Genomic DNA, 288,358 nt, shown 5'->3' on the forward strand with positions numbered 1-288,358 from the left:
TGTATTATGTGACATAGTTGCCTAGACCAGGGGTTTTCAAACTGGGGGCCGCCAGGGGGCGCCAGGGGGGCCGCAGCAAGTTGGAAGAAAAGTAAAAAAAAAAAAGTAAAAAAAAAAAAAAAAAGTAAAAATATTTATATTTATATTATTATGAGTATTGTAATGAAATAGCATTATAATAATTTGTGCATAGCCTATCTGAACATTATACTTGTAATGCTAATCTTTTAGAGATGCACCGATTGATTGGCTGGTGACCGGAATTGGACGATTTTCATGTGATTGTCGACCGGCCGATCAGTCTGACATGCTGATTTTATGCCGGTCTAATGCACTCGGGCACCGCATGATTAACATCGCGCAACATCAGCATCCCACATGCACACGGAACGCACATGTAGGAAACCTTGTGAATTACGGCCGTTTCAGATCTCAAGCGCGAGAGGCGCGTATTTTTTCGGCGTACATGTTTTCAATGCGCGAGCTTCATTCACAGCGCGAGCAGGAGCGCAAAGCAGGAGCGTAAGCAGCAGTGAAGCGGGTTTCGGCACAATCTATTTTTGCTGCGCAGCTCACACTCAATTAAAGTGAAAGCACACTTTTGATGGACAAAATAAATATGATTTCACACAAAAAGTGCCTAAAATGCACATAATTTGCATGTCTAGTGTGTTTTAACAAGAACTGGAGTAGGCTATGTCAGAAAAGAAGATGAAGACTCAAAAATATTTATAGAAAATGTACCCATTTAAACTTAAACTTGTCTTAATTATTCAGTTTGGGTAAAACTATATGATGTTATATATTTATATATATATATATTATATACACTCACCGGCCACTTTATTAGGTACACCTGTCCAACTGCTCGTTAACACTTAATTTCTAAGCAGCCAATCACATGGCGGCAACTCAGTGCATTTAGGCATGTAGACATGGTCAAGACAATCTCCTGCAGTTCAAACCGAGCATCAGTATGGGGAAGAAAGTTGATTTAAGTGACTTTGAACGTGGCATGATTGTTGGTGCCAGAAGGGCTGGTCTGAGTATTTCAGAAACTGCTAATCTACTGGGATTTTCACGCACAACCATCTCTAGGGTTTACAGAGAATGGTCCGAAAAAGAAAAAACATCCAGTGAGCGGCAGTTCTGTGGGCGGAAATGCCTTGTTGATGCCAGAGGTCAGAGGAGAATGGCCAGACTGGTTCGAGCTGATAGAAGGGCAACAGTGACTGAAATAACCACTCGTTACAACCGAGGTATGCAGCAAAGCATTTGTGAAGCCACAACACGCACAACCTTGAGGCGGATGGGCTACAACAGCAGAAGACTCCACCGGGTACCACTCATCTCCACTACAAATAGGAAAAAGAGGCTACAATTTGCAAGAGCTCACCAAAATTGAACAGTTGAAGACTGGAAAAATGTTGCCTGGTCTGATGAGTCTCGATTTCTGTTGAGACATTCAGATGTTAGAGCCAGAATTTGGCGTAAACAGAATGAGAACATGGAACCATCATGCCTTGTTACCACTGTGCAGGCTGGTGGTGGTGGTGTAATGGTGTGGGGGATGTTTTCCTGGCACACTTTAGGCCCCTTAGTGCCAATTGGGCATCGTTTAAATGCCACGGCCTACCTGAGCATTGTTTCTGACCATGTCCATCCCTTTATGGCCACCATGTACCCATCCTCTGATGGCTACTTCCACCATGTCACAAAGCTCTAATCATTTCAAATTGGTTTCTTGAACATGACAATGAGTTCACTGTACTAAAATGGCCTCCACAGTCACCAGATCTCAACCCAATAGAGCATCTTTGGGATGTGGTGGAACGGGAGATTCGCATCATGGATGTGCAGCCGACAAATCTGCGGCAACTGTGTGATGCCATCATGTCAATATGGACCAAAGTCCCTGAGGAATGCTTCCAGCACCTTGTTGAATCTATGCCACGAAGAATTGAGGCAGTTCTGAAGGCAAAAGGGGGTCCAACCCGTTACTAGCATGGGGTACCTAATAAAGTGGCCGGTGAGTGTATATATATGCTATATATATATATATATATTATATATATATATATATGCTATATATGCTATATATATATAGAGAGAGAGAGAGAGAGAGAGAGAGAGAGAGAGAGAGAGAGAGAGAGAGAGAGAGAGAGAGAGAGAGAGAGAGAGAGAGAGAGAGAGAGAGAAAAATATTTGTGTGTGTTGTAAAGTGGTTAGAAAAAAGGAAATCAGATCGGCAGGTCAAACTCAATGAAAAATTGTAATCAGCCTAGAAAATTGTAATAGGTGCATCTCTATAATCTTTCTGATAGGCTGGTATCAAACACCATCACATAATCTGATGTTCACCTAGAGGTTTTATTTATTTCTACATTTGCTGTAGTAGTGTCGATGGGTTCAATAACACATCCTGCAGAAGGGGGGCCTTGGCCAGAAGCTATTGGTATTTTTGGGGGGCCTTGGCATGGAAAAGTTTGGGAACCCCTGGCCTAGACAACGGATAACGTTACAACAAAATAACAGACTCAACGTGATAGACACTTTTTTAGCCCAGTTCCGGCTGACCTAATCTATGCAGCCTAACATTGAATTATCGAAGTCTATAATGTATTATGTGTATGCTAGGTCAAAGAGATGTGTTTTTAGTCTAGCTTTGAACTGACAGAGTGTGTCTGCTTCCCGGACAATGGTAGGAAGACTGTTCCAAAGTTTTGGTGCTAAATAGGAAAAGGATCTACCGCCTGCAGTCGATTTTGATATTCTAGGTATTATCAACTGGCCGGAACAGATATAGAAATAAAGTGGCACACTTCCAACAATGCAAAAAAAACATCCACAATGCAAAATGATCATGCTTACTACATGCGCACACACACACACACACATATAGGAATACATTTTTTAAAACTATAAAAACTGTTCTCTTCTCATTTGTAAAATAAAATCATCCAAAATGCAGAATCATCACAAAAATACATTGGTGACACTGACACATTGACAAATGTGCACACTCACACACACAAACACACAAGCACGCACAGGAATAGGCCATAAAAAACTCATTTGTTATTGCTGTTCATGTTCATGTCATGTATTTTTACTCAATATGTAATATAACTGCTCATTTTTGTTCTGTTACAGTTAGTAACTGAAATGTTGATTAAAAATTGTAGAATTATATTAGAAACAGATGATTATAAATGATAAATAAATTATCAAATCTAAACATTTATCTTTGTAACACCTTGTTCAGGTTTGATTCTAATCATAATGTAACATTATTGAAAACTTTTTCAGTACAAAAAATGCTAAACTTTAACAAAAAGTTTTTTTTTTTTTTTTTTTATAATTGTGATTTTATAATATTTAGATATGAATCCAACTGAATCCATATTGTGAAAAGATATCTTTCGGTTAGTCAAATAGCATATGGAGCTCTAGCCATCTAGTGGTTAAAGTGTTTTTTTTATTATTTAAAAACTACAATTACGGTATTCTGTTACACAATTAAATGTTATTGTCTGGGGACCCTGGAGACCCCAAAGATTACTAGTGTCGGCCCAAATGAAGATAATACGAGGGTTAAAAGGCTGAAATAAGGTCTGTGGTGAACACAAGCTCAAGACACTTTCACGTTTTATTGTATGACATAAAATACATCAGGCCTACCTACCCCACTCGTGATTTTTTAAGCTGTTATGTGTCTTGACAAAGGCTGTTGCTAACAAGTAGCTAAATGGGACCACGGAATGGTTTGTGGTGCAAAATGTAGGGTAGGGTTAGGGTATAGAATATACAGTTTGTACAGAATTTTAAAACATTTTAAGTACCCATAAAACGTCTCTCTCTCTCTCTGTGTGTGTGTGTGTTTACCTACTTAATCATATTTTGTGGGCAAATTTGTACACAGAAGTGACAATCTGATAAAACCTCTTTTTGGGAAAGTCCTCACTTGTAAAAACAGTATTACAAAGATTCAATAGTTTTTTGTACAAGTTTTTATTTTAAATGGAACAGTTTATTGAACCATTATACAAAATATAAAAGAAAAAAAATGTTTGCATATGTATTTGATGTTTTTTAATAATATTTGATGCATCAGGCTTGTATGACATATTGAAACATATGATAAGAATATACAGCTCACTTCAGAATCCCAAACTGAACAAAAATATGCAATTTGGTAGAGTTTGTGTTATATATACATTCTGGAATTCCAGTTATGTAATGTACTGTAATTCAATGATAGCTTTAACAGTATAGCAGAGTAAAATACACATACATATCAATTACTCTATATCTCCAATAATATGTCTTAGTAAAATGATTTTGTTTATTTTTTATTTTTAGGGGGCAAAATATGCAATGCAATACAGCTTTGATATGGAGATGTACAAATAAAACATTCATTTGATGCTCAAATTTTAACATGATTTTTCTCAAATAAATAATATATGGATAATTAAGTAAACCTAAGTTGTTTCAGTCCAGTAAATGTTCATCTTGAAATATTACTAACAATATAACATTATTCTTGTGTTTACTTTATATAAAAAAAAGTAAATATTTCACAGCAAAAAAGATGGGACTTTTTAAGTCTTAAAAGAATAAAAGAATATATAAAGAAATAACTATCAATCAGACAACAGAAGACATGTAGCAGATTGTGTGTTCAACATTATTTTCAGCAAATTGTGTTGATAAGGCCATGCAAATTTACATATCAAATATGATACAGTAGGTTGTATAGGGTTAATGCAAAAGCCATAGCTAACAATAAACAATACTTTTACTGAATTTATTAATGTAGATTATGTTTCTATTCATTTCTACATATGATACACCATAACATTTCAAGTTCTGTAAATTAACATTAGTTATTATGAAGGAATATGAATTAACAATTATTTATAAATGAACATGACCTACATTAAAAAATGCTGCAAACAACTGTTATTCATTGTTAAATGTTAACAAATGTTAACCAATTTAACCTTACTGTAAAGTTACACACACACACACACACACACACAAACAACTAAATAAAACAAAATATATTCAACCATGGCAAGTAGTTAACATAAAATAATGCATATCCAATCTTTTTAAGCAAAGTGTTAGGCTTAAAATCATTCAAATGATTAAACAATTGATATTCTTCAAACTGTTCTGGAAACTTGTGTGGAATTGAACTTGATCCTCTGCACTCCAAGTATTCTGTTCAGAGGGACATTTCATCAAGCTTGATTGTTATTATTAATTTTTAATATGCATGTTTTATACATCAAATAGAGAATAAACCTATTGAATCTGTAATTACTGCAAAATTGTATTTAATTGGAAGACTAACTTGTACATGGTGAATGTAAATTTCTGTTACTCACTGTAACCTCTAGTAACAGATGAAGTTGAGCATCTTGTCACAGTCTCTCATCTCCCACTGTGCAGTTGTTTTGGTGTAGGCTCCACAGCGGTACGGCTCTTTTGGGCATGAGTGCAGTGAGCCCTGGTATGGGATATGTGTGAAAGTCTTGCTCACCCAGTGCCATTCTCCCGCCAGGAAACGCAAGCCTGTCCATGCACTGTCTGTTGTGGAATCTTTGATTGTATCTTGCATAAGTTCCAGCTGATTCTGTTCTGTTGCGCTGGCCAGGTCAGTGTACAAATGCCTGCAGTACGTAAGAGCATCTTCCCACGTCATATTCATCGTGATGAGGCTCAAATTATAGTCGTAATAGCAGAAGAAAGGGTGTTTATCTGTACAAAAACCAACATACCATTCGAGCTGTGTAGCATATGCACAGTTACCATTATTTTTTATGTGAATGTTTAACTTGGTGAAAGAATATGATTGTCCATCAGACCACATCCAGATGTTTGGATTTTTCCTCCCTATGTACAGACCAATCCAAGCTTCAGAGACGTTTCCTCCTGCCACTGCTACCAAAAGCTGGTGTTCCTCCTCACTAGTGATGCTGGACATGTCTTTATAATATTTAGTACAGTATATAGAAGCATCATTCCAGGTCATTGGAGTGGTCACATAAATGTGCACTTTAACTCCAATCCTACCTGTTGCCAGTCCATAAAGGACAAACAGGAAAAGTCCAGTGAGAGTAATCTTCATCTCTGCTGTAGTGAGCTGGTTTGTTCTAAGGTTGGTTGAGCACTGAACAGTTTATCAATCTCACTGGGCTGCTGACATGGAACATGCAAATCATACCACATCATTGTTAACGTATTGTTAGGGACAACAGTCACAGTTTCTAGTATTATTGTTTTTTATGGATTTGGAAACGATTTATGAGCTTTAGCCTGTAAAACTGTTTATGTGCAGATATCCCATGCATTTCTTTTGCATATAATGTATACTGTATATGTATAATATATTTTTGAGTACAATCAACTTGGCTGTTTAAATCATTTCAACTTAAATTACATTAAACTGACTTTTTTATTTTTTAAAACTTGTTTTGATTAGTTAAAGCTATGTAAAAAAAAAAGTCATCTTGAATGTTGAATTATCAAAACAAATAAAATCTGAGAGAACATCACATAAGCTGACTTTATAAATTGATGTTGATTTTCCTAAAATGTCTTTTTTTTTTTTTTACTCACCATGGTGATTAGTGTTCCCTTTGGTTGGGCTCTTGGAACTTCATTTATATTATTGTAATTCTCTTTCTATTGATACAGCGATGCAACCATAAATCACAATTATTTGGTTTCAAAGGAATAGTAATAATCTGTAACTTTTAAAGGGGGACCTACTTAATCATTAACTAGTCTATATTTCATGTCAAATAATTATTTAAATAATTATTTTAAATTTTTTCTGCTAACACTTGTCATAAACACCCTATGAAATGTTTTATTTGGTTGATATAATCCCTATATTTGTGACAATATCTTGCAATTGACCAAGCACACAGATTTCAACATTCAGCATGCAAAACACAACAATGGTAACAACAATGGTAGCTATACTAAAGAGTCTAAAGTAAATTATCAAGTACTCTCTACAATCTTAAAAATGAAGGTTCCAAAAGGGTTTCACAGCGATGCCATAGAAGAACCATTTTGGGTTCCCCAAAGAACCTTTCAGTGAACAGTTTTTAGTGTGAAGAATATTTTATAATCTGAAGAAAATGTTTCCACTATAAATAACCTTTTGATCATTGAAAAGGATCCATGGATGTTAAAGGTTCTTCATGGAACCAGATGCCAATTAAATAACTTTTATTTTTAATAACTTTTTCTTTTTTATTTACTAACTAAGCATTTGTCAGTACAACATACTATTCCTATTTCTCTTTACATAGTTGTTTTAAGGTATAGCCTTTGCATGGTAATTCCTTTGCATGTGGAAATTAATGGAAAATTGCAAATGACAGCCATTTGTTTTCAACGTAATTGATGTTTTACATTAATGTCATTGCTGTTTACAATGTAAAACCATTGCTTGGGGTTAGGTTTACCTAACTCATGACTCACAATCACCTGCATGTGACAAGAGTGCGTAAAATTGTATCATTGTATTGGTTAAGTTAGATAGCAATACTTGTAATAACTGACTTGACATTCATTCATTGAAAATTATGTGGTATGTAATATTTTATATAATATAAACAGACTTTATGAACTGTGAGCAGTCACTGCAGTCAAAGTGGGCGTGGCTTTGACCACAGAGGAAATCATTTTAGATGAAACCCAAATTATGCATTTAAGGGAATATCTAAAAAATATGATTAAAAGTAAATGAGTATATCATAACCCCTGTAGTGAAAAAAAATATATATTAAAATGTATTTGAAATATATTTATTTTGTGCTAGTATACAACAAATACCTGCAATTGTACTAAACTGGTATTAAACTGGTATACTTAAAGTCTGCTAAATTGGAAAAAAAAAATTGGGACTAAACTAATTTTATACTAATGCACTTGTGCAGAAGTAGTGCTGAAGTCCAACTAAATATTTACTAAAGTATTGATTGTGCCTAAAGATGAACTATTGCAAAGGTACACTTTAAATATCTTGCATTTAAAGACTGATATTATACAGAGATCATACTATCCTTATTAATAATGATATTAAAATACATTTTAGGCTTAATATTAAGAAATGTGCATTGTGCAATAAAGAAATACTCCAAATAAAGTTTAATTATAATTTTATATCAGTAAGTCTTAAGTGGTATGTCAGTAAATATGTCAATTGGATTTGAAGTATAGTATGAAATAAATGTATTTTAATAGATTTTGGTATAGTTTTTATTTTACTTGGGTCATTATTCTCTTTGATTATGTTGTAGTTATTTTGCTTTTGTCTCGAATGCTCTTTGGGAGATATTTGTAAATTGTTTTCCTATTAATATTTCAGTTTTCTTTGTTTTGTTTGATGTCTGTCTAACTTGAATACCAATAGCATCTTGTTTGCATTTTCACCGTCCATTTATCCATGCAAAGAAATTCACATAAACCTGGATGCACTAACCATGAAAAAAACGCACACAAAAAAAACGCTTGTTACGTTAGTGTACTTTTGAAATTGTGATCCTTTTAAATGTTTTAATTTCTGTCATTTGTCAGTGCTAGACAATGAATATTCAAGCATTTATATTCTGTGTGCACTGTGCATAAAATTCACATGGAATACCAATCTGAAGATCCATTGAATGCTCATGTCATGAGGATCATTGTCAATGTCGATCTACTTCCTTTGGTTAGTGAAGAACTGACAGGAAAGTAAACAAGGAGAGGTCGAATGGGATCAATCTGTAGCTCACCCTCATAAAACTTCTCATACCCCTTTATAACCAACTGTTCTGTGCATTTTCACCAAAGAAAATGCAGACCTTGTTTAAAAAAAAAAAAAAAATTCTCATAAGACAAAACATGGGTGAGGGAATTGAGAGTTTAATCACTTAAGATGTATAAGCTGCATGTTTTGAATATTTAAAAAAAATGGAAACATTGTGTAAATGGACATATTTGTTTAGTGGATGACTGGAGAGAATCCAAATGATGCAGTCAAATATAGCAGAAATGCAAAGAGGAAGGCATTTATAGGGTGTATTATAAATATTATTTTATTATATAATAAGTATTTTACAAAGCAGAAAATACTGTATGCCAAAACTGGTCATGTGTTTAATGTAGTAACACTAACTGTAACCATGGAAGTTTGGCTGCAGTAAAATGCTTTCAAGTAGGCCTACTTCACACATCTTTTTCCAGCACTTCAAAACTCAAATATTATATAAATATATATTTAAATGTTATTTTTAATGTGATGACCATTTATAAACCTGAAAGTTTCAAGATGTAGGAAAACTATTTATTAAAAGAAAAATATTTTTTCTTTTAATAAATAGGACATTTCTCTGGCATTTCTTTCTTTTTGCTGTAGCCTATCGAAAACGTACCGAACCGTGACACCACTGTATCGCATCGAACCAAACCATTAATTTTGTGAACCGTTAACTTACACCCCTAATGTATATATATATTCTCATTTTTTTTCATACACTTTTTAAAAAATTTGTTTACGTGCCTGGCCTGCCGGGTATTTTAAGTTGAGGTGCTATTTTTTGTTTATATTAGACTTTTTTATATTGACTGTTGCACTAAAGTCCAAAAGTGAATAATTTATGTTATTTATTAATTGATTGTTCAAGCTACCTCACAGAAGAGTTGTTGAATGTTAAAATACGGTGAATTAAATAAAAAATAAGGAACATCCTGGATATGTTTTTTCACTCTTCTTTATTCTTTTTTTATGTATTATAGAAGTATCGGATCGGGATTCGGTATCGGCAGATACTCAAAATCAAATGACTCGGACTCGAGGGCAAAAAAACCTCGGGACATCCCTACTAGTCATAACATAAAACTAGTAAAAAAGCAGTTGTGACTAGTAAGATAAGAATAGTTACTAGTAACAATTACAAAAGATACTAGTGTCTAATAAATAGGTACTATCTGTTGAATAAGTACTAGTATCTATTTAATAGGTACTAGGCATCTAGTAATAGGTACTAGTATCTATTTAATAGTTACTAGTACCTAATGAATAACTACTAGTATCTAATATATTAGTCACAAATGGAATACATACTAGTCAGAACTGAATAGTTGATATCTGAATGACAGATCCCCATAGAAGTCAATGGCAAAAAAAAAAAAAAACGACTCGGTTACTAACGTAACCTCGGTTCCCTGAGAGGAGGGAACGAGTATTGCGTAAGCTTACGCTATGGGAAAACTCCTTTTCTCGAGAAATATTGAAGTCTTTATGTAAAACGCATTGCAGCTGCACAGCATACAGCAATGAGCGAGGCAGCTCGGTCATTGGCTGTGCTGCGGCAACTTGCACGAACCAATGACGGGGCGACTCTGAACCCGCTTCCAATGAGCGTGCTTCGCGCCCACGCGCGTCAGAGCCCGCCAAGATGGGCGTGGCCAAGGGCTATATATTGGGCGCCCCGTCGTCTGAGTTCTTTAGGTTCAATCGACTGAAGCAAACTGACCAAGCACAAGCACGGCAGATTACGCAATACTCGTTCCCTCCTCTCAGGGAACCGAGGTTACGTTAGTAACCGAGTCGTTCCCTTTCGAGAGGTTCCTCCTATTGCGTAAGCTTACGCTATGGGAACGCCATGTAAAACGCCGTGCGTGCTGACTTCGCTCTATTAAGCCGGAGGCAGATGTCTGAGCCTTCGAGCAAAGTAATTATCCAACGAGCCAGCCGAAGGCGGGCTTTATAAAAGGACAACTTGGAACGGCCCGATGGGCGTCCAGAGACACACACACAAGCACATTTTCATGTACTGTTATGTATGAAAATTCCTCTACATCAGTCAAAGACGGATTCTATGAGGGAGGAGACAATGCTCAGCATGTACACACCTCAGCCTATGCATAGTTAGACCGACAGTATGTTAGAGTGCAATGAGGGGACCTGTAGGTTATAAAACCTGATAAATGTGGACGGTGAGGCCCAGCCTGCAGCCGCACAAATATCTTGAATGGGTATCCCACTCGACCACGCCCACGAGGAAGCCATGCCTCTCGTAGAGTGAGCTCTGATGCCCAAGGGGCACTGAAGGCCCTTGGCTTCATAAGCCAGCGCTATAGCATCAACTATCCAGCGCGATATTCTTTGCTTTGACACAGCCAGACCTTTAGTGCGGCCGCCAAAGCATACGAACAACTGCTCTGTCTGTCTGAACAGGGCAGAACGTTCCAAATATACTCTGAGTGCCCTGACCGGGCAGAGTAAATTAGCGTCACTTTCGTCTGCTGGGGACGATAGCGCGGCCAGAGATATCACCTGTGCTCTGAAGGGAGTAGAGAGCACCTTAGGAATATACCCGTGTTTTGGCCTGAGGACAACCCTGCTGTCGTTAGGTCCAAACTCCAGGCAGGTAGCGCTTGATGACAGCGCGTGCAGGTCGCCCACTCTCTTGACCGAGGCGAGAGCCAGCAAGAGAGCAGTTTTGAGCGAAAGCTGTTTAAGGTGCACAGTTCGGAGGGGTTCGAACGGGGCATGCTTAAGTGCGTCCAGGACCGTGGCCAGGTCCCAAATCGGCACCGAGGGGGGGCGTGGGGGATTCATCCTCCTGGCGCCCCTCAGGAAACGAACAACTAGGTAGTTTTTCCCTAGTGTGCGTCCTTCGACCGGCTCATGTGATGCTGCTATGGCAGCCACATATACTTTGAGCGTGGAGGGGGTGCGGCCTGCCTCCAACAGCTCTTGTAAGAAAACGAGCACACTCGGCACTTCGCATGTCTCAGGATTCAGGTTCCTGGATTTACACCAGTCACTGAACACCTTCCATTTCTGGGCATATAAGCGCCTCGTAGAGGGCGCTCGCGCCTCAGTGATGGTTCTCAACACTCCACTGGGGAGGTTCCCAGGAATCCGTTGAGGGGCCACGCATGGAGGGCCCACAGATCGGGGCGGGGATGGAGGATCATCCCGTTGGCCTGCCTGAGGAGATCTAGCCTCAGTGGAATCGGCCATGGGGCAGATTGCGTCATCTGCATCAGTTCTGGAAACCACGTCTGGTTCTTCCAGAGTGGGGCTACCAGGAGCACTGCACATTTTTCCTCCCTGATCCGACTGATGACCTGAGGTAGCATCGCGACCGGAGGGAAGGCATACAGCGGTCGGCTCGGCCAGACTTGGGCGAGCGCGTCTGTGCTCTTTGAAAAGAAGAGTGGGCAGTGCGCATTTTCCTTGGAGGCAAAGAGGTCGACCTCTGCTCTGCCAAAGGTTTGCCATAACCACTGAATCGTCAGGGGGTGGAGAGACCATTCTCCTGGGAGAACTTTGTCTCTGGACAGCATGTCCGCTCCCTGGTTCAGAACACCTGGCACATGCGCTGCTCTCAGCGAGCGCAGGTTGCGCTGGGACCATAGGAGGAGCTCCCTGGCCATCGAGTGCAGGGAGCTCGATCTGAGTCCACCCTGACGATTTATATGCGAGACTACCGTCATGTTGTCCGTTCGGACTAGGACGTGCTCGTCCTTCAGGTACGGGAGCAGGGCTCTGAGAGCCAAAGCGACCGCTTTCAATTCCAGACAGTTTATATGTAGGCGCTTCTCCGGGTTTGACCACAAGCCGGAGACAGGCCTGCCCTCGTAAAGGGCCCCCCAACCTATTTTGGAGGCATCTGTCGTGATCATTTTTCTCCTTGTGTTCACGCCCAAACATCTGCACTGAGTCTAGCACTATTCCCAGAAAAGAAATATTCTGGCTGGGGGATAGCATGCTCTTTGCAAAATTGATTTTTAGACCTAGGCACTCTAGATGACTGATAATCCAAGACCTGTGTGTCACTAACTGGCTCTCTGATTGTGCTAGTATTAGCCAATCGTCGAGATAATTTAGTATTCGCACTCCCCGCTGTCTCAGGGGGGAAAGTGCTGCATCCATACATTTCGTAAATGTACGGGGTGCCAGTGACAGGCCGAATGGTAGTACTGTGTACTGGTATGACTGTCCCTCGAAAGCGAATCTCAGAAATGGCCTGTGATGAGGCGCTATTGGAATGTGAAAGTAAGCGTCTTTCAGATCCACTGACAGAAACCAATCCCCCGGGCGAACTTGCGCGAGGATATGCTTGGTTGTTAACATTCTGAACGAGCGAATCATTAAAGCTTTGTTCAGATGTCTGAGATCTAGAATGGGGCGGAGACCGCCATCCTTTTTCGGGACGAGAAAATAGCGGCTGTAAAAACCTGCCTCGCTCATAAGAGGGGGGCACTGTTTCTATAGCGCCTTTCTCTATCAGTTTGAGCATCTCGGTGCGTAGAACATGTGAAACATCTTTTCTCACTTTCGTCTCTACCACTGCTGTAAAGCGGGGCGGTCTGCGAGCGAATTGGAGCGAGTAACCGTGTTTTATTATGTTTAAAACCCATTTCGGCATGTCGGGGATATTTTCCCAAGCTTTCGCTCGCACAGATATGGGCTGAATGCTGGCCGGGGGCGTGTCGCAGTGACGTATGGCTCCCGCCAGCGAATCGTTCTGTGTAAATACCGAGCTCACAGCTGTCAGCGGCGCGGGCGCGCGCTGAGCAGCTCTGTAGAATGCCGAGTGCAGGGGTGCGTGTGAGATTACAGGCACGCTCGCTGTAATGCTCACAGAGTGAGATGGGGAAATGTTTAACACTGTGTGTATAGTGCTTATGGGTGGGGGTGCATAGACTGTGGTAGGCACGCGCGCCACTTTCATAAAACTTCCCGCTCGTGGCGGGAGGTTTTTGGCCATATAAACAGTGTTTGTGAGATGGGGTGCGTGCATAACAGCGGGCACACGCGCTACTCTTATACAACTTCCCGCTTTTACTGGGGAAGTGTTTATAACTGTGGGAACAGTGCTTGTGTGTAGTGGTGCATACGTAACAGTTGGCACACAATCTACATTTATGGGGCGTCCAGCCTGAGCTGGGAAAACATTTGGCACTGAGTTTACAGTTTTGATATGTGGGAATGCGCACTTTGGTGTGGACACGTGACCCTTTAATGACACAGGCAGAAAATAGCTCTTTATGTGATTTCTGTGTGTCGCCGTAAAAACGGCGTTTGTTTGCAGGTGGGCGAGCTGTGTGGCTGGCACATTGGCTGCTGTATAGACATTTCCAGCCGCCTGTGAGGGGACTGGGTAATGCTTTAAACGTTTTGGAGAGAACGGTCCGGCTCTTGCGAGACACGCGCTCTCCCTTTTCCTCCCTGTAGCTAGGAGGACTTACGAGGCTCTGGGTTCAGCACAATCCTGGGCCGAGGTCCCCGTCGCTCGGGCGGTTGTTTCCTGTTGGCGGAGCGCGAGCGGCGTCGAAAATCCGTTTCAGGTTTGGGCTGAGAAACGGGGGGCGCCGTCTTAGCTCGCTGCTGCTGAGGCGGCCGTTGGCGGCTCTGCGATGAGCTAGATCGCTTGGGCAGGAAGTGACGCATAGCCTGTGAGTCCTTACGGGCTTCGGTGAAGCGCTCGGCGAACTCCTTCACCGCTGGTCCAAACAGGCCGCTTTGGGAGATAGGCGCGTCGAGAAATGACGCCTTATCTGCATCCTTCATCTCTGTTAGCGTCAGCCACAGATGGCGCTCAAGGACAGTCAGGTTAGCCATAGCACGGCCGATGGATTGGGCGGTGGCTTTTGTAGCTCGCAGCGCTATGTCAGTGGCGCTGCGTAGGTCCTTAAATGCCTCAGGATCGGGTCCAGACTCGTCCATACTGCGGAGAAGTTTGGCTTGAAATACCTGGAGGACAGCCATAGAGTGAAGCGCTGATGCAGCTTGGCCGGCGGCGGCGTATGCGCGACCGGCGAGAGCTGAAGTAGATCGGCAAGGCTTCGAGGGATGAGAAGCTTTAGCTTTCCATCCAGCGTTGGAGGGTGGACACAGATGATTGGCCACAGCCTCCTCGAGGGGCGGAGTCCCCTCATAGCCTCTTTCTTTTGCGCCGTCCACAGAGGAGAGCGACAAAGAAAAAGAAGGCTTCAGGCGAGCGGAGTGCGGGGCTTTCCACGACTTCGTGAGTTCGTCGTGAACTTCCGGGAAGAAGGGGGAGGGTCTTTGTCGAGGGGCCTGTCGGCGCCCCTGCAGGAACCACTCGTCCAGTCGGCTGCGGGCGGGTTCTTCCGGGGAAGACCAATCGAGCCCGAGGTCTTCCACGGCCTTAGAGAGAATGCGGACGATCTCAGAGTCCATGCTGGAGCCCGCGCTCGTGCCCGCTAATGTCGATGGCGCGGGGTCGAAGGACGAGCCCGGCCAATCGTCGGATGCAGCATCACAGGAAAAACTGTCATCCTTATCATCGTCATCCCCTGACGCGCCAAACGAGACGAGCCCCATCGCTCCGCTGGAGGGGTGCTGGTCCGCCTGTGTGAACTGGACTGGCGGCGGGGAGTCTTCGGGTGGTGGTGAAGCACGCGGGGATTGGCCCGGCGTGACATCACTGCAAACCGCGTGCTCCGGCGGTCTCTGTGAGCGGCGTTTTTTCTTTCGCGGCTCGACTAGAGGAGATGGCAGCACGGAAGAGGTGGGCTCTTTCGCGGTGAAAACGGCGAAGCGAGCGCGCAGCTCGGTGAGGCCCAGGGCGTCACACTCGGGACATCCGCCTCGAGTAAGGGCAGCCTCTGCGTGGTCCGGTCCCAAGCAGCGGGCGCAGATGATGTGACGATCCCCGTCCTGAAGAGGGCCTCGACACGAGGCGCAGGAAGGCATTTGAAACAACGCCTTGTGAAATTTGCTCTTTTAGAAAAAGTGTCGCGGGGGCGAACACTGATAGCTTTGAAAAAGGATATAGATGGTGCGCGCCGGATGGCTTAGCAGAAGGGCAATCGAAGGCGGCTGAAGGCGCCGGCGTCCTCGAAGCAGTCCTGCTGTAGGCTTGTCGACGGCGGCGGCGAAAAGACTCCAACAAATCCGGAGGATCCAGCGAAGAGAAGGTTCTTTGCTGAAGGAGATTAAATCTAAAGAACTCAGACGACGGGGCGCCCAATACATAGCCCTTGGCCACGCCCATCTTGGCGGGCTCTGACGCGCGTGGGCGCGAAGCACGCTCATTGGAAGCGGGTTCAGAGTCGCCCCGTCATTGGTTCGTGCAAGTTGCCGCAGCACAGCCAATGACCGAGCTGCCTCACTCATTGCTGTATGCTGTGCAGCTGCAATGCGTTTTACATAAAGACTTCAATATTTCTCGAGAAAAGGAGTTTTCCCATAGCGTAAGCTTACGCAATAGGAGGAACCTCTCGAAAGGGAAAGAATAGTTAGTCACTATTGAAATAAGTACTAGTATGGAGTGAAAACAGTCTCAAATCCTTCCACAAATGCACGCGAGAGATCCACATGCGCTCGCACTAATTCACAGATGCACGCGAGAGATCCACACACGCAAATCAATCCACAAATGCACGCGAGAGATCCACATGCGCGCGCACCAATCCACAAATGCACGCGAGAAATCCACATGTGCGCGCACCAATTCACAGATGCACACGAGAGATCCACACACGCAAATCAATCCACAGATGCACGCGAGAGATCCACACACACACAACGCAATCCACAGATGCACGGGAGAGATCCGCACACGCAAATCAATCCACAGATGTGCGCGAGAGATCCACACTCACACAGCGCTACGAATGCACACGAGAGATCCACACACACAGCAATCATGCATCATTGTCCTTAGTCACATTGCTTTGCTCATAATCCACAAATGCTTTATCTGTAGGCCTACCTGTAATTTCATGCACAGCAAATCACGTGACTTTTGAGACTGTTGTTCCGCGGCCTTGATTGGGCTCTGTTAACCGTCTGGTTTCTGACATTCTTCAAAATATCTTTTCATTTGTGTTCAGCTGAAGAAAGAAACTCATATAGGTTCAAAATAATTTGAGGGTGGGTAAATGATGTCAGAATTGCCTTTTTTCACCCAAATCTGTTTACCTACCTGTTTACATAGATGGAAAAAACATGTTGTTTGGCAAATGAACCATTCAATTTAAAGTGGTTTTCGTGTTGTTGTTACTTTGTAATAAATATTGTCTTGAATTGAGTATATCATTCAGTCTCATTATTTAGTTGGTTGAAATAATATACCCCCCCCCCCCCCCCCCCCCCAACCCCCCCCCCCCCTTTGTGGATTAATTTGCGTGTGTGGATCTCTCGCGTGCATTTGTGTATTGATTTGTGTGTGTGTGTGTGTGGATCTCTCCCATGCATCTGTGGATTGCGTTGTGTGTGTGTGGATCTCTCGCGTGCATATGTGCATTGATTTACGTGTGTGGATCTCTCGTGTGCATCTGTGAATTGGTGCCCGCGCATGTGGATCTCTCGCGTGCATTTGTGGAAGGTTTTGAGACTGTTTTCACTCCATATACTCTAATAAATAAGTATTAGTACCTATTTAATAGGTACTAGTATGTAATGAATAAGTACTATCTTATAATAAGTACTAGTAACTAATGAATAAGTACTGAATAAGCACTAGTAACTAATAAATAAGCACTAGTATCTAATAAATAAGGACTAGTATCTAATGAATAAGTACTAGTATCTTTAAAAAGGTACTAGTACCTTAAGAATAAGCACTAGGCCCTAGTATCTAAAGAAAAGGCACTAGTACGTAACGAATAAGCACTAGTAGCTAATGAATAAGTACTAGTACTTAATGGAATAGACACTAGTATCTAAAAAATAAGTAATAGTAGCATGAACATAGAGACTAGTAGGTTTAAGTGATTAAATGTTAAAACGGCTAGCCATAGGCCTATGCTACTACGCTGGACCAGCGCGGTTTGGAAAAAGGATGATTTGATTCAGGCGCCATCTCCTGGCGAGACACGGGAGTTCATTCAGCGCTCAACTCAGTGCATTATTCAGTGCGTATTATCAAAGCCCGTGTACGGAAAGCCTGGCCACTCCCTATTAAGTCCCAATGTACCAAATTTTGGTTGTAGTTCCACCAGAGTTCCACTGGGGGCGATCGTCCGAGTGCAAAATGAATGAGTCTATGGGGCTAGACGTCTCTTTCACCCGATTGCCGTTGAGGAATCTCAGATTTGATTGTAGGTTTTGCAAGTTCAACATGGGTTATTATAGGTCGAAAGTTGAATGAACGAGTAGGCCTACTTATGTCTTTTCGATTTCTTACAGGTTGAGTTGTTGTTGCCCATAATAACACGCTAGCATTCTGCTAATGGACGCTGATCAGTGAAGGACTGATTACGACCAGAGACACCGCTTGATGGCATCGTGGCATCCGAAGCGGGACCAATGCGGACTCTCACACATGTATTTACCAGTGTCATCTGTGTTGTCGATGCCTCGAGAGAAAAGAAAGTGCAGAGCACAAAAGCATAGACATAATAAATACATAGACGCCCTATTGGCCGCTTTGGAACGTTGCTGCAATAGTTTTCTTATTGTGGAAAAAGCATTTTCTGTTATTGACCCGATTTTAGCAATAACAAAGATAACTGGTGGATCCTTTATCTATGGTAATACGATATGGTACAACTACAGTGCAATGCAAATAGTAAATATAAGATAAAGTGAGAAGTAATAGTTAATAGTTTAGTCAATAAAATAAACAAACAGTATACAGCAAATAAAAAATGAAAAGGCTATAAATAGGCTATATTAAAATAAAATGACACAACCCTGTCTATTTTTGTTAAATTTCAGTTTTATTGATCAGTAATAGACATTATAAGTAGCCTAAAAGGTATAAGAACTTATACAGCAAGAAATAAACGATTTAGACAAACATACAGCAGGATACAACGTTAAAATAGCCAAAATATAAAGTTATGAAACTTCACTTTGCCCTCAGCCAAAACGATTTGCCAGGGAACAAATGATAGATTAATGAGACCAAAGATCGCCCATTAGATATACACAAGATGAATTATATCTCATGTTTAACCACATCAGAGCCAGCGGCAAACGTCAGAAACACTAGACGAGGTAAGGCTGTTCCAGTCAGGGTATATGAGCGCTGAGCGCCCGGTGAAAGACTGGATCTCACAACTCCAAAAACGTCAGATCAAATTTTTAAATAGGCGCTATATCTTTATAAATAAACCACAGATTTGAGTTTTAAACAACTACATTGTCGACTGATAAACTATTAAAACTACATTTCGTGACACAATAACAATAAGTAGTATTTTTTTATTTCGCGGCTTTTCTCGTCTGTCTATGCGCGAAGGCACCAACGTGACTGAAGGATTGCCATAAAGCAGGTCTCTGGTCGTACGATGTGTATGACGTCATTGACATTTAAAAATACTTTTTAAAGCAAATAAGTGACTCTAAAAAATCTAACACCCAGTGATGTGTAATTTCTTTGCATCTCCTTTCAAATACAACATTCAAATTACTAGACAAAAAATTATATCCTGAGAAAAGTGGATTTTTAGGGGTATAACTCCATAGACCTCCATTCATTCTGCACTCGTCCTGTGAGCGCCCTCATGTGGACCCAGAGTGGAACTGCAACCAGTTCAGAACCCGGAAGTTTAATGTGAGTGGGAGTTCTCCCCATATTAGACATTCTCTGGTATTATCTAGTGATGGCAATTTCAAAACACTGCTACATTTGCTTCAACTGTTTTCAGTGTTCCACGAAGATCGATATGCCCACCACTAGTATTCTCTAGCCGTTGCGTACATCGGTTGTACACTCGTTGCGGTGCATTGTGGTATTGAATGAGTGCACTCAATAACGTCCACGGACACCACTACAAATGGCTGGTCCCTCATAGTGCCCTATTTAAGGGTATAGGGGGGCGATTTCGGGCACAGGTTTCGAGGTGGACCTGATTTGTCAAATTATTTGTCACCACAGTGGACTTGGACTATGCAGCGACCAGACATTCTCTGAGCGGACCCATGTGGGGTCCAAGTGGGGTCCTGACATCATTTGTGCGCGTTCTGATGACGTGTATGTGTGTGTGTTTCAACAGCTGATTGAAAGAGGTCGCAGTTTTCCAAACAGCTCTCAACACTAATCCGCTAAAAATATATATATTTCAGCGTCTGATGTGATTTATTTATTTTTCTACACCAAGACATTTTCGGAATGACTTAATTTGGTGAGTGTCGGTGGTTGTTGTCACCTTTGAGTAAGGACAGGAAAGTAATATTTGTTTTTGCCAAGTCAGTGCTCTGGCATTTGAGAGTATCTGCTTTGTTTCGATTCCTGAGTTAGCCACTTAGCTGATGATATTGTCGATGACGATAGAAAGAAATTTAATATTTAACCTATAAACAGTGTGTGCTATTATTTCGGTTTCGTTTTTTTTATTGTGTCGTGCTACTAGATGTTTTAATTTATTGCTACTCTTTGTACTAGCAAAGCTAGCTAGCAGAGTAGTTAGCAGTTAGCTTTATCTTAATGACAGCTCAAAGAAAACCCTTATGATGTTGTTTGTCGAATGACAGGCCATACGTTGCTGTTTATTTCTAGAATATTCTGTTTTGCCGAATAACACAATAAATACACATTTGTAATAGCTGTGTAAACAATGTCTTTCTACAAAAATGAACTGAGAAAAATAAAATATTATTAGCAGTTGGAATGTCCCATCATATAAGCGGATTTGGCGTTTTTAGGCGTGCTATAGACATAGGCTACTACTTTAATTTAAACATCCTAATATGAATATTCATGTCAGGTTTTTTTTTTTTTTGCTTCTAAAAAATACAACATTTATAAGTATAAAGACAATTTTCTAAGATGGTTACAATACAATATATTACAGATATTACAACCTTACTAGAGTATTACAAGCAATTACATTTTTGCTTTAGTTCTTTAAAGAATCATATCTTTCTTGAAAAAAAAAAAAAAATTTAAAACCTTAAATTTTTAATTGTAACATATAGCAAGGAATAGTAATAAAATAATTATAAACATTATGAAAAGTGTCAAAATACTTTTTTTTTAAAACAGAGGTTTGGGGATAAATTCCCTTTAACAAAATTAGTTAGTGGGTAGTTTTGTCAAAGTGGTGACTAAAGGAGCAATTGGGTGAATACTGTCATTCAACTTTATTTTATTTTCAAGTTTATAGTTTACTGGGTAACCATTTGGGCAGAAAACATTTTTGTCGAACAAGCCCAAATTCTTCTCATCTAATGTCACTGAATTTATTATTTCAAAATCTTATACAGGCAGGCAAAGCTATCTGAGTTCTATTTTATTGTTTTAAAAGCTACTACACATGAAAAGATTCGGTCAATTAATAGATTAGAGTTGTCAACTAGGAAAGCATCATAAAGGATCTTTAGAGCCAGACATGACTAATAATTTGAGAAAATCAGGAATTGCACTGAAATTAATAGCATTCTCTCATCTACAGTTACACCTCTTTTGGCTTACCTTTCCTGTGGTTCAATACAGTCCAACCATGGATAAGATTTTGGAGGCGCTGGTGAGCTCCTCCCATCCTCTGTCTGTCAAACGGGCTATTGTGAAAAAAGTGATAGAAGCTGCAGAAAAGGAGGTGACAGAGGAGCAGTGCCAGGCCTTGTACCATCTCACCACCCGCTTTATTCTCTTGGGTGAGGATGCTTTTCAGCGACAGGTTGGCCTCCAAGTGCAAGAAGCATACGCACGCTACCATCGCGATGAGTTTGCCCACTTCTTCAGCAAGGAATACGTGCTTGGTCTCCTTCAGCAGGGCTACAGCTCTTTGGACAGCAGAGACCCTGCCATCTTGGACTTCATTCACGGTTCTCTCCGACTGCTCATCAGCTGCCCGGCTGTGTTAGAGTTGGCACCGCTGCTACAGACGGAGGTCCTACGCATCATCTGTGAACGGCCAGAACCAGCAACCTGTGCCAAACTGGCCACCATACTGACGGACTTCCCTCAGTGTGTCCCACGAGAGAAGGCAGGAGTTCTTTTCTGTCAGCAGCTTGTGCGCACCTTTGCGTACTTCAACTGTCCTGCCACTGAAGAGCGGGAGTTGCGGGAGTATGTGACCCAAGTGACCAGGGTGAGTGCTTTGCTGCAGGGCATCTGGAAGGCTGAGCCGGCCACGCTGCTACCGTCTCTGCAGGAGGTGTTTGCCATCATCTCATCCACAGGTTAATAAGCTCTGATTCCTCTCATGATGATATATTAGGTTAAGGGAATAGTTCATCCAAAAATGAAAATTCGGTTAGTATTTATTTACTCACCCTCATGTCGTTCCAACCTTATATGTATTTTTTTTCTTTTGGTGGAAAATAAAAGGAGAAAAAAATTATTGCTCTTTTACATGTAATTAGAATGAATGGATATGGAGCTTTAAAGAGTAGACTATGCGAAAGCACCATGAAAATAGTTGTAAAAGACATGCAGGTGAGTAAATGATGACACAATTTTTCATTTGAATTTTTGGGTGAAATAATTTTTGTAAGGATAGGATATTATAAGATGTCAAGTTAAAATGTGCATTGTTTTTCTTCATTTAATTCTTCAGGCTTTTCTAAACCAGAGTTTTTTTTTAAAAAAAATGTCCAATTAAAATATAATATACAATTAATATAAAAATGCACTTACAATAAAAGATTAAATATTGTGTTTACCTGCATGTCATGTGACCATTAATCAACATCAGAGAACCATGAACATGTGAATGTCTTGGTAAATTGTCGAAATATTAAATCCCAGGGGTTACTAGATGTTAGTAAAGATGATATCAGTCAATCCAATAGGTAATCTTCTTAATCAAGAAATGTGAGTCTAAATATAATAATAAGAACGAAGAGATGGCTCTGTGGCACATCAGACTACAGTACAGAATATTGACCTTTCACAACACTGGTAAATCTGAAGCACACTAAGCATTTTTTGGTCTTAGCAAAAGTTTTGGTCTTAGCAAAAGTTGATCACTTTTCAATATAGAGTATATTTAAGTCGGAATTTGCAAGTACTCATTTACTATTCTTACAGGGGTTTCTTACTGAAATATGTTATAGTTTGTGGGCATGCATTTCGAGACAATGACGGAAAGGGGTGTTTAAAAAAAATAAAAATAAACAGAAGCAAAATTAGGCCATTCAAATCTAGTCAGAGGTAGCTTTCCATAACTGCAAAATGGCCTTTTTGGTGTAAATGTTTTTTAGAAACCTAAGTGGACCTACCTTAGTGAAAAAAAAAAATAAAGTATGACGTGACCCTTAAAAAATCCTAAAAGTGGTATATACATCAAAATATGAAATCATATACAATGCTTCCTCATAATCACTGTACAATGTGTTTGTTATCATTTCAGATCCTTCATTTGAACCTTCCATTGCTCTAGCAAGCCTGGTCCAGCACATTCCTCTGCAAATGATCACAGTCCTCATCAAAAGCCTCACCACTGACCAGAATGTTAAAGATGCCAGTATGACACAAGCCCTCTGCAGGTCAGACTCTGTGTGTGTGCTGTGTAAAGCTTGTGAATAGTGCTTTTGTGTCTGTTTCAAAGCCCTTGATCCAGCTGCCATCATGTTGTTTTCTCTACTACTTTTGCTCTTAAAGTATGTGGTAATTTGCATTTATGCAAGTCATTTGGAAAGAGTGGAGTGTCCATAATGCCTTAACTGATTTTAAATGACTAGTGGTTTTGTTGTTGTTGTTGTTGTTTTTCCAGGGTTGAATCAATGTTGCCAGTTTCTTTCCTGTGGTGCTGTTACAGTTATGTAAGGTTTTTATGTTGCCTGTCCTTACCCTCTTTTTTCTCTCCATCTATTTTTTAGGATGATTGACTGGTTGTCCTGGCCTCTAGCCAATCATGTGGACACTTGGGTCATTGCTTTATTAAAGGGACTCGCTGCTGTTCAAAAGTTCACCATTCTCATAGATGTCACACTGTTCAAAATCGAACAGGTTTGTGTATTTACTCATAAAATAGCTTTTAAAGTCACATTTTTAAAGAACAACACCAGCATTAGAGTACCTGCCAAAAGTAAAGAATATGAAACATCATTTTAATAAGGTATCAGGAGATGAATTAAATTCGAATTGAATTCAATTGTTTCAGGACATTTACCATTAACCATTCTTTGATACCTAAGAATCGGTTAGTGAGATCTGCTTGGAGAGACTTTTCTTTGTGTTTATGTGTATGAATGTGTGTTTGTTTGTTTGCAGGTCTTTAATCGTCTCTGGTATCCCATTGTGAGACAGGGAGCGCTGGTGGTTCTTTCACACATGCTGCTTAGTTTCCAGCACTCTCCTGAAGCCTTCCACTTAGTAAGGCCACCATAAACTAGAACTCACCAAAACATTGCTTCACCTTTTCCACCTCAAATTCTAGCTTTAAAAACCCTATGTGTTAAAAACTGAGATTTTCCCATTTATAAGGGCTCAAAACCTAATTAAAGCTTCATAGATTACTTTTATTTTTCAAGAACATGGTTATTATATTATGTATTATATAATAACTTATTCTCTTATTTTATTTGTTTTATTTTATGTTAATGTTTATGGAAGTAAAATAATCCCAAATGTTTTTGAAACAAAAAGCCTGTTGAATTGTACTACTTGAAAAAAATATGCATTGCATTAACCCTGCTTGTATTTTAATGCATTGTATTTTTAGGGCTTGTATTTTTATAGGCTGAAATTTAGCATGGTTGAATATTTAAGCTGTGAATATTTCAAATCAAATCATTTCAAACACATTTTCATTAGTAAAATTTCAATAATCCATATTCACCTTTCATATTTCATATCCCAAATATTCAAACTGATTAAAAATACAACCTATAATATTCAACAGGCGGTTTTCGGTCCATTTTATTTCGCTTTGCAAATTCGCTTCCACAAATTCAGTGGTTCAAATTCGACAGTAAATTCAACGTTGACATCCAGGAGCTGCAGGAAAAGCAGTAGATTACCGAGCATAATCTCCATCTGCTGTTAGTCGACCTCACCAGCAGGGGGTGCAAGCGCGTGTTGTTGACGAAGACCAGAGCAACAGTTAGCGCAAGCCATTCATTCATAAAAACTCAGCATGCATTATGTTTTTTGTGACGATTATCTGGGTCAGTATATATGCGGAAAAGATGATAAAGGCACAAAAGCTGTTTTTATGTTTCATTCATTGTAACTTTCCCTGTGTAGCCTTATGTTATCAGCCTTTTCTACAGTGAACGGGATTATAATCTGTTTCCCTCAATACATCATCATACTCAAAGATTCCCCGAATTCCGTCAGGACAAAGCGCTTAACGTAGCTTAATGGACTACAGTGATATAAAAGACCAAACTCGCACCTTATTTGGAAAGTATGTATTGTACATGTACTGCATCAGATTAAACTGGGAAGTAGCACTTTCATATTGTTGTTCTATATTGTTAGTTTAACTAGTCGCTTTGGATAAAAGTGCCAGCTAAAAGACTAAATGTAAAATTGGGTTGACATTCGCACATTTAGGGACCGTCTCTAAAGTAACAAGTCCTATAGGCCTAAACGTTTCTAACTTCAATAGCAAACTTCAATCTATTTGAATAAATTGCGCATTATGCCTGAGCCTGACACCTACATGAACACTTTACAGTTGGTTTTATGACTGTAAGTCGTTCTTTTCAAATGGTATTTAAGTTAGAAACGTGTATACCAATTTCGTATGTAACTTTAGAGACGGTCCCTAAATGTGCGAATGTCCAATGTCAAACCAAATTTATGCCAGTATATCACTGGGAAACGCTCAGCATTAAACTTTGCGCGTTAAATTCATATTCTGAGTCCATCTGCTAGCCTGCGAGTTTGGTCTTTTATGTCCATTAAGTTACGTTAAGCGTTTTATATGTCCAGCAGGGGAATCCTGACATATTGAGGGAAACCAAACCCTAGTACTGCATGCAGCACATCGCTGCAATATAAGGTTAAGGCAACTAAACAACCAAGAGAAATATGTCAAATGTAACACTGGATCTGTACATCCGCATCGGGGGAATAACATTATCGTTCATGGTAGAGAAAGATGCATGTAGGCTACACAGGAAAAGTAATCGTGAACACACTGAATTTCACATAAAACAGACGTCATAATAATCACAAATACACTTACATTTTTGTAAATAAGTTTTAATGAATGAATGGCTTGCACTAACTGTTGCTCTGGTCTTCGTCAACAACACGCGCTTGCACCCCCTGCTGGTGAGGTCGACTAACAGCAGATGGAGATTATGCTCGGTAATCTACTACTTTTCCTGCAGCTCCTGGATGTCAATGTTGAATTTACTGTCGAATTTGAACCACTGAATTTGTGGAAGCGAATTTGCAAAGCGAAATAAAATGGACCGAAAACCGCCTGTTGAATATTATAGGTTGTATTTTTAATCAGTTTGAATATTTGGGATATGAAATATGAAAGGTGAATATGGATTATTGAAATTTTACTAATGAAAATGTGTTTGAAATGATTTGATTTGAAATATTCACAGCTTAAATATTCAACCATGCTAAATTTCAGCCTATAAAAATGCAAGCCCTAAAAATACAATGCATTAAAATACAAGCAGGGTTAATGCAATGCATATTTTTTTCAAGTAGTACAATTCAACAGGCTTTTTGTTTCAAAAACATTTGGGATTATTTTACTTCCATAAATGTTGTATCAAATGAGTTAGAGCATTCTAAATGTTTGTTGTGCTTTTAAAGAGCTGTTGTTTTAGTATATTTTTAGCATTTTATTATCATTTCAATGTGATATGAATTATATTACCCCTGTCATTTATACCAGGTGGTCCCTCATATAGTCCCGCTTGTGAAGTCTTTGAAGAGTGATGGCCTTCCCAACAGTAAAACCTTCCTGCTGCAGTTTGCAGAACTCGTCCACTGCATGATGTACCAATATTCTGGCTTTCCAGACCTCTATGACAGCATTCTTGAATCCATTAAAGTAAGATAAAGATGGGTTTAATCTCTCATGAACTATCTTAAGTTTGTAAAACAAAGGACATGTTACACGTATCACTGCTGAAATGATTTAACATTTTGTGCTTGTGTGTAATATCTAATTTAATACTGTTTGGTTCGATAAGGTTTTTTTGTTTTTGAAAATCTGTTTTATCTAATGCTCACCAAGGCTGCATTTGTTTGATGAAAAATTCAATAAATACATATATTGTGAAATATTACTACAATTTTAAATAACTGTTTTCTGTTTTAATATATTTTAAAATGTAATTTATTCCTGTAATGGCAAAGCTGAATTTTCAGCATCATTACTCTGAAACATGATCCTTCAGAAATCATTCTAATATGCTGATTTGATGCTCAAGAAACATTTATTTGTATTATTATTGTTTTAAAACGGTTGTGCTGTTTTTGTTGAAACCGAGATACACATATTTTTTTAGGATAGAAAGCTTGAAACAACAGCACTTATTTAAAAATAGAAATCTTTTTTAACATTAATAATGTCTTTACTGTTACTTTTGATCAATTGAATGCTTCCTTTCTGAATAAATGTATTAATTTCTTAAAAAATCTTACTGAATGCAAACTTTTGAGCAGTACTTTATACTTCATCTATTCTATGTCTACCTCTGGTTCTGCTGTAGGAGCTGCCAAAACCTAGTGAGGAGAAGATCAAATTTGTTCTGAACCAAAGTGCCTGGACCTCTCAGTCAAATTCATTTGCCTCAGGCCTGCTCAAGATCACCGGCAAATCAGAAACGGGGAAGACAGGACTTGTAAATCTGGGCAACACATGCTACATGAATAGCATCATCCAAATTTTATTTATGGCTACAGAGTAAGTTCAAAATATATTACATATTATCTGATCTCTGTATCAACCTTTCTATTGTAATTAATCCAACTGTAATTGATATTCTCTCTGCAATTACCAGTACATGTAATTGCATGTTTTTATTGATTGCTTGTTAACACAAGCAATGTGTAATGCGTAATAAAATAATCCTCAAGCATTTAAATATTTATAGTACTTAAAAAATATATATATATTTATAGTACTTTTTTTTCAAATGCAAGATATTTCTCAGCTCTTATAGTCTGTCCTTTAAAGTTTCAGGCGACATGTTATGTCTCTGCATTTGAATGGCAGCAACAGCCTCATGAAAAAGCTCCAGCTTCTATTTGCCTTCTTGGCTCACACACAGGTTTGTTTTCTGTCTGTCTGTTCCAGAACGTTGCAGCACTCAGCACTGCTGGGTGTGTGTGTGTGTGTGTGTGTGCTTTCTGTTTCTTAAATGAGAGAGTATTAAGAATACCTGTTAGTGATTATGTATCATTTTATATGCCCACCAGAGAGCAGCATATTCGCCAAGGAGTTTTTTGGAGGTTTCTCGGCCACCATGGTTTACAGGCGGATCTCAGCAAGACTGCTCCGAGTATTTGCGCTTTCTTTTGGACAGGTAAACTCAGAAAATGGCAACAGAATCCTTTTCCATAACTAAAAGAAATATATAGCTATTACTCCAAATGTTATATTACTCTAGGCATACAGTTTGGCTGTCAATGCCAATGCTTAACGCAGGACTGAGCAGATTTTGAAACTTTGTTTCTCAAAACAAAGAAAGGGTTGTTTAACACATTCATTCAATTTGTCATTAATACTGCTTTATTTTGTCATATGATTCCTAAAGAATGACCAAAACAAGCTGAACTTTTGCAAGAGCCCCTGCAGGAATGAGTGTTCAGTACATGTACGCATACACTTAAAGGCTGATTTATACTTCTGCGTTGGACCTACGCCGGAGCCTCTACGCTGTAGGCTACGCGTTGGTTTTCATTTATACTTCTGCGTCGTTGCAATTACACATGCAGAGGGAGCATGTGAAACTCGAGGGAGGGGTTCTAGCAGACCAACGACAGCGCTTTCGTCCGTGTAGAATTGACGCGTTGTTACATTTTTGGAGAGGTGCACTTCAGGGTACGCCGAAGGGTACGCGTGCTACACACAGCCTACGACGTATCTACAGCGTGAGTTCGACGCAAGTATAAATTGGGCTTTAATAGACACAAACACATGACAGTAATTGTTTCAATGGGGTAAAATCTGTGAATTTATTGACATTCAGAATTCCTGCCACCACCTGCATAAAAATCCACATGCGACTGATGTGGAAAATTCATGCATCTGAATTTACAGTGTACCAGAAAGTCTTTTTTGACCACTGCCAAGCACTGTACTGTGCATGCATTTTAAAGGGCCCCTATTATGCTATTTTCAAGCTATTGTTGTTGTGGAGTCTGTTTAATGTCTGTTTAAAAACTGTTTAATTTCCTCATAATATACATTTGCACATCATCACATTTTCAATGATTCCCAAACGACTCGTCAGTCGTCAAATGAATCAATCTCGCTAAATCCAGCCTTTCCGCGAGCTACTCTGTTTTGATTGGCCAGACAGCTCAGTCTGTTGTGATTGGCCAGACAGCTCAGTCTGTTGTGATTGGCCTACCGTGTCAGCTTGTCGAAATCAAAAACGCCCATTGCCATAACAACGTCAGCTCTGCTTGTCCTAAGGCTTCCTACACTGTAACTAAACACAGTAACGAACAATAACGTCGATTTGACCATATTAATGCGGGCGCAAGTCCGATGAGGAAACACTGAAAGAGCTCTTTATTCAACAACCCAAACCATCGCAAGGACGACTCAAGCAGGACGTTTCTCAGTGATACACTACCGGTACTCAGTTTGAGGTACATTGTAAGATGTTGCAACTGGAATTCCTCACCATCAGCATTAACAAGTGCATGTCTATCAACAAACCGATTATTTTACTTGTACTAATGTATTTACCGAGTATTTTTCTAATATATTGCGGTAAACATGTGGAAACTGTATCAATTGCAGTGCATGTATGCAATGTACATTAGCCGAGCTATAGAGTGAATGATCTGATGTAACATAAACGTTGGTAAAAGAAATATTTCCTCAAAGTAACTTAGTGAGAACGACAGACAATCTGCATTAATAGACACAGTTTTAGGTAATAGTGTCCCACAGCTGATCAACAGAAGTATTTCAGTAAGACAGTAATAATGTGAGTTAGCTAGTTAGCAGGAGACCTACACAATATCAAACTCAAAACTGTTTTTTGAACACCATCTTAAAAAGAGCAAAAGTTTAGGATTATACTGCTGTGATATCATGGTAAAGATTAATTTTAACCACTGATTCTTCACATGCTCGTCCTTGGGCAGTGAAAATAAACTGGCTTTACCTTCAGATTATAGAGCACAGCGTCTTCTCGACATGATGCTATCCAGTATCCACAGGAATCAGCTGCAGTGTTTGAGGTTCAAGTTGCAATACATGGGCGGGCAATATACTAATGTTTCGTCTTGACGTCACAACGAAACGGCTTATGACTCGTTTGAAAAATGATTCATTTAATTGACTCAGAGTCGACTCTTACAAAAACAACTTTATATACGGTGCACTTTCAGATTTAAAACTTTGCAGGATGTTTTCATTCACTTAGAGTTATCTTACACACTACATGAAAGGTCATTTTCAAAAATCCATAATAGGGGCCCTTTAAATAAAGACACTTCTTACTGAAAAAAAGTGAACAAAATAATGTAAACTTCTGAAAAGTGCCAGTTAATATGGCTGCAACAAGTATGCTATAAAATGTTAATAATATAATCTTAGTCGATTAAGTAGCTTGGTCAAATAAATGTTAATTTCTTAGTTGTCCAAGCAATAACAGACATTTTGTTTACATGTTACTGAGAATCACATTTCCAGTTGTTAGGATCACAGAACTTGCTTTCCCACCACAAATCGTCATTCGAGGGTTTTATTTCTGAGAAGCCATGCTGATTTATTTTTTACAGACATCCCCATGAGAAACACTGCTCTCCGAATAGGACTATATATCATTGGAATAAAATGTATGCATAGGCCTATTGTTTTGTAATATTGTGTATGTTATCATATACATATGGTTTAATCTGTTAACTACACATAAATATGAGATTAATCATGAATGTGTATTTCAATGGATTGACAACCCAAAAAACAATTTAATAATGACAATAATTTACAACAGCAGGGGGAGTTAATGTATTTCATAGTCCCATAAAGTTGTGTTCCGTCTTCCTGTGTGATATTAAGGTTGCATGAGGAAGAGAAGACTCTCTCAGCCCTTCAGCTGACCAGCCCAAAACCTGAACCAGCAACCACTTCTGCTGAAACTCTCCACAGTGCTGTAAGTCAACCAGTCGCTGATGTGCCATCACACCCAGATCCCGTTGTAGCCGAGGGAGATGGTCGCACTCTAGTGGAGCGTATGTTTGGTGGTAGACTCTCTACAGCCATCTGTTGCATGCAGTGCCACAGCCTGTCAGAAAAAGAGGAGCCTTTTACAGACCTCTCTCTTGCCTTCTGCCCCTCGATGTCACATGCACATGGTCCCACTGAAGAGCACAAAAGCTCCTCTGCTGTGGGACCCTGCCAAGGGTCGGTAAATGGAGGCAGTGAATCCTCAGAAGGCTCAGTAAAAGAAGGTTCAGGAACCAAGATGGAGATGCCCGTGGTGGAGCCCACGCTGTCTGTGACCGATTTAGTGGACTATTTCCTGGCTCCGGAAATCCTGGAGAATGACAACTGCTACTTCTGTGAACGCTGCGCCTCTCTACAGAGGGCCGAGAAGGTCATGCGGGTGGTGACGGCACCCGAGTACCTCATTCTGACTCTGCTGCGCTTCTCGTACGATGCCACCTGGCACGTGCGTCGCAAGATCCTGGACAACGTGGGCATTCCGCTGCACATGTGCCTGCCTCTACGCCAACACAGTAGCCCTGCTTCATCACCTTCCTCAACTGCAGTTGCTTCTTCATCTGACTCCCCTGAGAGTGGCGAGAATCTAGCTAAAAAGCTCAAGCCTTCTCAGAAAGAGGAGGGGATGACGGAAAGCAGAACAAAAAGCAAGAAAAATGATGCGGAAATGCTGTCAGTGCCGTATGTTTTGAGTTCTGTTGTAATGCATTCTGGAATGTCCTCTGAGAGTGGTCACTACTACTCGTATGGAAGAAATGTGAGTAGCACTGATGGTTATGTTGCTCTCCCATGTCCTAAGACCGTGGAAAACTCCAGCCTATCAGAGAGCTCGACAGCCACACAGGAGAACATGGGGTGCACTGACCAGAAGTCAACGGACTGGTTCTTGTTTAATGACAGCCGAGTGACTTTTACAAACTTTCAATCGTTGCAGAACGTCACCTGTCGCTTCCCTAAGGACACAGCCTATGTCCTGATCTATAGGAAACAAGAGGTCAGTGGACAACCAAGCAATTCAGGGCCAGTCGTAAATGGCTCAAAACTGAGTGGAGAGCCACCCCTGCAGAAAGAGCTGATGGATGCCATTACCAAAGACAACAAACTCTTCCTACAGGTGAGAATATTGTACATTATCAATGGTGCTTTTGGAAAAGCATAAAACAGGCCTCATTTGACTCGCGTATATATACACTACCATTCATAAGTTTGGGGTCAGTAATGTAAAGTCTCTTATGTTCACCAAGGCTGCATTTATCTGAACAAAAATACAGTAAAATACTAATATAGGAAAAAAATTATTACAATTAATAAAAAAGCTGTTTTATAATAAAATTTGCAATGTTTGCAAAGCTGAATTTTCAGCAGTCATTAGTCCAGTCTTCAGTGTCACATGGTCTTTCAGAAATCATTCTAATATGCTGATTAGCTGCTCAAGACAAATGTGTTATCACAGTTGAAAACGGTTGTGCTGTTTAATCTTTCTGCTTAATATAACATTTTCTTTGATGCATAGAAAGTTTAAAAGAACAGCATTTACTTGAAATATAATTTTTGTAACAGAATCAAAGTCTGTACTGTCATTTTGATCAATTCAATTACATTAATTTATGTAAAAAAAAATCTTACTGACCCCAACCTTTTGAACTGTAGTGCATTTTTCTTTATTTTCTAAAAACTTAGTGGCATAATGCTCATTTGTTTTGTCTGGTTCTATCAATTTATTTAAAAGAAAAAAAAAACTAACAGAAACATGGAGAAAAAGAACATAGAATCACTTAAAATATCAGATAATTCCAATGATTTAATTTTGAAAGGTTAATTAATAAATGTCATTAAATACTTTTTATATTGAAGTATATTTAGGCTTTTTTTTAATGTGATGAGATTAAGATAGACTCTAATGTATTGGTGAAAGGAAAATGTTATTACTTGATGGTTATTCCACATGACATTTTTAGAGTCATTCATTTTAAATAGTATAAAATATTTTTCAAAATCATTATCATTCCTTAATCTTGGACACTCTTATTTGACATTAATTCGAGTTTAACCTGGAGCATGGATTGAACCCTTCGTTCCTTTCCCTCCAGGAACAGGAGCTGAATGCCAGAGCTCGGGCTCTCCAAGCAACCTCTGCTTCTTGTTCATTCCGACCCAATGGGTCTGATGACAACGAACCCCCTGGCAGCTGTGGACCCTCGGGTGGGGGTGGGGGAGGGGGTTTCAATACCATCAGCAGACTCGTCTTTTAAGAGTCACAGACATACCCTCAGAGCACTGGACAGTCCCACTGACAACACCAGTCCTAATTGTCCTAATTGCCCACAGTCTGGATAAATGTGCCACCTCAGAACAGACGTGTCTTAATTTTTCCGGTTTGCATGCTTTTTCCCTTTACATCGACTTGTTCATTTGAAGTGAAATTAAGCACTTTTCAGTACTATAGGTCAGAAATGGGCATGCAATAAATTTGTACAATACAGTAATAATTTTGGTCTCCTCCTGGAATCTTAATCGTTTTATTTTCTAAAAAGAAATCATTAGGCAGAAAATGGTTTTAAAAATTAAAGCAAATATTTTTGGACCATAATATACAATGAACTACTTGCATGAATATTTTTAACTGGAAGTTTTTCAACTTCTGGTTTTAGGATTACAGTTATAACTGTTTTGTCAATTATTTAATTACAATTAAGTTATTTTATTCATTCAGGGAATACTTTTTTTGATTTTTCTTTTTAAATGTTTAAGCTTTTTTGAGAATTTTATGTGCCTTTCAATACTTCAGATTTTACAGATTTCTTGGACTGAGTATACAAAAAACACTTGCTGTACAGTGTTATGTAATGATTATGTTTTTGCTCTATAGTAAAGACTCATCATTGAACATGGTCTTAATTTTGTTATCTAAAATACACATGATTAAAATGTATCACTATCACATTCTCTGTCATTTACTGGTTAAAACATTGAAGAAGACAAGAAGATTGTACGTCTCTGAGTTTCAGCATGCAAGAAAGCTCAGCATTATAACAAAAAAAGTTGAAATTCTGGAAAATACATTAAGAAAGACTCTTACCCACAATAGATGACACCAGCATTATTATCATTAACTAAAACCATTAAAAATGAAGATTGATATTTACTCAAATAAAATAAAAATATAACAAACTTTTATTTCAGCTAGTTGCAAATGCAACACTTCTCATGTTAGTTTATTTTTCACGTTGAACTACTAAAATAACTAAAACTAAGTAACACTTAATAAAACGTAATACAAACTATTGACATCAAAAAAATTACAACAAAACAATAAAATTACTAAAACACCATAATAGTATGTTAATGATACTTAAATAACACTGGTTTACACTGAGCACCAAAGCAGCAATTAAATCAAATTTTATCCTAGTGAATATGATATGGGAAGTTGCTCAAGACGTATTCTAAGACCGTGTAATCAAGGTCTGTTTTCACTATCAAACATGAGACATTTGTTAAGACACCATGTGGCTATCAATCCATTAGTCCACCCCCAACCTCCCAGTGTCCTCAGTTTGAACCACTGCGCTCCTGTCCTTTGGTAAACCCTGACACAATGCTCTTTTCTTGACCACAAAATGCAGTTAAAATTAGTATGCCATAGTCTTGGAGCATTAGACACTTAAAGGTAAGGTTTAAAAGCATAAGATCCCTTCCTTCAGAGGGCTTGAAAGATCATGTCTCAAAGCACATAACAATAATGAATGTCAACAACTTAAAAGAGCTCTGACTTGTACCACCTGATTGCTGCAGATTCATTTTGGCATTGATACAATTGCTGAATGCACAATTCCGTGGACATGAACGTCCAAGAACGTCACAGGTTGCGCTCTTAATAACGGTAATGGCGTTTAAGCATAAGCTCATTCTTTTGGTTCAGGAGGAACTGTGTTTGTCTGCAACTCTGCATAGCCTCATGGGACGTGCTGATGACGTGTGATTGCGTGAGAAGGGTCCGCGGAGAAATGGAAATACATACATACGTTGACAGGCAGATATGACATCCTATCATTCGGACCGAATGCAATGATTGGACGATTATTTTTTGGTCCTGATACTTCCTCTGATGATATGTATTTTTTCTATATACACTCACCTAAAGGATTATTAGGAACACCTGTTCAATTTCTCATTAATGCAATTATCTAATCAACCATAATTGGCAGTTGCTTCAATGCATTTAGGGGTGTGGTCCTGGTCAAGACAATCTCCTGAACTCCAAACTGAATGTCAGAATGGGAAAGAAAGGTGATTTAAGCAATTTTGAGCGTGGCATGGTTGTTGGTGCCAGACGGGCCGGTCTGAGTATTTCACAATCTGCTCAGTTACTGGGATTTTCACGCACAACCATTTCTAGGGTTTACAAAGAATGGTGTGAAAAGGGAAAAACATCCAGTATGCGGCAGTCCTGTGGGCGAAAATGCCTTGTTGATGCTAGAGGTCAGAGGAGAATGGGCCAACTGATTCAAGCTGATAGAAGAGCAACTTTGACTGAAATAACCACTCGTTACAACCGAGGTATGCAGCAAAGCATTTGTGAAGCCACGGAGAAGTGGGCTACAACAGCAGAAGACCCCACCGGGTACCACTCATCTCCACTACAAATAGGAAAAAGAGGCTACAATTTGCAAGAGCTCACCAAAATTGGACAGTTGTAGACTGGAAAAATGTTGTTGCCTGGTCTGATGAGTCTCGATTTCTGTTGAGACATTCAGATAGTAGAGTCAGAATTTGGCGTAAACAGAATGAGAACATGGATCCATCATGCCTTGTACCACTGTGCAGGCTGGTGGTGGTGGTGTAATGGTGTGTGGGGGATGTTTTCTTGGCACACTTTAGGCCCCTTAGTGCCAATTGGGCATCGTTTAAATGCCACGGCCTACCTGAGCATTGTTTCTGACCATGTCTATCCCTTTATGGCCACCATGTACCCATCCTCTGATGGCTACTTCCAGCAGGATAATGCACCATGTCACAAAGCTCGAATCATTTCAAATTGGTTTCTTGAACATGACAATGAGTTCACTGTACTAAAATGGCCCCCACAGTCACCAGATCTCAACCCAATAGAGCATCTTTGGGATGTGGTGGAACGGGAGCTTCGTGCCCTGGATGTGCATCCCACAAATCTCCATCAACTGCAAGATGCTATCCTATCAATATGGGCCAACATTTCTAAAGAATACTTTCAGCACCTTGTTGAATCAATGCCACATAAAATGAAGGCAGTTCTGAAGGCGAAAGGGGGTCAAACACAGTATTAGTATGGTGTTCCTAATAATCCTTTAGGTGAGTGTATATTTAGATGACTTCTATTATTGGATGTTATCATCAGGATGCATGTGAAGAGAGTTTCAACCAGTATAACAAAAAGTGTTTATGAAAAACATTGCCTAACCTACCTTTAAGGCTGTGGTGAAGCACTCTTTCTGTAGATGCACATTTCTTAAATGGAGAACTAATACATGTAGAAAAGTCGGCCTTGTGGTTTTCAGATGAGGGCACCTTTAGCTCTTCAATCTCCCCCAGAGCCATAATAGCTTTATAACATGTGCGCTTCAGTGTTGCTCCACTCACACAGTCTCTAAGACCATTGGTAAAATCAATGACTCTCAATTATTCAACAACTGACATACACATTTCATCGCTACAGTTTAGGCCACTCCCACTAACAATTTATTATTTATTATTATCGAAATTTGTGGGATGGTACATTTGGTTACATACACATTGTTAAAATAATATTAGCTTATAATGTTGTTATAATATTGTAATAACAATTTGAATGGCCACATGCATTATCTTTGGGTTTTTACATAAAAAAGGAAGAAAACAACCAAGGTGTTGATTATAAATTATAACATATACCCAGAAACCTAATATAAATGGTCATACATCACTGTGAGTTGCATATTGTTTGTCAATATAAAGTGAATTCACCACTTCATTGTTTGGCTTCATCCTTTTTTTTTTCTTTTTTTTTTTGCTATGTGATGAGTCATTTTAATGACAGACTTTATATAATTTGTTGTAATTGGATTTGGTGAGACAATTTCTGATGAAAAAAAACGTGTAAACAGGCATGTAAACTGTGCACCAGTCTCGCCATTAACATATAATTGTATTAAAATAATGCAGGCTTTCAATTTAAGGCAGTTTTTTCTGCACTATAACTCAACAAGAGTCTCATAAATTATCCATTTGTAAGAGCTCAAAACTCTAAAACTTTCACAAACAGAATGCAATAAATCAAATGATTTCTGCCCTCTTTTATGTCTCCATATTTATTTATTTATTTATTTGTAATGCTTTAAATAGCTAGGCTACATTAAAATTAGTAGTTGTTACTTTTAAGAATAAACAGAATCCTTCATTAATTCTATACCTATAATAATTGTGCATTTGTGTATCATGTTTGTTTATCACTGTAAAGCTGATTTGAAACAATCATAAAGCATAAAATATGCCTGTAGCCTACTGGAATGTCAGTGCAAATTTTCACTTAATCCACAACTTGAAATCACATGATGAAAGATTATAGGATAAACTGACTAGGCTACTGAGCTGTAGCTGAGTAGGCACAAAGCTTCAGAGATAACTAAGGCGTTTAGCGTTTCAATAACATTCCAAAGATACCAATCCCACAAGAATGTTCTTTACTGAAACTGTTCACTTTTCCTTATTATATCGCAAGCAATTGATCAGTGATATTTGAGTAGGCCTCCCTTGTACGCTTTTATATATCAATTGGCTATAAAAGTAAGAAGTATAACCGCAGGATAAACCTAAAATAATACTAGTAGGCTACGTGTGTAGGGTTGCCACCTGTCCTGGTTTTACCGGGATTGTCCTTCTTTTTAATAACTTGTCCCGGGAAATTTATGCACTCTCCCGGGACACTGAATGTCCCGGTTTTCGAAAGGCTACGTGAACATGTTCAAACTGTGTAGCGCGCGGACGACAGAGAGGGAGAGAGCGAGAGACCTTGCGTGTGTGTGCCTCAAAAAGCGCATGTAAGAAGCGCGCATTTAATCGCTTTTCCCCGTTGGGCGGGTCATCGATATGTCCCGGTTTTTTATCAGACATAGGTGGCAACCCTACTACGTGTGGCGTTCAAGACGTTTGCATTGCGCACCACTTTTATTGGAAGCGCGATTCGGTTCTTTCGAACAGTTCATTTAAAGAGTCGGTTCAAAAACAGATTCAGTGATTCTTTTACGTCCTGGCGTAATTACGTCATCATGTGTGAAAATTACGTCTAATATTGACAGGCATTGCTGGTTATTAAGTTTTTTTCTCGATCGGACTTATTCATATCGGTGCTTGGTCAGTTTGTTACAGCCTGAAAATACGTAATTTTGCATTTACATAAAAAATAGGAGGGGAAAGTGCACACACTGTATATGTGGTTCAATGAGTCAGCTAACTTACACATTTTCTACCATATAGCCTACTGAAATTAAGAGTTGACACTTGTTTGAATATAGCCAGTGAGTTGCTAACTCTAAACGCTCGGACCGATTCAGTACGATATGGTTTTAAAATTTATATAAAAGTTCAATATAATCATTAAAAACACTAGAATCAAAAGAACAAACTTCATTATCAGAGTCTTAATCGGAACTCAAGTTTTATTTGAGACATGCGTTAAAGATTTGTTTACAACGATTATTTGTAATACGAGCCACCTTCTCAGTGTTTTCCCTCTGACGGGGCAACACTCAAGACTACATTTCCCATGATGTAATGTTCTTTATTCTCTGTCTTGACCGACTTCTCCCTGCCTCCATAGGCCAGAGGAGGCTGAGTTTAGGGAAAGTATCGACGTTTATGCTTGTCAATCAGCAAGGAGCTGTGGGGAGTGAAAGTGGAGGGAAGGTCGACGATCGGGGAGGTTTTCTACTTTAAAAAGCACTTCAGTGCGAATGCGACCATAATGTTTTGGAAAAACAAGGAAAAACTGTATATATTTTCAAGGAAACTGTTTTGTTTTACTTTGAAATAAGGTAACGTTAATCAAGCAAAGCTTTCACTACGCCGAACTTGGCGAGTATCACTCGCTGCCTCGTTGCATTTCAGCTCGGAAAAAAAAAGAAAACAGCGGATTATTTATACCGAGAAAGTGTGTAAACTAATAGGGGACTGAGCTACAGACGAATATTGCTGTTTAAACACACTGCTTGATTTATTACTCTCGCCAGAGGAGAGGACTTCATCCAGAAGAGTTTGTAAGAGCCGACCGTGTCGCTGTCGGGAAGCTGTTCTCGTGTGGACGTGCTGGAAACCAGGAGTGACGGTATTCATGTTGGTTTAATACATTACACGTACTAAAAACACTTAGGCGAATCTTCAACTTCATATTTTGGGACTTTGCTTTGACATGTTGCAGGTTGAAACACGAAACCCAAAGCGCGTATTTTCCTGGAAGATTATAAGAAAATGAGCGGAGGAGATGTGGTGTGCTCGGGGTGGCTCAGAAAGTCTCCACCTGAAAAAAAGTTACGGCGTTATGTAAGTAATGTTTTAATGTTATTCAAATGCACTGACAGTGTTGTAACCGCAGTACTGTTGAGGCAAGATTCATGCAAATTTTTAGTACGCTTTCCAACAACCCCAGGTCAATCAGTGCTCGCGGTCTGTCGGTTAAGGCTTTTTCTTTCTAAAATTCCGAGGATCCGAGAAGTTTAAAACTTGTTTAGTTTCTCAAAAATAACTTGTGTGTGTGTGAACGTTGTTTGTGTTCACAGTTGTTTGTTTTTCTCGAACGCATGTGCAAAATCCTTATTTATGGCGTCTTGGTCGGTGCTGTAGGACACACCTACCGGTGTGTTAGGAGAGAACTTTAGTTTTGTTTACTTACTTATTTTCTAAATAAAGGATTTACACACAAATAAAGAGCACGTTTGAGAAATATATCTAAATGATGTAGCCTACTATGTTACTCTCACATGCTAGCCTTGCTAGAGTTTTTTATTGTTTTTTTTTTCAACATAGAGAGGGTCGCCCCCTCATGGGTGGCGCCATGTTGATATCACGTGACAAAATTGACCTAGGTAAGAATAACAACAATACACATCATAAGTATACTTTATATAGCCTATCCCTTTTAGCTAATTATTGTGGTTTTACCATAAAAAGTACATGTAATTCCTAGTGTGAACAGAACCCATGATGGTCACAACAGTCTTAAAAATGCCTCTGTCCAAGGCAGCCATTGCTGACTGGGAATATATATATATATATAACAACAAACTTCATGCATCCATGACAGTAGTTAGTAGTCATAAGTCCAAAGCCTCTGCAGTTGGGAATGAATGAGAACCAGATAAGCGTAAACCTGATGCTTATTGTTTTAATGGAATGTGGCTTGACCTGCATACACCACTATTATATGTCCAAATCTAAACACGTTTATGTTGTATGTACTCATGCAAAAGTTGTCATTTTTAAATTTAATTGTTAATTTAACTGCTTGTACCAATGGTCATCACACGGAATACTGTCTCCTTGATCTTGTGTATTTCAAATGTTTTCTTTAGTTTCATATTAAATACATTGTCATATTCCATTTTCAAGGATGTTTTTGGAATATTTATTTTTCACTAAATCATATGAAAAAACGATTTTGTTTGCTGCTACTTCAGTTGCCAGGACAACTGAACTTAACTCTCCTTTCTGTCTGCTCTGGATGAGTCAATGCATTTAGTCATTCACACATTGTATGTGTACCATGGGGTCTTCCCTTCCTCTTAGTGGTAATATACACCAATAATCTGTAATGAAATCACTCACTTACAGCTCTGCCCGCTATCGAGCTCCAACCAAACATGTTAGAAATCACCTCCAGGCTCATGTGATGCTTTTTTTATTGGATTCCTTTAATCTAGTGGAGCTCTGCAAGGAACATTGCTTTTGAATTCATGTTTTACCTCATTGTACAATCAGCAACACAGTTTAGACTCAAAAAGGCAAGGCATTTGCAAAAGTGGGATATTTGGCATGCATATTTTGCCATTGTTTAGAAGGAACTTTCGAATAACAACTAATGCATAATAACAACTTGTTGTTATTGCATATAAGCAATAACAACTAATCCTTGTAGCTAATGCATGAAAATGCAAAGGCTTGAGAGACAGGGTGTGATTTCACATGCTTTGAGCTTTCAGAGTAAACGGTAGTCTGTTGAATGTGATGAACAATGTTTCATGGCTCCAAATCTAATTAAAATGATTTCTGAGCTCATCCACACAATGCTATAATAAGATTAGATCCAAGCAAGAACAAGTGCTTTGTTTTACCACAGCATGTTCTCAGAAGTAATTTTTACATTTCATTTTGTTTGAGAGGCATTTAAGCAAAGTGATGCTGGACAAAAGCCTTTGCCATAGTTTGCATCATGCAACTTAGTTGTTTGGCTGTTTTTTAGAGTAAGATAACAGAAACTTCATTCTTTCCTGTTGCAGTCGTTTTGAAGTGCTGTCCTCAATATTAGTCTTCATTCTGATCCTGTTTTCTGGTGCATGAAGGTGGAGTGGTCTCAGTGTATCACATGTGGTGCTTTGAAAGTGGCTGATTAGGACCAGACTGTTTTTATTGGAGCCGAGTGGCTAATAACTAAAATGCTTCTCTTCAAGAGGAGCCCCATGCCAGGTGTAGGCCTATTGGAGACTGTATATGTGTGTTTGACCAGTTATACTTTTATCAACATAAGCTCTAATTTAAGATGCATATCGAAAAGTTTTGTGCTTCGATTGCTTTTGCCACTGCTTGGAATCTTCAGATGACCCTGCAGGCTAATTTTTATCTGCTTCAGACTTCCTGCGATGTTTCATGTCACTTGTAGACATCCTCCAAAAATGTACACTACCTACCATTCAAAAGTTTGGGGTTTGAAAGAGTTTAAAAAAAAAAGAAATTAATACTTTTGTTCAGCAAGCATGCATTAAATTGATCAAAATTGACATAAGATTTCCATATCAAATAAATGCTGTTCTTTTGAACTTTCTATTCATGAAAGAATCCTGAAAAAGTTTTCACAAAAAAAAAATATAAAGTAGCACCCCTTTTTTTTTTCCATATTTGATAATACGAAATGTTTCTTGAGCACCAAATCAGCATATTAGAATGATTTCTGAAGGATCATGTGACCCTGAAGACTGGAGCAATGATGCTAAAAATTCAGCTTTGCCACAATAGGAATAAATTACATTTTAAAATACATTCAAATAGAAAACTTTAAATTAATAATAGTTCAGAATATTACTGTTTTTACAAAAAAAACCTTGCCTACCCAAACTTTGAGTGAGTGTCTTTCAAAATCCATTGTTTATGAACTCTCATTCTGTGCGGTCTTATGTCTAAATTAAATTGAGTCTTTGAAGATTATTTTTAGGTAGCTCATATCCTACTCATGATTGAAACACTGCTGAAACAGCAGAAAGACATGCAACCTGCAGCCTCAAAACAGAATACACTCAGTTATTTAATAATTAAAAAGATGGCTATTATTTGCATTTGAACCAGCTGGAAATTTGAATGCTTTGAACATGTTATGGAATCATAACAGTAGAGATTGCACAATAGCACTTTGTTTCATTGTCTGAAGGTTGTCCAACTTCTGAAAATAAGTTTTTGCATTTTCTATTCTAAATCATATCTTTGTTAGGACTAAACGAAAACAATAGACCAGCTGACTTATCTGAGAAGTTCATTGCACATGCTCTGGATCCTCTAGCGCTGCAAAGCTTTTAGTGGCATAGGGTCAAAAGTCTGATGTGTTTTTGACGGTTTGGCTGCAGTTCAAGAGCAGAGCAGATCATTTGACTCGACTGTTTGCAGGGAATGCTCTTTATGACTCAAAGTGCACAGTGCTTTACTGAGGGTCTTCTCAGACAGGTAGCTAGTATAGCAGTAGTATATTAAAGTTATAGTATAAGTGCCTACACAAGTATAAAAATAGTTTTTTTTTTTCTTTAAGGCCTGTCCATCTGGGACATCTGACTGGTGGCATCAGAATTTCATAAGCTATTAATCCCCACATTAGCCACACAGTATTGCTCAAACTGGACTCTTACGTCAGTTAAAAATGTCCATGTGGGCTCATTTTTTAGTGTCTTAGCATTTTCCATTTGGCCTCATCCTCTCTTCTTTGTTAACTTCCTCTTTCGCACCCTTCTCGTAATGCTTGGAGAGACTAATTGTGAAACCGCCAAATTAAGTTGGGAACACATGTACGGTATGGTAGAGTAATGTGGGAACTCACATTGAAGTCTGAAGTATTATTAATACTTACTTCTGCTGTTGAGACCATGTCATCTCATCGTTCATGTGATTTTTCACTTAGAGCTCATCTGGAATGTAGCCTACTTGCTTATAGGGCTGTGGCATTAATCCAAATTAAGTTTCGATTTTGGCTTACTTTGATTATGTAAATGCGATTAATCGAGACAATTATTTTGCCCTAATTGGTCAAATGCACGGTAAAGTATGTCAAAATGCTGGGCTTGGCGAGTGTTCACATAAACCCAATCTGTTAGACCTATGTCTTAAGTGAACGTAAACAGAATGTGAATCAGTATACTGGATCCGTACATTAGGTATTAAAGTGACTTATTGTTTGTAATTTGCCCTTTTTTTGTATTGCATTTCTGAGTATTGACTGTTTACTACTGATAATATTTTTTTTTAGGACTTTTATTTCTTACATTAGTTAGCTTATTCTGCTGTGGTATAGAAATTGGAATAGAGAATTGTGATTGGTATCAAATTTAGATATCAAATCAAACTTATTTATAGCAAATATATACTTGATATATATTGCTATTGATAAATAAATGCCTCATTTAAGGTTTTGGCCAGATGACCCAATCATAGTCATGTTAAATAATCGTGATTACGAAATTAACCCAAATAATTTTGCAATAATAGAGCAGCCCCACTTGCTTATTTATCTGTGTAAACATACATTTACAAAATTCTGTTTTATTTATTTGCATGTTTTCAGTTTTAAATGTGTATTTAATTAAATCAAAACCAATCAAATGTTTATCAAAATCAGAATGTCCCTCCCACTGCATTTTGTAGCCAATCACAAGAAGAAATTTAAACCTATTGGCTAATTAAAAATGTAGGGATGCATTTAATATTAAAATTCTGACCAACAACGATAAGCCAATAATTATTTTCATGTTATGACTGATAACCAATAAATGTCAGATATTAAAATTATATACAATTTTGTCTAAAAGTAAAAATAAATACAAAAACTAAAAGTGAATTTAGGCATCACAACATTATAATGTACATTAAAAAAAAAAGAATGTTCATTGTGAGATTTGCTAAAGATTTCAGTTTTATTAAAATGATTTGTGTTTTTAAGTATTAAAGGGGTCATATAATACCATTTTTGTACAAGTTAATATGATTCTTTAGGGTCTAAATTAAAAGTTTGTAATATACTTTAATTAAGAATTCTCATTAGTATTGTAAAAAAAACACGTTATTTTATCTGGTCAAAAACAGCTCTGTTTTCAGCACGCCGTTTCAGTGCATATGACTTTAAATGATAATGAGCTTTGCTCACTCCGCCCCTCTGTTCTGTGCGTACACCGTTTGTAACACAATAACCATAATGCGTTGTTCAGTATAAACGTGGAATTATGAATTATATTGAGAACGTCATACATAGAAAACATGCCGTAATGTACCCTGAGTGTAAACCTAGACGCATTCATTGTGAAGCGTGCAGCTAGCGATTTGCAAAGATTAATATAAAGTTTAATAAAACGTTACACTCACTTCCGTTCTTCTGGAGATTCAGCAGGAACACGAATAGCTGGTACCGATCCTTTTTTCATGAGCAGCTTCTTAGCAAATCCAGCTTTATACTGATCCTCGTTTATAAAGCAGTCTGGTGTGTGAAATGATTCGCGCAAACATGAAAGCATTGACGTTGCTCGTGGGGAATATTCCCTTCGAAAACAAACTCAGCCACTGCGTCTTCGGCGGTTCGGATTTAGGAACATTAAAATGACTGCTGTGTTTGTTATTACACCCAAGAACAGAACACCACAATCGCTTAGACGCCATTCTGCTCATAGACAGTGCTCCAGCATATCAACAATGACCGCGCCGGTCCGCGCGGACTGATTGACAGCTGGCTCACGAGCGAGGGCGGGTCTGTGTTGAAATGCTCCTGTCAATCAACAATCGTGGGAGGGGCTTCCGAGCGTGTGACGTCACACAGTCGAACGGCTCAATTTGAGAAAGGGGAAAACATATAAGGAGATTAAAACAAAAACACTGGATGGATTTTTATCATTTTATGATGGTTGTGTACAGACACTGCCAACACACATTTCAGTACAATCAACTTGTAAAAGTGCATGTACCATTATATGACCCCTTTAACATGATCTATGTAAAAATACAGGAAATGAATGAGCATGTACAGTTAAATATATATATATATATATATAATTTTACATATATCCAATTAAATAATCCAGTATTCATTGATATGAATCAATAAAAAAATATATGAAATAAAAAAAATATAACATTAATAATAAAAAATACTTGCAAGTAGCTTGTCGATATATATCCTGCCCAAACGTCCTGTTTCAATAGGAAATGTCCACAAATGACAGACAACTACGCAGAAAACTACTATGACTGTGGTATTGATTGAAATGTGTCCCAATGACAACAATGTGCATGTCTGTGTTTACTGTTGCTTTTTTTAGTCCTGCTTAGCGGTAGCTTATTTCTTAGATTGTGAAATTATTGTTTATGGTTGGTAGTACACAGCAGCTTTCCACAGTGCAATAAGCGTCAAGAAAGATTGAGAGGTTGGAGCAAAACAGGGAAAGAGAGCCAGAGGGGAACATGCAGAAATCTAGTGACTTACAGTGCAGCTCAACCTATCTAATCAAGAACGCACTCCACCCTTTTGCTTTAATGCAACTCAGCAAGCCACTAGGTGCTCCAAGCATTTACAAGCCAAGCCATTACCCATGCGATGCAATGGCTGTTCTCGCTCACGGCCTTTAAACATGCAGTTGCATTTTAAAAGCTTGCTGCACTGAATTCAGTGGAGTGCACAGAGGAACAAAAGAATTATTTCTTTTAGTCAGGATTCATTAAATCTGCTTAGTTGGGGGAAACATAATCGTGCCACTTTTTGCAGAAACAAACAGTTTGTGGCTGGGTTTACCGGCTTAGCTAGGTGCTGGTGCAGACATTTTTTGCTCATTTGTTCTCTCTCTCTCTCTCTTTGCCAGTCTCTCTCTTTCTCTCTCGCTCTCTCTTTGCCAGTCTCCCTCCCACCCCGACTGGTCATTTGTGTCCAGAGTAGTTCTGTCAGGGCTGAGAGGGGCCCTGATAATGGATTGCCTCTGCTATCAATTATTAACTGTAACAAATAAGAAAAAACCTTTTGCAATATTAATGTGCTCCACTCCTACCCAATATAGCTTTTCAATAGTGATGGACTGAAATGAAAATTCTTGGCTGAAACTGAAAATACTGGACACACTGGGCTGAAAACCAAAACTGAAAATGCTCTTTTGGAATTAGCCTTTGTTTTAAATGCCTTGCAGTACAGAGATGATTATGATTATGAACACTATTATGATGTGTGGAATAAGCAGAATAGAATTATATTAATATTAAACTATTTTCATTGCCAAAAGAATCGTATTTAGTAACAGAAGCTTCTCTGCCTTGTCACATGAGAGATGATTGCTCTTCTGGTGAATTGCATGGGATGTTACGTTAAATCGCTTCACAGCAAGCAAACATTATTTATTATTATTTTTAACAACCAAGAGGGTGATGGGTGTATGTTAAGTTTAGAGAGTGTTTTTCTCAGAAAAAACTTTTTTCAAGTTATATTAAAATTATTTAGTTAAAGAAGAAATGCCCAAAGGCCCGTGATGACCTTTGATTATTAGGCCTACCATTCTATATCACTAGGGGGGAAAGAAACATGCCACAGGTCTTTGTCATCAATATCTATTTGTTTATTCAGGTACTATTTTATTTTATGCATGTTTTTTGTTAAATCAACCATCATCGTCATTTATCTTCACATCCAATTTAAATGGAATCTTTTCCCACATTCACGCTGCTTTTTCTCTCTCAAAGATTCTGTTATTGGCTATTAAAGTAACAGTTTCTGTTGACATTTTAGGCTGAAAAGGGCATTTCTGTGGCTTAGTCTTTTTGGCTGAGGAATTTTGTGGTTGAAATCCCTAGTGTCCAAATCCCTAGGCCTAGTTGGACCATCTCGGTCCAAGGCAAACTTAGGTGCTTTTTCTACACTCCAGGTGATAAGCAATTTAAAAAAAGAAAAATAAGGGCTTATGTAAACATTGATTTAGTGAAGTGCATTTCAGTTATTTCAAGGTCTTGACAAGCAAGCGCATCTTTTAGTAATAATGCCTGTGATTATTGTCTGAATGTTTTTAGGGTGGATATAATTACATTTTTTTTTCATGAAATGGCCAGAGAACGAATAGGTTTGTCTACACATTTTGAAACAGCTGTTGGGTGTCTAATAATATGTTAAAATGATTAATGGTTACCGCTTAGTTAACCTCTAACTAACGCACAAAAACACTCCATGTCTGGTTACCATTGAATGTCCTATTTGTGTGGAAAACACACAATGTAAGTTTGGTATATTGCTTTATATAGCATTATTAAAAGGATATTTCACCCAAAAATGAAAATTGTCATCATTTACTCACCCTCATGTTGTTCCAAACCTGTATGAGTTTCTTTCTTCTGCTGAACACAAAAGAAGATACTTTGAAGAATGTCAGTAACCAACAGTTGATGGGGCCCCATTGACTTCCATAATATTATTTTTTCTCTCTCCATACTTTGGGAGTCAGTGGGGCCTTGGGCCTGTTTCGTTGCTTCTTCAAAATATCATCTTTGTGTTCAGCAGAAGAAAGTAAGTCATACAGGTTTGGAACAACTTGAGGGTGAGTAAATGATGACTGAACACAGAATTTAAATTTTTGGGTGAACTATCCCTTTAACTGTTACCGTAACTGTTTATTACTGCCATATATCTAAGACTCAACTCTAGTTTTAACCTATTCAAGACCATAACAGAAATAATGTTTAGAGACCACATGGAAAACAGCCGATATGATGCTGACATTTTGGAATGGGTACGACCGTGTACCCGCATTTAACGTGATCTGTGCAGTTTTCTGCAGACAATCTCTAATGCCTTAGGTGTATGCAGGTTCTCACGAAAACATTACATTAGCATTGGATAAGCATTTGTTGCTCGGTTGATTTTATTTTATTGGCAGGATGGTGTGTGTTTTAGGATTCCAGTGGTGAGGGAAGAGGCCTCAGCTGTCGTAACTCATTCACACAGTCTGCTCTCTAGAGGGCCTCCAAAGGCAGCCTCTGTCTGGGAGCAGGGAAGGGGACGTGCCCCTTTAAAACACACACACACACACACACACACACACACACACACACACACACACACACACACACACACACACACACACACACACACACACACACACACACACACACACACACACACACACACACACACACACACATACCCAAAACCAAACATAGTCTCTCCCTTTACTCTACGACCTTTCTATTTTTGCTGGGAAGCTCAAGAGTTTATTATTCACCAGGGCTCCATCAGTTTGATCCAGAGCACAGAACTTTATATACAGACTATTTACATCCCTTACTGGTGGGAAAGTATTTCGGAAACAAAGTTGCATTTGACTTTTCCTGTTGTTGTTACTATACTAAACCACTTTCATGGTAAGGCTGCATGAGTTTAATATTGTATTGACTTTAATATTGTAATCAGTGGTAATAATTTCAGTGAATAGAATGCCATATGTGGCAACTGCAGTCTACAATCTTTATGTACCGTAGGTTACACATCCAGGATAAAGCCAGTCACACTGCACTTTGAGCACACAACATCAAAGTGACGTCACACACCGCAGTATCTTGTTTATAAACGTAAATTCAACATATAAAAAACAAAAATAAATCCAAAAAGTAAAAATATACAATTTATTCTACTTCACTGCAAAAATATGCATTCTTTTAATTCAGGCAAAGTGTAGTGTGACCACCCCTTAAGCTAGGAATGTTCCTGTTTGTTGCTATTTCATGAATAATAAATTAAGATGTCGCCTAAATGACAAACTCCACATTCAACCTCTTAGCTAGCCTGGTTAAAACCAGACCATTCTCAGTTGTAACTGAGTTATGGTCTGGCAAAGCGTCATAGACAAATCATTTCCAGAGGGGCGTCACCAACGGACGTCGCGGATAGACCTAAAACCAATCAGAGCGATGAAGGAGATGACGTATGCAGAGCGGTGTGTTGTTTTTTTGCTCCGTTTTTAACAAAAAGGAAACGCTTAAAACAGACGCGATAGCTGATTCGAACGAGTGATGTTCGAAGGCGGCATCTATCTCTGTAATTTAGGCTACAAAATCTGCTTCAAAATCCCAGCGCTGTCGTCATCGTGTAAAGCCCGCCCCAACGTTTCTGATTGGTGCCTCGATTTCGACGGATTGGAAATGGGCTTGAATGAGCTCTTTGCCAGACTAACTTTCAGAGCAAATCTAAATTTGCCGGAAGTTGTCTGGGTTTTCCCAGGCTACCTCTTAGCACTTAGCAGTATAGAAAACAATATATTTATATGATATACATAAAAAAAAAAAATATATATATATATATATATATATATATATGCAACAGTTAGTTCCAGTCCTTGAATCTGATTGGATGAGAGGCCCTCCAAGACTACGGATATCCTACCAGTATCAGGACTGGGACTTTTCAATGTTTTTATAACTCCATGTTCTTGACAAGACAGTGTACACATAAAGAAAACCCACATGATTTTTTTAAATGCTATTGTTGTTATGTCACAATATGTAGTTGTAAGAGTTTTTTTTTTCTAGGTGAGAATTTAGTTGTGTTATTATTAATTTATATTATGTTTTATAAATTTTTTGTGGTGGGAGAAAAGAACATATCCGCAGCGCAATCATAAATTTGACCTACTGGCCTGACTTTTTGTCTAATGATGTGCATGTGCAGTGTTTAATAGATCTGATTGCTTAACATCTTAAATAAATTATTTAATTTTTCATCCTGGCACCTATATGTCTTGGTCACTTTTTTTTAAAGAAGGGCTTTTATTTCCCTATTTTCCAGAGGCCCGCTACAGTCATGTGCTCCTGGCCTTATCTGTAGTGCTTGTTTGTAGTGTTCAGTCATTGAGCATGACAAGCTTAGCTAATTATAACCTGCTGAAGTGCTCAGTGGCCCTTTGCTTATCGATGCCTTCGAAATCTGATTCACAACACGTAAAGCTTTTATTCTAAGTTGCATGTGTCATTGTCTGCATATCCAGACTAGTGTTGTTTTGTCAACTGATCCCGAATTAGCCTTTAGCCTGAGCGCTGAACTGCAGAAGTATGGACAGCAATGAGAGGCTTACAGGAAAAGGCAGTTTGTAAACAGATGTGAGCTTTTATTTACTGGGGATATTTGTTCAGTCTTGTTCTTTCCCATGCAGAGATTAGATAAGATGAAAATGGAAGTCTCACACTTTCGTTTTTCTCAGTTTTTTTTGGTCCTCTGGTTTCCATTTAACATGGTTTGTGTTGAGGTTTTCTAAACTCCTTCTGTACTTTCACAATGCCCTGCATGAGGTTTTGAAGTTATTTGATTAAATTGAATGCAGTTGGCCCTGATTACAAGCCGTATCGATTGGATTCGGTCTCTCTGAAGTAGGTGCTACGAATTTGTTAGCACCATTCAATTTAGACTGTATACTTGCATATTTTACTTCAGTGCATTACTTACTGAATGAATATAATGCACAAAACCATTTTTTCAATTTTTTTATTTGATATTTAATATTTTTTTCAGAATCAAAAACAGCTAGACACAGATCGTTAGGTCTAATGCCGTGATTTAAGATGTTTAACCTGACACAATGTTTTAAAACATAGCAAAGATGCCCTTCTAACGTAAATAACATTCTGAAAAAAGCCCAGACGGAATGCAAGATCAATGTGCAGCCATTTCTACCAACAGATATTAACACGCTAATATAACTTCATAATGCACAAAACTAGCATAGATTTTTTTTTTGACACATATTGTTGAAGCTGATCAATTTGTTTCAGAAGCGCTGACTTGATGGCTGGAGGGTGCTTTAAAAGCAGTGATTCTTAAAGTCCCTGTAAAGTCAAAATTAAGTATGTGTTCTGAGTTTCATACCACAAAAAAATGTGTTATTAGCCACCCAGCCAAATTTGAATGATAAAAAAAGCCGGCAAGTACATAAAATAAGCTATCAAAATCTTGAAAAAATGAGCAGTAGTCTTAAATGCTGGGGGCGTTTCCGCTGGCTGCGCTGAAACCACTCCCACTCGCGGGACGGGAGGTTGAAGGCCGAGGCGGGAGATAAGGCTTGTTTGAGATGCGCCTTGCCTCGCCTGAAATGTAGTCGAGAGTAGGCGGCTGCAGTGAGGGGAGGAGTGAAAAAAGTGCAGGCAAGACGGACAGATCTCTCTTCTCGCAGTGGATCTGACACCTGTGAGATCAAAGGCTGATATCGCGGGATTCACGCCCGTGCACGGTGTTGCTAATAAACTGGATGTAATTTAAAGGCACACTGTGGAACTTTTCAACCTTTATAATATATTACCAAAACCCATTGAGATGGTACATCGACTTACAATAGGTTGAATGACACGTCTGCCGAAGCCTGAAGGTGTCTGTATCGCTTTTACTAGCACTATGTAACTTCGGGTTTCGGGTAGGAACCCGAGCACAAAAAGAACTACAAAATTCGACCGCTTTACGGCCTACGTCACTTCCCCCACCACCCCAACAACCTATGAGCTCAACTCGCGTTTGATTGCCGGCGTCTGTATGTTGTCGTCATGGCTGAATCAACAGCTCCTCGGAAGAAAGCGAAGAAAGCAAAGATTTTGTCAGAGGAGACCAAAAACAGAAAAAGGGAGAGTTTAAAATAAACATCGGCATAAAAGTGTATGTAATATTTACTGCGAATTTGTGTAACAAAACTGATATAAGTCACAACATACTGCCGTATACAAATGTAAATGTAAATGTTTTTTTTCCTTTCGGCTCATATATGTTTGTATTTGTGTAAAAGGAAAAACAAACTGAAGACTACAAATAACGGAAATATGTAGTGAGTTATATCAGTTTTGTTACACGATTTCCCGACTACTCGATTTCATCTCCAACCCATTGCAAAGAGATCCTGAAGACGTTAATTGTTTGCTTCAGGTGTGTTTGATTAGGGTTGGAGATGAACTGTGCAGGACAGACGATCGGCAGGAGCAGGATTGGGCAACCCTTGTCAATGCGACTTACCTGATCAGACATTGTTTTCTGCGTATGCTACTTTTATTCAATTTGTTTTCTTTATAGGATTTATATTATTAATCTTATATTTATATTATTATTTTGGTCAGTAGTGAATCGATTAACTTTCTCCAACATACAAATCAAATGCCGTCTGCACACACATAAAGACACGGGAGGTTGACCGGTTGACTGTTGACTTTTGCGACAATGCTGCGGCGCTTGTGGCCTCTAGGGGCACTAGACGTGAAAATTACAGGTCGAGCGCACCCTAGTGGCCAAAAATTCCACAGTGTGCCTTTAAGTTCTGTTGCTTTTATATGAAAATAAATATAATCAACAAGACACCCAAAGTACTTATTTAATTCCATTCCAAATACATTATACATGTTTATCAATCATTCATAGAGATCACACTGTCAGAGAGTTTGGGAATATTCACCTATTCACACATAACGTATACACATAAAACATGATATCAAAGTTTTAAAAGAGAACAATACATCATGGTTGTTTAAACCAATGAGCATTAAGCTGTGTCGTCAGCAAGTCGTTTCCCATCGTGCTTTTGATCAGTGCAGTCGGTGGAGAGCAACTGCGTCCGACTGCAGAATCTGACACGTGCGTCTTGCGAGAAAAAACAGCTCGTTTGGTTATTGGGGTACTTGTGATGTCACATGGACAAAGCATTTGCATATGCCTGCCTCTAGAGAGCAAGACATTTGACGAATATTTTTACATTATTGCACCATAGGCCCCACCTACTGGCGTTCAGTCGCTTAACAGCGTCAGCGCTGTTTGATCTGAGATCTATCATGGTTTATAACTGAGAATTCTTTGCTGAATTTGAATGCTTCGCACTAGATCTCGCAGGGATGTTATTAATTCTGCAGAGAATTCAAACTCTTTCTCACTGGATCTCCCTGTGCTGTCACGTGATCGAGATCGGCCCGTGAGTTAACGCCACGCTGTCTAATATTGGTCCGAGCTGAAAAACGGTCCGCGCTGCACAGCTAAGACGAGAAGCGCAGTTTCGTTCCAATTTCATTTAGTTTGTTTTTTGATGTTTTTCATATGCAACAGAAATAGCAGCTGTTATCAGTTTGGCAAAGTGGTGTCTCTAACAATATTGACTCTGACCGGCAAGAAAAAAGGTAGCAGTCTGGAGCCCTGAATAATCTTGAATGACTAGTTTATTAGACGACCATTCTGCCCATCTCTATTTACGGAATGAAATTAGCAGCTAATGAAAAAAGCTTTAGAGTGGAAGTGGGGGATTTCAGGAACAGACATTTTGTTCTTGAAGTTGCCAAATCTTGTGATGCAGACTTCTTGGGTGAGCCCAGTTTAAGAATAGATTTTTAGAAGGTGCTATTTTAAGGCTGCAGTTCTTCCCCAGAAACACTGACAACCAGAGATGGTTCCTTTGGTTTGTTCAAAGAATGTTTAGGGCAGAACTGTCTGAAATGACCCAAAAATAAAATAAAAAAATAAAAAACTGAGTGCCAGAGTTTTTGGATTTGGATGCCGATAAGATCATCTAAATAGCACTGCTATGCTAAATGATTATGTATCAGTTATGAATGGTAATATTTAATAATATTTATAATAAACAATAATAGCAATAATTATTATTACATGTTAGTAATATTAAAATATATATAAGTTATTTTTAAATTAATTTGTATTAAATAATAATAATAATGTCGTATTGCTATTAATGTATATATTAATATAAAAATGTATAACTATTAATATTTACTAACATTAAATAATAATGAATAATATTAAATAATAACAATGATTGTTATAAATAATAATTTATAAATAAATAATATATTAATATATATTTTGAATACTTATTAAACAATAATGGTATTTTAGTAGTTATAATAATAATAATAATAATAATAATAATAATAGTTATTATTGTTGTTTTGTTATTTAAAAGTTCCAGATTAAAACTCATATTGGGGAAATCCATGAGCTGAACTGTAATAATACACTTTATCCTAGAGTCCCATGCTGCACAGGAATGCAAGTTTGTCAAGCTCCTCATCGTCCCCTCTCTCTCTCTCTCTCTCTCTCTCTCTCTCTCTCTCTCTCTCTCTCTCTCTCTCTCTCTCTCTCTCTCTCTCTCTCTCTCTCTCTCTCTCTCTCCTTCTATCTTATTTTTTCTTTAGCTGCTCTTCTGCTCTTGACGTGTCGTTCGGTTGCGTTCTGAGGTGCCTGACAGCAGCATGGCGACCATTTCCTGTGCTACACTGCTGATGGTTCCCAGATGGCTGTAGAGAGCACTTTCTCTCTCTTTCTCTTTTCTTTATTTGGAATAAAGCCTAGTTATAGGCTTGAGTACATTAAGAGGAGGTGTTGGAGAGAGAGCGAATGAGTAGGCTGCAGGACCTGCGCTGGAAAACAGAGCCGCGTGGGATTGAAGAATCAGTTTTGGCTATTGTAGTGACACTCCAGAATGACTGACATAATAATCCAAATTTACTCTCATAGACATGTTATAACGTGTGCGCTCTGAGCATTACATCAGCTGCATCAACAGTGCCACGGCAAAAGGAATTATATTTTACTCAATTTGAGTAGATTTAATTAAATCTGATTATAGTGTGTAAACTTCTGTAGAGAAATACATCAGACATTGGACAAGGACAAAACTTCATAGTGTGCATGTGTCAAATGCATGTGTTTGCGACTGCTATCAAGTAGAGTATGCTTTGTTCAGCTGTACTCAAATACCATGCACTAAGCATTCGCGTCAACTGAGAAGTATACTTTGGGCTTTAAGAACAAGTACTTATAAGGAAAGACTCGCACGTTAATGATTTGAATCACCTGTGGTTTTTTGAATTAACATCTGTCTCACTTCTGAACTGCAGGGTTTTGCTTTTGAAATGAATCAAGAATCATTTAGTGTAATTAAGCTGTGTGAAACTTGAATCAGTATCATGACTGGTTGATCATATGACAATGCATAGTTAAAGGTATATATTATGCAGGGTTGCCAACTTTTGTTTAGCTTGGAGTCAGAATTAAGGAGAGGGGTCGGGGTGTAAAAAATGCAACCCCCATAGATATCACCATGGTGGATATTTCTCTGATCTCATTAGGAAGATTCCAAAGCATTATTCAAGACAATATATTCAGTTTTAAATCCTGACATAACAACAGGCCTTGATATTACTCGGATATGTGAACACTTTTTAGAGCATTTCATTAACAAAATTGATGCTCTTACAGCTAGTATTATACCTTCAGGCCTTATCTTTGATTATGTCATTCCACCCTCATTAGTACATTATTTAAGTGAGTTTAAACCAATTTCATTTCCTGATTTGGTAGACTTAGTGTGCCAAATGAAGCCTACTCAGTGTTCTTTAGATATTGTTTCCCCGTGCCTCCTCGTTCAGGTATTAGACGTGGTTGGTTTAGATCTTTTGTCAATAGTGAACTCCAGCTTATTGAATGGTGTCGTGTCGTGCCATCCTGCTTCAAGCATGCAGTGGTGCAACGGCAACCCCTTCTAAAAAAGCCCAATTTGGACTCATCTGATTTAAAGAACTATCGGCCAATTTAAAAAATGTCTTTCCTGTCAAAATATTTAGAGAAGGCTGTCTTTCAACAGCTTTCTACTTATTTAAATGGAAATGGTATTTTTGATAAGTTCCAATCGGGATTTAGGCCTCAACACAGTACAGAGTCAGCCCTTCTCAAAGTGTCAAACGATTTGTTTTTGGCTGGCGATTCAGGAAAGTGTGCAATTTTAGTTTGAATTGATTTGACTGCTGCATTTGTTACTATAGTCAAGTGCATGCTATACTTTTGGAGCGTCTAAGAGAGTGGGCAGGGATTCAAGGAAAAGCTCTTAATTGGTTTAACTCATAGCCTATCTTTCTGGGAGAACTTTTTCTGTGGAATTAGGAAATGTTTCATCTCCTTCTGCTCCAATGAAGTGTGGGGTTCCACAAGGATCGATATTGGGTCCAGTCTTATTTTCTATTTGCATGCTTCCATTGGCTGATATTTGTAAGAAATATAATGTATGTTATCATCTTTATGCCGATGATACTCAGCTTTATCTCCCTATGAAAATGGGGGATAATTCAGCCTTGCAGTCTCTCTTTGATTGTTTTAATGATATTAAGGAGTGGATGTCAGCCAATTTTCTCCACCTGAATGAATCAAAGACTTAAGTGACAGTGTTTGGGCCTCCGAGTTCTTCCAAACATATAATTAATCAATTATGCCTTTTTAAATCGAAGGTACATTATAATCAAGCAAGGAGTCTTGGAGTTCTTTTTGATGCCGAGTTAAAGTTTGATAAGCATATAAATGCAGTGGTTAGAGGTGGCTTTTTCCAATTAAGGGATTTATAGCGAAATTGAAACCTTTTTTTGTCTTTTAATGATTTGGAAGTTATGCATGCTTTTATTACATCCAGATTGGACTATTGTAATTCATTGTACTATGGTATTTCTCATGCATCACTTTCACGTCTGCAGTTGGTCAAAAATCGAGTCGAGTTGTACTACGCAGTGGAAAAGCGAAGCGAGCCGAGCCGTACCAAGCCGTACCACACAGTGGTAAAGCGCCATTAGTGAACTTCTTCAGCAACATACATCCTCTTGGCCTTTAAGATCTGTACAAAGGTTTCAGCTAACCAATCCTAAGTCTCGACTAAAATCAAAAGGAGACAGGGCCTTCTCTGTTGCAGCTCCTTGTTTATGGAACAGTTTACCCCTCCATGTTAGATCCCTTGATGCATTTAAATCTCATTTAAAGACTCATCTCTTGTCTCTTGCATTTTATCGTAATCAATCGTGTTCTGAGTTTGTCACACCACAGAAAAATGTGTTATTAGCCACCCAGCCAAATTTGAATGATAAAAAAGCCGGCAAGTACATAAAAAAGCTATCAAAATCTTGAAAAAATTAGCAGTATTCTCTGCTCTCAAACGCTGGGGGCGTGTCCGCTGGCTGCGCTGAAACCACGCCCACTCGCGGGAAAGCTGCCGACGCTGATATTAGGTTATACTGCTTTCGGGACGGGGAGATGAAGGCCAAGGCGGGAGATAGTCGGTTCGGCCCAATTCACCAGTAACAGCGGATTATCAGTGAATCCCAGTTGTCTCCGACGAAAGTTTATAAAACGATCCGTGTAAAATGATCGACAGAGAGGCGGGTGTTGACGGTGATCCTCAGCTCTCCATCAAGGTGGCTCTTCACAAAATTAATCCACCTCTTCTTGATGTGATCGTTTTTAGGAAATTTAAATAAAGACACTGATCTGTTTTGTACATGATCGCATCCAGGTAGTAGCCTACGCATTTCCGTGTCGAAGGCATAGCTAGCTAGAAAACTGTAGGCTGTAGTAACTAATAGTACTGACAGTAACTCGCGATTGAGCGCCAAACTGATGCGAATGTGCTCTATTGTTAGGGGAGGGGCCAGCCTCAGTGTCCTCAGTGCATCATCAAGTGGGGGCGTGTCCACGAGGTCAGGGCTCCAGTGCGTCATCGAGCCCCGTTTTAGCCCCGCCCAAAAAATCCGGAAAATAGCAATAGTGAAAAACTGTTTAACGGTCTAACTCCACAATTCAGTAATTCACAGTTCACAGTCTTTGTAATATGTTTTAGCAATACATTTCTAACATTTATAATAGGTTTAGAATTTTTTTTTAGAATTGCCTTTACAGGGACTTTAAATGTGCTAGAAATAAATGTGATTGATTGATGGAGCGTGAGGGTGACATTAGCATAGAATGTGCCACAGGTACATTCACATTACATACCTCGATTGTCGTTTTGCTGTTTTTATAAAGAAAAAATAAACGTAAACGTCTGCTCTGTTGCAGTCGCGCACAGTGTAGCACGAACGAATCACAGTTCACTGATCGCATGACGATGGCGAAGGATTCGTTGCGCAATAAAGCGTCTGATAAATGTCATATCTTGTAGAATGGGCGCCCAGCACCGCCGCTCCCTTTACACAGAATACGTGCGATCGCAAATCCAAAAGTGAAAGTAAAACGTGAGCTCCCTGATGCGCGCAAATTAGGCTGCATACAATAGCCTGTCTCCCAATATCAAACCTATCTCTGGACTGTGTAGTTGTGGCTCTGGTGTCTGTTTTGGTCTCTGTTTGCAACGTCTGAAGAACGACAGATAAGGAATGCTCCGTTTCTGAACTTTTAATTGGAACGCAAGAGCAACTGTACATAAACGCACTCACTCGCTCGTTTCTCTCTACCCGGCCTTTTCCGAACTTTCCGCCTTAACCATATAACTGCCGGTGCAATATACAACAGTTTTTAACAATAAAACGACAATTATAAAGAGTCTGTGTGCTACAGTACTTGCACTTGCACTTATTGTTTGCACTTAATAAGACTAAGAGAAAACTGTTATTTATTTTTGTTATACTGTTTTTATTTCTATGTTCAATTTGTGGAAAGGAGTTCAATCAGGAGGTCACACACAGCCTCAATCAGAAGTTCTGGAAGCTCATAAATGTAAAGTAAGGTCTAAAGAGACTCATGTGGACAGGAGAGAAGCCAGTCAGTTGAGTTTGTGTCAAAAACTTTAACAGTGCTTGTATGTTGTTGTCTTTCAATGCATATGATAATTCATATTCATAAAGTAGAACTGAAATGACATTCATTAGAAGATTACTAGTTAAAACATTTCAAAATTCACCTACAGACTATTTTTCCAGTCATGAACTTTGTCATTGAGGATTTCTAAAAATCTCGTTCTTGTGAGCTCAATCTTATGTCTCCTCTGTGTCTCGTCACATCCCTACAGTAAGTGTATTGTGATGTCAAAACATTTGGTAACTAAACACAATGTTTACAAGGTACAATAACTTGTAGCCTACTGTTTTTATTAGGAACCTGAACCCTTCTTGCCACAAATTTCATGATTTCAATTAATCATTTTGTGATACGATTCCGATTTTGATTCAATATCGATTAATTTGGGTAAATATCAGGTACAGTTGCTGCTTAATTTTAGGAAACATACCGGGAGCCTTGTCAGCTGGTATTATTATTAAAGGTTAAAATTAGTCGTGCAGGTGTGGGTCTGTGTGAGCTTATTTACAGTGATTAAAAATAATCACTAGCCTTTTTATAAATGAAAAAAATTAACTAATTGAATAGTTAACTAATGTTAAAGGGTTAGTTTACTTAAAAATAACAATGCCATTATTTACTCACCCCTTTGTTCATCTTCAAGACAGAAATGAAAATATTTTTAATGAAACCTGAGAGATTTTTGTCTAAAAAAAAAAGTCCACCCAAAACGTTGGTACTCGAAAAATATCAGAGAGACATTGTAACAAAATCTATATGAATCATTTAACCCAAGTCTTCGAAGAGACTCGATCAAGCAGATTTAATGAAGGCTTTTATTCACTTCACATAAAAATGAACACAAATAGAGCAGCACATTCATTGTGGTAAACGGAAGCTCAATTTACTTTCTTGATGCGCAAGCATAAACCTCATTGGGTGGTGAGTAAATGACAACAGAGTTTCCACTTATGAAGTAACTCTTTAACAAATTGAAACTTATTGTAAACTCTTACCTATTTTTAAATATGGTTTGGACCGGTTATGGGGGGTTGAACCATCAGGAGGTGGATGAGGGGCTCCTGGTTTTTGATTTGGCTGTGGATCTAATGGCCTAAATGCTTACCAGGTTCTCCCTGTCCCTACTCAGGATCTCAGTGGGCTACTAGTGTGTAGGAGGGGTCAGCCTGGAGACAAGCTGTGAAATGCCGCCGCCGCCCCGTGTAATTTCTCAGGTTACCGTGAGTCTGCTGTGGCCTGGCTCACATTGGACTGCCCTTCCCCCTCACTGCGAGTGTGTGTGTGTGTGTGTGGAGGGAGAGAGCTCTCAGCGACCAGTGTCCTGTGAGAGTGCTCTTTTCTCCTGATTGCATTAGATGGGCTGCTCAATGTGGCTTGATATCTTCAGCCTGCCATCATGCCAACAGAGATAGAGAATACAGTGTAAGTCCAAAAGACCTCCAGTATAGACCATGCAGTGCACAGGCTCGTTTCTGAAGTGAATGCTCTCCACTCGCAGTGCTGATTCGGGATGTGTTGTTTCCAGTCTTCATTTGATTTCTGATTTACTTGTTTGTTCCATAACCTTCATCGTCCTTTTCCCCAAGAACTTTGGATTAAGTTTCATATAATCTGCTCTGCTCTCAAGGTCAGTACGGGTTCCTTTCATTTCCTCATTGCACGTTTTGTTGATCTTACGGTTCTTGGAGAAAGACACCTGGCTTACACTGCAGATAAGTGGCTCCAGAGTTTCTTCTGAAGTCTCTATATGAGCAGGTGCTGGTAGCCTGCAGGTGTTTTAACTGTAAATGCTGAGAGGGCATGCTTGACTTTGGAACCTGAACCCTTCACTTGGTCATCATATCTGCTTGATGAAGAGCATTTACTTATTTTTCATCAAATTTAAATTCACTTCTGCAGATTTGTCTGAAAGCTTTTCAGGTACATTTTTACAGCTTTATTTTACGACTGAAAGTGAGTGATTTGTTAGTTGATTTCTCTAAAATATGTAGACACTATCAAACCATTGTTGTTTGCTTGAGAGACTAAAACTGCACAAGTGGCTCAACCAATGAGTTTGGGCCAGGACTGTCTGATTGACCAACCAATGGAAACCTGTAGGGAATGTTCAATGACGCTAGATGAAATTACAGTTCTGTAAATTATTAATTCTGAGTTGTGTGTCCTTCAGATTTTTTTTTTTAAGTTGGCATGAAATGAAAGCATTTTCCAATGTCCTTATTGATAATGATTGATCCATGCATACATGCTTTGTTTTTTAATTGTTTTTTGATCCTGTAATTTTTAATTGAAATAACATAACTCGATCGATCTTCTGGTGAAACAACTTCTCTGCTTGAATGCTGGACTTCTCCAATCATTCAGTCTGCTTAAAACCCGGACCGTTCTAAGAATTTACTGCAAGCTCACATTCAGATCTGCCTTCATCCAATCAACAACCGATGGATGGATAAGTCCCAGCCCTACATTTTTTTAATTATTAATTATTTTTACTCGGATGTACATCACAATACGAAATAAAATATCTGTTGTTAGTTATATCACGTTGCAACATGAAAGTAAAAAAATAACTTGCAGCATTCTTTTGTGTTTGATTTTCAGGGTTCCAACGGTCATGTAAAATGTGAAAGTTTTAAAACCGTGGTTTTCAGGGCTAGGAAAATTGAGGAAATTAATAACATTTGAAAGTCTTGAAAATTTGTTTCATATAAATAATTTTAGTTATCACTACAAAACGTTTGTCTGTGGAAAGTTGCTCTTGGTGAGTGCAGTTGCTATTTTTGATGCAAAATAGGATAGTAAATATCAGTCATGGAAATTCATTGTTCAAAAGGTGTTAACACAGGATTTTGTGGTACGCATATACAGCCCTTTCCAGCTGTTATGTTTGCCTTTGGTGTTCTAGATGTAGCTACACAAACTGAACAAATTCAGAAAGTCCTATGAGAGTCATGATGATTTTCTACCTGACACTAGAGTTGTGGAGGTTACTGTCCATTTTGGGCCCCTTTGACAGAGTGTTTGGTACTAAAAAAGAGGGAATTGTTTGGGCAGGCTGTCGGACAGACCTAAGCAGTGCTCCAGTCATGTGAACAGAGGCTGCCCAGGCCAGAAGAATGTGTTGAATGTGAATGACGCAGCTTTGACGAAGACATGTGACTTTGAGAGCGATAGATGGAAAGGAACGAGGAGCGGGGAGGAGGGCAGTTGACTCATGCAGGCAAAGTGCAACCCCGCTGACCTTTTTATGCTAGCGTAGCTATCGCCCCCTTGGATCAAAGAGCAGGGATGGAGGGAACTGAAGAAGAGAGGGGCAGTGAATGAGCCTGCCCTGTTTGCTTATCGGAGTTTGTTGATGTCATGCCCCTTTGTTTCTCTCCATCTTGGTCAGATGACTAGCCCATGCCTTACCACTTGGTGTTCCACAGCTAGTGCTTAGACGTAATCTATAACCTTTGAAATGCCTTTTGGATGGCCTTGTAAAGGGTACACACCAGGGCTCCAGACTAACTTTTTGCCTTGGTTGCACTGGTGCGCCTAACTTTTTTATTTAGGTGCACCAGCACAAAATTTAGGTGCACTCAAATTTTTCCTCGTCTCGCGTCGCCTTTAACGCCACAATTTCAAGGTCACCTTTTTATCACGTTCCATATATTCATGTATATTATGTAAATGCTTTTAAACAAGAATAAGGTGTAGTTTTTTTTTATTTGAAGCACAATTATACTGTATATAAAAATATAAATCTTTTTTTTTTTTTATTAAAGTGCTGTTTTTACATTGTTCAAGTTAGGGCAGGATATTAACACAAATTTCACAATTCGATTCAATATTGATTATATTGGACATCAGGTACAGTACATGGCAAATTTTCTCAAGAAAAACAAATCTCAACTAATGCTGTAAACTGGGAGTCAGTTGTAGCCCACTATGCTTCATTAGCCTACTATAATATTGAAGGTAAAAATTACCTGATTTGTACACAAACACCTAAATTACACTTTTTTTTATAATAATAAAGTTATATGAAATATAAACATTTAAATGGTGGCTGCATAAAAACTTGCCAGATTTTTTTCAAACAACATGCATTAAATATTGAAAAACATAAAAAATTATAATGAATATGTAATATGGTGCATATATTAGGCACAATGCTCCTCTAGAGTTAATTTTTCTAGCTAGCTAACGAGTTTATGGGCACTGGATATGTTTTTTCTGAGGTAAATGTGGCGTTACATTACATTGTTTACAAGCGTTTTACTGACGTCTTTCCACGGTTTCCACGGAAACACCGATTGAGCAATTCCATGTGACATGATACGGATTTCGATAAGTTGTACTCTATCTTTTAACAGACTTTCAGATGCTCGTTCATGTTTATTTCGCGCTGTAACTGGTATTATTGAGGCGGAAGAGGAGATCATGTGCGCTCCGCGCTGCTGCTTCTCTTGAGCTGAGCTGAGCCAGAGCGATCTCACGCCACAGCGTCAATACACTAGTTATGTTTTTGAATTTCGTAAGAAAATGGACCTAATTTGAAATCTGAGACTTTGTTTCATATCAATAGTAACAAAGCACAAAGATTATTGCGATTTATTGGATGGGATGCTCGCTACAATGTTCCATTCATTCATCAACTGATAGCCCAACGGTTCGTAAAAATCAATGAGAATCGAGAAATCAATATTTTTTACCTAGTTCAAGTAGCCTACATTTTTAAAAGTTTCTTCGTCGTCTGTTTTCCTGCGTTTATTTAGCTGATGCTGCTGATTGCCATAACTGATTCTCTGGTGCTCAGATGACAGGTCGCAATTTATTTCAATCACACTGCACGGAGCATTTTAGTCCTACAGGAATATCTGAACCACAACCAATCAGAGGCAAAGACCCACCCAATCTCTATCTCTGATTGGTTTAGACCACGATATGATCCAACCATGCGTGCAAGGAGAACAAAAGACTCGTTTGTGGAGAGGCAGCGGATGCGATTGCGATCATGCGAGAACGTTAGGTGCACTGGTGCGACCTAGGAAAAAGTCTTGTCGCACCCTTACAAATTTTGGTCGCATGTGCGACCAAATTGGTCGCACTCTAGAGCCCTGCACACACTCATAAAGACGCTTGCAAACTTCTGTGCCTTTGTTTTTAAATGCCAACATTGTTATACATTTTAGTTGCAAGTAGTCAGGCATGACAGTGCTAGGATGGTGACATGGGAGGGAGAAGGGGAACAGAATTTTATCTCGAGTCACCAGAAGACCAACTGGACAAATCGACTTTGACTGTTGCACTATATTGTGCTTGTCACAGTTTAGTTGTCCTTTAGAAGTAGAGATCGACCGGTTTTTTTTTTTAAATTACTGATACCGATTATTTGCATGTTTATGTGCCAATAGCCGATATACAGAACTGATATTTATTTATTAGCATATTTCTGTTTTTGACAATTATAACAGCACTGAACTGAACAAACTGTTTAACGCTTTTAAAATACTGTAATTTCTGCAATTTTACTCCTTCCTTGCATACTGTACAAAACAAAAACATGCTTCTAAATCAATAGTCTGAAAGAGTGCATATATATATAGTGCACTGTCACTAAAGTATATTTTTTCAATAAAATCTTTGATCGAAACAGGTAACGAATATATAGCATGAAAAAATACTTCTAACAAACAAACAAAGCATAAAATATTCTAAACTGCCTGAATAAATAAAAAACATAATCTGATTGGCCATTGTGTTCATGCGCTCAACAGATGTTGTCAGATGTCTGTGTTTGGATCAAAGCTTAACACTGCCAAAGCGTTGTAAATATAAACCTTTGATGCTCTTAACAGAGCACTTACACACGCACGGGAGCGTTTTAAAGCAGCCGGCTATTAGTGGAACTGCAGAACGGCGGGCATCGTCACATTAAATGGTCAAATAAATCTTTGGTGGGACAAAGATGAATTTTGTCGGCCGCTAAATTATTTTCAATTCAGGAAAAATCCTAAATATAGTGTTCAAAAACATAAAATATATTGTATCACATAAGATTTCAAGTTATTTTTACAACATTATTTTTTGATATTGTTTAAATATATTTGCTCCCTCATTGCTCCCTTTTGCAATGTTTTGCAATATTTTTTTACAAAAGTATTTTTTTTTCATTACTGACAGACTCTCTCAAATATTCTCTAATCATAAACAACTCATTATTCTTATATCAATTGATTAGATTAGCTCCATTCCCACCTCCGCCTCCATTGCCATATGCTCATTAGGAGATCACAGCTATGCACCTGTAACTAGTGATTTGCAGGCATGTTTTCTTCCAGTCTGCTCCTGAACACGATGTTCTCCTGTAGGGGGTCACTGCTTCTAATGGGCTGAAATCATGTCTCGTACACACACCTCTCACCCCTCACCACCTGCTTGGACTTTAACAAGACTGTAATTTATGTGTGTGCACAGCCACAAAAAAAAGTGTTTTGGACAGTTTTTTTTTTATGTCTAGCTATTTATATGATTTAGGAATGATTACATTTGTTTAAATTATTTTATGTCTGATGATTATGATTTGGGCTGTTTATAAAACAACCCAATTTGATGCATTTTGGCTTTTGGTTTGTCCCATTTTGACCCAGTGCTGGGTTTTCGGGTTGGTTTAAATATTTGGCCCAACATGCTGGCCTGTTTTATTTAACTCAACTATTGTTTAAAAATTACAATAATGCTGGGTTAAAATGAACACATATCCCAGAAATGGGCACAAGTATAGTGAAAACAATGTGTAGGCTATGTGTGTGAGAGTGTAGAAAAGTACGATAACTTACTCAACAGTTATAGAGTTAATGTATACTGTGTAGTTAAAAATCATACTGCAGTGCTGAAATAATATTGTCTAAACTGCACAGACCGTTGTAGGCTCTCTTTATGTAGGCTGTCTTGATGGCAGCGTTCATTAAAGGATGTCTCAATATGTTCAAAAGTCATTCAGATCCAGTTCTGCTGTAAAGATGTGGATGATATTTCAAGTAGAAAAATCTAGTCACAAGTCATCTGTCTCGTGACCCACACCTCTCACAGTCCTTTGGGACACTAATGCTCAAGGTTAAACAAGTCAAAATTACTTGCAAAATGTCATGCATTGTATTTAACACTTAAGAAGTCTTCCTTTGCTCCAGAGTTATATGGCAGTCATAAATAACTAAATGGAAAACACCAGAGCTGGTGTTTTTTGGGACTTATCTAATCAGTGCCAGAGAAATGTGTGAAGGATGCCCTGGGATGCGGCCTCTTTTTCCTTATCTCCGCTATGCCATAGCTCCATTTCCTGTACCTCTGTCTTTAGGTATATTGGGACAATTAGATTTGGCCCAAATAAATTCTAGCCTGTGCACTAAATGTGATTTTCCTGTGTTTAGCATTGGGCTGAGATTGGATTACCGTAATTCCTCAAATAAAAGCCGGGGCCTTTATTTACCTGAACTGCAGAAGGTAACCGGCTTTTATTTGAAGCAGGCTTTTATTAGAGGCAGGCTTTTATTTCTAATTTCATCTTTTTGATAAATAATAGGATTGGGCCGATAGACGATGCAATCATCTATCGCGATGGCTGACAGACATCACTATGTTGAGACTGCATCGCGATCCCCCCGCCCGCCCTGTTTCCATGGTGACGCGTCATGCTTGACACGTGATTCACTAGATACTAGAGATTCTGTTAGTACTTCATTTGCAAAAAGCATCACTAACCATTCGGTATTTCCTAGTGGGGATTTCTTTTTTTTTTAATTTCTTTTTTTAATTTCAGCAGCCATTACTCCAGTCTTCAGTGTCACACGATCCTTCAGAAATCACTCTAATATGGTTTGATTTGATGCTTAAGAAATATTTCTTATTATGATCCATGATGAAAACAGTTGTGCTGCTTAATTTTTTTTCTGGGTTCTTTCATAAATTTGTTCAAATAAACATCCTTTATTTGAAATAGAAATGTTTTGTAAGTCTAGTAGTCTTTACTGTCATGTTCGATTCATTTAATGCGTCACTGCTGAATAAAAGTGTTAATGTCTTAAAACAAATCTTACTGAGCCCAAACTTTTGAACATAGTATATTACTTATTAATTTATTATATTTATCATAATTTATTATTTTATAATGATATACAGAGAGATACAGAGCAAAGAGTCTCGACAGGCATCACTGGGGTGACTGCAACCTTTCTTCACTGTGTAGAAAAGGGTGTTGTTGTCCTCTAAGGGAAGGTGGAGTGTAGGAAAAAGAAGAGAGGGAGAAAGGGGGGAGAAGGAGGCCTCTCGTTATTTTCAGTCTATTGTGTCTACTTCCTGTTGGTCAGGGGTTATTGGAGTAGGGAGTTGCAGACTAGCTATGGAGCAAAAGTGAGACAGACCTTCCATATATTCAGAACATCAACACCGCAAAGGCAAGATCAGTTTGCCAAACACTTGGGATTACCAACAATCAACCTCAACAGGTAAATACAAGGCTAGCTGTTTGAATGATGCTGCTTTATGCCTCTTTCCAGAATCTTTCCAGTTCTGTGTGCCATGTTTTCCCGGGCTTCCAGTTCGGTATCCTGTTTTGGAAGAGCCATAGTATTTATATTGAACTTTTCCTCCAGCGTTGCTCGAAGAGGACTCTCACTTGTTCTACAGTCCATTTATGAGCGTTTGTGGTTTTGTGTGTGCATTAGAGCGCTCATCGATGTGTTTACTGGCTATGCAGTCTCGTGACCAGAAGTGGAAGAGATCGGAAGAGGTTGGAATTGTTTTTGAAATGTCTGTTATGTAACTCGTGGGCTTCCTGAGAGCAGCCATATTAGAGCCCGGTTAATGGAGAGAGGGAACCTCTATACCATTAGCCAATATGGCCATGGCCAAATCACATTAATGCTGGACTGCAGCTCTGCAGGGAAAGATGCTAATCAAAAACAGTGTCGCTCCTAGTCCTGCATCATATCTTGTGTTTTGCTATTAACTCTAGCTTTAAGTCTTGATCAATTTGATGACAGGGGTACGAAAATCAGGTCGGTAACTACGTTGTTTTGATTAGCCTAGTTAAGATGTTTTGCAAAATGTCCAACTAAATAGTTAATGGTGTGATTGTATTTTCTACTTAATTCGTACTAGTAGGGCTACTGGATGTAAACAACTCAACTTTGAATGTTGTGTGCAACTTTTTTTTTTTTTTATATTCATTAGTAGTAGTTGTAGAAGCATAAATAATAATCATATTTATATAATTAGAATTAATATTAATATTCAAAATAATTAAAAGATAAGAAAAATGTAAACACATTTTTGTTAAATATATAAAAAATATGAAATACTAATATTTGAAAATATTATTATATGATTTATTATTAGAAACAGATGATAAAACATCTCACATGAAAAAGCACTCACGTGGTTAAACTAAAATCCTTTAATACGCTGCGCTAAATCATTAAAGCATTAGTTTAACTATGTTGAGTACCTTGGAATACTTTGTTTCATCATCTGTTAAATAAAAGAATATGTATATATTCCAAATTAAAACAATGGCATGTAGCCTTTAAGTATTTCTCAGTTAATTAAACATTGCTTCATAGATATTCTTGAAAGTAATTATTCAAGGCAAGTGTTCATAAAGAAATATGTTCATGTGTTCATAAAAAAAAAAACTAAATATTTTCTGCTATAGCTTTGTTTTGAACTATTTTCATTGACGAAATAGAGCAAAAACAGATTGACTTTATACAACAGTTCAACAAACATTTACAATTGTGATGATATTTGGGAACATGTGTTTGAGTGATGTTGCTTAACTATACAATATGTTATAAATATAATTTGTACCGCAGTATGTTTCTGTGAGTGTTGTTTTGTGTGCTGTTGCACTCATTTATGATTTCTCCACGAGAGTCTCTCTCAAACACAGACAAGCTGCCTGAGCATCAACTGTTGCGAACTTGTTGATGTCAGCATATCCACTATCAATCAATATTATCAACAATTTTTGGTTACTGAAGTGTCTGGGCTTTCCTGGTGTAAAATTCTCTTTCACTTGCCCGCCCCTTCAAAAAATCCTGTTGAGCTCTGTATTAATATTGTATATGATAACATACAATATAATATCATGTCAGGTCACAGAGAAATGTATTGTTGCTAGTCCTCCTGGCTTAAAACCTGTTATTGCACAATATCTAGAGATAGATTGTGATTTAAAAAGAAGCGTGTTCCATTTGCAACCGCATGTTAACCATTATTGTTTTTGCAACTTATGTGTAACAAGCTAAGGATACCCTGTTTCATTTGGAGACTTTAAGAAAGCCCCCCTTTCCCCACCAACATAAACCAGTCTAAACTTAGTCGTGACCAACCATGTAGCGAACGAGTGACAATGGAGGAAAAACAGGATGTCTTTTTCTCAAAGTGTGTGTTGGGAACAGATGACCAGGAAGATGAAAATTGCCAGCGAAGTGGAAACTTCCACTTTTGTATCTGTGTGCTTTTGCTCAGTTGAGACCGGTTGCTCATCTGTTGTCCCACAGCCAAGTGTGATGGTAAACTGTAAATGATTAAGTCCCTCTCTCCTTCTGCTTACGTTTTTGCCCTGTTCCGCACTCTGTTTAGCTCTTTAGTTAATGTTTGAATCCCATCTAAGTGCAGCTTTCAGAAGTCCAGCCACTGCATCTGTACTGGCTCTCATCTCACATTTCCTCTGCTGAAGGAGAGATAAAGAAACTAAACCAACTGTAAAGAGGAAATGAAACCAGGCCATTCCCCTGGGATTGCTGTTAAAGGCTATCGATCTTTCTCCCTCTCCCTCTACCTCTCTCTCTCTCTCTCTCTCTGGCCAAATGATTGATATGGAATGACCTCGACTTGAAAACATGCTGCCGTTCTTGTCCTGCGTATCTGCCACATTGGCGGTAATTTGGAACGGGAACAGTGTGGAATAAGAGACAGAAGCTAGACTCAGCTATTTAGTGAAATATTCAAGGACTGCCACAGCCGGGATGGTTTTTAAACACTATGGATGGTGGGTCTCCTAGTTAAACTGTACTAGATTGCTTTGAAGGTAATGTTGTTGATGGAAACAGCTGGAAGTAGGACCATGTGCACTTTTGTGTGGAGTGAGAGTTGCGGCGGGACTCTCTAGCACCATGTTTTCATCTTGCATACTTTTTTTTACTGGATCAATAGGTGAAGTTTCACAAAACTGGATTTTCCCAGAGAACATGCCACAATTGCTGGCTTAAGGTGAGAGAAATGTTATTGCACAGCTTTATTACGGAGTCATGTTTCGCCATAGTTTTTGATGCGTGTCATTTTCAGCACCGGTTAAGAAAGCCCTAACCTCCGTTCTCCAAAAACATCTCACATCTGATTGTGTCAGCTGTAGTTTGTGGTATGTACATCAGGTTTTTTATTTTGACTGTTGCAACTGGTGTTATTTTCTAGCCTTGAACATGTTATTTATTCAGCTGGTCCTGCTGCATAGGATGTCCCCTGCATTACATGATCTTCTGCTGCTAAGGGCTGTTGTTGTTTCTCATAGGCTGCATTCACAGTCAGTGTTTGTGATTGTCAATGATATTGACTTTTAAATCGTCCCGTTCGTAGAACACCTTTCAGTAGCAGCTTGAGTACACTGCCTGAATGAACAAGCAAGCAAAGCTAATCACCTTTTAAATTATTGCAATAAAGTGTGTAACCATAATGGCAGTGAGTGAAAGAAGTAAATATCAAAGATGGTGACTTCATTAAAGGCCTGTTCAAACTAAAAGTCTTTTTTAGTAAAATACTAACTCTGCCGCCCAATCTTTTGCCACTCAGTGAGTGTGACCGCAATAACTTCCTCCTCCTGTGACATCATGTGCATACCCTCTAAAGCAGGGATGGGCAAACTCGGCCCTGGAGGATCACTGTCCTGCAGATTTTTGCTCCAAACCTAATCAAACACACTGTTTTTTAATCATCTAAAATGTGCTGCTACTTGCATTCTAAAGTGACTCATATAATGATTTTAACATCAAATAAGCAAAAAGTAGACACTTAAAGGTTTTATAGACATGTTTTTTCATGTCTGTGCTAGCTAATCAAAAGAGCTTTTCTTAACCAGTTAGAATTATGCTAACCAAAAACAAAGGAAAATGATTCGTTGCACTGTGTGTTCTGCCGTGGCTTTGTTTGGAACTATTTTCGTTGGTGAAATAGAGCAAAAACACTAAACATTATGTCTAAAATGTAAGTCACTTTATATTAAAGACACCATGAAATAAAAATTGACAATTCTTATTTTTTTTAAGGAATAATGATTATTTCAATTATTTATCTATGCACATAAAGTAATGTTCCCTCGTAATCTTTCATCATAATAATCCTCCCTCCTGCAGCGGCATCTCTTCTCTGATGACATGTTTACTAGCGGTGGGAATCTTTTGGAATCTCACGATTTGTTTCAAAACGATTCTTGGGGTCATGATTCAAATAAAAATGTATTCTAGATTTTGAATCGATTTTTTGATTTGATCTGAAACAGTGGCTCACAACCTTTTGTCCTTGAAACCCCCCTCCTTATATATAAGAAAATATGTGCCCCCAATTGATTGATATTAAATACAGCTCAGGTGTGATTTAAACTGTTAATTTATTTGTATAATTCAATCTCATTTTACTTCATCAATCAATTTATAATATCTTACATTTAACTTTTTTATTCATATTGTGTAGGATATTAGGAATCTTGTTATATTGTTTATATTTGATCCCCGGTACAGTTTTGCCATGTCTGCTCTGCTTATTGTTTTGCTTTTTTTGTGATATCTGGCAACCCTTCACCTAGAGCTTTAATGAAGAGAGGGAAGAGTTCATAAGAGAGTAGAAGGAGAGCAGCAGTATGCAAACTTACTGTTAGTGCCAATTGGTTGGGAGTTATTTAATAAAGTAATTTAAATTATGCACACCTTGCAATAGTGTTATTTTACTGTAGCCCGGTGGAGACTGAGACACTGCTGGCACTCAGCCTCTTTTATTCGTCTCTCACGGCGTTAGCACACGCTCATCTTTTGCACCAGAGATGGTCTTATTATTGGGATCATAGACTGTAAAAAAGATGGACGACGACACACTTTCACTCTCTTCCATTGTAGAACACTGGTGCAACACTGCTCTCGGAGTGGACTGCCGCCTCCTTTTTTCCGACAACATCAGGTTATTATCAGAAATGTAGAAAATCGATTTTTTGAAATGTGTGAACTGTGAATCAATTTGAATCAGAAGATAGAATCGCAATTCATACACTACCGTTCAAAAGTTTGGGGTCAGTGAGAATTTTATTTTTATTTTTTGGAGGAAAGAAATCAATACTTTTATTTATCAAGGACAGTAAAGACATTTATAATGTTACAAAAGATTCTATTTTAAACAAATGCTGTTCTTTTGAACTTCCTATTCATCAAAGAATCCTAAAAACAAACAAAAAAACTGTACAACTGACAGACCAACAACTGTTTCAACATTGATAATAATAATAAATGTTTCTTGAGCATCAAATCCTCATATTATACTGATTTGTGAAGGATCATTTGACACTGAAGACACTGACACTGGTGATGCTGAAAATTCAGCTTTGATCACAGGAATAAATTACACTTTACTATATATTCACACAGAAAACAGCTGATTTACACTGGAATAATATTTAATACTATAACTGATTTTTGTTGTATTTTTAATCAAATAAGCGCAGCCATGGTTAGCAGAAGAGAATTCTTTTAAAAGTATTTAAAATCGTACCCACCCCAAACTTTTGAACGGTAGTGTATGTGAATACATTTTTTCCCCTGACCCCTAATCTTTACCGGTGTGAGGGCGGGACAACCTGTCTCACATGAGACCACAGTAATAGTGAAGGACAATGATCCAAGATCCAATCAATTCCCGAAAACAAAATCAAATCCCATCCTTGATTTAATCGGAATTGAACCAGGAAATCTGTATTGATAGCTGTACCTGATGTTATGTTCAAGTGCGTATTCAGTTTTTGTACAATTTCAAATTTACGTTTTACCTTTTGTACCTTCTGGACTGGATTGAACTTATAGTTTTAGGGTTGTTATGATAGGCTTGATTCAAAAGTGTTTGTGGGTTAAGGACTAGCATGTTAACTCTCTGGATGACCTTACTAAGGGCTTGGCTTCATAGAACACCCATTCTCAATCATGGTATTTTTTTATGTGAGGGCAGGACTGCACAGCTGCCTGAATCATTCCCAAGGTTATTTGAATCAAGGTTGGGACAACAGGCCCATCCCTTCTTACATACTGACTATCTTTTTTAACTTTCTCTGTTTCTCTTTCTCTCACATAATGTCCTGACACAGAGGGGGATTTCAGATTTCCTCCCAGATCTCCCACAATACTTTGAGCTTGCTGCTTTTAGAGTCCAGGTCATAGAGCATGAAGACAAGGGAGACTGAGGAATTTATCCAAGAACACAGTGTTTTATTCCATCCTCTCTTCTGCTGTACCTTATACTTTCATGTCTTCCAGACCACAAATACTGAAAGTGGATTGCAGAATAAAGCATTTCAGAACAAAGCAGTCCAAACTTCATGTTAGGTTATAGCTCACTTCTTTTTTTGTTTGTGCAAAGCATATTGTTTCTGCAGAAAAAAATGTAAGCACATGTTTTTTTGCACAATTTTGTCAGGTGTTGATAGAAAACAAACCATGCTTTTGCTCAACTGTGTGAAAATATTTCCAAAAAAAAAAAGTAGGTGAGAGAAGGCATTAAAGTTTGAGGTTGGACGTTCTATCTCGTGATTCACATAAATGTTCCATGGAAAATAAGAGTTTATGGAAAATAAGAGTTTGGGATTTCGCACACGACTGAAGCAATATGTAGGCGCACCTTTCTTATTAGTCACAGGTGAGTGCAGCCATATTGGCTGAGCCTGTACGGTCTCTAACATCTTCCGTCCTAGTGATTGCTTTTAAAATAAAAGGTTCAAGACAGCGGCAATGAATATATTCCTGCACACTTAAGATAATGATGGGAATTTGCATAAAAAAGGAGATGCACTTTTCTTTTTCCATTTAGTTGACCATTGATTTCTTTTTTTTTTTGTATATAACAATTGTAGGATGAATGTGGAGATTTCTAAAACATGAGACACCCTTATTGCTGCACCCATGAAAAGTTATTTAGCAGGTGACCTCATAATATGTCAGGTGCTTTATAAATCTCTCTAAAGCTGTTCTTCTAAATGGTCTGCTCTTTTTGTGCAGCTAAGAGAATCACTGTGTGATATAGCTTCATTTCGGCGGGTCACTCTCGCATTCGATTAGATTACACAGGCCTGGAAAACATTAGATTGTAATGGGCTGGTGAGCTGCTCAGGGGGCAGAGCTTGAGTGCTTCAGAATGCTATGCTTTTAAATATATTACTGGAATAAAGCACCCTCCTTCAATTCAATGGATGCAAATATTTTAAATTGTTGTGGTTTGTCAAGTATAGGCATTTCATTCTTGATAACACATGCCATTTTTTTGTATAAAAGATTACTTAGGAATGCTTCACCCCAAAATGAAATTCTGTCCGTTGACTCACCTTCATGTCATTCTAAACCTGTATAACTTTTTCCATGGAACACAAAGGCACTTTTCCATATTATGAAAGTGAAAAGTTTTTCCATATGACTAATGCATTATATTCCAAGTCTTTTAAACCATGCAATGTATTTTGGTAATGTATTTCGGTAATGCTGATAACCTCCACCAACTCTGAAATTGACTGCATAAATGTTATTGATTATAAAAATGTCATGTTGACAGTATTTGATGCCAAACTTCACTGGTTTTTGCATGTCTTGAAACCAAATGCCATAGTCATAACCACATCATTTCTAATTTGCTGTAAGTTTTTCAGTGAATTACAACTTTGAGTAACACATTTTGGTCTTTTCCTCACACGAAGCAACTATACAGCTTCAGAGGATGTGGTATATTTAATAAAGATGCCATAAAGACTGTTTATATAATACTTTTATAGTGCTTTATCATTTTAGAGCTTTACAGTCCCAGTCCCCATTCATTTTCATTGTATTGTAGTGGGTAGAGGTCGACCCGATAGGGAATTTTATCGATTACTAGGTTGGACCATGCTGCTCCGATAACCGATTAATCAACCGATAGATTGTAAAATGGATACTGAATGAAAACCAACATAACACATTTTTGCCAATAACCGATTGTTTTAGCAATCGGTTATCAGTGCAGATTAATCGTCAAAGCGATCAATCTGTCGACCTAAAAAAAAAAGTCAGTTTTAGATCCACATAAGGGTCATGAGTACATGATGACACCATTTTTATTTTAGGCTGAACTAATCTTGAAGTCATTTTTATCTGGAGTTTTCTGACTCTAGGACACTTCAGAAAAGTTCAAGAATATGTTTTGGTTTCTTTTTCTTTCTGAAGTGTTCTGTCAGCATTAGTTTGTGTTTGTGCACACAACCCTTTCTCCGCGTCTGCCTTCAGTCCACCCTAGCCTCTCTGATTTAGTGGTCGTGGTTTTAAGGCGTTCTGGGAGGGCCTGATTAGCCATACACAGGAAGTTAGAGGTGGGAGAGGTCCCTTCAGAGTTCCATGTAAAAGACTGGTATTTTTGATAAAGACTCACTCGTGCTACACATAACAGACACATCCCTCTCAGCTCTGCCCTGACTGCCGTTGAAAACTGTGTTTGAAAGGTAAGCTCACTGCCTGTTAATTGTCTTAAGGTCTGAGTTGACCCAGGAAGAGTTTTTTTAGGGCTACGGTTTCGCACATTTAGCGCCATGCAGTCTTGCTTTTGGCGGCTTGCTTGTGTAAAAGCCCTGCAATGTTGCCATGCTGCATTAAGGACAACCTGGTTGGTGTATGAATATGACACAACAATTTCTAACAGCTTATTGGAAGCTTGGTGGATTAGACAGAACAAAATATCTAGCAAAGTACTTGGACAGAAGGAATCGGAAAAGATGTCACTTCTGAAAAATTCTTTAGTTTATATAAAGTTAAGGAGTCCTGCTGAGAAAAAGAAAAAAACACAGTAACAGAATCATCCCACAGTTCCACTGGCTTAAGTTGAGAGCTGAACGATGATGTAACTGACTATGTTACTGCATTACCTGCATACACACACAAAAACTGCTGCATCAAGTTTTTGCTCCAGAGTCTTGAAAACATTTGAACATTCCAAATAATTGAAGTCGGCTTGTAAACTAATACAATTCAAGCGGTGAATTAACATATGATATTTGTTAATAAAACAATGAAAATAAATTTACACCTTTTAGCATTTAAAGTAATTCGATGTCTTCATGCCATTACTAACTTTAGCTGCAACAGTCAGACATTATTTTATTAAGTTAACATATATTTCATAGCAATCTATTTAAATTTATGATGCTTCTTCTAAATATAATAATAGTGGCTGAAGCTAGTTACAAATGTGACACTACCGTGTGGTACGTAAAATTTGAAAGAAATTAATACTTTTATCCAGAAAGGATACATGAAATTGAATTAAAAAAAAATTACAATGAAGACTCCATACATTTACTGATATTCTAATTGAAATAAATGCTTTTATATTGAATTTTATATAGAATGAATCTTGAAAAAATGTATCATGATTATTTCTGAAGGACTTTGCCATCACAGGAAACTCAGGAATAAATTACTTTTTTAAATATATTATAATAGAAAACTTATTTTGATTTTGTATTATTTTCCACACTGTTTTATTTCTGTTTTGACTGTATTTTTGATTAAATAAATTTTGATAAGAGACTTCTTAAACAAATAAATCTTATAGACTTTTGAATGGTAGTGTTTCTTACATTTGAACGGGATATCCAACAAATGAATGTGTTTTGCATCACCACATCTGCTTCCAGTGTAAACCGTTTCATTTACTATAATAGTTACAGATTAGTTTCATGCAATTCAGTTGCAATTCATGAAGTTGTTTTAAAAACCTTGCGTGGTTTGGACATTATCCTACCTCCTGGTCTTTAAGACCAGCAGGATTTAGGGGCCAGTGCAGCCACATTTTTTCAGCTTGAACCACCTCTTGGCATTCAAAATAAGCATGGGTAAGACTGACCAGGCTGCTGTTTGATCATTGGGTAAAAAATGGAATGACTCAGTGTTGGTTGTTGTTTCAGGTTTAGCTGTAAAAAAAAAAAAAACATCGAGCAAAATGAAGATTGAAATGTCAGGTGATTTTATTGGTTGGAATGCAGCAAGAAAGACCTTGAGAACTGTTCTTTCTGCTTCATTGATACTGTGTAAGTCTTTATCAGAAGAGTCTACTCAGCTATTTACTCTGCAAAGCCAGCGGTGCTTTTCAGAACATTGGTTTTTCAAGCCATCTCAAGGGCGCAAGACAAGGGTGGTCCTCGTCCATGCCATAAACGACGATGACAGTGATGATGATGTACTAACGTGACAATATAAGGGCAAAGCACGCATAAGTACCTGTCATTAATGGTGCATCTGTTTGACACACAAGTGCGGACGTTAAAATAGCCACAGCTGTATCCCAGAGATTATTTTTTTTCTCACGGACAAAGATTTTACAGAACTATTGGAACAAAACAGAAGGTCTTTGTAGCTTCCCCTCCTTCTAGTCTTCCTCTCTTCATGTGGCACGTTAGTGAGGCCAGGGTAGCCAAAAACTCTTGACGCTCCAGAGTGAAACTCTTTCAAGAACTGCATTGTTCCTCTACACCCTAGGGGACTTTAGAATGATTTGCATGGTTGTAATGTGGAATGGGGTTGGGTCTGATGTTCAGAATGCTTTGGAGATACCCCAGAACTGTTATACAATATTAAACTCATTTAAAATAAACATTTCCTTAATGCTTTTACAATAAAGCTAGAATACATTAATTTGACTGCCTTTCTGGTCAGTAGCTGCAGTTTATTATTTTAGAGTATTTTGTGTTTTAGGATAGTGACCAATTTATTTTCAATTTTATATCTGTCCAATGCTTTACTGGTTCTTATGGACCTTTAAAAAAAGTTATGCAGCACATTGCGGTTTCTCACCATAATGTCTTTTTGAAAATGTATAACTTTTAGTTTTCGTTTAATACATTTTGAGTGAATGGACAGATTATTTTTTCCCCCAAAAAAGGTTTCATTAAAAATATCTTCATTTATTTTTCTAATATGAATAAAAGTTTGGAATGCGCAAGGGCAAATATTACTTTGGTTTAACTATCCCTACTGTTCCCTGTCCTTTAAAGAATCTCCAGGTCTTTATGGTAAAGCAAAATATTTGACCATTTATTTGCGTTGATTTGTTTAGGTGAATAGCCGTCCAATATTTGGTGAACACCTATCAACTACAGTTGAGTCTGTTTTTATATAAGAATCTGGTATGGTTGAGTTTGAGGTGAGCACAATATGGAAATAAATTTGTATTAATTACTCACTGGCCACTTAATAAGGTACACCTGCTCAGCTACTCGTTAATGCAAATATCTAATCAGCCAATCACAGCAACTCAATGCATTTAGGCATGTAGACATGGTCAAGATGATCTGCTGAGGTTCTGAGCATCAAAATGGGGAAGAAAGGGGATTTAAGTGACTTTGAATGCGGCATAGTTGTTGGTGCCAGACGGGCTGGTCTGAGTATTTCAGAAACTGCTGATCTACTGAGATTTTTACACACAACCATCTCTAGGGTTTTTAGAGAAAGGTCTGAAAAAGAAAATATCCAGTGAGCGGCAGAAAATGCCTTGTTGATGCTAGAGGTCAGAGGAGAATGGCCAGACTGGTTCGAGCTGATGGAAAGGCAACAGTAACTCAAATAACCACTCGTTACAACCGACCAAGGTATGTAGAAGAGCATCTCTGAATGCACAGCACATCGGACCTTGAAGCAGATGGGCTACAGCAGCAGAAGACCACACCGGGTGTCACTCCTGTCAGTTAAGAAAGAACAGGAAACTACAATTTGCATGGGCTCACCAAAATAGGACAATAAAAGATTGGAAAAAATGTTTGCCTGGTCTGATGAGTCTCGATTTCTGCAGCAACATTCAGATGGTAGGGTCAGAATTCGTCGTAAACATCCTGCCTTGTATCAACGGTTCAGGCTGCTGGTGGTGGTGTAATGGTGTGGGGGATGTTTTCTCTGCACTTTTGGGCCCCTTAGTACCAATTGAGCATTGTTTAAACAAGTGTTGTTGCTGACCATGTCCATCCCTTTATGACTGCAGTGTACACATCTTCTGATAGCTACTTCCAGCAAGATAATGCACCATGTCACAATGCTCAAGTCATCCCAAACTTGTTTCTTGCACAGGACAGTGAGTTCACTACTCAAATGGCCTCCACAGTCACCAGATCTCAATCCAATAGAGCACCTTTGGGATTTGCTGGAATGGGAGATTCGCGTCATGGATCTGCAGCCGACAAATCTGGAACAACTGAGTGATGGCTATCATGTCAATATGGACCAAAATCTCTGAAGAATGTTTCCAGAATCTTGCTGAATCTGTATATGCCATGAAGAATTAAGGCAGCCCTAAAGGCAAAAGGAGGTCCAACCCAGTGGCCAGTGAGAGTATATGTGGTGGTGGTAAATAGCTTCTAGGGTTTTCACATTGATAACAAAAGCATTTTGCAAACATAGTGCAGTTCAAAACAATATTGTGAATTGAGACTCTAGTGTGACAAAAAAAAACCAAAAAAACGTATGGTTCTTTAGCATTTTGGTTTTCCAAATGTTACAAACACATTTACATAAATCATTGTGTCTTTGATAAAAGTTATAGTTTTCTGTAACAGACATAGTTAAGTTTCAGATTGTTGGCCCAAATTGTGTGTGTTCTGATTTGAAACCATGTGTGGAAAATGGGAGAAATGAGAAGTAGAATCTGCTCCTCTCAGTTCTCTTTTCTTGTGTTTTTAGTTTTGGATGGAGAAATGCAGAAGCAATGTGCCACTGGCAAGTGTGAGCTGCTTTCAGTCCTTAAGTCTAAGAGAAGTGCTGACCACTTGCTTTACTAAGGCCCTTTCAGGGTTTTAGTCTTTGACATTTGTATGCTTATAATTGGTTGTACAACAGAATTTATATATATATATATATGCATTCGAAGAAACCAAAACATTACATTTGTGTGCTTCTGTCTGGTTACTTCCTCCTAGAGATTTGAAGTTGTGTTCACCAAACAGACTGCAGGCTTTTCTGACTAAGAAGGCTTCCATCTATCTTAAAACTGCCTTACAGTACTCTGACAGGGTCTACATCCCTTCAGACTAACATCCCTGTCATGCCATCATTGGAAGGTTTGTCTTGACAAACTTTGCTTTACAAGTTGTTGTTTATTTCTGTCATGTTTTTAAGTGCTAGCAAGTTGGAGTCATGTGGTTAGTTTTAGAAAGACATTAGGAAAACCATTAATGCTGAGGCCAGCAAAGGGCTTTCAAGCACAAAGTTTGTTTTGCACTGTTCTTATTCCAATACGATGCATCTGAGATCACAGAGCAAGAAAGACTAGTTCTGGAAGGCAAATGTTACAGTCAAAGACATGATTCTGTGTAAACCAGTTTAATGCCAGCCTGTGGTGTTAATGATGATTTTTTTTCCGCATTTTCTAACAGTGTGGATATGTTTTATATCACAACATTGTAGTCAAAACAAATCTGACGCTTTACCTATTCAATTGATCGTCCATAAAGTCCCGCCAGCTACACTCAGCGCCACACCGAAATTATCTTATTCAGTTGCAATGGAGGGCTGGCGACACTGACCGTTGGCGACAGAATGTAGAAGTGTCAAGCTTCACGAGACACTCAACAAAAGCTCAGAAATGTCAACTTTATGCAAATGAGCTGCGAATTTCGAGACTGGACAGAGTTCCGGAGCAATTTCACTGTTTTATGATTTGACTAACCAAAATATATGGATATAATAAAATTAAGTGTGTAAAAGAAACTGTCGGCAGTCTTGGTGAGTTTGATTCATACGTTGATAGTTCGTGTTGTTAATTGTAGTTAATATAACAGTTTTCTTTTAATTTTAGGGACAAGGACATTTATTATTTGTTAAATTCGAATAGTGTTTTAGTCGTTTTTGACAGTATGAGTGAGTTTAATTCGTTTATTGATCAGTTGTTAATCTAGTTAATGATTTAATGCATTTAGCGTTTTACATCGCATTTTCTAAAGAAATGGGCAGACGTGCAGTCTACCAATAGCATTAGAGCGACAGCACTGGGAACGCCCACAAGCGTCTTCACAGACATTAGTGACACACAGCTCCAAAGTCCCTGGCGGTGTGAACGGGGCTTAAGGAAATGTTAAAAGTCAGATGGGTTAACACAGCTCTCAACATTAAAACCTTATATACTTGCAGGCACCTTGAGAGCTGAGTACTAGTATTAGTGAAGCCTGTCAGGTTATTTTTACTAATAGGGAAATAAGAAAGGAACATTAACTGAAGGTTCCTTTCTAATACACATCTGAAGCATCCTCATAGAGCTTCAAAATAGAGGGAATGCGGGTGACGTCACCGTCGTGACTGCTTCCTTCTTCCTTTCCTGCCAAACGTTCGCTCTGTCTGGATGTGCTTAAATCTGCACTAAGGATGCGTTCCTGTCACATTTCACACATGCGCACTTCAATAAGCCGACAGAAAGCAGGTTAATGTGTTTACATGCCGTGCGAAATTGGAGTAAGAGCCAAAAAAACTACCTGTGTCGACCGGTTAATGGTTAAGCTGTTTATGACCATACTCCGATAAAAGAAAACGGCTTTCCGCGTTTACATGACCACGTGCGTTGTCTGCTTATTAAGCTTAATCTGAGGTTTTAAATAAACACTGACAAAAACTACACAAGTTTTAGGGCTAGACGATATGATGGTATATAACATTGATATGAGTGATCACCTGGATTTAGACCTACCTATATTGTATTTATGTAAAGCGTTAACTGGCAAATTTGCTTTATGTATTTCCCCTGCGTCGAAATCAGGCACATATAAATGTCAGGAAACACGTATCACTAGCATTTCAATATCCATGGATCATTGGATCTTTGGTAAGTTGTAAGGAACACTATATCAAGTCTTTAAACTGATAATAGTTTGTTTTACTCGCGTTTTCACAGTTTCACCAATTGAATCCAGTCAACCTGCAGCTCTTTTGCCACTCAGTCCGGCTGAGGGGGGTGTGTTCCGGCGGGAAAGTGACGTCAATGCATTCCCTCTATAGAATATTCTACAGCATCATTATAGAATTAGGAATCCAGGCTGTTTTCTAGTTTCATGGTGTCACTAGTAAAACACAAAGTGAGAGAGAGAGAGAGTTGGATGGTGAACAAACAAGTGGCAGGTGTGACCCAACCTGGGCTTTGCCCTGACATGTATCTGACAGCGTGTTCTCGGCAGAAAGGCATCCCGACACACCCCTCTTTACGCTGGAGAATTTCAACTGCGACATGCATACTTGCACATGCTCTCATACCTTTTTATTTCTGTGACCAACCTAATACCCTACACTTCCTCTTATCTCCCACATCTGTCTGTAAAGAGGTCCAGGTTTGAGTACAGGTCGTAACCATCATGTTAACAAAATCCCACAAGCCGACACCCTGACCACACGCCACTGCCAATATTAACCGCACATATACGTCATTGTATCTGCTGGAGGTCACTCATGTGATGTTGTCCTGTTAGATTACATTGGTGTTTAATGAGTACAAAATCACCTTTGTTCTGCCAGTCAAAATCCAATAAAGGAATCTCCTTTGCATGTGGCTTGGTTAGCACTGACGATCCTGGTTACTGTGTACAGAATGACCTAAAGACAGGGCTGTAGCATGAGGAGATGGATGGGAATGAGACTTGAGAGGATGATGTCATGCTAATAGCTATTAGATGGTGAGGGGGAGGTGCCCACATGTGTGTCTTCATGTGTTCAGGTCTGGACAGGCTAGTTCTATTATTATACACTTAGCCGTCATCCCGTCGGGTTAATAGCCTTTAAACCCAAACACACAGGGCTGTTTCCTCATGTCTGGTAAAAAAAAGAGAGTTGGTCTGGTTAGATTCAGTCTCATAAAAGCGTGACCAAGGAAAAAAGTTAAATATTGATTAAAGGGTAACTAAACACTAAACCAACTTTTTTTAATTAATGATCTGTAAGACTGGGGCTTTATTAGTGCTGTTCATTGATTCGAGTAACTTTTTTGACATTTGGGTATAAAGTGTTTTAATTCTACAATATATGGTAAAAGTTAATGCTGCCCTCTTCAGGTTGAACGGTGGCTACTGCAGTTGAATTTTCCTATTGGATGTTTGCGGTAGTTCGTGACGGTAGCGGTGAGAGCTGACGTAAGCAGGTTTCAGCTCACCACGCCCTTGGTACGAGCTACCACGTCCATGGCAGTATAAAAACCATCTTGTTTCGTCAAAAACACTGTAGCAAATCAGGAGTTGGAATTGCGAGTATTGAAAACGATCAGGATAGAGTATCCGTTCATCCCCCATATCTCCGCTTCACTTTTCCAGCATTTTTTTCAAATATTGCCAGTGGGTGGAGTCAGGCTCTGACCAGGGGTTTAGTTACTCTTTAAAGATGCTCCGATGCTAAATGTATCCGCCAATACAGATAGCCGATTATTCAGAATGATTTCTGCCTCTTAACGAAAAAAAATCTGTTCCATCTCATTTGGTGCATTACTATAACATTAGAAGTTAAAATTAAGACCAGAGCCCAAAGTATTATATTTATTTTCAGATATATTTATACTGAAAAACTGAAATGTTTGTATACAACTCAGTTGTACTGCACTTAAGGTAGTTTTCATAAACAAATTTATTCAAACATGCATATATAATTAACAGCAAATAAGCTCTTCTCTAGTGTTTTTTATAGCTAGCTAACGAACTGTGAACATTGGATAACTTTCCTCGGGTAAATGCAACATTAAGTGACATTGTTCACAAGCTGTTTTATTGACGTCTTTCGCAGTTGAAACAGATTGAGCGATTGCATGAGACATGATAGATTTCGTTAAGTTGTACTTTATCTTTCAATACCTTTTGATGTTCATGCATGTTTTTTCATGCTATAACTTGTATTAAAGTGAAAATAAAGTGAAAAAACTTGCGCTTGAACTGAGGTGCTACATTGATCTGTCACATCACATTTAAGAGAACAAAAACGCCATTTTTTGTTTGAGTGTTGTGATAAAATACACCGAATCTGAAAGCTGAGACTTTGTTTCTTATCAGAAGTAAAAAGCACAAAGCTCTTTGCGATTATTGGATGGGTGGCTCACTACAGATAATTTACATATTATATAATTATATTATAATTTAACGTATTTATAGCTGTAACCTCATTTATTGGATTAATTGTGCAGCCCCATTGATTACTTAAGTGACTTAATAGTAGGTTCATAAGTATCAAGTGTTTGAATAGTTGTTAAACAAAATCCACAAATCAAACAACAATATTATAATTATGTGTTTTTCTAAATTAAAAATGTTAGTATTATTAATCAAAGATGATTTTAAGTCTGCTTTAGCAGAATTTATATTTCTCAGCATGTAACTTTTGCATTTCTCATAGCTCCCCTGTAAAGTGCACACCATGGGTCTATGAGTGTTTTGAGCACACACACGGCGTGCGGCGCTCATTACTGTACAGTCAGTATGGAGTGGCTTTGGCAGGCAGATGCGAGCATGTCACGGTTATTCCGTCTCGGAACGATCTCACACTTACAAATGATCCAACTGTCAGTTCTCACACACTCTGCAGCTCTGGTCTCCTTAGAGACCACTGATCTAATTTGTTAGCTAGAATACTGAACCATCTCAACATACTGGTCGGTGATGTTTTCTGGATTGAGTTTTAATTGAGTTAAAAAACTTAAAATGCAAAGTAAGCTGATTGTCACATTCTGAATTTTGCCTAAACCTGATTAAACCATCTAGGCTCATTAGAAATATGTACCTCTGCCTACATTTTTGCAAAACTCATATCAAAAGCATACCTTTACATTTGACTGCAGTTTCCATCTGTATGAAACACTAGAGGCAGTAAAACAATAGGCCTTTATTACTTTCCATACAAATTATGAATATAGGGGCAGATTATATCTTGATAACGGTTTATTTTTGCTTGGTTCTTTGCATAATAGTTTGCTACAACCTCAAAATGCTTTTGTATTTGAATACATGATTTGTAAACTAATACTTTCATCAATCCATATGTATGGCTTTTTCTAACATAGTAAACTTGCTTGCTAGCTTACCTGGGACAGCATTGCAATTGGTACCAGTCCCATGAAACAAATCATGACTACATGATCTACTAAAAGACTCGTAGACGCAAGCTAAAATTCCATGGTTACTTCAGCAAATGCGTTTTTATCTCACATTTGCTTTTGCTAATACTAGCCTTTATCTTTAGTGTAGGTGGTACGTTATTTTAAAACGCAAAAGAGCATTAACTTTTTGTGCCTCTCAAAAGACATTTCCTTTACGAACTGTCACGGTACGTACAACAACCAACATAATGAAATGTTGCCAGATTCAAATTCATTAACACACTATTAGCACCATACACTTACTGGCCATTTCACGTTGAAAGTGTTGCAAAAGGTGCATAAAGCAATGTAATATCATTTTGCAGTTGTGTCATCACAGGAACATATTTCCAATGAACCTGGGTTGTGATTGTGATATATCTTTACTAATCTGCAGTCCAAGTTACTTGTTTTATGGACATATTTATCTACAGTGTAACATGGCCTCTTCTATTTTGTTTGTTGTTTCTGAGTGATGTTTTCATTTTCTTGCATTAATAAACAACAGTCAAAGACACATTTGATCTATTCTGCAAACATTTTTGACCACTCAATGCTGCAAATGACCAGTCAAAACCACGTAGGCTATTCCAGAGAGACATGTAATACTTTTCAATCCCAATGATGAGAACTGTAGGAGAGGTTGTTGTGGAGTGAAGAAGCACAAACACTTTGCATGTCTACATGCTTTAGAAAGCCCAATCTGATTTTGCACCTCATCTAAAATGCAGTGCAGGGTAATCCACTTAGAATTTCAGGCATGTGAGAAATGATTGCTGATGCATTCACGGTCTATGCGAGTTGTGCCGTTTTGCTACCACAGCAGCTTGTGGTCTCGCATTGCTTGCCATTTTTTCGAAACATTATTTATTTCTGTTCCTGTGCGGTTTCTGCGCCTGATTACGTCAATTATCCGCAGAGAGACTGACCAGTGAGTGATTCAGTTCGGATGGCATTCCCCTATAGTTTGGCCCTCAATGGCATCTCTGTTAAGTCAAGACAGTGACACTGTGGCCCTATGCCTCTGTATGCATCACACTTGCGCATGTGTGTGTGTGTGTGTGTGTTTGAGGCAGACAGCTGCTGCCACACTTGGAGGGGCCTCTTCAATTTCGTCCCACCCTGTACTCACTCCCTCTCCCTCCTTATACACAAACACATTCATTTTACTTCTCTTGGAGCTGAAGGACTTTCGAGAAGAGGACTAAATGACCCGCGCTTGAAACTCAGTAGAAGTGTAAGGGAATAGTACAAAAGGGTCAATTTGGATGTCTTCAGGATTTAAAGGTGGCCAGCTGTGGCCGCCCTGTTGTTCTTTGGGAAACAGAGCATCTCACGTGTGCGCTCCTCCTTAGATCAGTCTTCATCTGAGAGTCTGGGTTTATGTGGTTCTGCTGGCTTTCTGACATTAAACAATATGGAACAGGCACTCACAACTGGTGGCTAAACACTACGCTCCCTGCACTGCATTCAGGAGCCGGGACTCAAGGTAGGATTGACATATCACCAAAGTAGCATGGCTGGATTGGTGTCATGTGGGAGTGTTATTGTCTGAAATGAGGACATCTTACTTTACTGACAAAGGCGAGTATGTTGGCTAGAGACCTGCGTCGTTAAAGTGAGAGAGAGAATGAGATAGAGTTATTGCACAAATGGAAGAGTGGTGTTTATGGCTCACTCAACTTGGCCACTTTCCTCCAAAAATGAAGACATTTCTCCACCGAAATGAAACAAGGCTGATATTTCTATCCCCTTCAGATTTCTCTGCAGCTGCCAGAAGTAACTGTTTAAATCTATTCTTATACTTGTATTTATTTTTAAATTTACCCTGGTCTGGACAGAGTAAAGTTGACGTTTTTTTAGGGGTCAGTTATAAGATTGTCCAATATTCAACAATGATATTTAAATATACAAATCTAGTTTAAAATGAATGTGCCAAGTAATACTTGTATTCATGTTGGTTTCAAATTATGAAAAACTTTTATACCATTTTTCGATTAAATATTTGAATTGAATGACTCAGTAAATGTCATGTGGTGTAACTATAAAGGTACAATTATAAAAATGTTCCCTAAATGTTATTTACATTTTCAAAACCATTTTTCAACTTTTCAGTGTAAGAATGATATATTAATTAATTTTTTTAGAGGATTGTACCACTTGACATTTCACAACCAAGCTTGCTATGTCATAAGGAGGTTGAATTATCAGATATTTTAAGACGCTTACTGACCTTGGCACTCTGCAGGGGTCCTCCATATGTCCTCTATGTCATTTCCTGTTTTATTTTGCCTGCATTTTTCTGTACATTTGTCCTCCAAATCAAAGTTATGTGGTGCAACCAATGTTTTCCAAATGTTAAAATTAGTATAATATTATCATAACTGTTTCACTGCTTGTATTTTTTCAAAGAAATAATAACAAGAAGATTATGCTATTGAGATTCTCATTCTTTTGATGAGTTATGGTATCATGACAGTTCTTGACACCACCTTGATTTTTTTTCTTTTTACTTTTTACCACATAGAAATGCCACATAGAAATATTCAAAGGAATTTAAATGAAAGTTGTTCATCATAAAAGTTGTATTCAAGCCATTGTATGGATGAATTGAATTTATGATGTTTTAATAATGTTTCAAGTAGATTTAAAAAAAAAAAGAAAAAAGATTTTGTTCCAAAAATCATTTAACTGACACTTAAATTAGTATTTTATTGATGTATTGCATTTTCTGTCTTATTTAGTTGGTTTTAAACTTATCAGTGTTCTTCTTGTTTGACTCTGGTTCTGCTGAATGTTCACGGTTCACTGACACAGTTCTCTGGAAGATCTTGTGTTCCGCTTGTGTCGCTGTACCCACGTAAGATGATCCATGTGACAGGTTAGCCGGGGCTCTCTTCTGCTAGTAAACATACACATGCACACACTATCTGTGTAATTTGAGCTGTGAGTGCTTTGTTTTGAAGCGGGGCCTTTGTGTTGGTTTAACTTCAGTAGAGGAACAAAGCTAAAGATGTTAATTATATGACTTGTTCTGTCACACTCCTTCTGTCACGTTTTTTCCTTTGATTGCAATATCGAATCAGGATTAAACAATAAGAGTGTTCTGCAGTGTGAAACAGTCTCAGCCTGAGACTGTTGAGCTTTCCAAACTTAACTTAATATGGGTGACATAGTGCTCGGATGATACTTCACTGGAAAATTTAGGTCACGTCACACAATTAGGTCTATCATGCTGATCAGTTGTTGAGTGTCATGTTGTGTGTGTGTTTGGTTTGACGTGGCGGGGCTGTTGCCGTGCAGTGGGGTGATATCCAGAGGGCCAGAGCTTGGCTCTCTAACAAAGAGAACCCTGTGGATGGAAAAACAGCTGAGAGGTTGTGAGAGAGGGGGTAAAGTACAGCATTGTTAATCCCCTCCAAACCTGATGGTAAAAAATAAACAACATCACAGATTGAGCATTCCTGGCAGTCTGGCGGCTTAATCACAGAAGCCAGTGAATTAGCCTATTCTTTCTCCGGGTAAAATTTTTTTTATCTTGTTTAAGACAGTGTGGTCTGTTGACGTTTAAGGGCATATCTAAGAAAAACTTTTTTCATGTATTTCAAACTTTTTCTTATATTGTAGTAGATATACTAGGATTGTGCACAAGTAATTAACCTTTTCTGCACCACTAATTGATTAACTAGTTACAACACTTTTTGAACTGATTTTCTTTTGCTCCTTTGACTGTCATTTGTAATAATTAAATGTACTTTACTTTAAATGTACTCATCTAAATCTCTATACAGCTGACATGTTGTAATGTGATGCCATTATTTTTGATTAATTTCTTGTAATATATATATAATATTACATAAGTGATTATAATACGTAATTGATTGTTATATATATATATATATATATATATATATATATATATATATATAGGCTAATCAATTACTTATTTATTTGACTGAAAGGACTTGACCGAAATTACTCAATGTGTAAGTAGAGTAGTATTTTATTAATAATTTATTAATATTATTTTTTAACTTTATCTAACTTTTTCTCCTGGCTGATCCATACAGCATAATTATTTATTCTATCCATCTTTATGTGAATCGATGTCTTTTTACACTTCCTTTATTCCCTCCACCTGATGAATTTAACCTCTCATTCTTGTGGTTCTTTTCATTTTCACATAATGTTGCCCTCCTATGTTTTGTTTCCACCATGTTTTACATCCACCCATCTGATAGATGGATTCATGTAGGCTAGTTCTCAAAGACCCCATCACCTTTTCACAATCCGTGACAATTTGAACTCTGTTTTTTATGTAAAACATGCATTTGCATTTTCCCATCATTTAAAATGAGGGGAAAAAAACATTTTAGCATTGCTTAAATGCATATTTAAGCTGTAATTGTCAATTTCCTCTTTTAGCATAAATGCTTTGCAAGCTTTTGTGTGGTGTTATATTAAAATGTGTCTCCAGAGAGTTTAGCCAGTATCTCCAGGCAGAGTTTTGTGTGGATTCTTGCCAGACTGAGTCGGTCAGATCCCACGGTCGCCACTGCATGCGGCTAGATCAACAGGATCAGGTGTCACAAAAAGACCTATAATGACTTTTAGGACTGAAACATCTCACAATGCTTTTCCTGCAGTTAGTTGGTGTTCATTTGGTACAGTTCTCATATAATACATTTGCACAACAACATGCTTATTCTAGAGAGACCAGTCTGAAGAACTGTTTGTAGATGGTGGATGTGTTAAACAGTCTATAAACTCCTTCCTGTTGATCTGTTTGATACATGTATGGATAGTATGAGGAGGAAACAAAACAAAAGAGTGGGAAAAATCACAATGTTCAATATGACCATGGTAAAATAAAAGTTATGACTTAAAATAGCCTTTTTGATTTACAGTTATGGATTTAGCAGACTATTTTATCTGAAACGTTACCAAGATGGCTGTCGATTGAACTGACTTGCCTCAATGGTACATATTAGTGAAATTGGTCAGGAGAATCATTTAATGGCTTCTCCATCCAGACATGGTAGTACATGCAGCGTAATTGAAATGGTTCTCCTCTCTCCTTTCAGGCATGGAAGAAGCGATGGTTTGTTCTGCGCAGTGGGAGGCTGACAGGAGACCCAGACGTGCTGGAATATTACAAGAATGACCATGCCAAGAAGCCCATCCGCGTGATCGATCTGAACCTGTGCGAGCAGGTGGACGCCGGTCTTACCTTCAACAAGAAGGACCTGGAGCACAGCTTCATCTTTGACATCAAGACTATCGATCGGATCTTTTACCTGGTGGCAGACACTGAAGAGGAGATGAACAAGTGGGTGCGCTGCATCTGTGATATCTGTGGCTTCAACCCCACTGATACGGAAGGTAAATCGTGCCAAATGCAAACACACACCAGAGATATCTAGAGATGATAATTATGAGGATTTTAATTATGATTTCAAAGAGTTTTATTTAACAATTCTTTAGTACTTTTGAGGAAGATATGTATATATAAAAAAAGATATAAAACTGAAAAAATATTGCACGTTTTGCTATAAGAGACATATCTGGACTGTAGACAGGCAGTCGAGCACATTCACTTTACGGTGTAGAGTGTCTGAGAAACCATTCTGTTGTAGCACGTGTAGAATGAGGCCTGGCATTGTCTTGCTTCCCAGGAAAATGTCTTGATAGCAATATTGTCTCTGTACAATACCAACATACGTCTCCATGTCAATGGTGCCTTCACACATGCACACAAGTCACCCATGCTGTTTGTACTGATGCACCCCCATACCATGACAGATGTTTGCTTTTGCACCTGTCGCTGATGAAAGTCTGGATGGTCCCTTTCGTATTTGGGACTGAGAACTCAATGTCAGTTTTTCGTCAGTGACAGAGAGAACTCTGATTGGCTGTTCAGTTCAGTGAATGAGTCAGTACACAGGAATAATAGCAAAACAACAAAGTTGACAAGACAGTACAGACAGAAGGATGTTCTAATTTACGTCATCTTACCTGAGTGTTCCTGGGTGAAAATGTTAATAATAACATGATGAGCTGAGTGGAACATAGAAAGTGATCAGCATGATTGATATTCAAAACGGCACGGCACGCGCTGCTTTATTTACGGTTTGTGTATCTGCAGCCTGCAGTGTCGGTTTCCCTGTTTTCCGGTTTCAATGACGAATATAGACGAATATATCTGCAGAAATAGACCGATATCTCCTTTACACGCAGGTGCAGAACGCGCATGCTAGCTGACAGTCGGCTGTAGTCCTTTCAGTGTGTTCGAGCACAGCTTTTTTTCGCCAGGCGACAACACAGTTGGCTTTCATCAGCGCTAGTTTTTGGCATCAGTTTGGTGTGTCCCTACATAAAAAGAAGCTGAAACGTGGACTCATCTCAGGGCTCCAGACTAACTTTTCCACTGGTTGCACTGGTGCTACCAACTTTCTCAGTTGGTCGCACCAGCATATGATTTGGTCGCACCTTTTTTTTTTTTTTTTTTTTTTACATGCCACTGGATTAATCATCAATGCATGCTAATGAATAATGGTCTTAATCTGCATACCATAGTTTTGCACTGATGTAAAAAGACTGACAGTGACACAAGACCTCATGTTAGCAATAGCTATTCTCAAAAAAACTATTAAAAAGTAAAAAGATGACTGTGAAAAATAGTAGTATTTAATTAAATGCATTTATGGTGAGATTACTACATTTTATTGAATTAAATGCATTTATGATGAAATTCATTGTCATGTCAATTTGTGCTCATTTTGACCACGAACTATGCACTGTCACTTTATTTCAGCGCGTGCAGCACAGCAAAAATAGACTCGGTGTGTAAACGATCTCTGCACTGCTACACACCGCTCCTGGAACGGATTCAGTGTGCAAATACCGTGTCAGGATACACAAATATTGATCTTGACATTGTTAGCCTCTTGTCTTTTTTACATGTCGTACACTGTACATTTAACTTACACTTATTATGACTTAATTCCTAATTGGCGCGTTTCACCATCAGTGTGCAATGCGCGTGACGTGTACGTTCGTTAATAAATAAACTGCAAGTGTCTTGCGGAAGAACATTGTAGCCGGAGCTACTTCTCTCCGTTAATGTCTATGGCGAGTCACGCAGGCACTGGGCAACTCCGCAGCCGAGCCGACCCCAGGATAAAATAGTCAGAATATAAAAACTTATTATAGGCGTACCGTAGTGATTCGGGATGTCAGAAACATGGTTTGGAAAATGGATTCATGATGTACTCGTTCATTTTGAACATACGGACTGCAGCAGCTGCTGATACAACGGCGTTCTGTTGCGCATGTGTGAATTTAACTGAGTACATGACCATGCACTCGCGCACATGCGACCACATAAAATTTTAACTCGCACATTCTCAAAAAATGTTTGCAGTCTGGAACCCTGCATCTGACCACAGCACACATTTTCATTGTTTCATTCAGCTCGGGCCCAGAGAACTTGGCGGCATCGCTGCATATAATTGATGTACAGTTTTCTTTTGGCATAACATAGATTTAAGTTGTATTTCTTGATGCTGCGGCCAACTGTTAAGTGACAATCTTTCTACAAAGTACTCCTGAGCCCATGTGGCTATTTTTTAAAGCTGCAGTATGTAACTATACATATGGCGTTCTAGTGGTTAATAAACAAAACTGCATGCGTCTTGCAGAAGAACATTGTAGCCGGCGTTACTTCTCTCTGTTTATGTCTATGACGAGTCACGCAGGTACTGGGCTACTCCGCAGCGGTGGCCACCCGACCGGTCTAAAATAGTCCGAATATAAACACTTATTATAGCTGTACCGTAGTGATTCAGGATAAGACAAAAACACGGTTTGGAAAATGGATTCATGATGTACTCTTGTAAATTTTGAACACAATAAAGTTACATAGTGCAGCTTTAAAGAGCATATTGCAGGTAAAAAAAATAAATCTAAATTAATATATAACCTTGAATGAAAATACCATATGAAAAGTTAATGCAGGATTTAAAATGTTTTAAAACGACATAAGGGCACTACTAATTTAGTAGATAAAGTGAGCGTTTCTTTGACTGCTCGTAAAAACTGCTTTTTTCAACATCGCCTCATTTTACGTCACGACAGGGAGCCTCAGCCTCAGCTCAGTGCAGAGTTGGCTGGTATTCAGTAAGAGCGGCCGTGAGTCAGTGTGTTATCAGTTGTTTTTGTATTTCAATTTATCATCGTCATGGTAAATTGTTGTGTTTGTGGAGGTTGCAAAAACTCCGGCCTGTCAGGACATCGAGACCACAGGTTTCCAAAACAAGAAAAGGGACGGTGCTATATATCTTTCGTGCCTGGGTGTGGTTTGTGCAGGTGAAGAGACGGGATTTCTCTTTCGCATCGGCTTCGAAAAACGTGGTTGTGTGTAGTGTTCACTTCAGATCGTGTGTAGCGTTCACTTCAGATCGGAGGATTATCATCCCGGCGATATGATGGAGTTCAACATGGGATGCCGAAGCAAAAATATTGATCGTCGTATACTGTACCAATGGCATCAAATACTGTGATATAGGTAGTCATGCCCTAAATAGAGGCAACTTGTAATTGAAAAACAAAATTACTCAGATTGTTTAAATATTCAAATCTTTAACTTTCTGTTTATGTTATAACCCAGGTGAAAAATATGTATTAAAAATGTACTTGAGTATATTTGTATTGTACTAAAAACATACTCAAGTATAGTTTTTATACATTTAATAGTATATACCCTAAACATACTAATGTCTGCTGGCCTGATATACGATGGTAATAATCTACAATATAGAGGGAATGCATTAACGTCACTTCCCCGCCGTAACACGCCCCCCTCAGCGGGACTGAGTGGCAGAAGAGCTGCTGCGTGACTGGAGTTAATAGGGGAAACTGCGAAAACGCGAGTAAAACAAACTATTATCAGTTTAAACTAAAAGTTGGACTCGATATAGTGTTCCTTACAACTTATCAAAGATCCAGTGATCCATGGATATTGACATGCAGCCAGGAAATCGTGTTTCCTGACATTTATATGTGCCTGATTTCGACGCCGGGGAAATAAATGAAGACAATTTGCCTGTAAACGTTTTCTATAAATACAATATAGGTAGGTCTAAATCCGAGTGACCACTTACATTAATGTTATACTGTATATCATCATATCGTCCAGCCCTAAAACTTGTATAGTTTTTTGTCAGTGTTTATTTAAAAACATCCAATTATGCAGAATATAGTCTGTTCTGTAGCTTTTTGCAGTCTGTAAAAATATACAGTACAATCGCAAAGCTCTTTCCCGTTTTAGATGTGTTTTGTGTGATTTTCACGGCATTCACGCTGAAAACAAATGCTGCCGCTCAGTCTTTTTGCCACTTGTGGGCGTGACCGCATTCACTCCGGCCGACGGTGACGTCATGCGCATACCCTATATTGTGAGCACAGTGTATATCGTTAGCGAGCGAGCGTGTATATATTTATAAACTAACACTGGTCTCTCTCACCAAGACACCTGCCCTGTTCTCCACTGGTTCTCCTCACACCACAACTCAATTTGTCTCTGACCGTTCTGTCTAACATTAATCCTGGCCTGTCCCTGCTCTCTTGGCAGCATAGCAGGCTCATAATTGTATGGCTGTGGTCCGTCATACGAGTGAGTATTTCCCCACCGTCCGAAATGTCATTGCGATCCATTGTTTTCCTGTTGTTTGAATCGACCGCTCTCCCGCCCGTTACGTCACACCCGCCATGCCCATTTTCAGATGCGGAAGTAAAATTTTCTCACAAAAACGACTCCAGAAGCTTCTGTAGCGTATTTATAAGTATATTTTAAAGAAAATCTAGTTCCTACATTATTTTTCTATACATTGACTCGTTGGGTCCTCTAACCTGCAATATGCCCTTTAACAGTAGCATGATGGGTTCATCTTTTCACTTTTTTTTTTTTGCCTCGGTCTCAATTTTTTTTGGAGTGTGTTGCAGCAATCAAAATCTAAATTTGTTAATATTGACAAAATACAATTAATTTGGCCAGTGAAAACATTGATTTTTTTTCTTTGTACTTTAAATAAAGGTTCAAGAGAATTATTCCCAGATTATTGATTTTATTGTGTTTTACAAAATGTCCCAACTTTTCTGGAATTGGTGTTGTACTAAAAGTTTTTAAAAAGAAAAATCTTATTGATGGATTCATGCACTCCTAGGCCCTGCTGGCATAATGGTCATTCACTGTAATGCAGATCAAGATCGAAGTGCCAAAGCCTAAAGTGTCCCCCTAAAATTGATTCATTGTAGCACCTCAGGTCTCCATCAGCGCAGCTGTATTGATCTCAGATGCTGTCAGCTCACTGTGGCCTTCTTTACAAGTGATGTGAAGTCCTGAAGTTTGTGAATGCTGTTGTGGTAAATTATGCTCATGTTGGTTTTCTACTAAGGAAGTGCTAATATTTGAGCTACTGGTTCAGAAAACATTTGTGGTTGTACATCTGGCCTTCACCGTTTTGTGAACTTCTACTTGTTTAAAGGGGTCATATAATGCCATTTTTGTACAAGCTAATATGATTCTTTAGGGTCTAAATTAAAACTTTGTAATATACTTTAATTAAAAATTCTCATTAGTATTGTAAGAAAACACTTATTTTACCTGGTCAAAAACAGCTCTGTTTTCAGCACGCCGTTTCAGTGCATATGACTTTAAATGATAATGAGCTTTGCTCACTCCGCCCCTCTGTTCTGTGCGTACACCGTTTGTAACACAATAACACAATAACCACGCGTTGTTCATTATAAACGTGGGATTATGAATTATATTGAGAACGTTGTACATAGAAAACATGCTGTAATGTACCCTGAGTGTAAACCGGCGCATTCATCGTGAAGCGTGCAGCTGGCGATTTGCAAAGATTATATAAATATTAATATAAAGATTATTTAAAACGTTACACTCACTTTAGTTCTTCTGAAGGTTCAGCAGGAACACGAATAGGTTCCGATCCTTTATTCGGGTGCAGCTTCTCAGCAAAACCAGCTTTACACTGATCCTCGTTTATAAAGCAGTCCACTGAGAAATGATTCGGCAAACATGAGAGCGTTGCTCGTGGGGAATATTCCCTTCGAAAACAAACTCAGCCACTGCGTCTTCAGCGGTTCGGATTTAGGAACATTAAAATGACTGTGTTCGTTATTACACCCAAGAACAGAACACCACAATCGCTTAGACGCCATTCTGCTCATAGACAGTGCTCCAGCATATCAACAATGACCGCGCCGGTCCGCGCGGACTATGATTGACAGGACGAGCGAGGGCGGGTCTGTGTTGAATCACAAGCTGTCAATCAACAATCGCGGGAGGGGCTTCCGTTTTATTGATGTCACAAAAACGAACGGCTCAATTTGAGGCAGGGGAAAACATATAAGGAGATTAAAGCAAAAACACTGGATGGATTTTTATCATTATATGATGGTTGTGTACAGGCACTGCCAACACACATTTCAGTACAATCAACTTGTAAAAGTGCATGTACCATTATATGACCCCTTTAAAGGATAGAGTGAGTCGAGAGAAGACAGGACATTTTGGAAAGAAGGAGACAGGGGTGTAATGATACATAAAAATTAGTTTAATGCGTACAGTTTGGGAATGTTTTCATTCCGGTGGGGGGAAATCTAAACATAAAACTGCTTATTTTACAATAGAATTATTGCCCTCCCAATCTATTCAACTTTGTCTGTTTGGTGAGCATTATTTGTGCCTGTGCTCCTTCTTTGAAGTCTGAATTTTTAAAGCTTTCTGTCTGGATGAGTCTTTATGCAAATTGGAAATACTTACACAAATTTCTAACATTTATAGATAAGACCACAACCGTAAGGTGCAAGTTACTGCTATACAGTGCACATGACTCTTGACATGGACTCTTTAACAGCATCAGGATAAAATTGTGTTGTTGTTGAGACAGCCTTGTTGATTATTGTAAGATGAGTAAGTGGAAATGAAGCAGTCAGTCAAGTTTACAATATTTAGTAAACTGATTTTCACTTTAATAAAAAAAATATATAACAAACACGATTAATGTAACCATTTTAAAGAAAATGGGATGTTTTGCTATAGCTTTTGGAGCAATGGCGCCACCATCTTGCAATACCACAGGGCGTGACTTCACGGGGTTGGTTGTCTTAGCTGAGGTAAATAAATATAGTACGTTTCTCTGAGTGAAAAAAAAATCACACCGTGTACACCCAGCTTAATAAGCATTTCTTTACTTTTTGAACACACTAATGTTCTCAAATGGAGGAAGACAAACTTGAAAGGACTGTTGAGCACATAGTAAGCTATTGCTTACGCATTTGAGCCGATACGGCAAGGTGCCGTCAATTTGCCACTTCTATAATTCAAAGTGACATCAAAAACCACACATCCCTTTACTGTAAGGCTATAAATGTAATAATAACATAATGTTTCCCTATTTCATTCACTCTGATAAACAGTTTAAATCAGTGCATTGACGGAGTGCTTTTTTCCTCTGCACTGTAAAAACATTTTTGTAATGATTTAAAACAACTTTTCACATCGTTTGCCCAATCACATACAAATACTTGTTCATTTGGAGAACAAGTATTTGATACTCTGCCGATTTTGCAGGTTTTCCCACTGACAAAGCATGTAGAAGTCTGTGATTTTTGTCATAGGTACTCTTCAACTGAGTCCAGAAAATCACATTGTATGATTTTTAAGTAATTCATTTGTATTTTATTGCATGACATAAGTATTTGATACATCAGAAAAGCAGACCTTAATATTTGGTACAGTAACCTTTGTTTGCAATTACAGAGATCATACGTTTCCTGTAGTTCTTGACCAGGCTTGCACACACACTGCAGCAGGGATTTTGGCCCACTCCTCCATACAGACCTTCTCCAGATCCTTCAGGTTTCGGGGCTGTCGCTGGGCAATACGGACTTTCAACTCCCTCCAAAGATTTTCTATTGGGTTCAGGTCTGGAGACTGGCTAGGCCACTCCAGGACCTTGAGATGCTTCTTACGGAGCCACTCCTTAGTTGCCCTGGCTGTGTGTTTCGGGTCGTTGTCATGCTGGAAGACCCAGCCACGACCCATCTTCAATGCTCTTACTGAGGGAAGGAGGTTGTTGGCCACGATCTCGCGATACATGGCCCCATCCATCCTCCCCTCAATACGGTGCAGTCGTCCTGTCCCCTTTGCAGAAAAGCATCCCCAAAGAATGATGTTTCCACCTCCATGCTTCACGGTTGGGATGGTGTTCTGGGGTTGTACTCATCCTTCTTCTTTCTCCAAACACGGCGAATGGAGTTTAGACCAAAAAGCTCTATTTCTGTCTCATCAGACCACATGACCTTCTCCCATTCCTCCTCTGGATCATCCAGATGGTCATTGGCAAACTTCAGACGGGCCTGGACATGGCTTAAGCAGGGGGACCATGCGTGCGCTGCAGGATTTAAATCCATGACGGTGTAGTGTGTCACTAATGGTTTTCTTTGAGACTGTGATCCCAGCTCTCTTCAGGTCATTGACCAGGTCCTGCCGTGTAGTTCTGGGCTGATCCCTCACCTTCCTCATGATCATTGATGCCCCACGAGGTGAGATCTTGCATGGAGCCCCAGACCGAGGGAGATTGACCGTCATCTTGAACTTCTTCCATTTTTGATTGCGCCAACTGTTGTTGCCTTCTCACCAAGCTGCTTGCCTGTTGTCCTGTAGCCCATCCCAGCATTGTGCAGGTCTACAATTTTATCCCTGATGTCCTTACACAGCTCTCTGGTCTTGGCCATTGTGGAGAGGTTGGAGTCTGTTTGATTGAGTGTGTGGACAGGTGTCTTTCATACAGGTAGCGGGTTCAAACAGGTGCAGTTAATACAGGTAATGAGTGGAGAATAGGAGGGCTTCTTAAAGGTGACCTATAATTCAAAATTGAATTTACCTTGGTATAGTCAAATAACAAGAGTTCAGTGCATGGACATGACATAGAGTGAATCTCAAACTGGACTGTTTTCGCATTCTCATTTAATTCACGTTTATGAAAAACACCCCTGAAAAACGGTTGGTTCTCCACACAATACCGACTGTGACGCAATAGTCGGGATCATTAATATGTACGCCTCCAAATATTTGCATAATGCCAGCCCTCAATGCCAGGCGGAACTGCGCAGCCGAAGCATGGCAGTTGCTCAGTGTGGATGTACACATGAACACAAAAGTATTTTTTAGTTCCTTCATCTGAGCCTCTGAAGAAACAATGGGTTAATTTTATTTTCTCTGGAAATTTTCAAACATTTCACCGACTGTTTCCTCAACTTGGGCCAATACAGAGCTGGCCTCGGATCGAGCTACCAAGCCACTTTCTGATGTGTAATTGTTCAAGTTCAGACAGGTAATCTTTCTCTCAAAATCGTTCAATACTGTTTATGCATCAGTAAGTCAAGTCAGTGACTAAAATATCAGCTTCACATCGTTTCTTTTAGTAGGATTAAAATAATCGTATTTAAATTGTGAACAAATTATACACAGAAAGCGATCAAAGAACAATCTTTCCACACAGCGCGAGTTTATCTGGACACTTGCCAAACTCGTTATGAAATCAATGACGCACGTTACTGCACAACGAAGCTCTTACTGTATTTACATCATCGTGTTTGCATTGTTGAAAGCAGAGAGAGTGCAGAAACTGCTTTGCAATGATAAGATCTTCATTCTCGCGATCAACAGACTGTCATCTGCTCAATGCTCATCACAGCAACATTTTATGTGATGGGAATAGATCTAAATACTTTAAAAACATCTCACGATTCGTTAATCTCGATAGCTGTTATAGTAAAAACGTATAATAGCAGTAGTAAAAGTATTAGGGAGAGAGTTTCACATGTAATGCGTTGCTTTTTCATATGCAAGCATGTCAGCCAATCACAGCAGTGGGCGGTTACACTGAATCCCACAGCAGACACGCCCCTTCAAACAGAGTGTTCAAATCAGAGGCTAAAAGCAGGCTAGGAAAAATGCCATTTATTTCTAAATTATGATTATTTTTTATCTAAAAAACATACTAACATTATAAGGGTAACCCAGGAAACATTATAAAATAATAAAAAAAAACATTCTAGGGCACCTTTAAAGAGAAACTAACAGGTCTGTGAGAGCTGGAATTCTTACTGGTTGGTAGGTGATCAAATACTTATGTCATGCAATAAAATGCAAATAAATTACTTAAAAATCATACAATGTGATTTTCTGGATTTTTGTTTTAGATTCCGTCACTCACAGTTGAAGAGTACCTATGATAAAATTGACAGACTTCTACATGCTTTGTAAGTGCGAAAACCTGCAAAATCGGCAGTGTAACAAATACTTGTTCTTCCCACTGTATATCAATAACTATAGAGTGTCTTCATGTTCTGTTTTCGCTGGAGGAAAACAATTGTGTGATGAGGGGTGATCCGTGAACAAGTTTGTTGGTCCGGCGAATGACTAAATTGCCCGAATCAAAGGTATTTTCCTTAATGTAATATTCCTCGAAAAAATGTTCACTGCATACCTACTCTGACATCAGTGCCCAATTGAAGGGTTCTTCCTTTTCAGTGCCGCTAGCCAGTGAACTCTTTTGCCCTTTGCTTTAATGCTGTAAAAATAATTTCTACAACCAGGAGAAATACAGTAGTGCCCCTCATTTTGACTATGATGTGGCTTTCCAGTTTCCATCTTTAAATGTCTATGTCTTTAACTTTCCCTGTCAGTCCTCTACTATAACTATTTACCTCAACTAAGACAACCAACCACGTGACGCCACACACTGTGGTATTGCAAGATGGCAGCGCCCTTGCTCCAAAAGCAATAACAAAACATCCCTTTTTCATTAAAATGGTTACATTAATTGTGTTTGTTATATATGTTTTTATTAAAGTGGAAATTAGTTTACTAAATATTGTAAACTTGACTGACTGCTTCATTTCCACTTTAAGGCATAGTGTGTGGATATTAATTTGGTCATGCATGTGTTTTGCTTGGTAACCTTTCTGTGAGCGTCAAGTTGAGTAACTGAATATTCATGAGCTACTAAATTTGACAGCTGACTAATTAATAAGTTAAGCCTTCTGGAAAAACATCACATAGCATTATTTAATATTCATGAACATTTACACTCACCTGTAATTTAGTAATTGAAAAAAATTCGAGGTAACACTTTATTTTACAGTGTGCTTGTTACATGTTATATGTAGTTACTATAGTAATAACTATAAATTATGCATAATTACATGCAACTAACCCTACAATAAACCTGACCGTAACCCTGTAGTAACACGTAGTTAATTAATATTTCTCAGTACTTAAATGTATAATTACACTGTAACAAGGTTAGGTCACCTTAAAATAGTGTATCCCAATTCTATTATGAATACAACTTTAAAATTTGTGTAGTTACTTAAGTAACATTGGCTAAAGTACTGTAGTCGTTTTATTAGTATATGCTCAATATTAATAATTTTTAATATGTAATAAGTGCATAAGTTTATATGGTAGTATATTAATTTTTACTGTGGTTTAAAAAAGGTTTTGAGAATGAAGTCTGGTATAAGTCCTATAAATATATATATATATATATATATATATATATATATATATATATATATATATGTATATATATGTATATATATATATATTTATATATATATATATATATATATATATATATATATATATATACATATATATATATATATATATATATATATATATATATATATACTTTAATAATGTTGAAAATGTGAGGCACATGCTCTTTTTGCTATATTGATAATATATCATATCAAGAAATGCCCAAACAGTTACAGACATTTAATTTAGTCTGTTTTGAGACACACAGGGTTTGCCTTTATTAGCCACCAACACTAAACAGGGTACTGAGATTGCAAATATTTAGGGGGGTTTTCCAGGGCTTGGATGATTCAGCAGCTAGCCTGACAAACAAGAGCGGGAGGGGGAGAAGAATTGAGGGAAGGAGGAAAATGGGAAAAAAAGTGAAGAGACAGAAAGAGACAAAGTGGCCCTGACAGCCTTGAGCTGCCTGCACTTAGAGAGAGTCAAATGCAACCCAGTGAGTGGGTGTGTGTGGGTGTCAATGTGTGTGCGCACAAGTGGTGTGTTTGTGTGCGTTTTACTGAATAACTGAAAGCAGAGTTTGAAGAGAGACTTGTACAAAAACACGCACAACCACCCCGTCAGCTGCACTCCATTGACCTTGAGAGTAGGCTGTTCAAAGAGAGATGGAAATAAAAATAAGAAGTCAGAGATAAAGAAAAGCTCTTTTAAAAGAACAGACAAAAAGCTTCACAAGTTATCCTAGATGGCACATAAAAACCAAGACTGCCAAATCATGGATTAGTGGCGCTTTCTTATTAGCGTCTTGTATTCAGGGTTCCTCTCTACGCAGTTTTGCACGTTCACACGGCCTGTGTAGGATGCCAGTCTTAACCTTTATCAGTTCCTTTACAAAAACATGTAATTCTTCTCTGCTCTCGATTTTAATCATATCTTCAATATTAGGGTTGGGTATCGTTTGAATTTGAACGATTCCAATTCCGATTCCGATTCCTTGTTTTGATTCCGGTTCCTAACGATTCTCGATTCCGATTCTTTTAAGAGGCGGGGTCAAAAAAGTTAAGGATATTTTAAATGAGCTAGCTAACCAACGGTCTTTCTGAAGGAAATAGTCTAACCTTCTCCATCAATTTTAATTCTATGAACTTTTAACTTTTTATGAACTTTACTATGAATTTCTCACAGGGCTGTTTTCAACTACAATATAAATATCAAATCTATGAACTTGAATATAAATATTATAAATTATGAATATATTTTCACAGGGGTACACTTTCCTCAAGAGAGCTTTATTTTTGAAAACCTCATGAAAACACATTTACACATGAGTGTATGATGTTGCAGATACTTGAACATGTTACCGTGCTCCCACTGAAGGGCTAACCTAGGGCTGTCAAAATTGCTCAAAAATGACGTTCGAATATTCCCTCTAAAGAAACCACATATATTCGAACTATTCGAACATCTGGTTGCGCATTTTGTCAATGACGCGCATTACGTCAATAACAGGACAAATTAATACAAAGAGACATAACTACTTGTATAGGTAGTTTAAGTTTAAACATATTTGACAACGTATTAACTTACACAAAAACAAGTAAATCAACTAATGGCCAAGACCGCAGACCTCACTCTCGCTCAACCGCAGGCTCTCTCTCTCTCTCTCTCTCTCTCTCTCTCTCTCTCTCTCTCTCTCTCTCTCTCTCTCTCTCTCTCTCTCGCCCTCACGCTCTCTGCGCATAACGGTTTAAATGAACAACAATAAACAAATTTTGAGTGCTGGATCAAGAGTTTTGTGCAAGCAATTTAAGGTCACGACTCTTGTCCTAAATATAGCAGGCTTCATTCAGTGATTGAAACAAATATTATTAACATTAATTGAAGTTTTACAGTATATATAACCGACATTGATCGCTCCGAGTGAGCTGTGCTGTGGTAAACTGCTGCTATAATGGCTATTTTTTCGAGGGCGTCTGGCCACGCCCCCATTGGCGGTCTCTGACGTGTATGATGTAATGCTAGCTCATTGGCGCACACGTTGGAGGCGCCCGCACCATTGGATGTGCAGTTGCCGCAGCACAGCCAATGAGTGAGCCAGACACTCACAGTGCTAGCCGTGCAGCTGGAAAATGCGTTTTGCCACTCGCAAAGCAGACAGCCGCGCTTCTGCTACCGCGGGCGTGTCCGGTCGGCGGACTGTGAATCGAAACTAGGAATCGAAATTTAAACTTTTGAACGATTCCGGGAAAATCGAAAAGCTAGTCCCGGTTCCAATCGATACTCGATACCCAAGCCTATTCAATATACCTTATCTAAATATTTGGGCATAATTTGGCCATACAATACAAACTCAACCCTCTGGGGTCTGAGGTGTTTTTTGAGTCCTGGAGGTTTTTTGGCATGCCGTGACATTTGTGCTTATTTCTGTTACTTATAACAATTTCATAGCAAAAGTCTGATTACACTGTATTCAGCATAAACTCTGCTACAATAATATGTGAGCAGCAAGTATGTAAAGTTTGTAGTTTTGAGAAAATGGCGTGAATGATCATGCATATTGTGTTTCACACCTGGGAATACAAAGACCCCTCCCCTAATGACCCTGTCAGCTGAATGGGACTAGAAGAAAGAATGTAAGGAGAATAAAAGAATGGCTTTTTGATTGTTTGTATTTTATTTACAACACAATCCAAATACATAACGAAGGACAAAAAGGCACATTATTGATCACACTGATCTAAACAGAGAGACTTGAACAGTCACACTCCTTTGTGCCATTCCTGAAACACTTCCTGTTCAACATACCTGTCGTTTCCAAAGTGTTTGCTTTAGCCCTGCGTAAAGTATATTAACACAGGAAGTAAAACTGCACTTGTCAAGCAATTTCATGGGGTATTTAAGCTTCTTTGCATTTAAGTTGCTTTGCATAAATTTTTGCCTACAGTAGTTGCTCGCTGTTGATTTCCATAAATAAATGCAACATTTAGTTTTAAAATAAAGGGAAAATGTGTTTGGAATAATGCACTTACATTAGAGGTGCATTTGGAAAATGTCTGCGAAATCACTACGATAAGGCAAACCTTTAGTTGATAGTTAGGTCTTAGTTCTATGACCCTGTTCGACTTAATGTCATAAAACTTGGTAACAAATGTTTTTATTGAGACGTGTCTCCATATTTTTCAGTTGAATTTGTAATTATGAAATATTCTATAAATATTCCAGAAAACAGAAGGCATTAATGGAGCAAAAACTTTTTTTTATATATATAAAATAATGAATAAATAAATACATTTAATAATTAATTAATAAAACTGCTCTTTTTTTTTTTTTTCTTTTTTTTTTGTACTAATATACCATACCTCTCAACCACACATCTGAGTTTCATTTGATCAGTTCACACTTCTTTTTGCACGTAGCTCACCAGATGTCAGCCCGTGGAGACACTTTCACAATACTAATCTTTTTTGGTGCAGGGATGTTTTCAGTAAAAGCTTTTGATTAAAGCAGTGTTATCCTTAGTTTGATCTAATCTTAAGTGTATCTCAAAGCTTGTGATCTCCTAAAGTGTAAAGCCTAATGTTAATCTCTCCTCTCTGTTCTTTCTAAAGACTCCACAAAGGTCTCTCACCAAGTAAATGTTCCAGGGGGTCTGGTGGTGGATATGGCCCCTAGTGGAGGGCCAGGAGGAGCCTTAGGGGCTTCTGCACTGGCCAACCTGCCTCCTCCCTACCAGCCCGTCAGCATTAGACCCATGGGGTCCTCCTCCAGTCTGGATGAGCCTCAGGACTACCTTTGGCTACTCAACTGTGAGAGCAAGAAACCTGAGCCTAACAGGTAAGACTTGAAACACATCACATTGCATCACAGATGTGTATATAGGCTATTTTAGAACGTGGCTCATCCAATAATTTGTAATGTAGGTCTGTTACTGTTTTGAGTTTGTTTTTAAACCAAGTGTTATGTAATGTGAATGCCGCCCACCTCTACTAAGAGGCTCCTCGGTCCATTCAGGTGCTATGGGTGAAAATCTGGATATAAGGGGCTCATTGTGTGTATTTGTGTGTGGTGTAGTCCAGTCGCTCCTCTTTCTCTAGGGGAGGAGGAGCAGGAATACCTGCTTTTGGAGGAGTGTGAGAGCCGGAGCGCTGCTCCTGACAGTCAGTGAGTGAAGAGCATCAGTGTGAAGAATACAGTACTAAACCACACACATTTGGCCAGCAGCCTGCACACTTATTACAATAACTTACTGAAACAAATTTTACTGAGCAAAAAAGGTTGGTATTTGTGTATGCATAGTTTTAACTGGGACTTGTGTGAAATGTGATGTGCATGGTTGTGTTTGGCACTAACCTTGCCAGTTCTAGCTGTATATCTAGAAGCTTATTATTACACACACTTCGAAATACTTGATAACGATTGCTTAAACAATTTGTTAAACCATATGTGGTAAAATATTGTGTAATGATCGTTAAACTGGATATATGACCATTGTCCCTGGTCACTGGGAACCAGTCTGTGGCACTCGACTAGTTTGGTCCTCAATGACACTGTTGTCTATACTATCATAATACTTCTAACAACACAAATCAAAATTTTTGGTGTTTTTTGTAAAGGTGCATTTAGTAGTTGTTTAGCTTGCGTTGGAATTGCTGTTCTTCGTGGACTGTACAGATGCCACAGTGGTGTTAGATGCTGCACTGCCATCTATCGCTGTGGATCAGCATGATCATCTCTGAGTTTTATGTTAATTACACTGATAGTAGTGAGTTTTAGAGAGTGTTCTGTTCTATAATTAATTCCCTTTACCTGTCCAACAAAAAATAATCAACATGGGCATCACTGCTTAGGATTTTCTCCGTCATAAAGTCTGTCCACTTCCTGTATGCCATACCGATGTTTACACTCGTTTTAGTCTTTCCCAGTCATCTTCGGCTGTGCAGGTACTGATTCTCCACTGGTTAGACATGACAATAGGTGTGTACCATTATGTAATTTTCACTTTTCAAGGCAGCAAGCAGCCAATGAGCGTGATTAATTCTTTTCAACGTTTAGTGAAACACAGCAGGTCGCACCATTTCGTCATTGCAATACATTGAGAGGGGTGATCTGCACCATATATAATTATTTAGAAAGTGTTTATAGGTGACAGTATTTATCTCATTTGAATATACGCCATTCAAGTGACTCTTCACAAAAGCACTTTTTATTTTTTAATGTGTAAAACTTTTTAAATTAGCACCAAACTATTGAATGCACCTTTAAATGCCAAGTTGCTGTGTAATACGTTGGAGAATATAGTCAACTTGTCTTTATTTCAAAATAAAACCACTTTAGGATTCAGTTATTATGCTGTAATGGCCGTCTGACTGTACATTATACATTTTAAATGCCAGTTATTTTAAACTGAGATTTGTATATTGAAGTTAAGTCTAATTTGTATTGCAATTTTCATAATGAAGAAAGTTATTTTCAGGCAGCATGTTGACATGAATAGCATGGTATGTGTTTGAGGAGGTGTTTTCATCTTTGTAGTGATGAACAGCAAGTTTGTTGTAATATATTCAGTTTGTGTTATTTAACTGACAGTCGGTATCTGTGCAGGGCCCATGGCGACTGCTCCAAGTCTACCTCTTCCGAACCTGACTGTAATGACAACATCCCTTCCCACTACACGCCCACCACCTCCTTTTCTAAGCACGCCTCGATCAATGGTTTCTTTCCTACCCAGCATGCCGCTGGGCTCTATGATTCTCCTCCTTCGCGCGGGCAGTCGTTGTCGGCCGACTCGCAGGGCCTGTACCACCTGCCCCGAAGTTACTCTCAGGACACTGTGCTGCTGCCGAAGTCGGCATCCTCCCCTCCCGCTCCTGACAGTGAACCTGTTGAACTATATGTCTTTAACACGCCTGGTCGTAAACCCTCCTTAGAAGCCCAGTTACGGAACTTGTCGGTCAGCTATGATATTCCACCCACACCTGGAAGCAACTGCACCTACCAGGTTCCCCGTACAGCCGGGGTGGAGGCTGTTTCAGGGGCCTCAGACGTGGTACCGCCCCCTCGCCCGCCCAAGCCTTTACTGACCGCTGGATCAGTCCCACCTGAGCGGTCGCCCACGGACACGTATGTGGTGCCACGGTCAGTGTCTGAGACGGATGGGAATTACTGTGTGCCCTCTAGTGCAGGAGGGAACAAAGCACTAAGAAGCAACACTATTGGTACAATGGATTCTTCACGCCTGCGTAAAGGTGAGATGATATGAAAAGGTTAAAGCAAATGTTCAGTAACAATATAAGCTACAAATCTAAAGAAGTCTAATTATGATTGCAGGACTTTGGCTTCTAGATAACGTGCATAGATGTAACAGCAGTATGTTAAATACTGACTCCATGCAGAACTTTATAATGGTTGAGTAAATGGAGTACTTAAAAAAAAAATAAAAAAAAATACTTATTACAATAAATACTTGTTTCGATACATTTCTGTTTTAAATAAATGTTGTTCTTTTGAACTCTCCATTAAAGAATCCCGAAAAAATCAGTTTCCACAAAAATATTAAGTATCACAACTGTTTTCAAAATTGATAATAATATGAAATGTTCCTTGAGCACCAAAATCAGCATATTAGAATGATTTCTGAAGGATCATGTGACACTGAAGACTGGATTAATGGCTGCAGAAAATTCAACTTTACCATCACAGGAATATATTTTAAAATGTATTAAAATAGAAAACTATAAATTGTAATACTATAGGCTGTAGGCCTACTCAACGAAAGAAAATCTTGGTCGACTGAAGTCCTGAAATTTTCGACTAAAAATGATGTTAGAAAAAAAAAACCCGTTAAATTAATTAGCTGCACACTAAAGTACTTGGTAGCCTTGTTGTCCGCCTAAATGAATTATAAATAAACATAAAAACTAGTAGACTATTTGCAGTATATTAAATTGTTTTTGACCTAATTATTTTGCACTGAAATGAGTCTGTCGGCTCTGACAGCGTTGCATCACGTGCACCTGCGCAATATCATAGCCTATGATTTCCGAAAATAGTACTATGTTGTCAACTAGTGATATCATCACAAGAACTGTTGAGGAATATGCAACAATTTAGACAATTCTTTTTATCATATGTTATAATAATAAGTTATAACTGTCAGACACTATCATTTCAGCCACTCTGTGCATGTCCTCGCATGAACATAGGAGCTCAGCTTCGCGGCCAAGACACAAATATACTATTAACTTAAAGCTTTTACTCTTAATAAACACAAAAGGCACGTCCACTTTAATAAAAAAAGAATATTTATTAAACAAACCAGATCAAGAGCAGAAACGAAACTAGCATAACTAGCCAATTCTGATAGCCTAACGTTACTCAAAACAGACAGGGCAACCTAACGCAGACAAGTTAGCTTACCGCTTTTAGATATGTCATGTTTGTCGTCGAGCTGTGGAAGGCAAAACTGTTGCTTGCAAACTTTGCATTCGACCTTTTTCCGTTATCAATTTTAACAAAATGCTGCCACACTGTCGATGTCTTTGTGGACTATTAAACGCTCTCACAATTAAATAAATAATATTCAGCATCAAACCTTCTATAGCCTACTTATCTGTCGCTCTTCTCCAGTTGGTTGGAAAACAAGGGGGGTGTTCTGAAGACAGACTGTTACCTGTGAAACAAGGTTACTCTGAAAACACCCCCATTAGCAGTTAGTGCTTTCCACCTGATGAAATGAGCGCGGCAAAACTGATGAAACGAACGCGGCAAAACTGATGAAATGAACGCGTCAAAAAAATCGACCAATCAGAGTTTTGGTCGAACCAGAACGTATCGCCCAATTAATCGACTAATCGACTGGGACAGTACAGTACAGCCCTTACTATTTCGAATTTTGATCAAATAAATGCAGCCTTGGTGAGTATAAGAGAGTGACCCCAACCCTCTGAACGCTTGTGTATAATAATTATTTATATTGCAAATATTTGGGGCTGTAATGCATTTTGCATTGTAGTAATTGATTTTACTACAGGTTTGTTCTGACAATATACTTGACAATATACACTCTTTATAAAACTTCTTATATATTTGTTTTCTTACAGTTGGCCAGAATGTACTGTGAATATCTTTATTTTGGGATCCTACATATTGCTTATTGTCTCATTGCCTTACAAATCATTATCTCAGGATATTTTAATAGAAGGCCATCAAGCTGTTTGTGCTGAAACAATGGAGTCATGTAGTCATGAGTGGGGCCCTCTAGTGTTGTTTGGTGGTATTGCAACATCTTGTTTACATACACTCCCTTCTTCACAGATGCCTCCATAATAACGCACAACCATGTATGTATGCATGTATGTTTGGGGGACAGTAAGAATTTTTAAAAATAAATTAATAATTGTATACAGCAAGGATGCATTAAGTTGACCAAAAGTGACAGTATAGACTTTCGCATTGTTATAAAAAAATATATATATTTAAAATAAATGTTGTTCTTTTGAACTATCTATTCTGAACTAACTAAGACTATTACTTGATAATCCTGAAAAAAGGGTTTCTACAAAAACATTAGCAGCAGTTTTCAACATTGATAAGAATAAGAAATGTTTCTTGTGCAGCAAATCAGCATATTAAAAGGATTCTGAATGATCATGTGACTCTGAAGACTGGAGTAACGATGCTGATAATTCAGCATTGCCATTAGAGAAATAAACTTCATTTTAAATTGTATTAAATAGAAATCAGTCCTTTAAAATTGTAACAATTCACATTACTACTATAGTGTTTTACTATATTTTTTATCAATAAATGCAGCCCTGGTGAGCATAAGAGAGGCCTATGATTTGACCTTTTTTTTTTTGACAGCGTTCAGTTATTTTGTATTTATTTCACAGATTACGGATCTCAAGACTGCTATGATATACCCCGTCCCTTTCCCCCTGACAAAAGTTGTTCGTTTGATTTTAATGAAAGCTTCAACAACTATTTAGTAAGTTTTCTTACTTTATACATTTTATATTTATCTATACTAAAATGCTATGTCCCACCTTTCAAGAGTCTCAATTATCCCTAACAGTTTCTTCCCTGTTCTTTGATGCATGCAGAAGAATAAAGGCATGATGCCAGTAGGAGGTGTTTCCACTGAGGAGATGGATGAGAACTATGTGCCCATGAGCGTCCACTCATCGTCACATCACCGCTCCGGCAGCCTATCAGAACCCATTCAGGAGCCCAACTACGTGCCCATGACACCAGGCACAGTGGAGTTTTCCTCTCTCGGAAAACAGGTGCCCCCTCCAGCCCACATGGGCTTCCGTTCCAGCCCCAAGACCCCGCCACGCAGACCAATGCACATAACTGAATGCCAACCGCCACCTGTAGACCGCAACCTCAAACCTGACCGTAAAGGTGAGCCCTGAGGTTTGTTTCTTTTGTGGTGGGTGATTATAAGTGTGTGAATGTGTATGGTGCTTGCATCTCTTCAGCACAGCAACTCTCATCAACACATTTCTCACTAACAGGTGCCGGCCCATGCTTATGAAACATCTCGTCCGCATGAAACGCTTTTGAAACTAACGTCGATCGAGTTCTCAGACTGCTCGTTGTCATACGGTCATAACTCACATTGCAGATCTTTCAACTTGCTTTGCGAACTAGTCTGCACTGCTGTTTCAGTGGCCTTTGCCTTTTAATCGTTAGCATGTGACCTCACAAATGAAAGAAGCTATTGTCCACAGACTCTGAGCCTTGGGTATGAGGGAGCCTGTCTGCGCTGTTAGCCTGGAGCGGTCACCTCTGTCCCCATTGTGCCTTAGTGAAAGACCTCTTTGATGGCCAGACCTGCGAGGGGAATTTCAATCTGGTCTGAGAGAAAAAGGGGACGTGCTGAAAGTTGCACAAGCAGGCCCGAAACATCAGCAGCCAGCTGGGACACCACTATTGATCCTAACATTAATGGCAGCAGCTCTCTGCGCTCATTCGTGTTACTGTTTCTGAGCGCTGACTAATGCAAGATGCAGCAACTTGCATGCAGAGATGCACCGCACGGCCATAACTATGCTTACACCAAGTATAATTAGCAGGTTTGGTTATTTCAGAGACACCTTTGACTAGCAGGTGCATAATATCAAACAGCAATGCAATGTTCCTGAAAATGTAATTAGATATGCTCATAAACTACCATGAAAACACATTTACCAAATAAATAGCTTGATGTGTATGAAGAAGGTCTTGTGACGTTGCTTCAAGTCATGTGACTAAATAAGTAGCGCAGATGATTGGCTAATATTACCTCTGACGATCTGTCACTCAGACATAAGGCATCTGCCATCGATCAGTAGCACACCTGAAGCGTGCTCTAAACCTTCAAGACATTTAATACATTTAAAGATGCAGTATGCGATTTTTCAAAATTGTGGTTAAACACTCTTGATAATTGAAATCAAACCAAACAAACACCCCCCTCCCTTCATTGCTCCGCCCCCAAAATGCACGAACACGCAATGCAAGTTCAGCAGCACACACTCAAAACCAATGTTACACACGTACGGAGCAGAAACAACGCACAGCCTCGGTGTCCGTTTTCAGGCCTTCCCGCTTTGGTCTCTCCAGCGCTGGAAAGCTTGTCTAATATTAACGCGGGTCCTAAAGCTCTTGCCTGATCATAACCCTTCATTTTCCAGTAATATTCCTCTGAGTCTTTCTCTTTTGTAATGTCTTTCTCTCTCTTCAAATCTCCCTCTTGCTCTCTCTCTCTCCTCCCCCATCATGAGTGGACACGCCCCCTACTGCTGATTGGCTACAAGCTTGTTGTGGTGCTCAGTCCAATGCACTTTCAACAGCGTTGTTCCAAAGTAGCTTACTGCACCTTTAATAAAAGACCCCAAATGCCATTTCTTTACTCATGACCATTTTATTCTTTTGAATGGATGGAAAGTTGTATCGTTTGCATTTTTTTCCCATTATATTAATTTTAATTTATTTTTTTGGCGTAAATTACATTCCAATTATGCATGGAAACAAAGCTACTACAACATAATGCCAATGGTTTTAAATTGAAATGTTCAACAAGCACATACTTGTATGATGTTAGGTTGTCCACACACATTTGGCCAAGTAGTGTATGTACTGTAGGGTAATAAATAGGTCTTCTTTTAAAATCAGTTTTCAAATTTTCTTTAAACATGGGCCAAGCACAATTTTCACTGTTCTCTCATCCTTCTCAAATGTCCAGTGTGTTGTAAAATGAGTCCTTTCTGCTGCTCTTCAGGCCACAGCTTATTCTGTTTATGTATTTGCAAGCTTTTGCTGAACATGGTGTGATTCAAATGGCTTTGGTGGCATTTCATAGGCAGTTGTTGGATACTTTGTCTCTTAGCATGTTTGTCTTTGCTCATTTTAGTGTCTATTCTATATTAGATTTCTGGCTAAATTCAAATTTTTGTATCTGTTCTGTCTGGTTTCTATCTCTCCTTTTATCTAACTTTTTACCTGAACATTCACATCTCTTCTTTTGTTTTTGGTCTGTTTAATTGTGGCCATCATCACTGTTGACTTGTGGTGTTTTCTTCAGTGTGGCATCTACATGCGTATAGCAGAACAAAAATGTTGGATAAAATTTTTCTAAAATTGCAAAGACATTACTGAACCCTTCTGTCTGGCTGAGCCACATGCTGGCGTGTCGTCGGTTGGTGTGAATGCTTTACTCACCCACGTGTGTCTGTTTAACCCTGTGCATGTCTCGCCCAAGTCCGTCTTTGTGGGAAAGCCTTGTTCGTCGCATGTCTTAAATGCATGAAGAGTTGTTGCCATGGCAGCAGCCCAACACATATTTGTGCGGAAAAAGAGAGGAGGCCAGGTGATGGAGGTGGCCGTGATTGTGCTAAATTGCATGGGTGTGAAGTTTAGAAGACAACACAAGACCGATTTCTCTAAAGAAGACATCTAACAAAGAAGTTTTCTCTCACCAATTCAGGTCAGAGCCCTAAAATAAACAGAGCAGTCGGTCTTGAGCGAACCGACTCCCAAACCATAGGTGAATTCTCAAGACGGCGTAAGGGTACGTACCTCGACAGAATGCTACTTTCATTGTCTGCGGTGTCTTTTTTGAAGGTTCCAGCAAGTTCTAACAACACAATGTATAATAGGAAAAATAAATATTTTCATAAAAAATTCTGGCTTCACTGCATGTCTACTTATGAACTGAGAATATGGCTACCTTCACACAGCAAAAGAATATGGTTATCTCTCTTGTAGGTAGCTGTTAATATTATATGTGTGTGTGTGTGTGTACACATGATACCTGCTATTTAAACATAACATTAAACACATTAAGGACTTATAACCACATATTTGAACAAATATTTACTTTAGCCACTGTTATTCACACCTTTATAGAATAAAAAGCACTTGACAGGTTATTCTTTCATACAGAGACCATATTCAAGCTGCTTGTGCTACTGTAAGTTGTTGTATGATCAGAACAATTTGACACAAGTCATTGTAAAAATGGCTTCCAATCCCAAAGACTTAACTGTGTGAACATAGTCTATCATACAAACACGCATAGCTTCACTACCTGCAGTGTGTGTAGGAACTTCAATTTCATAGTTACTACTGTTGTCTATCCGTTGCATTTGTCTGTTGCGTGCACAGGTTCCGGTCCATCTGAAGGCTTTTGGGTTTGTTTTTAAAATGGTTGGTCAGCTGGTTATTAAGCAAATTAATTTGTGATAGTTGAGGTTTCTAGGTTCTGGTTGAGTGATGCTTGTTGTGTCTGTGAGGGAAGCTAACACTCTTGATATCGCAGGTAAAACTAACTGATTAATGTTTGACACTCAATCATCAGAGTCTCTACAAACACCTTTCACTTTCAAACCGCTCACTGAGCCCACGAGTCATAAACATCATAAACACTTAACCAACACATTTGCAGAAGCATTTTTGAGTCGTATTGACAAGAGCTGGCAGTGGGCGAATGAATCCTATCATGACTAATAGTCTGAAGAGCTATTCAGGTGTCTGGTTAGAATCTTGGGAGAATCCTGATGCTGCTTTATTTAATGGCATCAGGATATATCTGCCATCAGGCTGTCCAAAGATACACTACTGTTCAAAAGTTTGGGGTTAGTAAGATTTTTTTTCTAAGTCTCTTATGCTCAAGATACAGTAAGAACAATAACATTATGAAAGATTAATATAATTCATAACAGTTTTCTATTTAAATATATTTTTTAATTTCATGTAATTTATTCCTGTGATGGTAAAGCTGGATTTTCAGCATCATTGCTCCAGTCTTCAGTATCACATGATTCTAATAAGATGATTTGGTGCTGAAGTAACATTTCTTATTATTATCAATGTTGAAAACAGTTGCACTGCTGAATATTTGTACTGAGGATTCTTTAATGAATATTAAGTTTAAAAGAACAGCATAAATATTTTCTTTCACTTGTGATCAATTTAATGCATCCTTGCTGAATAAAATCAATAATATTTTGACAAAATTGCCCACCCCAAACTTTTGAACGGTAGTGTATCTGCCATTAGGGTGTCCAAAGATACTTTTTTTTTTTTTAAAATGATGTGTTATTAATATGTTAAAACATTTTAAATAGCAGCGATACGCATTGGAGGGGAAAGTCTCAAATGCATTGAAGGAAACACTGGTGATGTTATCTATTTGAAAAGTTTTGAACCCCCAAGTTAAGGAGGCTCTGAAGTAAATATGCAGTGCCACATGTTAAATAAAATGCCAAAAAATACCTTTAGATTGAAACATAAAACATTTAATGAATACATTTTGTGATGCATTTCTTGTCATCACAATTCCACATATCAGTAGAATATTGTACAGTGGTACAATAATACAACAGTTGTCCCATATAGATGAATCACCATCTAGTGTTCTCAAGCCACATTATGTGCCCAAAAAGTTCACTTAGGGCCTTGAGATGCATACCAGTCTGTGCTCTCTTCCCTCACACACTGGCACCAGCTGGTGTGCGTTTCAGCCAACTACAGCTACTCCTCAGCTGCCAGATTGGGCGCTTCTCAGCTCAGCAAAGTGTCGGGCCAGCTGTGATGATAACTGAATCAGATGCTTCTTATATGAGAGAAATTGCAGAAAAGAGGATGTGTATGATTATCACTCGTTTGACCCTTTATTTAGCTGGGGCCTTGCTTTTCCCTCAGGTGTGATTTCAGTTCTAATGACTAATGATCCGTATTTTATTTAAGTGTGTTCTTAAGGAAAAAATGGAGTGAAACAAAACAAACTTATCCCACTGAGGAAAGGGTACTTATTTACTTCTCACTCCCATGATGTACTAAATAACAGATATCACCTTCTACTGGCTAAACACTTACCATTAGCTGCATGTGGAATACCTCACATTTATTTTATATTTTAATATAATTTGTATATATTACAATTAAGCATTATTTATTTTGTAAATTCATATTTTTTTTATTCAGTTTTTTCTTTCAAGCAACCCGAACCCTCATAAATTACTCGCAAATTTGTTTTTAAATATTTATAACTAATGTTAAAGTATCTTGTCCCATTGAATTCATTGCAACAATTTATGTTTGATTGTTTCTTCGAAGAATGTACGCACAGATTTGTTCTGATTTCCCCGCCAGCGTTTTTTTTTTTTTAAGTTGTCTGCCGCCACCAGAATTTGATCATTTTTACAAAAATTTCATGGCCCCCAGAATAGTTTGTTGTATGAATACCTGAACATGCAGTCTATCAAAAGATACAAAGAAATAAAAATATATTCTAGCTTCATGCATTGCTTTTTTTTTTTGTCAACACTTGAATGTGGGTAAGTTTAATAAAAAAAGCAACATTTTGAACAAAAAGCTGTCTTTGTCAAATACTACAACATGTGTTTAAGCAATGCTTCTACCGCCTGTTTCTGCTTCTTTTTGTCTGTGTTTTGATCCGGAGATTCTGTACTTTTTCAGAAAGACGGGGAAAGAGTTTTTATATTTTTAGTTACTATTATTATGTTTACAATATTAGGCCGAACCTTTGGTTGGTATTATCTCATCTGAACATTTTTCACAATTAAACTGGTGTTTTTCTTGCAGTTAAGCCGGCCCCTTTGGAGATCAAGCCTTTACCTGAGTGGGAAGAGTATACGGCACCGGTCCGTTCCCCCGTGACCAGATCCTTCACGAGGGAGTAAGTGTTGGGCATGTTTCCTCTGAAACAGATCAGCAATTCAGATCAGCATGGTTCTGCATGGCCTCCACGCAACAGACACCACAGGCTAAATAACTAATCATTCATGCATTCCTGTAGTCTTGTCCTAACATGCCATTATAGTAAAATAGTAGTTATGATAGTAAAACGTCACCATTATAAGTTATTTGACTGTCATCGCTACCTAGCACCACATAGTAGTTAAAGTGGTAATGATGACAGTCCAATGATGCCATGAATTGTGTTCTTGAATTATTTATTGAGTTAATACATTGATGTAGGTGCCACGTGATTCATGTGTCTGGAAGGCTGTTGAAAGTGTGTGTGTGGATTTTTTTGATTGCCAGTGTGTTTTGGGTTCCACAATATCAGCTAAAGAGCTCAGAACATGCATTAATCCAGACAGCTAGAGTTTGTGTTGCTGTTCTTTGTCTGTGTGTGTGTGTGTGTGTGAGAGAGAGCGAGCGAGCGGCAGTGTAAATGTTGTCTTGCTGCTCAGCCCCTCTAGGTGTACCACGGCCCCCAGACCGTCCTCGGGGCATAGCACTGCCTCCAGCAGCGACTCCGACGACTGTGATGAGAATTATGTAACCATGCAACACGCTAATATGTCTTCAGATGAACCAGTATGTAAAAAAAAAAAAAAAAACACCACAGCAACTTTTCCACAAAAATATACATTTAATGCTGTCAGAATTGGAATATATTCAGTGTGTATATATGTATATTAATTTAAAACTAAAATTTTAGAAGTAAAGTTTGGGGTCGGTATGTTTTTTGAAAGAATTCTTTTTTTTCACAAGGATGCTCACCAAGGCTGCATTTATTTGATCAAAGATACAGTAAAAACAGCAAAATTGTAAAACATTAATATTACTAATATTAAAACTGTTTTCTGTTTTAATGTATTTGAAAGAATTAAAAGAGCCGTTTCATGATGCATGATACTAGTATCGGTATCATGCCCGATACTGCGCTCATGTACTCGTACTTGTACTAGAGCTGCACGATTAATCAAAATGAAACCGCACGCGATTTGGGCAAAGGCTGCGATTAATTTCTGCGCAGCTTGTCAGTGCAGCACGGCTGATCGGTAGTAAATGCTGCTCCATCTGAAAGCCAGAGGGCGCTCTCGTGCAGACACGCCATATATGCCCCGCCACAGAAGTAGACAACACATGTCATTCCAGGAAATACCTATGGGCATCATAGTATCACTGTAGCTGAATAAACTAGTAGATTGAAAGATTGTACAGAAGATTTATTTATTAAATGTTGTCTTTTGTTGGACAAGAGGTTCATATATGCTTATGTTTGGAAAGATGTTTGACGCGTGTTGCTTTTTCAAATGTTATAAGCGACTCAAACTAGCAGTGGTTTCAGATGGAGCAGCATTTACTACGGATCACAGAGCCGTACGTCACTGACAAGCTGGGCTTTAAAAATAATCACAGCCTTTGCGATTTCATAATCGCAATAATCCAAATCAGTTAAGCGCGATTTCCATGTTAATTGCGATTAATCGTACAGCCCTAACTTGTACTCATTAAAATGCACCGATATCAACAATCGATACCACACACCGTGTACAGTAAGAAAAAAGAAACACTGACAACAGAGCAAACCGAGAGCAGAATGGATATATCAAAGAAGGATGTCTATGAAGTAAATATATCAAATTAATAGAATGATAAACAAATTCAATATTTCCACCCTATATAGCTGCTGTGCGTGAGCTGATAAGCTAAAGGTGGAGTTGATTGAGCGCTCAGCGACATAGACCCGCAAGCTTGTCGAGCGCACATTCTTTTTTCACTGACATTGCTGGAAAGTTTGTGGTTCAGTCAGATATGGCAATAGCAAAGAAAGTAAAATGAGGAGCGTATTACTAACGTTATCTAACGGTAAAGAGAGGGAGAGAGCTAGCACTTTTGTTGCATGCTCTTGATTGTTGATCATTCACTCAGCACACATGCATTATTTTATTAAAACTAAATCATATGTGTAAGTAAAGACATGAACTGTTACGTGATTTGTGTATAATGAATGGCTCCCTACATTTACATTAAGGCAGTATAGTAATCACATGGCGTTTTCAAGAGGTTTTCTGTGCGCAAACCGAAGCACGCACCCAGAATGCTGCCTCTCAGACAGCACGCGAATAGCCTATTAAATAGAGTTCCCTTTCATGTCGTCTTGTGCTTTAACGGACAAATTCACACAAAATTGTCAAAATGGCTGTATAGGCAAGTATCCTTGTAAAATATAGTCGGTCGTGTCTTAAGTGAACTTAAACAGTTAAATAGAAAACGCGTGTGTAACAGTATTTTGGATATGAGCAGCTCTTACAGTGACAGCAGCCTAATAAATCTACTGCTGTCTTTGTCCTCAATGTTAATCTAACAAAAGACAAAAAATCACTTACTGCTCTTGACTGGTTGAGCCCTGTTGGAGCAGCTCTAAATATTGTGCTATTAATTTAAAGATAAAATATGATAGAGCAATAATATGAACAGTGAAAGTAACAGTGGTTCCTACAATACATTTTAACAGGCATAATTAGGGATGAAAATAACTGAAAGAAATATCTATTGGCTAAGTCAACACATTTGATTCATATTCTTCTGGTTTCTCAGCCCAATATTTAAAAAAATTAAAAATGCAATGAAAATAGCAAGTACTAAAAATATCGTATCGGACCCGTTCTGGAAAAAGTGGTATCGGTGCATCCTGTATTGTTCAACTGGTCAAAAGTTCAAAAGAACAGTTTAAAAAAATATATATATATATAGATTTTTTGGTAAAAATGTAAAGAGCTTGACTGTCTCTTTTGATCCGTTTAATGTAAAAAAAAGTTTTACTGACCCCAAACTTTTAAACGGGTAAGTAAAATGTATTTGAATATAGTATAGCAACATTAAATGATTCTTAGAATTAGTTTTCTTCAATTTTTTTTCCATCAGATTTGATTTTGAAATAAACATTGTCATTGATTCTATTTTTTTTTTTTTTTTTTTTATCTCTTTAAATTACACACTATATATATATATACAATCCATTCAGTGTTGTTGTTTTTCATTATTAGGGACAAAGGCTAGATTGAGAATTAAAGTTCCCAGAAATCTTAAAGGGGTCATGAATTGAATAATCAAATGTTCCCTGATCTTTTGACAGATAAGAGGTCATTGTACTATAAAAAAATATCCTGTAAGTTTCAGAACTCAAACCTTTGTTAGTCCAAAAACAGCTTTTATTGGGAAAAAAATAAAAGCCGCTTCAAATTTTGTATGACGTCATAGTGCGATCAACGCCTACTTCTACATCATTGCCTCTTTAGCCCCGCCCACTGTTTTGGGCATGTAGTAGAGGGTGAGTAAATATGACAGCGATACAAACACAGGATTACTCGAGCTACAAAACAATAGAGATGCCTCCTAGATTCCTAGAACTACTAGATGTTGTGGGAAAACACAGTCTTTGCATTGCCTTCCTTGTGATCCGAACATTAGGAAAGCATTGATGAACTTCCAGACCGCGTCAGTAAGACACTGTTTATTTGTTCACTTTATTTTCAGACAGTTCAACTTAAAGGGATACTCCACCCAAAAATGAAAATTCCGTCATCATTTACTCATTTCATCATTTAAGTTGTTGCAAACCTGTATGAGTTTCTTTCTTCTGCTGAACACAAAGCAAGATATTTTGAAGAACGATTGGAACTTTGACTCCATTGACTTCCATAGTATTTTTTTTTTCTACTATGGAAGTCAATGGTGCCAAACAACCGTTTGGTTCCAATCGTTCTTCAAAATATCTTCCTTTGTGTTCAGCAGAAGAAAGAAACTCAAACTCACTGAAAAGGATGAACAATGACTATATCAACGATTTTGTGTATTCATAATTCGTTTTCACAAAACACCATAAGATATTAAATCTTATGACAATTATAGCTGTGATAAGTATTTCAACTTTATTTGTCAAAACCAAGACTTAAAAGGTATATGTAATACAAATAAATGTTTCACAGTTGGCAAATATTTCAACTGAAAACGAGAAACACTTTTCTGTAGCATCTTTGTTTAAACACTATGGAATAAATATAAATAAAGATGATTCATTTCCATGCTGTTGCAGACTGGAGTATCCTTGATATTTGAGGTGTAGGCTCATTGTCTTCTGATTCGGGATCAGACTCAAACTTGTTTGGCTAAATTTCACCGGTTGCCATTTTTTAACATCAGAGGTTTTCAAAACAATTCCACGTGTAATGGTGGGGACGTTGAAAATTATTTTAATATGCAAAATTGTTACCCAATCATAGCAGTGGGCATTTGTTTCTTGAATGTGGCACGCCTATCAAAACAGAGTGTTTAAAAGAGAGGGTCAAAAACAGGATAGAAAATACCCTATTAAAGGCACACTGTGGAACTTTTCAACCTTTATAATATATTACCAAAACCCATTGAGATGGTACATCGACTTACAATAGGTTGAATGACACGTCTGCCGAAGCCTGAAGGTGTCTGTATCGCTTTTACTAGCACTATGTAACTTCGGGTTTCGGGTAGGAACCCGAGCACAAAAAGAACTACAAAATCCGACCGGTTTACGGCATACGTCACTTCCCCCACCACCCCAACAACCTATGAGCTCAACTCGCGTTTGATTGCCGGCGTCTGTATGTTGTCGTCATGGCTGAATCAACAGCTACTCGGAAGAAACCGAAGAAAGCAAAGATTTTGTCAGAGGAGACCAAAAACAGAAAAAGGGAGAGTTTAAAATAAACATCGGCATAAAAGTGTATATATAATGTAATATTTACTGCGAATTCGTGTAACAAAACTGATATAGCCTAAGTCACAACATACTGCCGTATACAAATGTAAATGTTTTTTTTCCTTTCGGCTCATATATGTTTGTATTTGTGTAAAAGGAAAAACAAACTGAAGACTACAAATAACGGAAATATGTAGTGAGTTATATCAGTTTTGTTACACGATTTCCCGACTACTCGATTTCATCTCCAACCCATTGCAAAGAGATCCTGAAGACGTTAATTGTTTGCTTCAGGTGTGTTTGATTAGGGTTGGAGATGAACTGTGCAGGACAGACGATCGGCAGGAGCAGGATTGGGCAACCCGTATCAATGCGACTTACCTGATCAGACATTGTTTTCTGCGTATGCTACTTTTATTCAATTTGTTTTCTTTATAGGATTTATATTATTAATCTTATATTTATATTATTATTTTGGTCAGTAGTGAATCGATTAACTTTCTCCAACATACAAATCAAATGCCGTCTGCACACACATAAAGACACGGGAGGTTGACCGGTTGACTGTTTGTTGACTTTTGCGACAATGCTGCGGCGCTTGTGGCCTCTAGGGGCACTAGACGTGAAAATTACAGGTCGAGCGCACTCTAGTGGCCAAAAATTCCACAGTGTGCCTTTAATTCTAAATTGTTGTTTATGTAAAAAGTCTTGCTAACATGAAAAGTGGACCTCAAAGAACATGACATAAAAATAAAAAAGTTCATGACCCCTTTAATTGGTGGGTGATATTTTGTGATCTGTGTACTGGATAGAAGGACCCCTCGCTGCTTTTTCTATCTTTACTTTTCTTTTCCCTCCAGGTCTTCTGCTATTTTTGTTGTCTTTCTTCCATTTCTTTTTTGTTTCCTTGGTTTCACCTGAAGGGGCATCTTTGCTGTTCCACTTTCGTGTTTATTAATGTGATTCTTATTTCTATTAATGGACCATTTTCTTGATATGGAGCTTTTTGTGCATGGCTTGTTTTGTTTGCTAACATGTTAGCATGTTAGCTGTAAAATAACAAGCAAACAGCTTACAGCTGTGATGTTGATAACACTGCACAGTGTGGCTTTTGGTGCACTGGATTCAGCTGCCAAATACCTGGGAAAATATTTTCTCTGCCTCTTTTTCTGTTTCTCATTTTCTACATTCTGTTCCTTGAATTCTTTTGTGCATCCTTTTGTCTGGCTCATCTGTGTTTTGCATTTTTAATTTCTAGTTCCTCTGCTTGCCTTTGCTGTTTGTTTCCTGTTTACTCTTTGATTTTTTTTTCTGCTCCTCCTCTCCTCCTCTCCTCCTTGTTCCTCCGTTCTGTAGAGAGGAGTCCTTCTACTGTACAGTTCCCATCACTCCTATAAAGAGAGAAGTGTCAGGTCTAGACAAGCTGGATGAGGTGAGCAGGGTTGCAAAAGTAGACTGAACTTAGTGTATGACCTGACAAATTCCGCTAGAAACGCCATTAGACAGTTTTCTTTTTTTTTCTATTGGGTATACAATCGTTCATTTCAACATGACTGAAACCTAATTTGAGTGTAGATGTCCATTCCGGGTTTTTTTTAGCTCAAAGATGATAATCTTTCTAATCAATATTTTGTTATTGTTTTTTATCAATTATATACAGTATCCATTATATTAGCAATGCAGTGTTGTTCCCCCTGACAGTCACTTGATGATTTGGTTTGTATTGAGTTAGTAAATAATGCAAAGTGAAATAACATTTCATATATTATAAATATATAATTTTGGAAATAATTTTGGAAACAACACTTTAGAGGTCGGATTGTCATCTGCAGTGGTGTTTTTTCAGCAGAATCCTGTAGAACTAAAGGGGCATTATTTTGAATAACTTAGATTGATCATTAATGAATTATGAAGCTCTCAGATCAATTTAAAACAGTTTAGAAAGACCTATTTTTCTCTTCATATTTTGATATGAAGGTAAGCAACTCAGTACCGATTTAATCATCAGAACGAGTGTTGGGTGAACAACCACATGTAGATAGGTAGATTAGAAATGTAAAAAAATCTGACTGTTCACTTACATCACCTAGTAGCACTGTCGTAGATTAATTTACCAATAGCATAAATCTTTTAATAACTAATTCTGATGACCTTTTTGACCATTGACTCAGGTAAACGGTTTTTGTAATTTTTTTGATCTCTCAGAACATGAAGTTAGGAGCACCAATGAATGCTGATGGAGGTGGGAGTCCCATGGTGAAGCCCAAAGGAGACAAGCAGGTGGAGTACCTGGACCTCGACTTGGACCCTGGGAAATCAACTCCTCCTCGGAAGGTAAGATATGACAAATCATTTCTCACAACTAGACAAACTTAAAAATTAGTTATTATGGATGGATGTGTTTGTGTGAGGTTTTAATCACCAGGAGTCAGACTATCTCATGCTTTTACTGTCTATAGCTGACAAGCGTAACAATGGGGGGCATAATATATGTTGACACCAGTGCTATTATCCCCAGGCTCTGTGATTATACACCTACTATAGCTTTTTTGATCATTATTTAGCAGGAATAAAATCTGCTCTTTTCTCAGCTTGATGGAATATGGTCATTCTCTGGCCTTTTTTATTAACAAAGTATTATACACCAGTTGAGGATTATTGTTTTTCCCATCGTTCTCTGCAGACAAGAGACTGTAATGCGTGGCAGCTGTTACATTACTTCTGGCACCAGTTTATTGTCCCCATCCCCTAATTTCTAGCTTTTTAAATAATGTAATTATCCTTACTCCTTTATTTAAAAAGTTAAATATTAATATTTACAAATTAAACTACAACAATGTCAAGGAGCTTTTTGAAGTATTGCTCATTTAAGTAAACTAGGGATGCACCGATATTAAAATTCTGTCTGTCTAAGCCTTTACTTATTTATGCTATGACTGATAACCGATAAATAATTATAATTATATAACATGTTATCTAAATAAAGTGCAAATTTATTTAAAAAACATTTTTAAATGAAATGTCTAACAACAGTGTTAATAACTTGGCTAAGAGTGGCATTTTACAGTATGAAATATTAATATTTTGAGATTTTTATTAATATTACATTTTAACTGTTCTAATTGTTAGAATTTTTAAAGATTAACTTTGTGAGTGTTACATGACAGAAAAAGTCATCTAAATGTAAAAAAAAGGTTAATTAGCAATTATGTAAAGTTAAATATCCAATATTATCCGATAACTGATATTGTATCGATATATTGTGCAAAATGATTTACATTTCCAATGAATTTTTCATTAATAAAGTGTTTTTTTTAAATGTAAAAATCAATTCTATACATTACTGATACTGGAGAAAAGAATCGTAGCATATTTTTTTATTTTAGTGTCAACTCGCAATCCAAGTACTGGTAATTTTGGCAAGACCGGTTTTGACTGTCTGTCATATCTTCACCTTCCAGAAGAAGAGTAACGGGACTGGTATTTCAGCATCAGATGAGCGGGTGGACTATGTGGTGGTGGATCAGCAGCGAACGCAAGCACTGAAGAGCACACGAGAGGCCTGGAGTGACGAACGGCAGTTGACGGAGACAGACACCCCCAGCAAAGGGCCCAAATGACACCCACCTCTCTCCTCTTTTCTGCTTGGTCAGGACTCGTGGGAGGCCGAGGAATGGAGGATGTTTGATTTTAGATACAGGTGTGTGACAGCGACTAGGTCACAGCTCCCAGATCAGCTAGTTTACACTGCTTCCTGCTAGACGACAGCACCCACGCAGGGGAGAGCTGATCCGAGGGATTCTCATGTATAAGCTGACAGACTCGAAGTAAGATGGACAGAACAGGGGCTGAAGGACTCACAATGCCTTATTGGCTGAAAGCCCAGTAAATATTGCGCTAACAGAGCAGCATTATTCGTACTATAAAGATACACACTGCCCCTCACCCATCCACTCAGACAGTTTCTGATTCATGGATATCGTTTTTCCCCCATCGAGGTGTTAAAGCACATTATTCCATGGGCTCGGGGTGCATCAGGTCTGTTGAATTTGTCAGTTGTTTTTGTTCTGTTTTCACAATGTTCCATGTTCACAAATCTGCCAAGGTGGGTTTTTAGGATGTGTTTTAGGAGGCCAAAAAGGTTTCTTTTTGTTTTGTGTTTGGTCTATATAGTTCCATGATAATCTGAAACCTTTAGACATCGAGGTTTCACTTGTTTTCCATTTGTTTTATTCTTTTGGGCCTCAAGTGTAATTCGGTAGTGCAATCAAAAGGTTTTGAGTTGCTTGAACCGTGAATCTACTTATAGGTGAAAGAGTTAGTTTGTTTGAAAATTATTTTCGTTTGCATGTAAGACAGCAGGCAGACTGTATAAAGTGTTATGTACATTAATAAAAGTGTCCTTTATTTGTATCTAATATCTAGTATGTTAAGGCTAAGGTGTGGATTCTGCAGGATAGAAGTCTACACGGTCTGAGATGGTATCAGAAACTATGAAATGTTATTGGTGGAATCAGGAACTGTGATAGTTTTTAACAGAGAAGAGAATTCTCTAAGTTTTTGTGTGTTTTATGTTTTTGGTTGAATTTTCTCTCCTTTGTTTTCAAGCAAGGTATCAATTTACAGAAAGCGCCGAGGTCAGGTACTCACTGAAAGGTTTAACAGAGTTCATTTATTTTATTTTATTTTGCAGCCATAGATGACGTCTTTAGTGTTGCAGTTCGTATGTTCTCATAGAAACCTTTTTGAAATTGCTTACGACGCAAGATATTATTACAAAGGCTTTGTGCTGTATGGGATGCCTTCATAGAGGGGAGGAAAAGCCGGTCAAGTAGTTTCAGGAATTTTATTTTGTTTCTGCATTCTCTGTGTGACTGCTCTATCAATGCATTGTATTGCCACTTCGATAATTTATTTCAGATGGAGTTCCACAACTCTTGGAAACTAATTGCCTTAACATTGCAACTTTTTTGAATGTTGTAAATATGATCCATTCAGTGATTTTTAGCTCAAATCAGAATACATCTATACAGAATACATCAGCATAGAACTTTACTGTGTGTGTAAAATAAAATAGCTCTACTAACTACCATTCTTAAGCCAAGAAGACACTTGAAGTGTTGCAACACCGTTGGTGGCTTCTGCTGTATATATCGATAGGCTTTCCAAGCATGTCTTTTGATTCAAAGCTGTGCCTATATTGTTTCCCTTTTACTCAAATCTTTTTTTTTTCTTTGAGCCCCCAGACCCTGATGCTTTATATCTTTTTTTAATGAATCTGAAAGAAATGTACATTTTAAAATAAACTCAATAAAAATGATACTTCAGGAGATTACTGCTGACATTGCAACTAATGGAATCTGTGATGATTTGTTTTCAGAACTGTAATTTCAATGGCATTGAACATTATGGGTTAATATTACACCCTAAATGAATGGTGTCCTGATGGATATCGGTACCTATAAGTGAGCCTCAACTGCAACCACGGCTCTTTTATCAATGTACTTGGCTTGCACTTGGAATTAGACACAGGAACATGTTAAATGACAGAAATTCAACTTGTCACAGGTTATAGAAGTAGGCATTTATATTTTTAACACTTAACAGGCACTTTATAATGAAACAAGTATCCAAGTATCTAGACAGAATTCCTTTCATCAGCAATAAAGAAACAAAAAGAAATTAAACAATTCTCAAAAACATATTCTGTCATATTGATATATTTAGAAAAAAAAAAACAATGCTAATGGTCTATTAGCTGACACTTTAAATCTGTTGGGTTTCAAACTCTTTTGTCCTGGTGTTAGTGATTTCCATTATAAGGTGAGATTTAAATGACAAAATGTTGGCTGGTTGGTGTCTGACAATTAAATTTTAATATATTGAAAAATAACTAACATTAAACAATAAATTGAAAGAATTATCACCAACTGGGAAGCCACAAAATAAAATGAAAAACTAAAATGCTAGTATCAGTTTAAAATTATAATTTGAATATTCAGTGTTCTTTGCTTCTATTTTGTAAATCTGTAATGATTTTTTTAACATGGAAAAAAAAACATTATGTATGTGTGGTTCACAAGTTTTCAAGTTTTATCAGGGTGTATTTTATCATGTACTACCTTTTGTTAACACCAGTCTCTCCTTTTTCAGATAAAGAATAGGCAACTATGTACACACAGAATTAATGTGTGATTCTGAACCACATTTTAACATCCTGAAAATGTATAAAAATAAGTACATTCTGAATAGTTATGAACTTGAACATCACGCTCCCTTTGCATAGCAACACATCGATCATGTGGGAACGCTGGCCTTGGCTGTTGTACACAGCAGTTCATGTCATGGAACATATAAAAATAGATACATTTATTACATAAATGTTCGAAGAAGCCAGTTCTTGCATCTTTCAATTTGCTTAAATCTTACACGCACACATTCAGAAGAAGAACTGTTACAAATCGAATTAAATTAATTACTGATTAAAAAAAAAAGAAAATAAAAGACACTATGATCCTGAACATTTAAATTGCCTGGGTAACTGCTGAGATTGCTGTTTTTGGCTATTGATCCCCAACATATGCCATTCATGCTGGGGCTAAATTTACCATTTAATTTTTCTATATTTTTCTATTTATTTATATAAGTAGTTGTGGAGTTTTTTTTTTTTTTATTTGGAAAGAAATCAAAAGGGTGGATTTATATATATATATATATATATATATATATATATATATATATATATATATATATATATATATATATATATATATATATATATATATATATATATATATTATGGAGCAGTACTTGTTAAATTTGCAGATAATTTGAGTTTGACAAAAGCTGAAGCACAGATTCACTCTGTTTGTCTGAGCGGGTTTTCTGTGGCCAATTCTGGTTCACAGATCTACTGATTGGAGCACGCTAAAATAAAATTAGTACTACGAAGCTCAAACTTAATCTTAGAGAAAGGCAACAAGCAACCTTCTTTTGTTTGACCAGGTTGTATGAGGAGTCTTGGAGTTAAGATGTCTTCATTGAAGCTGTGAAACCTTCCCAAAAAAAGATCTCAAAATATTTCCGTCTCCGTAACTTCAACTGCTTCTTGACAAGAAAGCACCATGGTAAGAGTAAGTTTTGGCATGTCTTAAATGACATGCCAGGAACAGGGGTGGTTTAAACCTCAGAGCTGTCCACATTGTGTCTTGTGGGCTTCTTGTTGTATGCTGTGCAGGACGAAGTGGAATAAGTTGGGTACTTTTTCTCTTTCCGCTTGCGTCGCATCAAGAGAACCACCAGAACTACAACCAGGCATACCAGCAGGATGAGCCCAGCCACCCCGAGCAATGTGGACATGCCAGCGGGAAGAGAAAAATCTGAACCAGGACCTTTACCCAGGCTCCCCTCCACCAGGGGGTGCTCTAGGTCAGTCTCATGACCCCATGGCTGGCTCACCCGGAGTCGGTTTGAGCGGTCGATTGTGATATGCTGAATGTTGGTGCCTCGGTTATTCTCAGCACCAATGTCAAAAGCTTCTGGGTCGGGTACTGCACGACGATTACGGGATTGGGTGCCAGGGTCAGCTATGGCAGAGGATATAGCGTGGTGGTACTCAAGGCTTCTTTTACCAATGCCTCGGTTGGCGTTCTCTCTAGAACGGAGGGTGTAGATGGTGTGGATGAACCATTCCCGGCCAGCAGCGACCTGAGGAATTAAACATTATTTCTTAATATTCTAGATGAAAATTGGGCACCTTTGGGTTTCTCACTATTGTTATAAAACATGGTGTGTCTCTGACCTGGAAGAGGGGAGATGATGACAGCGTGAAACCATCTGATCCAGTTTGTCTGACCAAAGGCAGGGCTTCAGGAGTATCCAAAGCCAAGCTGGCATCAAACTGGACATTTCCAAATGTGGTGGCCTGAGTTTCTGGCTGAGCTTTGTCCTTAAGTTCAAAGACCAACATGTTAATTGGTGATAAACAAAATGTATTTTACATGCAGTTGCATACAATTACTTGAAAACACCCAATCTTTGATGAGCATGTTTTTAATTTCTGGAATTATTATTATTATTATTTTTTATTTTATTTTTATTTTTTAACCAAATTTACAAGGTGATACATCTTTCATATAATAATGAAAGAAAAAAATATATAATCATTTTATTAAATTATCTTTTATTATGCAGAAACACCCCCCAAAAGAGGAAATTATATCATAGAGGAACTGTAGTCCTTCAAGACTGTGCCAAGCTCAATAAGTTTCTTAATATAATATAATAATATAATATAATATGATTTGGCCTTGACAAGGCAAGTTTAGTTCAGATTGTAAATGTCATTTGGTGCAACTACCCAAAGTATATATGTTAAAAAAGGGTACAACCAGGAGGGTTTGAAGAAAAAAACTTTTTTGAAACCACACACAAGTTTTGCAGACATTAAATTTATAAAATGGTATAAGCATTTTCATTGACATTTTGATCTTCCTCTATTCAAATCATGATCCACATAGAGGTAGAATTCACATTCACAATGAATGTTGGTATGAAAGGCAAAAAAAAAATCAGATACCAGGATCTTGAGTCTGTAAAGCAGGGATGGAGCATCAGCCAGGCATCCATACTCTTTATTTGTAGGGTTGTACTTTGGTACATAGCCATCCGCACCAGTACAAAGGAACACTTTCTCTATGCTGCAGGAGAAAGAATCACCCAGGTTCTGCACTGGGTCCACCATCACACGCCCAAAGATCTTAGAACCTAGAGGAGAACCAATTTGATTCAATTAGTTTTACACTCAATACAGGGACTGAATTCATTCCTTTTCACCTAAACTAAATTGAATTAATTATATTATTGTTCTTGGATGCCCATTACCTTCCATGAAGGCAGTGTCTGTGCCCTCTCCAAAGCCCATGGAGCCATCAGACAGCCACAGCTCCTTCTTCGACAGCAGGAACATCTGTGTGTTCAGACTAAACTCTGCTGCAACTGGGTCACTCACCTGAGAAACAGCACAAAACCAGCAGGTGTTTATGCATCATATATGTATATTTGTTGTGATTGACAGGATTAGACGAACATGCTGTTACCTTATAGTAGATCTGTAGTTGAATTAATAAGAAACATGTCAACTACATTACTCTCATAATGTAAAGGTAAATGAAGAAGCTGAAACCAACCTGCTGGAAGCGGATGTCCATGTCGAAGGTGAGAGGCTCCCTCGGGTGGCACACAGGGGGTATGCTGAACTCCCCATTAGGTGAAGCGCTACATGGAATCATCTTCACAGTATAGGTGCCGGAATAGTCTCTCACCTACATGCACATACAGTCAGTTTACCTTTTTAATATTCATAAAATGTATAACCAACATCCATGAATTTATGACAATATATAAATGAAATAAAAGGTAAAAATAAATAAAATAAAGTAATTAAAAATGTGACTAAACTTACAGCAAAGTCAGAAACGAAGCTCCATTGTTGCATGGGCTGGTTGTAAGTGGGCTCAGTTCTGACCAGGGAGAGAGTGAATGTGAGTCCAGGGTGGTCCGCTGACATTACCATAGAGGACAAAGTGGTTCCTGAAAGCCGATACACATCCCAGACATGTCAAATTCCAAATAAACATAACTTCAGAAAAAAAAAAAATCAAAACCAGTTTGATTTTAGTAACATTTATATAAAATAATATTCGCAGTCACTTGCATTCAATCACACATTTAAAGATACTGTAGCCTACCTGATATATTTTTCTTCTATTTGGGCAAAATGGTTTAACCCCAAATTTTAAATTTTAAAATTTTAAAAGCAATCATCTGTGAAAAAAGCAGGCTTTACAATGCCATAGACTGTTTATTATAGAGGATTGTAATAGATGAGAAGCTCGTTCCAGGGACGGAGAATCTTGGCCAATACATGCTCAGGAAAAAGAGGGTTGCGCATATTGAACTCAGGGACGAAAATTATAAAATGAGCGAGTACATCATGAATCCATTTTCCAAACCTTGTTTTTGTCTTATCCTGAATCATACGGTCCACCTATAATAAGTGTTTATAATATATTCGGACTATTTTAGACTGGTTCGGGTCGTACTGCTGCGGGGTAGCCCAGTACCTGCGTGACTCGTCATATACAGAGAGAAGTACCTCTGGCTACAATGTTATTCCGCAAGACGCATGCAGTTCTGTTTATTAACTGCTAGAGCGCCAAAAGTTAAGGACTGCAGCTTTAATAATTGATATGAAATGTATTATTATTGTTATTATTATTTAGTAATTTTCTATCTACACAAATAGTTTTTTTGTTGTTGTTGTTGTTGTTGTTGTTGTTGTTGTATAGAATCATATCTCTTGCCAGTGTGCAACTCATCGACCAATCAGAGTACACACCCGAATAAAGTTAGGCTACTACCGCGTGACCAATATGAAGCGGAGAGAAGAGAAATGTAAACAGATGAACTGGTGCTCACTGACGAAGAATTCGTCATCTTTAGTTTGGAAGAATAGATGACACTAGGACATCCGTGAGAAATGCATCGCAATGAGGTAATTTTTAAGTATAGTTTCAATGCGACACACGATCAATTAATGTCGTAAGTCCATTTGACTAGCGCTCCAAAACAAACCCGATCCTAACCTAATTACGTTTAAACGTTACCGTACATTTACAAGCGGAGTGATAAGAGCTCAGATAAATAACTGAGACTAGGATAATGTATTCCGACCTGGTGTGTGTCCATATACTGCGTTAGTAAAGGGGGATGCCAAAATATGCTACATACATGAAACATAAACATATTTAACTGAATTTTGGTCAACAATTCAACACCAATTTATTTTTTATTACCCTTAAAGTGGGAACTAGAAATGGAGAAACAAGTTTTGAGGCATTAATGTCACCAGCAGAGGGCAGTAAAGGTTTGTCAGGAGGGTATTGACAGAGGAAGTTTACTGTCGCAGTCTAGGCGACTGTAGCTAAGATTTATCTCTTTGGGGCAGAGTTTTACAACACAGTGGAAGAGAGTTAAAGGATCGCCTGTCAACAGCAATGTGTGGGTCTGTATCCATCTGGACATTACCTGGGTGAGACATGACAAACTGTCCTCTAAATCGGGCCTCAGTCTTGAAGTTGACAACAAGACGTCCTTCATCATTTATTCTCATGCTGGTGGGATACATGGCACCTATAAAAATAATCACACAAATAAAAACATCAGGCTGTCATTAGCTTTAATTATGTCTCTAAAGTAATTTGTATTCATGTCTATTTGAATTCACCATGTATTAAAACTTCTGATGCATGGCGTCCAATATGGCACTATGGCATATCTATACTACCTTGTAGCTCAGCCTCTGGTGGGCTTCCAATACCATCTTGCCATAAGATGGCAGTGTCATACACAAAGGTGAGCCGCAGCTCAGAACGTAAGTCAAAATGTTGCCAGCCGCCAACCGCGACGGGAGAGTGAAAGACATAGGACACAAACAGAGGCACCCGCAGGGTTACATAGGACTGAACCAGATTCAGCACCTACAGACACAGGAACAGAAAAAACACCAAATGTAGTCAAACATTGTGACAAGTAGCTTAATCAAGTATAATGTTTCAAAAGATTTCTATTTAAAATAAATCATGTTCTTTCTAGTAAAGAATTAAAGAATCCTTAGAAAAAAATCAGTTTCTACAGAAATATTAAACAGCACAACTGTTTTAAAATGTTTTAAGAAATGTTTCTTAAGCGCCAAATCAGCATATTATAATGATTTCTGACGGATCCATGTGACACTGAAGACTGGAGAAATGACTGCGGAAAAATCAGCTCTGCCATTTACATTTTAAATTAAATATGAATGGAAAACAATTTTAAAATTATTTTCTATTCTTATATATTTTCAATGATTTCTCAATATTACTGTATTTTTAAATGCAGCATAAGAGTCTTCTTTCAAAGACATTAAAACAATCTTATCGACCCCAAACAGGCTTCCAGACTGCGACCATTTTTTGAGAATGTGCGCGTTAAAATTCTATGTGGTCGCATTTGTGCGAGTGCATGGTCATGTACTCAGTTAAATTCACGCATGCGCAACAGAACGCCGTTGTATCAGCAGCTGCTGCAGTCCGTATTTTCAAAATGAACGAGTACATCATGAATCCATTTTCCAAACAGTGCAAAACTATGGTATGCAGATTAAGACCACTATTCATGCATTGATTAATCCCATGGCATGTAGAAGAAAAAAAAAAGTGCGACCAAATCATATGCTGGTGCGACCAACTGAGAAAGTTGGTAGCACCAGTGCAACCAGTGGAAAAGTTAGTCTGGAGCCCTGCCAAACTTTTTGAATGAACTTTAAATGAGCATAGCTTTGAATGATTATTCCTGAAATACCTGTCCATCTGTGCCAATCGATCCCCCACAGTCATTCAGCAGCTCTGACATGTCGTAGTAGCTACTGAACTCCCACAGACATGCCTCGAGGTTAAGGTTGCGGTAGAATCGAAGGGAATTGGTGCTACGCATGGCCACGCTGTACTGGTACGGTGAAGTCTCGCCAATAATTTCTGGGTTCTTTGTGGCGTCGGTGATAAAACCATGTGCTGTTTGGATCTCGTTGAAATCCAAGAGGTTAGAGCAGCGGTGGTTTCCTACTCGTGTGCCATCTGGACTAAGGGTTAGCTCAAAGTTTGAAAGGGGACGTGTGGAGATAACAGGCAGCATGCCTGAGGAAAAACAATGCAGTTTAATATCCTGGATTTTGGAGACATTTTGATTGATATTTGCTTACTCAATATGGCATTGTTTGTGATGGAGGTGGTCACTCACCATCCATGTGCGGCATAGTAACAGTGAGTTTGATCAGATTGGGGTAGTCAGGGTCATCTGGGCCAGTGTAACGGATTTTAGCTGAGAACGGTTCAGCACCCACTGTTCCAGGTATACGAGGCTGACACAGGCCTAAGGATAGCAGACACCTTGATTTAACTTTCAAAACAATTCATTTTCCTTGACATCCCAGAAAACAGTAAAACAAACCAACATACAAACAAAACCTTGTGCTTTGTTGAATTTGGTATTAGTAATTCTTAAAGAATTGAGCAGCAATCCAAGTTGTGGTAGTTACAAGAGCCTCACCCTCCTCTCGGCTGATGACCACAATGGGCGAACTGAGCTCCAGCCCAGCATCTCCATTGGCGTTGAAGGCTCGGGCTGCACACTGTACACGGGAACCAGCCTGGAAGTAGATGGAGTCCAAAGTGATGGACTTGGTGTTAGTGAAGAAGGTGTTGGTATCCACTTCGCGCATGGGGCTGGTGACTCCATCCGGCCCACTGGGGGCACTGACCATCCAGCGGTACTGAGTTAGTGTGTCATTTATGTTCTCCACTGAACAAATGGAGCCAGTCTTGTCAAAGTCAAAGTATTTGGGGTTGCAGGCCTGATGGAACACAGACACAAGAAAACAATCAGAATTATAATTACAATTTATATTTAATTATAATTATAATTTACTTGCAGATATAGTTTCCACCCCTAATGATATTTGGAGTCATATTCCACAACATTCAATTACTGTTTCAATGACTTCATTAATACCATCTCCCTTTTTGCAAGGTGTATTTGTACTGTTTCTTTATTTGCTATACTCTTTATATGGTAAATGAAAGGGAAACGGTAAGAATAAAATGAAACAAATTTCAAAAAGTGATTAACTGAGAACATCATTGGCATCACTCACCGTGACACACACAACAGGATAGCCAGTTGGAGGGTGGGGATTGTCTTTAGCCCGAATCGTATCATCATACAGCAGCAACGACACCACCTGAGGCACTGCTGGGAAGGTGACATCAGCCACACTATTCATCTCTTCGATGTACACAATAGCCTTACTCATCTACAGAAAGTAGGAGAGGAAGAAAACAACCATTTAGACTATCAATAAAATTTTAGGAACAATGTAAAACCTACAATAATGTAAGCAGCAGTAAAAAGACTATCCACTCACTGTGAACCTTTTTTTCCCCAAGTATGTAATTGAAATGTTTATTACAAAATGTTGCAATTTTCTTCTTATTTTCTACCTAAGAATAAAGTTAAGAATATTCTGTATTCCTAAAAACATTTCTTTCATTTTCTTTCTTTCTTTTTTTTAAGAATTAGAAATGCCATACAATCAAACAATGCCAAAGACTGGATTTTTTTTAAGAAGAAGAGTTTTTTAAGTTCTTAAGGAAATATTTGAGAACTTATTAAGATACAAGAATTGTACTTATATATAATATAGTACTTGTCTAAGTAGTAAAGCTCTATACACATTTTAGATGTTCAGTCAGAGACCTGGCTTGATGTATGACGTTTATGTGCGGGTGACCCAAGTTCAAGCTATCTTCTCAATTTCATTTCCTGCCGTCTATCAGGCTGTCACTGTCAATAAGATAGCAAAAAGCACCCCAATGCCTTGACTGTGGATTGTGTACATGTTCAATAGGTCTGCACGATTAATCGAAATGAAACCACACGCGATTTGGCAAAGGCTGCGATTATTTTCTGCGCAGCTTGTCAGTGCAGCACGGCTGATCGGTAGTAAATGCTGCTCCATCTGAAAGCCAGAGGGCGCTCTCGTGCAGACACGCCATATATGCCCCGACACAGAAGTAGACAACACATGTCATTCCAGGAAATACCTATGGGCATCATAGTATCACTGTAGCTGAATAAACAGAATAATAAAATGCTTTGATTGATTTATTACATGTTGTCTTTTGTTGGACAAGAGGTTCATAAATGCTTCTCATGTTTGGAAAGATATTTGACGCATGTTTCAAATGCACGTTATAAGCGACTCAAACTCGCAGTGCTTTCAGATGGAGTAGAGCCGTACGCCACTGACAAGCTGCGTATAAAAAATAATCTCAGCCTTTGCGATTTCATAATCGATTTCATGTTAATTGTGATTAATCGTGCAGCCCTAATGTTCACTGTTTAGGTCACTGTGACCATGAGGCCCATTTACATCATACAGACCAGACTCCTCTGAAAGAGACTGGAGACAGCGATTGGCTCTTGCTGACAGAGGCAGCTGCCGCATGGCTATTTTAGCTAGAGAGGCACGTTAGCGTGTGTCTATGCGAGTGTGCGAAGTGGCGTCTTAGGGGATATTTTTAGAGATGATGGTCTCTGACCTGTGTCTCAGCCACCATATACTCGTCAGGCTTCATGTGAACAGTGAAAGCCTCACGGATCTCTCTTTGTCCATCATACAGAACCTGGATCTCCACCACATGCTCTGTCTCACCCTCCTTAAATTCCACATCTGTAGGGACATACAAACGAAGATGTACATAGAGGAATTAGATAACCGTTCTGCTTATCTGTTACTGTAATTGTATCATAAATCCGCTCCTTTTGTTCAGGATTTTCCGTACTTCATTGATCATGTTAAAATGATTTTTGCTAGTATTATGGCATCTCATGGGATTTCTATTTTGTAGCCTTCGTGAGTCTTCTGCTGACCTTGAGAAAGAGGATTGTAGTCCTCTCCTGATGTTGCAGAGCCGTCCTTGGTGTGAATTCTCACCACAGAGACCTTGGAGGTGTCACCCTGACGCAGGACAGGAATCTTCACTACAGCAATCTCTCCAGGAAGTTGTGGCTCTCTAACACTGTATTTGATCTCAGCAAACCTGATGATGGACTCTGAAGTGGAGAAGTAGTTTTGTTTTCTGTGAGATAAGCTCATCAAAAACATAATGCTGATGATTGTCAAGAATAAAGAGGAAAAAAAGATACTCACTATCCTTATGGTCAGTGATGGTGACCAGAGCTTCTTTTTGTTCTCCTACTGAAGCTCCATATGGTGATTTGCTCTTAGCTGTCCCCAAAACCAAGCGGAACTCCTCATCCTCTTCATGAACTGTGTCATCCACTAAAGTCACAACACATGGCTTCTCAATCTCCCCTGCAAACAAAGAGATACAAAAGATGAGCAAATCATGCAGACATGAATGAAAGGCTGGTCAAGGAACATGTTGAAAAAAAAAAGGACCTGGTAGGAACACTATGATGGATGCGTCAGTATTGGGTCGTTCATCATAATCCATCATGACTTGGGCAGATCCCTGCCGAGTGTAACAGAGGACTGTGGACCTCTGACTAATGTCGCCACTGCGGTACACCATCGCCTTCACCTCTCCATCAGCCTCATCCACCTTGTACTCTTCCTCCCTAAACTGGACTTTGGGTACTGCAGAAATACCCAGCAGTTAAAAATAGCCAGCATCACTCATCAGAGTGTTTCAGTTATCTGCTGTTTAATGTCCTCTGAAACTTAAAAAAAAAACATAGGTATTTAATTTTTTTTCATAGATTTGTTTTAATCCTTTACTCACAGTCTGTGACAGTGTCATTAATAGTAATGACAGTTTTGCTAGGCTCTCCAAGGACTGCGTTCATGGGCATACGCAGCACCAGCTCAAACGTCTCTGGCCCCTCCAGCTCTGGCTGGCCCAGGTCATCGAGAATAGTCACACGGAAAGTCTGCATGGTCACACCTGGAGCAAAGTCCAGGTTACGGCTGATTCCCACATAATCTAGACCCGCTGGACGGGAGAGGAAAGGGTGGGGGAGATATAGTATGCCGATGAAAATTTCAAATAAATGAAAATGACTGATTAATTATTACCTGAAATATTTTATTTTATTTGACCAAAAATTAAGATATCAGCAATTGTTGTTTTTGACAACTCTGACACTCTTTACCTTCTGCTGAAACAGGGTCACTCTTCCTGGAACGGACTGTGACGGTGGCTGTCTTCGAAAGGTCAGTTCCAGTCCTCCACACTTTCACCTCCACATAACCATCACTCTCATCCACCGTGTACTCGGTCTCCCCAAAATAGAAAGATGGCTCTGTATCAAAGGGATTTTTTTTAAAATGATCATTTTCTTTATCCTGAACCATCTATGTAAAAAAAGTGTACATTAGAATTTAATGAATTTAAGAATTGGCTTTTTTTCTTTTTTTTTTGCTTTAATGACAACAGAACTTAGGCTAATATACCTCCACAAGTTAGCACAAAACCTGGTAATCCATGTCATCTAGGAAACCAGTTATAAATACGTCTTAACAATTGTTTTCAAATAGAAATCACCAGACTGTATAAATGAGATGTCAAATCAGTCACACAAGACTTACCCATGTTTATTGAAAGGGGATTTGCCTATTTCATTTTTTTTTTACTATTTATGATTGTAAAACATTTTATTTGAATGTCCTGTTTTAAATGATGATTATTCAGAAAGTAAATTATAGACTTTTTTTTAGTTTCAAATATCAAATTGAAAACAAAAAATAGTTTTTGTTATCATTTGTATTATTAATTAAATATTATTGTTATGATTCTTTTAAATTGTATTACTATTGAGTTTGCCATGAATATAGCCCTGTGATGCAGATAATTATGGCGTTAAATGATGAATAAATAAATCCATGTCATCCAGTATGATTTGATAATGTTCTAAAGAACATCTTGTGCTTCAATTGAAGCAAGTGCATCTGAACTCATCTAAACCAAAGTTCACAGAGTCACTGTTTTGCTTTTGATTTAATTAGTGACCTAGAAAAAGTATGAAATATGAAATATTTCTTACTTATTTTACTGCATAATGATTATTTATTTAATCATTTTTATCCCAAAAGCTACCATAAGAAAAGAAGCCGAGAGGTGCCATTTTTTCCTCAGAATTGTTAAGTCATATTTTGTCTCACACAGAGTTGTTCTGACCCATTGGTGTGACAGCACAAGAAACCTTACCATCATTTGTAATGTCCTGTCTGAGTGCCGAAACCAGACTGTTGTGTCTACTCCAGTCAAGATGCACTTGGTGAGTGTTTATGTTTGTGTGTGTGTTTGGGAGGTCAGAGAGGCTCCCAGAGCGATATCAGCATCATGATAAATGAATGCAGAGGGGATAGGCCCTTCCAGGGTGGGGGTAGAGGCCGTAAGTTTGAGGGGCCATACAAAGAAAAACAAGAGTAGTGACACCTCCATAGACAACAAGTCAGAGAAACAACAAAAAGATTCCAACTCTGGCTGGCATCCAGACCCCCAACTAGACACAAATATACCACTGGGCCCTTCCAGACCCACCAAGACGCTAAGCTACAATAAGCACATTAATCTTCAATTGCTTCTTCAGAAAAATAAGGTCTAGGCATGTACACACATTATTTAAACATATATTTTGAGGTAATATTCTTAATTGTGAAGGGTGGGATTGCAGTTGGTGAAAGTGTTTGCAACTAGACTGTTTTTATGAGTAAGAAAAAAAACACTCTGAGGATGATATTTACTGAAAATTAAGAGATGAAACAATATTTAAGATATTCATTTTAAGTTGAATAATTTCAAACAGAAGGCTGTACTTTGAAAGGCAAATTCCTGGATGAATCTTTGAACGTAATGAATTCACAGATGGCAAACTATGCTCTTGTTTGGACCATGTTCCTTTTAAGTAACACACACAAATCCTAATTCCTGAATGGACAGGATGTTCACAAAGCTCTTTCAGTGCCCTCACTGAGGTTTATGGGCCATTAAAAAGGTCATAGGGGCCTCAATTGTGCTCTCTCAACTTGTTTTGGGTTATCGTGTTACCATGCTGTCCTTACAACAGTGGTATGACCACAGAGTAAAGATGAATCGTTCTGGGGCTACCTATCCTTTCAAAGTGTGAATAATAAAAAGAACATCTGTAAAGAAAGAACAGGTGAGGCATGTCAGTTTAACCACAGAACATGGAGGAGATAGTTTTGTCTTAATGAGGATGAGGATGTAATTTTTTTAATAATGTCATGAAAGGGTTTGTGGTTTAGAGAAAATGCACAGAATATAGTTGGTCTGACTATAGTTGGACTACTATACGTATATTTATAGGCTAAACAATTATATTAAAAAAAAAACATAAGTTTTGAATGTAAGAAAATAACAGTAAAGACTACATAGTTATAAAAAAAATCTTAAAATTTTAAATAATTAGGTAGCACTTTGTTTTACAGTCCTGTTTCCCATGTACGTACTATGTACTTATTATAGTAATTATAATAACTGAGTAATAACTAGGTACTACTAACCCTGAACCTATCACCGTTACCGTATATTACCCATTACTTTCTTAGGTATGTACACTGTGAGTGCATGTATTGTAAAATAAAGTGCAACCAAAAATTATATTTCAAATAAATGCTGATCTTTTGAACTTTCTATTCATCAAAGAATCCTGAAAGAATTTATATATGAGAACAGTATTTATTCAGATGTTGGTTCTTGGCAACTCACCATCATCACTATCGGGCAAGATGACCACTTTGGCGTTGGGGAACTTGGCTCCCACTTGGCCACCCATGAGCATACTGAGGGACACATTGAAGCTCTCGTCTTCCTCATAGAGGGAGTCATCAATAATTATGATGCGACACGACTTCTCCCGCTCATCTTTATCAAAGCGCAGAACACTGGTGTGGTCCTCGGGTCTTGTGATATAGTCTGAATAGGAAAGCACTGTGCTGGGGGTGGTTCCGGTTGCACTGCCTGTATAGAAGGATTTCTTGTTTTTTTTATACAAACAGACTTTATTCAAGTACTACAGATGTACAGCTGAAGCAAGGTCATGTAAGGTCCTCAGTTGTAATAGGTTATGAGTCATAAACTAAAATATTGTCACGCAATATTCAAATAATCGTGTAATTAGATATCTGTATGATTAGAATTATTTCATAATATTATACAGAAATAGTTAATCTTCATTAATCTTACCTTGTTGTGTGTAACAAATAACCATTAGTTCCTGGCTGACGTCTCCTGATCTGCGGACTGGGACTAGTAGTTCTCCTATATCCTCTTCAATACGATATTCTGCTTGAGGGAAGAACACTGTGGACTCTGAAAAGAGATACATTTCAATGCTTAAATTTGGACATATATAATTATAGGATATATATTTATATACAGTAAATATTAATATAAGCCTAAGTAGCCAAAAGTAAATGAACATGACCACGTTTTTGCTTGTTGTCCATTTAATTTCAGAACCATTGGCATTACTAGGAAGTTGTTCCTCCCTATGCCATTGTGGTGCACACACTCTGGAAGCAATTATATAGGTATGTGTTTTACACTATATGGACAAAGTAGGAAATCATTAGGCATTGCATAATTACCATCACCAGGATCCACAATCTCCACAGTGGCTGTATCAGGGTATTCAAGAACAGCCATCACTGGTTCTGAGAGCTGGATTTTAAACATCTCTGAAGTTTCAAACTCTTGGTCGGTAAATATCTTCACCCTCCAGGTAGCGGATGTTTGACCAGGGTTAAACTGGACCTGCTTCTGAGATTTTCCACGGAAGTCTTTGTCCTGTTTTGCTGTGCCGTCCTTGGTGGCAATGCCTTTGAAATAAAAAACATTCTTTGGAGATCTTAAAATATAAGATCATTGACTATATTGACTATTATTGGTTATCAGTTATTGACTATAGCTGTGAGAAGTTTAAGATGTCTGTTGACTACTTAATAACCATTTTAAAGAACCGTAAAAGGCTATGGTACAATTTAAGACATTGTAAGTCACAGTTAAAGGGCTGTGAAAATACCAAACACAGAGGGACCAACTTGTAACAGCAGCAAATAAACATTGTGTATCTCTAAATATATGCAAGCATGACAATGAAGGAGGTTCTGTTTGTTTTTTTATTAGGATTCCAGTATTTAATGAACTGTATTTGTATCTCCACAAAAGAAGTCTTGGTCACAAACGATTATGTACTGAACATTTTGTTTGCAAACAAATTAAACCTCAGCACATGTCCTGTTTATTGTTTTTAACATATTAAATATATATAACATATATTATAAATATATATTTAACATATATTTTGACTTCACTGGGTAACTCCTTCACTTTGATAAATACTTACTGACAAATGATGTCTCTCCCAAGTATCCCCGGCGTTTGAGGGTGACTTCCAGAAACTTTGCATCCTCATCCACAATATAGTATTCCCTTTCCAGGGATATCCAGGCCCAATTCAGACGGAACGGCTGTGGCTTCAATTTGTTGCCACCTTTTTCAAACAGAGAAAAGCACAATGAATTGAATTTGATGAAGCACAATGAAATAAGACAAGGTGTGTATTTGAGCTCCTTGAGACACACAATTCAATCGTTTTCTAATGATTTCATCTCGTTCAAGCTCAGAATGTAGAAAGAAAGAAGGGTCAAAATGAGCACAATTTGATCCTGAGTCCTGCTTGTAGATGTCCTGGGGTGGTTTTGTTTTCTATTGACACTCAACAACACCCTTTTTTGTCTTTCCTTCATTACTACTGTAAAATTAAGACACAATATATGTTCACACAGTCTTCTTTTTTTACTACTTTTGTTGGTAAATGAATGAGGTTCAAGAGAAGTGAGTCCAACCAGGTGTCGGGTTAGTGCTGAAGGCCAATTCCATGATAGTGTTAAAGAAAGCAGTTGTGGAATATTGTAGTTGGTGCAGATAAACACAAACGATGGAGAGTTTTGTTACCACTTCCATAGCCATGAATACAGCAGCAGGGACAAGAAAGAAGATCTGACCTTTTGTCTCCAAGACTTATATGTGCTACACTTACTTACACACAGTATGTGCTCCATATCCCAACTATAGGCTAATATTCAAGTCAAGATTAGAACATAATAGATATTGTATCGACATTTTAACTTTTTTTCCAGAGAGCTATAACCTGAAATATATTATATATTTCAGCATTATTCTAGCAATCTTTCATCAAATAATACATACTTCAGTGACTAATTATCATTTTGAGTAATCAGATTAAAGTATAATCGGATTAGTCGCTCTCCATGGACTAAATGATTTAAGCAGCAAAGAGATATAATCCTGAATCTTGACTGACTGAAGTAGGATAAAGAACTGTAATGACTTTGAAAGGATCCTCAATCCCATCTTGCCATAATCCATGCTACCCCGTGACTTTGATTATCCCTAAAGAGAAAGGGTATGTTACATTCTTGGACACTATTTCTTGGTACAAGCTGTTCTGATTTTCTACAGCTGGAATTTGTTTTACTAAATAATTTGTGAGTCATTTATGATATTGCTTAAGATAACAAAAACTTGTAAGCAATTTTAACAAAATTTAAATTTTAAATGTGGAACCAACCTGAAAGTGAAACACTATTTCTGGCAGTTTGTGTGCAAAACATGAATCAGTTCATAGGTATTGCTCACTGTTTTGTAGTTTTTACACACCCTGCTGAACACATGAGCTTCTCTTTTGATGTGAGCATATGCAGAAACAATATGGCAGTTCAAATATATGCAATATGTGTAAAAAAAAAAAAAAAGAAATAGAAATAGAAGGTATTATATATCTTTAAGAATTACTAATACCAAATTCAACAAAGCACAAGGTTTTGTTTATATGTTGTGAGATTGATTTACAGTAATATTCAATAAAACAGAATCATCATATTGCCAATTGGCCATCATCTTTACAACCCTCTTCAGTTTAGGAAACCGTGCAGCCTGACATGACAGCATTGGCCTTGGCCAAGCTCAAGTGTCTGACAGCTCTGCCTAAAAATACAGAACTCATTTATCATTTTTATCTTAGCCCTAGATTGCTGAAGGGCCGTTAAAACATTAAAACTGATTGACAGAGAAGATGTAAGGGAGCCTTATACAAATTAGATGTTTTATCTCTTGTTAAGCTTTCACAGGAGTGTTAATACTGTGCATATCTCAGGAACATTACTAATGCACCAATTAGAAAGTAGCTGAGCTTATTAACACATTAAAAACAAGCTGATTTATTAAACAAAGGCACAATGCAAAGAAAATGAAGCATGTATCAAAGGCTTAATGGAAGGTGAACCATATCGTAGCTCAGCCAAGTGCCTTTTTCAGGAGACAATTTTCTCAGGCACACTGCCCAGTTTGAGTATGAGCTGATATTGAGCTTAGTGAGGCTGTATCAGAGGATTATCAAATGGACAACATGCAGACAGAAGGCTCTCTTTCAGTTAAAAACCCAGCAGTCACCTGTGAGACGCAGGGCCCTGTGACGTTTCTCTGGGCCTGGATAAGGGCACTTTGTCTACAAGATTATGGAAAATAGTTGCACTTGCAGTGGAGACAATGTCCCTCTATTCAACCAATTCTGTGCACAAAATAATTTAGCATGATTATTCTGTATAAATGTATAGGAACAATTAAATGCATAAAAGCATCAAAAAGACAATCACAAGGTACAATACTTGGCCATAGACGTTTTTAAATTTGTCATTGTATTAAAGCCATACTGACATCTGTTTTTCCTATCCTCTATTAGAGTAATGTTAAAATGTTTTAAATTCAATTAATTTTGAATAGCACGTTTCACAATAAATATCATTCTAAAGCAGTTTTGCTGAGAATATTGCTTTACAGTGAACAAGGTGACAGTGGTGAAGAGAAACTGTTAAAAACTTGGTCTGTGAATAGAATAAAATAATTAATAATTAATATTCTATTAAACGTTCTCAATGTTTAAAAAGCAGAATGAAAAAAATAAATTAATGATATAAAATTGGTTAAATGTGCATTAGACTTATTCTATCTTTTCTTTTCTCTCAGATTTTCCATGGACCCCTTTCAACCTTCTTGTGGCCCACTGCTCTTGTTTGAAATTTTCTAAAATGATGTTCCTGAACCAGTGACCTGCCTATGTATAATTAACTTGAACAGACCCTTTATAACCCCTTTGTAACTGGACAATCTAAAGAAATGCATTAACTGATGTTTCGATTCATTAGCACAAATGTACTGTTATTTCCAAAGTGAATTTAGCTGTTAGAGTTGACAGTCACCTGAGGAGATTTCCTAAATAGTTTTATTGCTATGTTTGGAAGGCAGGTGCTGTTTAACAGTGATCGTGGGGGCCACCTCCGTTTTCTGACTGTGCACTTTTTCTTCTCTTTCTCACACCATTTCTCAGTGGTTTTTAGATTCCAAGAGAGGGAACTGACAGCTGTATCCGCACTCCCTGCACTTATCCCCTCCCTTGTTCTCCCCTTTTGTCAACTTTTATCTGTGCATGGGAGCAACAACTGAGGCGGACAGCAGGCACTGTCTGGGTGGCCCAAACACACTGTCATGGTTCTTACTGCTTCTTTCTACGCTCTAGGGGGATTTGTGTCTACAATGAACAAACAACACAAAAGTGTCTCCCTGTGAAACCAGAATGTTTTCTCGTGAGTGTTTCAGACCGTTTTCTCAGAATGTTGTTTTTAGTTCACAATAAGTCATGAGAATCTGAGCAGTGCAATAGCAGTTTTGTGGTGTTACAAAGTATTTAATTTAAGGGTTTCTGTTGTAAGCTGGAGCGGGAGTAAAGCCCAGTAAAGATCAGCATCAATGAGTGGTGCTAACTCATTGAATAGGTTCAGGCGTCACAGGGGGATGTCTGAAGCTCTGGAGGTATTTATGACTGGAATAATATATAAAAAGAATGCAGGGCTAAGTAATGGTTACATTCTCACTCATCCAAGTCACCCTAGCCTTATAGCTTTTGAAAAAACGTATTCCTGACTTTTACATTAACTAACATTTACATTTCCAACCAGTAATAATTCCCCAAGGAATTAATGACTTTGTTGCTATTATTCGTACAACTTAAAGCCCCCCTGTAGTCAACAATTTTATCCCTTAAAACTCACCTTTGATCACTACCAAAATGAAATATTTAATACATTTCATAATCTTCATGCCTTACAATAGTTCGAATTTAACCCTCGCTTCATTTAGTGTACGCGGTGCCATGAATATGCAAAATAGTCCCGCCTCCACTCAATCACACAAGCTCAAAATACTTGATCCACTCAGTCAACTTTACAGTAGTAAACGTTACACAATGGCAAGTGGAAATCCAGCCATATATGTTTGAACCAGAAACTGATTCAGAATAAGAAGTGGAAAAGCAAATTATAAAGGCTCGTCGATGTATCAGAATGGTAACACGTTTTATGTATTGCTCTCTACGTCGGACACAAAACGGTAATTATTATGATTAGCCACTGGCTTGACTACATTATCAAACAGCTAATAATGTGTTAATGTTACACAAACCATGTTCCAGTTCACCATTTCAGAGTCAGACAGCTGCCTTCTAAAAATCAGCATCCTTAGAAACTCTTTGAACAACATAGAACGTCGGTGAAGAAAGTAATTTAATTCATCATAACATCGTTGTTGTAATGTTTGTCTGTGTTCCCCCTGTCTTTGTGCTTTTGGTTCAGTCCTGTTCAGTTTTCCCGCTCCTCGTTTGTGTTCATGTATACCACGCCCCCTTGTTATCTTGTTTAGCTTGTTTGGCCTTGTATTTAAGCCCTGTGTTTCAGTCCAGTCTTTGTGAGTTCTTGTTGTTGTAACATTGATGTTGGTTGTTCTGTTCCTGAGTCTTGTGCCCTAGCCTGAGTCTTTATGTAGTTTGAGTTTATTGAATAAAGTGTGCTGCAATTGGATCCTGCTTCCTCCTTGCTTCCACCTCATCATAACAGAAGAACTCACCAAAAATGAATCCAGCAGCACAACTGATATGTCTCCGCCAAGGAGACTGACCGATTGAGGACTACGTGAGGGACTTTTTGGAGCTGGCTCACCTGTCTGGTATGGATGATTTGTGCCTAATGATATTTTTTCGTGGAGGTCTTTCTGAGCCGCTCAGCTACCTGATGTCACTGCATGACCCAAACGGGTCTATTGAGCAGTATGTTGACCTGGCCCTTTTGCTGAGCGGTTCGGCATTTACTGTGGGCTTGGCTGATGAAGCACCCTGCCAGCTCACTGTCCAGCCAGAGCCTGTCCAGCCAGAGCCCTCGCCGCTGGTCTCGTCCAGTCCCGAGCCCTCGCCGCTGGTCTCGTCCAGTCCCGAGCCCTCGCCGCTGGTCTCGTCCAGTCCCGAGCCCTCGCCGCTGGTCTCGTCCGGTCCCGAGCCCTCGCCGCTGGTCTCGTCCAGTCCCGAGCCCTCGCCGCTGGTCTCGTCCAGTCCCGAGCCCTCGCCGCTGGTCTCGTCCAGTCCCGAGCCCTCGCCGCTGGTCTCGTCCAGTCCCGAGCCCTCGCCGCTGGTCTCGTCCAGTCCCGAGCCCGTTGCCTGCTCGCCAAGGCCTGAACCAGTCGCCTGCCCACCAGAGTCTGAGCATGTGTTGTCCGCCCTGCCAGAGACTGTTCATGCTGCACTTGAGTCTGCTCTGGAAGATACTGGGCTCATTGTGATGTCCATGGCTTTTTTGTGTGTGTGGGCAGCACACACATCGGCTACAGCCCATGAACTCAGCCCAGATCTTCACGTCACGCCTGCAAAGCCAGTCTTCGAGGAAGAGCCAGTCTTCGCGCCAGAGCCCGCTGATCCTGCGCCAGAGCCTGTTGATCCTGCGCCAGAGCCCACTGATCCTGCGCCAGTCCTGTCCAGCCCAGAGTTTCCTTCGCCGTTGGTCCTGCCCAGCCTAAAGCCCTCTTCACCGCTGGTCCTGCCCAGCCCAAGACCCTCTTTGCTGCCGGACCCCCCCTTTCCTGTCAATTTCCCCATTAATATTTTGGGGGGGGTGCAGTATACCTGCTAGGGGGGCCGCGGAGGTCTCTCTGACGAGGTTCCCAGTGCCACCATGGCCACCTGAAAAAACGTCACCGCCGTGGCCGCCCGAGGGGTCTTCACCGCCGTGGCCGCCCGAGGGGTCTTCACCGCCGTCGCCGCCCGAGGGGTCTACTCTGCCCTGGTCGCCTGCTCTGCCCCGGTTGCCTGCACAGCCTGCTCCGCCCATGTTCAATAGCCCAAGCCCGCCATCGCAAGACTCCGGTCCCGTTCCCTGGACAGACCTGGCCCTCCATCCCTCCCCCGGGACCGCCTCCGCTCCACCACCCTCCCGAACTATGTTTCTAGTTTTGATGGGCGTCGGGAGCCGCCCATAGAGGGGGGGGCTATGTTGTAATGTTTGTCTGTGTTCCCCCTGTCTTTGTGCTTTTGGTTCAGTCCTGTTCAGTTTTCCCGCTCCTCGTTTGTGTTCATGTATACCACGCCCCCTTGTTATCTTGTTTAGCTTGTTTGGCCTTGTATTTAAGCCCTGTGTTTCAGTCCAGTCTTTGTGAGTTCTTGTTGTTGTAACATTGATGTTGGTTGTTCTGTTCCTGAGTCTTGTGCCCTAGCCTGAGTCTTTATGTAGTTTGAGTTTATTGAATAAAGTGTGCTGCAATTGGATCCTGCTTCCTCCTTGCTTCCACCTCATCATAACAATCGTAATATATATCATATTCATAATTCACCTGCTATATTATTAAATGTGCCCCATTTTTTTCATATCAACAAACATATACCGGGTATGAGCTGATAGTTAATGATATACTAAAATTTCAGTCAGGATTCAGACCGCATCATAGCACAGAAACTGCGCTAGTTAAAATTACAAATGATTTACTTTTAGCTTCTGACCAAGGCTGTATCTCAATATTAGTTCTACTCGATCTTAGTGCTGCGTTTGACACTATCGATCATAAAATACTCTTGGATCGACTACAAATCTACACTGGTGTTCAGGGACAGGCATTAAGCTGGTTCAGATCGTATTTATCAGACCGTTACCATTTTGTTTGTTTAAATGGGGAAAAATCGAAGATAACGTCAGTAGACTATGGAGTGCCGCAAGGATCGGTGTTAGGCCCTCTGCTATTCTCAATATATATGCTGCCACTTGGTAATATTATAAGAAAACATGGAATTAATTTCCACTGTTATACTGATGACACTCAATTATATATTTCATCACGGCCAGATGAAAACACTAACTCATCAAAATTGACAGAGTGTCTTAAAGATATAAAATGCTGGATGACGCATAATTTCCTGCTACTAAATCCAGATAAAACGGAGGTATTACTTGTTGGTCCAAAAAACTATCCACAAAACCACTTACAATACAACTTTAATATAGAAGGATGTCCTGTTACTTTATCCTCTACGGTAAAAGACCTGGGAGTTATACTAGACCACAACTTGTCTTTCGAAAATCATATTTCATATGTTACAAGAACAGCCTTTTTCCATCTTAGAAACATTGCTAAATTACGTAACATGCTATCAGTTTCTGATGCAGAAAAGTTAGTCCATGCATTCATGACCTCGAGACTAGATTACTGTAATGCTTTATTAGCCGGTTGTCCTGCATCCTCAATAAACAAGCTACAGTTAGTGCAAAATGCAGCCGCTAGAGTTCTTACTAGGTCAAGAAAATATGATCATATAACACCAATTTTATCATCTCTACACTGGTTACCTATCAAGTTCCGTATCAATTACAAAGTACTATTACTGACCTATAAAGCCCTAAATGGTTTAGCTCCTGTGTATTTAATGGACCTTCTATCGCCCTACAATCCATCGCGTTCTTTAAGATCACTAAATTCGAGGCTTCTAGTCATTCCTAGGATATCTAAGTCCACTAAAGGAGGGAGGGCGTTCTCACATTTAGCTCCTAAACTCTGGAATAGCCTTCCTGATATTGTTCGAGGCTCTGACTCGCTGTCCCAGTTTAAAACTAGATTAAAGACGCATCTCTTTAGCCAAGCATTTACATAATGCTTACCTTTTATAATACTGCTGAATCAGATCAAATGCATTTAATACTATAAAACTTGAAGAGACTGTAGGTTATCTGTATAGGTTGCATAGTATTTGCAGTCATTACGTTCCTGTGTATATTGCGTGAATGACGGGTGGTTGGGCAGATATTGTGTTGCGGTATGTAGTATGCCATACGGAACCGTTGTCCACTGAAACTGCCTATTCACGCACCAGTGGGGCTCGACAGCCTTAGTCAACGGGTTGGCGCGTATGGTTGGGTTGCGGAGAGATTGTGAGATTGTGGTTAGGTCTCAGCAGCAGGAGGGACGTAGAGGTCAGTCAGCTGGGCTGAGTTGAGTGGGGTGATTTTGGGACGCAAGAGTCACTGTCTTCATGTTTTGTCATTTACGCCTGTGTTATGGAAATCATCATTATGAACAGCAGCTACGCTACGCTAATTATTTTCCCTTTGCTTTTCTGCTGTTATCTCGGGACGCGAGTCCCGAGAAAATGGCGTTCGTCAGCTCCAGTTTGTATCCAGCCTCTCACGGAGACTTCAGATGCTCCAATCACAAAGCCTATGAAGTGACGACTCAACACGGGCGATATGGACTCTCTATGGCGGACGGCACTGATCCTCAACAACTCGTCTTAAGACCGGCGTGCATACTTGGACTTCCAAAAAATACTCTAAATGTTCCGATCCAATCTGACTTGTAATGCTGCCCGAATCATGCACTGTTCCTCCGTTGGCCAGAGGAGAACTGGCCCCCCGACTGAGTCTGGTTTCTCCCAAGGTTTTTTTCTCCATTCTGTCACCTGATGGAGTTTTGGTTCCTTGCCACTGTTGCCTTGGCTTTTGGCTTGCTTAGTTGGGGACATTTAATATTCAATAATATTATTGATCTGCCTTACTTAAGGTGGACGTTGACGCAATTTCTTTTAGAAACAAACTTTGTTATATTGTTTTCATGTTATCACTGTGAAGCGCTTTGATACAATCTGTATTGTAAAAAGCGCTATATAAATAAAGGTGACTTGACTTGACTTAAAGCCCGCCGGCACGTTGACTGGTTATGGGTTATGAGGTAGTTTGTTTTGTAAGAAACACCAGTGATTTCAAATTTCGTTTTTGAGACTGTCTTTGGTAAACTGCAGTTTTAAAGAGAAAATACTCAGCAATGGTGTTGACTTATGAATTTGCAAATGGTTTGGATTAAAGCATATTAAAAACACTGCATAGACATATAAACATTAAAAACTTGATTTTCATCACAGGGGGTCTTTAACAATTTGTGCTTGTAGAAAGTATCATGTGTTACATACATCAACTTGGTGGTAAGTGTAGAGTTTGATAGTTCTGATAGATCTTCACCTCAGTGCCACAGGTCAATAGAATACCATAGTTATATAGTGTAGAGCCTTAGACATGGTAGGGAGCTCTAGGAGGATATCAACATTCACATGAAGCATATTGGAAGACTAAACTGGCTTATATATCTATATCCTTTTATATTCATCAGAACTACTAGGGCCATGTTAAGTATCCTAAACATGAAATGCATGACCATGCTTCAGATTAGACCCAAAACTATCTGACTTCACGAGGCAACATGAAGTCATATTCAAATATGAGTCAGATCTTTCTGACCCGAGAAGCTTAAGCCATTTCCTCTGCATCTAATAATGGCATCTCACAAACACCAAGTCTATGTTAGGCGTCTCATGTAATTCCAGGCATTCCACTGGGAGAATATTTGACAACTGGACACTGGCAGGTACTGTACTTGTCCACGTGACATTTGCAAAAGCCAGGCACCTGATCCCCAAACTGCAGGGTGATGAATTATGGCATGGCAGACCAGCCACATCTCTTTTGACACCAGTCGCCTAAGTTGTCTGTGGTAGGCAGAAGGAGAGAGATAAAGAGAAAGTAATCTTTAAAGGAAAAGGCCCCATAGGGTGATCTCAAGGCTCAGATCACAGGAAGAACTCTGCCATCTGTAAGAGATAAGAATAACCCCAGAACCATACATCATATCCTCTAGCACTCTCACAAAATATCATAAATCTGAGAGTTGCGAGGAGGAACTAGATCAGTGACGATGTGGCTCCTGTGTTTAGTGTGGTTGTGGAAGCCACTAGCACCATAGAGCAGTTAATCTTTTGGGTGTTTACATGTCTGACACACAGATTAGGTGCAGATGTCTATGATGAAAAAGAAACCTCCAAACTTAAGAAAGTTTTTGTAGATCTCTAAGAGACAGCTTTCTCCAGCTTTACATCAGACTTACCCAATGCAAATCTATGGCTCTATTCTAAAACCTTGTGAGCTACAGTACCTTACTGTCTACTGCCTACATAGGCAGTTTCAACGCATTCTCATCCTTTGGCGTCATATAGGTGACGCCATATGACATTTCGTCGAAATCTTACGCACATGGCATCCTTTAGCGTCAATATAACACGCACAGTTATGGGTAGGTTTAGGTCTGGGGTAGGGTACGGTTATGACGCCTTGGGATCTGCGTCTCATATTGACGCTAAACTATGCCATGTGCGTCGGATTTAGACGCGCGTCACCTGTATGACGCCTTGGGTTCTGTGTCTATTATTGATACTAAAGGATGCCATGTGCGTAAGATTTCGACGAAATGTACAAAGCGTCACATATATGACGCCAAAGGATGAGAACGGGCTGGCAGTTTCCTTCTAAGGCGGCATCCCAACTGAAAGATAACTTTGTATGTCACTGTTTTGGAATGCTAAACAGGCATTAATTTGGGCATAAACAGTAGACTCACAATTGATTTCAGTCTAGTTTTGGTGTTAGCATGTTGCTAAACTAACAATGTGATACTCTAAAAAGCATAAAAATACACCACACAATATTGAGGCAAATTTTGTAAAAAAAAAAATCTATTTGTTTTCATGTTGAAAGTATAGAAGTATTTACCAACATTTATATCATTTTTTTCCGCCGTCTTTGATTATTATAATTATTTTACAAAGCATGTTGCAGAACAGATACATGCGATGCCTCCTTTTTTGAAGGTATTTTTTGGAACAATTTCCAGAGAGCGCCTATGATGAAGTTCACAAGGTTTTGGAGCAGAGTCTATGTTTAAGCTCCCTGGCTTTTCACAAATAGAGACTTTTGATTTTTTTTTTAATAAAATTGTTGGAAGAAAAGCCAAACCCAACCTAGCAGTATGATCTTTTACATCTCAAAAGATGAATTAGGCAAGGGGAAGCCCCAAGGTTTTCAGCATATCTTGTGATGGCTTTCAGTTTCAGCCTGGCTTAGAGGGATCTTTGAAAGGAGATCTGTTAGCAGATCACGGCTCCTTGACACACACACACACACACACATCCCTGACTGCAATGACTTTTACACTTACACCGGGTCAGTGTAGCTGGAGCCACAAATCTGCAGGAAATGCATTCCACCATCTAACAAATGATCATATAACATTGCTTTGGATATGATTTATGTCCCTAATACGAACAGCTTAAATTCTGTTATGAAACCTAAGCTTGCATTTTATAAAAGTATTATGTGAATGCTGACAGCAAATGGAAGTTACATTATTACGAAAAATGTCATGATCTACAACTTGCCAATAATTAAACAAAGCCTGGTGAATTAGAAGTTTATATGCTCAATTGAAAGCTGTAGGCAGTTTAATCTTTATTCTGATAATCTTAGACTTACAAAGCAAGTAAGGTATAGGGCTTGTTTTTATAGAGGCTGCACAATATTGAAGAAAAATGCGATATTCGTTAACTTGTTAAATATATGAAACGATAAAGCTTTAAAGGGATAGTTCACTTTGAAATAAATTTTTGGTATGTTTTAGCTTACCTCAAGGGCATCCAAGATGTAGGTGTCTTTGTTTCTGCAGTAGTTTCAATTTTGATATTTTTAGGTCAAACCGTTCTTGTCTGTCAGTCATATAATGAAGGTCTATGGTCACCACCTCAAAGAGCATGCACAGAGAAGTCCAAATTAAACATGATTTAATGACTCGTAAATGTAAGTACACATTGATGGCCTAAGACACGAAACGAGCAGTTTGTGTGAGAAAACGAACAGTATGTATATAGTTTTTACCTCTTGTAACCACAGCCACGTCCAAGTGATCTGAGGGCGCGGGCGCTTCGGTCTGCGCAAGCGGCGGAAAGCGCCGGAAGTGATCTCTCGCTCGGTTGCGAAAAAAATTCAACTTTGTCTGTTGATATATCGAAATCGTCTTCCATTGCGATTTCCTGTATATCTAAATATGTTTAGATCTTCACAGTGAAAGTTAACACTTCCGAAATCTTGGTGTAAACAATGAGTGACGTACACGCGCGAGAGATCACTTCCGGCGCTTGCGCAGACCGAAGCGCCCGCGCCCTCAGATCACTTGGACGTGGCTGTGGTTACAAGAGGTAAAAACGATATAAATACTGTTCGTTTTCTCACACAAACCGCTCGTTTCGTGTCTTAGGCCATCAATGTGTACTTACATTTACGAGTCATTAAATTATGTTTAATTTGGACTTTTCTGTGCATGCTCTTTGAGGTGGTGACCATAGACCTGCATTATATGACTGACAGACAAGAACGGTTTGACCTAAAAGTATCAAAATTGAAACTACTGCGGAAACAAAGACACCTACATCTTGGATGCCCTTGAGGTAAGCTAAAACATACCAAAAATGTATTTCAAAGTGAACTATCCCTTTAAGTGTGTAAAATCAATTTAAATTATTTAAATATATTTAAAAACTGAAAGTGATATAACCAATATATATGTTTCACATTCTTTCTGGGAAAAGAAAGCATCACTACAACTTCTGAAAGTGAACAGCAGTGTTTTAGTATTACATAAAAAGTAATGTCACAAACCAATTACAAACAATAGGACAAAAACAATAAAACGAATATACAAATCAATTTTTCTCTTGTTGTTTGACTGACAGACAGCAGCAGGTATACTGTATTAGGATGCTGTCACTTTATTACCTGATGCACTGATCCTATTGACTCACATTCAATTTATTTCCCAACTGTTTACGTTCACTTAAGACATAACTGACTGTGTTTACATGAATACTCGGCAAGACAGGCATTTTGACATAAGTGTGTGTGTAGTTGGCCGTTCGAGTACAGAAGATAACAGAATTCGGGACTGCGCGCTGTCTTAGAGGAGGCTTTCTGTGCATGTGCTTCGGGTGTGTCAGAGAGTATGTCAGTTGTTTTCCACAGCTTATTGTGCTTAATAACTACTTTTAAGCAAGTTATACTTAAGTAACAGTCCCCTACCCAGTCTTTTTTCTGCTATATGCGTCAAGCCGTCAACCTAAAATGTTGACTTTTCGCAACTTTTTGAAATACCCTATTAAAATTTAGATATTGCAAGCTGTTGCAATATGCATATCGCAATATGTACATTTGCGATATTTCAATTATATCGTGCAGCCTTAGTATAGATATGCTTTATTTAAAATGGTGGATGAGTATCCAAATAAAGTCCTTTGTGGTTTATCTCAGCAAATGGAAGGACACTTAACAAAAAGCCACATGACCTACCCTCTATTAAAGGGATAGTTCACCCAAAAATGAAAATTCTGTCAGTATTTACTCACCCTCATGTTGTTCCAACCCCATAAGACCTTCGTTCATCTTCGGAACACGAATTAAGATATTTTTGATGAAATCTGAGAGCTGGATCACTCCTCCATAGCTTCTTCAGGGATTGAACTTGCCGGCCTCGAAAAGTTATTAAAGACATTGTTAAAATAGTCCAAGTGACTACAGTGGCTCAATCTTAAGTTTATCAAACGACGAGAACACTTTTTGTGCGCAAAAAAAACAAAAATAATGACGTAATTTCAACTATTCATTTCCTTCTCTGAGGGCCTCGAGTCAGTTCACTAGTGTAACAGCATAAGCTTCTGTTGTTGTACGTCACACGCATCACCCACATGACCAGCGTCGGCCAATAGTGAGCCTACGTGTGACGTAGCTCTACGCAATTACACTAGTTTAACTGACTAGAGGCCCAAAAAGAAGGAAATGAATAGTTGAAATAAAGTCGTTATTTATGTTTGTTTTTGCGCACAAAAAGTATTCTCGTCACATGATATACTTTAGATTAAGCCACTGTAGTCACTTGGACTATTTTAACGATGTCTTTAATAACTTTTCGAGGCCGGCAAGTTTCAATCTCTGAAGAAGCCTATGGACTAGTATGAAGGAGTGATCCAGCTCTCAGATTTCATCAAAAATATCTTAATTCGTGTTCCGAAGATGAACGAAGGTCTTACGGGGTTGGAACAACATGAGGGTGAGTAAATACTGACAGAATTTTCATTTTTGGGTGAACTATCCCTTTAAGACCATTATTTGTGCTACCCCTTCAAAAACATGATTAATACACTTATTCAGCTGATACTTCATGACTTGTCCTAGTCTTATTAGAACTGATTTTTTTTTTAAATAAAATTTAATCTCTGAAAAGTGCAACCTATTTAAATTATAACAAAACAAACAACCAAAAAAACCCAGTATGTTTTGACTACATCTGAGAATTGGAAAGGGGAAAAAAGAATTGAAAGAAAAAAAATAAGGTTAATTTTGAAATGACTATTATTGCTTTTACAGCATTGGGGTCTCTGAAACGCCAAACATAAACAATATAAAGTCAGCCTCAACCAAAGATGAGAGTTACTTTGAGAAATATATATGTAAACACACCTACAGCCTGCTGTCTCAGTGTCCAGAGAGTATGTGAACCTGTTCCATTATTTTCTGTTGGCTACTGTATAGCCTATAGGAATTTTAGACATTGTAATGTGGCAATTTGAGGTTTTAAAATGTACACAAACAAACAGTTTCCTCCAAATAGTAATAATATTTAGTCCTGGCTTCTTTTGAGTCTTTCTAAATGGTATTGTTTCTACCATCTCGGCCAGGCCTCTGACAGTGTGTATCTTTTCCTGGCTCTTATAGCAATGACTGCCTCCAGCTGAAATGCTGCCAAAGAGACGAAGTGCCAGCCCTGGTGCATGCTCCAGTTCCGACACAGCTAAAGAGCCATAAGTTAAACTACTAACAAGCAAATGTCTGCGACTTTTAAAATTTACGATTTAAGGAATTCACACAGATACACAAAGTAATTTGTGCTGATCATATGAATTAACATTGACAGTGAATTCAAATATAAGTAAAAATAAAATTTTGGACAAAAAACTACAGCTTTATTTAAAGTTACTGGGAATTACTTAGACATTCAGTCAAAAAAAAAAAAAAAAGAAGCTTGATCCGCACTCCAAGCACGTTAGCATATTGCTATTATTTGCTGACCACTAAAGCTCTACTTGTCCAGGGTCATCCAAGTTGAAAAAAAATTCTTTGCTTAATCCTTTTTTTAAAGTGTTTCATTTTTTATGTTTTTGTGTGTATGCGTCATGCTGAGGGGGCATACAGTAGGATTTCCAAATCTCACAGTTAAACTCAGAAAGTTTTGACCAGATAAAATGAAGAAGCATTGACCCACCACATAGTTTCAATCTTTAACTATCACTGTACTATAAAAAGTACATGTTTATAAAAAGTAGTTACTATGTTTTGTTTACTTTTTATATTGACTGACAAAGAAACACTCTCCTAATTATAAGCCAACCTAGAAAAGTCCCCTTCAGCAAAATGTATTTAAATAAGCAACTGAAAGCTTGGGAATTCCAAAAGCAGCTTTACTGACACATGACACTTTCAGTTAATGAGAGGGGCAAGGAAGAGACATTCTTACCATTGTCTTCCACTCTGAAGTAGAATATGTCACTTGTGGCATTGGACCCATCAAGAAGCACATAGCAAATCTTCATATCATCAATATCAGCTATGATGAGAAATGAGATTTTAATAAATTCAATAGATAAGATTTTAATAAATCTTAAATAACAGTGACAGGTTTTGCATAAAATATTTAGGAAACAAAAAGGAAAATAAGTATAACTTACCCTGTGAGAAGGAATTGATGCTATCATTCCCCAAAGCAGAATTCATGATAAAGCCATGAAGAGGGGTCTCGGTTACAACATACTGAAGCACTTTGTTTGGGCTGTCTCTGTCCTCAGCCTTTAGAGCTTTGCTGGTAATCAAAAATCCAAGGTGCCCAGTATGAAGAACCCTAAGAGTGGGTGCTGCTTTGTTTACAATGATTTGAGGCACCCCATTGTCCACTGTGCTAATATGAATAGTCATCATCTGAGGCTTACGAGTTTCATATACAGTATCAGGAAAAACGTAAAATTCTGTGTGGGTCCCATCAGTAATTGTGAAGGAGAAGCTGTCTTCATTTGTCTCTGTGCCATCATGCCTATAAGTTATACGGTTTTCATTTAGATCCTGCTTGGTGAATGAAGTAATGACTTGTGTTCCATTGAACAGAAGCTGACCGTGAACTGGCACTTGAGTCACTACAAATCGCAGCAGGTTGTCTGGTGTGTCACGGTCCTCCACTGTCAGTTCAAAGGGTGTGATCAGCTTGGTTTCTCCCTCCCCCAGCACAAGCTTGTTGATTGTCAAGACTGGCTTCTTGTTGTCGACATCTGTAATGGATACACGGAAGGTGCGGAAGACAGGGTTATAGCCATCTGTCACCTCAAACTCAAAGCTGTCCATCTTTACTTCATCGTCAGATGTATGGATGTAGTAGACCTTGTTTCCAGCTAACTGCAGCTGAGTGAAGGTGGAGATGGGCACCCCTGGGAGATCAGTACTTTCAAGATGGCCCCTGCTAGGAGCACGAGTAATACTGAAACTTAGATATTCATCTGGACTGTTGATGTCAGTTGTGCTGAGAAGGTCTGTGGTCAAGGTGACCTTACCTCCCTCTTTGAGTGTCACACCCTTGTTGATAACATCAGGGAAGACCATGTCCATGCTGCCAATATTAATGTAGAAGTACCGATCAATGAGAGGATTGATTCCATCTGTTATGTCAAACTTTAGCAGGTCACGGACACCCTCCTGGCCTGTGTGAACGTACTGGATCAACTGTTTGTCAAGTTCATCTTGAGTGAAATTCATTCCAATACTAATGTTGCCAATTACAACTCCATGTTTGGTAATTCTATGAAGGTAGCCTTGGCCAGGGCCATAACGGATAATGTAAGTAAGCTCTTTGTCTTCAGAATCCAGATCTGTGGCCTTCAGGACTCTGTTACTAATTACTTTGGTTTCTCCAATTTCTACTTCCAGGCCATCATTGATGGCCATCCTTGGGGTTTCATCATCAACAGGAATGACCATTATGATGACCTTCTCTTCAACAGTGTGCTTCCCATCAGTGAGTCGAATATCAAAACTGTCTTCCTTGGTTTCAGAGTCATCATGCTCATAAACAATATTGGAAGCCTCCTTGATCTGCTCTAAGGTAAATGTCACCACTGGAACTGTCCCAGTGCTCAACTGCTGAACAATGTTTCCATGTTTTGGGTTTTTAAGTATTTCAAAAACTAATTCATCACTTGGGATATCTGCATCTGCAGCATTCAAAATAGGTGTGTCAATGACCAAACTCATCCCCTCCATGACAACAAACTCACGGATGAAAATCTCTGGCTTTTCGTCATTGGCTGGGATAATGACAATGGGGAAAAAGTGCCTTTCTGAAAAGTTAATGCCATCTGAGCAGCGGAAAGTAAATCTGTCCTCCACTGGCTCAACACTCTTATGAATGCTTTGGACATAATAGATGTGGCCTAGACTAACATCTTTAATGGTGAATGCAGTGATGGCAGTGCCTACTCTGGATTTTTCAGACCCAGGAGCTGGGGAAATGTTCTCCACATAGCCAGATGTGGACTGAACGATGATAGTACACAAGATATCATCATTATCAGTGTCAATGTCCTCAGCTTGAATGTGCTCCAATGTGATAACATTTTTCTCACCCTCGACTACTACAAATTGGCCACCTACATTAACAATAGGTGGAATGCTGTCTACAGGAAGAATGGTGACTTGGACACGGACCCCTTGAACTTTGTTGCCACCAACAACCCATTCATCTGACATGTCAGATATTGTGAGATTGAAGGAATCATGCTCTTTGATGGGGCCAATTTCACCACTAGTGTGAACATAGACGACCACGCCATTAATTATGTCTTGCTGGGTGAAGCGCTCAGCAGGAGCTCCATTCACCATTATTTCTCCTAGCTTAGGAGGCTCCTCAACTATGAAAGTCAGCATGAGGTCATCTGTGTCTTCATCACGACCCTGAATAACATTGCTGGTGATTTCTGTTGCACCATTCTCAAGTACATCAATGGACGTGCCTAACAAACCTGCCGGTAACATAATTTTTGGAGTTTCATCATCAACAGGCTTGATGCTGATCTTGACAACAATGGGGACTTCATGGAAGCCATCGCTAATGTCCAGCTTAATGGCATCGTGAAGAGATTCTTCACCACTGTGGATGTAGGCCAGTCGGCTGTTTTCAATGTCCTCCAACACAAATGTTTCCCCATTGGACATGTCAATTCCTAAATATTGCAGCTGCCCAAACCTGGGAATCTGGGTCACTATAAATTTAATATTCTCATCATCCGTGTCCTGGTCAGAGGCATCAAGTTCATTTTTGGTTATTATATAAGTATTTCGCTCCAGAACAGTGAAACCAGTGTTAGTAATTACAGGGGGTTTGTTGTCAACAGGCTGTAAAAAGATTGTAAAAAGTCCATCAACAGAATTACTAGCAGTGTCCTCCACACTGAATGAAAACTGGACCACTTTTGGAGTAATACCGAGCTCTTGGTCTGGGGGTTTGTATGCCACTTTATGGTGGTTGACCTGAGCTTGTGTAAACTCACTGATTATGATGTCAGGGCTATCAGTCAGTACAATGGCACCAAGAGGAACAGGGCTGTTTTCATCTGTGTCAGTAGGAGGTTTGATGATGGTGTATTTAAGATCCCTGTCATCACAGTCCAGATCTGTGTAACGTAGAAATTTCTTCTTAAAAAATGTCAGCTCATATTCTTTGACTGTCATGTGTAATGTGGTGCCAGAGTAAAGTTCTGGAGGAATGTCATCCACCGGGTTGATTTTAATTATGAACACATGCTCTCCTGATTGATTTGGTGGGTCATTGTCATCCTGGACTCTAAAGGCAAACTGGTCAATCACAGTGGTGGTACTATGAGGACCTGTGTGACGATAGAACAGCTTCCCATCCAGAATATCCTGCTGAAACCATTCTGTCACCACCTGTTCAAACATCTCATCTGTTGCACTAAATTTCCATGCAGATGGATCTGGAGGAGGCTCCACCTGTTTTATGAGCAACTCTCCAATTGCTGAGAATGGCTCTTCTAATATGAATTTAATTGTTGAATCCTCAGAGTCAATGTCAGTGGCACTCAGGATAAAGGGTGAGATTTGCATCACTTCATTTTTAAAAAGCACAATACCAGTGTTTGCATTTATAATAGGGGGTTCATCATCAGTTGGGGCTATTGTGATGGGGAATAAAAACTCTACTTCATCATTTCCATCAGTCATTCTGAATATAATGTTGTCACTGTAAGTGTCGCTTCCATCGTGCTGGTACACAACAATGCCTGCATCTAGATCAGCTGTAGTAAAAAAATTTCGTTGAGACCCTAGCACAGTTAGCTCTCCATGTTTCAAGCCATCAATAACAGTAATCTTCACATCATCAAGATTATCTTCATCACTGATCTCTAAATTGTGTGAGCTGGATAGTGGTCTTGATTGACCCTCAAAAAGCAGCTGTCCTGTATTTTTGGTTACTACCGGAGCTAAAGTGTTCATTGGCTTCACAACAATCATGAACGCAAAAGGATCAGAAACAGCCCCATCAGTATCAACAATTTCAAATTCAATCTGGAAAATTCTTTCTAAGTCTGAATCCTCAGAGGGAGGCTTGTAAGCAATCTTTAGATCTTTAATATCTCTTTGATGGAAAGAAGTGATTGGCTGGTTTTGATCATCTGTACTGATAATATAGCCCTGCTGATAGCCCAAGGGAGATGTTATGTTAAAGATTAATTCATCAGAATCTGATTCAATATCCTCAGCTGCCAGCATATCCAAAGTAATGGCTGTCATCACAAACTGGTCAATCTCCATCATCATCATAGATATAAAGCTAGGTTTTGGTGGTGTATTTTCATTACCCTCTTTGATTCTAACCATTATCTGGAAATGTTCTTGTTGAATAGTATTACCATCATTATCTTGTACTTCCACAAGCATTGGAATGTAGTCTCTGTTAGGTGAGTTGGTAGTTGCGGTGTGTTGATACTGAATTCCCTTCTTGACAAAATCATCGCAATTAATCATCTGGCCATTAACAGAGTTATCAGTAAGACCACCATACCTGGGAAGTTTGCCTGCACCAACCAGTGTGGTCACCTTGCATGTAGTGACACCATCTTCAAATGCAAACTCCAAAGTTTTTTTGTCAATTGGGTTGCTTAGCCCATTGAGCTTGTCCACAACCAGAGGCATGTTACGAGTGACAATCTCCAGTTGCTGAAAGACCACTTCTACTTCAAGAATCAGAGGAACCACCACTGTGTCTGTGTTGGAGTCATACCTCAGTTGCAGTTTAATGTGGTCTTTGCTTGGGCTCCGGGAACCAAAGTGAGTATATTTCACCTCTTCTGCACCAAAAGCACAGGGGAACTTCTTGGGTGTTAGCATTCCAGGTCTCTGAGCCAGTGGGTCATTGTCCAGAACTGTAATGTGACAGCGGTCTCCTGCGTGCACTTCAGTCACAAGGTCATTGATAGAATCCAGATAGATGGAGCGTCCAAAGGGAACTCTAATCCCATTGTTGGCTACCAAGATTGTTTCAACGGTAGGTCCAGGTCTGTGACTATGGCGGAAAGCTGTGTCGAAAGGATCTGCGTCCACTTTAGAGAGACAACATCCTAATGAAATCAAAATAACCAGGCACTTCAGAGGTGCGCCTGCTGCACTCAGTCTTCCTCTTTGCAGACAACCAGCCATATCTACAGCAAGTTGCACTGCATGAACTTGCTAAAATAGATGCACTGCAGATTTAGGATGGTGCCCTTGATTTCTCAAGGCTTGGTTTTCACTGCTATGTATCCCCACTCTCTGTCCTTACACACAGTACAAGTGCAGCCAACCTACTGAAGCACTGCAGGTAATACTTAGGGAGATAGTGACAGCACAAAGCTCCACCCTCAGTCCAACCTCTCCCATGGCTAATTTAAGGCAGCACATTGGACAGCCCCCCAAAGTGTTACATTCACTCTACCCCTCCCTCCCTCCCTCCCTTTTTCTCCTTCCTTACCCACTGAAAGCAAAAAAAGAAGTTCATATGAAGAACAGTAACATACATTTTCCTATAGAAATTAAAAGGAAAGAATAAAGACATAAACCAAGACAAGCATGTTCTGTTGTGAAATTCTGATGTCCATATTTATGTGGCCACTGATTTGTGATATGATTTGTGATATGTTTGACAAATACTGAATGAATGACAAATAGGAATAAAAAATGGATGTGGTTGCCCTTGAACTGTTTTTTTTTTCATGGTCTAAAAATGCATCTGATGTTTAACTTCTTATTCATGAGAATGTATCCATCCAAAAGTATCCATTTAGTTTACCTTGCCAAAATAACTATAGATATAGCCATTGAGTAGCGACAGCGCCTTCTGTTGGAGTGGTAGAGACAAAATATTTAAATTTTAAATTTAAATTAATTTTTTTGGAATTTGGCATCTCATAAATTATATTAAAATATAAACAATATTAAATGCAATACATTCCCATAATTGATTTAAAATAAATTAAACTAATTATTTAAAAATAAATGTATTTGTTGGTGTGTCTGTGGTTCTGGCATACCCTACACAGCTTATAAATCTTATAATACCAATTTTGTTTTTGTTTTTTTCTGTGATGGGTAGGTTTACCGGTAGATTTAGGGTTAGTGGATAGAATATACTTTTTGTACAGTATAAAATCAATATGTCTTTGCAATGTCCCCATAAAACATGAAAACTTGTGTGTGGGTGTGTGTGTGTGCGTGTGTGTATTTAGTACTTTTTTTCTAATAACACTTTACAGTCAATAAATTAATTATGTGTTTTGATGAAATTCTGTGTTCATTGAGTTACTGTACAATAGTTCACATGCTTATAACTTGGGGGGTCACTTCATGGGGCAGTGGAAAGGTCAAGCCACACAATACTCGGTCCAGTTGGTTAAACAGGTGGACAAAGGCTACCCAAGGGCCCTGTATTTTAATGAAATGATAAAAACAAGGGTTTTCTTTTTGATTTTCCTTAATTCTTCCAGTTACACAATCATCTATGCAAATAATCAGCAGCACTAAGTTGTTGAAAGGTATATTCAGGTACATTTCCTAATGACACTTTATTTGGCAACCATAAGCATAGTTTGACCTAACAGGCATGATGTCCTGCTGCCTACCTGAAAAAAATCCTCTCATATAATTTTATTTCTAGAGAGTCCAAATATATCTTTTGCAATTGCAGTCACTGGAGATGGGATTTTAAATGCGTCCACCGGATGATGATGGAAATCCCCCATGGCTGTCAGGAGTACATCGAGTTTATCTCTTAATGTGACACATGATATAGCGCGTCAATACAAGCATCCAGCATCATTTGCGAAAAAGGAGGATAAATAATTTTCATTCTTTGATTAGGCCTTTTATTCATATACTTTATAAGCCTTATTTATGAATACTTTTTGAATATAAGGAAAGCTTTAAAACTACTTTATTTTGTTCATGTTTTTATGTTGCGACTTTAGCTTAGCATGACCTAGCTGAAGTGAGAATCAGGGTAGATACTTGAGAATACATACTGTGTATGGAAACCTTGTGGTCACATCTAGATATAAATACCCTCTTTCCATTTATGGAGCACTGTGGATACCACCTCACATATCCGATTAAATGACCAATAATATTTTTGTTTTGGTCATCATTTTCTCTGATATCTGACATTTTCTAGTTTATTAGAACTAACCAACTCCATTACTGTTAACTCAACAAGAGTAATCTACTTGAAGTACCATATTACTGAACATATACATGTGTTTTGATGTTAAATTATGCCCCGATGCACAGTTTTTCTTGGTAACACTATATAATAAGGTTCAATTTGTTAACATTAGTTAATGCATTAGTTTTTATTAACCAGTGACATTTTTATATTTATTAATCACACACATAATTTAATATAATTAAAATATAGCATTTACATTTCCCTCTGACCCAGGCCAGTGACCCTCACTACGTTCAGATGGATAGGAAGTTTTATGAAATGCCAACCAAAGCTTGAATTTATGGGTTTAAATTTGCTGTGATTCAGACCTTTCAGCACATTGTGAAGCAGAAATCCCTTGGAGAACACAAAGGTCATATATCTTCAAGGAGAGTAAATATACACAGAATTTAACAATGCAAATCGTACAACTACTGTTCCACTAATGAATTGTTTGATGCCTTTAATAACATGAACCAAAATAAAGGACACTCTGTTTATTCGAATACATGTTTTGGACAACACTACACCACTCTTAGCAACCCTTGTGAAAAACCCCTGTTAGCATTCGCCGAATAGCCAGCATGCCATGGGTGCTTGATGAGTCTGTTTCTATTTTGTTGCTTTGCTAAAATAACTTTTGGTGCACTTGTAACCGATGCATAGTCAAGCACCTAAAGTGGACACTTGGTGTAGTACTGAGTGATTAGTGGAAACCAGTCAGCACAGCAATATAAATTTTAAATTTGTCAGATTAAATTAAATGTATACAGTTGTTCTGATCTCGAAATCACAGAGCTCCACATAGAAAAGGTGGAGCATATACATGTAGTCACTAGACTAACTAAAAACTTGATTTCTAATGAGTGTCAATCATTTGCATATAAACAAAAGTCATATTAATCATTATTGGCAGTACCATTCCCAGGTCCAGTAACGTTATTTAAGTTTGACATCTCCCAGCATTACATCTGACATTTAACCTATGGCTACATCCAGCTGTACGCTGCAGTTGTGGCCATACATCACTGTCTAAGGATACATAGATTACAGATGAACGGCTCTACCAGCACTCAACCCCTTCACCTCTTCAGCCATAGCACAAGTCAAGCATGCTAACAGACAACATGCTACTATGTCAATACAGTCATGGTTGGGCACAAGAAGGGTGCCTCTACATGTCCAATAAAGTGAAAATATTGTCAACAAGTATGTTGACAGCCACATGCTAGCCAATCAGCACTTGTATATAAATTCTGTCACTTTAAAGCAAAGCGGGCAACCTTTAGTACCTTTAGGACATGTTTTATTATTGGGTTCCTAAAGGAATCAAAATAAAGATGAAAAACCGCACTCTCTAGTTGCATCTCATATATATTTATTTATACCATGTCCACACAGACGCGTTTCGGCCTAAGCCATCATCAGTGAGTGTGTGGTGTGAAACAAAGAGATTGTTTTTTAACATCATCACAGGTGAACTCCATTAACATCCAATCAGCAACGTCAGGTGCACCAAGTTTTTTTTTAATTTATTTTATTTTATTTTATTTTTTATTTTTTTATTGTTTATAAGGGTTACATGTGAGCATTGTTTATGATTTGTTTGGTTGTTACTCTTTGTGTGTTTTTATGTTGGTAACTTGGTGCACCTGACGTTGCTGATTGGATTTTATCGGGGTTCACCTGTGATGATGTTAAAAAGCAATCTCTTTGTTTTTGTTTAAATAAATATATATGAGATGCAACTAGAGAGTGCGGTTTTTCATCTTTATTTTGATTACTGTTTTATAACTCGCACCCACAAAACGTCTTGGGAGTTGAGCGCGCCTGTTTTCAGTTCCTAAAGGAATGTCAGGATTTTCTGTCATTTACATTATTATGATATTACTTTATATGAAAAAAAAAACCTGAGTAGAGAAGGATTGTAATGAAATAAAAATAAATCTTTCTGATAAATTTCATCCAAACTTCGACTGGTTTAGTTCAGGGCAGGTTCAGTGGACCAAGCCCTCAAAGTCATGGCAGTTATGTTATTCAGCTTTGCCAGCATCAACTCTCTCTGCTTCAGAATAGCTCTTTCCCAGAAAGGATGGCAACTTTTTCGCATTGCTTTCAAACATTGCAGCATCCCAATCATCCACTGCTGTAAATATACACACTGTATAAATAGAGGATCCTAGGATAATTTACCCCTCTGGATCAAGCACAGGGTGAACTGGGAGAGGGGAGGCTTTCTGCCTGGCCTGGCCAGTGGCACCGTTCCTCTTGCACTGTGGTCACGTCAGCATTCCTGCGATAACTCTTCTCCATCTCCTCCCTCTTTCCCGACCACACTCCCCTCTGCCCATCGGCTGACCGCAGGGACTGTACAGTGTTAGGTGTGCTTTGGACATAACAGTCTATGTTGGGTCATGTCTTTTCTTTTAGAAATATAATTAGAATATATTAGAAGAATTATATAATATCAGAGCACAACTCAATATACTTACTGTATATTTAATAGCATTCTCAGCTTCCTGTCTTCCTGTCTTTTCAGTTTTTTGTCTTGTTCAACTCAGGATTTTGATGAATAATGGATGCAAATACTGTGAAGGTCTCTCTTAAGATGTCATGTATTATTATCAACAAGGCAGTATAGATGCCCTCACTATTCTGTACATCACCTACTACTTCCTCACATTCCTCTTCCTTTTGTTTTTATAAACATGTCAGTTCAAAGACTTCTGATGTCCAGGTGTTTTTGAGGTGACAACTAATTCCTGTCTTTTAGCACACAGCACACATGGTTTGAGGTGTTTCAGTGTGCACCTGGAAGTTTGCAATCGATGCAATAAAACACATTTGCTATTATTAAAAATGAGGTAGTTTTTAAAATTAACTACTTAAAAAAAAAAAAAAAAAGTTTTATTGTGAGCTCCTTGCGTAGCCATCTATTTTGGCATCTGCTTGTATACTTAGAGCAATTTCTAACACAGTTCTGATACAATAATCTTTCTTTATTGCAGATAGAACATTCACCTGACAAACTGCATAAGATTCAGTCTTACACAAGTATCACACACTGCTCAGCTAACTAGCAGTGGTAATAGTTATTGTTGAACTGTCGCTGTAATAATGAGCAGAGTAAAATGGGTAGCCAGAACATGATATTTATTATCATAAGCCAGAATTTGATACATAAGATATAGCCTTAAACATAAAATGTAAAAACTGAGACTGTTACTCTAGAAAAAAGATTTATGGAAACTAAAAGTAATGATAAATGACAATTATAATTAAGGCAAAATTGTATTGTATTATTTGACATTATGATATTAGAAGGGAAAAGCAATTGATTATAAACCCATGTTGCACCCGACAAGATTGTCCTTAAGACCTTAGTTTACAGAAGTTTAAGAAAACACAGTTTAATAAAATTTAAAAACTAGCCTATAACCCAAAACATAATAATCATGAGATTTTAAAAAAGGCACAGTAATTAAAGTTGTATTAGCATATATACGAATATATAGCCTAAGTTTTAGAGTTTACAATTATAGGCATCAATAACATACATACAACAAAGGAACTGTGAGCATTATAGCACTCTAATGCAGACTTTGGTTGTATACATTGTTCATTTACATAAACTACCTTCATAATTACAATGCAAAGCTGATTGAAATTCTGCGAGCTTATCCTTTTAAGATTAGATTACATTTTCATAAATTAGATTTAAAATGGTTACAATATTAAAATCAAACATAATAGATGGTATTATGGTACTTAGATAAATTTAATACGTTGTAAGAAAAGAATATGTAAAAAAAGAAAGAAAAGAAAAAGGTACTAGTATTTTTCTGCCAGGACATTAAGTTTACTGACATTTCCTTTAACCCTAAAACACAATGCAATGCATTTAATTCAAAACAAAAAAATCATTGTATCAACTAACAGTGTCTGAAATGAAAATGATGACACATAATTTACAAATGGATTTCTTTTTTTCTCCATGTTGCAATGCAGTTTTTATTTACCGGTTCAAAAATCCATCAGTCAGGTTCAGATATCTGTAAAACAGAGTTGATAATGTTTTTAAAGATATTAATTAATTCATATTTATTCAATTTGTAGATGTAAATAATTCATTGTATTTGACCATATAATGAAACAATTATCCTACTGATAAAAGAAAATGGTTCCAAAATGATCAAAGCCACTTTGCTATTTGTCCCATGTGTTGTAAAGCCAGCTCATAACCTCCTACATGTATTTAGCCTTTACCTCACATAAAACCTTTCTGCTTGATGGAAGACATGCACCAAAAATGTATTGATTTTATTTGCAAAAAAAAAAAAACCTGAAGGTGTAATATGCCATGGTTTGTCAGTATGGTATAAATGCAGAGTTTAAATATTTTATAATATTTCAGAACAAATTTTTGGAGCCATTTATGGACGCGCTCACATTCATTGAAAATTCATAAGCTTCGTGACTTCTTTACCCTGGTTGTTCACAAAATAGCGTGCAATGACATCTGTATTGAAAATTACGAATAACCACTCAATTATCAGTAGAAAGGGTGTTATCCAATTTAACGATACTTTTTTACAGGGTTACACAAACGCACAAGTGGACCATACACATTCAAATAGACTCATTAGGCTGTAAACTGAGCCTGAGATAACAATCTCCCAACCCCCACCCCCCCTCCCCCTAAATAGAGAAAGGAAAGCAGGTAGCTGGAAGACTGGACATTCCTTTAAGGATCTATCAAGACGAAACCAGGGGACTAATCTAAGAGTTCCAATCTTTTAAACTGAAGTGGAACCTCTAATTATATCAGAGCTGTTAGGGCAGGTTTGTAGAGCCAGTTTAAATTTCCAAAATTGCCATTTCCACTGTAGATTTAAACCTAAGATACCCAACTAAACTTTAAATGTTACAGGAATGTAAAGCAGTTGTTTTAATTTCTTAAAATTCATGTATTGGGATATGTCTGTATAATTTTAAGGTCACAAAGCCAAATTATCTTTGGTTTTCAGTTTGGAATTCTTTTAAAAGACTGTTGTTCCAAAAGTAAATGATTCAGTTCTCATATCTGCCTCCAGACCCGAGGCTGAGGTGACACTTCAAGTGCCTTTCTTACAGCCTTTTGTCTGGTTCCAGGTGTGGAAAATGGAAATCATGATTTCATGTCCCAAAATCCAAAAAGGACATGTCCTGAAGGGATGTTTTTTTTTAATATAGTTTCACATTTTACACAACAGATTCATCATTCAGTTGTATCTGCAAAAATAATCTCTTCTGACAGGCCAACACGATCAACCGATAGTGAGCATCAATCAAAAGCTTTTTCTTCAGTTGCAAATTAATGTTGTAAATTGGAACTTTATTTTTCGTAATTGCCACTTTATCACACAATGCGACTTTCTATACAATGTGATTTTATATTTCACAATTTCGACTTTGTCTCTTGTATTTGACACTTTGTTTCTCATTTGCAACATTATTGTAATAGCGACTTTGTATCTGGCAATGTACTATTTCTAATTTTACCATTTCACAATGACCTTTTTTTACTTTTTACCTTGAGTTGGAAACGGCTTACATACTATTCTCAAATGATAATGACAGCTGAGCAAATACATAATTGAGGATGCTTTTGCAGATGACTGAATACGAGAATATTGAAATAAATGACAATAAGGGTTCATGGCATAAGAACATGGCACAATACATGCATCATTCAATACAAAGCTGCCTTGTGAACTCTTTTCTTCTACTAGGAGTTAAAAGAGTCTCAGTGGAGTCTGTCAATCCCACTAAGAGGAATGTGTCTATGATGCCCAGGGCAGATGCGGGCAGGTGAAGGAATTTATCTTTCAGCAGTGGCCTGATCACAGCCAGGCCTGTGAAGCCGCTGCTCTAGGACACTCACTGGGAATAGAAAACTGGAAGAGAGAGAATGTGCTATTGGATGCCCTTCCTTTGAATTATGTCTTTTCAGAGCCCCATCAGTCAAACATGTGCTTGAAACAGTGTGTGAGGATGGTCAGCTGTACTTATTTAAAAATAGCACAGGATATTACAGATTAAAAGAGTTGCTTTGTAGAGTTGTTTTTATTGTATGTATGTCACAAACCAAAAAAAGGTTTAAAAGTAAATAATATTTAGATTCAAACTATTCCAACTAAAATTTTCTTTTTCAGCCCGATCTCACGGCAATTCGTACGAATTTTACGAGGTGGCTAATTCGTACTTATTCATACGACCTCACTCGTACAAATTCGTACGATTTTTGCTAATTCGTACATATTTTACGAGTTACCAAATTCGTATGAATTCGTACGAATGACCTACCCCTGACCCCGCCCCTAAACCTACCCATCACGTGGGTTTAGACAAATCGTATGAATTCGTACGAGTGAGGTCGTATGAATTAGTACGAATTAGCCACCTTTTAATCACTCGTACGAATTCGTACGAATTGGTCGTGAGATAGCGTTGTCTTTTTTGGGGTGAACTATTACTTTAATTAATCAAGCTCCCACAATTAACTCTCATTACAGTTTTTCTCGATTGCTTAAACACTATAACCAGGCTTTTGAACTAAAATTTCAAAACCATAATGCCATTTATCAAAAAGTACACCCATTTCACTGAACTATGAACACTATTCCCCTGTTTTGACACATTAGTCAGATTTGTTGAACTGTCACAGCAAAACTCTACACACAAATCCCTTCATTTCTCATTGCCTACACCACGTGGTCATTTAGAAAGCACTAGCATTCAATATTGTTCACTCAAGTCAGCACAGCTTCAGCTCAGTTAGCACACAATTACCCACGAGGAAACACTAAGAGTCAAAATTGAACACACATCAGTCAGATCCTTCAATAGATAAAAGGTTATACAATCTTTTATAAAAGATAAAAATCAGTTTACTGAGTTTTGGAACAATGGATCCACAGAGAAATTACAGTAAGCAATAGGTCGAGGAGGGAGAGGAAGAGGAGGAAGAGGAGGAGGAGGAGGGAGAGGAAGAAGAGGAGGAAGAGGAGGAGGAAGATGAGGAGGAGGAAGAGGAATTGGAGGAGGAAGAGGAGGAGGAATAGGAGGAGGAAGAGGAGGAGGAGGAGGAGGAAGGGCAAGGGCAAGGGCAAGAAGACAAGCAGTCTCGGATGAAATTCAAGCCACTTTAGTTGGCCATGTCCTTGTCCATGGTATGACTATGAGGGAGAGGCTGGGCAACGAGTACAGACAAATTTGAGTCGCTTCACCGTCGGATCATCAGAACCTTCAGGGAGGTTTGGTGGCAAACACATTTCTATCACTGAATAAGAGACAAACATTTCCAATTGTCTTTGATGAGGTTTATGTTCTTGCAAGAAAAGGCCAGCAGTCGTACAGTCACACAGAGTGGCTGCAAAGTGTGACAGTGAAGGGAGGGCATCCTTTCTCCTTTATAGTCTTGACTCCCAGAATGTTATCTTTCTAGGCCAATGATGGTATTTCAACCATATGTGGAACATTCTTAGACTTGTTCATCATATTGTATCCTTGAGTGGAGGCATGTACCAACACTCTTTACCATTCCAATACAATTCCATATTTGAATAAGGTTTGTGTGTGCTCTTTTACTGTCATATGATGGTCACACACATCTTACGTAAGAGTAGGAGAGAGTAAAACCACAAGCAACATGACTTACCAGTTTTGGAAATGTTGTTTTGAATTTATAGCACCAGTGTGTGAGACTATGTTGTAGTGTGTGTATTTTTGAGGGCTTATGTGTCCTGTCTGAGGGCAAAGTTTGGTTTTTCAGCAAGAGTGAATGGTTTTGAGTGTAGAGCTTCATTTTGACCTGAAAATAGAATGTTTGGGGAATTGGGTGAGACGTTATGGATTTCTGTTTACAGTTTTGAGAATACGAGGCATAGTTTCAAGAAATGTGTTTAAGCAATCGAGAAAAACTGTAATATCTGCTAACACTTTATTTTGATTGTCCCCCAACAGACATTCAACTGACTATAAGTAACTTTGTAATATATTAAATGTGCATGTGTCTGCAACAACATGAATTTGTACCTTGAATATGAATTTGTTTGTTTTTTTGAAGAGTTTTGAATTGTGGACCATTGCTATCTATAGACTTGTTCAGTAAAACTACTGGAACGTCTGAAAGTTTGATTATACAAATGACCATGAGCACATTGACAGGCTGCTCTCTAATTAGATTTGCTTGACCTTTGTCCTTTCTCACCAAGTTCTCACCAAGAAGACAGACCACAGATTGAGCAAATGAAGAGAAGTTGTGTAAAGTCACAATATTTAACATAAGCACATTTTTATTTTTATTTTTATTTTGCTCTTGATTAGTTTAACTGTTAAAGTAATAAAGTAGATGTAGACATCAGGCTACCTTTTAAGCCTTTCAGTCCAGTAAAGTAAAAAAGAGATTTTGGCGCTATAACAATCTCCTAAACAGCTGTTAAAATCAAACAAAATTAATAGGCTATATTTCATTTTAAGTGTTTATATATATATATATATATATATAAAGTACAATGTCACAATCATCAGAGATGAACAATTGCATCTCAAATGGAATGTTCAGCCCGTTCTCATCCCAAGGCGTCAGACATGTGACGCTTTGGACATTTCGTCGAAATCTTATGCACATGGCATCCTTTAGCGTCAATATGAGACGCAGAACCCAAGGCGTCATACAGGTGACGCTCGTCTAAATCCGACGCACATGGCATCCTTTAGCGTCAATATGAGACGCAGATCCCAAGGCGTCATAACCGTAACCCTACCCCAGACCAAAACCTACCCATAACAGTGCGTGTTATATTGACGCTAAAGGATGCCATGTGCGTAAGATTTTGACGAAATGTCATATGGCGTCACCTATATGACGCCAAAGGATGAGAATGTGTTGGAATGTTATAGTTGTTTTTTGTTGTAGGTCATATGAGAGGCTATGGAAGCTCTAAATCAGGGGTGTTCAATCCTGCTCCTGGAGGATCTCTGTCCTGCAGAATTTAGCTCCAACCCCAGTTACACACACCTGAACCATCTAATTATGGTCTTATAAGGCATACTAACCAAAGCCACTGGAAGGCAAGCCTGCAACCTTTTGCCAAAAGAGCGTAACGGTCTAACGCAGGGAAGGAGACCAGAGGCTGTTTTTTTTTATGTGGATATCAATGGATGAGAGGCTTGACTACGCTGAATAAACAGCTTTTGTGAGGAAATAGCTTATCATTTAATGAATCGACAAACTGTTTGTTAAACTTCAACATGTTTTACACTAAATAATACTTTCGTTTGGGAACTTTATGTAGATTTTACCTTGATAAAAATCTTAGGACTCGGGTAGGACTCATTTATGGTATTACCACCACCAGCAAATATAGTTGTATTTAATAATAGGTGTTTTGTCATATTGAGTGATATTGTATATTGTCTAAAGAAAATAAACGATATCAATCTTTTATTTTATTGGCTTTCAGTTTTTACCAATTATAATAAGACTTGAATGACTATGCTAACTGCCATGCACTATGATGCTGATATAATGCATTTAAATGATTAAAGAGAAAATGAATGATTTAATTATAAATATTGTTTAATGGAAAAAAAAAATACAATAACGTCTTCTCGCTATGGCTTCTAGGTTTCAACAAACAAATTAGACTTGAATTGTAATGATTTATTACTGCAGTGTATGCCTAATAATGATATACAACAATAACACTGAGCATTTTACTTTAGGAATATTGAGATTCAACATATGGAACTCAAATGCAGTGAAATGTTCCCTTCTGGGCACTTCTGTTTGACTAGACAAACGTGACCAGACATCAGTGGTGGTCAAACTTGTGTCGGTTGTTCAGAACAGCTGGTTGGTGTTTAATTGCTTGTGTTAAAGAATTTCATCCTTGTTTGTGTTAGAAAAGATATTTTTTTCTACCTTGTAAACTTTAACCAAACAGTGTCTTCACCGTTGTGAACCCACAATAAGAGAGTCTATACTTCCCAGAAAGGAAATTGACTTTGCTGAATACACACTAGAAATACCAAAAACAAATAGCTGTATAAATTGGTTGCCTGTTAGTTTCAGGTTGTTCGTTTTCACAGAACTGTATATCAACAAAACTACTACTATATAAATAAATCAAATAAACTCCAAGAATGAAAGAAAACCCATAAAGTAATTGGAAAAGGTTCCAAGAAACTCACAGGAAGTTTGAGATATACATGTATGTTTGCCATGAACTAATTATCACCCCACTTAAATTACTTCACTGCTTGTAAAGTCACCCAAGCAAATGTATCCTCACTGAAAGCGGCCATCATTAAATGTATGATGAGTAGCACAGGATGGATAAAAAAAGCTCAAGCGAAAGGACAGCTGGAGAAGGACAAAATATAGATGAACTTTTGAGTCTGACAGTCACTGTATGACAACAATGCAGAAAGCATCCTGTAACTGAAAACATTCTGCTTTTTTAAGTTTACATATTTTTTTTTTAGCTTTTGACATTATTAAATTTATTAAAGGGATTAATTATTAAAGGGATAGTTCACCCAAAAATGAAAATTCTGTCATCATTTTCTCACCCTCAAGTTGTTCCAAACCTGTATGAGTTTCTTTCTTCTGCTAAACACAAAAGAAGATATTTTGAAGAATGTCAGTAACCAAGCAGTTGATGGGATCCCATTGACTTCCATAGTATTTTTTTTTTCATACTATGAAATAAATCACCTGTTTGGTTACCGACATTCTTCAAAATATCTTCTTTTGTGTTCAGCAGAAGAAATTCATACAGGTTTGAAACAAACTGAGGGTGAGTAAATGATGAAAGAATTTTCATTTTTGGGTAAACTGTCCCTTTAAGTGAAAAAGAATGACAGTAATTATTATTATACTTGATCAAAAAAATGAAAGGTTGCATGATATTTGAACTGGTAGACGAGAATGAGCTTCAAGTTTTCTGCCTCCCAACTGTGGTAGAATAGAAGTCATTAGCTTCGGGGGCCTATTGCATTTCTTTTATCCCGTTCTACAAAAATAGCTGCAATCAAGGAAGGTGTGAGGATTTACAGGAAGATCAACAGGGACATTGATGGATGTTCCCCACGTGAATAAAATGTAGGGTTGCTGGGTTAGTGTGGTGGGATAGACCTACATGGGTGTGGTCTCAACATAAAAAAAACCTTTCATGACTTCTCACGGAGGGAGAATTGGAGAAGCTTTAGAAATATGAGAGGAGATGAAGCATCTAAATATACGAACACACACTCCCAACAATCTAAACCCAAATTCTCCGGTCTTACCTTCTCAAATCTAATTGCTTAATGGTCTTGAATGTTCAACCCTTTAATGGTTATTTCACCTGTCATTGCCATCAGTGTGTACAGAAAAAAAGGTTTTGCACACCTTTAAAATAATAATTCACCCCAAAATGAAAATGCTGTAATAATTCACTCATGTTGTTTCAAAATCATAGAAGTTTTATTTCTTCTGAGGAACAAGAGATGATCTTTGAAAAATAACATCAAACCTGAAACCTCATTGGTTCTTGCGTGTCATATGACTTAGCATCATGACATAAGCACCAATTGGGTTTGATGTTGTTGATGGCGGGTCACCATATTTGATTTGAGCTTTGTATTTATGGTTTGATCAATGATTTGATTTGAGAGTGAATAATCACTTAAATTTTTATTTGAAAAAAAAAAAAAAAGAAAGAAAGAAAATTTTTATGACACAAGGGTGAGTAAATGATTACAGATTTTTCATTTTTGGGTGCTTGACTTTTCTTGACTAGGTCTAAAGTGCAAAGAGGAAGTCTATAAAAACAACAGGAGTTGCTACATTCATGTCCACTTTGCAACATTGCCTTTTATGACAGTCCAAATATGGATTTTTCACTTGCCTACAATATAGTCATCAGTGTTTGTGTGCATACAAACACTGACATCCCAATGAGCCAAACGTGTGGTTAATCTAAACCATAATGTATCATTGTAACCATGGAAACACCAAATAACTGGCGCTAAACACCAACAAAAGAAACCCAGACTTCACTAATGACCTATAAATGCTTCTCAGCACAATTTCCTCACCAACACTTTCAGATATGGTGAAACAACATTTTTCCGCTCATGTTGCAATTACTGAGTAAAGGTTGTGCAGTTGTGCGCACAACTTTACAACTAGGAAAAGATTACAAGACAGATTGCAGGGTTCAACTCAAACCAGAAGGCACCACCTGGTACAGCTCTGAATTTATCTCACTTCCACTTATCCCAAGTTACACCTGGCCAGGTGATGTGATAACCACATCAAAATGCTGGTGGTCAATAACAGCATGCGTACATACCCAAACACACATTAGTTCCACACCAAAGCACAGTGTCTAATACTGTTCAGGCCCAGGCGAGTGTTGGGTTGTTATTGTAAATCTAGCATTGACTTGGTTTCTTTGTCATTAGACAATATTGTACAGACCAGTCCTAAAACGGTTTTTGAGTTTTCAGATCTTTTTCTGTATTGTTTTTATCCAGATTCCATCAATGTCATGGACTGTTACTAACCATTTGCTGTCAATCTTTAGGAATTTAAATTTGAAAGTAGTGCATAACATGCTGTTAGAGCATACAAAGCACTGTCAGCCACCAAGTTTTCATTTCTCTCTGTTGAGTAGACAAAGCACCATAAAGTGAAGAAAAGTGCACAGGTACAGCTGAAGCTCTATCAGCTCCCAAAACGTGGAAACAGAGCCTCCAACAATGGCCGGAGAGCATATAAAAGCATACCCTCTTACTGGAAAATAATACCCTATATAGTCCTTGGGGCTCTGGCTAATTATAGGCTGCTGCTTTATGAGCAGTCATGGTCATTAGCTGTTATCTATGGGGGTGGGAGAACATGACCTCTTTCAAGTTCATGTCTCCAACCTGCCCATCAGTTCCAAACCAGCTGGAATGAATGAGAGGTTTTCTCTCTGTTTCCTCCCTGTGATTCTTTCGCTGTTGCTGTTTTTTGAATGAGTGTACTCTTCCTTATTTTCTGCTAATTATAGTTCATCCGTGTATAGCCTCTTTATGTTCAAATATGTCCACTTTTTAACTTTGTATTTCTCTGTGTGTGTGTATGTGTGTACACTACCGTTTTTTGAAAGAAATTAATACATTTTTCAGTAAGGATGCATTACCTGTAAGTTGATCATAACTGACAGTAAAGACAGTTATGTTACAAAAGTTTTCTATTTCATTTAAATGCTGATCTGTTGAACTTTCTATTCATCAAAGAATCCTGAAAAAAATTATCACAGTTTCCACAGGAATATTTATTTAAATAATAAATATTATTTTAATATTACTGTTCTGTTTCAAGGGAACTCACGCTGTGTCGATCGACGCTGTGGGAACACACTGCATGATAGCGTTGTGAAGCGCGTGTGAAATCATCCATGAAATTGGTGTTGTCTGTGTACCATATATATATATATATATATATATATATATATAGATGGTAGACAGAGAAACATATATATATATATATGTGTGTGTTCATCCCTGCCCACGCTACATCACAGGTGGGGATACACACAATCTTTGTGTTGTTTGTCTGGGAACGGAGCATGCACAGTCAGCGCTCGAGGGCACTGGCTGAGTACATTGTGAACAGCTTCCACTACAGACGCTCTGCTCCCGCCTTGCGCTTTTTGCGGCGGGTGCTCAGGCTTGCGTTCCCCAGGGTGTGGGTCCTGCTGCTGCCGAGGCAATCTAAATAATGGGGATTGTAGATGGATCTATCAGAGGGGTTAGATATGGGCCTGGCCTTATTTCTGCCCTCACCTGATAGATCCAGTGCCTTTTCTCAGTGTTCGGAAGCACGCTTTGCGGTTCCTTCTGCACTGGGTGAGGCACCGGTGCTTCAAGTATCTAGCTCTGAGGAGTTGGAAATTGAAAGCATCAAGGCAGGAGAGGTTGAGGACTTGCCACCTCACTCTCCAGCCGATGAGGAGCTGGTGGAGGTTGTGACTCTTGTTGTTGCCAGATTAAACATCGACTGGCCAGTTGAGAACCAGGACGTCTGTCCCAAAAGCAAACTGGACAAACGCGTCCTGCCCTCACTAGCTCAACCTCCCCATCGGGGGCTGCCGTTTTGTCCGGATCTCTACACCGAGTGCAGTGGTCGTCAACTGGACCCAGTTAACCCTTATGGGTCTAAGGTGTTTTTGGGGTCCTTGAGATGTTTTGACATGCCCTGACATTATTGCTTTTTTCAGTTGCTTATAAACATATTAACCCTCTGGGGTCTAAGGTGTTTTTGGGGTCCTTGAGATGTTTTGACATGCCCTGACATTTGTGCTTTTTTCAGTTGCTTATAAACATATTAATGGCACAGGTGAAATTACACTCTATTTAGCACAAACAGGGATACCATAATATGAGAGCTACTTGTATGTACATGTTTGTATTTTTGAGAGAATATTGTTTATGCATGGTTATTGAAAAAACTAAAAATTAAAGTTTCTGAAATAAGGCCACAAAACACATACTAAATATGCAACATGACATCATGACTTTGCGTAAACATACACGCCACTTTCAAGTCAAGTGGCGTGTTATCTATACGCATTTTGAGCTATCCGCGTGTGTGTCCACGCCGAAATTAACCGTCATCTTTTGCGTGTATGTGTACGCCGTTAAATGTCCGAGTGATTCCGCGTGTATATGTACGCCGTTAAATGTCCGAGCAAAACGAAGGAAAATGTATATTTACATCTGTGGAGCAATATTTTTTTTCCTAGGATGGTAGGGGAAGACTCATAAATGGTATTAACCCCAGTGACGGGTAGGTTTAGGGACGGGGTTGGGGTAGGTCACATATTTATATATACAGTAATGTAACGTTAAGTCAAGGCGTTGATAAACACGCTGAAAAGCGATTATGCGTGTTGATAGCACGCCAAAAATGGAAATACGAATTGGCGTGTCATACATACGCCATTTCATGAGATCAGTCTGAAATATGTGTCCACAAGACTTTTGACTAATGGTTGTTGTAGTTTTTGCTTCAAAATGATCTGAAAATCATCCTGCCTAATCATTCACATAAAACAATAGATTGTTTTAAATTGTGAAAAAAAAATTTTTGTTTGGAAAGGCAATATGCGAATGGGCGTGAACGGCCCAACCCCCTCATGAATAGTTAGGTGGTTCTCACCTGAGAAGACAAAGACCCGCATAATGAGCCTTTCATTCAGGTGTGTCACACAAGAAAGAATGCGAGGACAATATATATACATATATACACACACACACACACACACACACACGTATATATATATACAGGTCCTTCTTAAAAAATTAGCATATTGTGATAAAGTTAATTATTTTCCATAATGTAATGATACAAATTAAACTTTCATATATTTTAGATTCATTGCACACCAACTGAAATATTTCAGGTCTTTTATTGTTTTAATACTGATGATTTTGGCATACAGCTCATGAAAACCCCAAATTCCTGTCTCAAAAAATTAGCATATTTCATCCGACCAATAAAAGAAGTGTTTTTAATACAAAAAAAAAAAGTCAACCTTCAAATAATTATGTTCAGTTATGCACTCAATAGTCAATACTTGGTCGGGAATCCTTTTGCAGAAATGACTGCTTCAAAGCAGCGTGGCATGGAGGCAATCAGCCTGTGGCACTGCTGAGGTGTTATGGAGGCCCAGGATGCTTCGATAGCGGCCTTAAGCTCATCCAGAGTGTTGGGTCTTGCGTCTCTTAACTTTCTCTTCACAATATCCCACAGATTCTCTATGGGGTTCAGGTCAGGAGAGTTGGCAGGCCAATTTAGCACAGTAATACCATGGTCAGTAAACCATTTACCAGTGGTTTTGGCACTGTGAGCAGGTGCCAGGTCGTGCTGAAAAATGAAATCTTCATCTCCATAAAGCTTTTCAGCAGATGGAAGCATGAAGTGCTCCAAAATCTCCTGATAGCTAGCTGCATTGACCCTGCCCTTGATAAAACACAGTGCACCAACACCAGCAGCTGACATGGCACCCCAGACCATCACTGACTGTGGGTACTTGACAATGGACTTCAGGCATTTTGGCATTTCCTTCTTCCCAGTCTTCCTCCAGACTCTGGCACCTTGATTTCCGAATGACATGCAAAACTGAGCAACAGTCCAGTGCTGCTTCTCTGTAGCCCAGGTCAGGCGCTTCTGCCGCTGTTTCTGGTTCAAAAGTGGCTTGACCTGGGGAATGCGGCACCTGTAGCCCATTTCCTGCACACGCCTGTGCACGGTGGCTCTGGATGTTTCTACTCCAGACTCAGTCCACTGCTTCCGCAGGTCCCCCAAGGTCTGGAATCGGTCCTTCTCCACAATCTTCCTCAAGGTCTGGTCACCTCTTCTCGTTGTCGGCGTTTTTTGCCACACTTTTCCCTTCCCACAGACTTCCCACTGAGGTGCCTTGATACAGCACTCTGGGAACAGCCTATTTGTTCAGAAATTTATTTCTGTGTCTTACCCTCTTGCTTGAGGGTGTCAATGATGGCCTTCTGGACAACAGTCAGGTCGGCAGTCTTACCCATGATTGCGGTTTTGAGTAATGAAACAGGCTGGGAGTTTTTAAAAGCCTCAGGAATCTTTTGCAGGTGTTTAGAGTTAATTAGTTGATTCAGATGATTAGGATAATAGCTCGTTTAGAGAACCTTTCATGAGTTTTCATGAGCTGTATGCCAAAATCATCAGTATTAAAACAATAAAAGACCTGAAATATTTCAGTTGGTGTGCAATGAATCTAAAATATATGAAAGTTTAATTTTTATCATTACATTATGGAAAATAATTAACTTTATCACAATATGCTAATTTTTTGAGAAGGACCTGTATATATATATATATATATATATATATATATATACTGTATATAATCAAAATATAAATGAAAGTCAAAAGCACATTTTTAGTCATGCCTGGAAACAAATCCTGTTCAAATAGGTTATATGGGCCATTCTATAGAATTGGTTCAAAGTTAGAGTTGGAAACATCTTGAAAAGAAAATTGTCTTTTTCCATAAATCTCTTATAAAGTATTATTTTTTAAAGTAGGCCAATACATTTTATCATACATATTTCAAAGTTAAGGATTCGTTATTTTGATATAGCCTACCGTAAAACTTCAAATAATAGCCGAGTCCCAAATAGACGCCTGTCTCTTTTACACGCCTGGTGTGGCTTCAGGTTTGGGTAAATAAAGGCCGGTCTCAAATAGAGGCCGAGTCTGTTTTTTAGTTTCGGGTTGTATTTAATCCTCTAAAACCGTCAGATCGTCCGCTTTTTGGCAGCCGCCAAAGCATTTTTTTGTCCCTCCAAAGCTTTTTTTGATCGATGAGTGATGTAGAATAGAAGAATGACTGCTGCGCCTGACAGGGCGCGGACGAGCAGAGAGAGAGCGCTCCGGCCGCGCGCGCGCACTCTCACGTCTTCAAACAACATGAGCGCTGTCAGGCTCGCTCTCCCTCGCGCATATTAATCAAAATCAATTGACGACGGCGACGCGATAGTAAAAGGTTGGAAGACCGCAGTTTAACGTGGAGCATTTGGAGATTTTCAGAGATTAGAGACATACACTCAATGAACAACATCTCAACACTAAATTATAAAGGCCTGTCTCACAGGGGCGGATCTACAGGGGGGCAAGGGGGGGCAGGTGCCCCCCCTCTCTAGAGCCTTGCCCCCCCTGCTGCCCCCCTAACTTTGATGATCCAAAAACTGTACTTGTAAAAACAACCTGCCACTATGTCCACAAGCTTCTCAAAACAGTGAACTAAACAATACATTTACCAAAAGTGAACAATTTAATTTTTAATTTTAAATATATTATTAGCCCCTCCCCCCTGCGTCCCTGATTCAAACGTGCAGAGCGGCGTTGGCGGCTCACACACACACACACAGCGAGTCTGCTGCGGTGAGGTGGCCCTGCAACCCGACTGGAGAGAGTGAGCTTCCCCAGAGCCTCTGAAGGTGAAGTGAGTTTCCCCAGGTGTAGTTTAAACACACACGTTTAACTTAAAGTTACATTTGTAATGAATGTATTGTATGCTAAAGACGATTCAGCATCAGCAAAAACAGCGCGTCTATTACGTTAGCCAAAATCAGCGGTCAATTCGCTCCCTCGTGATTTGTAAGAGCACTCTTCCCTTTGATTAGCCTAATTTTGATTTTAGTAAAGACAAGAACAGCTTAAGGCGAGACACAAAAACATCGGGGTTTTTTTCACTGGTTAATTTGAAGATTTTGGGCTATTTGTCTTCAATAACATGTCTTCTTTCAGACTTGTGGTGAATTTTTTTTTCCAAAAAAACACATTTAGGACTTTAGTTTACTACACTTTGTCTATTTGCGTCAGTATTCTCCTAAATTCAACAGAAGTTGTCGTTCTAAATCAACATGTTGCTCCGCGATCGCTGCATGTCAATGTCATCACATACATCTCTGTTGGAAAGCTCTCTCTCCTGTACATTGTTGTCGTATCCAAATATGGTCATTTCCTTTTAATCAGCAACCAATCGTGAAAGTACAATGGGCATTTAACTCTAAAACCGAAATCTCATTGGCTGATGTCAATTTCTGACAACGTGATTCGTTCAGATGCATCACGTGACGTGCTCTGACATTTAGATATGCGTTTTTGACTGTTTTTCTGTTCAGTTGAAGGCCATAAATGCTGTGATTTAGGTGGTTTGTATTGTTGTTGCTAATGATTTGGTAAGATATTGTGTCTGTAAATAGTTGTTTCCACTAAAAAAAGTATGAATTTTTACATTACAAATCTTTAAATGCTGTTTTCTCAAAATTAGTTTTTTGTCATTCTCCAGTACAAACATCTCAGCCTGTGTAGCACCTATGTACACCAAACTTTCCAGTTATACACTTAGCAGTATTCTGAAGATATTTTCAGAGGGATTTGTTAATAAATCATTCCTAAAAACCTTTGTAGTGTGTAAGGGCATGATTAAACAATAACGTTAATCATTTAATATTAAAAGTGTTTTTGTGTTTGTTTTGTTAAAGCAATTCACATATAGGGATTCCCATGTACCGTCTACCCCTGCCACCCTGCCAAGACCTCTTGCCACCCCTTTGCCCCCCCATATAAAATTTTCTAGATCCGCCACTGCTGTCTCATATAGACGCCTGTCTCAAATACAAGCCGGTGCAATTCGACGGTTTGGGAAAATAAAAGCCCGGGCTACTATTTGAAGTTTTACGGTAGCTTGCATTGGAACAAACACTATAACAGTTGATTAGTTTATTTTTGACAAAACATACTATATATTTAATATATGAGCAGAAACTGTCTAACAAAAGCTTATTTGATGTCTATTTTAGAGTAAAAACTTTATAATCTATCCAAAACACGAAATGTTGTCATTACAGACACTATTCTATATCGCGATTAGAACAAATCTCAGTAGGCTATAGCAATATAGTTTGGATGTGTTCATGTAAAAATAACGTTTACTAATGTAGGAGCGAGAGTGAATGAACGCACAGATGCGATGTACATCTGTAGTAAACAACATCGCGCGCACGTCTGTGCCATTCATTCATTTACACACAGACACGCAATTCATATTTAAATAGTCTTTGTGCAGTTTACAGACACTATTCAATAAAGCGATTAGAACAAAGCACTTAAGAATAAACAACTTACTACATCAGCTGGATCCGCTCCTTGAAATGAAACTACCAGCACTTCTGAGGTAACTTTTCCAGGATTATCCTCACAGCGCAGCAAGACGAGGTAAAGTACAAGATTCTGTTTTAAACTGGATGTTTTATCCAGCTGATGTGGGCGTTTTCATGGCTTGCCTCAACATTTGTGTTTGAATAGCGCGCGCTCTCAGTGGGCGTGGTCACATTAACACGTCATGCTCTATAATTAGCTGAAAGGAAAAAGACTGACATCTCTCTCTTTTCATACAGATTACATAAACTGAGAATATTTGTTTTTAATATAAATTACTTCATTTAAAAGAAGAGAATTTCAGCTTCATGACGAAAAATCTTTTGTGCCTGTGTGACAAGTATTTACTTAGTTACAGTTCATTTTCGGACGCGTTTCAGAATGAACTTCACTGACAGAGAGAAGGCAAAATTCGCATCATGTTTATTTTTCTTTCAGAGGGTTAATGGCAGAGGTGTCATTACACTCTATTCAGCTCAAACAGGGCTACCATAATATGTGAGCAACATGTATGTACATTAGGGGTGTGCAAAGCAGCCGGTATTTGTATCTGTATTTGTATTTGTTGAGGGGGGAAAAGTATTTGTATTTGTATTCGAGTAAAATTCAAAATATTTTACGTTATGACTAGCTTTCATAACGCACACACGGCAAGGTCTCTCGCTCTCTCCCTCTCTTCCGTGCGCGCGCTACACGGTTTGGAGCACAGTAGGCCTATGTTCTGTCTCGCATGCGCGTTAGATTCCGGGAGATTTGAACTAATTTCAGGGAGCCGCTATCAATAGAGACTTGGGATGTCTGCGTACCATATAACTCCCACAAGTGCATACAATTCGACACAACTACACAAGCATTTTTTAACCTTTTTAACCGAACGTTAACGTTACTCTGTCAACAGCCTATTGTCTAAATTACCGAGCTAACAGAGCTACGTAAACAGAGCGAACATGAGAGCACCCGACTGCAGACGTCAATAATGCAGCGTAATGGAATAATCTCCCGATCAAACTCCGCTTCCCGAAAGTTATAAACTGCCTCCGGAACCCAGTTAAGGTAAAAAAATCTATTCAACAAAAATAGTGATGCAGTTAAGTGTTTTTTCGCTCAGCCGAGCCCTGTCTGTTGCTGTGTCTGTGGAGCAGCCTGTGTCAGTCACCGTGCATGCACTGCGGTCTCGTGAGGAAACGCAGCTTTTTGATATAAAGTTTTTCTTGTTCCCGAATACAATTTTTTTTTTAAAGTATTTGTTCGAAATAACTATTCGTAAAAAACATGTTATTTGTACCTTTCCGAATACCGTATTCGGGTTCGGCTCCACCCCTAATGTACATGTTTGTATTTTTTAGAGTATAATGTTTATGCATGGTTATTGAAAAAACAAAAAAATAAAGTTTCTGAAATAAGGCCACAAAACACATACTAAATATGTGTCCACAAGACTTTTGACTAATGGATGTAATAACAAATGATAATTTTGCTGGAAGTGAATCAATCAAAACCAACTTTAGCTGGAAATAACATTATTCAAAATCGCTATAAAGCCAAAACAATCTCTGTTACCGTAAATTGTATGTTTATCTCTGTAAAGTTGCTTTGAAACAATCTCCATGGTTAAAAGCGCTATATAAATGAAGATGACTTGACTTGACTTGACTTGACTTGACTAAATCTGTGTTAGTGAGCTCTTCTCCTTTGCCAAGATAATCCATCCACCTCCACCAGGTGTGGCATATCAAGATGCTGATTAGACAGCATGATTATTTCACAGGTGTGCCTTAGGCTGGCCACAATAAAAGGCCACTCTAAAATGTGCAATTAAGGGGGCTTTTACACTGGGCTCGTTTGCTGCGGTCCGAGCCCGAGCGCGTTTGTTCCCGGCGCCCCCCGCAGCGTTGGTCTGGTTTCACACACAACTTGATTCTATCGAACCCTGGTGCGTTTGCGTGCATATGACGTCATCGCAAACGTGCACGGCGCATGATAGAAAACAGAACGTGGGTCAATATTTTTTTTGTTTTTTTATTAATTCGCTGCTATTATGCGCAGTTGAGTGAACACTACAGGTTTACTGTGCGTGTGTCACATAAGGTGGACTTCTGCTGCTTACAAACGGACTCTTTTTAGGAGACAGTGGATTTCCAACTTTGTTGCCCTGATTCCACGCGCAATGCACGAATACACTGCACGCAGGCTCACTCTCGCTCGTATCCAAGGTAAATAAACACTATCATCCCTTACAAGCGTTTTATTTAACTAAATACATCACAATAAGCTAAAAACGCATGCGCAGGTTACTTTACTTCCTGAACAAGTGCGCACCCGAGTCCGTGTTGCTTTCACATTCACGCGAACCGCGGCACGGTTCGGGAGCAAACGAACTCAGACCACCTCTTCCAGGTAGTCTCGGGTTCGGTACCCCAGTGCGCACCCGGGTCCCATGACAGCGTTCACATTAGCGATTTTTCATGCGAACCGTGCCCCGTTCCGAACTAAACTGCCAGTGTGAAAGCCCCCTAATATAACAATACAATTCAAATATAAATGAAAGTCAAAAGCACATTTTGAGGACACAGTCAAACCTGGAAATATATCCTGTTCAAATAGGCTATGTGGGCCATTCTAGAGAATTGGTTCAAAGTTAGAGTTGGAAACATCTTGAAAAAATTTGTCTTTTTCCACAAATTTTGTATGCATGAAAATTGTATAATATCCAAGGTAAACATTTCTTGTAATTGTGCAGTTAATTCTCATACTGTATTTTCAGAAAGTTTTGGAATATTTATCCTCTGCCCAAATTTGTCACTAATAAAACACAATAATACATAATTTAATGAGAAGGCTTGTATTGACCTATTAAGATTTTGTTTACATCTACCTTGGTTTGTATTTTTTGCCAATTTATTAAATAGTTTACCCATGTAAATCAACAATAATTACAATTTGAACAATATTTCAAGTGCAATCTTTCTTTGTAAAAAGCATACATTTTATCATGCGTATTTCAAAGTTAAGGATTCATTAGTTTGAATTGGAACAACCTCTATAATATCATCTTAGTTGATAGTGCAATATACCTAATTTTTTTTGACAAAACATCCCAAACTATATATTTAACATATGAACAGAAATTGGCGAACAAAAGCTTATTTGATGTGACAGTAGAATATTTTACTGGAAAAATTGTATAATCTATAATAATAAATAATAATAATTCATTACATTTATATAGCGCTTTTCTCTGCACTCAAAGCGCTTTACATAGAAGGGGGAATCTCCTCAACCACCACCAGTGTGCAGCATCCACCTGGATGATGCGACGGCAGCCATATTGCGCCAGAATGCCCACCACACACCAGCTTACTGGTGGAGAGGAGACAGAGTGATGAAGCCAATTGGTATATATATATATGGGTATGATTAGGAGGCCATGATGGACAGAGGCCACTGGGCAAATTTGGCCACGATGCCGGGGTTACACCCCTACTCTTTCGAAAGACATCCTGGGATTTTTTGTGACCACAGAGAGTCAGGACCTCGGTTTAACGTCTCATCCGAAGGACGGTGCTCTTTGACAGTATAGTGTCCCCATTACTATACTGGGGCGTTAGGACCCACACAGACCACAGGGTGAGCACCCCCTGCTGGCTTCACTAACACCTCTTCCAGCAGCAACCTGGTTTTCTCAGAAGGTCTCCCATCCAGGTACTAACCAGGCCTCAGCCCTGCTTAGCTTCAGTGGGCAACCAGTCTTGGGCTACAGAGTGATATGGCTGCTGGCTTCTATCCAAAACTAGTAATGAAATCTTGTCTAAACATTCATATTTCGTCTGTAACATCGTTTTTATGATATATTGATATAGTGTCACGGTTGTTAGATCCACTGTCTTACTCATGTCTTGTGTGTGGGTGTGTGTGATGTTCGTACTGATTGTTTTGCATGGGCGTTACCGCTGATTACTGATTCCCTTATCAGCGCCAGCTAGATCCTATCTAGCCAGCCTATATAATGCCTTGTCTTTCGTCTTGTGTTTGTCAGATCGTTGTTGGAGTTTCTGCGTTGTAGCCTGCAGTGTTTCCCCTAGAATTTTTTTAGAAAGATTTTTTTTTTTTAAATAACCCCTTAAACCTAGCCTGGATGCCAGCCCGAACCCCGCCCACAACATTTTTTGATCGGGAAGTTCGGTCTGGACTCGCTCCATTGAGGAGTAATTATGATCGGTTCAGAAATCGTCGGGCCAATCAAATTGCCAGGGCGGGCTTTATACGATGATGGACAGATGATCTGCAGGGACGTAATCCTCACGTTATCAAAGAGCGCTTCGGTTGAACTGGTTTCCCTCAGAGATGACTGCCGCTGGAGAACTGAGATGTAGAGATTCCGCTATCGCGTCAGATGTAAAAGAAATCGACAGCGCATTCATTTTAATAGACGAACATAGAACTGCAATCAAGGCATTTGTCGATCGGAAAGATGTGTTTGCCGTCCTTCCTATGGGATTCGGCAAAAGTTTAATTTATCAGCTGGCTCCGATGGTAACTAAGAAGATGGGACGCAATGAAAACCCTGTGGTCGTTGTGGTTTCTCCTTTGGTCGCACTTATAGAGGACCAAGTAAAAGAAGCAACACTCGTTATTTTACTTCTTCCAGCGTGCGTGCATTTGAGTTCTGTAGTTGACAACTGTGCTATGCAAAGTAGTTGACTTACTGCGTTGCTCTCATTGGTTGTAGGTCTATCCAATTGAGTGCAGAGTTTTTTTTTTTTTTTCTGGTTCGGTTAAGACACGCCTCATAATCAAAGCCCTATGAAGCAGTATCAGACTCACATTCTGACTAGAATATGAGTATGACGAAGTCAGGCTACCTTAAACCATGACTTCTGGCAAGTTTTGTGGATAGAAATCGATATTTTGAGACATACAAATATGACATACCATCAACAGATTCAAGGCATGATTATTGCAGCACGTACCTTGAACTGGTCACAAACAGAAACCTTCATTTTATAATTTTAGACAAGATTTTTCACGTTTTTGTTTCGTGTTAATTTTCAGCTATAAGGTAGATATTGATAGGGGGAAAATGAAATGGCACAACCCAGAAAAAAGATTATTTAGAATTTATTGAAAATGTTATCTTAATGACAAAGGCCACACCCAATCTGTGAGCACTTAATTTTTCTAACATTTTTAAAATCAAAAGTTGTATGTTAACATTTTTTAATGCACAATGAATGAAGTGAACAAACATGAACAATCAAGTGTTCGTATTAATTAACATTCACAAACATTAATTCATGTTGTAAAAATATATTGTTCACTCAATGTGTTAATGTTAGATAACGCATTAAGTAACGTTAATGTTAATGAATGGTGTCTTATTGTAGTGTTACCAAACAATACAGGAGATAAAACGTGTTTTATTTGACTTGACTGTACTTTTATTTAATCCAAAACTGTTTTCATATTTAATTTTAAAAGGCTTTTTAAACCTGCTAAGAGTTATCTAGCCAAGAATAAGCCTAGAACTGCTTTTCTGACGGACTTAATAATGGCATAAACAGCACTCGGGTGTCGGTCCGATACTGTGCTCATGTACTCGTAAAACTACCCCGATACAACCGCACCCGAGTCCACTTTAGGGGCCGTTCACATATCGCGTTTTTTTGTGCGCAAATTCGTTATTTCAATTGTAGGCGCGCGTGGCGAGATGAAAACATCGTAACATCTCATCTCAACAGGCCATGTGACAAAAACCAACCGATCAGTTTCGGCCTTTCCGTAACAACATCGAAAGCTAGGCCGAACAGCTGATCATAGCTGTACAGTGCGGCTTTTTATTTCTCATCTACATAAACATATCTAGTAGTAAAGTAGGGTCCTATGAAATCCGTTTTATTTTTTCTCAAATTCCGTTTTATTTTTTCCCAAATTCCGTTTTTTCCGTTTTAATTTTTGGGAATTCATTTTTTTTTACCCTTTACTGTTATTTTAGTCATAAAAAGAGTGTGCTTTTAAAGTTAATGATTAAAATGTATACAAATAAAATAGGAATGACCTTAAATTACAGACATTTACTCAGTAGCCTTTTCAGGACAAATACTGCATGATGCCACATGACACTGCACTCTTCAAGTAACAACAAAATATGGTTATGAGCTTTAAACTGTCCAGTAAAATAAATTATATTAGTTTAAAGTTTAAATAAAAGTCAAACTCTGGCTCTCTCTCGCCCAGTGTCGCTCGCGGAGTTCGCCTGGCTTTTGTCCAGTCCGGCGCCTCATAGACAGACGCGGTGTGTGTGTGTGTGTGTGTGTGTGTGTGTGTGGGTGTATGTGAGAGAGACGCGTGAGTGATAGAGAGACGAAACGCAATATGTGGCGGCCAGAGTTGATTTTGTGGCCGCGAATTAGTCTATGTGTGGGAAACACTGCATAAAAGTCACGTGCTGCGAACTGCTCGGCTCGGTACTGAGGGCTTAGCGTCGAGTTTCTTAACTTTTTCGCCGAGGAAAGCAGAGCCGTGGAGAGCCGCTTCGCCATGCTTTCATTGTTTTGATGTCGTCATTGGAGCTGAAATGACAGTAGGGGTTGTGTGTCGCCCAGATTTGCTTCCCCCGGTCTGCATTTTCACCAGACATACGTTCTTCTCCCACACAAAAACAGAATTTCAATCCAAATATGTAAAATTCCATGAAATTCCGCGTTAACACTAGATTCCGCGTTAATTTGCCAATTCCGTAATTCCGTCCGCGATTCCGTGATCGCGGAAATCATAGGGCCCTAGTAAAGCTAATGCAAGGGCTAGAAATCAATTGATTCTTTGCTGATACTTCCTTGTCCTCATGGAGAGCGCCGCTTTCTCCTTTCCAAAAGCGCTTGCTCTCACGTGGCGTCTGTCGTTGCTATGCAACCATGAACAGAGGCGGCCTGGAAAAACGAGCGCGCTTCCAGTGCGCCTACATTTGAAATAACGAATTTGCACGCGTAGAGAAACGCGCTGTGTGAACGGCCCCTTATGGCAACGTGACATAAGCCTAATTGAAAATATTTCCATATGTGGCTCTTTCCTCCTTTCTTGTCAACAAGTGGATTCAGAGCCACCGCATTAGCAGCGCCAACGGTCGCCATGTCTCAGTGTTTTTAGGTGTGAATGTCGTGATATTACTGATCATGTGAAGATTTTGCAGCGGCGCTGAAAATCCAGTGGCGACGCTGCGCCGCTGCTAAATACATTGTAGGGGAAACACTGGCCTGTTCCCTGTTCTCCTCTTGTGTTTCAGTTCACTGGATTCCTGGTTCTCCTGTTCCTCACGGACTCTTCCTTTGGATTTCACCATTCAGCACTTCCCGGAATTGCCCATCGAAGTCCCTGCCTCACCGTTCTCATGCTGCCAACTGTATAGCGTTCTGGGACTACCATTATTCAACTTTTACTTGCATTTGCATCCGTCTGTACTTTACGTAACAGAACGATCTGACCATGTCAGGGATGCAGCAAGTTCCACCTCATTGACTGAGTTCATCAACCACAGTATATCTCGCATGGACCAGCAGCAGGAGAGTGCCACCAGCACAGGGTGCGTTGTGTAAGCGCTCGTGGCGCAGGTGTCCGAGCTCTCCCAGCAAGTTCAACTCCTGAGAAATCCCACTGCGCCACCCACACCGCCAGTTACCCCCACACCACCGGACCCCGAGTAATCAACCTGAGCCATGCCAACCTGTTCCTGAGAGCTATGCTGGTGAGCCTAATTTTTGCAGAGCCTTTCTTACCAGGTGTTCAATGCATTTATCATTACACCCCAGGACTTTTGAGAGGGAGGATTAGGGAGTAGCGTTTGTACTCACTCTGCTCACGGGTCGAGCGGCATTATGGCGGACGGCGGTGTGGGAGAATCAAGACCTATGCTGCACCTCATTCCAGGCACTCGCCGCCGAGATGAGGAGAGTTTTTGACCGTGCGGTGGCGGGCAAGGAAGCTGCCAGACTGTTCGCGGACCTCAGACAAGGTGATCGTTCTGTCGCTGATTACTCCATCGAGTTCCGCACGTTGGCAGCAGAGTGCAAGTGGAACGAGGAGGCGCAGTGGGATATGTTCCTACATGGGCTGGCTGACCGTGTTCAAAGGGAAATATACATCCTGAACTTTCCCCAGAATCTCAACGGACTTATCGATCTGGCACTAAGAGTAGATGCTCGCCTCAACCGCATGGAGCGGTACACTCGTCCTATCCGCACTCCCGGATGCACAGAGGGCCGATTGGCCAGCGAGGAGAACATGGTCGGTTCCGTAGTCGATCACGAGCCCATGCAGGTGGGAGAGCTCGGCTTTCCCGGGAGGAGAGAGAGAGGCGGAGATCCCGAGGACTTTGTCTTTACTGTGGGGGCACGGGACATTTCTTACACTCGTGTCCGGTAAAAGAGCAAGCCCGGTAGTAATGAAGAGGCTACTATCGGGTGGGATCTCCGCCGAGAAGTCCTCACCATCAACTCTCCTTCTGGTAAGACTGAGATGGGCCAACCACACTCACACCTGCCAAGCCTTGCTGGACTCCGGAGCGGAAGGTAACTTCATGGACCTTCACTTCGCCCACAAGTTTCATCTCCTCATCACACCTCTCAGCCGTCAAATCTCCGTTAATGCTCTCAATGGACAAGAACTCCCCAGTATTTCTCTTACCACCGGTCCCATAACCCTCATTACGTCAGGCAACCACACTGAGATCATCACGTTCCTCTTCATGGACTCCCCGTAAGCACCCATGGTTTTGGGCCACCCTTGGCTGGTGCGGCACAATCCAAGAGTGGATTGGGGCTTGAACTCCATTTCTACCTGGAGCGAATGTTGTTATGAGTCCTTGTCTTGTGTTCTGAAAGTTCCCACCGAGCCTGCCTGGAGTTGAGTCTTTTAGCAGACCTGATATATTCCAGGTTATGATATAAAGACGGTCGTTTTGACCGTAGTGGACCAGTTCTCGAAGGCGGCTCATTTTATCCCCTTGCCCAAATTACCATCTGCTAAGGAGACAGCGATAACTGTCGTAGATCACGTCTTTCGGCTTCAGGGTTTCCCGATGGACGTGGTTTCCAACAGGGGACCCCAATTTGTGTCCAAATTTTGGCAGGAGTTTTGTAAGTTACTGGTTGCGACGGTTAGTCTATCTGCGGGTGACTCTTCCTTTGGATTTCACCATTCAGCACTTCCCGGAATTGCCCATCGAAGTCCCTGCGTCACCGCTCTCATGCTGCCAACTGTAGCTCTCATGCTGCGCTCTGGGACTACCATTATTCAACAAAGAGTCTTTTACTTGCATTTGCATCCGTCTGTACTTTACGTAACATATAGGGCATATACAGTAAATGTTAATTTGCAGTTTAATACGTTGCTTATACAAAGACATTTTATTTCAACATATTTCAGTCGATTTTTACTCATCTCAGTATAGTAATATAGTTTGGGAAAAGCTAAACTAGTAGAGACTCCTGAATTCCAATTAAATTCTTGAATTTGAATTGATGTCAAAAACATGATCTAGAATTAAAATTTGAATTTGAATTAAAGGAAGCAGAATTGCAATTCAATAAAAATTCAAAGAAATTCATATACATATTTTAAGTGAAGTGTTTAACAATGAAGCTTTACAGTATATGACAGATATGATTGCATTACATATTCTATACATTATATTAGTTTGAACTACTTGTACAGATTACATTAACAGGAAATATTTTCCCCCAGCAATGAATGTTAAAAGCTCTAGTCTAGTCTAGACATTTGCTGTTTTTAAAACTACCTTAAAAAATTATTTTTATAGTTTGGCATTTGACGCTATGTGAGAGTTGCCTTGTTGTTTTTTTATGTGCTGTTGACTGTTTGTACCATTGATATGGGATATGTGTGTACAGCACTTTGATGAACACTTGCTGTTTTTAAAAAGTGCTTTATAAATAAACTTTGACTAGTCACAGAACAAATAAGTTTGATTTATTGTAATTGTAATTTTGTGTAACATGACTCCATTTCCCAGAATTACTTTAGTAAATCTTTAGAGAAAAAAAACAAAAACAATTTGAGGTGGACATTTATATATATATATATATATATATATATATATATATATTAGAACAAAATGTATGCAGGGTTGAGGAGTGACTAGTTACGTGTAATGAAATTATGTTATTAAATTACAAAATTAATGTAATTGTATTTAATTGTTTTACTATTATAGGTAAAATGTGTAATTCAATTAGTTACTAATCAAATTAAAAGGGAATTGCTTTACATTGATAAAGTAATCCAAATAAAGTAATCCAAACCACATTTATAATGGGTAACTTATAACAGTAAGGAATTACATTTCCAAAGTAACCTTTCTAACACTGAATGTGTGTGAGATTCAACACAGTCTTTCTGTTGTGTGACTGTGTGGAATTTCTTTGAATTGCCATGAATTAAATTCCACTTCCTGTCATTCCAATTCAAATTCAACTTCCTGTGGGGCGGAGTCAATTCAATTCAAATTCAAATTCATGAATTGAATGGAGGCCAATTCTGAAATTCTGAATTTTGCACGAGCCTGATAGACATGCGATTCATATTTAAACCGTCTTTTTGTGGTTTACATACACTATATTGCGATTAGAACAAAGTACTTAAGAATAAAGAACTTTCTATTCACAATCCTCAGCTGGATCCGTTGCTCCTCGAAATGAAACCGAAACTAGCACTTCTGAGGTAAATTTTTCCAGGATTATATTACTATTACGCTATTATTATTCGTCACAGCATCGCAAGACAACGTAAAGTACATGAATCTGATTCAACTTGATGTGTTTTATCGAGCTGATGTGGGCGTTGGCAGGTTTGCAAAGATTGCTTCAGATCATTTGCGTTTCAATAGTGTGCGCTCTCAGTTGGCGTGTTCACATTAGCAGATAATGAGTTGCCATGAGAACAACGGACATCTCTCTTTTCATACAGATTACATAAACAGAGAATATTTTCATTTCGAATTAGATAATTTAAAAGTAGACACTTAAATGATTGTAAATATATATTGCTCTTACCTGTGTGACTAGTATTCGCTGAGTTTTGTTTAAGTTTAGAGACTTGCTCCAAAAAAAGTTCACGGAGACGAAGAGGCAGAAAGCATACCCTGTTTATTTTCTTTATTTTACAAAACCACAATGTTTTGTTTCGATTGTAAGTGTACACATAAAAAAGTAGATATTTAACAGTTTATTTTTTCATATTTCTTAAGTCTGTATGACCATAAATGAAACTCGTTTTTTAAGTCTGTATTAAGTCTGAATGACCATAAATGAAAATCGTCAAAAATCGTTTTTTTGTGATACAGGCAAGTGTTATACATCATTCAAAACTGTTAAATGTCTACTTTTATTTGTGTACACTAATGATAAAAACAAAATGTTGTGTTTTTCGTAAAATAAAGAAAATAAACATGATGCGCGTTCTGTCGTCTCTCTCAATGTGAAGTTCATTCTGAAACGCGACAGAAAATGATCTTTAACTCAGCAAATACTTGCCATCCACACGTGAGAGTTATGTCTTTACAAAGCTTTAAGTCTCCATTTTTAAATGATGTAAATCATACCAAAAACAAATAATCTCTGTTTAAGTAATCCGTATGAAAGCAACGACATGTACAGTTTCTTCAGCCCGAGCTCATTGACTCTAATGTGACCACGCCCACACGCGCGCAAGCTGTTCAAATTCAAATGATCCACGTGGAGGAACGCAAACGCCCTCATCACCTCCAAACAAAGATTCAGCGACTTCAGTCCTGCTCTGCTTTTCGTCGAGTTTGGAAGTGTTTGGTCTTTGCGTTGATCCACGTGGAGGAACGCAAACGCACTCATCACCTCTAAACAAAGATTCAGCGACTTCAGTCCTGCTCTGCTTTTCGTTAAGTTTGGAAGTGTTTGGTCTTTGCACCTAGGATTAACCTCAGAAGAATTAGAAGAACACGATTTGATTATGAGAACGATTTTTAAGGTAAGACACATAATAAGCGTCTTATGGTTGTATATACTTTACATTGTAGCTACTAGTTAAACTGGTGCCAGACTAAAATGTTATGAAATGAGATTGGAGTCAATATACATGTACACACAAGAATGTTTTTATCTTCGATAATTAAACACAGCATGATATAAAATATGCTTATTCTTCAATGGTGAATATTATAATGTTTAGACCCATGTTTACTGTTAAATACTGTGTTTGTGGATATCTGCTCAAACGTAGATGTGTATAATGTAACAATAATGTTTCATAGTTTGGAGCGGCTCGATCGCTTCAGTAAATGTTTTCTGCACGCGCTGAGTTTGAGTCACTGGCGCTGTGGGTTTGAAAAGCAAAACACGCCAAACATTAGGCTTCATGTTTTTACTTCAATCTCATTTCATAACGAATGGAAACGTTTGAGGTAACATATGATAATAATCTGTATATTTTTGTCTAGTGTTGTGTTACTGAAGTGTTCCTTTTTAACGATATATAGGCTGCCTGCTATCTATCTGTTATTATTTTATGCAGCCCTACACATAGGCTATAACAATGCACAACAAACTTGGCGTTTTTATATAAATGTATTTAATAATAATTGTAACCAGAAAAATCTAAAATGTATTCCCAAAATAATTGTATTTTTTACAGGGACCAGATGCCCCACTGATGAGTCCTGCTGACTTCAACATTCACAGGAGACTCTGTACATGAACATGGTAAAGTGAAAAATCAAACACCTTGAAAATGACAGGTATGCAGTATGTTTCAGGAATGGCACAAAGTTGTGTGACTGTTCAAGCCTCTGTCTTTAGATTTGTCCTTTGTTGTGTATCTTTGGATTATGTTGTGTTGTAAATAAATCCAAACAATCTAAAAGCCATTCTTTTTTTAAATCTCCTCATTCTTTGTGCAAGGCTTCTCATGATGATAGGGCCTGATAGCACCTAATAGGGCCATTAGGGGAGGGTCTTTGTCTTTCTCAGGTGTCAAACCCATCAATATTAATGGATGGTTAACGCCTCCCCGCATAAAGCTTTCTTACACAAAACACGTCATACAAATTTTAAAAGACTTTATTGACTTATCTGAATGCATAATCAGGATGATTTTCACATAGTTTTGAAGCAAATATTCTAGGCTATGTAAAACAATTTTCAAAAGTCTCATGACCTTATTTCAGTGACATTTTTTTTGTTTGTTTTTTCACAAACCACGCATAAACGTCATTATCTCAAAACTAAAAACTTTTACATACATGTGCTGACATATTACTGTAGCAGAGTTTGTGCTGAATACAGTGTAATCAGACTTTAGCCATGTAAATGTCACAAGTATCAGAAAAAAACATAAATGTCAGAGCATGTCAGAACACAGAAAATGCCTCAGACCCCAGAGGGTTAACCCTCTAGGCGCCACGGTCGAGTTTACTCGACAAGATGCGGCTCTGAATAAAACGGCCGATTTTGTCAAATTGGGTGTCAAATTTCATTCGACCTCCCCTCCACTGGATGGCACACATGTCATACTTCATCCACGAATCAAAAAAACGTCATGTTTCTATACAAAATGTTCGAGTTAGAGCGCATTGAATCAGTGAGATCAAAAGCGGAGCTAGTGTGCGAGTGAGCCATTTTATCAGATCCTCTCCGCAATCGCGGCGACAGTATTGTGTTGGAGACTTTGTCTAATACCACTGGGTATGTTAGACGAGGTCGAAGTATTCATAGGACAGTTAGGAGGCAACGTGGAGGCAGGGTGAGGAGTCGCAATGACAATGACAGTAGTCCGAGCTGTGCACACTCGGCGCGCGTGCGAGGCAGATCTGGCCGCGCTGCTCGTATCATGTCACTCATGATCTGTGTGAGTGAGCGTTTGAACTAAACAGGTCTTGTCTACTTGTGTTTGTATGTCATATGAATAATATATATGTGCCCCATACATGGAATCAGAGTGCCTACTGTATTTAGTAAATGGAAAATCTCTACAGCAAAAGGACAACCACTACATGCATTCGGTTTGTTTCTACAATTTATTAGTAATGATTTACACAGTTTGTTTACTACTTACTATATACCTGAGCATTCAGTATTGTGCAACATAGTATAGAGAAGGTGATGGACATTTTGGGGGGAAAGAAGTGCTGCATTTTATCATTTAAACATGTGACTTTTCATGAAAATTCTATAATCCAAGATTGCCACCACCATATGACGTCATAATATGCAAATTAGATGGGAAAATGTAATCCCTACCTAAACTTTGGGTCATGCTTAATATTTCTCTAACTTACAGAAAGTCTCTATCTTTTATCACTTTTAAGATATAGCCTTTTGAAATTAAGATGTCAAAATCGAACGTTTTAGGAAAAAACCTCTGGCGCCTAAAGGGTTAAGTCTATTTTGCTGCTATATGAAAGAAATCCAGCAAAACGCACCGGCATGTTTGTCGACCCCAGAGGGTTAACTACCCTTTTGGTACAGTGCTGGAGTTCCTACAAGAGTGATTCACTGCAGCAGTGTTAATTTTGGCACCCATTTTTGATTTAGTCTTAGTCTTCATCTTCAGCCGAAAATGCTTATTGGTCTTATTTACATTTCAGTCATTTTGTCTTTCATAGTTTTAGTCTAGTTTTAGTTGACGAAAAGTCATTGCATTTTTTGTCAACTTTTAGTCATTACTTTTAGTCAAACTGCAGTTACCGACATTAATTTTGGTAGCTATTTAAAAATGTCATTATCATTTTTCTCTCTAGGCCAATTCAATTAAGCTTTTGAGAAATTAAGGTTACAGGCTGTATTGACATTGCACTCTTTAGCAGTAGCACTTGTGCAATTCTACATATCCCTTTTGCTTAGTTCAGTGGTTCTCCCCAGAGGGTGCCGTACCCCTCTCTTCCACTTAGACTGCAGTCACACCTTTTCCATTAAGGGACAATATCTGCCCCCTTTAATCGATTTTTCCAGTTAATTTTTTACCTTTATAAATACCTTATAAAATAAATACATTTAATACATTTAATAAAACATTGGTCAATAAATATGCAATGATGGTAAAAATGAAGTGATACATTTAAATATTAAACTAAAATTGCCGGTAGGTGGCGGTAAGTCACTGTCTTTATGAGTGAGTCATTGAGTCATTCATTCATTCAGTAATGAAGCATTGAATCTCAAGATTCGTTCAAAGCCGCAGATTCATTCACAAATGTAGTACATCACTTATTGTTACCCTTTTGTTTGTTGAACTGTTGTATAAAATCAATGTCACATTTGAAATCGTGTGGATATTAACCCTCTGGGGACCAAGAACGCGCCCGCACGTTTTGCTGTTTTTTTTCACATAGCAGCAACATAGACTTAAAATACTCCGTCATTTATGGTCATATAAATAAAATCAATACATGATTATAAACTATAGAGGGTCTTCTTTTTTTGTGTACACTCAAATTAACATCAAAACCTTGTGGTTTTTTTTAAAATAAATAAAATAAACAGGGTGCGCTTTCAGCTCACTCTGTCTCCGCAAAAATCTTTCTGAAACATGTCTGGAAAATGAACGGAAACTCCGCTAATACTTATCACACAAACATGAAACATACGTCTAAAGAACGCTTTAAATTTCTACTTTTAAATAAAACAATTCACATTTAAAACAAATATTCTCCTGCAATGTAATCTGTCTGAAACTAAAGAGAAGTACAGTTTCTCCTGTCTCAGCTCATTATCGTTAATTTGTTCACACCCACTCGCAGAGCGCGCTATTCATAAGATAATGTGTTGAGGCCATTTGCAAAATAGATAAACGCCCCCAGGCCAATGCTGTAAACGCACTATATTTTTTAGTCAGATTAAGATTCGTCTTGAGGGATTCGGCTATGAGGAATAATCCTGGGACATTTAATACAGAAGTGCTGGTTTATTTTCACTTCGAGGAGGAGCAACAGATTCAGCTGAGAACTGTAAGTGTTTTATGGCTGTGCTTTGTTCTAATCGCGATATAGAATAACGTTAGTGTCTGTAAACGGAAAAATAGCATACTGTGAATCATGTTTCTCTCTGTGTGTGTGTGTAAATGAATGAATGAACGCACAGATACGCACTGTTACAGACGAAATAAAAGACAAAATTTCGTTGACTAGTTTTGGATAAAGTTTTTCAAATCAAATAAGCTTCAAAATAAAGACATCAGCTTTTGTTAGGAGTTTCTGGGGATAGAAGTGTCCAGACGTATGCACCCTGTATTTTAAAGAAGAACATTTAATTATTTGCGATACATTATTCATTCACAAAGAATTCAGGGACATTATTCACGTCCCTAAAGGTTAGAGTTTTCCTAATTTTTTAATTAAGGCATTAAGATTTTTTTATTCCTCTTTTTAGTCAACTTTAGCATGGGTGTGTTCTCTTCTAATTCTAAGCAGTGTGTGTGTGTGTATATATATATATATATGCCTATAATTAAAAAGCTATTTTAACCAGAAAAATCTACAATGCATGCCCAAAGTCGTGCAGCCATATAGTTTCTCTTGATATCAGTCCTGCTGACTTCAACATTCACAGGAGACTGTAATGAAAAATCAAACACCTTGGAAATGACAGGTATGTACTATGTTTCAGGAATGGGACAATGCTGTGTGACTGTGTAAGCCTCTGTATTTAGATCAGTGTGTTTACTAATGTGCTTTTTTGTCCTTTGTTGTGTATCTTTGGATTATGTTGTGTTGTAAATAAATCCAAACAATCTAAAAGCCATTCTTTTTTAAATCTCCTCATTCTTTGTGCAAGGCTCATCTAATGATATGGCCTGATAGCACCTAATAGGGCCATTATGGGAGGGTCTTTGTCTTTCTCAGGTGTGAAATGCCATACATATTAATGAGAGATCACGCCTCCTTGCATAAAGCTTTCTCAAACAAAACACGTCATACACATTATAAAAGACTTTATTGACTTATCTGAATGAGTAGTCCGGATGATTCTCACATAGTTTTGGAGCAAATATTCTAGACTATGTGATACAATTTTCAAAAGTCTTGTGAAGAAATAATCAATATGTGTTTTGTGGCTTTATTTCAGAAACTTTTATTTTTAAGTTTTTCAATAACCATGCATAAATAATATTCTCTCAAAAATACAAACATGTACATACATGTTGTTCACAGATTATGGTAGCCCCGTTTGTGCTATATAGAGTGAATTTACACCTTTGTCATTAACATGTTTATAAATAACTGAAAAAAGCACAAATGTCAGTGCATGTCAAAACATCCCAAGGGCCCCAAAAAACCCTTGGTCCCCAGAGGGTTAAGGAAACATTGCATTCTTGCTCGTATAATATGATCAACATTAAAAACACTGCTGGATATCAGCCTGCATTTTGATCGCAGATTTAGCCGCACGAACAGTGCAAGCGGCTCGTGACAGAACATAGACTGACTGAATGATCCTTTAAGTAGAAAATCTCAAAAGAAGATTGCTGAACTCCGGCTTACTTGTCTGTGTTTTCCAGTCATCCGCAGTTCTTCAGCAGCGTACAGTAGAGAGAGGGTGTGGGCATGGTTGCCAGATACTATTGAAAAGACCGGGTAAAAAACTTGTTCTTTTAACAGAAAAACTCTGACTGGGGTTTTAAAGTATTGAAATCTGGCAACACTCCGAACACTCCTTTGTTTGACAAAAACAAGTGGTTTTGGTCAAGTTTTAATTTTTTTAAACACATTTCAGTCTCGTATTTTTTCGGCAACGATATTGCATGTGTTGATATAGTCACAGTTATCGTTTAATGACGTGGGTGTCGTCTCTCGTCGTCTTGTCTTAGTCAGGGAAAAAAAGGTCGTCAACGAACATTTTTCGTTATGGTTTTCGTTAACGAAATTAACACTGCACTGCAGGGTTATCCCCGTCAACTTTAAAGGTCTATATGGCAGCCATAGCTGCTTACCACATTCCTTTGGGTGGTATGTCTTTAGGAGAGACACTCTGGTAACAAGTTTCCTCTGTGGCTCTTTTAGGCCGAGGCCTGCAGTACGCACTAGGGTACCAGCATGGGATCTGGCCGTGGTGCTCCAAGGCCTATCCCTGGCTCGCTCCCTTTGTTTCTATTAAATAATTTCCAGTCAAGTTTCTGACTCGTAAGATGTTGTTCCTTCTAGCTATTACTTCTCTTAAAAGTAGAGGTGATTTGCAAGCTCTGTCGGTTGCCCCTGCTTGGACTTTGTGCTCGGAATAGTAAAGGCATTCCTTCACCCTAGGACAGGTTACATGCCTAGGTCTCCACTAATGTGGCAATATCTTTTGTAATGCAGACCTTCTGTCCACCTACATTCCAGGATTCAGGATTCAGACCAAAAAATAAATAATCTGCTGTGTCCATTTTGGAAATTAGATGCGTCCACAGAGCTGCCCTGTGGTGTAAATCTGAACAACCCTTCATCTATCTTGGCTCTCCTAGCAAAGGGTCCCCAGCATCTAAACAGAGGATGAGCAAGTGGATAGTCGAGGCTATCTCTCTTGCTTATGAGTCGGTCTGACTGTCTTCCCCTACGGCAGTCCGAGCCCACTCCACTAGGAGTATGGCTGCTTCTAAGGCTCTCTTGTCAGGAGTTTCACTTCAAGATGTTTGTGATGTGGCAGGATGGTCCTCACTGCACACATTCGTGAGCTTTTACAACCTGGACTTGAGCTCTAACCTGGACTTGTGAAACCGTGCTTTCTTCACGGTTTCACACTAGACTGACACTTGTCTTTCGCAGCCTGAGTTCCAGCACTCAGGCCACAGTGATCCCGAAGGACAAAACAGAGGAGCTGACTGTAGTGGATATGACTGAAGTAGAACCGACGATCTCCATCAAGACTTCAATGACTTGAAGTTGAAAGGGAACGCCTCGGTTACAACTGTAACCGTGGTTCCCTTAAGAGGGAATGAGATGCTGTGTCGCCCTGCCATACTTCCAGGGTGCCAGTCAGCAACTTACTTCACCCTATTAGAAGCAAGTGTTGCACTGTTTGGGCATGCTTTATAGTTTCCTGGTTTGTGACATCACCCCCCCCTCTGACGTCTTGTCACACCATTGGACTGATTTCAGACGTGCATCACGGCGCAATCAAGAAGAGGGTTCCCACAGCGTCAATAAATGCATCGTCTCATTCCCTCTTCAGGTAACCATTAGTACCAACCCTAAATGTTTGAACAGCAGTGTACATTATAATATAATATACATAGTATAATATAATATCATTAATTTATGTATTTTATTTTTATATTATAGATTTAAACATTATGGGAAAATTCTTCTAAATATTTAATCCAATCTGTATTAAAATCTGTAATAATAGCCTATACAGTTGGGTCTAAAATATCTGAGACCACAAGAGGAAATGCTCCTATTTTTTTTCATTACATTTTAAATAATAAGAAAATGTAATATGCAGTAATTCTCTTTGATGAGAATGTTACATTTCTGAAAGGACACTGTAAAGTGTGGAATGACTGCAATAATAAAACCATCAGCATTCCATTGTCCATAACGTTGGCTATCTTGTACTGAAATGCTGATGAGTGTCTCTCATCAGCTGTTAACAGAGAAACAACTTTTCCTGGAAGCTGCAAACAGAAATAATGCTGCTGGGGCACAGGTGTGAAAAAAACTCCCTGACAGGAGGAATTAAAACTGTGGTTTCTCTCACAAGTGTCTGATGAGATGAGACCTGGAGTGGCGTCTGTGATTGAGCTCAGTAGATATGATTGAATGAGAGATGGAATGCTACTGCTTTTATGTGTGAATAGAAAAAGCATCTTGATTGGAATGACCAATATAAATCATGATATAAATGGGTGATTTTTAGTAAGAATAATCATCTCTATTAGTGATGGGCGGATCGATCCTGAAGAATCGATACTTCGATACTGACGTGGTATCGAAAAGGATCGATCCTCACATAAAAACATCGATCCAAATGTGTCTTTTTTTTACCAGTAATTTTTTATTAATTTAGCACGCAATTCAGTACGTAAAATAAGCTTCTAAGTGGCGAATAAGCGAATGTTAGCGGGTAATTGTGTAGGATAGAACCTTTTCTCCTAGTCATCTGTATACAAGACGAAACCAATCAATCACACAGAGCGTTCGATGCTGGTACTTCGCTGAGCTCACAGGCCCAGTGCGTTTGGGAAACGAAGGCTTGCTTAGATGACAGAGAAACAATAGAGTTATTTTGCAATAAACAAACCAAAACTGTACATAACGGTTTAAATGTTGACGTCAGTAAGATCTTTTTTTATGAAATTAATATTTTTATTCAACAAGGATCGATGCATTAAATTGATCAAAAGTGACAGTCAAGGGTTTTACACTGTAAAAAAAAATCTACTTCATATAAATGCTGTTCTTTCAACTTTGTTCATCAAATAATTCTGCATAAAATGTATCATGGTTTCCAACGAAATATGAAACTGTTTTCAACATTGATAATAATAAGAAATGTTTCCTGAGCAGCAAATCAGCATATTAAAATGAATTATCATCATGACTGGAGTAATGATGCCGAAAATTCAGCTTTGATCACATGAATAAATTACAGTTTACTATGGCATAGAAAACAGATAGCCTATGTTAAATTGTTAAATTGTAATATTACAGTTTTTTCACTAAGAGAAATAAAAATCTTACAGACCCCAAACTTTTGAACAGTAGGCTAGTACTAGTAGGCTAGTACTATAATTAGGGTAGTTTTGTAAAAGTCACTGACTAATTAAAGGGGAGTTGAGAGCACAAATCACAAAATATTTAGGCCTAGTAGTCATGAAAACGTGTTCAGATTTAGCATATTAATGATGCATTCACCTCATAAATCATGACACACTGCTCTAGCACAGGAAAGTGCATACAAGTTCAAATGCATGCTTTTAAAATGAAAAAGTATCGGTATCGATATCGGCGATACTGGCCCTGTATTTACTTGGTATTGGATCGATACAGAAATTTACAGTATCGCCCATCACTAATCTCTATATTCTGTTTTTTTTCTTATTATTTTTTTTCGGGAACTTGCTTTAAAAATCCAGTGTTTTAATATACCAGAAGTATTTATTTTACATCTCTAATGGAGCACAGCACTGTATCTACTGGAAAACATTTATCTTTGTAAAATGTTGTGAATGTGGTGATTTATTTTAAAGTAGACCATCAAGAGAGATGTCAGTGAATGTATGCACTTTGCCATTGACTGAAACAAAAAGAGGGAGTGGTAATAGAGAGAGAGATTATTAGAATATCCAAACAACTCAATAATCTCAATAATAATCTCACTACTATGTTTTATAGTATATTTGTTTCTCTGTTAAATGGATTGTTCACCCAAAAAAATTCTGTCATTAATTACTCACCTTCATGTCGTTCCAAACCCGTAAGATTTTCTTTAATCTTCAGAACACAAATGAATCTGAGAGCTTTCTGTCCTTCCATTGTCTTCTACAACTGACACTTTGACGCTTCAAAAAGTTCATAAAGAAATCGTAAAACTAATCCATATGAATTGTGTGATTTAGTCCACATTTTCTAAAGAAACACGATCGCTTTATATGATGAGCATTGAATTTAGTTTTTTTTTTAAATTCACATATAAACATTCATTAACTCACACATCAGTTGTGGTAAACGGAAGCTCAAAGCATGTTCACTTGACGTGCGAGAACCAATAAGGTTCATTCGCGTGTGTTACGCAGCACATTTGAGCTTCTGCAAGAGGTTTGTTCTTGCGTGTCAAACAGGTTCGGTTGAGCTTCTGTGTATGTTCGCTGATGTTTAAAGGGGAACTTGTCAACTATTTCAACTTAATAAAACCGTTTAGAAATCATTTGGATGGTTAAAAAAAATGGTGACTTTCCACCCTCCCCCCCAGCGTTCCCAGGCGGAAAACCATCCTTGCAACATGGGGACTAACGTCCCGGTAAATTGGAAATAGGAGAAGCGAGAACGAGCGAGAAACACAAACTGCTTTATGGCAATTCGACATAATTCTATGCTACTGTTTATGATGTATTACCCACCTCGGTAGACATAGCTCCACACGATAAAGTTGGCCGGCTCCGATAAAAACAAATGCACATAAGCAGCGGTAGAAAGGGGGAGGAGGGTGCCGCAAGTGATTTTTTTATGACAGTGTTGTGAAATATACGCCCCAAAGCTGTAGGGGGAGCTCGATGAGAAAACATGCGACAACAAAAGTGAAAATTAACGAAGAAATGGCTAGAGTTGCCAAGTTCCCCTTTAAATGTGAAAAAAAGTCTAAACTCCTAAATTCAATCTGTTCATCATATAAAGTGATCGTATCTCTTCTGAAAATTTAGTCTAAACCACTCGATTCATATGGATTAGTTTTATGAACTTTTTGAAGCGTCAAAGTGGTAGTTGCGTAGCTGTCTATGGAGGGACAGAAAGCTCTCAGATTTCATCAAAAATATCTTCATTTTTTGCCGGAGACAAACGAAAGTCTTAGCCTATGAGTTTGGAATGACATGATGGTGAGTCATTAATGACATAATTTTCATTTTTGGGTGAACTATCCCTTTAATCTTATGGTATACAGATCATATCTCAGTCCACAAAACATTGACAGTGTAACTGACATTGGAAAGTTCTCACATTTTCACTAACCTTTAGCGCTTGTATTGTTGCTGTTGTTTTCATTGAGAGCATCATCTAAGGATTCCATTGAAGTCTTGGTGGAGATCGTAGGTTCTACATCAGATATATCCACTACAGTCATCTCCTCTGTTTTGTCCTTTGGGATCACTTTGGCCTGAGTCTGTTGGTTTTCTTGTTTAATATCAACCGATTCTGTAGGGAAAATGTATTTGAATTAGTTTTTGGCAATGATTATTATAATGGTTCTCAATTATTTCTAAAATAATGATGTGTCACACAATCAAGTTTAAAGTACATAATTTTTACATCAAACAAAACACTTATTTTTTCACTGGGTCATGAATTAAGGCCCCTATAAACTTCAATCAAAATCAAAGAACAAACTGGTGGGACATCATTTCAAACAAAATCGGGTTCTTTTCGGGAGTTCGAAACAGCTTTCCAAAGCTAACTTTCTGGTAAGGTTTGCTCAGGCGGTAAAGACCTTCAAACTACCATTGGTCTATGGCTTATGTACGTAATAGATAGGTAAGCTCTGATGGTCCACCTTCTTTGACATGGAAATCAGTTTGTCGAGGTCAGATGCAAGTAAAAACATGAACATTAAAGAATTACAGATTACATCGAATTTCAAACATTGAAGTTGTATTTCTAAATGACAGCGACACTGTCTTCTCTCCTGTCATTTTGTTGTGTTTATATTGTTATCGAGAGGAAAGCACACAGCATTTACATATTCATCTAAACGCCGCTCTCAGCAGCGTGGATGGCGTCAGCATGTTCGCTAACAATATACTACTGAAACAATATTTTGAACTTCATTTTACCCCTAAGCAAAGAACAAAAAAGTTGTAAAACTTCTCTGTGAGTAGCTATATCAGGACCTTTAATTCATCATTGTAAAAAAAAGTCATAGTCATAGTCACGTACAAGTGCCTGAAGATCAGTTCAGATAAAGAGCAAAATTAATATTCACAAAATATCTGTTCACACCAACTAAATGAAAACCAGATTCATAGTTTAAAATGGGGCCTCTGATCATCAAACAAATTTACTCTGAGACCTTTCAAGTGTGAATAGTACTAAAACACTAAAACATAGGCCTATTTAAGCTTTACTATTGGATACTTGTTTCCCAAAAACTCTTACTACTCTAAAAACACAACTACACACGAAACACCTGGATGTCTGGCCTTAGTGGTCTCAAACCTTTTGTGTTCCTATAATTTTCAGTGCAGTAAATCTTGAAAATTAGCAGTGTGAGAAATGAGCAGGTGGTAGAAACAGAGCCTTATGACTGGAAAGTCAGTATTTACTAGATGAAGGGGCATCGTAAAACCATTATCAACTATGTCATTTCAATGCACTTCTGTTATATTTTTTACTCCATGGTCATTTTCTATCCCTCTCTCATTGTTTCTCACTCTCTCCCACTGTGTGGTTGATTTAGACCTGAGGTGGTTTTAGTTAATAAAGCCGCTAAAGCCAGGAAATGGATTGAGACCCATTAGTTCCTAAAATGGAGCCCGTGGAGCTTGTCAATGACAGGCAGCAATTATTTGGTGGGAAAAGAACCATCCTTTGATTACAGGGAGATTGAAGAGAAACTGAGACTATAGGAAGTATTGCTGTGCTGTTAAGCAATTCCAATAGCTTGCTGTAGGCAAACAACCCCACTACCCTCTTTTGTTAGTCGTGCTTGTTACTTTTATTTTGTCTAACATTTTACAAGGTGTTCACAGCCTAATCCATAAACGCAAGTACAGGTGATATTGTAATTGGCCTCAAATTAATCAGTTCGATATAAAGGGGTAGGGACTTTCATTGAATGGAGAAGAAACAAGGAGCCTGCGTTTGTTTTAAATGTACTAATATAAATTCACAGAGCAGTTTTTTTTTTATTCATGGAATATCATTTAAATAAATGTTTTTAATAAAATATATTTAAAAAAAGCATACCATGTTGGGTCACTTTGAACCCCTATACATTCTAGGAATGATCTTGTGTATCTCTGCTGCTGAAAAAAATGACAATGGCGTTATTAGGGGAACTTCTAAGGTTCCTCAAACTGCTAGACTGCTAGGCAAATAGTGTAATTTCCTGTTGCAAAAGTTATTAGGGTGTAACGCAGCTGTCATTATTTCCAGTAAACTGCAGTCACCTTTACTCTTCAATTTTCAATAGATTGTTTGGGAAAGAGCTCTCTCCAAAATCTAAACACATGCACATTAACAAATTAAAACAATTTATTTTACCAAACAGAAATCTGTAAAAGGAATTACATTTTAACCATCTGTATTACTTTTCATTACCTCTTTTGATTAACTGAATGAACATGACAGTAGATTAATAAAAAAGCAACTCGAGCCCACATCAAGCAGTATTCCTTATATTCCTATGAGCAAACCCAGACAGCCAAAGTCATCTTTATTTCTGTTATGGGTCTTCCAGATGGTATGGATCAGCTGGTCAAAAGTGGTAATTTCCTAACTGCTATAAGCATTGAAACATCCAAGCAGGCTCACTTCAGATAATGGTTGCTGGTAGAGACTATAATATCATTCAAGATAAATAAGTTTTGTTCGGAGCTGGAACTCTCACATCTCTTTGCTCTTTCAATTTTGTTTTGTTTATTGTATGTCAGAATTGTGCACAGAGATTCTTACAAAGCAGCGCAACCGCTGAAGTTGAAGGTTCTTGGCTATTGCAAGGGTTTAATCCTTTTGACGTTCATTGATTTTACATGAAGGGAGTACATTTAAGAAGCTGGATCTATGGCCCTAAATTTAATAATGCCACTTTTTTTCCACCACTGTTTTGTCATTGGTGTAAAATGTAGTCTTTCATGAGAAGAGAGTAGATAGCAGATCTTTACTCTTGTCTTAGAAGTCCATCCAGTGGAGCTCTCTGTTATTGCAACTAGTTGAACAAATTCTTGTTCTTCAGGTTTCTAGTCACCGGTTTTACTAAAGGAACTTCGGGGATTATGGACAAAACCATTTTTTGCTGTATAGTTTAAAGCATATTAGGCGTGCATTTTGGAGTTTAGTACAGTAGTTCAGATAGTTTAGGAACTTTCAGTACAGTTGGGGTCGGTACGACACATGATCCTTCAGAAATCATTCTGATATGGTAATATCAGCTAATATGGTAATATGGGGCTCAAGAAACATTTCTTATTATTATCAATGTTGAAAACAGTCATGCTGCTTAACATTTGTGTGGAATCCATGATATTTATATTTTTCAGGATTATTTGATGAATAGAACGTTTATTCGAAAATTGTATTCATCCTTACTCAATAAAAGTATTACTTTCTTTAAAAAAATGACTGACCCCAAACTTTAGAATGATAGTATTTATATAATTAAATTTGATTTATTAATTTAATAACAAAGATTCACTTTTGCAGTGTACTTCGGTTCAGAAACATGGCAGCTTTCTCCTCACTCACACACACACACACACACACACACACACACACACACACACACACACACACACACACACACACACACACACACACACACACACACACACACACACACACACACACACACACACACACACACACACACTTGTTTCAATACTGATTTCCTTGTTTTTCCTTGTAAAATCATAATGTATGAAACCACTACATGCATTTGTGGTGAAATTCATTTAAGCTATAATGCATCTCTCAAGATGAAGTGATTACCTTTCCCTCCCTGAGGCTTTTCTGCTTCCTTCACAGGTTCAAGGTTCTTTAATGGCTCAGTGGACTCGACAGGAGTAAATGTTTGCATATCTTTGGGAACAGTTATAGCACAAGGTCAGTATAGTTAGAGAAATCCCTGTGATAGAGAGTTAGGAATATCTGGTACCTTTGACTGATGTGGTGTCAAACACTTCTACATCCACTGCGCTGAGTGGAATCTGAGCATCTTCCTGTTTGGGATGCAAGTCCACTGAGTACTTCTGCATTAGACAAACATGATTAGTATGTAGTTCATATATCCAATGTAATAATTATAAAATATAAAATGTACAAGGAACCATAAATGAATGCTATTAAATGTGGTTTCCTCCAATTAATAATAATAAAAAATACAAAAATCTCTTACCCTGGACTTCTTTTGAAGGCAACAATAAACTACTACCCCAGATATGCATACGACAACAATAATCAGGATAATTATGTAAGCTGTTGAAAAACAAAAACAGTAAGAATAATCAAGAACAACTATATATGTTTTACGCCAATAAAAAATAAACAAAGCTGAAATAAAACATGAACTGACAATAAATAGAAAAAATCACTCACTTGCCCCATGGCTTTTGACAAGTTCTTGTGGTTTAGTTGCTGTAATATTAATAATAAAAATAAGGTGAATAGGTCAATAACAAGTTTATGCTCTAATTTTGGTGGTAAAAAGGGATAAATTAATTGTTATTCAGCAGACTTTTGTTCCAGTATATTGCTTGTTTTAGGTCATTGATATAAATCATTTATTTTTTATCAGTGATGACAGTTTTATAACTTTGCTAAGCCACACGCTTTCTTCCTGTGTAAGAATGACTCAGACTCAGGTTACAGTTGGATATTAAAACAAAATTCTCACATTGCTCGTTTGTGCAAAATAAAACCTGATCATTGCTTGTATTTCACAATATTTTCTCTCTTACTGGTTGTTTTGCTGGTTGTGCTTTTAATCTCTTTTGTGCTGGATTGTGGAACATTCTCTAGAGGATCGTCTGTGGTGTCATTGTTGGTCTGTGGATCTTCTGAAGGATGAGTAGGCAAATCTATTGGCCAAAAAGAAGGGGGAAAAAAGATACCCAAACGTGACCTTATTTTAGTTAGAGGTTCTCATTTATGTATTAACGCAACAAGCAACATTACAGGTTTCCTACCAATCCTACCATGTTGCTACATTAGGTGTGTAGACACATGAATAAAATCAAATCAAGCAAAATGAAAAAGCTACCTGATTTGTAATCTGACATATTCACATCCGTAGTGCTTGACAGTATGACAGTGGAGTCTGGAGGGAATGAAGTGGTTAAGTTGTTCAGAATGTCCACTGAGGTTTCATTTAATATGGTGGTGTTGTCGATAGACATTGAAACTAGAGCAGTGTTGGTTTCTGTGCTGGTCATCATGGTTGTGGCCTCATTTTCAACACCAAGAACAAGTAAGGCACCTGCATTGTACCAGAGAAAGGTCAGGTCATGAGGAACAGAACTATTTAATTTACACATTATGGAATCTATAAATTACAACTACATATGCAATAGTAGCTGGATGAACAATGGAAAGCGATTTGCTACCCTTTACCCAACAAGAAATAGAATATAGACTGTCAATTAGATTACTAAATTTAATCTTAATTAAGTATCCTCCTTTACTTGTTTTCAATTAGCTGTTTGCTCAGATTTAGCAGTTACACAAAATTTAAAAAATACACATCTTTAAACATACCAATGAGGAGATGAAGTGATGTGGAGCACATTTTCAGAGAAGGTAGAATCTAGTCAAATGAGTGTTCCTTCCTCAGGACAGCAAGTACTCAGTCTGAAACCACGTAACTTCCACTTCTATGATCAGCACAGGATGCAGCAAACAGTTGCCTAAAACAGGCACATAAGGAACTTGTGCACTTTTGTAAAGCCCCATTTGCTACATTTGCATTATTCATCTAATTAATTAAAATACGTAGGTATTCTGTGCTTTGATGTTATATGATCTATTGTTTGCAGTAAAGCAAAAAAGGGAAATACAGCTGTATAGGAACATGTGGTGCACTGGTTAAGCGAGTGGATCTGTAATTCCTCTCTGAAGTAATTTCATCATAGATGTTTCTCTTTCTCAATTTAACAGCAGTAATTTCTATAATACAATTCTATGGGGTAACAGCACTTATGATTCACTTCAAAGTTTTCAGAACTTGATCTCAGCGTACGGGCAGGGACATATGGGTGTATTAATTCTGAAAGGTAACAAGGTGCTAAATCATGACAAGCCTTGAAAACTAGGACAAGTATTTTAAAGTGAATGTGATCGATAACAGGGAGCCAATGCAATTGCTGTAGTATGGGAGTGATGTGAGCTGCTTTTTTGTGCGATGTAAGGGCACGAGCAGCTGCGTTTTGAACTGAAGGCGATTAATGGTTTTAGAGCGTAGGCCATAGAACAAAGAGTTACAATAGTCCAGACGTGAGGTTATAAAAGCATGGACAACAGTTTCAGCATCTTTGAGATTTAACTAAGGTCGTATACGGGCGATATTACGGAGATGTAAAAAAAAAAACAGGACTTAACAAGCTGATGAGGATCTGATTCACAAGCTGATGTGGGGTTTCCCCGTACATTAGAATGTGCCCTGTTTAATTTGAAATTTTTCTAAGCAAAAAATAATTAATTACCATCATACATTTTTACTATGATTTACAGAAGACACCCACTAAAATGTCATTCAGAGTAACTGTATTTAAAACAAGAATCATTTGATAACAAATTAAAATACTCTATTATATGATCACAGTGCCACCCTTAAATACAAGTTAATTGTAATTTTTTAATCTTTATACGTTGCCACTATCCTTCAAACCACTATGTTTTACTTATATTGTTCTCATCAATTATTAACAACTACTTCAAAGGGCTTCATACAATTCACACCAAACTTTCTCAGCATGATGCCAATATAATGAAGATGCTAAATTTCGAACGGGTATTGGATGTCTTGAATGGTTTCTCTCTCTCTCTCTCTCTCTCTCTCTCTCTCTCTCTCTCTCTCTCTCTCTCTCTCTCTCTCTCTCTCTCTCTCTCTCTCTCTCTCTCTCTCTCTCTCTCTCTCTCTCTCTCTCTCTCTCTCTCTCTCTCTCTCTCTCTCTCTCTCTCTCTCTCTCTCTCTCTCTCTCTCTCTCTCTCTCTCTCTGTGTGTGTGAGTTTTGATACTTTTGATAGTTTAGAGTTTAACCCATTCATTGCTGTGTGCTTTGCCTGCATTAATGGATAAGAAATAATGGATAAGAAATATCTTATAGGCCTTCTATTTTTCTATCAATCTGAACAACAAAATATTGGATTGGAGTTGATCCGTGATCCGTACGGACCACGCCCCACATTTCGGCACGCATGTGTGTTGTATATTTCACAGTAATAAACTTGTGAGAACTCGCCGTTGATCTATATACTTTTATTACAACATTCTAGCAACACTTCTTTTTGTCTTTTTGTCAACATTTATGTTCAACTTAGTGACACCTACTGTTCATACATGTATTTCAATATACCACATATTCCCCTTTTGTTAAAGAACAAGATTTGAATTAACACAAATAATAATAACAAAGCACAGAACTTTTTCCACTTGACAGTCCATGCCAGGCCACCAGTACAAGTCCCTCAGTCTCTGCTTGGGGGGGGGTTAGAAAGCTAAAATTGCTTTTATTTTTTATTAAACAGTGCTTTAATGAACAAATTGTGTCCTTGTCTTTAAATTAATTAAATTACAAGTAAACGTTTCTCAAGTATAACAAAATTATCTGCTAATGGTGTAAACTACAGCCCTTACTTGCACATTACTATAACATTAAAGCTTAACAAGCCTAGACTTTTAGCCTAAATGATATAATAATAATCAACACTCAAATAACAAATTGTATGAAAACATGTAAACTGCACATAAGGCAATTTTTGCATTAACATGTTTTTACTCTAATTTGTTATTGTTATATAATAATTTACACAGTTGCTGTTATTTTCATGACAACTATTTTAAACATGCATTAAATAATCAAGATATCATAAACAGGTTAAGTAAAATATAATATATAGGCTAATATATAGCATTTATTTAGTGAAAGAGTTAGCAAACCAGCAAGCTGTGGACACTGAATGACTTGCCTGAGGTAAATATAAAGCTATGTGAAAAACTAAGCGTTTTATTGATGTATTCAGCACCCCTAGTGCTGAGGCTAGACCGTAAGGGACCCGTGTGAAACGATAAAGTCCATCATGGGTAACGAAAGCTGTCAGATCCCTACTATCTTGATGCAAAGTCACTTGGTGATATGCATTCTGGAGATCTATTGTAGAGAACATAGAAACCCCACGTAGTTCTGTAAAAACTTCCTCAATATGTGGCAAAGGGTGACTATCTATGATGACAGCTTTGTTTGGCTCTCTTAAATCAACACAAAGTCGAATTCCTCCAGATTTCTTTTGAATGACCATCACCGGCGACACCCAAGGTGATGACGGCACTTTTTCAATGTTCCCTTCAGATTCTAGCATCTGTAGCTCTTGCGAGACTGCATCTCTAACTGCAAATGGCAACCTGCGCAATTTCTGTTGTACTGGCGGCACATCTGAACGCACATTTACTTTATGTACAAAACCAGCAGCCACACCCAATGGTTCAGTGAAGTTAACAGTAGTTTGACCGTCCTCTGCGAAAGGTGCAATAGATCCATTCCTTATCTCAAGATGCAAAGCAGTAAAGAGATCCATGGTGACACTCATATCGAACTGTAATGGCAAGGCACCCTAAAACTGGAATAGTCTTTTTCAAATACGTCACCAAACGAACATTAGGCACAGCAAGATCTGCAAAGTGTTGCTGGTATATGCTCTGGGAGGATGGAAACAGTTGAGCCAGTATCCACCAGTAATTCAACATCGACTGATATATAATATATAATATGTGGATGTGCATGTGCATGTGCATGTGCATCTAGCAACACTTCTTCGTGGCATTTATGTCCAACTAGGTGTAAGGTATCTGGGGTAAATCATTGACTCTGTCCTGAACGCAAATAAAGCACATTCTTCCTAAAACCCAAAGTTTTTAGGATTAATGAAAATTACTGGACTTTGGTGCCAACAAGTCTGCTCCTAACACTTTTACTACCCTGGAACACTCGCCAGAGACTAACCCTGCATTCTCCCACTCATGTAGTCCAAGCTTCGAAGGAATTCCAGAGAACCCCCCCCTGTTGGGTGCTCAATGCACGCAGATACAAACACACACACATATATGAACTTTTACTACTCTCCTCATTTAAAGACATTTACTGAGGTATATTTGATATGTTGTTATGTTTGTCGATTGCCCAGGTCCTATGAAGGGATCTATGAGTGTGTGTTAGTTTAAAACAAACTAAAAGGGCAGTTAATTATGCTTTTAATGTAACTTTGCAATATAACTCTCCTTAAATGTCTTTCTTCCTATGTTCAGAATCCTGGTGATCTGACAAGGTCATTTATGTAATTGAACAAGCCATAAAATGTATTTTACTATGTTTTACCATATTTGGAATGATTCTGAACAAATTCTGACTGATCGTAAAACCTGTGAATGCGGCCATAATTTAGCTTTGACAAGACAAAGAGAATTTTGCCGCCAAGAGTTTCGTTGAATGTCATTGGCCAGTTCGCACCTCAGAGGTGTGGACTCCAGTTCCTTTAAAGAGAACTGGACTCGCTCTTCCTGTCCCTGTCTTCCCTCTCTGGCTGGTACCGCTGTCTTCCCTCTCTGGCTGGTACCCTGGACTGCTCTTCCTCCAACATGTGACGCGCGCTTGACTCTCTCGCTCGCTCATACTCTGGACTCTCCCCTCCTTCATCATGTGACTCCTTGGTCCATCGGGACCTCGTGTTCATGCGATGACCCATCTTTCCTTTGTTTGTCTAGTTCAGTTTTATTTTCCTTTTTGTATTCTCCTTTGTTCATTCTCACCGGCGAGTGAAATGAACTTAGTTTGAATCATCTCTTTGGCAACACCTTCAACGGACGATTTGAACATCCCGCCACACGGGCGCGCCGGAAAGGACCTCTGACCGGGTCCGGAACACACGCACACACACACGAGAGAACATGATCAGCAAGTATTCGTTTCTTACCGAGATCTAAATACTGCTAAGATTGCCTGCCCTAATTAGGGTACGATTTGACTGTAGTTGTCTCTCTTAACGGTTCTGTGTCTGATGAATTTTGCCAAACTCACCATCTCTCTCTCTCTCTCTCTCTCTCTATGCATTCTCCTTCCTCGATGTTTTATTGTGTTTGTAAATACATTTATTCCTTGTAACGTTTATTAACCGTATACGTAATCACCTTTATTAAATACATATATTCATTGATTGATTCTGCCTGTGCTCATACTTCAAATCACTTAAATGTTTCGATCAGCTACAAGCTTTGAAATGGTATAATACTTTAAATAGTATTGTGACAAAACAGGAAAGCTATCTTTTACGGCCGTAAAGATCGTCTCTTCCTGCGAGTCTCTTAAAGGTAATTTCTCTGTGGAAATTGATGAAGATCCATGACCAGTTTGCTGGACAAACAGAATATTCGATACTAATTAATTCCATTGAGGAGCATCCTGAGAATCTATATATTCTAGACAATTTGTATATGAATATTGAATTATAATTCGTTATGATTTGATTATTGATAAATAAAATTGATCTATCTTGCCGATCTGTATGAATAATTGATTATACATCCATTGTATTCAGTCGTTCATAACAGATTGGCAACGTAACCCCCTTTGCCGGGTGATTTTTAACATGTATTGTTATCTGGGTCAAACCCGTATCAATAGTTATTAATTTGTAATTACTAAATATTGAATACATATTCCCCAATGGCCCAAATACTTTACATAGGCAACTGGTACCTTAGTGACACCTACTGTTCATACATGTATTTCAATATACCACAATATGATTCACGGTTTAACCGACTATACCATCATATAGTAAGTTTATCATTTGGCCATGTTTTGTCTTGCCAATTTACACATTCAAACCATTTTAAACGCGGAAGAAGAGGCGAAAATCTGGAGTTATCTGTGTGTACAGCCGCACACACTTGAAGCGTGCACACGCAGAGAGAGAGAGAGAGAGAGAGAGAGAGAGAGAGAGAGAGAGAGAGAGAGAGAGAGAGAGAGAGAGAGAGAGAGAGAGAGAGAGAGAGAGAGAGAGAGAGAGAGAGAGAGAGAGAGAGAGAGAGAGAGAGAGAGAGAGAGAGAGAGAGAGAGAGAGAGAGAGAGAGAGAGAAACCATTCAAGACATCCAATACCCGTTAGAAATTTAGCATCTTCATTATATTGGCATATTTTAAATGGCTTCTGTTAAATAGCGACAAAAGTATTGAAAATATTATAAAAGCTCTGTAAACACTTGCATTTTTAGTGTGTTCCATCGAATAATCAAAAGTTCGTCGGAGTTCCGTCGGATGACGACGAATGGGGTTTCGCTTAGAAAGCCTATCAACTTCGAGTCTTACAAAACGAGCCAATGGCAAAGAAATGCTATGGGTCTGCGGAATTTGCATGGCGCAACTCCGCCCCACCTCGTGGGTATAAAAGGAGAACGCCGGCAATATGCAGATATGTTTTCGCTTCGGAGCCTAGTGCATACTTCACTCCCTAAGCCATTCTGAGATCTTCTTCCTCTTCGAGATGAGCTTCTTTCCAGGTGTTGGTGTGACGGTGATCCCAGCGAGTGCACATTCCCTGCGATCTGAGCAGTGATCTGCCAGTGTTTGTGTTTTCTCCCTGGTCGCTTCAGCACTCTGCAGAGTTTATCCTCTCTAAAAGAGCAGCGCGTGGCACGTCTTTTTAAAGATGCATCGCCCGTGCACTTCTGGTTGCGGTCGTCTGTTATCTGACTCTGATGGGCACAATCGTTGCTTTGTGTGTTTGGGCATTGACCACAACTAAATGCTTTATAACTACCCAAATTAACCCTGAATTACAGCATAAATACATGTTAATAAAGCATTTATTAACACACTAAGTAACCATCACTATATGTCTGAATAATAAGATGTATGAATGTACATTTAAATAGTGTATTAATCAGTTACTTTCACGTTCTAAGTAATCTTATGAACCACTGAAAACTCTTAAATAACTGGTTTATAAAAAATGCAATTATTCATTTAGAAATAATAAATTGATCATTAATAAAGGATGAAAATACAATTATTAAATAAATTATAGATATGCTTGTAAATCAAGAAGAAAGCATTTATAGCTGTATTTATAAACTGCTTATTAATGTCTATTAGTGCTTTATGAATGATGAATTAACTGTTTACTCATGCTTAACAAATGATTATTAGCGTGTAGTTATTATAAAGTGTTACCGAGTCCCCTCATCCACACCCCGATCTACCGTTCCCACGGGAGCTGGTTCTTCGGCTGGTGGCCAGGGTGACCTGAGGGTGACGGTGTGGCACAACCAACCGACGATTCGTCCTCGGGCCACATCCCCCTCTCCAGTGTCGCGGGTGTCATTCGGCGCTCCAGAGGAGGATGCTATGTCAATCGCAGCATCACAAGGTGGGCAAGAGTCATCGGGAGATGACGACTCGGCTGTGCTGCATTGCCAACCCATATTCCTTTCTTCCCGAAGGTGCATGAGGAGGTCTCGAGGTCCTGGAAGTAACCCTTGACTTCCCGTGATCGCTCGACGACCTCCTCCGCCTTTCCTCCCTTCGATCAGGCCACTGCTGAAGAAGCCGGACCCGAAATGAGGTCCGGCTTCTACAGCCCCTACTACATTGTCCCGAAGAAAACCGGTGGGTTACGGCCAATCCTGGACCTGATCGCTGATTCTGGTCTGATCGCTGATCGATTGCTCCTGTCTGCCTCGCTGCCTGCTGTGTGTTTGTTTGCTTCGAGGCTGTAAGCTCCGCCTGAGCCTCGTATTTCTTTATGTTTTGAGCCATCATTTACTATCTAGTTGTTTATACTACTAAATACAGCTTACCCAACATCTCAGATTAACCTTACATCTCTAGCTTCCGTTATTGTTAACACAGCACGCTAGTAACTCGCTAACGTTAGCCTGCTAACGCGCCACCCGTGCGCTCATTTATATATTTATTTTCTCTCGCGCGCCCGCGCCTTTTGAGTTCATAAAGTCCAGGTAAGTAAGAAATCAGTCAACAAACACGGTGAGTAATGTCTTCTTGTCCTGTTATTGTCACCTGTGTCACAAGTCATATGTTTAGTATAGCCTTCTCCGATGGCAATATAGGATTTATATGTGATAAATGCAAGGAGACAGTCAGGCTGACGGAGAAGATTTCAGAACTAGAGACACGCATCCAAACTTTAATTGAGGATGGTAAGAATGCTAGATCTTTAGATAGTTTTTTGGATGCGCCTAGCGTAGTGAACTCTTTACATGATTCAGTTCCGGCTGAAGTAGAGCCCGTGCAGCAGGGCAGATGGGTTACTGTGAGAGATCACCGCTCTAGTCGCGGATCAAAGAACCACTCTTCCGTTCCGATTCCCATAACAAATCGATTTGCCCCACTCAGTGAAACACCCACTGAGAATTCTGTTGATTGTGCCCTGGTAATTGGTGATTCGATCACACGGAACGTGAAAATAGAGACACCAGCCACCATAGTCACATGTTTGCCGGGAGCCAGAGCGCCTGACATCAAAGCAAATTTAAAAGTGCTGGCTAATGCTAATCGTAAATTCTCTAAGATCATTATTCATGTCGGCACTAATGATGTTCGACTCCGCCAGTCGGAGATCACCAAAATTAATATTAAAGAGGTGTGTGAACTCGCAAGTACGATGTCAGGCACTGTAATTTGCTCTGGCCCCCTTCCTGTACGCAGGAGTGATGAGATAGTTAGCCGATTGGCCTCACTGAATGGTTGGCTGTCGAAGTGGTGTCCGCAGAATAATATAAAATTCATAGACAATTGGAAAAGTTTTTGGGGCAAGCCTGATCTGTTGAAAAGAGATGGTATCCATCCCTCCTGGGCTGGTGCTGCTCTTCTCTCTAGTAATTTGGCTCATAGTCTTAGGGCTAAAACATGACAATCTGGGGCTCAGGTCAGGAAGCAGACAGACTGGCTAAACCGACCGTCTGCTAGCGGCCTCACGTCACCAAGGTCAGATAAATCCCATCACATAGAGCCTCTTTCACCTAGATATCATCATATAGAGACTGTGTCTGTTCCCCGAATTTGGAAATCCAAAAAACGTCAGGTTAAAAATTTAATTGATGTTCAACAAATAAAAAACAGATATAATACAGATGAGCAAATGATAAAGCTTGGGTTGCTGAATATTCGATCCCTTACTTCAAAATATCTTATAGTTAATGATATGATTTCAGATTATAATCTTGATATGCTGTGTTTGACAGAAACCTGGCTAAAACCAAACGATTACATTTGGTCAACCCCACAAGATTACAGTTATAAAAATGAACCTCGTCTGAAAGGCAAAGGGGGAGGTGTTGCTGTAATTTATAGTAATATTTTCAAAACCACTAAGAAATGTAGCTTTAAATATACTTCTTTTGAAGTATTGGTGCTTAATGTAAAAATATATAGTGTAAACGATAAATCACATTTGAGAATTCTGCTGGCTACTGTGTACAGGCCACCAGGGCACCATAAAGATTTTATCAAAGAATTTGCAGACTTTCTATCAGATTTAGTATTGGCTGCAGATAAAGTACTAATTGTTGGTGATTTTAATATACATATAGATAATGAAAAAGATGCTTTGGGATTGGCATTTAAAGACATTGTAAACTCAATTGGAGTTAGACAACACGTGTCAGGACCTACTCATTGTCGTAATCATACTCTAGATCTAATATTATCACATGGAATAGATGTTGATGCTGTTGAAATTCTGCAGCAGAGCGATGACATCTCAGATCATTATCTAGTCTCATGTAAATTACATTTAGCCAAGGCTGCAAAGCCGACTCCGTATTATAAATACGTTAGACCTATAACTTCTGCCACTAAAGATTGCTTTATCAATAATCTTCCTAATCAGTTTCATCATCTCAGCATCCCAGATAGCTTAGAAGAACTCGATATTGCAACAGAAACGTTTAACTCTCTCTTTTCCAGCACTTTAGACGCAGTTGCTCCGTTGCGCTTAAAGAAGATTAAAGAAAATAGTCCAACGCCGTGGTACAGCGAGCACACTCAGGCCCTAAAGAGAGCAGCCAGAAAAATGGAGCGCAACTGGAAGAAAACTAAACTAGAGGTATTTCGGATTTCGTGGAAAGAGAGCTCAATTGCTTACAGAGAGGCTTTAAAAGCTGCTAGATCTGCTTATTTTTCAAACCTATTAGAAGAAAATAAACATAATCCTAGGTATTTATTTGAAACAGTGGCTAAACTAACGAAAAAGAAAGCTTCAAGCTCAGAAGTGTCAAAGCAACACGGCAGTGATGACTTTATGAACTTCTTCACTTATAAGATTGATAATATCAGGGACAAAATTATAACTATGCAACCGTCTACCACAGTATCGCATCAGGAAGTGCATTGTAGTCTCCCTGAGGAAAAAATTGATTTATTTGTTGCTATAGGAGAGGAAGAATTCTGCAAACTCGTTAATTCATCTAAATCGACAACTTGTATGTTAGATCCTATACCGACTAAGCTACTGAAAGAGATGTTTCCAGAGGTCATATATCCTCTTCTTAATATCATTAATTCATCTTTGTCTCTAGGATACGTACCAAAAACCTTTAAGCTGGCTATGATAAAACCGCTTGTTAAAAAACCACAACTTGATCCTACAGAATTAGTCAATTACAGGCCGATCTCGAATCTGCCTTTTCTGTCAAAGATATTAGAAAAAGCAGTATCTTCACAATTATGTTCCTTTCTAGAAAGAAATGATATCTGCGAGGATTTTCAGTCCGGATTTAGACCGTACCATAGCACTGAGACCGCTCTCATTAGAGTCACAAATGATTTGCTCTTATCATCCGATCGTGGTTGTATCTCTCTATTAGTGTTACTCGATCTTAGTGCTGCATTTGACACCATTGACCACAACATTCTTTTAAATAGACTAGAAAACTATGTTGGCATTAGTGGAATTGCATTAGCATGGTTTAAATCATACTTAACTGACCGTTATCAGTTTGTAGCAGTAAATGAAGAGATGTCTTATCGATCACAAGTTCAGTATGGCGTACCACAAGGCTCAGTACTAGGACCGCTGCTGTTCACTCTGTACATGCTACCATTAGGAGATATCATTAGGAAACATGGAGTTAGCTTTCACTGTTATGCCGATGATACTCAGCTGTATATTTCTTCAAAACCCAACGAAACTTACCAATTCACAAAATTAACGGAATGCATAGCTGATATAAGAAATTGGATGACTAGTAATTTCCTACTACTAAATTCTGAAAAGACAGAGATTCTAATTATTGGACAAAAAACTTCCACACGTAATAACCCAGAATACTGTCTAACACTTAATGGCTGCTCTGTCAAGTCTTCGTCGTCGGTTAGGAACCTGGGTGTGCTATTTGATACCAACCTTTCTTTTGAAAGCCACGTGTCTAGTATCTGTAAAACTGCATTTTTCCATCTTAAAAATATATCTAAATTACGCCATATGCTCTCATTGGGAAATGCGGAACAATTAGTCCATGCGTTCATGACCTCAAGGCTAGATTATTGTAATGCTCTACTGGGTGGTTGCCCTGCACGCTTAATAAACAAACTACAGCTAGTTCAAAACGCCGCAGCTCGAGTTCTTACCAGAACCAGGAAATATGACCATATTAGCCCGGTTCTGTCAACACTGCATTGGCTCCCTATTAAACATCGTATAAATTTTAAAATATTTTTTAAATAAGATTACCTACAAAGCACTAAATGGTTTAGCTCCGCAGTACCTGAGCGAGCTCTTAACGCATTATAGTCCTTCACGTCTATTGCGATCTCAAAATTCCGGCCAGTTGATAATACCTAGAATATCTAAATCGACTGCTGGCGGTAGATCCTTTTCCTATTTAGCACCAAAACTTTGGAACAGTCTTCCTACCATTGTCCGGGAAGCAGACACACTCTGTCAGTTCAAAGCTAGACTAAAAACACATCTCTTTGACCTAGCATACACATAATACATTATAGACTTCTATAAATTCAATGTTAGGCTGCATAGATTAGGTCAGCCGGAACTGGGAACACTTCACTTAAATCTTGATGTACTCGCTACATCATAAGAAGAATGGCATCTACGCTAATATCAGTGTCTTTGTTTATCCCGAGGTTTTCCCGCAGCCTGCCGGATCCAGGCCGTGTCCAGATCTGACGAGGGAGCTTTGCCTGGACCCGATGACAATGCAGTGCTGAAGTATCCACTATCCTCTCCCTATGGAGGATCCCTTTCCCACTCTACAGATAAAGCGTTGTGAATTCCGGCTCGCGTACCCCGAAGTGATAAAATAAAACAAAATTCTGTATCAAAATTTATAGGCAAGAAAAGTAGTTTGTTTAGGCTGGGTTGTATGAATTTAAAAAACCTCCGCACATATTTTAAAAAGCACATAACTATAGAATTCTGAATGAGCATGTGAACGCCGTCAGCGTTAATCACAGGTTCGCGTTTAAAGTCTGATCATTTCGACGGAGGTGAATCAATCAAAGTTAACTTTAGCTGGAAGTAACATTATTCAAGAACCGCTATAACGCCAAAACAATCTGTTACCTTAAATTATATGTTTATCTCTGTAAAGCTGCTTTGAAACAATTCATTGTTAAAAGCGCTATATAAATGAAGATGACTTGACTTGACTTGACCTGCGCGTCCTGAACCGCTCCCTTCACAGGATGCCGTTCAAGATGCTCACAGCCAAACGCATTTTTGAATGTGTGAGGCCCCAGGATTGGTTTGCAGCGATCAACCTGAAGGACGCCTACTTCCATGTCTCCATTCTCCCTCGACACAGACCGTTCCTACGGTTTGCTTTCGAGGGGCAGGCATACTAGTACGCGGTTCTCCCATTCTGGCTAGCCCTGTCTCCTCGCGTCTTCACAAAGGTCGTCGAGGCAGCCCTTGTGCCGCTTCGGCTACACAGGGTTCGCATCCTGAACTATCTCGACGATTGGCTGATCCTAGCTCACTCTCGAGACCAGGTTTGCGAACACAGGGACCTAGTGCGCTGGCACCTAGCTCGTCTGGGCCTTCGGGTCAACTGGGAGAAGAGCAAACTTTGCCCCGTGCAGAGGATCTCTTTTCTCGATATGGAGATCGACTCGGTCGCCATGTGCGCGCAGCTTACGAGCGAGCGCGCGCAGTCACTGCTGACTTGCCTGAGACAGTTCGAGGGAAAGAGTGCGGTTCCACTGAAACTTTTTCAGAGGCTCCTGGGGCATATGGCATCCGCAGCCGCAGCAACGCCGCTCGGAGTGCTTCATATGAAACCGCTTCAGCACTGGCTTCGCGATCGAGTCCCGAGGTGAGCATGGTAACAAGGCACGCTCCGAGTACCAGTTACTCCGACCTGCCGTCAGACCTTCACCCCGTGGACGAACCTCAGCTTTCTACGGGCAGGAGTGCCCTTAGAATGAGTTTCCAGGCATGTTGTTGTCTCAACAGATGCCTCCACCACGGGCTGGGGTGCCATGTGCAATGGACATGCTGCCGCGGGCTCCTGGACAGGACCTCAGCGCCTATGGCATGTCAATTGCCTCGAGTTGCTGGCAGTACGTCTCGCTCTGCACCGCTTCCATGTGTTGCTCAAGAACCAGCACGTACTAGTCCGATCAGACAATACCGCGACAGTAGCGTACATCAACTGACAAGGTGGTCTACGTTCCCGCCTTATTTCGCAACTTGCCCGCCACCTCCTCTTATGGAGTCAGAAGCATCTGAGGTCGCTTAGAGCCATTTATATCCCGGGAGACCTGAACTGTGCAGCCGACGAGCTCTCACGGTTTCAGCCTCTTCCTGGAGAATGGAGACTCCATCCCCAGTAGGTTCAGCTGCTTTGAGATCAGTTCGGGGATGCACAGGTAGATCTGTTTGCCTCCCACGACTCATCCCACTGCGACCTGTTTTGCTCCCTGAACGAGGGCACGCTCGGCACGGATGCACTGGCGCACAGCTGGCCGCGGGGCCTCCGCAAGGATGTGTTTCCCTCAGTGAGCCTTCTTGCACAGACCCTGTGCAAGATCAGGGAGGACGAGGAGCAGGTCATTCTGGTTGCGCCACACTGGCCCACGCGGATCTGGTTCTCCGAACTTGTACTCCTCGCGACAGCACCTCCCTGGCCAATTCCTCTGAGAAAGGACCTCCTTTTTCAGGGACAGGGCACCCTATGGCACTCTCGTCCCGATCTTTGGAACCTCCACGTGTGGCTCCTGGATCCGGGTGGGCCAGTGCTCCCTTTGATCCTCTGCAATCAGTGGAGCTTAAGTTCCTGTCAATTAAGACAGCGCTCCTGGTTGCATTGGCAAGAGGGTAGGGGACCTGCACGCATTTTCTGTAGACGAAGCGTTTTCTGTAGACCCCATTCGTCGTCATCCGACGGAACGTCTCCGTTCCCTACTCAGGGAACGAGGGTTACATCCGTAACCGAGACGTTCTACACACACTTGCAGTCTTTACGCCTACTTGAACACTTGGGCCAAATACGTCATGCAAGTAGACAAGTGCAAAGACCGCAAGTGTGGGTTTTTGGACAAAGAGAGAGAGAGGGAGAGAGAGGGAGAGAGAGGGAGAGAGAGGGAGAGAGGTGCGTTTCAGACAGCGCTCGAACACCGAATTGATTCCTCTTTCGCGTTTCCTTGCCCTTGAAACAGACACATACACACAAAATTATGTCAAAATACCCGTCTTGGCAAGTATTCTCTCGGTTATGTTATAAGTGCAGGCCCGTCGGAACAGGACAGGCAAACCAAGCAATTGCTTGGGGCCCCGAGCTGGACTGGGGCCCCAAGACAACGACTGTTTAAGAATAAAATGCAACGACAAACTGTGAGCGCCCCTTTGATAGTCAATGCAGTAAAGTGCAATGACACTGTTATCGGAATCCCCCTCAAGGGGGCCCCCTCAGTAGTCGCTGACAGCAGCCAGCCAACCACGCGATCTCTGCTGCCAGCAAAATACAAACCTCCTCGGGAGTTATCATGAAGCGGAATTATGCTTCAGGAAGCCAGAAAAGAAAGAAGAGAAAGGAAGAGAAGGTTAAGAAAAATACCAGATAGTGGTAAAGTAATAAATTACACTGCATAAAAATAGCTCTACTTGTCTTGTACAAATGGTGTAATTTTGCAGCAGGTAACATTAGGCTAGCAAAAATATGTTTATGTTAGCTACCTGCCTGACGGCAAATGCTGCTTGTAACGAACAGTTAGTGCAATTTTTTTTTCGAACGGACGGAATATGGTTAACGTTACATACTGTAATATGTTTTTTAACGGTTTAAGGAGTTCCAGAATCACTGTTTATCGTATTTAATGACATGACATTGCTATAGCTAATAGATTTTGATGAAAGTGGCATAGCATAACTATTCCACCGTGATAATCTATTTACCAATGGGCAGAGATGGGGGACTCGAGTCACATGACTTGACTCGAGTCAGACTCGAGTCGCAAATTTAAGGACTTGAGACTTGCTTGACTAAATTAAGAAAATGACTCGACTTGACTTTGACTTGAGATCCAATGACTTGAGACTTGACTTGACTTGAACTGTATGACTCGAGAATGACTTGATATACATTTTTATATAAATCATCGCAACATCCATTGATAAACAAAATGAAAGCAACGGAACCATTGACGTCAGTCATCAGATTCTGCGCGATTGCGTGACGCTGCACAAGCCCAGAAATAGCCTACATCGCGGTGAGCGCGCTAAATACAAAAACATCTCCCTGCATCGTATCTTTTTGGATATAAACACTAGAAAATGACCATATTCATGCAAGAAGATTTGTTGTACGCATAATAACTGGCAAGGGATATCGGACGACCATCACAACCTCGAACAGTCGAACTTCATTCACCACGTCTAAAAGTAAGCTATGGCTTGTTTAACCTGTTTGTTATAGTTAATTTGACTATCTTTAAATCTAGAGAGAATAATATTGGTCAAAACAGCATGCCTCTTTATAAACAATTATGTTTTCAAATGTAGCTTAATGTTGTCAATATTCAAATGATAATTAATGATGGTATATGTTTTGTATAACATTTGCCACATTTCTTTTTAAATCATGCTTTAAAACCAAAAATGTTGTTCTTTCCAATGACGAAAAACAATATAGAAAACTGTTAGTTTTGTCGTTTATGTTTCTCTTAATGTTATCAGGGGGTTGGTGGCAAAAAATGCCAGCAGAATTAATATGCACCCAAAATTCAAAATGTGGTGGAAAAATGGCCCTAGTATGAGTTATTTTCATAATTATAACATATATAAAAAAAATATTTCCAGATTATTGGCGCAATTGCAAATGTGATGATTTTATAAAACAGTTCAGTAAACAAAGAGTGAATATTGTGATGTGACATTTTAGACATAATATTCCAAATATTTTCTGTTTTTGCTCTATTTCTCCAATGACAATAGTTCCAAACAAGCCACAGAAAGAGTTATGCGTATTTGTGATTCAGTGACCTAGTTGCTTAGTTCCAGAACGAATCTGTCATTTTGAACAAATCAGGTGACTGCTTCTATGACTCGTACATTAAGACGGTGATTTGGCGCCACCTATTGGCGGTTTTAACTTCATAATAGGCTAAATTCCAACGGCTGTTATATAACTTATATAAAGGGGATGCCAGTTTGAAGAATGCCATTTGGTGGCATGGGAACCATTATACTTGAATTGTGAATTGTTTCATACCTTTTAATGGTCTTCTGCAATGTTTGAGGCATATTTATTTTTTCATGCTTTAATGTTGGCCTAATTTCAGTTACATTTACATTTTAGGCTATGTAGTTTGAAATTGTATTTATTTTTTATTTTTTAGATTTTTATTGTAGTAACCACTCAGCTGTATGTGGAAATGCATATTTAAAAAAAATATGTTGCAAATAAAACCATAGTCCACAACTTATGTAGTTTTAACTTATTTTAATATATAAATTCAGTGAAATCATCAAACGTTTGTATGACTTGCCAGTGACTTGTGACCCAAGCTACAACTTGACTTGACTTGCTTGACATAAGGCAGTGACTTGACTTGACTTGCTTTATAAAAAATTGACTTGGACTTGCTTGAGACTCGAAGGTTAAGACTTGAGACTTGCTTGTGACTTGCACATGTGTGACTTACTCCCACCTCTGCCAATGGGGGTTAGGAAAACCACACAATAAATTCCATGCATCAAACATTAGCTTGGGATGTTTTTAAGCATTGGTAGTGAAAGCAGCATCCCTTCCCTTCTAATATCAAAATATGGAAATGCTAACATATCTTTAAGTTTTCTGTAACACTTTATAATAACAATCATTAATAGATGGTAAATTGTTAGTTATTTAATATTTAGTTAATTGTCATTTAACTGTTAGCAAACAGTCTTTTTACTTATAAATAATTTGTAACCTTACCCATCTATAAACATTATTTAACCTGAAAAAGGCAGAGGAACATGATTTTTTCATAGCTTATGTCACTGTAATTTTTTTATTTTTTTTTGCACAGTATGCAACAGCAGTATTTGCACTGTAAACCTTTTTTATTCATATAAAGTGTGTGTAAGTGGGGGGTGGGGGTGGGGGGTGGGGGGGAGGGGGCTTGGGGGGCCTCCATGTCCATTTTGCTTGGGGCCCCCAAATTCCTTCAAACGGCCCTGTATAAGTGAACAGTTGAGAAAGAAACCAGATGTTTGTCAGTTTATTCGGTTTGTGCATTTGGTCTTAAAGTGACAGTCACAGCAGCCTAATATTCCGGCTGTTAATGTTAATAAAACAACAAAATAAAGCTTTAACAAAGATGAACATATTATTTTCTACAGTGAACAAATTGTGTTATTTTACATTTATGCCTAATTATTAATTTATGTACCTGAATACTACTGTTAGACTTTGTAACTGTCTTATTTAGTATTCATCTCTGCTTGTAATTTGTGTATTTGTTCTTATTTTATCACTGACTGTTCACTTGTCTTTAATAATGTTTGAACTTTATCAGTTAGGCTTTATATACATTTACCCAATATATATTTATTTTTTTATTTTTTGCTGATCCGAAAAATGAGTAAGTACAATGTAAGTATGTCACCTTAAAATAAAGTGTAATATTTTTTGGAATTTATTATTTATTATTTGTACACATTTTTTTTTTTTTTTTTACAACCTGTTACTCACATGAGATCACAACAAACCCTGAATGGACTTCATGAAGAGCAAACATGCCAGTTTTCCACTGCTAAAGTCATGCATGTCAAAATATTCGTTTTTAAAATAAGTTAGTTGTCTCAATTTGTTGTCTTGTCAATCAGTTGTTGTAACCTCAGTTGGACTCTTGTCAGTTTTTGTCAACTCCCTCAGTATTACTGTCAGTTGAAGGTTTTTGTTAATTTTGAAAGAAATATTTTATTCTTTTATTTTTTTCATTTATTGTGTTAAAATAAAACATCAACTGAACTACATGATATTATGTCTGATTTACCTAAGAACATTGGTTATATGTTTAATATTAAAGAAAGGTAGAGATTTAAGGAATTTAGGAACTGGATTTTTAATAACCCTAATTCCCTTTCAAGGGAACTCGAGCTGCGTCAACGCTGTGGGAACGCCCCTGCGTGTGTGCGTCCTGAAGCACGTATGGAATCAGTCCAATGGAGAGACGGAACGTCATAGGCGGGTGACGTCATCGACCAGGAAACTATAAAGCACCCCAAAAACACAAGCGCGACAGCTTCTGTGCCTTCAGCAAGCGCTATACAGGGCTCTAGAGTGCGACGACAATTTTTCCTAGGTCGCACCAGTGCACCTAACGTTCTCGCATGATCGCATCCGCTGCCTCTCCACAAACGAGTCTTTTGTTCTCCTTGCACGCATGGTTGGATCATATCGTGGTCTAAACCAATCAGAGATAGAGATTGGGCGGGTCTTTGCCTCTGATTGGCTGTGGTTCAGACTAAAATGCTCTGTGCTGTGTGATTGAAATAAATTGCGACGTGAGCACGGCAATCAGCAGCATCAGCTAAATAAACGCAAGAAAACAGACGACGAAGAAACTTTTAAAAATGTAGGCTACTTGAACTAGGGCTAGGTAAAAAATATTGATTTCTCGATTTTAATCGATTCTCATTTTTACGAACCGTTGGGCTATGCTGTTTTCAGTTGATGAATGAATGGAACATTGTAGCGAGCTTCCGATCCAATAAATCGCAATAATCTTTGTGCTTTGTTACTATTGATATGAAACAAAGTCTCATATTTCAAATTAAGTCCATTTTTTTACGAAATTTAAAAACATAAATAGTGTTTTGACGCTGTGGCGTGAGATCGCTCTGGCTCAGCTCAGCTCAAGAGAAGCAGCAGCGCGGAGCGCACATGATCTTCTCTTCCGCCTTAATAATACCAGTTACAGCGCGAAATAAACATGAACGAGCATCTGAAAGTGTGTTAAAAGATAGAGTACAACTTATCGAAATCCGTATCTTTCACATGGAATCGCTCAATCAGTGTTTCAGCCGTGGAAAGACATCAGTAAAACGCTTGTAAACAATGTAATGTGACGTCACATTTACCTCAGAAAAAACATATTCAGTGACCATAAACTCGTTAGCTAGCTAGAAAAATTAACTCTAGGGAGGAGCATTTTGCCAAATATATGCACCATATTACATATTCATTCTAATTTTGGTAACGCTTCCTTTTACAGTACAGTACTTACGTGTACTTACAGTGTACTTACCTAGAAAGTACTGGCTAATATAAGGTAAGTACATGGGTTAGGGGTAGGTTTAGGGGTAGGTTCAGGGTTAGTACCTAGTTATTACCCAGTAATTGTAATTACTATAATAAGTACATACATAGGTAACAAGACTGTAAAAGGAAGCGTTACCATTTTTAATGTTTTTCAATATTTAATGCATGTTGTTTGAAAAAATCTGGCAAGTTTTTATGCAGCCACCATTTAAATGTTTATATTTCATATAACTTTATAATTATAAAAATAAATAAAAGTGTAATTTAAGTGTTTGCGTACAAATCAGGTAATTTTTACCTTCAATATTATAGTAGGCTAATGAAGCATAGTGGGCTACAACTGACTCCCAGTTTACAGCATTAGTTGAGATTTGTTTTCCTTGAGAAAATTTGCCATGTATTGTACCTGATATCCAAAATAATCAATATTGAATCGAATTGTGAAATTTGTGTCAATACCCTGCCCTAACTTGAACAATGTAAAAACAGCACTTTACATTTTTTATTTTTTTTAAAGATTTATATTTTTATATACAGTATAATTGTGCTTAAAAAACAAACAAAAAAACGACACCTTATTCTTGTTTAAAAGCATTTACATCATATATATGAATGTATATGGAGCGTGATAAAAAGGTGACCTTGAAATTGTGGCGTTAAAGGCGACGCGAGACAAGGAAAAATTTTTGTGCACCTAAATTTTGTGCTGGTGCACCTAAATAAAAAAGTTAGGAGCACCAGTGCAACCAAGGCAAAAAGTTAGTCTGGAGCCCTGCTATATGTGAATCATTGTCTCAAGTGTTTTTGTCTGTCCTTAGTTGTCACTAGGCAGGAGTTTTTCACTATTTAAAAAAAACAACAGCTATTATATATATACACTCACCTAAAGGATTATTAGGAACACCTGTTCAATTTCTCATTAATGCAATTATCTAATCAACCAATCACATGATAGTTGCTTCAATGCATTTAGGGGTGTGGTCCTGGTCAAGACAATCTCCTGAACTCCAAACTGAATGTCAGAATGGGAAAGAAAGGTGATTTAAGTAATTTTGACCGTGGCATGGTTGTTGGTGCCAGAGAGTATGAGTATTTCACAATCTGCTCAGTTACTGGGATTTTCACGCACAAACATTTCTAGGGTTTACAAAGAATGGTGTGAAAAGGGAAAAACATCCAGTATGCGGCAGTCCTTTGGGCGGAAATGCCTTGTTGATGCTAGAGGTCAGAGGAGAATGGGCCGACTGATTCAAACTGACAGAAGAGCAACTTTGACTGAAATAACCACTCGTTACAACCAAGGTATGCAGCAAAGCATTTGTGAAGCCACAACACGCACAACCTTGAGGCGGATGGGCTACAACAGCAGAAGACCCCATCGGGTACCACTCATCTCCACTACAAATAGGAAAAAGAGGCTACAATTTGCAAGAGCTCACCAAAATTGGACAGTTGAAGACTGGAAAAATGTTGCCTGGTCTGATGAGTCTCGATTTCTGTTGAGACATTCAGATGGTAGAGTCAGAATTTGGCGTAAACAGAATGAGAACATGGATCCATCATGCCTTGTTACCACTGTGCAGGCTGGTGGTGGTGGTGTAATGGTGTGGGGGATGTTTTCTTGGTACACTTTAGGCCCCTTAGTGCCAATTGGGCATCGTTTAAATGGCACGGCCTACCTGAGCATTGTTTCTGACCATGTCCATCCCTTTATGGCCACCATGTACCCATCTTCTGATGGCTACTTCCAGCAGGATAATGCACCATGTCACAAAGCTCGAATCATTTCAAATTGTTTTCTTGAACATGACATTGAGTTCACTGTACTAAAATGGCCCCCACAGTCACCAGATCTCAACCCAATAGCGCATCTTTGGGATGTGGTGGAACGGGAGCTTCGTGCCCTGGATGTGCATCCCACAAATCTCCATCAACTGCAAGATGCTATCCTATCAATATGGGCCAACATTTCTAAAGAATGCTTTCAGCACCTTGTTGAATCAATGCCACGTAGAATTAAGGCAGTTCTGAAGGCGAAAGGGGGTCAAACACAGTATTAGTATGGTGTTCCTAATAATCCTTTAGGTGAGTGTATATATATATATATATTGAGAGACAGCTCAGGAACAGCTCTATAGAAAGTGTGTTCATCCCTGCACGCGCTATCTAAAGGGCGGGGATACACACGATCTATGTGTTGTTTGTTTGGGAGTTCAGCATGCCCAGTCAGCTCTCGAGGGAGCTGATTGCGAGCATTGCAAGCGTTTTCCCCTTAGAACACTCTGCTCCCACCGTGCACTCTTTGAGGAGAGTGGTTCGGTTCGCGATCCCCACGGATTGGGTTCCGCTTCTGCCGAGGCAGAGCGGCGCCGGCATTCGTGGGGATCGCAGATGGATCTAACAGCGGGGTTTGAGACGGGCCCCGTCCTATCTCAGCCTTTACCTGTTAGGTCTAGTGCCTCAGTCCCGGGTTCGGAAGCACGCTCTGCGGTTTCTTCCGCCCAGGCTGAGGCCCCAATATTGCAACTATCCAGTTCTGAGGAGCTGGATGTTGTCAGTATTGATGTGGGAGATAATGAGGATTCGCCACCTCATTCTCCTGAAAGTGAGGAGCTGATGGAGGTGCTCACTCATGCAGTATCTAAGTTAAGCATTGAGTGGCCAGCTGTTAGGCAGGAGTCTAAAGTGAAATCTAAATTAGATGAAAGATTTTTGCCTTCCCGCACGCAAGCTCCACGCCGGTGCTTACCGTTCTTCCCCGACCTCCACACTGAGGTGTTGAAGTCCTGGAAGAAGCCGGTTTCCTACCGTATTTTTAGTCCCCAGACCTCTGTGTATTCCAACATCTCAGGGGCTAGACTTCATGGTTACACGACGATGCCCAAGGCTGAAGAGACGCTTGCGAGCCATCTCTCCTCCGAGGCGTCATCGTCGTTTAAAGCACCGGCATTACCCTCCGTGCTACTCAAAAATACATCAGCTTTGGTGGGTAAAGCTTATTCGGCGGCAGGTCAGGCTGCGGCATGCCTACAAACTATGTCTACCTTGCAGGGATACCAAGCTGATTTATTAAAAGATATTAGCGAGAGTGAGGATGTTAGTGCTGGTGCGATTCGAGAGTTGCGTCTGGCAGCAGATTTGTCTCTCCGTGCCACCAAGGAGACGGCCAAGTCAGTGGGCCGTTCTATGGCAGCCCTGGTGGCCACGGAGAGGCACCTGTGGTTGAATCTTTCTGGGATCAAAGAAAAAGATAAAGATTTCCTTTTGGACGCCCCACTTTCCCCTGCTGGCCTATTCGGTGACTCAGTTAACTCCGCCATTGATAGGTTTCAAGAAGAGAAAAAGCAGGCGGCGGTGTTCCAGAAATTCCGTGTTCATGTCTCAGGGACTGCTGGGCGGGAGCAGTCCTGGCCGTCGACAAGCTCCTCACATCGGGCACAGCAGAAACAGAGTGTGGCGTCTCGCGCTCCCCCACAGAAAGAATGGGATGCGGCGCGGCGCTCTCAGGCGAAGCCTTCGAAGGGTAAAACTGATTTGAGGACAGTTCTTATCGCTAAGAAGGCTTCGAAGAAGTCCTGACACCACCAGCGCCAGGATGCTGAGGGTAGTCCCCACCGTGTGAGAAAGGAGTTCACCGCATTACACGGCGCCCATTCTCTCTCGGTGCCCTCAGGGGCCCGCTCTGCCAACCCTGCCTTTATGCCAGGGCGTAGACGGTCCCAGCGAGTGCTTTCCCGAGGGACGCTCGCTCCCTCTGAGGAGGGTCACAGAGCGGTCAAACCAGTTGTTCCCTGCCGGTGCGCCCTTACAGGGCGCTGTGTTTGCTGTTCAAAATACTCCAGAGGCCAGTCTCGAGAGACTGGTACCCTTAGTAGATTTTCTGGCAAAGTGGAAAAGCCTTCCAAAAATATCTCGTTGGGTCCTGCAAACGATCGAAAACGGTTACGCTATACAGTTCAGGTCTCGGCCACCTCGATTCATAGGGGTCCTGCCCACAGTGGTGGGCCCCGAGCAGGCTCTGGTAATGGAACAGGAGGTGAAAATGCTCCTGCAAAAGGAGGCTATAGAACGGGTTCCGCCTCCCAGCAAAGAGTCAGGTTATTACAGACGATATTTCATCGTTCCAAAGAAGGATGGGGGGTTGCGTCCAATCTTAGATCTGCGCCTGTTAAATCGCTCAGTAGGGAAGCTCAAGTTCAAGATGCTCACTCTCAAGCAGATCGTGTCACAAATCAGATCCGAGGACTGGTTTGTCACGATAGATCTAAAGGACGTGTACTTCCACATTTCCATCCTTCCACAACACAGGAAGTTCCTGAGGTTCGCTTTCAGGGGCGAAGCGTACAAATATTGTGTTCTTCCGTTTGGTCTAGCCTTGTCACCCCGCACATTCACGAAGTGCATGGATGCAGCGTTAGTTCCACTGCGCCTCCAGGGCATTCGTATCCTGAACTATATCGATGATTGGTTGATTCTAGCTCAATCGGAGCATCAGGCGGTTCGGCATCGAGATGTCGTTCTCGCCCACATCAGGAAGTTGGGGTTGAGGCTGACTGCCAAGAAAGGTGTGTTATCTCCATCACAGAGGACCTCTTTTCTGGGTGTTATATGGGATTCGACGACGATGCAGGCACGCCTGTCACCTGCTCGTATCACTTCGATTCTCTCAGCTGTAAAGCAAGTTAAGCTAGGCCAGCTGCTCACTGTAAAGCAGTTTCAGAGACTGTTAGGTCTGATGGCAGCAGCGTCCAACGTTATACCTTGCGGCCTGCTGTACATGAGACCGTTACAGTGGTGGCTCAGGACCAAGGGGTTCTCCCCGAGGGGAAACCCGCTCTGCACGATCAAAGTCAGGCGGCGCTGCCTTCATGCTCTGGTCATGTGGAAAGAACTTTGGTTCCTGTCCCAGGGACCCGTGTTGGGAGCTCTTTGTCGTCGTGTAACGCTAGCGACAGATGCTTCCCTCACAGGCTGGGGGGCGTCCATGAGTGGTCGCCCAGCCCAAGCTCTGTAGCCAGGACCATCATCTCTCGTGGCACATAAATTGTCTCGAAATTTTGGCGGTGTTTCAGGCACTGAAATACTTCCTCCCAGACCTGAGGGGCCACGATGTGCTTGTTCGATCAGACAACATGTCGGTGGTCTCTTATATAAACCATCAAGGGGGTCTGCATTCGCGCCCGTTATACAAGCTGGCTTGCCAGATCCTCCTATGGACCCAGGGGAAGCTACTTTCGTTGAGGGCAATTAAAAACCCAGGGTATCTAAATCAAGGGGCAGACATCCTGTTGAGGCAGGGGCCGAGGCCCGGGGAATGGAGACTCCACCCCGAGGTGGTGGAGCTCCTGTGGAAGAGTTTCGGTCGTGCCGAGGTGGACCTATTCGCTTCCAGGGAGACATCACACTGTCCACTGTGGTTCTTGTCTGTACGCATTTCCCCCGATCGCTCTGCTCCCAGGAGTTCTGGAAAGGGTTCGCCGGGACGGGGTCAGTCTACTGTTGGTAGCCCCGTACTGGCCGGCCCGAGTATGGTTTGCGGACCTAGTATCTCTCCTCGACAGCTCTCCTCTGGAGATTCCGATCAGGAGGGACTTACTCTCTCAGGCGAGTGGTATGATTCTTCACCCCCGAGTTGTGGAAACTGTGGGCTTGGCCTCTGAGGGGGCCCAGCTCATAAGTTCGGGTCTCTCAACCGAGGTTGTTGAGACCATCCTCCACTCCAGAGCTCCGTCCACGAGAAAGTTTTATGCCCTGAAGTGAAAACTTTTCACTTCATGGTGTGGTGAACACCGGTTGGACCCAGGTAACTGCCCAGTGGGTGCAGTGCTGGACTTCCTGCAGGATCGTTTCTCCATAGGTTTATCCCCATCCACACTGAAGGTGTACGTGGCGGCACTTGCTGCTTACCACGTCCCTTTAAGTGGAGTTTCTTTGGGGAGACACCCACTAATAACTCGCTTTCTTCGTGGTACTTTGAGGCTGAGGCCAGCAGTTCGCACGAGCATGCCATCCTAGGATCTGGCCATCGTATTAGAAGGTCTCTCCCTGGCTCCTTTTGAGCCCATTGAAGAAGTTTCTGAGAAATTCATCAAAAACTAATTCAATTCAAAAACTATCTTTCTTCTTGCTATCTCGTCTCTCAAGAGATTTGGAGACATTCAAAGTTTTCTCCCTCGTGCCTGGAATTTTCGCCTGGTATGGTGAAGGCTTTTCTCCACCCTAGACCGGGCTACGTTCCTAAGGTTCCTACTAATATTGTTAGACCTATAGTTCTGCAGGCCTTCTGTCCTCCTCCATTTCTGATGTCAGACCAAGAGAAACTTAATCTGCTCTGCCCTGTTAGGGCCTTAGATGCTTATGTCCACAGAGCTGCCCTGTGGAGGAAGTCTGAACAGTTGTTCGTTTGCTTTGGACCACCCAGGAAGGGGTGTCCTGCATCTAAACAGAGGATGAGCAAGTGGGTGGTCGAGGCCATCTCACTTGCTTATACGAGTCGGCTGGTCAGCCCTCACCTTTGGCTGTTAGAGCTCACTCGACTAGGAGTATGGCTGCTTCTAAAGCTCTATTGTCAGGAGTTTCCCTTCATGATGTTTGTGATGCGGCAGGATTGTCCTCACCGCACACGTTTGTTAGGTTCTATGACTTGGACCTCAGCTCCACTCCAGGGGTGCAGGTGCTCTCGTCCTCTGTGCGCTCTGATTTCACATGACGGGCACTTGTTCTTATGGCGACGTGGGTATTAGCGTTCCCACAGATCGAGTTCCCTTGAAAGGGAACATCTCGGTTACGTATGTAACCCTAGTTCCCTGAAGAGGGAACGAGACGCTGCGTCGTTCTGCCATACTCCCAGCATGCCCGCTAGCACTTGCTTCGGCCTATCAGAAGCTGTCGCACTTGTGTTTTTGGGGTGTTTTATAGTTTCCTGGTCGATGACGTCACCCGCCTATGACGTTCCGTCTCTCCTACAGCGTTGACGCAACGTCTCATTCCCTCTTCAGGGAACTAGGGTTACATACATAACCGAGACGTTTTTTTTAGAAAAAAGATTTCCCTTACATAGATAATTAGCTGAGACCTTTGTCTACAAATATAGCAGTTTATAATAATGTATTAGTAAATAATATAAACTAACTTCTAAACATGTTTTGTCCCTTATCTCAAGAATCAGTGAGACTGCTTGCATATTTAAGCTTGGTATTTTATGTTTATTTAACACTTTGGAACATTATTTTACCCATATTTTGACTTTTTATTTTCACTAAAGTTATTTGAAACATAAAAAAGTAGACACTTTAAGTTGCGTGTAATACGTTATATATATATATATATATATATATATATATATATATATATATATATATATATCACTTTAGTAAATTTTATTTGATTCAGAAGTCTCGTCTTTGACCCAAATATCACTGAAAGACTTGAAGACAGTGACAGTATTTCTTATGGCAGCAGAATATTCATTGGATGCACTCAAGGACATATGGTAATAAAACCAATGGGACCTTTTCATGTAAAACCACATATAGACACAAGGTGTCACTGTAGGTATGGGAAAGCATTAGAAGTTTGTTACAGGAATACTATTCAGGAACACAGAAATTACTTAGAAACAGTCTTCCTATTGCATTGACCTACAATAGGATCATTTCTATAGTATCCAACAAATCAAACACCTCTATAAATAACAAACATTTGAGCTAATTTATACTGTTTTGCTAGAAATAACGTAGACTAAAAAATCTAATAAGGCTAATAAAATGCTGAAAATGTGAAAAGTGTCACCCCCCTTTTTTTGAATATACATGAAAATGCACATTTCGAACTTAAATGGTTGTAATTCAAGAATGCTTTGGAATATAGACGTAAGATTGGTCTTGTTTTAAAGAAGACATTTGGCAGATTTTTGTAGAAGTGAAATAAATTAAGAAAGTGAAACAGAAAAAAAGTTATAGAAGTTTGAGTTTATGAAATGTACAATGTAAAAAATTTAATTATTCATATTTTATATAAAATACATATTTTCAAAACCTGGGCGACTCTAAAACTGCAAAAAAATCAAAGCCAAAAATCTGAACAAGTTGTGTTTCAAATTTTAGGTTGATATCTCAAAAAATGAGCTTTCAGTAAGATTTTGTTTGGGCGCAGTACCAAACTCTTTCACTAGATGACAACCAGACTCCATTACTGCCCATATAAGGGCGCCTCCATTTCCATATGTGTTTTGAGTGAAATGAACCATTATTTCCACAATTTTCATACAATTTATGAAGTAGACATCCTATTCAGAAGTAATATGAGAAATTTGGCAGATTTTGATATGATTTCAACCTCTAAGAAACATAAAAAGAACACGCATGTGCGTTTTAGCTTCCTGCCACATCATATAATTTTTTTCTTTATATAAAAAAAAAAAAATTCAGACCTTTTTTTTTTAAATAATTGAATGGATGCTATCTTTTGAACTCTTGGCATGAAAACAAACTGAGGTTTCTACCCTTCTTTCATGATTTTTCATGTTCATCACTATTTCAAAATAAAGGTCTAAGAGTATGAAAATATTATTGTTGCAAATTGATAAATTACGGCTCCTCTGTAATTTATTTTGAAAATCAATCACCAAATATGGAAACTAGAGATTGTAAGCTTTCAAATGATATATAGTTTGTCAAGATTAGTTTAGGTTTAGTATAGGATATTACTGTTTTAAAAATGTAAAGGATTTGGGCCCACCGGTGGGCCCGTGACACTTAAGGGGTTAAATATAAGTGTGTGTGCACGACTGTTCAAAAGTTTGAAAAGTATTATATATATATATATATATATATATATATATATTTTTTTTAATATATATATATATATATATATATATATATATATATATATATATATATATATATATATATATACAGGGTGCGATTTGTGGAAAAAAACATTTGTGGCGTTTTGAAAAAGTTTTATTCATAAAAATAAATCATGAGAACATGAACTTCATCACTGCATTTGCAGGAATTGTAAAATCTTTTTTCTTATTAACTCATGAAGTAGCCTAACGCAATATTTTTACTCTAATAGCTGAACTGTGATCACGCACAACGAAAAAACACGCAAGAATTAAATCCCCCTCCCAGTACCATGGATAGTGCCACTCGGCTTGACATGTCAAAACACTTATTTATGAATGGCAAAATTAAATGGCACAACGTAGTGTCAACTTAAACATAAATAGGCTATAGTGTAGGCCTTTGCATCACACTAGGAAAACAGTATTTTTCTGCTTTCCTGTGGGAAAATCCGCAGCTTTCCAGTGGGTGGTCCATTTCGGATTTTCTTGTTCTATCGCACTGACAGTTCACATTACAGCGCTTTACTTAGTTTAGGCTAGGCTACTTCTATCAGTCTGCTGAACCATGGATTGATTGCAAAGTTAAACCATCACAGTAGAAACAGTTGTACTGCTGTTAACAACGTTAACGTTAACAACGTTGTTACAATCACATGTTTGTGAAATATTTCGTCATACAGAATGACATTTCTATTTATTTTCCACTGAATTATGCGATCTGAAGAGCTCAAACAGCGAATGCAGCGAGATCTGTGGGTGTTTCTCAAAACCAAGAATTCAAAGAACGGACTTGTGTTCTTGGGGAGAACGCTCTTGCTAGTTGTTCTTGGAAGAATGAACTCACAAGGTGACGAGCACACAGAACGCTGCTGACAGTTTGAGACTATGTGTTCTTGCTGGTATTGCGCAATAATACCCCCGCACAGACACCGTCTGCAGTACCCAAACATAACGAGAATTATTGACGATAACAGCCAGGCTGCAATGGTCTCTTGGCTGTGGGGAAAAACGAGTCTGTGAGCAAACTGGCCGGTTGGCTCGATAGCTAACGTTACATCCGCAGGCGTTTATGGAGATTCTCACTTCCGAAAACGTTTGAGCACATTTTCGATTAGCCATAAATTTTCGTAAAAATGCCAATATTTGAAATCTACACAGTTGATTTCTCGCATCAAGTGTTCTCAGAAGTGAATTTAGTGATGAAATAGTGTACGTAATTGTAGAAAAACGAAATACTGTATTGACCTGCCTCTCCTTCCTCGAATGCCGAATTGAATGCTGGGATATTTCTGCCGTCAAGTTCACACAAGTTACCAACCGATGCATCCTCGGTAAAATGGGCGTGTCAAGAACACATCCGGGATTTTTAACTGTTCTTGCCAAAATGCAAACTTGTGTATTGGGACAGTACTTGGGCCACAAAAGATGACGTTTCACAAGAACACAAGGACACAAGTACAGACAAGAACACAGATTGAGAAAGGCCCTGTGTCTCCTTTTCCTGATTAGCGTCAAATTATGATCTTAGCGCGCGCTCATTCGCTGTACAGCTGTCAATCATCTTACGTGGTTCAACGTGACTCCTCATTCTGACATCCGTGATAACAAAGTTAAAGTAACATCTCTTCACCTGAAACAAGAAGCTAATAAATGCACGATTTGAAGTACATGTGATTTGTGTGTGATTTTCCTGCGATTGGGGTATTCATATGAAAAAAGAATGTTTACAGTATGCATGCTAGGTAAGGATAGCCTATAGCTTCGTATACAATGCTAAATATAACATATTTAAAAAAAATAGTTTGACTTGAAACCAATTTAAGCCGCGACCGAAATATGATACAAATACTCGATGGTGTTTTAAAGTGAGTTTTAAGTAAAAGTGTAATATCAATCAATTAAATTGTGTCATGTAGCTTTATGGTACCTGTTGTGCTAATGCACCTGCTGCAGGAGCTATTCTATTCCATACAATAATTAAGAAAAAAAGAAGTCAAATAATGTTTCAAGAATAGTTATTTTGTTGTTTGTTTTCTAACAAGACTTAAGATAATAGGCTTGTCAGTACCATAGACAGTATTCGGTAGGTACTCAAGATGGCGGCAGCCAACTGGAAAAAGAGTGGTTGACGTAAGAGGTCATGTGACTGAAATTCATGTATACCAGAGCCAGCCGAAGGAGCGCATTTTAAAATAAAATTGACTTTAATCAAACCACGGACCCGTGATAAGTTTTGTGATCCGATAGTAGCACTGACTGATCACTTTGAGGGGGGGATAAAAATAATTAAGCAGAGGCAGGGATACTTTGACCAGAAAGGGGGAAATCCCACGCATCCCCCCGCCCCCACCCCCCGCAAATCGCACCCTGATATATATATATATATATATATATAAACGTTTTCAGCAAGGATCCTGATTTTTTTTAAGTTCCCACTAAATATATTAAGCAGCACAACTGTTTTCAACATTAATGATGAAAAGAAATGTTACTTGAACACCATACATAAACATATTAGGATGATTTCTTCATCACAGGAATAAATTACATTTTAAAATATATTTAAAAAGTTAACAGTAAATTGGAAAATATTTCACAATATTGCAGTGTGTACTGTATTTTTATCAATAAATGGAGCCTAGGTGAGCATAAGTCTTCTTTCAAAAACATTAAAAATGTAAATGTGTATTGGAATATAATTCAAAAGCCCATTCCTTCTGATATATCTACAAATGTCCAATTTGTTTCAAGAACCTTAATAAATATGTTTAGGTCAGGTGTTTGTATTGTGGGGACCAAATGAAATGTGCGTGTGATCTTGACGTGTGGAGACCAGGAAAAAAGGAGAACAGGTCTGTAAATGTTTGAAAACGTGCATGCCTGTTGATGGAGGAAGGTTATATATTCATTTATTGCTGTTTATTTCCTCACGCCAGAGCTAATCAGTGACAGGATTACTGCTAACTGCCACCCAGTTAGTAGTGTGAGTGAAAAGAGCCCACCAGCAGAACTGCAGCAGAGGCAGCGGCTCCCTCTGTGGGTCTGGCCACGCAGCTCGCCCAAGAGGCTCTCTAATCTAACTCTGAATGAATCCAGTCTATGCCACTGACTGCCACATCAGAGCTCAAGTGCTGGCCAGAGTGGATGATCTAATCGTTTCTCTTGGAGGTGTTGGGATAGCAGAAGAACGAGAGAGCGAGTGGGTGAATTAGAGAGAGAGAGAGAATGGGTGTGGAGAGTGGAGACCACCCACCCAGCGGATTCAGGATTCAGGAGGCCCAGACGTGGAGCTCCATTCTATGACCCTCTGTGCTGCCCGGAGCTCCAAGCTGGACCCTTCGCAATTGTGTTGCCGCCCCAATGTCCCCCAACCCCCACCTCTTTGCCTCCCTCTAGCTAACACTGGGAGAAAGAAGGGGGTGGTGGTAAACAGCCTGTCCCTGTCATTCCCTCGCTCTCGCTCTTCTTCACAGTACAATGGGAGGGAATGCAGTGGCTGAAGCACTTTTAGAGTGGCCAAATGCTGTAAAGGCTGAATGAAACATCTGTGGAGGCTCATAGCCTAAGGGGGAAATACTCATCTGTTGTGCACCAAACTGGCAACCTGTTTTTTCTGACTTGTTTTTTTATTTTTTTTTATTTTTTTACTTGGCATATGTGAGCATACTGTATAAGTGATTTTTACAAGGGTGCGAAAGATGTGTTTTTATATGTTTTGTTGTTCGGTGGGCAGATTCCAACATATGTTTTCCACATTATTTTAAATGAATACATATTAAAAGCTGTTAGAGAAATGTAATGATTTTGTGGAAGTTATAAACTAGAAACACTGAAGTAAATATTCTTTGAGAGAGAGAAAAATAGGCAAAATTGCCAAAGAATGTACAATAATCAACTTTATGCCATTTTAAACTTGTCAGTTTCTTTTTTACGTTAAAACCTGTTTGAATGTAAATACTGAAACCATGTGGTTTGTCTCAAGAAATGTTTTGCATAATAAAAGCATTCAAATTATAATCATATCCTTATAAAGGCATCAAAAATGATTTTTTTGTGTGCCATTTTCCATAGACTTTAAATCATTTAATACTACCTCTCTAAAGCACCTCTATGATACGTATGATGCCCAGACATCCAACTGCAGTTTTAAGACCATTTGCCCATCTGCTATTTGATCTGTATTGTTTATCAGATGTTTGTACACAATGCGATGCTTTCCAGATGATGAGCTCTGTGACAGAGTATGACATACTCAGCCCACATTCTCCACTAGTCCTTGTTGCATTCTTTTAGAACAAAAATAGTAATTAGTAGATTATTTCTGGAGAGTATATACTCCATCCAAATCCACAGTTAAAAACTTTTTTCCAGTACCTTTTGTGATTCATTCATCCTTTTTGTCGATTCTTCCTAGAAGATATACCCCCATTACAGAAAAATTACTTTTTCAGTTTAAAGGCTGTGCAGATCTCTATTCTCCATGTACCCTGCAAACATTAGCAACATACACTGCTATTAAATGTTTGGTTCCATATTAAATGAAAATTCGTGATAGATTGTAGTGTTGTATAAAATATACATCAAATTTAAGTTGTCATTCGAAAATGTGTACAGCCAGACCTGGCCCTAAAATTGGAGGAAGCCATAGATTGATTGATTGATTGATTGATTGATTGATTGATTGATTGAGTGTGTAAAAGCACATTAGATTCTTTACCAAGAAGAGAATAAGAAATCTGCAAAACTACCTTACAATCATTGTGCGCAAATGTATTCAGGACAAAAGCTGTTTAAGGGTGGTCATAATACATTTCGATTTGATTTAGTTAATAGAGGTTAACTGACAAATAAAATAAATGTATGACTTTATTTTGTTTTCAACACTTGCAGCATTTTTTTTCACACACAGAAAAACAAGTGTCTCCAAGTGTCTTAGAGATGTTGCTACAGTTCTTATGGATTTAGTCTGTTTCAGTTTCTTCCTGTCTCTTCGTGTAAAAAACTCGGCGATTGCGACATCAAATATCATCAAATCGATTTTTACAATTACAGGCTAAATTAATTTATGAAAATGTAAACCATCTTTTCCTACTGGCACACTGAAAAAATATATAAATAACTACTATCTTAAAATGTGTGTGTGTGTGTGTGTGTGTGTGTGTGTATGTGTGTGTGTGTGTGTGTGTGTGTGTGTGTGTGTGTGTGTGTGTGTGTGTGTGTGTGTGTGTGTGTGTGTGTGTGTGTGAAATCTAACATGCACCACACTATATATTATACCGAACAATTAATGAAGAAATTTCAGTGAAAAAAAGTTTGCACAGATATTTTAATGGTGTTTGACAGTCCAGTCTAGCAAAGGTATTACTGTGTAGGAACAGGTTATTGGGGCTCAAGTCTGCATCTGTATAGCCACTTAAGATGAGCTCAGTTTGATAATAGCTGAGGTTTGAACTTACAAGGCTTCTAATGCCAAAAGGTCAAGAACTGTGAGCATTCAAACCTCTGGCCTGCTGCCTCTCTTTTATCCCCCCTCTCTATGAAAGCTTCCTGAGGGCTTCATTTGACAGACACTCTCTGCAGTGCCTGTATAAATCATTGTTCACATTGTTTCACTTGCTTCTGCTTATATGCAATGCTCTGTGAGTCTCCTACTCAAGCAAAACTACGAAAGAGAGATTTTATTTGCAGGTGGGTTATTGGGGAAACGTAAATCAAATGCTTCGTAGCTGCTGTTTTGCTTTTGATAATGGTGCATTGCGGTTGAAGATTGCATTAGCTGTAGCTGAATCTACTTGTGTGATCTTGCAGCAGCTCACACATCTTTACCAGACAAACCCGAGTGACCATTTATATAATTGCCACATGTGTTTTGTTCAGCACTTCAGCACAAGTAATGTGTAAGTTACAAGAGGTTGTCTTGAAGAATATCCAAGCAGGAATATGAAACAATTTTTCTTAAAGACCACACAAAACACATCCTGTTTACAATTAATGTTTCCACAAAAACACCCATAAAAGTAACATTAGAAAACAATATCCAGAGAGGCCAAAGAAAAGACCAAAAGATCAAGCAAAGGATAAATGGATCTGGAAGTTTGAAGGGAAGAGATGCTCGTTTTGTGTTGTCTGTATGCTTTTCTTCCCCTGAACTTTCTGGATAGTCTTAATGTCATATAGCTGTATAGGAGACCAGGGCTAGTTGTCATACATTTTACGAACCCAGTTACATTATTAACTATTAATATTATTAAACTTAAGGGGACTGAACCAGGTCTATTGTATTAAAATGGATCATTGTTGTGTATGTTTAATCACAAGACCCTCTAGAGATAAATGGCTAATGTAGAATCCAGTTAGTGGGACCAGATGTTTCAGTTTTCCAGGAACAGTCCCTGTATTTGGTGGCATGTCCTCAAAAGGTTCTCTGGAAGGTTCCACCAGAAACCCAAATTGCCTCATGTTTTCCATATTTACAGTGCATATGTTTGTTTTATTTTTTAACTGTAATGTACCATCAATCCAAATGAATCCAATTCAATTTCAAAATCTGAACATTTTGTTTAAATGTACCCTAAACTAAATCTGATTCTTATATGAGCATTACATGTATATTCTGAACAACAAAACAAACGTAGAAAGCACCGCAACTGTCACCAGAGCTACCAAGCATAACTGCCATTTTTGGCTTGACATATCCAAAAAGAAAGCTGACATCTCAGGGAATATGCCAATTTGTATTTTTGTCTTATTTTTGTTTTGTAAAGTTTGTAGTAAATATTCAGTCTCATCTTCACTGACCAGTTTGTTAGACATAAAACTTACACATGTTCGTCAGATGTATTTAAACATACATCATGGCACTGCATATGTGCAAGGTATAGTCATATTCAAGGGTTTACATGACAAACCCATGGCAATATTTTCCTATTAAAAAGATCATCCAGGATCTACACAAACCCTTTCATTCGAATTGATTTAGATGTTTACATGAAGACTTGATTGAGCCATCAATCTGTTTATAGACAGACATTATTTGATTGCATGTAATGTAATTTTTTTATTTTCTTAAATATACATTCCTGGTCTTATTGTGCAATATTTATGTGTGCAGATTATTTTAAGAAAAAAAAACTGTCTCTGTAATCTTTTTATGAAAATGTAATACATATAATAATCAGATGGATTATTATATTTATATGATTCAATCAGTTCCTCATAGATCTGTTGATTATCTTATTAAATATTTGCATTATGTAAGAAAAATGTGTAATGAGGATTTTTTTTGTCTTGACATTATAAAACAGTAGAATATACTATTCAAAATTAAGTAAAGTACTTGAATGTATATAGTTAATGTGATGTTTTTCTGCTACACCTGAGTGAACTTGAGGTGAACTGACTTCATACATACAAACCCTAAAAATGGCCATGGGAACAATTTGCTGGTCGAAGGCAAACATCTCAAAGAAAAGTGAAGTTAGAAAAGGTCTACCATAATTTGTTTTCACAAATGCCACTTTGTTTGATATTATCTATAAGTGGACTTAAAGGTGCAGTGTGTAGATTTTAGCGGCATCTAGCGGTTCGGTTGCGAGTTGCACTAATGGCTCAGCCCACTGCTCACCCCTCCCTTTCGAAGAAGCTACGGTTGCTAAATCGGGACAAACATATCGTCGTCTGAGACAGCAGAGAATAGCCAGAGTAAGCCAAGTTTCTGTACCACAGTCCATTATAAACCACATCATGGATGAAGTTTACAAAGCCATAGTCAGGTGAGGATCAAGGGTCTTAATATATAATATAATAATAGTAATCAGCTGATTGTCTCACGAACGTAACCAGCACATTTCTCCCCACGTAGCAAACCCATAATACAGCGAGGGAGAAGAAGCACATGAAACTATCCAACTACATATTTTTTTCTAACAGGGTTGTAAAAGTTTAGCTGGCTAATATGAGCTGTAGGGCTTGGCTGAGCTGGTTAAAGCGTAAAGCATTGTTCATACTCGACGCGTCCGCATGAGCGCAAAGGTGCGCGCGGTAAAAATGACGTGATTGTAACAGCGCGCGCCTCCGCATCCCCTAGACACCATTTACTACACACAAATTAATAAATAATAATGAATAAAAATATTGTTTATTTTCTCTGGTTTTGAAAACTCTTCGCGATCGACTTAAAATACTTCCAGTGATCGACGGGTTGGTGACTCCTGTAACGTTACTGTTTTACGGTCAATAGTACTAATCAGCTGATTGTCAAAGCCATAACACAGCGAGGGAGAAGAACTAAGTTACATGAAACAATCCAACTATGTATTTTACACCACTGACAAGGGAAAAGTCACTACTCATGGTGTCTATGGCTTCTAGCTTTCTGCGGCTTCTCTTTCAAGGTATGAACGAAACGCGCTCTGTAGCGCTGTTTGTTCACTGTCGGCTACGGTAGAAACATGACGTCACAATATGTCGACCTTCATAGAAGGGGGTGCCCGCAGTTATGTAGATATAATTGTCTCATTCTAAGCAGAGGTGTAATGGTAAAAAAAGAGGTGGGTAAACTATAAATTCTGGTGGACCACGACGTGGTCACCCGGTAAGGTGGGCCACTGCGTATGTGTATCCTGATGTCCTGATGACATTGCTATTAGGCAGGGCTCGACATTAAGCCTTTTCATACGCTTGTCCTGACCTTAGGACAAGTAAATCTGTCATTCACTTGTCCGAGTAAAAAAGTTTCTCGTCAGGATTTTTTTTTTTTTTTTTTGTTAATTTATTCTGAAACAATATTCTCATCAGTGTTCAATTAGCTTTGATATTTAAATCGGCATATTGTAATATTTGCACCTTTAAGGGGCATCCCCTCCCCAATATTATTAAATGTATGCTTCATCTTTCATTTTAAATTCCTAAATTTGATCAATAAATTCAATTATTTCGAATAATAAGACACTATAGGGCTGATCAAATTAAATCATTTACACTGAAAAATTACAATTGCATAAAATAATGTTATGAAATTGATTTAAATGTACAAATAAGAAACATTGGAAAGAATGATCTACTTTTAAACATAACACGAAACCGCCAGTAGGTGGCGGCAGGCGACCGTCTTAATGAGTGAGTCATTGATTCATTCATGATTCAAACGATTTGTTCAAACGGCTGATTCATTCAAGATTGAGACAGATGTTTATGAATGGGTCATTGAATCTTTGACTCAATCGATTCGTTCAAAATGCTGAATCATTCAGTAATGAAAACAGGTTGAGTGTTCCAGGCTGTGAGATGCGCCGTGGTTCTGCTGTGATTTTTGTTTGGAACTATTTTCGCTGCTGAAACAGAACAAAAACAGCCAATATTGCATCTAAAATGTAAGTGACTTAATTTTAACTGTTTATTGAACTGTTGTAGGAAATCAATGTCACATTTTCAATCGTGATGGTGTTCAGGAAAAATAATTGAGGTTGCTTAACATATGTTAAAAATATAAAAACTCCACATTAAGATTTTTTATAGGCAGTATGTTGTTAAAGGAGAACTCCGGCGCAAAATGAACCTTTGGTCTAATTACACATTGTTACCTAGTCAACCGTTATCTGAGATTTGTTTTCATGATTATCGAATGTAAATAGTTTTATCTCTAAAAACAGTTTAGCCTATAAAGCTAGTATAACGCTAGTATATTGGGCATAGTGTAATGACAAATAAAAATCGCTTGTTAATACCACTAACAAGGCTCAAAATAGCCCCACACTAGCACGGTAGCATAATGAGGGTCCCTACCTTCAAACCGAAGCATTGAGAACTTTGTCAGTGTCCAGACAGTTTAATAAGAAGATATTTTAAACATACAGTCAACTTCGCGTATACAGGCAGAATCCATCTTTGAAATACAGCCTTTACCAGTCGATCTACGAACGCCGATCCAAGTGCGCTGGTGAGATGTGAACGAGCTATAAGTTGTGATAAGGTGAGCGCGAACAGCAGGCTTGGATCGGCGTTCGTAGATCGACTGGTAAAGGCTGTATTTCAAAGATGGATTCTGCCTGTATACGCGAAGTTGACTGTATGTTTAAAATATCTTCTTATTAAACTGTCTGGACACTGACAAAGTTCTCAATGCTTCGGTTTGAAGGTAGGGACCCTCATTATGCTACCGTGCTAGTGTGGGGCTATTTTGAGCCTTGTTAGTGGTATTAACAAGCGATTTTTATTTGTCATTACACTATGCCCAATATACTAGCGTTATACTAGCTTTATAGGCTAAACTGTTTTTAGAGATAAAACTATTTACATTCGATAATCATGAAAACAAATCTCAGATAACGGTTGACTAGGTAACAATGTGTAATTAGACCAAAGGTTCATTTTGCGCCGGAGTTCTCCTTTAACTGAGTGTGTGTGTGCGCTCATTTGTGTAGATTTCTCCTCGAGAGGCTGCGCGAGCGTCAACAGCGCAACCACCGTCAGTAATAGTCAACAACACTGACAGTAATGCAGCGCAATATGAAAGAGTTCGTCTTAGGTTTAACAACCTAAGAAACTAATAATTAACAATATGAAACTAAAACGACATAAGCTTAATTTATAGCTATTTAGAGGTGGATAAACGCAATTTAGAGGTGGATAAACGCACTTTGGAGGTGGGTAAACGCTATTTCCGAATATTGGGAGGTGCGTAAACGGCGTTTACGTGCGTTTAGCCTCCACTACATCCCTGATTCTAAGGTAATAAAAACATAACGGTTCATTGAGTAAGGTCTTTATACACCACTGAACACATAGTTATGGATCTTATATTGCATTTCTGTCAATAGATCCTCAGAAATATTACACATTGCACCTTTAATTGTCCAAATGTTTCTTGAGATGTAGATTGAAATTAGTTGTATGCTGAGCCTCTTATACTGATTATTTTACAAGAATGGATGATATGGGATAAGTGAGGACAAGTGGTATCTGTCTGTATGCATGCTTTTACTAAGGTTTTACTCTAATGCATCACTTCAAAACATGTCAGGACAGGATCTCCACATGACCTTGTTATTCAAACAGTTAAACTAAATCCAGCATGTGTACCTGGCAGCCGGTAATACAGCTGAACGCTGACTGTAAGTTCATTCATTAGGGATGGAAGTCCAAAGCAGTTCTTTGGTCTCAATGGGAGTCCACCTGCAGAAAACAAACTCACAGGCTGAGGTTCACAGGAGGTACGCAGATGTTGCACAAGTTTCTCAATGTGAGGTGGGTCTTGGACTCAAAGATAGCTTGCTGCATATGGCCCTAATGCTGGAACCTGACATCATTTCCAGTCTGAAATATGTGTGGCCAGAGAAAGGAGACAGCTAGATAAGTCAAAAACAACTGAACTTTGAATGCCCAAAGGCCATGCTAACAATAGCCATGAAATCAATGTGTTACACATTTTTACTGCCTGTGAGTGCTATCATGTGTGTTGATGAGTTATTGATATTGTTTGTGTCCTCAGTCGAAACACTACTGGTTGTTTTATGTCCGGCTCCCGTCCTGCAGTTTTGTAAGTCAGCTTTGGTGCTCAATCATTACTTCAAAGATTGTTTACCTCAAGTTAACCCAGGCCATATGAATATTTTTATGAAGAAGAATCCTCCATGATTTGGTTTGTGTATTTAGTCAAATCACTGTTGATTAAGTCTTGCTCTTGTCTTATAGGTTTTCAAGACAGCGATGTCTCATTTTCCATGATTAAAAGTATATACTCTGGAAAATGTATTAGTTCTCAAAGACAATTCTTTGTGACTTTGTATGTCTTGACTGGAAGCAGAGCTGGTTGTTATGCCTAAATTAATTTCTGAAAATGTAAACCGTCTTTTCCTACTGGCACACAAAAAAAAAATAAAAAAAAAATAACTACTATCTTAAAACATGTGTGTGTGTGTGTGTGTGTGTGTGTGTGTGTGTGTGTGTGTTTGATTAAACATCCTAATGACCAATTTACCCTTTGCCAATGCAGGGCTCAACTTTAATTAGTAAGCAGCTAAGCAGCTTTAGTTATGTTCATTTCTTGTTTATCCTTCTGAGTCTGACAAACCACCCAGAATGAGCACATAAAATCAAGGCCTCAAAGCTAAAGCAGGGATTTTGTCTCTCTGCTCTACTATAAGTACAGAATATTATTTGCTAAAAAAAAAAAAAAAAACTTTTATAATCAGTATTGTCAGTGAGAAGCTAAGCTGCATAGGATATTAAAGTGGAAATGAAGCATTCAATCTAATTAACGTTATTTTAGTAAATGGTTTTCCACTCTAACAGGGCTCGACAGTGTGAGCATTTGACTTTTGCGACTAAAAGTAGTTCTGTTCAAACTGTAAAATATATTTAGGAGTACGTGTGCAAATAAAAAGTCAGGTTTGTCAAATTTAAGGTGATTAAAAAGTCTTGAAAATCTCTTAAATGGTATAACAAAAGTCTTAATTAATTATAATTTAAATAGGTCTTAAATTTAGGGCCAGAAAACAGAAATCACGATATGGCTTAATGTGATTATTGGTAGTGTACACTCCTGCGCTGACCTCTCAATGCTGCCCCTTTCAGCTCATCACGTTTATTATGATATAGCTAGATGGCTACATGATTGACGTAACAGCACGAGCATCGCTGTCCCCACTGCCGCCCGGCTACATGGGCCAGCTCGTTTGTGTAATATACTACTCATTAGAGCACTGGCTCAGCTGTTACCCCATTATGCATAATTTTGTATTAAGTTATCGAAACTGTGATGGTGCTGGTGCTCCCCCAATTTTATGTCCTCTAATACCTCAACAGTAATCTCCATGCTAACCTCCAAAAATGCTAACCCTACTTCACTGGCCAACGGAGCCAACCAACCCCGTGATGTCACAGCACAGTCACAGTTTTTAATAGTTACATTTATCATGTTTGTTATATAATTTTGTATTAAGTATGAGTGATGAGTTAATGGCTCTTCCTTTAAAAAAATATACTATAATTTCATCATTAAGAATCAATCGTGTGCCACATTTTGTGGGACCTCAGGGCTAAAGTGAACTGACACCTGCTATTGTTTAAAATGTCACTAAAAACACATGCCAGGGACACTGATGATATGTATAAATATGAATATGATCAAATTGAATGAGGTTTATGCTTAACACGAGAAAAAAAATACATTCAAAATAAAATTGCCAAAAGGGGAAGAAAAACACAATTCAAGATATTTTCTCTGAAAGCATGACTTGTTATCTTAGACGATTCTCAAGTAAATGTATCTTATTTGGATATTTTTACTGGAAAAATAAGACTAATTATTGACAACTATTTTTGCCCTGTCCCTGTCCCTGCATGAAATGTAGATCCAGTTTTATGCATTATTAAAATAGTTTTTTTTATTTTTATTTATAGTCTATCCATGTAAAGAATTTATGTAAATTGTGAAATTATTTTACTGTTAATTCCCACACTGAACTTTTAAAGGAACCTGAACGAAATGTGTCAAATACTGTAAAGAACAGGGCGCAGCATTCCAAGCGCCGCAACCCTGCCACAACGTCACCAGTTCCTGGAGCTCTTTGATCTCTCAGATAAGTGCAATACCTAATCAGGTTAAAGCACCGCATGCCACAGAGGAAGGAAATTCCAGTCATAATGGCAACGTATCTGTTCCGCTCTTGTGCATCACATTCCTTGGGCTAATTAGGAGTAAATATCTGACCCAAGGACCGTCCGTATTAGCCCCCACCAGTGTGGTCCATCTGTTCCACCCGCTTAGCTTTTTTCCCGCTTCTAATTTGCAACACATATGACACAAAACATAAGGAAGCTCTCCATGGCTTGCTCTCTCTCTACCTCCCTCCCTCCTTTTCCTTCCCTTTTACTCACTCTCATGCTGCTCTCTTATTCTTTTCAGCCTCTTTCACTCACAGACATTAGCCCAGATTGTTACGGCCGGGCTATCAGTTATTATCCAGCTCCAATTATATGCTGCCAGTGACCCAAAGGGTCAGCCCAGCATGTGGCTCTCCAACATACTTTCTCCAATACTTTAGTCGTATGCACATCCCTCTTTTAAGGTTGCCAACCAAAGATACCATCTTTCTTTTACAGAATCAGTGTCCCTGGCATGTGTTTTTAGTGCAATTTTAAACAATAGGAGTCAGTTCACTTTAGCCCTGAGGTCACACAAAATGTGGCCCAAGATTGATTTTTAATGATGAAATTATAGTATCATTTTTAAAAGAAGAACCATTAAGTCATCACTCATACGTAATAGCTGTATGTGGTTAAGAATTGTCAATGATCCACACAATAGGATGGCATTTGGTTCTGTTTATTGGTTGAGTTTCTATCAGCGTTCATCCGAGGTATGCAAAGTGATGCGGTGAGAATACAAGAAATTTGTTCTCTGGTATTTTACTATGAGGCACTTCCTGTCTTGCAAAGCTTCTGCTTAAATTGTGACACTATTGTGTTACATTATGGCAAACTTTGAAACTTTAACAATAATACATGTATGGTTCAAGTCCAGAGCCAGACAAAGAGTGTTAATCTTGTCAATAGAATTTTTCCTGTTTGTTTGTTTGTCAATAACCACAAAGATAGGACATAAATTCTGCATCAGTTTGATTAAAAACATTAGTGTAATTTGATTATTTCAGGAGCACAAGTTTTCACAACAATGATGTTTTACAGCTTTGGAGTCTTTGTAATGTTTATATTACTGATTTCGTGTTGAATGGTGGTCGTCTCGCACCCCCCTGGTGCCTGTGAGCCGCAAAACCACCCTTGCAACTTTGGGCCGGCGGGTCAGTGTTAGGAAGTATTGTGTGATATCAGGTCTCATGAGGTAACGAATTGCTTTACGGCAAAAAACAGATCTGATAAAATTCTGATAAAATGAGCATCAAACAGAAATAACCCGGCGCCGTATACATGTGGTGTTCGAGGCGCACATACAATACAGACTGCCGACAGTTAAACAGGGCGCTCGCAGCTCTTAAAGGGGCCATACCTTATTTCCACTCGTTACAGCGTCCATCCTACTGAACAGGTACCGGTGTACAGGGGGAGGGCATCCGGCCGTGAGTGCGAGCCATCTCTGCGTGAGTGCTATTCACGACAGAACAAGTACTCCACAGCGACTCTAGGGGTCGCTGTTTGACAAAAACAGAATTCCTACTTAGTGCTGCTTTAAACGTTGATTTAATTGATATATAGTTAAATATTTGGTTATGTTTTACACTTTCTCATAAACTAATGTTATTTGTTTGTTGACAAATTAGAATTAAAAATGAGTCATTTTAGTACAATTCACATGACAGAATATTGACTAAATTTAAAGGTACTTTGGTTATACTTTATTTCGATAGTCCACTTTAGACATTCTACTAACTATAAGTAACTTTTCAACTACATGTCAACTAACTCTCATTAGAGTATCAGTAGACTGTAGTAGACTGTCAGTAGACTGTTAGGTTATGGTTAGGTGTTAGGGTTCGGGTTAGGAGAATAAGTTGACTTGTAGTTGCCAAGTTACTTATAGTCAGTAGAATGTCTGTTGGGGGAGCATCAAAATAACGTGTTAGCATGTATTAAGCAGACAGTCTACTAATACTCTAATGACAGTTAGTGGACATGTAGCTGCAAAGTTACTTATAGTTAGTAGAATGTCTAAAGTGGACTATCGAAATAAAGTGTTAGACGTATTTTTCATCAAAAGACAAACTGGCTAAAATAAAAAAAACAAAAATGTGCTGAAAATTTAAATGAACATTAATCATACAATGCACGATTAATGCATCATACATTATGCCTTAAAAAATTAAAAAGACACCACTGCATCACATAAGCTAATGATTCTGACCTGTATACAGTACAGCAGATATCAACTATGTTTTTCCAGTTGGATGCTACTCAAGAGCAACACTATTTTAGGCTTGGGCTGTGATACAAAGAGGGCAATTGAGCCACGGTGGGCAGTAAGAATGGATGAGGGAGACTGTAGTAAACTAAAGTCACCACACAATGATTTGCTACCCTGTATTTATGAAGCAGTCATAATTTATGAGGCATTCCTAATACTACTGCAGTGGACTTTGACAGCTGGCTGCCGATGAGTAATGGCCACGGATGGACATGGTGAGAGCTAAATGTTACATCATGCAGTTTACCACTTCATAGAAAATCTTAAGATGCCTGGTATGAAGTCCAAAGTATGCCATAAATTATGTCGAGCTGGATGTTGTAGATACCTCTTTGAATTTTAGAATGTATGGCCAAAGAAAGGAGACACTTGAGTATGAAATCAATAAATATTATTTTTTAGAAATGGGTATGAATTGAACACCTATTAAAGGAACATTTTCTGTCATTATTTATTCATGTCCTCTCAAACCCTTTGAACTAGCTTTCTTTCGTGGAACACAAAAGGAGAAAGTTTGAAGAATGTATCAGTTTGTTTTCCATTAAATTACAATAAATGGTGATTCAACTTAATTTGGTTCACAAAACCAATCTGAATGATTTGTTCACAAATCAGACTGATCCAGCTCTAAAGTTATTAATGTCATAAATTTTGCTTTATAAAATTTGCTTTATAAGGGCCTTGACACATCAAATCGTCCGTCTGTGAGCGTGTGCTGGGCTAGTTTTTGCGGTGTGTTCCACATTCGGGTTCTATTCGGGCTCACATCAGTGGCAGTTCACCTGATTCAGTTGAATCAGAGTCAGGGCCATCGGTGAGAGAAATCACTCAGATTGGCTGTTCAGTTTAGCGAAACAAGTTTTAATAAAAATTGAAAGTAAGGAAATCGAGCAAAGAAGTCAAGATGGCACAGACAGAAGTTCAAATTCAGTTCTAATTTTACACCATCTTACCTGAGCATTCCAATACACAAATATTTTTAATTTTTTCATAACTAATATTTTCTAATCAAACTTTTCGGAACGTTAATGTTACAGAAGTAATGCATGGGACAGAAACGTTAAAATACAGATTCTGTTAGGAGTGAACCGATTGAATATTTTTTTTTTTTTCATTTGTAAGCCCTTCTATTGATACCTGCTGATATACAACAGTTATTTCCTTTGATGCAGGCGCAGAACGCACATGCGAGTTGGCAGTCGCCTGTAGTCTTTGCGATGTGTGTAAGCGCAGATTTTTGGCCCATATGCAGTCGACGTGAGGCAACAACACAGTCGGTTTTCGTCATCACTAGTTATTAGACTTTGGCTTGGTGTGTCACGCCCTTAAGAATTACTTAAGTCATATGGACAACGTTTGGAGCACTTTTTTATAGACTTTGGTGTCCTTTTGAAGCTTAAAATCTCCTGTCATCATTCATGAAAATAGCATGGGGAAAAAAAGTGTCCTGAATTCTTTTTTTAAATTGTGTTCCAAGGCAGAAAGAAAGTCATTTAATTTGTGTGTGAATCATTCCTTTAAAAATAACTAAAGAAAATGTAATAAATTAATTACACAGGTCATAAGTATAATAGCAATTATAAAAGTACAATTTCCAAATAAATATATTTTTTTCTGAGCTAGGCCAGTTCAGTCTGTTTTGAGATTAGATAATAAGAATGAGAATGTTTATATAAAGCATAAATATACATCTTATTGCAAATACCTGCATTGCCATGTGTATAAATTCCTTGTGTATACATTAATTAAAGTTTAAAATATAAGGTACTTATTGAAGGTACTTATCTTGAATATCTCTATTCCATAAACAGTGTGACCCTAATTATATTCTAATATTATTTTGAATATTTGGACTTTTAAATGCCTAATTTTGAATTCTTGTGGTTTGGCTCTATTTGAGCAGTTTTAGTCAATGTGTGTGGGCAGTCCTGCTAGCCTTCATGTTCTGAATTTGCCTTTGACTCGTGGATAGAGGAATTCTCATAAAGGCAACATTAAAATATAAAACGGTAACTCTGTCTGTCTTTATTCAGGATATGGGGCATATTGCTTTGAGCTTATAAAACTTAAATATTTAATAATTGCATGTGAGCTCAAAAACAGTCATTGGTTGGCATGCTTCTCAATATCATCAAGCCATGTTTATTTCAACATGATAGTTACCTGACAAACTATCATTCATCTATATCTATTCATCTATAGCAGTCAGTCAGTCAAGTGCGGGAGGTGGCACACTGATATCCTCGCAATATCAACATTTCTGACACAAAAAGTTGCCTCCATACTCCAAAATGCCACCATAATTGTGGCACAAAAAAAAAAGAGTCAGCGGCGACATGCCTGAATAACTGTTGCCCCATTGCATTCACCCCTGCTATAGAGAAGTGCCTCAAGCAGCAGGTCATGACCCACATCACGTCCTCCATCCCACCCACATTGGACCCCTTATCCAGTTCGCTTATGGGCAAAACCATTGTACTGTGGATAGGATACCATATCATTTATCATACACTTGGCCCTCTACCATCTATAAAATCAAAACACTTATGTAAGAATACTGTTCACTGATTTTAGTTCAGCATTCAACACTAACACTGATATTAACTGATGAAACAAAGACATTTGGACTGTGCACCACACTTTGCAACTGGATCCTAGACTTCCTGACTAATAGACCTCAGGCAGTCAGGATCAATGACCAGACCTCCCAAGCCATCATCTTGAGTACCGGCACCCCCCAAGGCTCTGTCCTTAGCCATCTACAGATCAAGCTGTAGACTTAAAACTTTTGCCAGGGACGTGAGAAACCGTATCATGTAGTTCAGTGACGACACCACAGTGGCAGGGCTTAATGATGAGACAGTGTTCATAGAAGAGGTGAGAGAGCAAGAAATATGAACTCTCTGTATGACAACAAGACAAAAGAGGTAATTGTTGGCTTCTGGGGATGTCATGTACCCCACTCATCTCTGCGTGATAGCAGGGCAGAGGTGGAAATAGCTCATAGGTTAAGTTTTTTTACCTCCCAACCTGCAAGTTGTCGTGATGCTGAAAAGATAATTTCACTATGTCCTGGGGTTGAGCAGATTTCAACGTTTTCATTACATGACAATCACATCAAATCTATCAAAGATGTGTCAATTGTTTTGATTTGTCAATTGTTATAAGAAATGAGGCGGCATATATGAAGAAAATATATTAATATCCCTTAAATTTTTAATGTGTAACATCTTTGCTTATGAAATAATTGTTACGTGGAACCCTCTCGAAATTTTTTACTACGCTTTACTATTACAGCAGTCGAGATTAACTAATTGTGAAAAATGTTGATTATAGCATTATATTTAGACCTACTCCGGTCGCATGAAAGGTTGCAGTGATGAGTATTGTAGCCGATGACAGACAGGAATGCAATGATCTTGTAGATTTCTGCACTCTCTCAAATGCTTTCATTATAACTAACAGTGCAAACACGATGTAAATAAGAGTTTGATTGTACAGTGTAGACAGCGTCATTGATTATAATGGGAATTATAAAGAGGAACTCATTCACTGATAAACTCGTGCTGCATGATTGACAGCTCCAGCGTTTATAAAGGGAGGCTTCTTTGATCGCTTTTTGTATATAATTTAATCACAATGTAAATAACAGATTATTTTCATGCTACTAAGACAAACAATGTGAAAATTATCGTTTAGTCGTTTAGACCGTTTATGGCTTGATTTACTGATACATAAACAGCAATATTTGAGACAAAGATTATACCAAAATTATACCATTTTGAGACAAAGAACATCTGACTGTACATGCACCATTACATATCAGAAATCATTGATCACAAATTAGGCATTAGAATTAACACGGTTACTTACATGTTGTGGCATTACTGCCAGGTCCACATCTTACAGTAAAAGTCTATTTGCAAAGCCTGCACCGAAATTGTGACTGATTTACCAAAGAATCCACATTGAAATGTACGGAACAAACAAATAATGCTCTACTGAGACATTTACATAGTTGAAAATAAATAAGCACTTTCCTAACATTAGGATCCTTTGGAAGGTAATGTTATTTTTAGTCCAGGGCCGGGTTTCCCGATAACGATGTATCTTAGCTCTTAAGAGCGCTCTCTACGTGCAAGGTTACGAACGCTCGCCGCAATTCCACGCGCGTTTCCCAAAAATGTACTTAACATGAACGCGCGAGAACGCGTTCTACGTGCTACTTAAGCGTCGCTGTCCATTCGCGAAGTATATAACCTTATATGGAATCGTATTCTGAACATTTAACCTAATAATCGTCATTTGTTGTAGATTAGAAATCAAGACAAGTCTATATGGATATAAAGCACAGGCTGACAAAATGGCTGAACAAAAACAAAAAAACAAGAGAAGATACCTTTCAAAAAGATAAAATTAATGTCCTTTTAGAGGAGATAGAGGGAAACAAAGATTTTATTTTTAACAGATTTAAAGGACACCATACAAATAAGGAAAAACAAAACATCTGGAAGGACATTGTCACATTGCAAACTAACTGCAACCGTGTTCAAAGATCAGGGAAGGAGGTCCGCAAGAAATGCCCAATACATGGCTGGTTTTCATGCACGTCAGCAAGTCATTGACAGCTTTTTTTGAATTCAGCCCTATTTTGCCCGGCCTTTAAAGCATATTTCCCAGATTACTTATTTTATGATTTTTAGTTTTTTGTTCATTCGTTTAATTTAGATGTGTATTTCTATTTTTTCTTCACTTTTTAATTATTTCATTTATTCATTTAAACAAAACACGAGTACAACAAAGTGTACAATAAAGTACAATCAAAACCTATATATTATACTCACGTTGCAGTGTAATCTGTTAAATCTAGATAAAAGTGTAATCTGCCGGTTGTCCTGCAGGTGACCTCATATAAATCTGTCTTCTTACGATGCACTTGGGGATTTACGATTACTCCAGAGCACTCGTAGTTCTACGAAGATTTTCAAGTGCTACTTAAGTTACGATGCTTTTGGGAAACAGACCATAATATTAAGAACAGTCGTACGATCGTTTTTACGATCAACTTAGGCTTACAATGCTTTTGGGAAACGCAGCCCAGTATAGTACAGTGACCTCTTACATGTCAAAAGATCATGAAAAATTAGTTCCCTTTCGTAAGGGAACTCCCGCTGCATCGATACTCGACGCTTTGGGGAATGCCTTCGGCATGATGCGTCTGAAGTCTGCAATGGAACTACTCCAATCTTGATTGGTGCTATGTCTCGTGACGTTGCATGTGACGGTGATCCGGAAGCTATAAAAGGACATCGGAACATAGCTTTCTGTCTTCAGCAAGCGTTCTGTGTGACTGTATTGTCTTATTTGGTGTTGTCTGTCTATCTCAATATATATGGCAAATAAAGAGAAACGACTCAGAGTGACGCACGCTATTTGAGCGAGGATGACACGCACTCGTTCTGTGTTGTTTGTCTGGGAGTGGAGTATGCACGGGCAGTGCTCAAGGGCGCTGTCTGTGCAAACTGTTTTCAGTTACCTATGAAAAAGCTCCGCTCCCGTTTGAGCCTGTTCGATCAAATAGATCAGGCTCGCGTTTCCAGTGCATCAGGTCCCGCGTCTGTCGAGGCACGTGGGGCTGACATATAATACTGAGACGGTTGCGACCCTTTCTCAGTGTTATTAACCAGCTCCACTGGTCTCGCGCACGGTTCTTCCGACCGTGTTAAAGACCCGGTGTTTGATTTTTCTGGCTCTGAGGAATTAGATATTTTCAACATCAATTCACGTGGATATGGGGATTCGCCACCCCATATTCCCATTATTGAGGAGGTGCTGGAGATTGTAACCAGGGCTAAATTAAATGTTGAATGGCCATTTAATAAGCAGGAAGCGCTCATTCATTTTATTTTTCTTAGTCGCTTCCTGCTGACCCAGTCACAATCTTCGTGTCAGAGCCTTACCTTTTTCACTGATCTCCATACTGAGTATCGAGATCGTGGAAAAATCCATGTTCATCTCAATTATTTTCCCCCATGTATATATTTACATCCATTAGGGAATCTAATAAGAATGGTTAGGAGGTGATGCCTCGGGTAGAGGAATATTTTGCAAAATACTTTCTCCCCGACATTGCGTCACCCCTGATAGCTCAGACACTTCCATCCAAATCTCGTACATCGAATTTGTTAGGGAAAGCATATATGGCGGTGGGTCAAGCCGGTGCATGCCTACACACGATGGGGTTATTACAGGCATACCAGGCTGACCTCCTCAAAGAGGTGGATGATAACTGGGAGGTCTCACTCGACGGTATTACTGAATTTCGTAGAGTGGGTGACTTATCTCTCCGTATTATTAAAGAGACGGCCTGTGCCGTTCTATGGCAGCACTAGTCGTCTCAGAGAGACATTTATGGCTAAATTGCTTGGGGATCGGGGAGAAGGACAGGGCCTTCCTTCTCGATGCCCCCCTTTCGCCTTCTGACCTGTTGACCTGTTCGCCTCTCATGAGAACACTCATTGCCCGCTCTGGTACTTTCTCTCACATCCAGCTCCTTTGGGCCAGGATGCCGTGGTACAGATGTGGCCGAGGTCACGTCTGTACGCTTTTCCCCCGATCGCTCTGCTCCCTGGGGTTCTGGAAAGGGTCAGGAGGTACGGCGTGAGTTTACTCCTTGTAGCTCCGTACTGGCCGGCCCGAATTTGGTTCTCGGACCTTAAAAGTCTCCCGGAGAGTCCTCCCTGGCGAGTCCCTATTAGGAGAGATCTTCTTTCCCAGGCCGGTGGTACAATATTTTATCCACGGCCGGAGTTATGGAGACTATGGGTCTGGCCCCTGAGGGGGACCAACCCATTAATAGGTTGCCCTTTCCATCGAGGTGGTTAGGTCATCCATTCTAGAACCCCACTCTACTAGGAACTAAATATTTTTAGGAAAGTTAGGTACGGCATTGAACCCAGTTAAATACTGCCAACTGGCTTCAGTACTGGCGTTCCATCCTGTTCTCTAACGTGACCTCCCGTTCATGCTTAGGGTCTCTGTGGCGGCCTTAGTGCTCTCCGCAAGTTTCTAAGGGTGAGCTCGTAGGGACATTACCACTAAAAACTCCATGTTCCTGTAGATTGGAGGATGAATCCTGTCATATAGCCTATTGGCATCAGGCTGACGGGTTATCCCTGGCACCCGTCATGTCCTGTGGATAAGTTAAATGAGAATATATATAAGAATCTTGAGTCTGCTTCCTGTTCGTCCTACTCCCTGGAAGAGCGGTGGCGTTGCCCCCTCTTACTCGAGGGCGTGGGAGCCACTCTATCTTATTTCTGCCTCGACACTGAGGTGCCTGTAGGCAATGTCATGATTCTCCGGGTATTCATCATATAAGAATCTATTTGAGTCTGCTTCCTGCTCGTCCTGCTCCCTGGAAGAGTGGTGGTGCTGCCCCCTCTTACGTGATGACGTGGCAGCCACTCTACCTTATGTCTGCCTTGACACTGAGGTGCCTGTAGGCAGTATCATGATTCTTCAGGTAATCCATCCTCCATCGCATGTGTCAGATGGTCAAGGTCGTAGCCTTGGAGGCCCCTATGTTAGGCCTCAGGCTGGGAGGAGTTAGATCTATCTAGATATGTATCAAGGGCTAGGAGCTACCCCCCTTTTTTCAATTAGACAGTTGGTTATCTACGGAAACCTCTCATAACTGATGTACGAGGTGCGCTCTTGCCTTCACCTCTCGTCTAATATTTCTTTACTGTCTGGGGTTCCCATCCATGGGGTCCGTTCAGCCACCGGCTCCAGACCTCCCCTTCTTACACCAAATCTTATGACAATCTAGGTTGCATCTGCCTTCTCATTCCTATCGTCCGTGAGTGTGCCAGATGCTTCACACCAGGGCATGTTTCTCTCAGTGTGGCGGCGTGGGTATTCGTTCCCCAAAGTATCGAGTATTGATCCAGCGGGAGTTCCCTTACGAAAGGGAACGTCTCGGGTTACTATTGTAACCCTCGTTCCCTGAGTGGGGAACGAGATGCTGCATCCCTCGGCCACACTTTTCGCGCTCCTGAGAACAACTTGCTTCGACCCTTCAAAAGCTGACGCGGCTATGTTCCGATGTCCTTTTATAGCTTCCGGATCACCGTCACATGCAACGTCACGAGTGACGAAAGACATAGCACCAATCAAGATCGGAGTAATTCCATTACAGACTTCAGACGCATCATGCCGAAGGCATTCCCCAAAGCGTCGAGTATCGATGCAGCGTCTCGTTCCCCACTCAGGGAACGAGGGTTACAATAGTAACCCGAAACGATTTCTCAATTCATGACCCCTTTAAAATACATAAAATGCTGACTATTAGCAATCATTTTATTGTGGTTTGTTATCGAACACAATGAAAACTACATTATTTTGGAAATGTTCTTGACATTTCAGAAAAATTACAAAAAGTTTTTATAAAATATTTATAAAACATTTTATAAAACTGCCCATATAGTTGAAGAAACCCATATTTTACTCAATACTTTAAAATAAGAGGACCACTACATTAATAAACTTAAACTCTCTCAGACAATGTTGAGAAAAATACAGTTGTGCTATGTGTGCTTTCAAGAAATTTGCAATGTAAACTGAATTTCTCTAAAAAGATCTTTAGAAATAATCATCCATCTAATAGGATGATATGTTGCCCATACAGGAAACTGGCCCGTGGTAGTGAATGAGGCATTAAGAGTGGTGGCATGAGGAAACGTGGAGAATGAAAGCTGGGGGGCATTGATCTGTGACTGCAGATAGCAGAGAGAGCATAAGGGGTCAAGCAGCCTGCTGGTCGGATGACACCCCCTGCATTGATCCAACGCACACAAACCTGCCCACAGCAGACGTGGGTCACCAGCTAGAGCACATATACTCATTATGAGCTCGTCTGTTTGACGGACACACCCGGTGAGAGTGTCAGTTAGTTTGTGTGTATAAGAGTGATTGTGTGTGAGAGTTCTGCCCAGAGACAAGGTGTGTGTGGCTGTCAGTGGCGTGTATATGAACTTGATGTGTGTGGCCCTGTGTATTAACGTGGGTGTGTGAGAGAAAACTGTGCATGTTCACCTAATATGTATAACTCTATGTGTGTGTGTGAAACATGGTACTCCACAGGGAGATAAGCATCCCAGGTGGTCTGGTGTGGGCTGAAACATGAACGTCCTCAGTGTTTGTGGCATACCTGTGAAGCACAGCCCTCAGACTGGCAGTCTCCATGTTCAGAGGAAACCCTACACTTCACACCCTGTGCTCGCAGCTGGTCCTGTACTCCCATAGGAACCAGGTCTGTCTTTACACGCTCTCTGCTTCTTTACCCAACATGAGCAATGTTATTACCACCACAACCTTTCCGGAACCCCCTTTTTTTCTCGCTAGGTGGTACAAGGAAGGATGGATGAATACGGCAAACTTTGCCATATTGTGTTTCCTCCTAACCCAATATGTTTTATTCCCCCACAGACATTATGGTACATGGATGAGTATTGTACAACGATATTTTTTCAAATCACTGCACACATTAATTAGCATCCCTATTTCAGTGGCATTACATGGTATGGGGTGTGATATCAGCAAGTCATTTTCCATTACAGTTCTTGTTTTTGAGACCCAGAAGAGAGAAGTAGGCATGCAGTACATCAAACGGCTTAAAGAGCATAAAGGAGCATGTGCTTTATTACAAGAGGTAAAAGATCTGCTCAGAACAAGGTCTTCTGATGATAAAAAGCTGAAGACTGGCTTTTTTCTTATTTGGCTGTATGTTGGATGATGAAGAAGAGAAATTCAAGGACAAAACAGATGATGCTCTCTCATACAGACCTAAACATGTATATTAACAATTTGATCTACAGTTTATTAGCAAATGATGCAGATGATTACCAGATGGTTAATAACCAATATCATAATAATAGTCTTTTAACTAAGAATCTTAATGTTTAGATTATTATCAGTTTAAAAACATTATTTTTGTTAAGCACTTACATGAGTCACTTACTAAAAATATTTATTATCTGAGCTTTCTGAATTCTATTTGTGGCCTAATGTTTAGAGAGTCGGACTTGTAACCCGAAGGTCGCAGGTCCGAGTCTCAGTACGGGCAGGAAATGTAGGTGGGGTGGGGGATGGGCGGGGGGCGGGGGGCGGGGGGCGGGGGGGGGGGGGGTGAATGAACAGTGCTCTCTTCCACTCTCATTACTCACAACTGAGGTGCCCACCAAACCCCCAATTGCTCCCCGGACACCGCAGCGTGTGTGTGTGTGTGCACTTGGATGGGTGAAATGCAGAGCACAAATTCCAAGTATGGGACAGCATACCATGGGCAACACTTCACATGTCACGTCACTTGATGATTATGCTTTACCTACATAATTCTGAGTGGATTCTCTCCCCTTTTCTGGTGTCCTTGCACATATCAAGTGAAAGTTACCAGTTGTACTGCCATTATGCAGTCATAACCTTAAAGAAGAAAAAAAGGGTTAATATTAATATCTGCCATTCAAAACGTTTGGGGTCAGTGTGTTTTCTATTAATCAAAGAATCCTAAAAAAAATTATTACAGTTTCCACAAACATGTTATCATCTGTAATAATAATAATAATAATAATAAATAGTTTCTTGTGTACCAAATCAGCATTAGAATGATTACTGAAGGATCATGTGACACTGAAGACTGGAGTAATGATGCTTAAAATTTTTAGCTTTACCATTACAGGAATACTTGCAATTTAAAATATATTAAAATAGCAAACAGTTATTTTAAATTGTAATACAATTTCAAAATATTACTGTTTTACTGTTGTTTTTGTTCAAATAAATACAGCCTTAGTGAGAATCTTACCAACACCAAACTTCTGCACGGTAGTGTATTTGAAACTGTGTAATATTCATTATTGTTGCCTGACCCTGTGTACTTCCATAGTAAATGCCTTTTTTAATTGTAAAGAGGGATATTTATCAAAATGTTATATTGAATCTGTATTGAACTTAGAAGATTCCTTTAATTTGAAGAAAAGCAACTGCTGGAAATGGGTAGACAGTGAAGTGGCAAGTGATGTGAATGGTATGGGTGGCGACGTGGAAATTCCAATGGCGTAAATCCTGTAGGTGCCTACACACTGGTGGAATGAAAGCTAGAAGTGGATGCTGACATATATCATCATAAGGTGGGTCCAAATGATGTTTGGTCACACTGAAACAAATCCAACAGTATCAGCACGGGATGATTTAATTGCAGATAAGTTGGACCACTTGTGAGGTGCTGACAGACAAATACGGTTTAGAAACAGCTTCTTCATGCTGATGAGTGGTAAGATGACAGGGAAAAAGCAATGAAAGAATGAAATAAGCAAGATTGAGAGATGATGTTAAGGGTATCACATCAGGCAACAAGCATCACATATTGTTGTAGCCTGTCCAGACCTGTTCAGACATCATTAGGACATACTTTCACCTTTCAGTATCCAATCTCTGTTTAGCAAATATACACAGAGAAATATACAACGGTTGCTTTGTGTTTATCCAGTAACCAAGACACATTCACATCACACTTTTCTAACAGGGATGATTGAAGAAGAACCACCCAACTGGCATGAAAGTACAGTATGAGGATGTTAGTATCCATGCTGACTTTTGATTTTCAAGTTTGAGACCTTCGCTTTAAAATAAAGAAAAATGTTTCAATGTTTTAATGTAGCATCAAAATATAAGATAGTGTCAACTATTTACTGCATGTTACAAAGTTGTAAGGACTCAAGGCTGAGCTTAAATAGGAAACTTTCGGGTGGTTCCTCAGAAATGTATGTTTTTTCTATATTTAGAAGCAAGGGCTGGCCAAACTCACTGTTCCATGTGATTATCTCTTTGTTTAGAAGCATCCATTTTGTTCTCAATTATAACCTAGCACAAAAGTAATGACATGTTGTCTTAATAAAGTAGAACCTTGGGATATACCTACGGCCCTGACACTAGCATGAGTGGGGCCAGATACAGAACGATACCCAATCATTACTGTGGGAAATTAAGGAATGAGTGGAGTTTCATTTGGATCAGAGCACAATGGCCAAGTAGCCTCCACTCCTGAAACCTTTCCATGGTATTAATGAGTAAGCCTAGAAGGAATCTGCATACTTTTTATTTATTTTCTGTGCTGATTTTGGAGGAAAATTTGTGGGAAATCTGTGGATTGATTTAAAATGTTTTAGAACTATGTTGAAGGTATAATCCAAACAAAAGTGTAAATTATTTATACACAAAATAAAATATTTTGAAAAACATTGGGAAACAAACAACACTGGATTTCACTGACTTGTATTTTATGGGGGAAAAAAACCTTGACATTTCTCAAACCCATCTTTTGTATTTGAAGAAAGAAAGTCATTTTGAAATGACAGTATTACAGATTTTTATTTTTGGTTGAAATATCCCTTTTGAATGTTAATGTTAAACAGAGCTGAGAGTTAATATTAAACTTTACTCCTCTTGGTTGCATTATCAAATTTGCCAAAACATTTAAAGATGCAAAGCTCATGGCATGTGTAAAAATATATGAATTACATGCGTTTTCTGTGGCCACATAATCCGTGTGGGTCAACTAAAACAGAATTGTTTTAATAAGTGACGTTATCAGTTGAGAAATGATATACCAGGCTTGGATGTGAGCGCAGTATATCTTCATCTGTGCAAAAACAGCAATATCTGTCAGTTCCATTTAAAGAAAAAAAAAATCCACTCCAAAACACACACAGTGTTAGCACCTCATCCTTTCTCTCTGTCTCACTCTTTTTTTCTGTTTCTTTCTCTCAGCCCTGAGAAGTTATTAATGCTGAGGGTTCATTACAGCTGTTCAAACATGGGGTCGGCAAATGACCCATGGTTTAGGAAAACATAGTGATTTACTCGGCCGTGTGTGCTAAAATAATCTAAAGGGGAGCGTAATAACATTTGTCATTACTCACAAGACGCCACAACTCACTGGAGAGGAGAGGAAGGGAAAACGAGAGAAAGTGAGTTGTAGCAACTGTGCCAGAGGGGTGTGGAGGGCAGTAATGAGGAGTAGTTCACTCAAAAAAGGACAATTCTGCCTTTATTTGCTAACTGTCATGTTATTCTAAAACCGTATGACTTACTTTATTCTTTGGAACATCACTGGTGAAATCCTGAAAAAAAATTCTGCTCACTCATTTCTATACAGTTACAATAAAGGGGAACTGGAGCTTTCAAGCCTTAAAACATTAAGGAAGTAAAAATATATCAAATTATCATAAACATTTAATACAACACACATTCTGTATTGAAAGACTTTTAAAGCCATACAATGGCATTGTGTGATAAACCGATCGAAATATCGGATACATAACTGAGTCAGAGATTTGAAAACTGAAACATTCTGATTTGTAAATAAATTATTCAGACAGATTTTGTGAACTGAATAAACCAATTGGTTTGGTAACGAATTGGGCATTGCTAATTTGTGTATGAACTCTCAGGAACTTGCCAAGGACAGCTAGAGTGGATGTTAAGATCAATTGCAGTGTCGGTGAGAACAACTTGATAATTCATTGAAAAGATTTGACTTAAATTAACTATTTGTTAAGAAACTGGACATTATCTCATGAACTTGCCAAGGAGAGCTAGGATAGATGTCAAAATTTGAAAAGAAATTTCAGATTGTTTCTCATAAAATCTTTTCATCTTAAGGTAACACTTTACTTGAAGGGGTGTGCATAAGACTGACATGACACCTTCATAATCATGACATGACACATGTCATGAATATGAAGGAGGTTTTATGCATGTTTATGACAACTGCCATTAAAGTCCCCATGAATTCAAAATTGATCATACTTACTTTGTTTGCCTAAATTGATCGTTTTGTGGTGAACAATTCATCCATGCAAGTCAATCCACACAAAAATTTTTTTTGGCTTCGTAATCTTTAATCAAAATCTGAAATTTCCCCTCCCCTCTGCGTTGGAGGACCTTCCCTGATGACGTAGGTTTCACGGTTTGGGCGTATTCTTAACATCCGTAACCAGGCTCCTCCAACTGACAGTAGACAGGCGGAATGAAAACACCTACTTTTCTAGATCCAATCAGGTGCTAGTTGGGAAAAAAGCCACGCCCACTATTTTGACTCATTTAGTATTCCGTTTCTCTCGGAAATACGTCACAACACTGGAGAAAAGTCGTTTGCAACTTCCGGTTCACGGGGACTTTCAGTGTCATTCGCTCAATTATGACATTTTGAATGCAAATATGACATTGTTTGAGTTGTCTTTGTTATGACAACTTGACATAAACCAATACATCATAACCTGTCAGTGTCTTGGTAATGACAACTTGACATTACCAAGACAACATAAATTGTCATAAATATGTCATAAACATGGCATAGCAGATTAATGATAAAACTTAAGAAACCACTTATCTTTATGGGTTAACATTACATTAAACTGTCATGTAGTTGGTTTTGACATTGGCTGTCATGAGGCCATTATAACTGTGTCATGAATATTTTTCTTGACCTCAACTACAGTGGTACAAATTGAATTTGTCATTAAAATGTTATAATGGCCTCATGACAGCCAATGTCAAAACCAACCACCTGACAGTTTAATGTAATGTTAACCCATAAAGCTAAGTGGTTTCTTAAGTTTGATGATTAATCTGCTATGTCATGTTTATGACATATTTATGACAGGTTGTGTTGTCTTAGTAATGTCAAGTTGTTATGACAAAGACACTGCAGGTTATGATGTCATGTCATGATTATGAAGGTGTCATGTCAGTCTTATGCACACCCCTAACTTGAAGGGGTGTGCATAAGACTGACATGACATTGGTAATGCCAGAGTCATAAATATGTCATAACCTGTCATAAATATGTCATAAACATGACATAGCAGATTATGATGTATTGGTTTATATCAAGGTGTCATTACCAAGAAGACTGACATGACACCTTCATATTCATGACATGTGTCATGTCATGATTATGAAGGTGTCATGTCAGTCTTATGCACACTCCTTCAAGTAAAGTGTTACCGAGCTGTATTGTCATTTTGAAGCATGACAGCGCCAGAAGAGCATAATGATGATTAAATTATAACTTAATTTGTACCTTTGGGTGAACTATTGCTTTAAGGACCATGTTTCAAAATCCCATTTTGGGAGAGGCAAATGTGATTTAACCGAGAAGTTGTTTCTCAAAATTCTGTCACCTTCATCTCTCAAGGAGGTCTTAGTTTTCCACAGCAGCCCACATCACCTGTTTAAAGGCCAAATACAGAATCTGTGTCCCTCTGCCACTACCCACCCCCTCTCTCTTCATGACGCTTTTATAATAATTAGCATGAAACACTCTGCCACCATCGTGGCTAAAACCACATGGTTTAAATGGGCACCAGTGGCCAAACAAACCCACCCTCTGAGGAGGGACACATGGGTATGTGTCACACTTGGAAGCCTCTGGCATTACCAATCTCTTCCAGGGAGCAGGGGAGTGAGAAATAAAGAAACAAGTGAGGGAGCAGGAAGAGATTGGGGCAGCTGCCTTCTAAGCTGTCTTGCATTAGCAGTGTCACTGCGTGTTTATGTTTGTGTTGAATTTTCCTGGCTTTAATTGAAGGAGGTTAGAAGGAAGTGGAACATCAGTCACTGCGTTGTTTCTTTGTTGTTGTTGTTGTTGTTGTTATTGTTATACTGTGCAGTGGTCTGACGATGGAGATCCACCCTTGGGATAATACACATGCCACCACAAGAAGCTCTGTGAGTGTGGAGAATGGGCCCCTTGACATTAAATTATGCTGTCCACAAGTTGATGAATTCAACTCCATTTTCTTCCACAAACAAAACGCTTGATGAACATATCATCAAGAGCTCTCTAACACAAACAAATGCCCTCATCAGCTGTGCATGTTTAAAGTTACATATTCACTGTGAAAATAAAATGGCTTTCCTGAAAGGGGAGTTGGATGGTTACACTTTAATTCACATTGGCAGTGCATAGAATAATGATGGAATAACAACAATTTTGTCTTATGCTACCAAGGCTGTATTTGATCAAAAATACTGTTAGAACCTCAGATCCTCACACCTCAGATCACTTCCTCCTCACTCTTAAAGTCCCTGTAAAGGCAATTCAAAAAATTCTATACACATTATAAATGTCAGAAATGTATTGCTAAAACACGTTACAAAGACTGTGAACTGTGAAGTACGGAATTGTGAAGTTAGACCGTTAAACAGTTTTTCACCGTTGCTGTGTTCAGGATTTTTTGGGCGGGGCTAAAACGGTGGCACGATGACGCACTGGAGCCATTGAGCTCCTGGCCCCACCCCTACTGTCGATGACGCACTGGAGCCACTGAGGCTGGCCCCTCCCCTAACAATAGAGCACATTCGCATCAGTTCGCCGCTCAATCGCGAGTTACTGTCAGTACTATTAGTTACAGACTACATTTTGCTAGGTAGCTATGCCTTCGTCACGGAAATGCGTACCTGGATGCGATCACTTACAAAACAGATCGGTGTCCTTATTTAAATTTCCAAAAAACGACCATATCAAGAAGTGGTGGATTAATTTTGATCACCACCAACACCCACCACTGTAGTCATCATTTTACACAAGATAGTTTTATAAATTTTCGTCGGAGACAACTGGGATTCACTGATAATCCGCTGTTACTGGTGAATGTGGCTGAACAGACTATCTCCCGCCTCGGCCTTCATCCTCCCGTCCCGCGAGTGTGCGTGGTTTCAGCGAAGCCAGCGGACACGCCCCCAGCGTTTGAGAGCAGAATACTGCTCATTTTTTAAGATTTTGATAGCTTATTTTATTTACTTACCGGCTTCTTTTATCATTCAAATTTGGCTGGGTGGCTAATAACACATTTTTATGTCATGTGACAAACTCAGAACACATACTTAATTTTGACTTTACAGGGACTTTAACTTCAACCTGGCTGTAGCGTCTGGACCAATCAGACACACAAATTATTCATTATATTTAATGAATAATCCAGCAAACTCACTCTCCCAACAAAGTTCTGTGAAACTTCCCCCAAAAACTAACATCACACATGAAGCCTACCCACTGGCAGAACCCGGTGTCCTGTTACAGGACACATTGAGACTGAGTTTTACGACCCCAAAGGAATGTGCAGTGAATTGTGACTCTTACTTAATTCTTGCTGAGAAGGAGAAATAAACCCTTTTAATCCTATATATTCTATATAACCATGCGATAAATGTATTAACATGTATCTAATTTTCCATCTCATCTCATTTTCCATTTTCCTTTTATGTGGTTTGGCCTAGGTCTTCATTCTCTCTTCTAAACTATTTTGGTCTGAAACATGACTTGCATACTATGGTTAATCAAAATCATATGTGTAGCATGTTTAGTCTCTATAAACTCCAATCTTCGTTCCCCATTTGTTAATTTACATTACATTTTGCTAACTTTATGACGCATTAGTATTATAAGAATCTTGAAGATTCTTTTCGTAAACACCCAATGAAATTAAACATTCAAATGCCCTGCTAGAACACAAAGGGTCATAAAAACTCCCTCCAATGGGACAGCTTCGTATTGGCTCACGCACCTCCAGAGGGTGTGACATCTTCATGCTTTAAAAATCACTGATCACAAGATTAGCTCTCTCTTGTCTCTTAGCCTCTTGCTCTCTTAGCCTCTTGCTCTCTTACTCTCTTGGTCCTTCCTGAGAAGTCCTAATGTGAAGATGATGCTGAATTAGAAGTCCCCCAAGGACCCCCAAGCTTGCGCCAGGCTGCTGTTACAAGACAGAAGGGACTGAAACAAGGATGCAAGTGAAAGTATTTTTATTGAACAATCAGGTGAAAGTTAGGCAGTGCTGGTGATGGGTAGATGATGAGAAGAGATCCAGATGATCTACTTTGGATAATCACAGTTCGAATACTTGCAGTTGATGAATAGTTGAAGACAAACTGGGATTCAAGGAGACTCAGGAGATTAGGATCAATGAAGACTCGGAGAAATCCCAACGGAGACTGGATTGCAGATATTGGAGTCCAAGAGGTAAGCACAGCGTTAGCATCTTGATGCAAACGATACCGGACAAAGAATGAGAGTGAGAGTGAGGTTTAAATGCAGGAGGTGATTGCAGTACTGATGATGTGCAGGTGTGTGATGAGCAGGTGTGTAATCAGTACTCAGGAGAGGGAGTGCGCTGTGATTGTGTGAGGGTGGAGCCTGGCGTGGTTGTGACATTACGCCCCCCTCCGGCAAGGCGCGTCCTCGCGCCGTAACAAAATGACGGAGGGGGGACCGGAGGAGGTTCTGGTGGTGGACGAGACGATGAGGAAGTGCAGGAGAGAGGCTGGATTGACAGGGTGGTGAAGGGACAACGACGATTCCCTGACGGCACAGATGGAGATGGCCTGGTGGCGCAGACCCAGAGCCGTCCAGTACTGACAGCCCACAGCAGAGTAGATGGAGGGAAGAGACCAGATGGCGAGGAGACTGACGGTAGCTGGGGAATGACCGACGGAGACTCGACGGCAGGATCCCTAGGTGCAGACAGAGAGCCAGTGGACTCCAACGACGTCGCAGGATTAGGAGACCCCGGCGACATCGCGGCGACGAGTGCTGGAAATGGAGCCAGAGTGCCCGAGAGCAGAGGCGGAGGTGGAGTGAGGGAGGACAGAGGTGACGCCGAAGGGAAGGAGGAGCCCGCTGAAGCCAAAGGGGTGGAGGGATGGAGCGTAGCGGACGGACCGTAAGTCCGTGGCGAAGGCAGAGTGACGGCTGACCAAGGGGGAGCCGGCAGGACGAGGGAACCCGCTGCAGCCGATGGTTCGAGGGTCTCTGGTGGAAGCGTAGGTGGGAGGAGCCAAGACGAAGCCGGCAGGTCGACAGGCCAAGATGGAGTGCAGAGGACCGAGGCTGGAGGCGAAGCCATAGGATCCTCATGTACAGGTGCTGCGGATGGTGGGCTGACCTGCAGCTCAACGTCGGGGGAACTCCTCGGAGACGGTGCAGGGCTGCGCACATCCAGCAGCGGCGGGGCTGGAGGACTGACTGATATGGGTGTCAAGATGGTATTGAACTGACAGATGACAGGGCAGATACAGTCTCTGGACAAATCGGAAGACGACGAAGATGCAGATGACGGGTGGGATAGGGCGGGAAAAGTAGCTTCGTCACTGAAGTTCATCAGCCAGTCCTCTTGTTCCATAGATTGGGTCCCCTCGTCCGCAGATGTTGTGGGCTCACACCCCTGGTCAGACTCCTGTTGGAGCTCCTCCTCCAGGGCGAGGGTCAGCTCTGTCCTCTTCTTCTCAGGCTCTGGCTGACGCGTCGCAGCGGGTGGTAGCTCTCCGTCTGTGGGGGGCACGCACGGGATCTCCGCGGTCGAGGGTGGTAATCCGGGCTCTGGGTCTGGCTGTGTTCTGGATCGGGCTGCAACGCTCTCCAGACACCTGATGATGGCCTCCTTCCAGTTCAGGTTCGAGGTGTCTGGGAGGTCGATCGGATTGTGGAAGTTTGCCCCGATCCAGAACAGGGTCTTCAGGGTTTCGTCGTCGAGGGGGCTGGTGACTGCAAGGTAAAAGAAGTTTGTGGTGAAAGACAAAAATTCCTGGCTCTTCTGAGCTAGGGCGATGAACTCAAACTCCATCTTGTTTTATCGGTCCGGTATTCTGTTACAAGACAGAAGGGACTGAAACAAGGATGCAAGTGAAAGTATTTTTATTGAACAATCAGGTGAAAGTTAGGCAGTGCTGGTGATGGGTAGATGATGAGAAGAGATCCAGATGATCTACTTTGGATAATCACAGTTCGAATACTTGCAGTTGATGAATAGTTGAAGACAAACTGGGATTCAAGGAGACTCAGGAGATTAGGATCAATGAAGACTCGGAGAAATCCCAACGGAGACTGGATTGCAGATATTGGAGTCCAAGAGGTAAGCACAGCGTTAGCGTCTTGATGCAAACGATACCGGACAAAGAATGAGAGTGAGAGTGAGGTTTAAATGCAGGAGGTGATTGCAGTACTGATGATGTGCAGGTGTGTGATGAGCAGGTGTGTAATCAGTACTCAGGAGAGGGAGTGCGCTGTGATTGTGTGAGGGTGGAGCCTGGCGTGGTTGTGACAGCTGCGGCCTTGTCTTTCCATTCACCAAATATCCTCTGACTCCCACTGGTTCTCTCTCATCAAGACTACATTAGGAAAGATCAACTGGAGCCTCAACAAATTGCATCAGGACAGTTTAACTCAAATGGGCGAGACATGCAAGTATCATACTTACTCTCATTATTTGATACATTAAGTATCCTTACCCCTTTTTAAGAAGGGTGTGTTAGAACTAAACTGATGGTTTGCTCAGGCTTTTAATCTGCTGAACTTTAAACAATGCTCTAACTTTTTGCTTTCATGTATTCTGCTTCAGCTCTCTTTCCCTTGGTAAACTGTATGTATGTATGTATGTATGTGTATGTTAGAGTAGTTTAAATGTTTAGTCTAGTTAATAAAATCTTGTTCATGTCACACGTAAAGTTATCCATGTCTTAAGCTCATATCTGGAGTCACTAATCATAGATCTTCACTACTTGCTCTTAGTAGTACTTAGTAATAAAGACATTTCCCATGCCCCGGAAATGTACATTTCTATTAATCAATTAATAACCAATATTAAGTGTTCACGGGATGAACCGAGTAATTGGTTGTAATGTTAATGAAGCTACATCAAGTTAACCCGATTAACTGATCCAAATATTCATAATAAATTATAACAAGTTATGATTGATTATTAATATTTCATAGAGCTAATTTGCTACATGGCTCATGTCACAACATGCACCATCAGCCATCAGCAGGCAATTTTCCACACCACAAACTGATACACACATCTTAAGAGCAAACACACACATTCTCCCCTCCTTCTCTCCGCTCTCTGAGGCAGAAGTCTCCAAACTAATCCTTTCCAATCCCCCTTCTACCTGTCCGCTTGATCCTATCCCCACTCATCTCCTTCAAGACATTTTTTCTTTATTTGTATCCGCACACACTCACATCATCAACCCCTCTCTTCACACTGGTACATTTCCCATGGCTTGTATAACCCCACTGCTTAAGAAACCCACTCTAAATCCAGCACTTTTAGAAAATTACAGACCGGTTCTTCCATTCATTGCTAAAATACTTGAACGAGTCGTGTTCAGCCAAGTCTCTTTCTTACACAGAAAAACCTCCTGGAAAACAACCAGTCTGGTTTCAAAAGCTGCCACTCAACTGAGACTGGCAAGAGCAGCTTCCAAATCCTCAGTACTCATCCTGCTGGATCTGTCTGCTGCTTTTGACACAGTTAACCACCAGATCCTCCTGTCAACCCTCATGACGAAGAGGATCTCAGTAACTGGACTCCAATGGTTCAAGTCTTACCTCTCAGATAGGTCCTTCAGGGTGTCATGGAGGAGTGAGGTTTCTAAATCGCAACATCTAGCTACTGGGGTGCCTCAGTGCTTAGACCACTTCTCTTCTCCATTTACATGTCATCACTAGGATCTGTCATTCAGAAACATGTTTTTTCCTATTACTGCTACGCTGATGACACACAACTCTACCTATCAATCCAGCCAGATGATCTGATGGTAGCTGCTCGCATCTCTGGCTGCCTGACAGACATTTCTTGCTAGATGAAGGACCACCACCTTCAACTTAACCTTGACAAGACAGATCTGCTTGTGGTCTCAGCCAATCCAACACTTCATCACAACTTCTCCATTCAGCTAGGTTTGTCAACCATAACTCCATCCAGGACAGCCAGGAACCTTAGAGTTGTGATTGATGATCAGCCTCACAGACCCCATTGCTAGAACTGCCCGGCCCTGCAGATTTGCCTTATATAACATTAGGAAGATCAGGCCCTTCCTATCGGAGCATGCTACACAACTCCTTGTCCAAGCTCTTGTTCTATTCAGACTGGACTATTGTAATGCTCTCTTGGCAGGCCTTCCAGCATGCACTGTCAAACCTCTGCAACTGATCCAGAATGCTGCAGCAAGAGTGGTCTTTCACAAACTGAAGAGAGAGCACGTCACACCCCTCTTCATAAAATTGCACTGGCTGCCAATTGCCGCTCGCATCAAATTCAAGGCACTTGATGTTTGCCTACAGAACAACCACTGGCTCTGCACCCCATACCTAAACTCACTACTTCAGACTTATGTGCCCTCCAGAAGCTTGTGTTCTGCAAGTGAACAGCGCCTTGTGGTGTCATGCCAAAGAGGGACAAAATCACTTTCACTGACCTTTACCTTGACTGTTCCAAGCTAGTCTTGCGTAGCCAGACCATCAGACTGATGGCAGAAGGTCTGGGCTCTATCGCAGCTTTTCTTGGCCAAGGACCGCCCAAGAGGACGTTTGACTGACATGTAACTAGGTATGGGAATTGAAAACTGGTTCCACTCAAGAACCGGTTCTAAGTTTTACGATCCATCGATATTGTATGCCCTCGATGTTAACGAGTCCTCTTATCGATGCTCATGCTCTGAGTCAGCCATTGTATTTAGGCTACAGACCGTGAACTCACAACTGTCCCTTTTGTCCTTTATCAAGCACCATAGCACGGCGTCCAAAGCAAATTTTTGTACCGCCAAAGTCTTATTTGATCGGTGAGTAATGTAGATGAACTGCTGCGCTTGTGACAGGGCGCATGTTAAACTGAACGAGCAGAGAAAGAGAGAGACCCGGTCGCGCGCCTCCACTCTCTCTCTTCGGAGCAAGGTGGCAGTGGCTCAGTGGTTCATGTAGGTTGTCTACAAACCAGAAGGTTCGTGGTTCAATCCCCAGTTCCACCTGACCAAGTGTCGAGGTGTCCATGAGCAAGACACCTAACCCCAGCTGCTCCCGACGAGCTGGGTGGCGCCTTGCATGGCTAACACCGGCGTTGGTGTATGAATGAGTGAGTGAATGGGTGAATGTGAGGCAAAATGTAAAGCGCTTTGGTGGCCATTGGGTCTGTGAAAGCGCTATATAAATGCAGTCCATTTACCAAGGCAAAAGTATATAAGGCTTCACCGTCTCAAAACTAAACGCTGTCTTGCTCTCTCTCCCTCTCACATATTAATCAAAATAAACGACAGTACGGTCGGGAGACTAAAGTTTCATGTGGAGCATTCGTTAGCCTGAATTAGGCTACCGCTGGGTGTGAATTGTGCTAAAATACGTTGCCTTATCTTCTCTGAAAAGCGTTCCGCACATTCAGCTGACATAAACCACACTTTAAATAAACGAAAAAAACTATCCAGTGTTGAAATGTTTTCTGTGATGACACATGGGATGACACTGGGATGTCCCAACCGCCGGGATAATCAAACAACGCGCACACGTCCGATAATGACACGTCCAATTCGCGAACTAATGGCTCATTTGAACCGATTCGTTTTAATGAATGGTTAAAACAACTGATCTTTCCAACACTGAACTCATGGGACGTTTAATCGTTGTATAACAAATTTGCGCAGTGGCCTCTGTCCATCATGGCCTCCTAATCATCCCCATATATATATATATATATATATATATATACATACACTGATTGGCTTCATCACTCTGTCTCCTCTCCACCAGTAAGCTGGTGTGTGGTGGGCGTTCTGGCGCACTATGGCTTCCGTCGCATCATCCAAGTGGATGCTACACATTGGTGGTGGTTGAGGAGATTCCCCCTTCCATGTGAAGCACTTTGAGTGCCTAGAAAAGCGCTATATAAATGTAATGAATTATTATTATTATTATTATTATTCTAACTAATCGGTAACACTTTACAATAAGGTTCCATTTATTACATAAATTACATAAAAAGTACAGTTTGCTTACTCAAGTGTAAGCTTTAAAACAAATAAAACCACTTGTTTTTTCCCCCGAAAAAGCATGACTACTTTTTTCCACACAGTGCTATCAGGAATCGATAAGAGAATCGTTAAAGAATCGGATCGATAAGCAGAATCGTTAGTGGCATTGATATTGATAAAATTTGATCAATTCCCATCCCTACATGTAACGTAACCAATTACAATTCGTTTTGTTCCGCGTCATGTTTAGGGGCATGAAAATATAATGCGTTGTCCCTGCAATAACCGGTGTTCATCTAAAAATAATTAATTCAAGAACGTTGTGCAAGTTTACTGCAACAATGGTGCCGCAAACTTCACATACTTTTGAAAATCCATTGTTTAGTTGATCCAGAAGCGCTCATTGTCACAGTTGTAAACACAACGGCGTTCTTCTTCCACAAGGGGTTCTGGCATCACAGCATTTGTTTCCAGGCGGACCGTTAAAGTATGCGACACACACGTCTCCCGGACATCCTGTAGAATTCAACCAATCAGATAACAACTTTGAAACTCCTGAAGTGTTTCCAGAAAAGTGTGCCATATGCATCGGACGTTCACCCAACGACCGTGGGCGTGACGTCTGAGGCTGAAGACACATCTTTTTCATGAACACTTTTTGAACACCCATTAATACAAAATCTTACTATTTTATATATATATTAAAAAAACCTTGCTACGAGTACTGTGATAGACTAACTGAAACTAGTCACATCACATATTGTTGCCCTATTGTTGGTTTGATTGCTTCTATTGTTCTCTTCATTTGTAAGTCACTTTGGATAAAAGCATGTGCTAAATGATTAAATGTAAATGTAGAGTGTTTAGTTTCCCCTTTCCATAATGATTGATTCTGAAGGTTGTAGCCTTAAGTGACATAGGCTCCCTTTAGAAAGCTGCTTAAGTGCCCCTTAGGGTTGAGCAGGGTAATTGAAACTATGTTGGGCAGTTTATAAGATCTCCCTCTGTTCATTATCTCCCTCCCCTGCATAATGGGTCGTGAAGTAGGGTTTGCTCTGCTTTGGTAAAATACTACTGTTCTCATTTAAAGTATGAGCTAGTTCACCCCCAGTATTCTGGAGTTTTAAGAAGTGCATAGCTCCTCCGAGGCCTTGGGGTTGTGGATGAGAGTTTTCTGTAATTTCAGACTGTCTTACTGTTATCTGAGGCATATTTACCCTTTGGCTTGACATTAAGGGTTGATGCTATGGGAATGGAGTTGTATAGGCTCCTTTTTCCCTTACACTTCAGTTGTCTCCCTCCCCAACTACAGTTGGGTTTGTTATGGAATTTTTCTATTATTACTCGGATTTCAGTGATTCCTAATGATGGTCTCATCTGTTCTCACGAATGTAGTGAGAGGGGGCCTTTGGGTGATAATTTACTGTGGTTGGGAGTCAGTGGAGGTAAGGAAAAGCAGGTGGTCAAGGGGTCATCTTAAGTGCATTTGTACGTTATAGCCTAAAGGGTTAAGGGGGCATTTACCTCTCAGGGCCAGGGAGAAATAGAAAAAAACAAAGTATATCTCTCCTGTGAGGGGAGGGCAGAAATAAGGCCTTGGAGGACACAAGATATAAAAAAGACAGACACTGCTTCTCTTTATCTCTCCTCACTGACTCACGAATGTGTATTGGTGACGAAGATCTCTCTTGCAAGAGAATAAATACTTTATAAACTATTAAATTGGACTCAGAGTGTCTCTTACTCAGTGATGATGTTTGTTGGAAAGGAAAAGCCACAACAATTTGGTGTCAGAAGTGGGATTCCTTGGAAGTGCCTTCTGGACCTGAAAGCGGACGGTGTTTGGCCACCTGGACTGAGCAGTTCCAGCTCTACCTCGTAAGCTTGAGAGAGAGGGGCCGACCGCTATCGGGTCCAGGAGGGGCTCCACTGGAATTAAAAGAAAGCGAACCCGTGGCAACCAACATATCTCTGGTAAGAGACGTCTAAAATATTTTCTTTTGGGGAAAAGTATTTTGTTTCGGGTATGAAATGTGAGTGAACCATATTGGCTGAGGGCTGTTTCTGTGGTACGTAATCTGAGATTAATTGAGATCTATATATAGATCAAGAGGTTTCAAACAGATACGAGAGAAAATTATCTGAGATTAATTGAGGTCTGTAACAGATCAAGAGATTTCAAACAGATAGGTAACCTGAAAATCAGTTGTTCCACGACAGAGCAAATTGTTTTTAGGTACCGAGGCTAATTAGGGGGAACCAGAACAGTTTTTGGTAAACCCTAATTAGAAGGGCACTAATAGTGCAACCCGACCGATTTGGGTTAAAAGAAAAAATCGGGTCTGTTGGGGACGCCTAACAGATCAGGAAAACGCGTGTTGAAGAGAAATCCACAGAGAACAGAGAAGCAGCCAATATGGGGAAGTCTCAAGGTAAGCATGCAAAATTTGATACACCGGTTTTCTGTCAAATGAGAAAATTATGGGGGAAAATATATGTTTTAGATATTGAAAAACTGAGAAAATACCATGATTTCCCCAGGGAGGGAACACTGAGCACAACTAGACTGAAAGTAGTGCGAGAATCAGTTGAACAGGGCAGTGAGAAACAAAAAGGTTGTTATGGCTGTGTTCAACATGTGTAAGCAATGTGGACAAACAATGGATTGTTGTCTTAAAGGGGCAGATAAAAAAAGTCGAACTGTCGAGAGAAATAAGGTTTTTACTTCTTCATCCAGTAAATGGATGCATGACATTAGATGTCTAGAGAACTTAAATTTATATGATACGGATTGAAGTAGCAAGCAGCAATAAGGCTGTCTGTGTGAAATAGGGGATTGTAATTTGATATTTTGGTTTCTGCAAAACAGTAAAGATAAGTGGGACTGAGACAATACGGATAATATTTTTTTTTGGATCTCAGACTAACCATTTGATAAAGGAATACTGTGAGAGTATAATGAAAAAAATAAAGTTAAAATTAATGTTATCAAAACAAGGGAAAGATTGGAAATTCAAGTGTCACTATGACGGGTGAGAGACTTGATGGAAGAGGGAAGTGGAAAAAAAAAACAAGAAGGTTGGTGTGTGAGATATGTTTGTGTGGGGATTGTGCAAACAATCATGTACTGGTTAGATAATGAAGGAACTGGCATGTAGGGAAAAAAAAGGAGAGGATACAGAAGGAACTGGCATGTAGGGAAAGATTGAGATTGACAGGGATTAACATGATATGAAGAATGTTTTAAGTTGATGATAATACCAAATTAGTAAGGTGTAAAGACAGCTATGTCCAGAGATTCTGGAAGTGTGACCAAAGTAATAAAAAAAAACTTGTGAAACCCGCTTAGAATAAGTTGAGTGAGCTGTGCTACTTATTAAAATTAATGTGCGGCCAATGATAATGATGAAGATTATGATTCGGCTATTGTTGTATCCGCCACTGGTGGACTGTAAAAGAATACAGAGAACTGCTTATCAGTGGCTCTGTTTACATTCCTGAATGGGACACACACTGCTTCAAGGGTGTGCAGTAAGTTGGAGCCGTTTGCAAGCTCACAGTGATCAAACTATAGTCAAGGTGTCTGATGCTGTAGTTGAGGCTGACACATGAACCCACCAGATGACAGAGAGTGTCTTGATTGTGGTCAGCAGGACCATTTAACACGTAACTGTAAATGCCCACCGAGAAGGTGTTTAAAAAAATGTGATAGTGACACATTTCTGATAATAATGTGGGTTTGAAAGTAGATCAGTGTTTAAATGACGACATTAACATTTTGTCTGAGAAATAAGAGATAAAAAACAAGGTCAAAAGATTGAAGTCTTAAAGTGAATCCTTTTGAAGAAAAGATCTATAATAGTAATTTTTATAAGTGAATTGATGATACAGGTTGATGTAAAATTAATGACTCCAACAAATGTGAGTTGCAAAATATGTAAAGGTAACTAGAAGGATGATTGTGTTTTAATTAAACATTTTTAAAAGGGTTCAGGTAATATAGAGAGACAGATCTCAAAGATGATTTATAATAACTGCAAAAGATGCAGAGTAGCCTTGTCAAAGTTAGTGTGAATCCTGATTGGAGACTGATAAACTCCTAGAAAAAAAAACTTTTGAAGTCAGATATTAAGTTATGGTAATTGAGAACTTGACAATTAAAATTGAGATTGAGAAATGTGAAACGTTATTGAGAACTAGAATAATTATTTTTATGTAAGAACAAATAAGCAGAAGCAGTACTGGATTAACAGTTGCTAAATGTTGATTAAACAAACAGCTTGAAAAGTTGACCATGAAAGAACTAGAAGCTGATGTTTTGCTTTCAAAAGATAAGTTTGCTATTGACTGTAATGAAACAGTTCGCTTATCTAAATCTGATGTGTGCTGTGGCTGAAACAGCCAGTGCGACAGAGACTCAATCTGAGTGGAAATTTGTAATGTCTAAATTCCCTGAGGTGGGTAAAAGACAACTATAAAACCATGTTTATTTGAAAACACATGTCATTTCTGGCAAAGATGCCTTAAGCTGGGATAGAGTTAAACGATGGTAGATAAAAGATTGATGTTAGAAGTATATGAGAGAGCAGTGTACCATCCAATAGAGTCTCAGAGTCTCTCTCATTCAATGAGTCAGCTAAAAACTGTTATCTGTGATAATAAGTAAAGCACAGTGTTTCAGTTGAAGATCATAGACACAGAGATGTTAAAAGAAACAATTGCCATTTAGAGAGCAATTTGTTTTAAAAAGTAAAACTGAATGACTTTAAAGAAGTATTTAAAATAATAATACAGACCTTAAACGATAGAGGTGACATTTTGATTAGCTTATTTTAGGACCAGTAACTTCTTTGTCTCATTTAGTCTCCACCATTCAGGACCGATGGCTCCGGCTACAGGTGAAGTACACTGAATGTACGGTTGTGATCTAAATTCCCTGAGTATAGTCTAAGCAGCTAGGTTTCTGCTTTTAAGATGGTTAATGCATTTAAGTGATTAAATACTGTTGTTATTAACCTGTCTCCCTGTGTGAACACTATTAGGCAATCGGAATGGCTCTGGTGACTCTTGGACGTACCTTTCCTAAGCTCCAGAAAACAGCTGAGTTCTGTTGAAGAAAACTGATTGTGTATTGGGAAAGAGCGGTCACCAGTGTGTACGTGTGTACGAGTGGCTACTCAATGACGGGATGATCTTCCTGGCCAGGGGACAGCCCAACGCAGGGGGTCACGAACATTGGGCACCTCCGGATGGAGGTGTTATTTGTGAGAAAGGTATGAGAGTTGAGCACTGATTACTGGAGGCCACCGGGGTCAGCAGAGCATTGAGAGGTGAGATGCGCTGTGAGGAGTTACGGCAGTCTGACCCAGAAAATGTGAGTTTCCTCTATACCACTCGCGAGAAGAAACCGCATTAGTTGTATGGCTTGTTTTTCATTGTGACAAGTGTCTGCAACTATGGCAGGAGGAAACACCCTGAGGAGAAGAAAATTATAGATAACGAGCTAATGGGCTTTCGAGAGCCAGCTGAGACCATGAGGGGATTGCCATTAGTTGTTGTGGAGACAGTAGCAAAACTTTTTATGTACTGGTTGCCTTATGGGCAAGGAAAATCATAGTGTTGATTTTGAACTAATATGTCTATAACATAGTTTTAACTCTTGAAGGTCGTTAGACATGGTGGTGGCTAAAGATGAAGACAGCTTTTGTAGATTTGAGAAAAGTCTGGATGACAAAGGTGAATGGTCAAAGGTTATTGTAATGAATAAAAATTTTATAGTGAGAGAGACTGCTTGAGTGGAGGAAGGGATGGTAACTGTGTCTGTCTTTCTGTCATCGGCCTGCTAGAGCAAGCTTAAACAAAATAATGATAATGAACCAAAACAACCCAGCTGACTTGTCTAAAAATCAAATGAATAATGAACAAGACATGGTTTGAAAGTGGTTAAGAGACCATGTACAATTAGATAGAAGCTACAGGAAAATGGAAAGGTTAAAATCTTATTTAAAATTTAAATCTTTTAGCAATAATATAAAGAAAAGTGAACATTGAGAATGAGCAGTTAACATGTGTGTGTCTAGTATGAGTGCGTGTGATGGGGACAGCACTTTATGTCTTGTATGTATTAGTTTGGGGCACTAATATTCCGCCTGAATGGTGTGTATATTGCGTCATTAACCTCTGAAATGAGTTTATCATTACAGATGGGTTAAGGCAAATGACAAATTTTAAAGAAGCTGATAATTCTGATGAAAAGACAATACAGAACATGGGACAAGCTTTAAGTTGATTGGCCATCAAGCTCTGTCTGGTAGTAATACTTTTGTCATACATAATGCAGATTTGAAGATCAGTTTAAGTAAATTGGAATTGTGAATTCATAGATCGCTGTCCGGGTTTGAGATAAATGGTAAGGTTATAGATTTGATGGCAACAACAAAGTGACATATTGACTAAGTCAACATGAAAT

General features: G+C 39.0%; 4 protein-coding genes across 16 annotated transcripts; 2 read left to right on the forward strand and 2 right to left on the reverse strand.

The window, feature by feature from the left end:
• Positions 1-19,990: 19,990 nt before the first annotated feature.
• usp38 (ubiquitin specific peptidase 38) lies at positions 19,991-34,224 on the forward strand. 2 transcript variants are annotated; one of them, XM_056271726.1, is made up of 11 exons: positions 19,991-20,127; positions 21,397-22,126; positions 23,299-23,434; positions 23,768-23,897; positions 24,162-24,263; positions 26,761-26,919; positions 27,584-27,777; positions 28,051-28,144; positions 28,293-28,399; positions 31,117-32,395; positions 33,372-34,224. In XM_056271726.1, the coding sequence occupies exons 2-11, from the start codon at positions 21,445-21,447 to the stop codon at positions 33,531-33,533; spliced, it is 3,045 nt and encodes a 1,014-aa protein (XP_056127701.1). In that variant the 5' UTR covers positions 19,991-20,127; positions 21,397-21,444; the 3' UTR covers positions 33,534-34,224. The 2 variants fall into 2 exon arrangements, with proteins under 2 accessions (XP_056127701.1, XP_056127702.1); XM_056271727.1 differs by having other exon boundaries at positions 21,438-22,126.
• Positions 34,225-39,717: 5,493 nt separating this feature from the next.
• gab1 (GRB2-associated binding protein 1) lies at positions 39,718-127,708 on the forward strand. Of its 11 annotated transcripts, none has more exons than XM_056271728.1 (12): positions 39,718-39,834; positions 90,817-91,114; positions 105,983-106,208; positions 106,446-106,535; positions 107,976-108,619; positions 111,266-111,360; positions 111,476-111,779; positions 114,346-114,429; positions 117,468-117,561; positions 118,082-118,208; positions 124,564-124,692; positions 125,820-127,708. In XM_056271728.1, exons 1-12 carry the CDS (start codon positions 39,763-39,765, stop codon positions 125,976-125,978), a joined length of 2,322 nt encoding a protein of 773 aa, XP_056127703.1. In that variant the 5' UTR covers positions 39,718-39,762; the 3' UTR covers positions 125,979-127,708. The 11 variants fall into 11 exon arrangements, with proteins under 11 accessions (XP_056127703.1, XP_056127704.1, XP_056127705.1 ...); XM_056271729.1 differs by having other exon boundaries at positions 125,823-127,708; XM_056271730.1 differs by lacking the exon at positions 118,082-118,208 and adding an exon at positions 123,715-123,790.
• On the reverse strand, positions 124,195-214,165 carry si:dkey-27h10.2 (uncharacterized). Of its 2 annotated transcripts, XM_056271745.1 has the most exons (10): positions 214,019-214,165; positions 213,525-213,740; positions 213,223-213,342; positions 212,861-212,899; positions 212,661-212,740; positions 212,421-212,514; positions 212,255-212,344; positions 208,565-208,747; positions 170,127-170,155; positions 124,195-124,204 (listed from the first exon to the last, which is right to left on the reverse strand). In XM_056271745.1, exons 1-9 carry the CDS (start codon positions 214,047-214,049, stop codon positions 170,148-170,150), a joined length of 861 nt encoding a protein of 286 aa, XP_056127720.1. In that variant the 5' UTR covers positions 214,050-214,165; the 3' UTR covers positions 124,195-124,204; positions 170,127-170,147. The 2 variants fall into 2 exon arrangements, with proteins under 2 accessions (XP_056127720.1, XP_056127719.1); XM_056271744.1 differs by lacking the exon at positions 124,195-124,204 and having other exon boundaries at positions 170,012-170,155.
• Positions 129,432-164,216, reverse strand: frem3 (Fras1 related extracellular matrix 3). The gene is made up of 24 exons (XM_056271724.1): positions 159,037-164,216; positions 158,826-158,915; positions 143,350-143,496; positions 142,592-142,822; positions 142,188-142,313; positions 141,711-141,962; positions 139,132-139,281; positions 138,762-138,971; positions 138,419-138,616; positions 138,167-138,331; positions 137,887-138,069; positions 137,556-137,686; positions 136,109-136,267; positions 135,505-135,808; positions 135,196-135,327; positions 134,761-135,092; positions 133,706-133,898; positions 133,447-133,551; positions 131,822-131,949; positions 131,547-131,681; positions 131,242-131,368; positions 130,937-131,124; positions 130,160-130,306; positions 129,432-130,065 (listed from the first exon to the last, which is right to left on the reverse strand). Exons 1-24 carry the CDS (start codon positions 164,063-164,065, stop codon positions 129,538-129,540), a joined length of 9,390 nt encoding a protein of 3,129 aa, XP_056127699.1. The 5' UTR covers positions 164,066-164,216; the 3' UTR covers positions 129,432-129,537.
• Positions 214,166-288,358: the final 74,193 nt, after the last annotated feature.

This window comes from Rhinichthys klamathensis, unplaced genomic scaffold, assembly GCF_029890125.1.
Source record: "Rhinichthys klamathensis goyatoka isolate OS25496 unplaced genomic scaffold, OSU_Roscu_1.1 h1tg000325l_1, whole genome shotgun sequence".
NCBI classification, from domain to species: Eukaryota; Metazoa; Chordata; class Actinopteri; order Cypriniformes; family Leuciscidae; genus Rhinichthys; species Rhinichthys klamathensis.

Excerpts from the sequence above, each read along its gene's own strand:
- gab1 (XM_056271728.1), top strand. The coding sequence starts at position 39,763 with ATGAGCGGAGGAGATGTGGTGTGCTCGGGGTGGCTCAGAAAGTCTCCA. Across the intron at positions 118,209-124,563 it reads ATATGTCTTCAGATGAACCA|AACATGAAGTTAGGAGCACC; the intron begins GTATGTAAAAAA and ends TTGATCTCTCAG. Across the intron at positions 124,693-125,819 it reads AATCAACTCCTCCTCGGAAG|AAGAAGAGTAACGGGACTGG; the intron begins GTAAGATATGAC and ends TTCACCTTCCAG.
- si:dkey-27h10.2 (XM_056271745.1), bottom strand. The coding sequence starts at position 214,049 with ATGTGCTCCACATCACTTCATCTCCTCATTG. Across the intron at positions 213,343-213,524 it reads TATGTCAGATTACAAATCAG|ATTTGCCTACTCATCCTTCA; the intron begins GTAGCTTTTTCA and ends TTTGGCCAATAG. Across the intron at positions 208,748-212,254 it reads AAAGCCTCAGGGAGGGAAAG|AATCGGTTGATATTAAACAA; the intron begins GTAATCACTTCA and ends TTTTCCCTACAG.
- usp38 (XM_056271726.1), top strand. The coding sequence starts at position 21,445 with ATGGATAAGATTTTGGAGGCGCTGGTGAGCTCCTCCCATCCTCTGTCT. Across the intron at positions 28,400-31,116 it reads TTGCGCTTTCTTTTGGACAG|GTTGCATGAGGAAGAGAAGA; the intron begins GTAAACTCAGAA and ends TGTGATATTAAG. Across the intron at positions 32,396-33,371 it reads ACAACAAACTCTTCCTACAG|GAACAGGAGCTGAATGCCAG; the intron begins GTGAGAATATTG and ends CTTTCCCTCCAG.
- frem3 (XM_056271724.1), bottom strand. The coding sequence starts at position 164,065 with ATGGCTGGTTGTCTGCAAAGAGGAAGACTGAGTGCAGCAGGCGCACCT. Across the intron at positions 133,899-134,760 it reads CGATTGGCACAGATGGACAG|GTGCTGAATCTGGTTCAGTC; the intron begins GTATTTCAGGAA and ends CTGTGTCTGTAG. Across the intron at positions 131,950-133,446 it reads GTTTGTCATGTCTCACCCAG|GAACCACTTTGTCCTCTATG; the intron begins GTAATGTCCAGA and ends ATCGGCTTTCAG.